The 288,358-nt window shown below is 40.3% G+C and overlaps 1 protein-coding gene across 1 annotated transcript; it reads left to right on the top strand.

Moving 5' to 3' along the window:
- The first annotated feature begins 95,698 nt into the window (after positions 1-95,698).
- On the top strand, positions 95,699-284,119 carry CPNE4 (copine 4). Its single transcript, XM_086468413.1, has 15 exons — positions 95,699-95,884; positions 164,630-164,809; positions 180,817-180,888; positions 184,889-184,963; positions 189,537-189,620; positions 190,542-190,631; positions 228,587-228,685; positions 236,970-237,056; positions 238,271-238,330; positions 244,011-244,144; positions 259,715-259,769; positions 270,328-270,379; positions 274,889-275,022; positions 277,219-277,455; positions 283,988-284,119. Exons 1-15 carry the CDS (start codon positions 95,705-95,707, stop codon positions 284,117-284,119), a joined length of 1,671 nt encoding a protein of 556 aa, XP_086324539.1. The 5' UTR covers positions 95,699-95,704.
- The last annotated feature ends 4,239 nt before the right edge of the window (positions 284,120-288,358 follow it).

Raw genomic sequence — 288,358 nt, 5'->3', positions numbered from 1 at the left:
ATCCAGCAATGCTAACTTCTCTGTTAAGACATTTTTTTCAAACGAAGGGAGGCAACAGTTTTAACCATTCAGACTAACATGTTTGCACAGAATATTTGTTGAAAGTTGTTGGGGGAGGGGGGGTGGAAAAGAAAAAGGGAGAAGTTTAGTGTATATTTCATGATGTGTTAGCGTTGGAAAGGTGAGAGTAAGTATGGAGTTTTATCTATTTCCTAATTACGTACGTTTAACAACTATTGGACTGCTAATAAGTCTATTTTCTTTTAATCATGAGAATGAGCAATTGAAGAAGCATAAGAAACTTTCTTAATTCTATGAACATATTTAAGAATAGAAAGTGTATCTTCTGTACTTGGACTCCGGCAGAATTGTTCGAGTCAAGTTAGCAGCATCTCTTGTGCTTGTTATCAGTTACTAAGCCAATTTAAAGAGCTGGTTTGGTTTCAGATAAAACTTTGTTGGAAAATCATGTCTGCAATGGATTTTTTTTTCTCATACGCTGATGTATTCTGTTTGCTTGTCTTTATCTTTTGATACATAGCTCTGTTCCTTACTTATCCTTTAGCAAACAACTAACATTTGTCGATTGTGTAGGTAATGGAGTTCATATCTGCAATGCCTTTTACCACTTACACACAGATAATCAAAATCTGCCACCTATACATCCTTTTTCTTGCCTTCTCAGAGAAGGGAAGACACTTTGAATTTCAAGTGTGCAGACTTCAGACTGAGAAGCAGTTCAACCTTTGGCTTCTTTCCAATAGTACTGCCTGGAAAGCAGCACTTAGAGGATTGTGTTCCATAAGGGTGGAGATTGCCACAGGAAAATCTCAGTCTGTGGCTTGGGACTGAAAGTTTGGCCAAGAGCCACAAGATGCATATCTCAGAGACTTGAGAGCTCTGGGAGTGTTTCAGAGGGAAGGCTCCTCACTTAGGGTCACACACTTTGCTGTGGGAAGTAGTAGATCAAACATGCAACTGGAAGGCATACTTTCCCAGTGCTCTTTGTGCCAGAAACTCATGCTGGTTTGTTTCTTCACATAGTCAGGCATTTGGATAAACTTTCACCCTTTGTCTTCATTGCTGCTGATTAAAAGATGAAGTTTTGGCCTGGGACCATTTTGCTAATAAATACATTGATTCCTGAAAAGAATCCTCTGATCCTGAGGACCAAAAAAATTTCCTTCATGTGAACACAGTCCTGTTGCATGGAGAAATGTCAGTCACATCAACAGTGTAAAAATACCTTGGAAACTGTGACATATCCAACTGTGAAGCTGTGGGGGAAACTGTAACATCTCCTACTCAAGAGAGAAAGGCAGTTAAAGAAATGGCTATTATAATAGCCACGGATTTAAGCAAAGGAAAGGTCCTTTCAAACACTTGGTCTTCATAACACTCTGGCCAGATGAATGACTGAGAGTGCATATTGGATAGACTGGCTCAATAAAATGAAAATCATAACAGCTATTTAACAAAGTACCAGGTCCCTGTGACTCCATTTTCATAGGAAAAACTCCAGCTAACTGGTAAAAATTCAGAGCCCTTGAACTATGCATATCTATAAACTATCCACTTATCTATGCAGACAGATATAAAGTAGGGTTGGAGGGCCAAATTGAGCATGTGAGATTTGTATGCTATAAAATTACTGCATAGAGGTAGTTTGTGTAGTGCTTGAGATGTTTCTCATTGTGTTAGTCAAGGAACCATTAACAAAAGTTAGATGAAAGTGAAACTTGTAAATCAACTGTTCCCTCTTACAGTTTGTCTGATCTCTGCTGCTAGTTTGTTCTCTAATTTTAAAGTAATGTTAGATGCATCTGGCAAAATTAGTCTGCCAGTGTTTTCTATTTACAGCTGGTAGTAAAGGTGTTTCTTTTCTGAGGCATGTCTGTACTGGTTTTGGTTGGTATGTTGTCTGTGACAGCAATATAGCCTGGAAAAACTGAGGACCTTTTTTGGAAAACTACTGGAGGAAGGAATGGAGGAAGAATATTTACTATAGGCAAACGGTGCATTTGTACTGTGCCTCTGTCTTAGTATTTATTTCTAATCACATTGTGACTCAGTTGTAATGTCTATATACACATGCTCGTGCATGTGAGATTTGTATGCTATAAAATTGCTGCATAGAGGTAATTTGCTGCATTCAAAATACTGGTCTTCAAATGCCCCAGTGACCTGCCTTGCAAGAAATTATAAATTGTTTTGCTGTGATGTATAGAAACATCTGATGCTTGCTTGCTTCAGATTCTGACATCTCTGACCTGTAAAACATGTTTCTTCCAGCTGGGTTTGTCACTCAGGGAACATAAGACAGCCTTTAATGTTGTTTTGCTGGCTAAACAGAGCCAACCTAGATCTGTGCTGGTTTTGGACTTCAGTGAAAGTGAGGCTGTGGAGTATCAAACATGAATCTTCTCTTTCTGGTGATTACCTTGGGCAATACAAAAATTCATATTCACCTTGTGTCCTTTGTAAGAATCACAAGTTAATTAGTCGATGCATAATTCAGTGAGTTAATTTTCAAGTTCTGAAAAACATGCGTTTTCTGCTGTGGTGCCTTAGAGGTACTTTTAGGTCTAGAATATCTTCACTGGGCACGTACGAATATAAAAGCAGGTGTATTTCCTGCCCTAAAGAGCAAGCAAATGCAACCTATTAACAAAAGTTTTAGTCTGGTTCATCTGACATTTCCCTTTCAGTCTTCTATGCTCTACAACATTAAACTACAAGTAGTTGTCACCTCTTTGCAATATTACCAGAAGAATATTGTACAGTTGACAAACTGTTTGTATTTTTAGAATTATTTCTCAGGGTAAACATTTAAATAATGAGAAGAAAAGCAAGCAAGCATAGATTTCCTCTCAGCGTTTCAATTATATGAACTATTCCATACTAGATTATAAAAGTTTACATATGGACCTCAGTGATTTAAGTAATTTGGCTAAATTATGCTTGATCCAAGCAGTCTTCTTCTTTTCATCATTTTTAGAGGCGTACATTGGGGTATCAGTTTTGTCCATAATTTGTGCTGCATATAAATTATGAGGGTTACCCTAAGAGAGTATTCTTCCTTTGAGCCTGCCAGCATAAAAAAAAAGAAATATTCTAACTTAAACTTAAAAAAGGACAGCAGAAGTGCATACTTTGCAGTATTATATGTAACAGTGATGATTTGATTGAATAGTTTCATTCTTACATTCTTAATGTGAAGTTTGTGTTACAATGAAGGAAATGTAAATGACTGATATGAGACACATAATGAGGGAGGAGATATTGAAGAAGCACATTTTCTAGTAGCTGGTGCAGTAGCTGGATGGAAGATGATTACTAGGATGACATTTTTTGATCTTCTGCTGCATGCCAGATTGAAAAGCCCACGTGTCAATAATATTTTTAAAACTGCTTTATGGTGGTCCTATAATTGAACAAGTGTTCCTTCACTAACTTCTTTTTTTTTTCAAGGCCAGTGTCCTTCCTGACCGTGACAGAGTATCTGTGACAGGTCCTAGAGCCATAGGCACTGCTGTTGTATGCTCTTCTGCAGTAAGAGCAGCCTTTCACATGGCCAGCTACTCAAACTGTCTTTCTTTTCACAAAAAAAACAGCAAGAATGAGCAGGAACAAATATATCTGAAGTGCTGCCCCTTTCTGAAGTCCTCACAATTGAAACCTTTGTGATTCCACACAGTATGTGACCCCTTTTCCCTGTGTCAAATGGGACCCATCCAACAATCTGGTCTTGTTCACAGCAGCTCTGTAGTAATTTTCAGCTTCTTGTAGCCTATTTTGTCTTAGTACAATGTACATCTCAAAGCACCAGCTCAACCTGTGATTGCTTTTCAGACAAGATGCATGTTCTGTCAAAAAGACAGGTGAGGTTTCCAGAAGGTAAACAAAATAACATCAGTGGTTGGCTGTTAGACACTTACATAGACCTTTTATCCACACCGAGACCTACACAGTTTTCACATCAGCTCTGGTTTGTGACTTGAAGTAACAAAACCTATGTTTGTGTAACTAAGCTAACACAACACAAAGTAAATCATCCAAGCCATTGTTCCTTGAACCATCCCTCTTTTCAAATCCACTTAATACAACATGTCCCACCTCTGCAACTATTTTGTTGCTAACTTTCCATTACATACTCTGAAAGATGTAGCTGCCTGTGCAGTAACTCTGCAAGGCAGTGTGGTCTGAGGAGAACGTGAGGATCAGGAGGTTATTTTAGTACAACTCAGTGGCATTGCCTGGCAGTGTCTCTTCTTCTGTCCTCCTCCTCTTGGCATGCTCTGTGTTTTGCAGTCTACTGCAGTGACATTTCTGGTTCTTGCCTTCAGTTTCACAGCTGATGGACTCAAGAGGCCAGGTTTTCCCATGAGATGAAACTAAGTAATTTACTGCACTTAATCACAACAGACATTAAGCCTTCATTCTTTCTCAGCCTTGGAATATAAACTCCTTTATCATATCATCTGTGTAGATATACCTGGTCAGCAGTGTTTGTTGATAACTTGAGGGCAGAGAGAATGGATGCATAGCATGTTGGTATTTTCAGGCAATGTTTGAGGAGAACACAGAGAAAGCTGACAGAGTTTTTGTTGTTAATTTCCAAGTAGGGACAGAATTACTCAAGAAAACTCATCCAGAATAATGAAAATCTTGGGTTCTTTGCAAATCTTAGGAAAACGTGTGAAGTGAAGGTATCTAGACAAATAATGAAGTACAATAGCCAGAAAAGATGGCCTCTATCACAGACCAGAGTCTTTTTTAAAAGTATAGCAGGACAGTCAACACTTTTGGCCAAAGTGTCAAAAAAAAAGTATTCAGTGTCTGTAATGAGATAAGATGCTGTGGATTTGTCTGGTTCAGCCTCATGGTCCTTGCCCCCATCTAATATTGAGTTTCTTTCCCTGTGTAGGTACAGCTTTAAGGTCTGTTGCTGGGCACTTATTTCTTTGCATTCAGAAAAGGCACTGCAATGCTTCCTAGCTCGTATCTGGCTGCCACGTGGAAATATCTCTGCTTCACTGAGCTCTTTTATCTGTATTCATCATTGTTTCAAAGTCTTTTTTCTCTTTGTTTATTGATCCTATTAGCATATTTTTGTGGCTGAAAACCATCAAACAATTACTATGTGGAGTTCAGGGTATGATTACTATGCTTTAGAAATGGTCTCCTCCCTTATGGACTAGTAATATGCGATTTGTCCTTGGTTTTGAAGCATTAGCCAACTGGTAATTTGGCAGTCCCTGTACTGCATTTCTGACTGGGTGACAGTGTAATGGACACGTAGCTGGGGTTTATGGCCACTGATATGATTTTCAAGCTTCCCAACTGCTATTAACTCAAACTTTCTCTCTTGAGATGGGAAAGAATTAATCCAAGTTGTGAGTAAATACAATTTGCATTACATAACAGGTTGATCCTCCCCCATACACCTGTAAGTAGAAACCTAGGAAAAGGTATAACTGCAGCACTTCTGCAACATTCCTATATGAGATTTTGAAAAGCTTTTCAACCGGTAATCACATCAGGATTGTCACATTCTCGTCACACATGCATCAGTTCCAGTTTACTCACAATGAAATCAAGGCAAGAGAAGAGGTGACCTGTTCATGGATTCCCAGGAGATGAATGAAAAAGGTGGGATTTCAAAGCCAGATATGTTTGCTCTCAGTCCTCTCTCCAATTGCAAAACCCATGTTGTGGAAGCTAGTCTATTTTTTCTACTACTTTTTTTTTTCCCTTTTGAAGATAGCCATACTTTCACTTGCTGGGAATATGACTTGTGTTCAGTCTTTTGATGACTGATCCTGACCAGACAGAGGCCAAAAAGTTTAATGATATTTTAATAATGAGATATGTCTACTGTTTTATGTGTAATACTCCGGATGGGTTACCCATTACCTCTTATTTTTAGATTGATTACGTTGACTGTCACACTAGGTGATTGGATTAGTTTGTACAAATTAAACACTCTTACATGGTTAGTTTCGCCCCACTAAGCAGTTCCTCTGAAATTGTTAGAAGATACTGCTAAATTAGTAAAGTGGAAACTGAGTCATGAATTCAGATTCTTCTATTATATATCTGTACAAATGCAAAATAACAGCTTGGAGCTGTCCTTGCTTTCTGGGTCCATATTTACAGTTCTATTTATTCTTTGGCAGAACAAGGCAACCTACTGTCAATAAATATTCTATGTGGAAATTCTGAAAAAATAGGGTTTATACCTCATATTGTCTATTTTACATAGGAGTTTTACCAAGCATTCCTTATTCATAATTGGATAAACAATGAGATATCTAGTTTGTATTAAGCTTTCTGAATCTCTCATTTACCTTTATTTCAAAATGACATCTTAACAGAAACCGATCATCATCATGCCTGGCTCAGGCGAACAAATATGTCTGTCATCATTGCCACAATTTCTTCTTTTGCCTCATGGAGAACAGTTCGAAATTTAATGAGTCTCTCAGAGATCTGTTTTTCACCATTGTCCTACTAAAAATTCTAATCTGACCAACAGCAGAGGATGTTTCTGTTTTATCTGATCTTGTGAGGTTTCTGTTTATTTTTTCTTTTACATACATATCTCCACACCGATCAAGGCATAGCTCTTTTGTTCTCTTTCATATGATTGAGGTACACCTAGACTGACTGACTGCGCACAGTGATATTTCTACCACATAGAAGAAGTTGTATGTGGAGCTCCCCTTACCTCCTCACTTTTTTCAAAGACTTTATACTTTTCAGCTGTATATGAAGTGTATTTCCTACCTGCCTGTTTTTAGATATTCCTTCTTACCTCTACATCCTCTCTTTCTTTCATTCATTTTCTTATGTTCTGTTCAATAGAAGGTATTTCATAAATATTACAAAGTGAAGTACAGCTGGATTAATATCTAGCAGTGATATGCATATTGTGAAATGGTATGTGTCAAAAAACAGGAAGCAAATTCCACAATCAATCAAAGTTATATTAACTCAGCTTTTTTCAAGACTAACAAGTTTTGCTGCTCTAGTCTTGAATCTCCACTATATGACTGCACAACATGTTGTTTGCTGTTATAACTGCTTTTTGCTGTGTAGCAATGAGTTGCATGTTGGAAGGGATGACAGTATAGAAATAATTATTGCTGGTTTTGAATGAATTATGTAGTATAAAATCAAGGTATAATGAAACAACAGATATGGAGACAGACTGGGATTATGTAAGAAAGAAAGACACCTAGGAGAGACAATGACAGAAGTATTAATGGTGATGGGAGTTTGTTTATTTCTACTGAGCGCAGAAAACCTGTGGAAATAACTGCTGCCAAAAAGTATCTCCAAGAAGTCAAAAAACAATACAAAATTAATATTAATGGAAAAATCCTTATTCACATGAAATAGAATAAAATTATATATATATGAAAACTCTTAACTAATGGTTACAAGCTAATTGAAAAGAAACAGAAAGAAGTTTTAACAGTGGCCCAGCTGTTTCCAAATTATCCTTCTTTTCTTTCATATTTTCCCAAAAGAACCTATTTCTTTTGAAGGTTTCTTGACTGGAGAGACAGCTAGGGGCTTTTTGTGTAGTAGTTTTGGAATAACTGATTGTATGTCTTGACTAGTTTAGTCTTCACCAGAAATATGAGTGCCAACATGCGTTGGTGTCTCCATCTTGTAGTGCTCTACTAGTATGAGTTTAAGAAAAATCCTAATTTCTGCAAGCAGCTTTATTTTGGATGTTTGGAAGAGTCTATTTTTTCTTTTCATTCTTACGGATTTTGTTATCTCCACTGTAATGGCAAGACCTAACGAGGTCATTGACTGCTTATGTTCAATGACATTCAGCGATAGCATGCCTCCACTCATAACATTTACCAAAAAAAAAAAAAAAAAAGAAGAAGAAAAAGAATGCCTGAAGGAAGAAAAGGGAGAAAAAGATTAGTGGTATTAATAAGTGAGAATACATGCTCTCCTAATTAAGTAAGAGTTTTGCTTGTTCTACCAGGACTCATTCAGAAATACACTGAATCCAGCTTACCACAGTGAATCATCTTAAAGCAAGCCAGGAAAAAGGATCATCTTGATGCTCAGAAGGCCTATTTTACATGGCTATAGTGTCCTAACTGGCAATACTCACAGAAAATGAAGCGGCTCTTTTGTACCATCAATTAACTCTTCCTCTTTTTACACAGACATGCAGTTTGCCCCATCATCTGTTGTCAATACATCTAAGGATACGTTTCTCATAGTTTGTATTATAAAAATTATGTTGCCAGCAGGATTTGAAATGCTTTACCTAACTTCCTCCACCAGAAAGAATTCCTTCTTCTCCCCACCTGCTTGACTGCTAAGGCAAGAGCTTTCCAGGCAATGGAAACCAAGAAACATTGTGTGGGATTTTGGATAGAGAAATTTTAGTTTTAGTCAGCTGGCCCAGACCTCTGACAGGTGCTGGTAGAAGTCTTGAGGGAGTCCTTTTGCAGGGTGGGACTCTGGAACACTAGGTTCTGGGATAGAATTTTATCCAGGATCAGAAATTCTGCAGTCGTCACCAAGGCCCCAGACTCACTGCAGCAGTTGCTGCCCCAGTTGAAACTGAAGCTTCTGGGGCTTTCAGACACAGTGTTCTGGCAGGACTGCAAGCATTTCCAAGGTTGGGTCATTCTGTCTTAGGTGTGTCCCAGGTCAGTGACTATAAAGCCCATTGCATAGTCACGAAGCCAGGGAACCCCACTTTCGATTTGCTTAAAGTCCACTGAATCCAAGATACCCTGGCAAAACACTGTAGTATCACTCAAGCAGCATTTTTAAAAACTCACTCAATTTCTCACTCAACAAAGTAATGATAACAACAACTACAACGAACTAGTTCTATTGTGGTGAAGACTGCTGGTAACAATTGATGGGGGTGCAATATCTCTGACAGTGCTAAGGAAGGTAGAATGAGGAGAAAGATAAGGAGAGAGTGGGGTGACCAGTCCTGCTTTTTTTTTACAGAGATCTAGAATGCAACATGTATTTCCAGTAGCTGATCTGTATCTTCCCTTTCTGGATTACATACAGTGTCTTCCACAGAGATCTTTTCTAGCATCCTCCATCATCCCAGAGTCTTTTTATGTAGGATCTACACATACAATTTCACAACAATTTTTAATGCCAAAATCTGGCCAGATGAGTTCAGTGAAGGAACATGTGTTTTTACTGTGTCTGAATTTGGCTCGTAACACGTTACAGTAATGTCCCTTCAAGAAATAGCTGGTGGAAGACTCCAATTCTTTGCTCTGCTTTGCCGCTGTTCTACTTTCTGACATTAAATTACTTGGGCAAGACGTTTAATTTGAATATCTATGGTATAAATTACCAGTGTTGTTCTTCCCTAGCATTTGCTTGACAAATTAATTACCAATACAGTTTTGTGCAGCCTGTGCATTTGCAAGGCTGTGTAAGGTAGCAGCTGAGGCTTCAGCTTGTGTAAATTAATTATAGGTGCAATTGACCTTGTGTGAAAGTGGCTGTGGCATATATAAGATTAAGAGCTGCTGTATTAGGCTGCCACTATGAAGCACCTGCTCTTCGTATTTCTGATTCAGACAGTGTAAGGGCAGGATTGTATCTAATAAGAGAGTGTGATATCTTACTCTGGGAAGCAGGAAAGCAAGAGAAAGGAGATAATGTAGTAAGAGACTGTACCTTAAGTGTCTGCATTACCTGATGTACCTTAAGTGTCTGCATTACCTGATGCACATGTGTAGAGGGGGCTGTGATCCAACTTTATTCTCATAGGATGCTGGGTTAAATGGCATTCTGGAGATGTTAGGACTGGCTTACCTCAGCTGTTATGGGGGATGGCAGTGCTACACGGAGTCACTTGCAGGTGACATGCACCAGTTGGTGGTACCCATGAAGCCTACTTAGCTCTCCTGATATATTTACCACATAGGAAGGAGTCTTTTGGTCAATGAAAATCAGAAAAGGACACAGTGTAGCTCAACATTGGCTTCAGTTCAGACAGGCATCTGTTCAGCAACACTCATGAACTCAGATTGTCCAGATACTTCATTACTTTGCTGAATTAGGACAATCATTTGTCTACTTGTTTCTCAGAAAATGTTTGGAAATTGTTACATATACAGTTCAGCGGCTGTTCTGTTTTTTAGCTTGGGGTGGGGGAAAGTTTTCAAGGACACTTTTTTTTTCCCTGCAGGTTTCATCATCTCCTGCTTATTCCTCAACCGAAAGAATAATCTATGAAATCAGTTGGTTGCAGCAGGAATGATTATGCACCTTGGGATGATTATGATTTCAGGTAGGGGATAAATGAAAGGATCAGGCGCTTCTAAAAAATAAGTAGCTTGTAAAATTTCAGATGTCCCTGGCAAAAGTACATATATAATGTCTTAAAAAAAACAACAAACCAAACATTTTCTGAGTGTAGCAGTGACTTCTAAGTGTTACCCGGGGCAGAATTACAAATACAGACATCGATATTATAGCATGCATAAGCTTTTACAGTGACATCTGAAGTGCTGAACACTTCTGGGGCAAAGTGCCAGTGGCATGCTGTGGGGGTGATGCTTTATGGAGAAGTTTGGAAAATTCCCTAGACTGGATGCGATTTCTAGCTACATCAGCATAAATTGGAGTTAAGTTTCCTGGAGACAACAGCAAGGGTAGTTCATTGGTGGTGAGATGTGAAGTGAGAAGCTCATCTTTCATGTATAAAGAGCTCTGCAGTTTTTCTTATTCTTCCTTCTTGGTCTGAGGAAATTAACTTCTCACTTCAGGCATTTTTCTTCTCTCTACATTGTTCTTCTGCTTCCTTTTTCTGGTCAAATGAGCATGACCCAAGTTTGACAAGTCTGAAAGTGTTTCTAGGTCTGTAGCAGGGGGCTCATGTTGGTGAGGCTGCAGAGAATTGCCAGAGCTGGAAGTAACTTCTGGAAGTTTCTAGTCCAAACCTCTGCTCAAAACAGGTTCAGTCCCACAACTGGGCCAGTGTGTGACCACTTTGATGGTAATCTTTTTTTTTTTTTCCAATGGAAGTTTCCTAAGTTCCAGTTTGTGGTTATTGCCTCTCCTCCACCCACTATGTAACTGGAGTCTGATAGTCTTTCCTACACCCTCCTGTCAGGCAGTTGTAGACAGCAGCAAGATGTCCCCAAGACTTCTCTTCTTAAGGCTAGGCAAATCAGGCTCCTATCAGATATCAGATGTCCATCCCAACTACCCCAGTCCAGCCCAGGACTCCCCCCTGTTATAGATTATAATTAACTGATGCTAAAAATGCTGTGTGAACACTAGTAGTCTTTGTTTCAACAATGGGTGAGCCTAAAGGCGAGAAACTTCATATTGTATTAATAATCTCTGTTGGCTGATGTATTAGAATCCTGCCTTGTTGGAGTAAATAGAATTTTTCCGTTGACTTCAGACTATTTCCATTCAATAACATAGAAAGCAGCTAGAACTTTACTGCTGAATTTGATGCGTCTAGGACTAAACATTCATACTGCAGAAAGCTGATCTGAATCTATTTGTTTCAAAAATTTCCGAAGGCCTACCAAAGGGCGGCTTGAACTGCTATGGGGCTGTACAGAGAACTGAGTAATACTTAACAACAACAAATGAAGTCATGATGGCAGTGAGGGGAAAAAAAAAAAGAGAGAGAGAATGTACTGGTTCTCATAAATTCACCAGAAAACTAAAGAAGAATCATGGAATGATTCCAGGTACCTCAGACATACGTGAGCATACACAGTGCCTAACTTTTCCTACTAGAGCTTTTTCATTTAATACATCCTTCATACCAGTGCTTTAGAATTAGTTTATATTGCACAGGGTCAATCAACATTTCAAATTCAGCAACAACAGTTTAACTCTGCAACACATTTATCGTCCTTCAGCTCTGCAACATGTTAGATGCAAATGAAATACAGGGAAAAGGATGGCTTTTATTTTTATTGTGCAATACATGGTCAAGTGCAGTGTAACGCTGCTGATGTGCACACATAACAAAAAAGTGTTCTCCACCAGGGACAGATCATCACATGTACTTGTGACTGGCTTTCTTGGTCACCTGGTGGCAGCTACTATATTGCAGATGTGTTTTAGCTCACTTGTAGAAAGCATACTTTCAAGAGCATTACTTAAAAATTAAAGTCCTCAGAAGAAAAGCCTCACAGGGCTAAATTGCTGTTTTACCTGCCTTTGTGTTACCACGGACGACATCTGGGGATGTTTGCAATGTGTGGTGAATGACAGTCCTTCCAGCATCCAGTGTGTCCTGTGAAAATGGAAATGGAGAGAATGTGTTCTTCACCGCTACTTCTGCCTCCTGGCTGGACCTTTGCCATGTGCTACAGGTAGTTTGTCTCTTGGATGAACCCCTGTCACGGTTTGAGGCTGGGCCAGCCACTAACAAATGACAGACGCTCTCTACTAACCCCTCTCCCCTCCCAAAAGGGAAAAGGAGAGAGAACAACGGAGAGAGACTTTACGGTTTGGAAAAGAAAACTAAAACAGCTTTAATGGAACAATAACAATAAAAGAAAAGATAATAATAAGAATAAGGAAAAAAATGAAATATATACAGTATGTACAAATATATACAAAACCAATACCGAACCCAACTCCCCCCCACCCTGATGACAATACGTCACCACCACACTGCAGGGCTGGCACTGGGGCAGTCCCAGGCTGGACTCGGCAGCAGACAGGGACGGGATGCAGGAGCTGGACTCAGGTACTGGATTCAGGGATGCACGGATCAGTCCTCCTCAGATGTCGGCCATCGAAGAAGAGCGAAGGGGCGAGACTCTCGTGATCTCTCAGCTTTATACTGAATATGACGTCTATGGGATGGAATACTCTGTTGGTCAGGTTTGGGTCACCTGTCCAGTTCGCTCCTCCCTGTAGGTGCGACCCTTTTCACTCCTGGCACCCCAACTCGGAGTACAAGATTTAGCAGTGACCTTGGTCGCTATAAGAACAAGTATAAGCAAAGGCCTCTCTGCATCCCATTCCTTGGTATGAACTATAAACATCAGGCCTTATCACTGCTAGAAGCAGTCACTGTCTGGAAAAACATGCTGCTGTTTCAGAAAGTGCTGGTAGTTAGAGGAGGCTTAACTGAAAAGTTAAAGCACTAAAACAGAATTAGTTCTGATTTAGCCCAAACCAGGACAACCCCTTGGTTGTATGTCATAAGCCTTATCTCTGGCCCTGTCTTCTTTTGCTCCTGACTGGAGCCCCTGGTTGGACCCTGGACCTCATTCATCACTTTCTGTGTCTGGGGCTGTTGAAGGGCGTTTTTACCAGTCCTCAGGCCTGTCTGATGTGTTCAGACCCTATGGAACTGTGCCCAAGTGGAGAGGGCGTGTCCTGCGTGGGGGTCACCATCAATTTCTGGCTCCATTTTCTGGGCCCTTGCTGTTCCCTGACACCACAGGGGAAACTGAAAGTCCACATCTTGATTAAAACTAGTCTGACTGCTTATTAAATTGTTTCCTATGCCTTGCTCTTAGTGTCATGGAACTGGTGCTTCAGGTCACTCATTACTATTCTGTTTGGAGAGGACATTAATTGGCAGAAGTGGACCCACAGTTGTTCACGTGTGAATAGCCCTGTGTTGGTCCTTCTCCCAAATGTGTTCATATGTCAAAGACTCTAAACTTTTGCAAGTAATCAAATGCCAGAAAACCTGATATGAATGATCACAGCAAAAGAAGGGGGAAAAAAATTAAAATACTTTAAGTGAAAATTACTTTGTGGTTTACATGCATTGTAACAATGAGACAAAAGGATTATTTTGAAATGTGCATTGTATTAGTCAACTGAAGCATTATTTTTTAGAATCAACACCCTCAGCTTGCAGTTGTTTAGCACTCATCTGGATCAGGATGTCAGGGTAGGTATTTATCAAATTTTAGGTGCTGGGTAAATGTAAATTCTGTGAAGTTTGGCATGGATGATGCTCATTTGTTCTGATGTGTTGTTGATTATTCATTCTTCTCACAGAAGTAAATTATTTGGGTGATTCTGGGCTGTTTCCAGTTAGCTGGGCTGTTAAATCAGTATTTTATCTTCCTGATATGTGGAAAGCCAAAAACTTTGGGAATTCCAGATTTTATTTAGGAAAGACACAAAAAGCACCAGCTGTGCACTGCTGATTTGTAGCAACCATTTTGAGTGAGCTTCTGCCTAAACTACATGCAGAAGTCCTGGAAGAGCAGGTGACGAAGGTTTGCCAAATCTGGGTGTGTTTGCATAGATGGTAGGTGGCAGCGGGTCAATCACTTAATCACCAGAGTTTGGGCTGTACTTCAAAATGAGTTTGGAGATTAACAGGGAGTTACATTTCTTAGGGGCGTGTAACTGTAGTTTTTTGTATAAACCAAGCATTGGGGTTTGTTCAAGGGAAAAAATACTGATTTCCATATGAAAGACTTCATCAGAGATAAGTAAGCCCTTCAAAATCAAGACGCATTTTGTGCCTTATTCGCAAAATGCTGATTTATAAAAAAGAAATGAAAGGTTCAAGTAAGTGACTTTCAGTGTTTGGAAGAAAGTTTTTTCTCCTCTTGTCCTTTCAAGGGTTGTCATTTCTGTGTCCAGATCTGGACCTGCAAATTGTAAATACAAGCGCATATATATATACAGTAATGCATACAATGCAGTAATGTGGTAACGTGTGGAGGTACTGTGAAGCAGTAGTATGGATCCTAGAGTTGGACTTATGATCCTTATTCTCTGTATTCTAGTGGTGGCCATGGGTTAGTATGAGATCACTTACAGTTGTCTGTCCTCTGTTATCTGTCCTATCATCTCTGGGGATTGTTCATTCCAGAAATACATGGCAACAACTACCGATTACCCTAACCTGAGGTCTTCACTGTTCATTATATTGATAGTGGTTCATTTCTATCTTCTCTTTCTCAGGTTTGCTTGATGTCCTGTGAGAACTGAATTTGTTTTATATGACTGGCCTTTTTTCAGCCGTGTGCTCTTAAGATGATACAGCAGTTTACTTCTATTCAGCATAAACTCTAGTCCTTTCATGTTTTGGGAAGAGAGATACTCAGGAAGTTGGCAAGGTGGGAAGAGGATTATTTTACATATTTTTCTGTGTCTTGCAGTGGTTTCACTAAACAATGGGATTGGTTGAAAGCCCTCAAAAGTAGTAGAAAAAAATTCTGAAATTCAAGGGTGCTTTTATTTAAATTTCCAAGTATACAACATAAGAGTTTATTTTTAAGTATGATAACCACTTGAATAATATTTTTGGCAATTATAATGAAAAAACATTTCAAACTTCTTAAATTGGGATAAAGAATGCAATTTTGAGGAAAAGGAAATTTTTAAAAAAAAAAAAGGAAAGAAAAAGCTTGCCTAAAGAAAAGATTCCTTTGAATAATAGGGTGATGCCTTTCTCTAAGTAAAAGGCTTGCCTTGACAAATTCTTGCCATTGCCACCAGGACATAGATGTACTCTGGCCCCACGTCTGGGATAGATGACTCCACCTTGGACCATTTCTGCTCTTTTCATGCCCCTATGTGCCCATGAAGAGGTAAGCAGTCCTGGTTACAACTGCACTTTAACAGGTTAGCAGTTCTGTACAGCCCTGTTCACAAAGTGATTTTGACTATCTAAATATTCTGCCATTAACTTTGTTTTGGGTCTGTTTTTTTCACACTTTTTCCAGTGAAAGTTATTTAGTGCTGAATATTTGGGAAGGTAGTGCTTTGTCAGTAATTTCTTCTCCAACAGACAAAAAGTTCCTCCTTATATTCTCCATTGCTCCTCTCTACGCATGTCCAGTGTCTTGGCCAGGGAATGGAGATTTTAGTGTTCTTTCTTGGCTATTTCAATCATCGTCTCTTTAGAAAAGTGAGCTTCGCTCTTGTGGGAGAAGCATATGAGTTCATATGGTACTTTCCTGATAAGATCTATGCTTCGCCAAGAGGTATGTGTAGAGTACGTGACCAAAATCTCATTTGTGATGTCTTAGTGATATCACATCATCAGCCTTTCCATTTAATTCTGTGAATGAATTAATTAATAGACTTCCAATAATTCATTCTTAGAAGCTATGCTGCTATCAGGTAAGCTCTGCATCCAGTTCTTGACTGCCCAGCGTTAAAGAGTGGGTATAGAAGAGGCTTTTTCAGTGGAAAAGTGAAATCTCCACCTACAAAGCAAAATTCACAATATCTCAGTGGTGAACTACAGAGATTTGCAGTGAATTAGATGAAACGTTAATTCCTTTTAATAAATCAAGGAAGACAGCATTATTAGGATTCAGACAGGAATGGGAGAGATCAATGAACTCCTGATGTCTTTATAGTAAAAATTACTTATTTTAAATGGTGTAATAATTGATGATCTTCAGATATTTCAGCACAGTATTTCTATAGATGTCTGTGCCATCTAACTATGCCTCTGACCCTGAAGTGTCGCTGGGCGTCATATCAAATAGACAAAGGAAGGAATTTTACAGTGTTCCACTGTATTATTTTTTAAGGAGTTTTTTTCTGAAAGCAGCATGGAGTACTGCCAGTGGATATTTTTAGCCTTGTGGCCAGTTGCCAGTAATGATAAGTTATCAGCAAAGAAAAGGCTGGGAGGTTTTAGCATTTGGTAAGAGTGAGTACTGAAAGGACAGATAATACCATTTGTGTGTCAGGACACAGATAGGGAATTGTAGCCAGGACCAAATCTTCCCGTTCTCAACTGCTCTTTATATGAGACATCTTAATTACCCCCTTGCTTTCTGTGTGATGGATTAACTATGCAGACCACATTCTCCTGGAGAAGTCTATGTGGTGACTAGAATGACTTTCTGCCTTCACTACCCCCCATTGAGTTGATGACAATTCCTCTGAAGCAATTTTGTAACACTAAGATTTTAGGTTTAATACTTGAAATTGTCAATTTTGGATGACCAGGTGTAGGCAGTGGGAGTTGGTGGTTGCAACAGTAGGCCTGGCACTAGGCCGAAGCTAAAGAGCTTCTCAGTAGTCATCCACAGGGCTTTTCTGTGTGAATCCTGAATTTGGGCAACAACCTTCAGAGAGGCAGGTTCTGAGGGAAGCACTTTGGGAGAAACCATCCAGCAGGTTTCTTCCTAAGGAAACCAATTGATATAATCAGCCTGAAATAAATCTTTAACTTTCTCAGGGTTTTCTCCCACCTCTAGAAGTCTGACCTAAGTGGAAGCCAATACTGCTGTTAGCACGCTGCACAAGAGGCCACCTCTCATGGAACGTTTCTGTCTTGGAGCCTGGGCAGCAATGTGCTCCTAGGGATGCAGGGGCAGTAGTCTACTGTGCACATATCTCACTTAGCCTAATGTTGCTCACTTTCATAGATGCTGCTGATTATAAAAAATAGTAACAGTGGTAATGATCAAAATGATTGAGTCCCTTTCCTCTTAGAGTCATAGTTTACTGACATTCTGTATTTTATCACCCACAGGTCCTCAAAAGAATTATGCATTTAACACTAAGCTTGTCCTCAGAATGTTTTACTCCTTGATGTGTTTAATTAAGTCTCACTGTATCTGCCTTTACCTGTGCAGCGTTTTTCACAAATATTTTTTTACTTCTTGCAATGTCTTGTAACTAGCTTTCCTAAAAGATATGATCTGTGAAGTTGTATTTTATTTCTGAGGGTTTATGACTTAGTTATTTAAAAAAGACAGTTAGAGACCTTGCTCATTTCTGAATTGGCTGTACCTGGTTTTGTTTCTCTTACTAAATTCTATTTAGCAATTTTTAAATTGCAGTTTCTGGCAATGGTGATTGTAATGAATGTGAATACTTTGATAGTTTCCCTTCAGAATTTTTCATATTTTAGTTTGACTATATAGATATTAACATACAGATGTGGAAGAACCACTGTGGTTTTGTTGGTGCGTGTTTCTAGCTTAGCATTTAACAGTGAGGTACACTAGGTTATGAAGGTGTGTAGTAGACTCTTATTTCACTGTAGAGGAGAGCTATTGAAGACTTATTTTGAACTCACTATTTAGGGAAAAGCTTTCCCCTCCACACACACTCCTTTAAGAATGCCACCATTTTCATTTTTACCTTCAAGATATCTTTTGTTAGGTTAGTTAACCTTTCAAGCTGGTTTTGTGGGAGGATGAAGAAATACATTAAAGGAATTGTCATCACATTCTTCTAGCATAGGAAAACAATGTATAACCACAAAAATTCAAATAACGAAGGGTTCAAAGAGACAGTCAGAACAGAAAAAATTTAGTATATTTTCTCATATTCATGGTCTTCTATTACTGTGCTCTTTGGCTGGTTCCTATAGACTTTGACGTCAGAAGCAGGAGTTGTGGTATGGATGGATGGATAACACAGGCTATATTCCAGCCTTATGGCAATCTCTTTTCAAAAGTGGTACTTGAGAGGACGAGGCTGTTAAGGATATTCCTGTAAGGAAGACATATAATGTTTATGACAGAGGAGAAAAAAGCTCTAAGTTTTTCTGTAAGTGTCAGTAACAAATAATTCATTTTGGTTTTGAGCTAGTATGGCCAAGAATTAATGTTCTAGAGAAATCTCTGCTGTATCTGTTATAACCCTGGAATGCTATTAAGCTGTCATAGACAACTACAGGATGTCACATTGCCTTTATATTTTACTCACTGGCTTTGTTTTTTTTTTTAATATCTTTTGTATTCTTGAATGCTTTTACCTGTCATGGTTCAGAGCTTTGATTCAAATAAATATTTAGGAACCTAGATGCCTTGTCTTAAACTTCTTCAAACTCCATTGTCTGGAAATATATCTTGATAAACTTCTTGGATTTTGTTCAGTGAGGACTATCTTGAGGAGAGCCTTTTAATATTTCAATACTTTCATCCTGTGAAAAACAGGCATATCTAGGTATGTAATATAATGTTAGTACAGAGTTAAGTTTGGAGCAAAACTTTTGGTTTCACTGGTAAATACTGGTTTGTGTACTCTATATTCTTCATGGGAGATTTTTAAAGGCATTATAAATGTTATGTTTTCTAGATAAAAATTTTGGAGATTGTCACTGCTTTGTTTCACTGCTTAAGATGTGAACAGCATTTTTTTTCCCAAAAGACTAAAATCTCTACCTTAACACACATAAAGTTCATGCCTGTCCCTTACTGAAGTGTCAGGAAGAAGCTATTTAGATGCAAGGGCCCCAAGTGTGACCTCTTGCCTCCCACCCTGGGGGTGTGGCTATAGGGGCTCAGGGCATGGCTGTGTCACCTTGAAGCACTTGTGCGAAAAGGTGCATAAGAACTGGTCAGTGTCTCCCTTGTTTGCTCTGGGCCTGCAAGGTAGATCAGGCACAAGCCAAGGGGAAGGCTTCAGCTGCATCCCAGCCATGCCCGTGCCTGGACACGTACCTTACTGATGAAGCCTTACCTATGACTTCACTTTCCAGCTTGACCTCAACATGCCTTTTTGCTATGGAGTCATCTGACGATCAGTGTCTTGGTGGCTTAACCAGGTTAGCATCACCAACCTTGAGCTCCTGCTCTTGTTCATGTGCTATGGGACGGCACACCTCTGTTCATCGAGGCCACTGCCCTATGTCTGCTTTGGTGTCACCTTGGGCTCCTGACTCTCCTGTGATTGAGGAGCAGCGCTCTCTTGCACCTCCCTGGCAACAGACACAAAGCAATTCTTGTCAGGCAAACAACTTGACTCTGTGTATAGAATAATCAACCCAAAATGAGGAGGGACACTGCACTAAGCCATCTTTGAACGACATGTGGTTTACAGTTGACCACTGTTATGTAGCTTGAATTTGTTTGCTAGTTAATTTTGAGGCCAAAAGGGGAGAAAAAAGCCCAAAAGCCAATTTTATTTCTGGTGTAATAAGATATATTTTACTTCAGTAGAACAATATTAATTACAAGGTAGCAGAGTTTAAACCAGTATCTTGGCTCAACAGAAAAGTTAGTTTCATTCTGACACTATTTTAGTGAAAATAAAATGCTCTCAAACTTGTGTTTGTTCTTTAAAAAAAAAAAAAAACCAAAAAACTTTGAGGATATGAAATGTCCAATAAAATCTATTTGTCTTCTTCAGAATATGGAAAATCCTGATAACACACATAGTTAACAGCGTAAGTGCAAGTTTCAAACATAAAAACAAATAAGTATACAGGCTTCGTGTTTGTTCTTTCAATGTTTCCACTTAATTCTCCAGGTTAGAACCAGGTGGGAGAAGACTTGGTTAGAGTGGACAGCCTATTGGGATCACATACAAAACTTGGACAAAGACCCAGGGTTCTCATAGCCTTTTACCAAAGGCAGATCTGGGACTTTTATATTCTGCCCATCACCAAGCACTAGCCAAAATTTGGGAACATCTGTGTTTGTTTTTTCTTGCCAATCTTCAGTATAACAGCAGTAGTTAAGGAGAAAGATCTCAAAATGTGAGTCTAACTTACTCTGTATTTCTAGAGAATTTTACCTTCTATTCCCCATAAATGAATTTATGGTGGCATGTCTTGCAGATGGTCTGCTAGCAACCAAACATGTAGTGCAGCTGTCCATGTATCAGGCATTCAGGTTCCAGCATATAATGTCCAGTTTTGTTTGCCGGACACTCAAATAATGGAACCATTGTTTTGATTTCCAGTTGCATAATTTTACGGAGAGATCAGTGCCACTGCACTCAGACAAAATAGCTCTGTCTTTTCAGGTTCAGGGCTATAGCCAGGTACACAGTGCTGTTTCATTTGCCTGTCTTTTAGGGATTAGCACTGTGTGTTTGTTTTCTAAAATGATTAACATAATACTGAGGAGAGACTCCCTTGCAAACTGAGATGTCAACAAAGATAATATGGACTTCGACACAAGCTGAAAAGAAACAGGACATGCTGCATGAAGGAGTAAAAGGCAAAAAAAAGTTCTGAACTGGTATTGATTGTTATGGCACAGGCAGATGTTGAATGTACACAGCAGACAATTACAGCACAATTAGAATTATAGAGCTGGCCTCTCACCTCAATTAAAAGGGAAATCTGGTGTGGGCAATGTGACAAGGAGGGGAACTGTTCTCTCCTTTCCTTTTATCTGGTGAAGTGCTTCTTTGTCTTCTTCCACTAACTGTTTAGTCAGGTCTCTCATCTGCCTTTAGTTGAGATGTTAATTCTTTCTGCTTTGCTGTGAGGAAACCCATGCTTAAGAAGAAAAAAGTAGACTCTGAAAACTCGGAAGAAATCTCATTGAGGGTGGAAAAGGGAACAAATTGTATCCCAATTGCTATTAACTGATGCAAATCTTATGACTTCAGTGCACTTCCTCAGGCACCTTCCATCACCCTGTCTTGCGGCCCATCTGCTCGAGAGGTGTGGGAAGAAAGGTTGCCAGTGAAGACTGAGACAAGAAGTTGTTGAGTACTTCAGCCTCCTCCTCATCCCTTGTTACCATCTTGCCAGTCCTGTCCGTCAGGGAGGGTACGCTTTCTTTGACCTTCCTTTTCTGGCTGACATACCCGTAGAAGCCCTTCTTATTAGTCTTTGCATCCCGCACCAAGTTCAGCTCCAGTCATGCATTGACCTTCCTGACCCCATCCCTGCACAACCAGGCAGCGTCCCTATACTCCTTCTCCCAGGATACCTGTCCCTGCTTCCATTGCCTGTGCATTCCCTTCTTGCCTTTTAGTTTGACCAGCAGGGCTCGACTCAGCCATCCTGGTCTCTTGCCTTTGCTTTCCTGATTTCTTACGCCTGGGGGACCAAGAGCTCTTGTGCTCTGTGGAAGGTGTCCTTAAAGATCCGCCAGCTCTGTTCTGTGCCTTTGTCCCCGAGGGCAGTTTCCCAGGAGGTCCTATTGACTAACTCCTTGAAGAGCTGAAAGTTCACTTTCCTAAAACTCAGGGTCCTGACTCTACTCTTTGCCTGACCCATATCCCTCAGGACTGAAAGATACATAAATCTTCTGAAAGATTGGTTCTAAAACCAAGATGATCTCTGAAGTGAATGTTTAAGTTAAATTTGGACTTAAAGTCCAGAGAGTATGACTGAGGCCACAATCTTCTCAGCTTTCTATGTATCTTCAGTCTGACGTGAGGAAATTTTGCAAGGCCAGCTGATATCATGCATCTTAGAGGTTTTCTTCCACCTCTTTTTGCAAGGCCCTTACAGAGAAACTCATTTTAGGGGTATACACTATTTAGCCCTTGTTGCAGGGACCATTTCCTGTCTATAGGGACTGTCAGTGGTTTTGAATTTTTTGACTGCTTTGTATCTAACCTGTTTGACAGAATGTATTCCTTTGGTGTGCAACAGGAGTGAAGAACTGGTAATCGAAGTCAATAAATGATTGCCATACTTCCTATGGTAAGCACAAACCAAAAATACCTTTTATTTACATCTTAACATGTTCAAGCTTGTTCTTATGGGATGCTGGAAACTAATATGCTGCTTTGGTTTAAACTTATTAGCTGAGTGTGTTTATAAAAATGAACGTTGTTCTGTCTTTCCATGTTTTACATGAAAACATCTTTGTTAATTTGGTTTTCTCTTTGAGGAAATCAATTCTTTTCACTGAAATTTTAATTTCCTTTGGCACTGGATCAACATGAAAGATTTATCTTAATGTTGAATGTGGCTAGTGCATAGATTAATTGATCCTACTTCTCCTTTTACAAATAAATTAAGGGGTTTTTGCAGATTTTTGTTCCAACAGAGGGAATTGGAAATATGGGCACAAAGTTCATCAAGGTAAATTGGAAACAGACATTCTTACAGGCTGCAAGTATTCTTCTAACTTTAACACTTTGCATTAGATTGGTGCTGACCTGTACTGTGTGCTTATTCAAAATCCTGTAGGTAGATAAGAGGTGGTGTAAGGTGTTCTTTTGATTTAATAAATGATTAGGAGCCTTGTTTGAGCACCTGAAGATTTGGAGAATTTTTTCTATTACTGTTTTGGAGACAACTGTGCATTCCTGACACATGATTGAGTTTGAATGAGGACCAGAGAACTCTACTTATAGCCTCAGAGCAGTAAATGTTACTGTCATCTAGAATCTGCATTATGACAGCCAGTGATGCAGTGGCTGCTCCACCCACATTGAGCTTTCTTTAAAAGTTCATGAGCTTGTTCATCAGAATACTATGTCCTTAGGGAAAGAAGCACAAAGAAATGTATTTGCATACTTAGCAGGGTTTGATTTTGCAAAAATTCTTCCCCAGCCTTACATGAACAGAGGTGGAAAGATGGGCTCTGGCGACATCTATATCCACAAGACATTCCATGAGAGGTTTTGTAGAGGTCATGAAAGATTTTTGTGCTCCCAGAACAAGTTGTTCTTGCTGAAGTATTACTCTGTGTCTGGACTTGACTGACTGGTGAATAATTAAAAATGAGAAGGAGTTTGTCAGCCATGACTATATGAGAGAAAAATCCCAGTCAATCTTTGATTTGTATGATGATGACTCTCATACAAGTATTCTACTTACTAACAAGATCCTGCAAGATGTTCCACCAAAGCCATAAAGTGATCACGTAGTTCAAATTGATCCTCTTCGTTCAAAACAACACGAGGAAAGCTCCAATACTTCTAACAAGAGGCTGATAATGCATTCAAGTGGTGATAAACCCCCTGCACAAGCTGTCAGACAGCTATGGGAACTATTTGAGCACTTTTAAGGTAGCAGTACGAGTCTAGATCCTGATATGAGAATATGAACCTAAATATTTTCAGCATTTCCTGAAAAAAAACAACTAGTGTCTGAAGGGATTGTGGGGGCTGAAGTACTTTACCCTTGAGATTTTGCACTGCAATTAATAAACAGCATGGATATATCTTCTCTGCTTTTGTGATGATGTACCTCGACAGGTGAGCCTTCTCTGGACAGAATAGCAGAAAAATTTCACTTCTGTACAATCAGTCTGTCACATTTTGAAGAGCACTAACTTAATTTTTAAAACAAACATCTAGAAATAGAAATGTAGGTTAGAAGAAATAGAAATATGAGGTCAGAGGCAACAGCCTTCCCCCAGTAGTCTGTTCTGAAAACGCAACATTTTTCTAGTATTTTGTTCACTCTGACAAGGAAAGCTCCAGATTAGATTTCTGATAAGGTAGTGGGAGGTAGAAACCACACTAGAGAGACTAATTGACCAATCCAGAATAGCCCACAAACTTTGGGTGAAACTTCATGCTTCTGCAGCTCAGTGTGGAATATGTGGTTTGTAAGATGACTGAGGCACTCTGCCAGGGAAAGGATAAGGGTTAAGATCAGTGTCACAGGGCTGAATAAAAGAATTCTTTCCTGAATCTGGTAAATGCCTTGAATTCTGTGATTCTCTGAAGTAAAGCTGTGATTCCCATGAGTCAGTGTTACACATGGGAACTTGAGTAGCATCATAGTTCCTCTGCCAGAGGAAAGTAGAGTGGCAGGCAGGTGACAATTATTGAAAATAAGAGTAAAGGATGTGATTTGTCTGTAAATCCTCAAAGGCTATGAAGAGAGGATGAGGTTTAATATTTGCATGGGACTGTGTTAAATGTTTAATTTGCTGATGGTCAGGCAAAGATTAGGGTTGCACAAGACAGGAGTGAAGACTGTTGTTTATTCTTGGACTATGGGGTTCACTAAAGTTAAGACAGGACTGGTATTTCCAGGGGACAGTGTTGTACCACCATTATGGTGGTTATTGCTCAAACTAAATCTGTCATGGAAAGAATTTGGGTTAGAAAGAAGGTGCTGGCAAAACAACCAGCTTACAGAGACTCTGTGTGAGTGGTATGGATGGAAATGCCACCTCTCATCCTAACTGTGCAATGCTCTGGGATGCAGCAATGAACTTGGATGCTCTTTCTTTCTCTAAGCTTTTCCATGGGACTGGTAATGTTATGTACATGGGGAAAAGGGAGCCTCATCTTTGATATGATTCCAGTGAAGCAACTGGGCATATCAGGTACAAATTTGGCTATTTCAAATGTCCTGGAAAAAATATGCTTTCAGCATACGAAGTCAATAATTTCCGTTGCTTTGTTTATGATCTACTAATACTCAGTTATATGTTTAGATTTAGTCATCTTGCACGGGAAACATTCAATGCACGTGGAAACACAACCAGATTGAATTCACTAGGTATTTTGTTACACGACTGTCCAGACATCTAAGAATGGCTGCTAGAAATTTATTTCTAGAGCTGCAACTCCATCAGATATATTGCATAAAACAAATGCTTCTGTCACATAAGTTTACTTTAGTACAACTAAAAGGAAATGTTTTATGTGCGTGTATAGGTACTTATGGAGGGATATAGAAGGAAGGTCGCAGGTGGCTGTGGGAATTTAATACTAGATTACTGAGACAAATTAAGTTTTCACTCGCATTAAAATGCTAAGGGATTTGGGAACGTGAAACAAAAGTACTTGGGCCCATAAAATGATGTGATGCAGCTTATCCCCTGCCAGAAAAAGAAACGGTAAAGAACTTCTGAGTAGATGCTGACTGCTGGTGGGGCTTTGGGAAAAATGTGGTTCACTTGTCAGCACTTGTCTTCTTGACTTTAGTGAGTAATTAAGTTGCAGTGGCCCTTTTAGTGATCTGAGCTACGCACAAGAGATTCAAAGCCCAAAATCCAATAGTGTGTGCTCTCCTGTTTCCTGAATAATGTTATAAGATGCAGTGGGCTGAATGGATGATCTAATAAGAGAACATAACTGCAGTCAGCTCACTCTTCAACAGAAATCAATAAAGAAAGCCCACTGAAATAAAGAGAAAGAAACTAATTTATGAAGGAATAATAAAATAAAATAGCTAAAGTCGAAAGTTGCCTATTGGAGAATCAGACCTTGTAAGCAATTGTGTTAAATATAAAGTATATCCACTGTGCTGCACGCACTTGTGATTGCTGAGTTTCTTGTGTCTGCTCCACCTAGTAACCACATTGACAGAAAGTGGCTTGTGAAGGTGGTTTCATGCAGCATGTAATTCAGAAATTTTGGGTGCAGAGTCATTTAGAAGTGGAAACACACCTGAGAGACTTCCTCACTGGCCAAGGAAGTTTGTAAATCAAATTACTACCATATACACATAAGTAAAAACTCTACGTTTATAGAAGGAAAGAAAAGGTAGACATAGAATTGAGGAATTTATTTATCGGGTCAGTTATTAAATTGTTTCTCTGTAGCTCTGTTGCACACATTGAAGTGTTTGCACCTTTTTGTGGGGAAAAGCTACACATGGAAGATACTTTACAAGCTATGGAACTGACAGAATGCATCTATGCCACTCCGGAAAAATTTGCAGCCCAAAATCACGTTTTTTCATGAAACTTACAACAACCCTTCCCCTTTCTCTGCAGTGAAAACACCCCTTCTCTTCCACCCCAGCAGTTTCTCCTTGCTCCAGGACTCAGAGTCCTCCATGCCGTCTCCAGCTGGTCTTCTTTCATACTCCCCTCAGCCCCTCTGATCCCCTAAAGCTGTTCTGAGCTGGAGCAGAAACCGAAAAGGGGAATTAAATACAAACTGCAGGTCATTCTTCACTGCAACTTCTTCACCTCCTGCTTTGGCAGCAGCATGATGGTGCTCTCTAGCAGCTGGCAGTTTACCATGCTGCAGCTATGCAAGATAAATCAGGGGCCAAGGCTTATCAGTTGTTTTTCAGAAGTTAGGGATTAATTTCCCTGGAAGGAAATTCAGCTGATGTTTTGGGACTGTCTGTACCAAACCACCCTAAGGCATTATGAACTTGGTGACTTACAGGTAGCAAATTTAACTTGTGAAATTTTATGTTGGTGGAAGAGACTGGAAATTCTGCAGGGAAGTCTGCATCTGCAATCACATTTCTCTGCGGTGCGTTACAACCTGTATGTCCCTTTCACAAATCTGCAGGTGTCTGCTCCTGTGTCCTCTGTGCATCTGCACCAAGTGCTCTTGTAAGCAAGGAAAATCAAGTGGTAAGTCACTTCCTTTTCTGCATTGTGAGGAGATCTGGGCAAAATAGCAGAGCCTTCTACCCCTATAAGACCATGTTTGGGCCACATCTTAAGTGAGGAATGGTGACAAGATGAAAACATCTCATGTAACTCTCAAAATAAGTTTGACAAGCCTGTCTCAGTTACAGTCATCTGTAGCAGAGAAACAGACTCCATTGAGTGTGGAGGCGTCACTGAAATATTGCTGATTGCTTATTTTGGGCTTCAAGGCCCTTTGGGCAATATGTCTCACTGGTTTTGAACAGTGTCCAGCATGCAGGAGCCTTGATTTGAGTATAACAATAAGATCCCCGACTGTTCAGAGGTAGACTAATGACACTGGGCAGGAACATGATGGTTCATTTGCTGGACCAGAAGATAGTCCTACCTTTGAGCCAAGCCATCTGCCCTAGAGCTCTGCTCTCCTACCAGCTGGATGAAAACCTGTAACTGAACACCAAGAAACTGAGAGGAAACTGAGTTCCTCGTGGCTGTAGGCCATACTTAGTTGCTTTGCCATCTGTAGGACATATTCTTATCCAAAATGTCTTCAGATGAAGTACAGTTTAGCATGACCATATTCTGTGTGATGAGAGGCAGTTGTAGGACTCCAATATCTTAGTTTCATAGCTACAGTGATATTTTGGATCGGTAGTAAGTTTATAAAGTTTTGACTCTTGATATTATGCATGTTCAGATTCTTGAATATCCTGATGACTTATTTTGCTGTTTATTGCCTGAAAATCCACTGTTCAGAAGCAGATGGCTATGCCAGGAAACAGCAACATTGATGTTTCAGAAGGTGTGTAACTACGGATGTTTCTAATGGGAGGTTTCTTCTGAGCCTTGATTTGTTACTTGCCACCAACCTGGAGCAATTTCTCACCTGGCTTCTGGTTTTGCTATTGTTTTTGGATACAATGGGCTTAACTCATTTGTATTCTAGCTCCAGGGAAGTCAGTGGAGGTTCAGTTGGGATTAATTAAGAGCAGTATTTAAACTTCAGCAGTCAGAATCAGGGTACTTTGCTATGGGTCACGTTGCTCCTTAGGCTCATTCTTTATCTGCCAGAACAGTCTTTTAGCCAGTTTTTGTCCAATCCTTAAAGAAGAGATTGAAGGCAAGAAAACTAGTTTGTGGTGCAAATGCTTGGTCCTGTAGGAGCTGATCAGGTCACAAGCACCTACTTGTTTTCTACAGGTCATCATATACCTTGTCATTATCACAGCTTATGCTGGATTTGAACCATCACACTGAAGGGCTTTTATGTCATGGCCAGATTCCGCTCTTTCCTTTTACTGAAAGAACTGAGAGATCTTTGGCCTGTGCCAGCTATTGTTCCCACAGACATTAGCATCCATCTTGTAGTGATGTCCTTCTGGGATTTTGTTTCATTTTACTAGAAGTCTTTCCAATTGTATGGTTTTTTAATTGGAGAGTGATTAAATTTGTGCGTGCAAAGGGCAATGCTGAGCTTAGCTGTCTCTTGCATCTGATCTTAAACAGCAAAGGCAGGGCAGCGATGAACATGTTTGGCACAACATTAGTTGCTGATACCAAGACCACTGGGTAGAGGGAGCACTCTGCCCTTCTGCTTCTGTGTGTCCCTGCAAGGGATGTGCACACTCTAGATCTTAATAAATGTGTTTTCTTTCTTAGTTTATATTGAGATCTACAACATGAATCACAACACAGTCCTGGTGCCTGTATTATACTCCTACTGCATACACCTACAGCTATCTCACGACAAACCAGCTCACAAATTACAGCTTCTCTTTGCTACTTCGTGACGCTGATACTGGTATTAGAATGCTAACTTATTAGCAGATTGTTCTCTCTAATCTGATAACAACATCACCACTAATAAGTGAACTGCCTGAGGTCTGATTGAAAGCAGTCAGATCTGCCACTGATTTCAGGGAGGGCAGGAATAGGTTTAAGGTCAGTAAGACATTAATTTCCTTGCTAAAATCAACCATGAAAGATTTACTTTCTTTCAATTAAACACTGGGGCTTGTGACAGGGACTGTTAAATTATGCTTTTTTCTTGTGTATGTATTGTCATTTCTCTTGATGTTTCCTCAAAGACATCTCATTTGAAGCGAAAACATGTTCAGTCCAACATCAGTCTTCCTGTGTGGTAAGGGAAAACAGACATACCGTATCATCAAAAATAGCATTGCCTGACAGCCTCTAAAAATATATAGCACACATCACTAGCTATTTTAAATAACTCGCTAAAGGAAGAAAACCTCTCCAACATATCTGAGTTATGAGGTATTGACATAATAACGTTTTACATAAAAGAAACAGCTCCTCATTAACAGAAACTTATAATGAAGTTCCTAAGCATTTTTAGCCGTTTTGAACAATAGAACAGAAAGATACATTAGGCTGCTTAGATCCTCTGAGCATACAGGTTTGGGAAATGCCCACAGAGAAATTAAATGAATCAATACACTGCATACAATACACTCCATCCCCTAGAGAATATTGCCCAGTTATTATATATAAGCTCAAACCTTCCAGTAATGACCCATGATCAGACAGTAACACTGAGCAAAAATCAGTGCTGAAGGGAAAGGAAAAACATACAATTCATAGGAGATAATTCTGTACTTCAGCATCATCCTAAAGTGCTGTCCCCTACTCCAGGGGAGTTATTTAGCATTTATACTGAAATAAATTGTGAGAACTGTGGCAGCTCTTGAGGGTAGATTTTGATCTCCTCAAACTTTCCCGGATTTTGGAGCTAGTAGGAAATGCAGCCTCCATAGACATTCCAGCTGGAAGGATGGGGGTAAGGAATTGAGTGTTCTGTTCCTTACTCTATTCACTCTTCAGAGTAGCTGGCCAAACCATGAAGTACGAAAATGTGCTGCACTTTTCCATTAACCACACCGATATTCTTTTCATCTCAACTATTATCTGACAGGACAGTAATGTCTGCAGTTCAGTGTGCTGTTATTGCGGGTAACAGCTCAGTTATTACCTTCTACTCAACAAGAAGACCCAAAGTCTTCAATGGGATAAATTTAAGCACTTTTGTGCAAGTCGCAATAGTTCCTTTTGAAAACTCTTCCTCTTAAATTTACTGCATTCATCTTATGCACATTCTTATTTTGCAAGTGGTCATTGTAATTTTTACTCTGAGAGGTTGGTGACAAGAGGTTACCTGCAGTCTGATATACCTTACAGGGTAGGGGCACACCCCTGTGGGCTCTGAATGCAGTTTGACTGTCAGTTCCAGGGATGCTTAGAATATCCCTCAGCAAGGATCTGATATCAGGGATTTTCTAAGGGTGTCCATCTGATCTTCGTTGCTCAGAATTCTGAAACACATTATTAGAATGTGTCATGGAGTAAGAAATTCAGAGCTTTCATTCTTTTGAGCTTTTAAACTCTCTTAATGCAATCCTAAAATAATACTTAATTTGAGATTAGCGTTATATCCGGATATTCCCTAGGGTGGTTTTTTTTCTGTTAAAAAAATTTTCTTGCTGACATCATGTTTACTAGCAGACAAATAACATATGCAGAGTGATCTCTGGTCCTTTTATAATTGCCTAGTGTGGAATGGTAGGTTTTTTCCAGGCCTGATAACAGTAAACATCTCTTTTGTAGACACTATAGTCTCCAAACCCTAGGTAGGTCCTGGGTTGTGAATTGGTAATATTACTGGCAATGCTTTTTACTTGCTGTGAGACCTTGAATAAAAGACAGTCCCTCTACATTGCCTCAGTTTATCTTCCCTGCCACTTCTTCTCTATGTGTCTCTGAAACCTTTGGAACACAGATTGTCCTTTAAAGTAAAAATAAAGAAGCAAATCTTTGCAGTAACAGCTTTGCATTTGAAAGTAATGACATGAGGTTGTTTTCTCACTTTTGGAATTGCTAAGTCAATGGAACAGGAGGAAATAGAATTTGCTCTGTATACATTACAAAGTATAGGAAAGCCATACGAGGTACATAGCTCCGTCCTGGAATGGTAATAAGCACAGAGGACGCACCTGTGTTGCTGTCATGCCTAACTCTAGCTCAACCCCACCACAAACCCTAAATAACAGCCCTACTCCTACCACCAAACTAAACCATTCTCCCATCCTAGTATAGGCGATAGAAAGGACCTACAACTGACACTATAGAGATACCGTACCGCAAGGGAAAGGTGAAATAACAATGAAAACCCAAGAAAACAGCACAGCAAAGATAAACCCTTGTACCTCTTGCAAGTATAACCAAGCAAAATTAATTTAAGCTTGCCCTCCCGAAACCCAAGCGAGCTACTCACAAGCAGCTACCCTGAGTGAACCCGTCTCTGTTGCAAAAGAGTGGGACGACTTGTTAGTAGAGGTGAAAAGCCAACCGAGCTGGGTGATAGCTGGATGCCTGTGAAACGAATTTAAGTTCTACCTCGATTGCTCCCCGTGGACCCCAACAACCCTCAATGTAGCCAATAAAGAGCCATTTAAAGGAGGTACAGCTCCTTTAAAATAGAACACAGTCTCCCTTAGCGGATAACCTACCCACCCCAAAAATATTGTGGGCCTTCAAGCAGCCACCAATAAAGAATGCGTCAAAGCTCCACCCATAAAAAAAATCCAAAAGCAACATGACTCCCTTCATACTAACAGGCCAATCTATTACACATAGAAGAATTAATGCTAAAATGAGTAACTAGGGTCTCCCCTCTCAAGTGCAAGCTTACACTGCCCAAATTATTAACAAACCCAGTCGATGTTCCAATCCCAACAAGACTAAACATCACATTCGCTCTGTTAACCCACCTACAGGAGCGCCCACTAGAAAGATTAAAACCCACAAAAGGAACTAGGCAAACTCAAGGCCCGACTGTTTACCAAAAACATAGCCTTCAGCCCACCGAGTATTGAAGGTGATGCCTGCCCAGTGACACCATGTTCAACGGCCGCGGTATCCTAACCGTGCGAAGGTAGCGCAATCAATTGTCTCATAAATCGAGACCAGTATGAATGGCTAAACGAGGTCTTAACTGTCTCTTGCGGGTAATCAGTGAAATTGATCTTCCTGTGCAAAAGCAGGAGTGTACACATAAAATGAGAAGACCCCGTGGAACTTAAAAATCACAACCCACTACACACAAACTCAACCCTACCAGGCCCACTCAACTGTCAAACACCTGGCTTCCATTTTTTGGTTGGGGCGACCTTGGAGAAAAACAAATCCTCCAAAAATAGGGCCATAAAACCCTAACCAAGAGCAACATCTCAACGTGCCAAAAGCAACCAGACCCAATACACTTGACCAATGAACCAAGCTACCCCAGGGATAACAGCGCAATCTCCCCCAAGAGCCCATATCGACAGGGAGGTTTACGACCTCGATGTTGGATCAGGACATCCTAATGGTGCAGCAGCTATTAAGGGTTCGTTTGTTCAACGATTAACAGTCCTACGTGATCTGAGTTCAGACTGGAGCAATCCAGGTCGGTTTCTATCTATGACAAATTCTTCCTAGTACGAAAGGACCGGAAAAGTAAGGCAAATACCTCAAGCACGCCTTCACCTTAAGCAATGAACCCAACAAAACTGCCAAAGGGCCACTCAAACCTACCCTAGAAAAGGACAGCTAGCGTGGCAGAGCTCAGCAAATGCAAAAGGCTTAAGCCCTTTACCCAGAGGTTCAAATCCTCTCCCTAGCTCCATCGCACCTATGATCCACCTTACCATAACCTTATCCTATGGCATCCCAATTCTAATCTCAGTGGCATTCTTAACATTGGTAGAATGAAAAATCCTAAGCTACATACAAACTCAAAAAGGTCCAGACATCGTAGGACCATTCGGGTTACTACAACCCGTAGCAGATGGCATAAAGCTATTCATCAAGGAACCTATCCGCCCATCCACCTCCTTCCCCTTCCTTTTCATCATAAGTTATTGTCGGAGTGTCCTCATCTGGCTGATGTTAGATGATTAAAACTAATGTACTAAATAACTTGAATAAACCTCATTGATTTGTTTTACTGATGAAACAAGTAATCCATTTTTCTTAGTGAATGGCTAAGAAAAGGAACTCACTGTTTCAAAATGAGTTCTAGAGTAACTGAAACTTTGCATTGTTGTAGTATTAAGGAAAACATTGTCAGTTTGAGAGAAAACATTTTCTCTGTGCTTCTTTGTCCCCCTCTCTGTCTCTTGAAAGAAAACCTTTCTCTGGGAGCCTCAGAATCTGCTCTTTCTTCCTGTTATTATTCAGAGAGCATGCAGTGGAGTTTTACTGTCAGCACGTAAGGGTTTAATGGCGAATGGCAAAACACCATAATCTCGTCATGCTCTACTACTGTTTCATGTCTCTAGATGTGCTCTCTGGACAGCCTCAAAAAGTGTTACTTTTGTGCCAAAGAGGTGATGTGAAAGGTGTTGCAGTGACTGATGGTATCCTTAGTTTACTTTCTGTTTGCAGAACTGTGTGATGAATTTACAGGAGGCTTAAGACTTACCCAGTGGAACTGGCATAAACTATTCCTTTATAGTAGTAATGGCACACTTCTCTGTGAGAACCCCCACCACAGAATAAAAGGACAGTATTTCCCTTTAGAAAGAGAGACATAATGGTTTGGAAAAATGTTATATTTACTCTGGAGTGTATTGTACACAGAGGTAATTATCCTGAGGTAGCTAGCCCTCTGCATCTCAGTTTCTCCAGTTAGGCATGACCTGGTAGAATAATAGTGTGCAATAAGGTGCAATCAGCTTCAATCAGGACAGATCTATGGGGACAACACTATCAGTGTGTAAGTTCAGCTAGGAAGAGCTAGCAGATTATTCTCTGATGTCATGTGAGATGGGAGACTTGTTGTCTTCACCAGAAATTTGTCTATGATCTGTACAGTGAGTCCTCTTATAGCATCTTTGGGGTTAAAATAAAGTCATGAGGGTTTCCTCTTTAGGTTTCTGTAGCACTGAGAATGGGAAGTGTTTTCTAAACTCAAGTCTGTGTTCTACAAATCGGTAAATTCCTTTGGTTAGCGGTTAAACAGAAACATAAAAGTAAGGATATTTCAAAGTCACCTTGGGATCTATATTCCAGCCCCCATCTGCAGAGTGCATTTAAAATGTCTGTATGATGGAGTGGCAGACACCTGTTCATTTTGACAACTACAGACCATGGGGCAGAGTCTTAGCTTTGTTCTTTATACTCAGTGGTGTTTTTTCTTACACTAGTACATTAGTTGCATCTTTTTTTCTTGATTTTTTTCCAGATTCCTTGTTGGAACCTACTTATCTTTTTGCTTGCAGATGAGGTGGCTGTCTATATGGGGGAGGAAGACAATAAATGCAGTATTATCTGAGGAACTGGAAGACTGTGAAGATACAAGTATGGACACATTTTGAGCTCCTGAAAGGTAATTGTGGTTTGGGTGGTTTCTCAATGGCAAGTTGCTTCAGTTTTCTTCCTTTTGTTATCCTTGTTCAAGGAGTTGTGGGGCTCAAAGTGTTATTGGATGTAAAGTGCTTTAGAAATTGAAAGAGTTGTCTAAGTGCTGCTACTGTTATTGTTATAGTGTCAACCTCAGACTGAAAGGAGTAAACTCTTCTCTTGCTATGCGGTAGCTGGTAAATAAAATAAAATGCAGACTTGTCACCTTTCTGAGTGCTGGAGTTAGGAGATTGTCATCTTCTGCCCTCAAGTTTCCACGGCAATTTTTTGTTGTCGTGCTTCAGAAGTGAAGGACTTTACAAGGCAATATACTTCAACAGGCTACCAAAAATAGACATGTAGCCGTGTATTTGGGTTACGAACTATTTGTGGATAATGAAATCGTTTTTCCCTTAATAATCAATCTGTGCAGCATTCGGAGGGAGGGGAGTGTGGTTAAAGAAGAAAGAGTGTGGATACCTTCTAATGATTTTGCCATTCTCTAAAAAATGCTTTGGGCAAGATATCAACAGGAATTAATAAACATAAAAAAACTTGAAAGTAACAGCAAAAAGTTTTATTCAGCGATGGTAAGTACTTGCTTGCTGCCATCCTAATTGATATGCGTTCTCCAAGCACAGGGGGACTGTACAGAGCAGAGAGCCCACTTTGATGGAAAGCTGTGGGGGGTGGCCCCAGCAGGGGGATGAAAGACTCACAATATGCTGTGTAAGGCTGCCAGAAGATGACTTCTGTTAGCAGAGCAGCAGGCATGGGGCTGGAAAGAGTCTCAAAAAGCACGTCTGGGAATATGACTGATGGGCAGCGCCATGGAGACGAAAGACCCTGCGACTCCAGTCTCTTGGGAAGTCATGGAAAAGAAAGCAGAAGATGGATGGCCTGGGGAGGAGAGCTCCAGCCAAGGTAGGAACGTGCTGCCCTCTGGTTTCGTGCGGAGTCCCATCTCCTATGTAAACAGCTTGTGTTGGTTGTTGGTTGGACTTGTGTTGGGCTCTGGAGTCCTGAGTGTTCATGGCACCAGGGTTGGAGATGATGGACAAGGTGGGAGCTATATCAGAGAGGTGTCTGGTGTAGTGGGTGTGCTCTTCCCCTCTCATGGACAGAGGGCATGTCCCAGCTGATGGGCAAATCTGTGTATGGATCAATACAGACAGTGGTCTGGGCTGTGGAACAGATGTAACGAACAATGTCTGAATATTTACAATTTTACAGACGCTGAATTATGGCTCATCTGATTCTATGTGACTTGACAGGGCTCTTACAAAGACCTCAGTGTGGCAGGTCCTGTTGCCCTTGCAGCTAGGAAGTGTTGACTTTATGGGGGTGGGAGGGAGGCCCACTGGATGCAGCCAGGAATAAAAACTGGACCAAATGGGAGCAGGAGAAGAGACAATGGCTGCAGTACCTTAATTTTCCTGTTATCAACCGGTCCCTTTTATTTCTTCCTGCTGATCCGTATTTGTTGTTGTCCACAGCTGGGTCAAATACTTCACTTACTAGCTCCTCTCTGGGAGGAAATCTTGTGTTCTCCACCCTCAGAAACGCCATTTTTTGTTTAGCCCATCACGATCAGTGTTAGCAACAATTCCAATGAGTCTGGTATGTACAGATTTTACGGTGGTTACTGTCAGGGTGCTGCAGGGGCCAGCTACTCCCTAAGGGACAAGGACCCAAGGGAACTTCCCAGGGCAGCAGGGAAGGACCTCACCAGCCAGGGCCTGTGCCATCATCCCAGTGAGAATCAAGGGGGCCCCAGCCCTGAGCATCAGGCACCTCCCTGGTGACTGGGACAGGATGTGGGCCCAACTCAGTGGGGCCCCTGGTTGGGCAGGGCAGGGCTGTGGGACGCTGGAGACTGCCCCTGCTGCAACATTGCTGGGGCAGGGTCTGACAGTCCTGGGGGCACTGGGCAGTGGGCAGGGGGAGGGGAGCCCCGGGCAGGCTGGGCAGAGACAGTCAGGGCTGGTGGTGCCCTGAGGGCCTGGCTATTACTGTGGCTGGCCTCCAAGGACCTGGAAAGACTTCAGCAGCTGATTTGCGTGTGGCTACAGTACGGCATAGAAGAAATAACAGGCTCATTCTTAGCTAGTGATGACCCTTGAGGGGAGTCTGTGGATAACAGATGATGTAGGCTTCCCTCCAGTAAGCAAGTGCAAATCTTTTGACAGGAGATGCTGAACCCACTGATTCACCACCGATGGATTCGCTGTGGGAAATAAACACTGTGGCTAGGTAGGACTCCATAAATACGATCAATAGCGTTCAGGCTACTGTATGCCGTAAGCTACATTTTATTGGGAAGCCTTCGTGGGGAACACCTTTTTCTGGAGTTAAGCCAATTCACTGCTCAGGCACAGGAAGGTAATTATTTTCCTAATCGACTTCAGCAGTACAGCAGATGCGTAATGGAAGATTGTTGATAAAATGATAAAATATGTCATTAATGATAATGTTGATAGTCCTGAAAGTTGTTTGGAAAGGAAAATAAACCCGAACCTAAGCTTAGCAAAATAAAGCTGGAAAAGAAGAGTCAGTAGAAAAGGGGTGAGGAAAGAGATAGAAGAGAAAAAAATCGAAGCCCAGATGAAATGCCAGAGGTAAGATTCGTGAAAAGAGGCAGGTCACGTACAGAGAAGGCTAAAAAAGAGCCTAGAAAGGGTAAACCAAAGAGTTTCTGATTTTTCCATAGGCTTCCTGCACGGAGCATCAGAAGTGCTCTGAGGCCTGGATGCACACATGCGCCCTTTCCCTTTGGTCATGAATTAGAACCTCTGCTACCAATTTTTATTTAAGCAAGGTGCTATATAAAAATGCCTTTAGCAGATGGTTGAATGTCTTCTTCACAGGTAACAGTTCAGGTGCATCAGGGTGGACTCCTGGAAACATTTTGTTAACTCGCAAAAAAAAAAAAAAGAAAAAAAGGTGGTGTTGAAAATGAGCACACCAGGAGATAAGTATTTCTCATTAAAACTTAGGTATATATCACAGTGCCCTTGAAGTTCTTCTCGTTACCTTCAGCCTCCATCTTCAGCAACTATGCAGAAAAATATCAGCTCTGCAGTGTTAGCCACAGTACAAAGGAAAGCCTTCCTGTGGGAAATCTAAGGATTCCTCAATCCTTTTATTTATGACGCAAAACGACTGAAACATTGAAACATCACAGACCCCATTTTTGGAAGCCCTGTTAAGGCTGAAAAAACACATGCACACACAGCAGTCAAAGAAAGGAGGATGACAATCTTTCTTTCTACTTTTTTTTTTTTTTTTTTTTTTTTTTTTTTTTTTAATACTTGTGTATGAACTAAAGTCAGGTAGGATAAAAGTCAGTACTTTGGGGAAAACCTTAAGCAGCAGCATGTAAGAACTTTCATACTGAATCAGACCAATGCTTCATCTTGTTCTGACATCTTATCTTTGTGAATGGTGACAGTGCCTCAGTAGGCAGGTGATTAATGTGGAATAACCTGTGCATAGGCAAAATTTCTTCCTAATATTGTCAGGGAGGGGTTGGGTTTTGCTGCATTGTATGAAAAGCTGAACTTCTTCTAAACATCTAGATTTTTAAATAGTCATAGTTTCTGAAAAGTGCGGTTACAAATATAGTGGGTGGGTTTTCTTCAAGCCCTTTTCTTGTCATATGATTTGTTGTGACTGATCCCCTTTAAATTCTGCAGGACACCCTGGTAATCTGACAGGGCAAGAATCTGCCTGTAAGCGTCACCTTATTCTCGTTTCACCGAGCATATTTTGATTTTCTGTTTGAATTTCCATCGCTCACACCTGTTTAAAACACTTCTGCTGTTGCTAGAAGAGCGGAAACAACAGGAGAGAAAATGGTCATCATCCCGCTTCACGTATTACTAGTTAAAATAATTGCAAAGACCACATTTCATGCATCCTTTTTTTTGTAAAATGCTTTTAGCATATATTTCATGACCCCTTAAGGCCTTTCCCACCCTTGCCACTGCGGTAAGTCTTTCTCTTAGCACTAGCCACAACAGCTGGCAGAGTGGCTCAGTGTTTTACATCTGACATCCTCCTCACTTTGTCCTTGATATAACTCTTCCTAACCAACAGTGAAAAGTATGTTGTGTACACATGCATTTTGGGGGTAATTCTCTGCCTCTCTTCTGAAAATCCAGGGCTCATTCCAAACTAGATTGGTCACATTGTCTGAAATGTACACTAGGAGAGCTATACACTGTAAAGCTTATCCTTTTCTTGAATAAGGAGCAGTTGCTTAACAGTAATTATTTCCCTATGCTCAAAACCTGTAGGTGACTTGTGCCCATTTGGTTGTTCATGGGAGTTTAGCACACCAGATGCTGAATTGGGAAGGGGTGGTTGGAAGCTATGGATCTTCTGTTGGCTCTGTCACTGGTTTGTTAACAAACCCTTTCAATAAATCACTCATTTCTTCTGTGCCACTGTTTGCCCTCTCATGTTCACCTTCTCTCTTCATCTTCTTGGGATAGGGACTAGCTGCTTAATTTATTCCTATAAAGCACCAACACAGGGGGCTTCAGTGTCAGCTGGGATCCCTGGCTACTACCTGTAATACTAGTGGTTAGCAGTTAATCTCACAATTTATGCTTTGCAGAAGTGGAGCCGGTGTCCAGGCCAGCTTCTGCAACAACAAAAACTGAACTTCAAGTTTAGCAGAACTAAATCTGACATTTTAAGAGAGGAGAGAAAACCCATTTTTCATCAGTTTTGAATTTCTTTTATAATGCCTGTTAACACATCTATCTGTGAGCTCCTGAAGCTGTCCATTCAGCTACTCCTTCCCTGGAAATCTGCCTTCTCTTGCCTGGCCCGTGTCACCAGCATTCTTTTTAAAAAGTGAGGGTTGAAGAGCAGAAGCAGCCATGTGTAACCATAGCATTGCAGGTGAACATACTGGTACCACTGCACAATACAGAAATGAAAACCAGGCTGTGGCTGCTCCTGAATCAACTACTGAAAGAAGCAGGAAGACAGATGTCATTGTGACTAGTTTGTGAATGCTCACAGACAGACATTGATGAATTTAGTTCTGATTCTTTACTTGCTTTGCAAGGGTTGTTGATAAAATTATGTTCTTCTCCACATTTATCCCCAGCTGCTTTGCAGGGAATCTCAAAGGCTTTCTAGCTTTGCCCATGAAAGCCAGGATGTTCTTCCATCTCCTCCAGTAGTGAAGCCAGCCTGTCTCCTGTTCAGAGTACCGCCTTCACGGACTCTCTTTGCTTGTCCTGGACATCACAACCGGCTTTGCACAGCAAAGGGTGAGAAGATGGAAGCAATAGTTTCCATAATCATTATTGCTAAAAGGAAGGCATTACGTAATAGCATGACTACAAAAGAGTTGCAGTAGAGGTTATTTTGGCCTAGGAGAGCTGCTTCTGACTTTTAAAATAAAAAATAGTAAGAGAATGTAGGAATAAGTCAGGCAAGTTAACATTAGTCAGGCAAGTTAAACACTATGCAGAGCAATTAGGAGTCTTAGCTGTGCATCAGAAGATACTGAACTTAGCTTTTCCTCTGTTTCTTACTTAGAGGGTATGTGTAAGAGGAGTTTTCTGTTGTGATGGTGAAAAACTGATTTTACCTTCATAGAGTACGACCTTATTATAGAGAACGGGCTTAACAGTGTCTTTAAATGGTGAAGACAACAAGGTATTTAAGGGCTCTGACTGTACTTCTGTTGGTAAGTTCTCATTTGGTACCGTACCTCCTTACTCATATTCTCATAAAAACAATAAAAATCACCATCTGTAGAATACATGGAATATGGGATATTAAATATCTTCTGTGATATCAGGGCTGTAAGTGTGGCCAGGGACCATGGCAGCTTCTAAAGACACCCTCTGACCCTGACAGTGGAGACTTTTTATTATGAAATAGTGAGACAGTTTCCTGCTGCATGTGAAACTTCAGCACAAAAGGAGCTGACTGTTTTTAACCAAACCATTATTTCTAACAAAAGATGCTTTTTCTCTCCCTCAGCCAATTGTTGAGAGAAAGAGACAGGCACTCACTGTTAAACAAGCTTTAGAGTTTTCTGTTCCAAGGGCAGTAGCATGAGGCTGGCATAATCAATTGCTGCTCGACAGAGTGATAGAAACGCACATGCTACGCAGTAGCTAAAAACCTGTCAGGAAGCAGCCAGAATGGCAAATGACCGAGTACATATTGTCAATAGCATGGCCAAAGTGTTGCATGGAGCGTAATACTTACCCTTTCTTAACTCATGGATGAGCAAAATGCAGTTTAACTGAATCTTTATTTGTAGGTGAAATGCCATGTCTCATTCAGAAAAAAGGCTACAACAGACCAATTATCCTTATCTTATTTTAGGCTGTGACCTTTACTCATTCTCTACTTTGCTTTAGGGGCATTGGAGGGGGCACAGAAAAAACATTGTGGGCTGCCAAAACACAGAAGAGTATGGTAAGTATTGTTATATTGGCATATTCTTGCCAAATTATCACCAAGATATATTAGATGAGGCCTATTGTAATTCCTCCCAGTTCCACCATTGCTATAAGGAGAACATCATTTAATAACACAATGCCACTTTAAAACAATATCTCTCTATCTAGATACCGTGATTTGTCTTTGCTTTTCCCTGATCTTCATAGCTAGTGTACATTTTTAACTGTCTTTTAAATTCACCCACATTAAATTCAGATATAACAAAAATGTTGCAGACAGCTTACTTCCATGCACTGTGATCTTGCATCCTCCATCCCTTGTCACGATATGGAAGGCAGTATGGTTACAATGCTCTGACCAATGCTGCCAGATGCCCTGACAGCATCCTACATGCGGGGTAGGTCCTGCATCACCAGTCCATTGGCCAGTGAAAGGCCATATTGGCTGCTTGTACTGGGCTTAAAGATCCATATAAGGGTAAATGGAGCCAAAACGGGAATACTGCAGTGGCAGAGAGGCACAGACTACTTGTCTGACAACATGAAGACTCATGAAATCTGTGGAGTGTGGTATTAGGGGGACCTGAGTAGGGCACTGACCTTAACACTGTGAAATGTATCTCTGTGATACCTAATTAGCGTGAAATGCAAGTAGCTGTAGCTGAATGCGTTTTGAATATGGTTACAGAGTCTATAGAGAAGCTACAGGCCCCTTTCTGTAATGAACTCCTGTGGTTTAGGCAGTACTATGTTTGACCACAACCACAAGTTCCGCAGGTTGTACAAAGTACTTAGTTGGCTGCTTACTCTGATCTCTGGTGAGCTGTATGGTTCTTCATAAATAAACCAGCAAGCAAAGCCTTCAGGCCAGAACCACACGGACAGGTACGGATATCAGTAGAACTAAAGACCTAAACTCCACAGGTGGAAGCACAATTACCATAAGCTCCACATTTCAGTCCACCTACAGTTGAAGCTGAGTTGTGTTGCTACAAGATGGGAGATACTCTCTGGCATCATTGGCGGCCACTGCCACTGTAGCTACAAGAAATCCCCTGTGACTTTTCCGTGGAGGATGAGGGAGGATTCGATTTTCCTTTGCTAAATTTTGAGCTGCGGGAGCTGCGTTAGGACACTGGCACGATCAATGTGATCTAACAAGTGAACTTTTATTTCCGTGTTTCCAGTGCAATTTATAACCCTCGACCACACCCAATAAATACTGATTGGCCTCATCGCAAATAATCAGCCCATAGTCCACCCTGATTGGCCACATTACGAGTCATGTTCAAGTCACATTCACAGATGTTCACACCCATCTTCTTCAAGAATTAAAACTGCATCATTAATGGCGGCTGTCTATTCTCCTGCACCTGCAAGATGTTGATGCCCCCTGCACCAGAAGTTGTTTATGCTTTCCACAGTTCCGATATGTCCCAGCCCAAGCTCTCTGGAAAGGCTGGATTGTTCACATATCCCTTATTTCGTAAATATCCTCCCACATTGAGCAGTGACAAATGTTTTTTTTTCAGAGGTAGAATTATTTTTATTGTCTTCTCTGTTGATTGATGTGATGTCACTAAGCAGGGCTGGCTTTGTGAAATTGCACAGTAGGGATGCACACACAGGAGAAGGGTAACAGTACCACCCATCAAAAAGTGGCTTGGGGACCCCTTAGCAAGCTGGATGGGCAAAGCTGAAATGATTTTGTGTACCTCAGAATCTCCAACCCTTATCACTTTCTTTGATTATCTTCGGGTTTTAGTCATTTTTTTCAAGACAGGAATCTTTCTTAAAGAAACAAGAATATCTTTGTCTTTTTTCCATTTTTTCACTTGGTGCCACTTCCCAGAGATAGCTCAGCAGGTGGCACTGAGGATAATACAATATTGCCAAGTCAGTGGCATCAATTGCTGCATCAGTAATCGCTTGTGTTTTTCTTGCTTGGGATAACTCTTGTCTCCTGGGAGCTGCCGGGCACTGCTCAGGCTACTTAGTGTCATGCCATGGCATGAGTGACTGTGACGCAGCAGTGGCAAGCAGCAAGCGCCAAAGGAGCTTTGCTAGAAAGCATAGTGTCTGCCTTCAGGCTAACGTGTACCTTCTCCTCTGTCACATTACTCAGTACCACATCCTACTGACAGCAACGGTGTCAGGTGTCAGCTTAACGGCTATTTGGTGCCACAAAGCTGTGCTAAGTGACCCCAGAGTGATTAATGATTGAAGCCAAGAGAGTGCAATGTAAGGGTTCAGATACTGCCACACATCACACGATTGCCTGGTTGGGGTCCAAAGCTATTGACTGTAGCTCCACTCACTGTTGGTTTTCTTCTTTTTTTTTTTTTTTTTTTTTTTTTTAATAATTCCCATGTCATTTTCATTGTCTCTAGTATGTTTAGTAGCTCTGAGTCCTCTAAAGGCAACAATCTGCTAGCAGAGGCTCTTGGGAACTGTTAGTTAAAATTCTGCTGCCAATATGATCAGAGTTTTAGGATAATTTCCTGGACTGGGAAATCAGCTCCTCTATGAGTACTATCAAAGCTGCCAATGTGTATCTATTGTGCCTATCTATGACACACATAAGGACCACATACACATCTAAGAATAGCATCACTGGTGACAAGAAAAAAACACTCAGCCTCTGTGCCACCTACTCACGATGACTATTGTACACACAGATTCATAACTAAATCTCAGGAGAACAAATCTTGCTTTTGGAGGTAATAACTTCGTTAAGAATAAATTCATGGGAGGAAGTGGAAAAGGAATTGATCCTATATGGGCATGCATAGATCAGAGACGAGTTTTAGGGCAGCATACGTGATTTCTGATCCTGGAAACACCCTGAAAGAACCCAGTTTTCAGAAGGAAGATGATTTGAACCTCAGCCTTCTTTCACATACCTAAGCTTTAAAACAAAGGGGTCCCACCTCACCAGTTATTGTGCAGATCGGGTATTTGGTCTCTAATGCAATTAATCCAGGCCTTTTGCAAGCAACAGCATCAACGAAGCTCCTAAGCAAAATTTGGTACAAGTCAGGTGTAAATGTTAGGTAAGTAGACCAATGCTTGCAAAGCCAACAAACACCAACTTGCATCAGTCAAAATGCTTTTAAAGCAGGGGAAGGAAAAAAAAAAAAAGAAAGAAACACTTTTCCTAATGTGTTTTTGAAGGTCATGTTTTCCCTTATTTACAACCGGTGGTGGTTGCTGGGCGTAAGTTGATTAAGCTTTATTGTGGTTATGGTATCAGGCTGTGCAGTTTAGTCATATGGGCAACTGAACAGGACAAGGCACTCTCAAATTCTGAAAAAAAGTATTCTAAAATTAGCACAAGAATGAGCTTTGTATTCTCATCTTTCAGAGCTTTAAGAAGTATTGGCTGTGTAATACTCTGCAGGTAAGGCATTCATTTGCTCTGTAATGACACCCATACAGCCTTGCATTTTTGCACCTCAGCGTTTGAGAGCGCATATTGGCCTGGGGGTGTGCACTGACGTGTCTCAGTGTGATAGGTCTTCCCTGATCTATACAGCCACTAGAAACAAGCATGACAGTTGTAACGTGACAGTTTAAAAACACAGAACAACCCTGCTCTGGTTACAAGTGGACACCTTAAATCTGTAGCCTCTGATATCCTGGTTTGCACTTGCACTTACGACTGTGGTGCTTCACTCCTGTTCATCAATGTGTAACCCTCTCATTTAGGCCTACACGAAAAGATATGAAACTGCTTCTGATCGTGGTAAAGTTCTGGTTTTGCTGGAGTTGTAGAAGCTGAGAGGTTTAATCATGCATTTGCCTCCTCCCTTTGTGATAACAACAACGTGGACAGGGCACGGGCGGAAGGTGTGATAGAGCTTTCCCTATCAGAATTAAAAGGGCTGATGGAGCGATGCTAATTCTTACTACTTCAAAGCATTCATTTAATCTAAAAGTCTACTGGTTTATGCGAGCTTCTTAGCAAAAGCAGCACTCGCACTGTAGTGATACTAGCTGTTGGCAGGCAGGAGTATCACCCCTCCCCTCTGGTTCCTAAGCAAGCCTTGGTCCACTGAAGATATTCTGATGCCACCCTCAGGAGGACGCAGGAACTTTCAGCCGTTCTGTCCTAATTTACAGCAGCTCCCTGCCCTATGAGGGTGCTTTAGTAACGCCAGCAGGAGACCAGCAGGTAGCATTAGCAAGCAGAGGAAACGTCAAGGCATGTAGCGGCGTGGCACATAACTACAGGGTGACGTTCAAGGCCCTTGTTGCATCCATGCCTCAGAATGGGAGGTATGATTTGAGTGCTGGCGTGTAAGGTAGGGAACAGAAATCTCACACTCAGTGTTCATCCAGGCTCAGATGGAGGCTGGATTCTGCTCCTTCCTCTCTCAGGCCCTACTGCAGGTTACTCAAGTGGTAGGCTCCAGGCTACGGCTAGACCACAAACACACTGGGTGTAAATCTTACCAAAGCCACAGACGTGCGAGGTCTCCCTCATTCCTGCAGAGCATCCTGGGTTTCTTGCTGTTTTCGAGAGAGACGAGCTGAACCTCCAACACCCTGGTGTGCAGAGAGGCTGTGTCCCTGGCAGGAAGCAGATCCAGTGTGCTGTCACAGCTCCCAGCCATGACACAGCCCGCAGAGCCTAGGAACCAAGCCACCTTGCCCCACAGTTGTTCTGGGATAGAACCACCTGCCTTTGTACTGCCACACAGATTTTCCCTGGAGGCTTCACCGATGCGTTTCAGTGCAATATGATTCTGCTGTTATTAAGCTGAAAGGTTTGTGAGATCCAAGTAAAACTAAGGGAAACTTTGGCTTTGTGGAGAACTTGGTCAGTTCTGTGGTTAGGCTATTCTGTGCTGGGTGCATACGGAAAATATCACAGCTTTACTTTTACAGAAACAGTAACGAGGAAGAGGTACATGGAAAAGGCAAGGGAAATAGTACTGTTTATGAGAGTAAATTATATTTAGATAAGTTTCGTGTTAATCTCACCGTGCTATAAAAGTAAATTGAGTTTACTTCTGTGAATGCATAAATAGAATGACTGATCTTTGATTTTAATGCTGTGAAGAAATTATTGATCGGCAATATTTTCACATAATATGCTCAGTAAAATGCTGTTTTTTATTTGCACTTTATCTGCACTGTGAAAAAAACTCACCAGGTTTACAGCACATATTTCTAATGTGTGCGGCAGTATGATGCTGAAGTCTATAATTAGAGAGTCAGGGTTTTCTGGCAGAAAATTTCAGCTGCAGCCCAAGTACTGGTTGTTATTATTTTTAATTTGGAAGACTTGTGATGAGGGTTCCTTGTTTGGGCTAGTGAATGTGTTTGCCTGCTCTCTGTTTCACACCTCAGTGCTCAGGAGCAGTAGTACAGGATTTGCCAGCTCAGCAAACACCTCACATCAAACTCACAGCATAAGACCCATTTGTTTCTGTTCTGAGCTCCTTTCCTCTCCTGGAAAATTCACATCACTGGAGATAACTTCTTTTCAAAATGTTTTGTGCATATATCTTTATGCCTGTTTGGGGGAGGACGGGATGCAACTGCATCTATCTCTCGGTGGATATGCTCCAGGAGCTCTCTCATCATCAAACCGGTGTGCCTCGTAGAGGCTTGTGAATTCATCCTCATCAGATTCTAGTGCGGTAGGCAGGGGGAATTAGATTATACAGAAGGGGCGCTACGGCACAAAGATGCTGTATCCCACAAACATTTAGGCACGTGTTTAACTGACAAGTGCAAATCCAATTCTCTGTGTAGTCTGAGGATTTCTGGGAAGCCAGCCAGACTTCTCACAAGAACATGCTTCGGCATCACCACAGCTGCTCAGTAGATCAAGAACTGAGTGGCTGCCATGGGTGGGCAAAGTCAAATGGTGAATCCTGATATCCCAAGCCCTTGTGCTCTATTTTAAATGCAAGACCTCTTTCCTGCTTAGGTGGGGCCATCCTACCCCTTCCCCCTGTTAGGACACCTAGAGAGGCCTTGCAGCATCGGCCAGAGTGCTGCTGCCGAGGGGAGCGGTGGCCCCTCAGCAACCAGCCGAGCCTGCTCGCTCTTGCAGGCCGGCACCGCGGCTTCCCCAGCTCTAGGGCCCTGATGCATTTGCACGACTTGCCGACACGTGGATGTTACAGCCCGAACTTAACCAAATGCTTAATTTGAACCAGTACAGGCTCACTGGAAATGCTGGTTGGACTTAGTTAACCCCATGCTCGCGGTTTCTCAGCAGCGGAAGCAAACCGGAATTCCTCCCCTGGTGACCGGGTTCGCCGAAACGGCCCCAGAGAAGAATTCGGTGCTCCGGGCAGAGACGTGCACAAGAGAGACCCGGAGCATCTCCAGCACCACCCCTGCCCTAGCCTCACGCCGTGGCCAGCCCGTGCCGCCCCTGCTGCGGCCGCGGGAGGTGGGCGAACCCAGGCGACGGGGAGCGGAGCTGGGGGCGCACACGCCCGGACCACCGCGCCCGCCGGGCGGGGCAGGCTCCGTCCCCGCCGCAGCCCCCAGGGGGCGCTGCCGCGGGCTCCGCTGCTCCGGCACCGCCGGGTCCGGAGCGGCTCCGCGCGGGGGGAGCGCCCGGCGCGTCAAGGAGCGCCCGCCCGCCTCCTCCTCCTCCTCCTCCTCCCTCCTTCGTCCCCTCCCCTCGGCGGCGACGGTGGAGCCGCCGGGCTCCCTCGCTCCTCTTCACATGGGGCTCGCCCCGCCGGAGGGACAGCGCTCTTGCCCTCCCGCCAGCCGCTGAGAGGGACCCGGCGCGGGCGGAGGGCGCTTCCCGCCGGCAGGCAGGCAGGCAGGCAGGCAGGTAGGGGCGGGCGGCGCACCTGAGGGGAAGTTGGGGAGCGGGCGGCGGCGGCGGCGGCGGCGGGGCGGGCGCGCGGGGCTTTGCCGCCCCGGCCGTTGGCGTCGGTGAGGGCGCGAGGCTTCACCCGGGCGCTGCGGGCGCTGGCGACGGGCGCGGAGCGGGGCGCACGTGGAGCGGGCGCCTCACAGCCCGCCCTCCTGCCTCCTCCCGCCCTCGGCGCCGCCGCTCCGCCCGGGTCCTCCCGCCGCGGCTTCGTCGGGGTGACGGGCGCGGCCGCCGGGAGGGAGCCGGCCGCCGCCGCTCCCCTCGGGACGCACCGCGGGTTGGCTCCTCGTCCCGCCGGCGCCCCTGGCCGGCAGCTCCGCGGCTGCCGCGGGGAGCGGCGCAACTTCAGGGAGGAACCCGGGCGGGGACGCGGGGCTTCCCCGCTCGCCCGGGGGTGACGACTTTCCTCAAAGAGCCGCGAATCCCCCACCGCCCCTGCCACCTTCTCCTGTAGCTGTCCTACAGAGGTCGGAGAACAGCTAGTTATTCCTGAAATGATTTTGTGTCAGTTTAGGGTATGGGTTTTGTTTTTTTTTTTTCTGTACGCTACCAAAGAGTGCCGATGAGATTAATTCCTGTGGTTGGTAGATTAAACGCAGGACAAATTCCTTATGCCATTAAAACGAGAGTTACGGGCTTGCCGAGTTCATAAGATCTGGTGTTTTCATAGCTCAAAATAAACCTTTTCAATAAAAGGGAGAAAACCGGATCCAGTTCTTGCAGCTTTTGATTGATGAGAGCTCCCTCGTGGAAAGCAGCAGGGAGTTTTGCCTGATTAAGACCTGTAAAATTGTGCTGACGTTTGTTACACAACTGGCTGCAGCTGTGCACTACGGGCACAGTTAGGTAACTTTGCTTCTGGGTCTTGTTTTCATTGGTCCAGCTGAAGTACTTTCAAGTCAAATTAGTTTTGGTGCTCCATCTCAAGGAGTCAGCCCTCTCCACTTGAACTGTCCACGGGAGGACTTCTATCTGCCTTAAAGAAGAGTAAACCTGTTGGTCAAGCGGAGAAACGGGTGACACCCGTTGGAGGTGGTGATTGAAATTTAGAAATGCTCCACGTGTTTTTATGGCAGTCTCAGGTAAAGTCAACTGTTTTCATCCTGAACGCGTTTTATTCCTTACTGCTTGTGTTGCAGTTGAGCCTCAGAAGCCCTAGTCAGGAGCCAGGGACCCTGCTGTAACAGGAGATGGACAGGCATGCATGTCATCATACCCTCTCCACTGAAGAGCATGCTTTCTGGTGTGATTGCACAGAAATGTTACAGAAGACAGAGCATTGCTCCCACAAAAGCTTGCAGGTTGCAATTTCCACACGTGTGCTTACTATTCAGTTATTGCTGCTCTGTTTTTCTGTGTTCCTAAAATACCTGACAGTAAGCAGATTACAGATTCCAATCAGTTGTTTGTGGAGCTTTTCTTGTTGCTACAACTGCAAACATTGCTGTCAAAATGCTTTTTTTTTAAGGTGTGAAAGTAAGTAAAATAAAATGGAAACTTTCTCACACTACAAATAGCATCAATATAGGACAAGACTTGGGGAGGGTGGAACAAACAAAACCCAATACTTTTTCTTTGTGCTGTAACTACTTTCAGATGAGAACTCCTTTGGGGGGATGGCATTTCTCAAGTTCATTAGTGGAATCTCGGGGGGCAAAATTCTGATTGATCCATCTCTTTGAGTGAGAAAAAGACACTGTATTAGGATCTGTGGAGTTCAAATGCATGTTAGTGGGAAGTTTTTCAAATAGTCTTAAAATAATTCTTAGTGAGGCAGATGTGTTTGCTGTGCTTGGGGCAATAGGATTTAGTTATAAAAGAACAGGTAAGTGTTTCTGAAGTAGGGCACATCAATGGAACTGTTAGCTGTGGTACGTCAGTACTGACATTCTCAAACTGACGCCACGATCCAGTATGAATACATGCATGCACATTCTGTGTTTGTAGATAGATGTGTTGGTATTGCCAACCTCATGGCCATACTGGAGGCCTGGATACCTGGTATCTTTAAGGATAAATCTATGGAAAAACTTAAGCATGTGCTGAGCAGCTTTCCTAGGTTAGAATGATGGAAAGTAAATTGTGTATCACTAAAGTTAAAACTATTCAGGAAAACTCTCAAAAAGAGATTCTTAATATGCACATGAAGAGTGTTATCAGTTTGTGTAGCTCAGTAGTGAGCGTGTACCTGGGCTATCGTGCCTAACTGTCCATCTCCTAGTCTTTGGAGAGATATTTTTCTAAAGTAGGGTCCTTAAATGTACCACCATTTAAAATACTGAAGCGAGGTGAATTATGGTGAGCTAATTGTACTCATAAGATTGGGTGTTTGTACCTTGAACAGAAAAACTATCTTCTTAGCAGCATGCCGAAGTTTGGAGCTCTCCATACACAGAAAAGCTAATGGGGTATGTGTCGTGGCGCAAATGCATTCAGTGCTGCTTTACAGGAGACATTTCTATGGCAGCTGACACTGATATATCACAGTTGCTGATTTGTCTTCTCATGGGTGGGATAGGAAAGTATCATGGATGTAGAGAGACTAAGTGCCTTGCCAAGCCACTCGGGAAGTCTGAAAGAGCAAGAAGTTGAAGCCGGATGGGAAAAGGTCTAGACTGGCAATCCTACCTGGATTGTCTGCCACAGATTGTTTGCATGATGCTGTAAAAGAAAAATATTTCTAGGTATTGCATCCAATGGTTGGCTGACAATTTTCAAAGTTTTAAAAGTTGGTTTTTTTTTTTTCTGTTATATGGCTTTCTGTGTCTTTGCACAAATGTAGTATTTGGTAGGCATTGGTATTTTGTCATGCTGTCATAGCTCCCCTTTTCCTAGGTTTGTTGTTTTAATGTTTTAAAATCATCTAGTAGGCTTCCTGCAAAAACACCGCTCTGTTAATGGATTGTTAGAGTGGCGAATTTGAATGTGAGAGAGCCAGTGGTCAGCATTATGGTTCCCGATACAACCATTAGTCAGCAACACTTCACATAAATATCCAGACTAAAATTTTGTATCATCTGCTGCAGTGCACTTCATCGGAAAGGTGACTTTAAGCGAGCAGGAAGCTCTAACTTGAGGATGAAGAACATATGCCTACAAAGAGCTGTGCTGAGGTTGCTGTGAAAATGGTAGCTTTGGGCTTTAGGGATTTGTGACTCAAAGTTTTTGCTCTTAAAAACTGCAATACACAATTTTAAAGAGTGGCTAAATAGTTTTAGTTGTTTACAAGATGCCTGACAGCAAAAATTCTGTGTAGCAAGAGGAGCTCTGAGGAGCTCTGCTTTTGTCTGCACCTGGAACTGAAGTGCCCTTTGCTGGTTAAGTTGCGTGCACTGCCGATGCTAGCTGTTGGCAGTGAGATGCATTTATTCTGCGTAAACTCAGATTTGAGTAGCTGAAGACCCTCATGTCGTCTACCACTAATCAGCCAATTGTAGTCTCTGTGTTTTCTGCACATTAACAAGAAGTTGTGTTAGTTTGCTTCTGCTTGCCCTTTTGTACTGTGAACGCTGCACAGCTGTGAAGTTGCCTTCTAGCTCTGCTTTAGAAAGAAAAGTATTCTTCTTCAGGGTGCTTTGCATGTCCTTAAACAGCCCTGATTCCCAAAGAAAGGTAAGTTTTTGAAAGTGGCATTCGTGCGCTAGGAAAAGCTACACAGGGATAAGGGGAGCTACATGCATGCTTAAAACTAACACATGCCTAAGTGTTTTGGTGAATAAGCTTGAGTGCTTTGCTGAATCACAGCTGCAAGCGTGCAGAAATACTATACCCACAGTCTGCTATGGCCGAGCGTGGTGCTTGTAACACGTATGGTGCTTGTAATGTATTTCGGTGCAGATGTTTGGAGACCATCTGAACTGCAAAAATGAATTGGGAGGGGGATCATACACGCTATCGGACAAGAGTGGAAACATAGATTGCAAGTGGCTTAGTTCAGGCTTCACTGGGAAATCTTAGCAGGACTTCTTTCTTCTCCCTTGCTCTCTGACGCTCAAATAGCGGGCGAAAACTGATGCAGTACATGGCCCTATTCCCCCACGGATTCTCTTAAGAAAACGACTACCCAAAGGGTGCGTCCAAGTAAACTGCCCCGAGAGTTCCCGCGGCGGCCAGCAGGAACGGTGGGGTTTGCCTGGCAGGGCGGTGGCAGCCTGCGGTACGGATTTGATCGGCGGGACTAGCGCTAAGTAGGGCAGCCCGCGGGGTCCCGGCACCGACAGCCCCCGCCCGCCGGCCCCTTCGTTCGGTTGGTCTGCCCGAGAGAGACCTCCGCTGCGGGAGGGAGCGGTGGGCAGCGGCGGGCGGGCGGGCGGGCTGTCCGCCTCCCCTCCCTTCCCCGCACGGCGCGGGGCGGGGCCGCCAGGGGGCGCCCGAGGAGCGGCGGAGCGGATGGCGGGCGAGCCCCCCCCGCCCAGCGGGATCCCGTCCGGTTGGCGGGGCGGGGCCGTTCATCCCGCCGTACCCGATCCATCCCCCCGTACCCGATCCATCCCCCCGTACCCGATCCATCCCCCGGGTGAGCTACGCTGTCCCGCTCACCGTGACGGGCTACGTGACGTTGGCGTGAGCTTGCAGTCAGTAGCGAGGTGAAGTCGGCCCGAACGCGGCCGCTGTCAGCGCAGACGGTCCGCGCCGGGGTGTAACGGAACCGACGCGACCCCCCTCGGAGCTCTGCTCAGCTGAGCTCGGCAGCGCACGGCAGTGCGGAGGGGGCTGGTGTCGCAGGGCCCCGGGGAGGGGGCGGTCGAGGAAAATGCTGCTCGGGCTGCCCTTCGTGTCTTGCCGCCGACAGGGTCTCCCGCCAGGTCAGAGGAGGCGGCAAAGCCCTTTCATTGCGGGCCTGGTTATGCACAGGAGGAGCCCCCTCTCCGGACTGGTGGCCGTCCCTTAGCTTGTCCACACCCTTCCTCACCACCTGCCTTCCCAGCCCAGGCCCTCCGAAGTTGGGAATTAAATGGCTGCCAGCTTCTTTGGGAGCCTGACTGAAGCGAGTGCAAGAAGCACCTCAGGGTGGGGTGCTAAGAGGGTCCCTGGCCAGACTGAGTGTTTGTGGCTAGGGCGATGATTCCTGGCTGTAACTGCCCGCGTGACTTTGATTCCTCATTTGTTTTCAATAGGTGTATGATTGACACAGGACGAGTACCTACAGCATTTAATTAGCTAATGAGTGTCGTTCACGGATCAGCAAAGCCTGTAAGTGGCTGTTATGGAGAGATGGGGTAGCACGGAGTAGATTCTGTTTAGTTGAACAGCAAATGAATGGAGAGCAGACGTGTGCTAAGCAAGAAAATTTTCTTGGTGGAAAGGATTGTGAGCTCTGTGCAGTTCGTCCATGCTTTCCTCATCTACTGTCTGCTGTAATTTCCTCCAGTGAATTATTTACTGTGAATTGATCACTAAATGCCATGTGGTTTGTCAGTTGTCAGGCAGCAAGGCAGACATCCACTGTGCATCTGGAGAGGGCAAGTGACCCTTCGCATGGGTGGCAAAAGCCAGTCATTTGGCAATGGGGTGCAGCTTGGACATGGGTGGTATTTGGAATTAATTTCTAAATTTTCTCTTTTTTTAATTGTCTATTTACTGAAGGGAATTCCCCCTCTTGCATTATGTTGTCTACAGCCTTCAGACGAGATTGTTGTCTTTATTAATGCTTGTCACTGCTGCTCAGCACAATGTGAGGGACCACGATAGTTAATGTTAGTTGCTACCTAGAAGCATTCTGTCAATGAGGAACTGGATAGTCTGACACATGCAGAATTGGCTTGTTGAGTTTAAAAATGCCTTGTAAAATATCTGCAGTAAGAGAATATCTGTACAGTTATGCGAGGGTTGTAAGTGACTGGCACTTTCTTAATACCAATGAAATTCTTGGAAATGTGGACAAATGAATAACCCACAGCTAACGGTGTGCTAAGTAATGTAGGCAGCTGTTTCTTATTTGGTTTTATGCTAATTGCTGCTGCTGTTACCCTTGCATTTGTGAGTTGATGGAGTTGTGCATCATTTGTATGCTCTTGGTGCAAATATTGCCTTGGTACATCATGTGTTGGTAATGAATAAAAGCAGATGCTTTTACTTTGCTCTTTATTTATGGTGGAAGTTTTATGGGATCATTAAGGTTCACTGAGAAAGACTGAAAATGACTTGGAGATCTTGCCAGCTGTTTGACCAGACAGGCTCATCTTTGCATTATGATCAAAGAAATGAGGAAGAAAGAATAAAAAATTCTATGAAATCATTTGTATGGAATTAGCATATGGATGAAGGAGAGGAGAAGAGCAAGGGAAGGGGAAACAGAAAATTGGACTAGCCTGTCTGTCAGAGTGGTTTAAGTAGGGTCCGGTTCCCTGTGAGGGATTGCAGGCAGCTTGTAAACTGCCTGAGTATGGTGTTTCTGCACTTACAGGAAGGCTTTCAGTCTTAAGCTTTTGGTCTGGGCTGAGGAGCAGCTTCACTCATGTGAAAGAAACGGAAGAATGTTTGCTGTGCCACAGCTTGGGTTTTGGTTATTTTGCAGGTGTATAAAATACAATGTTGGCTCTTGTGTTGGGGCTGACAGTACCTGCTGGAGTTGGCCACAGACAAGAAAAGAAAGAGCAAGCAGAAAATTTGAAGGCGTGTGCAATTTTCTCTGAATTGAGAAGTCCTTTTGTCTCTTCATCTCGACTAACTGCTGCTTCACTAACTTTAATTTTGCTTCTCTGTGACATAAGCAGCTGTGCTAACTTTGATAGACACTCCAAATAAATAAAGTTTTGACTTGATATCTTAAAAGTTCAGGTGCAACTTACAGGGAAAAATGACACTAGCAGTCCTCCCTTCTCATATCCACCAAATCTTATCTTTCAGAAGAAAGAATTGTACTACAGAGTAGCCAGAACTGGCAAAGCTGGTGAAGTATGTTTGAAAGTCACTTTTTCTTCACAAGCTCAGATACTTTGTATCTCTCTATCGAAGGGCTAGGAGATGAAGCAAAATAACTGTTTGTTACATGCCTGTTGCAACTGCAGTTTGAAATGTCAGATCCCGCTTATAATCAGAAACAAGAGACTAAAACCTCATCTCTCTGAACATGGATTTGTAATGAATGGCTGATTTAGAACAATGTATACACAAAAAGGCATGAAAAATGTTTAAACAAATGTTTTTATGAGATTACTCTTTAGTATTGAATTAAATATTGTCTCACTTCTGTAATTACTGTAAGTGCCAAGAAAGGTATGAAAGTGACTGATTATGCAAGAAAATATTTTTTTGTGTGGAATTTTATTAGTCTCATTTATAGGTGGACGATGTTCAACTACAGACCCAAGGAGGAGACACCATAAGATAGACCTGAATAAGCTGATGTAATACTTCCCCATCAGCTCAAAACAATTTGAAAAACAAGAATAACTGCAATGTTGTGTAAAATTGATTGTGAGGATAATTTTGTTGGAGAAGTAGTTTTTAGGTGGTTAATTCTTAAATGTTTTCCGTGGACTAGTAAGGGAGATGGCACTCCAGTTTTTGCACACATAAAATGTCTAGTTCGTAGGGACTTATTACAAACAAAGAAATTCTTATTTCATCAGTGCATTCATAACAGTAGAATTTTAAGAACTATTCAGCGTACTTGGTCAGCAGCACAGATCCTGTTAGAGAGAGATGCCTGTAACCGCCCTCACGGGGAAAAGCCAAGGCAGTTAGCTGCGATGCTTTCTTTTGGTCACTTTGTCCACCCTTTACTGTGCTTGAAGAGACTATGAAAGCAAGATATGTGTAACTTTAAACCGGTTATTCATTGACATGAGATGTGTGGTAGATAACTGGGATTGGTGAGCCACCAGGCAAAGCACTGACACCTGGTTCACAGAATCATCGAGTAGCTGAGGTTAGAAGAGACCTCTGGAGGTCATTTGGTCCGGCCCCCCTGCTCAAGCAGGACCACCCACAGCCAGTTGCCCAGGACTGTGTCTAGATGATTTCTGAATTTCTAAAGGAGGGAGACTCCACAACTGCCCTGGGCAACCTGTGCCAGTGCTCAGTCACCCTTACAGTGAAAAAGTGTTTCCTGATGTTCAGAGGGAACCTCCTGTTTTTCACTTTGTGCCCGTCGCCTCTGGTCCTGTCACTGGTCACCACTGGAAAGAGCCTGGCTCTGTCCTGCTTGGACCCTCCCTTCACATATTTATATATATTGATAAGATCCCCCTGAGCCTTCCCTTCTCCAGGCTAAGCAGTCCCAGCTCTCTCGGCCTTTCCTCATACATGAGGTGCTCCAGTCCCTTCATCATCCTTGTGGCCCTTTGCTGGTCTCTCTCCAGTATGTTCATGTTGTTCTTATACTGAGGAGCCCAGAACTGGACCCAGTACTCCAGGTGTGGCCTCACCTATCTTGGCACCATTGCTGGCCTGTCAGTTGTCAGTATTGGGAAAGGTTGACTTCTATTGCTTCTTGGATGGACAGATTCTCGGTGTTGCCGAGTTACTATATTCTGATTCCCTGCTCTATTTCCACTGTAGGTTATCATAGCTTTTCATGGGTTTTTGCCTTTTTTTTTTTTTTTTTTTTTTGAGTCCTTGGACTGTTAACAACCTATGTTTCAAGGATCTCGTGTCTAGCTGCAAATTTACCGTTCTTATCTATCATGACTCTAGTTTAAGTATTGTCACACAGCTTTCTTGCAAGCTGGCAGTTTCCTTAGAAGTTTCATCCAAGGTTATGCAGTTCTGCTGTGTCAAAACTAGGCCTTGGATCACAGACAGCTGAACCCCTAGGAAGAGGATTCGCACAAAGCTGAGGTGTGAAATCAGTATGAGTTATGCTGTACCGATTCCCTTAGGAGGAAACACAGTGAATGGTAGCTGCAAGGTTATTTGAACTACATTCAAAATGACTGGATGCCTGCAGGAGAAGCCTTGTAACTTAAGCCTTCTCTGCAGTGGACTTTTAGCCATCAATGTGGTTTTGTACGTATTTCTGACATGAATGTAAATTATAATTGGCTCTTTGCCTGGTCTTAGACAGTGACAAGAGGTGCAGATATGGATTGCCTGTGGTAAAGAAAATTTTTTTTGGTTTTTGCGCCAGGGGAGATTTAGACTTAATATTAGGAAAGGTTCCTTCACTGAAAGGGTTGTCAAACACTGGAAGAGGCTGCCCAGGGAAGTGGTGGAGTCACCATCCCTAGAGGTGTTTAAAAGAGGTGTAGATGTGGTGCTGAGGGCCATGGTTTAGTGGTGGGCTTGTCAGTGTTAGGTTTACAGTTGGACTCGATGATCTTAAAGGTCTTTTCTAAATTAAATGATTCAATGCTAAAATAAAAATCATATAAGCCATTGAAAGAAATAGAGGAAGGTGAAGCTCAAGATGTTGACAAGAGTTGTAAAGGAGCGATTGACTGAGGGTGAGAACCAGTACATGAGATAAGAGTGATACAGTAGGTAAAATTGAAGAGAATGAAAAATATGAACAGGTTTTATGAAGAGAGGAGAAGATACTTCTGATATTTCCCAAGGGACAGAAGGATCAAAAATTACAAGTGGGTTTTAATGAGAATACAGTCGGTAAGGTTCTGATTCTTGTGAAATGCAAAGCAAAACTTACATTGCCTTCACTGGTGCTGGAATTATTCCTGTCTTGAAGGTCAGGAAAGAAAGAGAATATCAGGAAAGAAACTAAATCTTTGGTTGTATTTGTAAGTTTACAGACTTGGAACATTTGTTGTCTGCAATGGAAAATCGGGTCGAACACTGAGGAAAAGTTTCTCACTGAAACAGTAATGTAACTTAAAAAAATTTCTGAAAGAAGTGAGATTTCAGTCATCTGGAAGCTTTAAGAACAGAGAGTGTCTAACACGAGGTTGAGATACAGTTAATTCAGTTTTGGGGTCAGCTGATATTTCAGCCACAGCCTTGGTGATTTTTACAAAATTTTCCAGAAAGTAGAGCCGCATGTGTGTTTGGTCCTTTCTACACAGCGGGCGAAGCTTTCTTCAGTTGTCGATCTCTATGTCATACAGCAAGGAAGCCAACAAGTTTCTGACATAAAATTGCAAGAGTTAACACATTGTGAAAATAGCGTGGTTTGTTTGGGGTTGGTGTTTTGTTTGGGGTTTTCTGTTGTTTTTTTCCCTTTGAACTAAGATTTCTGATAGTGTGCAGCAGGTAATGGTACTGATTTGTAAACTGGCTATTTATTAATGCTATTCGATCTTTTTGCTGTTTCAGTTTAGGTATTTATTTCAACAACCAGAAGTGGCCCCTATGACTTGCTATTATGTACAAGTATTGGTCTGACATCTTTGAAGAGTGCCACCCCTTTTTTGCTGCTAGAGATATGTAAAGTGTGATGTGAGTGACTACTTGTTATGAAAAGGGACAGAGGCTGTGGTATCTTCATCTAAGAGATGCTACTTAAAGCTTCAGACATAGTGGCATAAGTGTGTATCAGGTGTTATCAAAGTGACTGGCACATCAGTCATCTAACTACATCTAACAGATCTTCTAACTACTTCTACAGTAAAATAAGTAATTCGATTCTTAAGGATTATTTTGCACACTGGAGTGGTGATGTTTGTGTGGGTTTTTTTGTTTAGTGTGATGTGTTGTGTGTTTTGTTGTTGTATTTTGGTTGTGAGGTTTTTTGGGAGGTATTCAGTCTGAAATTGCAGCACTTCTTACAGGACAATTTCTGCTAGTTTTGGTTTTGGAAACAACTGATGGGCGACAAGACTGTATATTTCTGAGATCTTTGTTTTTATCAGAATGTGATGCAGAGGGAGGTCTTTCTTTCATCCATCTGTGATCTTTACTTCCTGCTGTAGCAAAACAACAACTTGCAATTGTTCTTGCATTCAGTTGAAATTTCTTAGAGCAGTGTTCTTTCCAGGTGTTCAGCTAACTAGGGGTTGAATTTGCTGCTGAAGTAGATGGATTTGCCTTGTTTGTTTAAAAACTGTCAAGAATATCAGAGACCAGTTGTTTTGAAGTTCAGTAAAATGTTTTTTGAGGAAGCATCCTTGAAACTTTTTGGAGTTAACTGCTCAAAGAGGTGTGTTTGAAGGTTAGCCGTGATTCTCAGGAGGGTTGACGGGGAGTTTGTAAAAGTAGCTATTTTAGTCTGCAATGGAAATGGCTTTTGTTTGAACCAAAGTTTAATCAGTTTAACCAAAGCTTAACTGGTGTTCACAGAAAGTAATTTCACAGTGAAGATACTTGTTTCTCATCTTAAATCTTTAATTGCTACACCTTGCTACTTGTGATGTTGATGTGTTGGTTTCCTTTCCTGTCCTATTAAGCTATATTTGGCCTCCTTTTACTGAAATAAATCTGGTCCTGACATAGTTTTCTCACATAAATACTACCTACACAGTATTAAGAAAGTCTAAACCTGCTGTGTACTAAGTATGAGATGAAGCATGACTTTTGTAGGTGGTGATGCCACCAAATGTGTTCTGTAGGCATTTAGGATCATAATTGGCAAAAAGCAGATTTTCACATGACTTAAATTCTATTACCTTCTTAGATATAATGCTTTTCACTGGGGGGAAATAGTCACTGTATAATCATTCTCTTTAGTGAGTACCCAGAGTTAATTTACTTATTTGCACTTATGTCTTGGTGGTATTTTATTGTGGAAGTAGTTATGTTTAACAACCCATTTAGCAGGTGAATTATTCTTTCTTGCTGTTGTATCCATTTCCCAGTGACCATCCATGACTTGTCAGATACTAATTTTTTTCAAAGGGTGCAGGTTTATATCTGTAACCAGAAGCTAAATTGGAGTTGAACGAAATAGCAAAGAGAGAATGTTGAGGGTTTGATCAATTTGAAATGGTCAATTTCTCCCGTAGCTCAAGAGAAGCAGGGAAGACAGATGCAGCAAGAGGCTTGTAATGTAGAATGTAGCTGATCTCCTTAACTTCACTGACAAAATATGAGCTGCACTTGAGCAATGTTCACAAATTACTGCTGTGTAGGTTGCCAGCAGAATGCACGAGACGATCTGCAAAAGTGGCAGTGCCCAGTGGTTTCTGAAGGATATGGGAAAACGAAGGGAAGAGTAGCCCTTTTTTCATGCAGCTGTTGCCAAGAAACTTCAGTCAAACATAGTCTTTTATTGATTGTGGTTTCCTTGACTTAGTGATAATACAAGGTAGACCACAAATTCAGTTTCTCTGAACTGATTGTGATGTGGCCTATCCCTGGCTCTGATAGCAAAGAGCTCTTGTAGTGTGGATTTTGTGCTGTTTGCTTTTTTTAAAACTGAGTATGGATTCCATAAGCAGATGGAAATCACCCAGTGGAATTGCAGTTGCAAAATAATGTAGAAGTTCAATATCCTTTGGACAAAAGAAGGGTCTGGTAACAACTCTTTGCTTTAGGTTGTCATTCAATTTTTAATTGAAAGCACTTAGCAAAGTGAGTGGAAATCACTAATAACTTGGTGCGACAGACTGAAACTCTGGGGGTTTGGGGTTGTTTTTCCTAATAAATATTTTTGGTAGCTCTCCCTGCATCCAATTCATCTTGATCAGAAACTCCAAACAGTGTTGCTGTTGCACAGGGTATTACTAGCTGTCAGGGAAGTGGTGACTCCCAGTTTTTTCTGCTCTTGTTCCTGTAGGGAGGGACCGAGGTATTCTGGGGAAAGCAGGGTTCAGGTGTGAGGGGCAGCTGGGCAGCAATGCACGGTGACAGATCTGCCAATGGTCTCTCTTACTTGAGGTGTGTGTTTGGGAACAGGTTTTAACCCCCTGGGAAGGAAGAGGCAAGATGAAAGGTTAAAGCAGGAAGAAAAGGAAGGGAAGATTAAAAGAAAAACTGCCTTTGAAGTCACAGTCTAACCAGCCTACGAATTCTTACAAATGTGGAATAGCATTGTTCCTCTGTGCCTTGGTGAATGAGTGGCAAGCATTGCTGCTGTGCTTTTTCAAATCCTGTGTAAAGAGGGGAAGTAATGCTACTCCAACTCTACTGACTGAGAACTGAGGGACAATAGGGTTATGTGATTTGTCTGCAATCATGCTAGGGATCTGTGTCAGTGAGGCACCAGAAGAGGGATATTTGGGCTTCCAGTTCAGCATACAATTATATGCATTTCCCCTAAAAAAGCATTTGTGCAATATTTTTTGCATATTGGAGAAAGAGAAGAAAACTTGATCCCAAAATCCTGATTAATTTCCATTCAAACAAATTAAGTGACAGGCAGAAACAGTTGCTTGTGATATTTCAGTAGTGCAGGTATGCTTTAGGCCCATGTAGAAGCACTTGTGGAAAAAATTTATTTATGAAGAGATTTAGAACTACTTCTCTTCCATGAGCTATTTACTTCTTCAACTGAGCTAACATTTATTAAACATTCATTCTAAGTAAAATACCCTCTAGAGTCAATTTAGGTAAACTGTGGTACCTCTTTCTAGACTAAAAATTGCTTTGCATAATGCACGTAGAAAAATCCATTAAAATAATTTTTCTGTTCCTCTCAGTCTTTATTATATGTTGAGATTAATTTATTTTTTTTATGAGGGAGTAGGGAAGGAGGGAAGAAAGCTCCTTTGTCAGCTGCATAAAGGGACAGTCAGAGCTTTTGTGTGTAAGGGTTTCTTTAATCATGTCTTCAGTTTTCTTCTAAGTTGAATATGTTATCATGACTGAAAATTTTCGCGCTTGCATTGTCATAAACAATAGTCTAATATCCTTCAGAGCTTTGGGAATTTCCAGCCTGGCAGCCGGATGAATGTGTGTAAAAACGTCGAAGACAGTGACTTAAATCGTGTCGCAATACAGAGTTAGCCTGTCCTTTACTTCAAATACTATATGGTATTTTTAAAACCACATGCCTGCAGCAGTGGATGATGTTTGAGGATTAGCATCACCTTTGATTACTGTTTGAGAAGACAAGCAGCTGCTTTGGGTTGGAGGTAGAAACAAGATGCTGCTGAGCTGTGCAGCTTACTGAGCTGAAAGCTTGAGGAGGGTAGGAGGGAAGATGATGCAGCTGAGACCTGCCTAGAGATGTGGGCCTCAGTGGGAAACTGGAGGGACTCAGCTCATGTTCTGTGTTGGGTGGTAGCTGGAGAGGATCTGTGGTCTCCTAGCCTGACCCTGATACTGTGGTCACTCTGTCTTAGAAGCTCAGCTTTATTCTACGTTTGGGTGTTACTAGGTGTTTAAAAACCTAAAGTTTAAGACCTAGCTGTGAAGGGGATTCAAAAAACCAATATCAGGCTCTGAACTCTGGGTCAAGGAGGTCTTACTATTTACCAAGTCAGGTGAGCCATGCGAACTCTCCATGTTTATGCTCTGAACTCTTAACTACTGTGCCTCTCCTTTAGACTACTTTGTCTGCAAACAGTTATTCATTTAGTTGGTCTATTTAAAGTTGATGTCATCTGCTGGTACTTGCTGGTACCACATTGCCAGAGATTGATCCTCTACAGCTCTGCAAGCAGAATAGATGTGTGAGAATATTCTAGTCTGCTTCAGTCTAAGTCTATGAGACTAGTTTAACCTGCTTTCCATGTGGGAGTGGGTTTGAGTTAGCTCACTGACTTTGCTGGAAGGAGATTAGAGAGTATTTTCTACCATCAGAGCCATAGGGAAGGAACAATGACAGGTAGCACAGCTACCTACAGAGGACATCTTTGTAGAGCCTATGATTTGTCATCAGTTCATGCCTCTTGCATCAATGTGGGCTAAAGAGGTTAAGGTGTGTAAAAGTGCTCAAGGAGATCCAAACTATACTAGCAGGTTTGGTTTATCCCTGTTATGACTATGGTAGAGGAGTTCTCATGTTTTGTTGTCCCAGCAAAGTCTTTTGGATGTAGACAAAGGCACAGTGATTCCTCCACCTCATCTAGCTTTGATTATTTTAAAAATCTCTGCTTAATAAGAATCCGCCCTTATCAATTAATGCAGCATTAGCTTGCTGTAATTCTGTGTCCAGCTGGACAAATTTAAAACTATTTTCAAGCAGGCAGATCTATGACAAAATCTACAGATTTGTCTCTGTAAACATTCAACAAGCCCAGCCAAGCCATTTGGGACCCTGGCTAGAGAAGATGCTTATTGGTGGTGTGGGTTTTTTTTTTTTATTATTTTTTATTTTTCCCTACTCCTTACTATACTGTGCTGGTAGCATTCTGGTGGTCAAACTGCAGATTTTATTTTATGTTCTACTTGTTTTCTCACATGACACTTTTGCCATCTATCTTTCTTTATAGAATACTCCAACTGAACTCCAGGAGCCATATTTTACCCTCTAAAAGTCAATTTTTTTTCTCAACAGGAATTGGTGGCACAGTATTTAATGCCACATAAAAGCGTAGCTGTAAAAGGTTTTTTATTGTCTTTTTTTTCTCTTCTTCTCCTTCTTCTCTCTTATAAATTACTGAAAACACATTAAAGTAGCAGCAATCTGGAAGGTTTTTTTCAAATAAATTCTTAAAATTCCTATTAATATTTTCATATTTCTATACATGAAGAATGTTATTAGAAAGTTGACTTACAGCAAGAAGTAGCAGATATCTTGGCAAAACAATTTCAAGCTTATGTTATATGAAAAAAAGGAAATAACTGAACTAATGTTGTAACCCAATTATGAACAGCTGAGCACACTCAATAAGCCAGAGTCTTGCAGTAAGGTGTTTGTTTTAATAACAAGAGTATTTAACCTTTGGAAGCACTTACTATGGATGTAGTGAGTTCGTTGCTATTTTAAGTCTTATTCATAATTTCTGTCTTTTTAAGAGTTTGTCCTGTCACTCAGTGACAAATCATAGGCTTGCTTTAAAACTTAGGTGAAATGTTATTCACTTTCTGATGTGGAATATCAAACTTGTTCACAGTGGTCTTTTCTGTCCTTAAGATCAGAATCTGGCTGCAGAATCAGGACTTCAGGTTGCTGTCCTTGTTGGGGGTTGGGTATTCTATTTATGTTGTATTCTACATCTGTTATAATGCAGTCACCTAGTTGAATCGTATCTGGGTTTTGGTGTAATTAATATGCCTACTGGTTTTCCACAGTATAAAACAGACTCTTGCAGCTCTTGGGAGGAAAAATGAAGTTGAGGAAGGAAAAGCTCAGTACATTGCACTGCTTAGGGGTTAGACTAGGGGAGATCTGATGATTTAGCAATGATGATATAAGAAACAAGAAAATAACATCTACAGTGATTCATTTTCTCATCTCTGGCAGCCGTAGGAACAGATCAGAGTGACTGTATATCTAGTTTCTACTCTGATACTGGCTGCAGTGAATTGGATAATAAAATGTGAAAACAGGTCTCCCCTAAAAACTAGTTTGTAAAGTGACAAGAGAACTGGGGATATACATAAATACATGTATGTATGTATATTACCTCCCTATTGTCTTGACACTATATTTCATAAGTGTTTCTGCAACTCTGTTCTCTGCTTCTTGTGCTTTGCTGATTACTGTGAAGTCAAGTGAGCCTACCTCAGAGTCAGCATTTTGTTTATGGGACTGTGCCACACAGGGCTACGGGGGAAGACAAAAGAAATCTCTGTATATGTTGCCATTGAAGGTTTCCAAAGCATTACGAAAATGTTTGTTGTGTCTCTTTGAGGATGTGTTGGGGTAGGGGGGAAGGGAAGGGCACTAACTACTTGTTCACTGTGTTATATGTGGCAATAGTGTCCTATTTTAGACTTTTCTTGACCTGAATCTGTCACCTGTAAGAAAAGGCTGTTTTAAAGTGCACAGTCCAAAGAATGTTTTTCCTGGCCTCTTCTATACATCATTTAATTCTCCTTTATGTTAATGGACGTAAGTAAAATGCAAACAGCATGCAGCCTGTAGTAACTGAATACATGTTATGACTGGTGGGTGTTTTAAAAAGGAAAAGGAGTTTTAGGAAAGGCTGTTTTTCCTTTGCAAGATTATAGTTTGCTAGCCTTGGTGACCAGTCATAGCCCTGTCAGATGCTGCTCTTGAATCAGAAAAGGAGATGGGAGAGCTCTTAAAAGGGCTAATTCTAAAAGACAGAATACATGCAAGATGAATTTTGAATGATGAAGCAGAGCTCTGCTTCAGGTCACTGGTGCTTGTATGAGGGCTCATCAGTGTTGTGCACTGGAGTGAATTTGCTGGTGCCAGGTGTTCCTTGTACATTTGTGTAACAGGCTGCAGAAGGCAGCTTGTAGGTTGGCTGTCAGCAGGCAGCGGAGGGCGTGCTTGCCTGCCTCCGCAGCTTTGCCCCAAGGGTTGTGTCTGCTGTCGCTAGCGGCATGCAGTGAGGCTGCTGCTAGGTGTGGCACGTGAAGAACCTGCGATTCAGTAATCCTTGAATGAAACAGAGTAACTAGCTCCCAGATGGCATGAAAGTGTAGGGATTTGCTATTTATTTAAAAAAACAAACCAACCAAAGGAAAAAAACCCTCCCCCAAACCTGAAAAATGTCTGTTTCCTTTGAATTGTTTCCATCTCCCTTCCTCCCTGGTTCTTGCTTTGGCCCATGCTCCAGAAACTCTGCAATTTCCCTTCGACGGCAGAAGAGATGCGTGCAAAAGACCAGTGGGTGCCCTTGATGACCCTGTCAGATTGGCACGTGAATGCTTGTTGTCTGTCAGACACCACCTTCCCAGCTCTGTGCAGTATTTGAATGGTGTGCTTTGAGTGCCTGTATCGCTGGTATCGCATCTCTTCTTGTCTAAAGCACATCTAGATCATGATCATAGAATATTATGACTGGTACAGTAGCTTGTTTGGAATGCACTGTTCCTAATACTATTGAATTGCATTGCCTCTAGATTAACTATGGGGAGAATTGCTTCTAATTCACACAGTAATAGGATTCTTAATGTGGTCATGCCTGAATTGACCTTTTTTTTTTGGCACTGGCAGTGCATTGCTTGCTTTACAGGCCTGTTATCAGGACATCTTGAATAGAAGTTGGAAATGTGAAGTGGGGGATTTGAAAATGAGGATCTGGAAATACTGGTGTGAATACTGAAAAGTGGTAGAGTGGAGGGAAATTCCCAGAAAGTCCTTGGTTTTACCCCGTTTCCCTCCACAAGAGGTGCCAGTGTACCTCTGAAGTGCTGCTATGGTGAGTATCCCAGCAGGCACTGCTCTCTTAAAGGAGAGTAGGTGTATAGTTATCATCCTTTCTATTCAAGTTATGTGCATGCTCTCCCAGTTCAAGTTAAGCCACCTCTAACACACTCATGCAAGTCCTTTTGATTAGTTAATTTATTGCCCTTATTGAATGTCATTCTGAAATTACAGGGCTGGCGCATGAAAGCTTCAACACAGGACCTTTCCTGGGCCTATTTGTTGAGCAGCCCAGTCCTTTTAATCAAGTTATTGAATTGCTCTGTTCCATTGGGCATGGTATGGTCTCATGAGTCTCAAAGAACTTGGTTGCAGGAAGAGGAAATTGTTAAACCTGTTCTAATTTAATGATCTATGTTGAGAAAAGGGTAAAATTGCTATTTAGGTAAGTAGATAATGAGAAACCAATTTTTAAATTAATTACTAAGTCTACAAATATGCTTTGGCAATTTTTCATGGTAAATTCAAGCATTCAGGTAATGCAGTTTTCAAGGTTTTGATTTATATGACTGATCTTACAGTTCTGCCTTATTCTGTAGAATAGGGCAAAGTGGTGTGCAAAAATCATCCTGGGAAGTTTATTTGTTGTGGTTATTTGAGGCTGCACTCTCAGCCCAATAGACTCTGCAATACAGAGGCTGTGCACCCTTTTAGGGGAAGGGGACCATGTTTTCTGATTGGTGCTGCGAAGAATGGAAAAAATTCTTGCTGAAACTCCTAGATTAGATATAGAATGGATGTCTGGGATTAAAAGAACATAACCATGACTATAAATCACATGATAAAAAGACACTGCAAAACACTATAGGGTCTCTGATTCGCTGCTTGTGTAAACACCTTTACATAGGTACATACTTAAAACTGACTGCTCACTGTGACTAAAGTTATTGCTTTACTGGGTTGGAAATACCACATTACTGAGAGCTGAAATGGTAAATTCATACTTGACCTCCAAATGGAAGGTCCCAAATTTAAAAACCATCTTTTCAACATGTCATTTGGAGGATGTGTTGTATTCCTCACCACTGGTTTTAATAATCAGGGTGATTTAAAACATAATAACAAAATACCACTAACCAAATATAAAACAAACCACAAACAGGACAGGGTGATTTGCTGAAGCTCTGTTGGGAATTCAAATTTGACTCTCCTGAGTCCTGTTCCACTGACCTATCATTCAGAACAGCCTTTCCTGATCGAAGCTAGTGCTAAGAGAAAAGCTAACAGCAAGGATCTGCATTGACGGATATCAGTGGGAAGCTAGGCACCAAAATGGTGTGGAGCTGTACCTAACTCTATATTTAATGTTACCTTTAACTTAAAAATAAAATAAAATAAAAAATTAGCAGTCACCTAAATCTAATTGCATTAAAGTTCGCTCTAGACCAATATTGAGGTGTGCATTGTTGCACCTTATGCTGTGACTGTAAGAGGAAGTAGGTGCTAGGTGTAGGAGCAAAGTAGCTTAACTGTAATAGTGATGTCTTATTATAGAAGTTATTTCTTGTTTAACTTGGAGGAAGAACGTGAACAATTGTGAGCAACGTGCAGCTTGATCCTGTGGACTTCTTAGAATTCCTCTTGAAAACTGGCATCCTTTTTGGGGACTGTACTGGTGCTAGCATGCTGGACTGTTTAAAACAGTCTAGAACTTCCAGAAGTTCCAGATCAGAATGGGCAAATGAAATGGATTATGTTGAGTTACTGAATACAAAACTCCATTCAGCAACCTCTCATCAAAGAACATATAAAACATGGAGGAGCTCTACTTTAACCTGCTATGGAGACCTCAGTCTTAGCTCCATGATCTTGATGGATTGATCTGCTAAAGTAACTTTTTAAGAACAATTTAATTACTAAAGGCATCTATATTAATATTTCTGTCTATGCCTGCCTAACCCCTAGTTCTTGCCATTCCCCCATATTTAAGTGTGAGCAGCACATACCACATCCCTCTCTAGATTGCCTTAAATAAGGCTGACAGAGAACTGATTTTCCTGCTGCCCATTGTGTATCAAGGGCTTTTTCATGGTTTTCTCAGTTTTCACTGTGACTCCGAGGTGTGGCAGGATAGAGCTGGCAGAACAGAAAGGATGTAGGCTCCTCAGTTAATTCCATCCTCATTTCCTGAAGGTGCTTTTATTTGGAGAATATTTGGGTTTTGCTTGTTTTCCAGCAGCCTTTCTTGAATGCAAATGCCTGGATAAACATTCTGATAATCCTAGTTTAGTTATTTCACCTAGGACAACAATTAAGCCTTGTGTGCTTTAAAAGCTCTCATATTGTGCAGGCACATGTGGCTGAATAATTGATCTGGAAAGTAAACAGGAAACCTCAGCAAATTGTATCATACAGTGCGAAGACAGAAATATATCTGCTATACAGACTCAGTGTCGGATGGTCATCATCTCGTACGTGACAACCAGTGCAAAGCTGGTAAGAACAGGGAATTGCATGGCTTTACTCCAAAGCTGTGTGTAAGCATACACCTTTTCTTTCCAGTGTTTTTTAAAAATTTTTTAAGGAATGTTTTTAAGCATGACTGTAATGTGAAAGCACTTTTTTCGGTACTGTTGTCTTGATGTGACTTTGTAGCAAAGGGCTGAGTATTCCAGTTACTGTTATTAGTAAGTCTAATATGTTAAGTATTTTCCAGATCAGTACAAATTTAAATATACAGTGGTTATGGGTGACAGCTTATGCTTTATATGGGCTTATGTAATTCATTTATAACCACAGGTCAGTTGCCGGCCCCTCTTTGGTGGGTGCGAGACACTTAGTCATAGCAAACTCAAACACCAGAAAGAGAATCAATAAACTTTCCATATATTCTGAATTTTTAATAAAAGCCAACGGGAGTACTGCACAATGCTATGGAGCATACTCTGTAGCAGCTAGATAAGAAATATTCTTAATGTGAAAGGAACTATTGATCTTTCTGAGGCTCATCCATGTCTTGAATGCTGTTCCTCTGAAGGCACTGAATTACTTTTTGAAGGATGCTTTTGAGGATCATGGCATTTGTTTGATTGGTTTTGTTATTTTTTTTTAAATACCCTTCCTATCATCGGATGCATAAGAGGATTTAAATCTGCTTCGGAAAGAATTAAAGCCATTTGGGATGTAAATCTGGGTACAGCCACATAATCAAGAGGTGGGGGAAATGATCAATAATACTGCTGTATGTTTCCTGAACAAAGCAATTGGGATAAAATACGGCAGGATCAGTGTGAAAGTACCATCTTCCTATGCACATTTTAAAAGGCAAATTTGAAAAACAAACATGGCATCAATCACAGATTGCTTCACCTGCAAAATTGTTCTGAAATTTTAAAATTAGGCTTTTAGACTTTTAAATATTCCTTCCTTTGGGTTTGACCAGATGACCTCCAGAGGTGCCTTGCAATTTTAAGTCACTCTGACTCACCATGTTTTTTTCCTCTGACCAAAACTATTTGGTAAAATTAATTTAAAATAATTTTGTTTTCTATGAAGTTCTATTCTGTGAAGAATATACTGCTTATTTAGAGCTAGTTGTAGCTCTCCCCAATAGTGTTTGTGAATGGAAAGGTACAAATTGAAGGAGGACTGTGCTGCTAAAAAGAGTGTCAATACTGTGGGTGTATAATGAGAAGTTAAGATGAGATGACGCTTGCATCAGCTATGAAAAGACTTCTGTCGTTTGGCACAGATTTGCTTGAAATCAATGGCAGCTGTATCAGCATTTTTGACCCTGTGTTTTTTCAGTCTTTTACATAACCCATAAATTCACTTAAGTCTAGCAGAAACCTCTCCTTCAAGAGTTATTTCTATATAGTACAACTGTAGTGCAATCTCCCTAATTTTGTCATTCATTTTTGTATTGAAAATGTAACCCCACTGTTGACATGTTATTAAGGTTTCTGCACTCAAAGGTCAGTTTCCCTGGAGTCTCCTTTCTCCTGGAAGATGGCATATATTAAAATTTTATAACAGTTCCCATTAGTTCCAATCCTATAATCTTGGGATCAATCTGGCTGCCCTTCTTCACAGTCTATCAAGTGCAATAAATGCCTTAGCTGAGCAATAAAGAGATTGGAATTAGATTCTTCTAAGCAAGGCGTGTTTGCACAAAGGTTTAAACCTGGCCACAGTTGTGCTGATAGGGCTCCTTTCACTTCAGGTGAAAGCAGCTGCTAATGCTTTCACATACAAAACAGCTGATCTTATGAAATAAGATAAGGTAAGTATAGGCGCATGTGGATGCGGGGATACACTTTTAGCCATAATTTCTTTCACTTCACAGTCTGCTCTTTGTACAAAATTAAAAAAGAAATAATCTTTGCTTAGTGTGTGAATAGATAACTTCACCAAGGTTTCAGAAGGAAAAGGGTATTTTCATTCCTGAGAATGAATATTCCATTCCCAAGAATCTGTCCTTTCCACTTCTCTCTCCATGTCTTTGCTTGGGATTTGCTCATTTTGGTCAATGCAGCCTCTGGGAGAGCTAGAATTGGAGAGTCCCTCCCAGCTGTTAGAAAGGGGATCCAGATCATCCAAGAATATGCTTCTTTCGATTTGTGTGTGAGAAAACTGGCCTGTGGCAGTCTAAGTAAGCTCTGTGAGTTAGCAGTTTTGGTGGGAGTGGACTTGAGAGCAGAGGCCAGAATTCCGCTTGTCCTTCAGTCACCGTAAAAGGAGGGTACTGAATAAACACCCGTGGCTGAAAAACTGGATTTCAGATGTTTCCATCAGAAAACTTTAGATAAGGTCAAGGCAATTATTTTTTTCCTACAGACTTACTCCACTGTGACTAACACAATGGTCTGGTGCCTCTGGAGACTATTATGCCCCTGGACATTATTATGTGGATAATAAGATTAGCTTAAAAGCTTGGAGAAAGAGTCAGTAAATTCATATTTCCAGTGTGGGATAAATTTTTCTCAAACAGCATGACTTTTCATAATTGATTGCATTTTTTAAAATGTCAGGCAGTGTCCTGCTAAGTTTATTGATGAATGCAATGGGTAAAATGTAATATTAAAGAGAAAAAACCCCATAGCATCTAACAAACAAATCACGGTTTTCTTTTAAATCTCATCTTGTCATGGTCTCTTTGAAGGATGCTGCAACATATCTTTGAGAACTAATATTATGGCTCTCTGAGTATTTGTGAATGAGTAAGATGTCTGTCCTCTTGGCCAGCTCTTTAACAGGGAGGATGTTGCCAGGGCCAAACCTCCATGATGAAACTATTTGGATGAGCTGTTCCATTTTACTTTTGTAAAGAAGCCAAACTGTCAAATACCTTAAAACACTAAAAAGATTTATTGAGTTATGCCACAGCTGTGAAGGGTTTGGATAGCTCCTATCACCACCATTTGATCTGATATGTGCCCCGCTGGGACTCATTGATCACTCACTGCTGCTTGGTGGATAAGTGTGTGAACTGGACTAAGAGGTACTGATTGAGCTGCCGGGTGCTGTTACAGAAACTTCTGACAATTCCAGCATTAGGTGATCCTGTGCTCTTATATAATATGATTGCTTGACTGAGTTGGTGGTTATTTTTTTTGTGATGTGGGTTTTCTTTTGGAGTTTTGGATTTTTTTTGGAGTTAGGGGAGGGGAAAAAGTGTTAGTAACTTAACAGCTTTCTCACTTCATGCAAATGCTGCATTTGCCCAGGAAAATAAACAAACATGGCAAGTGACTTCTCTCCTATTCTCCACTTCTATGTCTATATATAACTCCAGACCCGCAACCTTCTGTTCTCATGGCTAAATGAATAATTAAGAAAATCCAAAGAAAGACACGTGGATTAAATTAAGCACTTAATTTCTTCAGAATGTGGACAGCCTTGCACAGTGTCCTGTAAAAACTGATGAATCACATGAAATTATGTCAGGCAGTAATGCCAGCAGAAGTTCATCTTGGTGGATGCTGAAAGTCAGATTAAATGTTATTTTAAAGAATGAAAGTACTCATAAGCTCCAAGGGGTTGGTTATATTCTGATATGTTGGGTGGGGGAGACAAATGCCTCTATGTAGGCATAATCTGATGTTAAGTTAGAATTTAATTTATTTCCTTCAGAATGTGTGTTTTTTCTCACTGCAGATTTCACAATTTGTCTTCAGTACCTATAATGTTAAAGAAGCTGAGATGCTGTTTTGCATCCCTTTAGATAAAGAGAAAAGCATAGTGCCAGTTATTATCTGGCAGTTCACACTACAGTACTCCATTCTGAATTGCTTGCTGACTTTCATAAACTTTCATAAACATTCATGACTTTTACACTGGAATTTGTGTTCCATACCATGTGCAACCTCCTAACTGCAAAGGAAAGCCAAAACATCCTTCAAATAAGGTTCCCAGAAACTGACATTTTTATACTTTTAAAATAAAATACAGAGGTCTTTTCTTTGAACAAGGCTAGATTTTCTGTTGTTGAAATATGGTAGAGTTTCTGTTCCAAAGAGTATCAGCTAAAAATAGGTGTATATAAGAACTGCTGTAGACTAAACTGAAACCCATCAAATCTGAACCTTTGTCAAGTATGCCAGGATATCTCATAGCTCTGACTGCTCCCCAGGCTGCATATGTGTCTTTGCTTCAGAGCCACTCAACATGCTTCAGCTGAGAGCTACAGGGCAGAGCAGGTGTGTGTACAATGGCTGCTTCTCTAGCATCCAGCCTGTCTACTTCATAGAATTGTAGAATGGTTTGGGCTCAAAGGGACATTTAAAGGTCATCTAGTCCAGCTTGCCCACAGTGAGCAAGGACATCTTCAACTAGATCAGGTTGCTCAGAGCCCTGTCCAACCTGACCATGAATGTTTGCAGGTATGGGGCATCTATCACATCTCCAGGCAGCCCATTCCAGTGTTTCGCCACCTTCTTTGTAAAAAATTTCTTCCTTGTATCTAGTCTGAACCTACTTTCATTTACTTTAAAACCGTTACGCCTTGTCTTATCACTACAGGCCCTACTAAAAAGTTTGTACCATCTTTCTTATAAGTCCCCTTTAAGTACTGAAAAGCTGCAATAAGGTCTCCCCAGAGCCTTCTCTTCTCCAGGCTGAACAACCCCAACTCTCTCAGTCTTTCCTCATAGGAGCGGTGCTCCAGTGCTCTGATCATCTTCGTGGCCCTCCTCTGGACCCGCTCGAGCAGGTCCATGTCTTGTGCTGAGGACCCTGGACACAGTACTGCAGGTGGGGTCTCACCAGAGCAGAGTAGAGGGGGAAATTCACCTCCCTTGACCTGCTGGCCACACTTGTCTTGATGCAGCCCAGGATATGGTTGGCTTTCTGGGCTGTGAGCACACGTTGTCTGCTTGTGTCCAGCTTTTCGATCACCAGTACCCCTCAAGTCCTTCTCATCAGGGCTGCTCTCAATCCCTTCGTACCCTAATCTGTATTGACACAGAGGATTGCCCCAACCCAGGTGCAGGACCTTGCACTTGGCCTTGTTGAACCTCATGAGGTTCACACGGACCCACTTATCAAATTTGTCCAGGTCCTTCTGGATGGCATCCTATCCCTCACATATGTCAACTGCACCACTCAGCTTAGTGTCATCTGCAAACGTGCTGAGAGTGCACTTGATCCCACTGTCTATGTCATTGATGAAGATATTAAACAGCACTGGTTGCAGTATGGATCCTGAGGGATGCCAGTACTCACCAGTCTCCATCTGAACATTGAGCTGTTGACTGCTACCCTCTGTATGCGACCATCCAACTAATTCCTCATCCACTGAACAGTCCACCCATTGAATCCATGTATTGCCAATTTAGGGAGAAGGATGTTGCAGATGACCATGTCAAAGGCCTTCCAGAATTCCAGACAGATGACATCTGCAGCTCTTCTATTTTCTACTGCTGTAATCACTCTATCGTAGAAGGCCACAAGGTTGGTCAGGCAGGGCTTACCCTTGGTGAAGCCCTGCTGGCTGTCTTCAATCACCCTGTCCTCCATGTGCCTTAGTATAGCTTCTAGGAGGATCTGTTCCATGATCTTCCCAGGCACAGAGGTGAGGCTGACAGGTCGGTAGTTCCCAGGGTCCTCCTTTCTACCCTTTTTAAAAATGGGTGCAATGTTTCCCTTTTTCAAGTCACCAGGGACTTCACCTGACTGCCATGACTTTTCAAATATCATGGAGAGTGGCTTGGCAACTGCATCAGCCAGTTCCCTCAGGACTCTGGGATGCATCTCATGGGCCCCATGGACTTAAGTACGTTTGGGTTCCTCAGGTGGTCATGAGCCTGACCTTCTCTTACAGTGGAAGAGACTTTGCTCCCCCAGACCCCATCTTCTGGCCCATCCACTCGAGAGGTGTGGGAAGAGAGGTTGCCAGTGAAGACTGAAGGCAAAAAAGTTGTTGAGTACCTCAGACTTCTCCATTCTTGGACTTGTCCTCAGACATCCTCAGACTTGTCCATTCTTACCAGTTAGTTCAAGTTGGTCTTTCCTTTCAGCAAAAGGGAGCAAGAGCTGTGTTTGAGAAGAGAAACAAACAGATTAGCCTCTGGTGGAAGGGAAGGAGAGCTAAAGACCAGGCAAGGAAATTGGATGGGCTAGGCAACAATTGGTTGGATGTGGAAAGAGTTCAGATGACAAGGTGAGAACAGGGGAAAGAGTGATGCTGTCAAGCAGAGTGGTAAGGAGGAGGACTGAACTGAGATACATGAAATACAGGCTTAAAGGGTGGGGTAGGAAGATCATAGGGAGCTTTCTGAGCAAGAACACTTGGATGGGGGGAGCAAAAGGCAAAGGTTTTCTTTTTGAAATAAACCAACCAGCCCCCTTCCCTTCCCCCCAAAACAGAAACAAAACAAAACAAAAACCAAAACAAAAGAACTGTTGTGGTAGGGAGAGCAGAGTGGGCTGAGAAGTACATAAGGCTGGTAGCTACTTGAACAAGGAACTTTGGTAGAAGATTAGTGATCTTAGCCCAAATGAAGAGCTGAAATTGTGACTGAGCTAAGAGTAGAAAAGAGACAGGGTAGGCAGAGGTGGCAGAAAACAGGAAGAATGAGAATAAAGGAGCAGTGTATTGCTATGCTACAGTCTGGAATGAGACCCAAGGTGGCTTTTTTTTTTTTTTTTTTTTTAATCCTACATCTATAATTTATAGCAGAGCTCCCAATGAAAAAAACCTATGTTAACCAAGCACTTACATCCCATCACCTCTGCTGCTCTTGCAGTGCTTTCTGGCACAAGATCTTTTGCATTTAGTGTACTTGCTACAAAGACCTGAGTATTGTATGCCAGCAACCGTCATCAAGGAGTAATTGCTCTCCCATGTACCATGAACTGAAAGCGGATGAGCAAAGCTCCTTTGTACAGAGCCCACTGTCACAGGCTGTGTTTTGTCACAGCCTTTACTTCACTATGGCCTGTAGTAGACAGGAAAGTCTACTGCTGCTGTGAGGTTCCATCTCAGCTTGAACAGCAGATGTCTGTGCAATAAAAGACCCTCTGTCTTGTTAATTTCTGTGTTTGGTACCACCAAGCATTTGTTGGAATGGATTGTCTGCTTACGGTTCACTTTCTGAATAGCTCTGGCATATTTCATGTAGCTCCCGCATTTGAAAAGCAAAGCCAAGCACTTCAGGATCAGGAAATGCCGGAATAAAATGCGCCACATGGACTTAATTGAGCCTTCTAGTTTGTGTGTGTTATGGCACTGTCTTTTATGAAGTGATCATATGCCTTTTTTTCTGTGACAATTCTGAAACAGGAGGGCCTTTGCCATCTTGGGTGGCAATTTTACCACTCTTTTTGAGAGTATATGGGTTTGTAGATGACTCACTCCGTAGCTTTCCTGTACCAAAGAACAAATGCTGCAAAAGCAAGTGACTATGGGGACTCCACAGCCCTTTGAAGTAAATGGCATCTTTACATGGACTTCAGTAGAATTTAGAGTAGGCTTCAAATTGAGACAAAATTTGGACTGGAATTTTTTCCTTCTCCAATGATGTCATTAATGGGAAGACATGTAGAAGAACTGCTTCAGTGCAGCTCTGTTAGTTTTAGAAGCATGTGTGAGTTTTTCCAGACACTAAATAATTTAAAAAAAAAAAAAAAAGGATTTTTTTCTATTTTCTAAATATTTTCTGGATGCTTCACTGTTCAAGTGTGATCCTTGATGTAATTCATTAGACTTCTCCTTAGGTGGAAAAACATCCCAAACAGTAAGGATTTATGTTCCAATCTAGTAAGACAATTTGTAGTGTTGTAAAGTATCTAAAATTAGGTGAAAAATCAATTCCTTTTATAATCAAGGGAATTGCAAAGAACAAAGCATTTGGTAGTGCAAGCTGTGTGTAATTGTGATGGAAGAGTCACATACTTTAGCCTTAGGATATCAACTGAGACCATTTTAAGGATCTTGGAAATTTGCATAGAGGTATTGCTTATCTTTTAATCAAATATTATGAATATAAAAAAGCATAAAGTTATTTTGATCTGGTTGAAAAAGTTACTGAAAGCAAGTCTTTCCGCTGACGTGTAGTTACTACTTCCACTGTATGTTGCAAATTTATTGTAATGGTCTGATCTCCTTTCTTGGTGTGCTGCTGCTCTGCTAGGGATAATACTCTCACATATGTTGGTGGAATGCCTCGGTAAATGAAAGAAGGCTCCAGTCTGGAAAGCCACTGGAATCCTGCAGAAACACTGGGGAAATGCCACTCCATAAGCATAAAATGATTTTAACTGAGCAGATAGTTTTGAGTGGATGCTTTATGTAACGGATATTTGTCTCCTTGTTTTTGCAGAATGTCATGAAGAAGGTGGTAAAGTGCTCAGTGTATTTGCTGTTCAATAAAATCTAAGTAGCAAACACTATTCTTCAATAAATATTGATTTCCATTTTTATTGCATACTTGTGACTGGCCAGTGGGTGACTTTTCTTCTTTCTGATTTGACCTTATATGACCAAAATCTCATGGAAACAGGATTTTCTCTTGGAGTGGCATAGAAAATGCTTCCTTTAATAAAGTTTTGTCCCTTGTTGCTCTGAAGGGGAAATGTGGAGAGATTTCTCCCTTTTCTGAGTGAAGATAGGTGGGCCTGGTATAATTATGATCATAATCACCCTTTTTGGAGCAGCTGCAGACTTTATACAAGGAAGTTTACTGGATACATTTGACTCAGCAGTCCAGATCTACTTTCTTATTTTTCTTGCCAGCTGAATGAATCCTATCCCAACTCAAAAAAGCATCTGTTCGTGTTGGAGACAGAGAACGTTAGTGCCACACTGTGCGAGTCTTCTGCATTCCACCTCTCAACCATTAAATCTCATTGCAGAGCAGCGGACTCAGCTGTCTGTATCTGGCAATAGGAGTGACATTGCAGTGCTGCCAATAAAGGTTGGGAAGTGGCCAAGGTGGAGATGGGACAGAAGGGCGGTGATACATTTGGCAAAGAAAAAGAAATGGAAAGGGAAAGTCGGAGGTAGACAGTTTTGAAAAGGGTTTCATGAGAACTGCTGCTTACTATGGGTTTTTGAGGGGGAATGCTGGCTTCTCTCTTCTCAGGACTCAATCCCGCAGCGTGTTAAGTGTCTGCAGTCCCACTAAGAGCATGTTTAGTGGCAGGAGCATCTTGCTGTGTTCATAACCAGTCTCTAATGGTTTATGCCCTTTTCTTTCCTCTCTCGTGGCTTTTGTAGTCCTCCTTTACTATGCTATTGTCACAGTGACAATAGTTGTTCCACTAAACAGCATAGAATAATTGAGCTGAGGGCATTAAAAGGTGCATTTGGGGTATTTTGTGCTTTTCTTGAATGAAATACCTTTGGGAAAATACTGCCTATGTCAGATCTAAGCTTCTGTCTCTGGAGGTGGCAGGATTTTGATTGTGGTCAGTCTGGCTGTGGGCTGGGTGTGAAACTCCCAACCACTCATACCTCACTGTCACTCGAAAAGGGAAGCTATTGGTCTGTTTTGATTACTGGCAAGATGAGCTATCCATTGTGCCATATACCTCTTTTCTAACTAAAAAGCATGTGGATACAGCTACTGTTTTGGCAGTAGAGGATAAAATAAGTATTCCAGATCTTCGGACAGAATAATGGCTACTGGAAAAAGAGTAGCCCCTCCCCAATTTCACATGAGCTCTGTTCAGTCACAGCAACTGTATATTTAGGCCCCATAATATCTGCTCTGAAGACATGAGTTGTGAAGGCAAAAAGGAGAGAAGGGCTTTAGTCTTGCCTTCTGTGGTTTGGAAAGACTGTCATTCTTTTTTGAATAGGCAGGATTGTTGCCTGTCTTGGTGATTACTTGGAGGTCATCTTTGAGTCCTACAGGCTCTAGATTGATAAATGAGCTTCATTGCTCAGCGTGATGCCTGTGTTTTAACATGGAATTAGTGAAATAGGAGCCAGTGCAGTAATCTGTACCTAAAACTTTGTTGATCTAAGGTGGAGGAGTATAGTAAATCCTAAAGATTGTTGTTTGGGTAAGTATAAACAGTGTGAAGGGCAATGTGCTACAGGAGAAGGAAGTACCTTGTGGAATTTACCTTCCAACTGAAGATGTTTTACCTTATTTTAAAATGTAGTTTGTAGGATAGATGTCTGTCTCAGCTCCCCATGATCAGTAGGGAGACAGATAGCCAGAGGTGCTGTTTTGTCCCCCTGGGCCACCAGTAAACCCCATACTCACAATTGTATTTTGTGGTCTCCTTATAAGCAGACAGGGGTGTATAAGTATTTGTGATCTTGCGCTTTTGAGTGGTAGTAGGAACGAACTGGACAGGCGCAAGTAAGTGCTAACAGTTTTAAAGTGCAACAAGCTACCAACTACTATGTAGCTCTTATTTTCCATACCCTTTCCACTGTGAGTTGCATTACCCAAATGTTTGAGTTCTGATAGTGCTGTATCAAGCCAAACTTAATTATCTAAGGGATCCACTTGTCTCTGTGTGGTTTGACCTTGAATGACAGCTGTGTATGATGGGAAATTCTTACAGAGGTGAGTGGTAAAGGAAAAAGGAAAATAAAGCAGAATGCTTACAACTAGGAAAGGTACTGTGGGCAGAGATTAGAAAAATGTAAAAAAGTGTAACAGTGAAAAATACATGAATGGTTTCCCCAGCCTAGTCTTCCAGCAGCACCAGATGAGGATGGAAGCAGGACCACTCCATCTTCATTAACAGATGAGGAAGGTGAGGAACAGTGTGGTCTTTGAGTTATTTGCTGTTTGGGGATGTCAGGTTCTTGGACGTGCAGAAGTGCATGGTTGAGAAGCTGAGGTGCAGTTCGGTATTCTGCATTGGGGTAGTTGAAATCAGTTTACAGTTTGGGTAGCTTCTTTCAGCCTCTTAGAACAAAATGTATTGTACTATTTAAATACAAAGAAGTGCTTACTTTCTCTTGATGGCAGGTCCTGATTTTGCTGATGCAGTAGCCAGTACTTGCCAGTTTCATACCAGGTAAGGTAAGGTCAGGCAACTGGTTAAGCCAGGCTAGATCGAAGTGGTTTCTCTTTTCCTGTAAACACTTGAGTTTGTTCTCATGTAAGCTACCTGGCTGCTGGTTGTTAGATAAGTAATGCCATTTTACACATTATTTGATATTTGTATACATTACTGTGGTTTTGTATTGCAAATGGAAAAGACATTGGAATGAGAGAATAGGGCTGAGTTCCTCCTGCTTGGGGTCGCTGGTGTGTCTGTTTAGTTTTCAGCCTGTGGGTGCTTGAGGGGCAATAACAAATCACCTTTATGTCATTATCAATGAAGGATTAGCATTTCCTGAAATATACCATTGTGAATGGCAGGGTTTAAATAAAATTCTAATTTCATGGCAAAAATTGAAATGCCTGAGTAGCGGATGAGAAGTGGGCAAAATATTTTGAGTTTTCATGCAATCAGGTTAAAAAGATGATTTTGTGGCCTTTTAACCTTTGTTAGACTAAATTTAATGTAACCAGGAATAGATTTTTTTTTTTTTTTTAACATAAAGCTGTATTTGAAGAAGCATTTTCCACTTTTTTTAGCAGGAAACTTCTGTGTGATCTTCTGTCTAGTTCTAAAGATAGTATTACTTCTCTGTAGATGCGGAGAACAAAATTAAGTTTTGATGTTTCAGAGCTTTTATCTTGCTGCTAGGGGAGTTTGAAGCTATTGTTTTGGAAAGGATACAAAACAGAGAAAAAATTGCAAAGATAAGTCAAAAATGAGAATACTGAAGATAAGGCTATAGAAAATACAGCTTCTGCTCTGAGCTGACTTTTTGGTTATCACTTTAACTTCTAAGGAAAGGCAAGGCCAGTTTCTATTGGACATGCAGGTTCCAGCAAAGTTAAAAATTATAACCTGTGCAGCAAATAAGAAAACCATGATATTGTTAACAAACTAAGAGCCTTTACTAGAGTCTGTATCAATGTTTGTTTCCAACCTTCTTTTGGCTTTCCTAGATGTTTTTATATAATGCACAGATTTGAAGTGTTTTTCATTTCGGAGTTCAGGTTGAAGGTAAGACAGTAAATTTTCTAGCAAATTGCTAATTTTTGTGTTATAAGAAATACTAATTGTAAAGAGCAGCAGATAAATAAGCTGAAGAAAAAAAAGAAAGACTGATACCCTTAAAATTGCACAGCAATTTTAATTAAAATTTTAATTTTAAAATACTGCAGAGAGAAATTATAACCCAGTTTGAACAATCAGAAGGTAAAAGCAACTTTAGATATTTAATTTTCTCAGTGCAACCTTTGATTGAACAAAATTCTGAGGGGAAAAAAGGTCTCCAGATACCACATGTCTGAGTTAAATGTGTTCACTGACTGAAATGAGTTACTCAGGAATTCAAAAATATCAAGGAGTGAAAGATAAGGTTTTAAACAGTCCTCCCTATTTATCACAGTATTCTACTAAGCCATCTTTCTACTCAGAAACATCATTATGACAACCAGACTAAATTTGCATTAATGTATTGTCTTTCTTGAATGTCCCTTAAAGTAATGCATGGGAAGTACTACACACTCATAAAAGATGTTTGTCTCTGTATGAATAGTTACTCTGTAGGCAATGTGTTAATGAGACGTTCGAGAGCTTGCAGTTTTGTTTGTAGGGTTTGACCAGCCAAAGTTGTCATGTGTTCCAAATGACTTCCTGGAAAGTCATTTATGGATGCAGCTCCCAGTTCGTATATGCTGTTTGTTTAATGTGAGTATGATCTGTCTTCTGCCCATAATATGCAGGAAATGGCAGTGATCTTTTTGCTTCTTTGTCCTAAATTGCTTTAACTGACTTAACCAGACCTTCTGATACACACCAGCTGAGTAAGTCAGTGAAGTCACAGGGAGTCCTGGAAGGATCTGAGAACAAGTTTTGTTTGGTGTTAGGAGGAGGAGGCTAAGACGATGTGGTCTTAGTGCTGTCATCAGAGAAGATGGAGCCAGGTTCTTGTTGAGGAACCATGGTAGGACGAGTGACAACAGGCACAAGTTGCAATAAGAAAACTTAAATTAAATTGTTCACAGAGATGGTGGACACTGGAATAGAGGCCCAGAGAGACTGTGGGATCCCTATCGTTGGAGATAGTCAGAACTCACCTGGACTGGACCTTCTTTTGAACTAGGGATTGGAATAGAGCCCCCCAGAGTTTCCTTTCAACCTAAATTACACCTTATCAGACAGTTTGCATGCATTAACCGTATTGAAGGCCCAGTGCAATTTGGCTTTAGCAATACAGGATCTTGTCAGATGTTGAAGTGTCAGTGGCTAAGAGTTAAAGAGCTCCTTTGCGATATTGTTGTCTAACATGATGTAGGTATATTCAAACTTCTTTGAGATTTTTCATAGGCAACCTATCTCACTTGGAAGCATAGTCTTGGCAGAAGCCTAAAGTGGAAAAGGTGGTTGTAGATTGCTTACTATAGATGGAAAGAACATAGCTGCTCAGAGGCTGAAAAAGAGGAGCGGTAGAAAAAGCAAGCTGAAACTTCGTATTTGAAATAGTAGCTAAAAAAGAAATGCTGCAGTAACCATTTGACTGAAACAGTTTTCTTAACATGTTGCAAAATACCCACGTTCCTGAAAAGGGGAAAAGTCAGAGCCAGCATAGTTGAGAGCCAGGTTAATTCAGGTAGGAAACGTACTTTTGTGCCAGGCTTTCTAGCTTACAGTAAAAATGTCATGAGAAGAACTGGAGTTTTCCTCCAGTAAGTATTAAATATTTGTCCATGCTATTTCTACCTTCGATTAAGTTAATGTTTAAGATGTCTCTCTTTATGTGCTTCATTTAATAATGTATTACACAAGTGAATCATTTGAAATATTCTTAAGTGAAATATAGAAATAATTTTCATGTAACATCAGCAAATTAATACCTACCTTTGATATATTACTCTAACTTAATATCCCAGCTCAGTCTTTGTTGATGTATTTACTCCAAAGTTGAAGCAATTTAGAACACTAAATGGTATGACTGTGTATTCCATCTCATTACAGACTTAGTGCAACAGCAGTCAAGCACCTGGTTATGGTATAACCCAATTTTTGTAGAGGGCAGAAATTATAGGTAAAATTTATGTTTTGGCTCCAGAGCATAAAGAATGTCATACACCATCCCCTGGGTCAGATCTGAATTGCTGTAATGGCAGACAATGCTTAAGACTGAAACAGCAAGACACTTTTAAAAGGGCGTATATTTTCATAATGTTTTATAATTTTTTTAGTACATCTTTTCCATAGGTATCCAGGGCTGGATTTGATACCACAGATCTATATGAAGAAGCATTTAAAGATCTGTCACTGAGACTTTGCTACTGTGAGGACATGCATTTACTGTAAGCCGTGCTCCTTAATGTTCATTTGTGTGTTTTTTTCATTTGTTCTTTTCCTCTCTAAGTACCTGTATCTATGGGGGCTGCTGGCACTAGAGAAGAAAATAAAAAACAAGTTTTCTGCTAGTTCAGAGGAACAAAAATTAAGATCTTGGGTTCCATACTCATAAAAGCCTTACAAATCTCTTCCGTCTGGAGTTCCCTTACACTTGTGTAGACTGAAGCATGCTCATGCATTAGACAGGTAGTTTTATGAAACCATGACAACAACATTTTTAAAAAGTTATGAAAAAAATCTCTGACTATTGGACCTATTTGCACTGGTTCAATGCAGATCAGAGATAAGACACAGATAAATACAGGGTACATATTAAATACCTTGTATAGTTGGAGTATTCAAATTTCAGTTTCATCTGTTTGGTACAGTTGCATTTTGATTACTGTCAACATGCATGTTCCTAATGCTAAAAATATGTGGGTATAGGGCCTGATGGCTGTCCTTTTGAAGTCAAAATCCAGATATAGATATTTGAACAGGGAAGACATTGCTTTGTGCTCTGAGCAATGATTGGGTAGTACTGTGTTCTCAATTTTGTGTTTTCTTTACTTCTTGACAGCTGTCGTGGATACTTGGAACCCAGTTGAGTTATCACCACTCCTTTTTGGCATCATGGGAAAGCTACTGAGGCTTCTTTGTGGGCTTCTACTCTTCTATGCTCTTAGGAAGTATTAATGTCTTCATAAGCATAAGGAGTTTGACCAGGCTTATTTTGATGTTTTTGTCTCTTGGCGGTGAGGCCAAGAACATGACAGTATATGTTATTGTCAGTCAAGTGCAGGGTGTGTAGCTAGTGCGGAGGGAATGATGGGTACAACCAGATGTTGTAGTTTGGCTTCACACCTTTATTTTTACCAGAACTCTTAAGCATCACTTTTGAGCGAAGTGCTGACTCTTTTATTTAGGCTTATAAAGCTAGCAAGTATTTTGGTATTTCAAACAAACCAGCAACTTGGACATCTACCTAAGCTATGCTCAAGTGTAATGCTTTCTTTCTTTCCTCTGTGTTTCACTTATGCTGCTGCAGTTTATCCTTAGGGCAAAGACTGTCATCTTCTGAAGTCTTCCACCACCATGTAAAGTGGACTATAGCATCATGGTGACCCTGCTTTGCTGTTCCTTGTCTATGTAGTCTCCCTGATGCTTTCCAGCTGTCTCTTAATAAGCAGTGTAAGATAAAAAGGATTGATAAATTTCTGTTTGGAGAGCAATCATATTCACCAGAGGGCAGATGTGGGAGGGAACTACCAGTTTCACAGGTTTGGAGAGAAAGCCCAGGAATGCTTTTAAACTATGAATTCATACAGCACTGTGCCTTAGATCGTGTGACCAGAGCTATTGCAATTGTGAAGTGGAAACATCTGGCTGGGACTTCAATACCAGCCTCTCGTGTCCCTTTTCCGCTGAGTGTCATCACTGCTGGCTTATTGGCATTGTTTTCTCTCAGTCATTTTAACTAGCAGCTGCAGTGGGTGGTTCATTTACTTTATTGCATTTTGTATAAATTTGTCGTTTAAAGACAGAGGAATGTAGGTGAAGCCCTGTGAAATATGAGCCCAGGTCTTAGGAGTATTGCTTGCCTAATGTGAACTTCATGAAATGCTCTCCTACCAGGCAGTGATGTCAAGATCAGCCGTTCTTTGTGTGTGGCGGTTGGCAGTAGGACTTCCATAAATATTGATGATAAGAGTCCTTTTTTTTTTTTTTACTGTGCATTATTTAGGAACTGAGAACCCCTTCCTCCACCTCCAAATTCTGTGATAACAAGCAGAGCTGGATTGTTTTGCCCTTTTGTTGTCAGTATATGCTAAGAAAGGCTGATGGTGACTTGCAAATTTCACAAAGAAGACATAAGTCCTGTGAATACTCACAGGTTCCTTTTAGAAGAGCTTAAGAGACAATCTTGTGTCAGACAAAATTTTATAAAAGACGTTTCAAGTATCTTGCTTTTCATCTGTATTAGTAGATGACAACAAAGATGTTTCTCATGTCCCAAGAATCCCTGAGGGAGAGAAACATTTGAAAACTCTTGGTGACTTGGATCCCTGGAGCTTGTTTTCAAAAGTGATGTTAGTCCGAAGCCTTGGCACTGTGTCGGGAGGAAGTAGTTCCACTATAACATTGCTGACAAAGCTTTGTTGCTTCAAGTGCTCAGGTTAGGATCTATGTGAGGCTGCGCTGTATATTGATACATTAGGACCTAGCTTTGGTAGCTCAGTAGAGCACTGTTCCTGTGGAGCATGGACACACCAGCAGAGGAACGGCAAGGCACTGGTACCAGCAGTATATTTGGCACTGAGAGGACCTTTTGCTGACAACATGCTGCAATTCTTTTACGAATCAAATTGATACCAAAAATAGCTACCGGCTTCTTCAGAGACCGAGTCTGTCATAGTATGGGGGTACTGTGGTTGCAAAGCACTCCCAATAGGGAGTAGGATAGATCTCTGTAGAGGAAAGCCAGACTAAGCTAGTAGAAATAAATCTAGGAAAGAAATTAACACTTCCAGTATAAATATAGTTTGGCTGGCAGAGCTGCTTCTCCTTTAGGATTTTCTGGTGCCTGCAGTTGGAGCTGCAATGTGATCATTGCTGAATTAACCGAGACCGTGGCCTAAGTCACATGGGTGACTTTTCAAACATTTGATCAAGGATCTTGAAAAGGAAATAGAAAGTAAGTAAATGGCAAGAAGGTGAGAAAGGCTCATGCTCTAACTCAAAACAGTGGCACAAGTTCAATCTGTTTTCATTGAACCTTTGTTGCAAAGGAAGTGAACTGGCTCTAGTTAGCAGGCAATGCTGACCATTGCCCAACAGGCCCCTGAGGGCAGGCAGGCTGCTCCTTGTATATCAGGGTCCTGGGAGGCCATAGGGGTTCTGGTTGTTGCTGAGAAAGGGATCAAGCATGTTGGGGGAGCAACTAGGAGGTGAGACGGCAACTCCTTGCAGTAGTATCAGTTGTTCCCTTTCTTCTGCTCTTGTCCTACCTGCCAGAGCAACTTGGCTTTAAATGTCTGTCCCAGTTTTGGGCTCAGCGAGGCCCCAAGAACATTCCTGTGTAGTAGATAAATGCAATTTTTCTCGCGCTAAGAAGTGCTGAGCCACCTTGTAGTAAGTATACCTTCCGGTTGCATTGCAAATACAGGAACTAAATAGTGAAGGGGAAGTTCTTCTTCACTCTTGTTCTTGATATGCCTATCTTTGGATTAGCAGCAGAAAGCAGCTTCTCTTCTAGGATCATTTTTATGCTGCAGGAAAAGCCGTTATGGCCATCTGTTGAGGAAAATGAGCAGTTTGCAATATGTTACATCTGTAAATGGATAAACTCTTCCAAGCATTATGTGTGTTTATACACATACTTTGGTGTAATTGAGTGTAACTGAGGAATACAACTTGCTGCTTCATTTCCAAGTAACAAGCGATAGGACAAGAGGAAATGGTCTCAAGTTGTGCCAGGGGAGGTTTAGATTGGATATTGGGAAAAATTTCTTCACCAAAAGAGTTGTCAAGCACTGGCACAGGCTGCCCAGGGAAGTGATTGAGTCATCATCCCCTGGAGGTGTTTAAAAGATGTGTTGATGTGGTGCTTAGGGACGTGGTTTAGTGGTGGACTTGGCAGTGCTGGGTTTGTGGTGGGACTCGATGATCTTAAAGTTCTTCTCCAATCTAAACAATTCCATGATTTCCCTGTACTGGTAGCCAGTGTGCTTTTGCGAGGTGGATAGTGGGTAATTGTAATTTCAAATGTATTTTATGTACATGTAGATGATAATGCAAGGATTAACATAGTAGACTCTTGATCTTTCTTGTTGATCAGAATTGGCTAATTATTTTCAGCAATTATTTTGACTCAAATGTGTTCTGAAGGCTCTTGGCTGCGTTTATTTGATAGCAAAATTGTGACTGCTAGACTTCAGAGTGCTGGGATTATTTGGTTTTGTTCCAGGCTTATCTTTCTCTGAAGTATAGTGGAATATCAATTAAACTTCAATTATTTAAGATTCTTGGATAAGTTACTATATTGTAAGGCTTGAGAGTTCTTGTTAAGACAAACACTGTTTTATTTTCTTTCTAATATCTAATTTGGAGAACTGATTTTAAAAAAATAACAGCAAACATGTATCCTCAGAGTGAACAAACTTTTTTCCCGTGTTTCATTTGACATGTCGCATAGTACAAGCAGCAAACTAAAGTGGCAAAGCTAAGAAAATTGTAATGCCTTTTAAAGATAAGCAGTCAGATAAGTATCACATGCTAGTAGCTTTGAAATTGTTGATTAGAGAGAGATTCAATTACGTTTCTGTGATTTACTATGCTTACATGTCAATTATATTCACAAACCACACATGATTTGCATATAGTAGGTTATTTTTTGGTGTGAAACCCCTCAGTATGGTGTTTGAAGTGGATTCAATGGTCCTCAGCTTTTCCATGTATCAGTGCCTAGTCCCTGGGCTTACAGCTACCTGTGCTTCAGGTACCATCTCAATGGTAATACAGCAGACTCCCAAGACACAATAGGCAAATCATTTACTTATTTGGCAGCCTGAATTTTACTGGGGTTTCATGTTATTCGGTACTGCTCATAAATCCTCAGCTCATGGAGTCATGTTATAGGACAGTCTGAACTTTGCTGGCGTTTCTTTCCTTTGTTTTTAAAATACATTTTAAACTTTTATAGTTGTGAGAAAGGGCCATAGAACATCAGTTCTAACAGCTTTGCAAATGGAAGTGAAATTAAGAACGAACCCACTTTCTTTAATGTTTTCTGAGACAAAACATGCTGTTTTCATGATTTGGAAAAGGAACACTGGGACCGTTTAATGTGTTTGCTTGGCAGTGTTGAGTTGTAAGTGAAGGATTTGAACAGGCATATTTAAGGAAAGAAGACTGTGGATAAGAGGACAACTGTGGGGCTAGCTGTTATAGTGTGTCAACATATGGCTAAGTCAGTCTGTTTTCTCTCTGGCTTCTATGCTATTCCCAGTAAAATATATTCCCAGTAAAATATCCTATTAAGACACCACACTGTCTTAGAAGGTGCCATTTATAAACAGTACAATGTACAAAAGCCTGTAAGCTAACCTTGCCGTGGGAGAGACAGACCCCTTGTGAGTGATAAAAATCCAGTCAATGTAAATAAAGCAGACTGGTTAATTCTGTGAAAAATCTCAGCTGCTTGTCCACTAAAAAGCATTGGTACCATTTTCCGGTAGTGGAGGACCCTCTTGTCTGCATTTATCTACAGGGAAGTTATTTTGATCTCTTATCTGTTCAGTCTCCTGTCTTTTGAATTAATGATGGTACAATTTGCTGGGAGGAGTGGCTGATACACCAGAAGGCTGTGCTGCTATTCAGCGAGGCCTGGACAGGCTGGAGAGTTGGGCGGAGAGGAACCTAATAAGGTTCAATACGGGCAAGTGTAGGGTCCTGCATCTGGGGAGGAATAACTCCATGCACCAGTACAGGTTGAGGGATGACCTGCCGAAGAGCAGCTCTGCAGAGAAGGTTCTGGGGGACAGCAAGTTGCCCATGAGGCAGCAATGTACCCGTGTGGCCAAGAAGGCCAATGGTCTGCTGGGGTGCATGAAGAAGAGTGTGGCCAGCAGGTCAAGGGAGGTTATCTTTCTCTTCTACTCTGCCCTAGTGAGGCCACATCTGGAGTGCTGCGTCCAGTTCTGGGTTATACGGTTCAAGAGAGACAGGGAGCTACTAGAGAGAGTCCAGCGGAGGACTACGAAGATGATGAGGGGACTCAAGCACCTCTCTTATGAAGAAAGGCTGAGAGACCTGGGGCGCTTTAGCCTGGAGACGAGAAGACTGAAAGGAGATCCTATCAATGCTTATAAGTATCTAAAGGGTGGTTGTCAAGAGGACAGGGCCAGGCTCTTTTCAGTGGTGCCCAGCGACAGGACAAGGGGCAATGGGCACAAACTGGAGCACAGGAAGTTCCATCTGAGGAAAAGCTTCTTTACTCTGAGGGTGGCAGAGCACTGGAACAGGCTGCCCAGGGAGGTTGTGGAGTCTCCTTCCCCAGAGATCTTAAAAACCCGCCTGGATGTGAACCTGTGCAACCTGCTCTAGGAGAACCTGCTCTGGCAGGGGAGTTGGACTAGATGATTTCTCTTCTCCTGCATGTTACAGCATTGTAAGCAGGAAGACAGTGTGAACTTTGCAAAGAGGTGACTGATGGCATTAGCTACATAATAAAGGAACAAGGGAGAATCTTAGATTTGAACATCTAGTAGAGGGTAACCGAATATACGTGTATTAGCTGCTCACTCTTGCAGGTGCTTTGCGTTGCATCAAGCAAGTATGACTTCAGTGGGGGCTATCAGAGCATCCAGAATTGGGCACATTTGAGCAACTCCCAGTACTCCAGTTATTGTGGGGTTTTTCCCCCACTTAACTTCAAGGGTTTATTTGTATAGGTGCAGTACACTTTTGTCAGTGTTCTGTCATACATTAGATGTCTCAATTTCTTTCCAGTGACTTTCACTTCTCCCCTTATAATTGAACCAGCTGGTTTCATGGTAATGAGTCCTTTTGAACTGTCAGTGTTTGTATATTTCCATTTACACTGCTGGCATTTTGTCCTGAACCTTCTCCCCTTCTGTCTAAATAAATTACTTACACTCTCAGATCTGTCTCATTGTTCACAATAGCACTGCTGTGGGTTCTCCAGATCTTCCTTCCTTACTGAGTTTCTTGCTCATTTTGTGAAGGTCTCTTTCAAACTTTGGTTTGTGTAACTTGAAATAATCCTCGCTAATTGTCGTGAATCAGAGAGTCAAAAGGAAGGAGGAAAACCAGTATTTTTAATTGCACAAACTGTCCTGTGGAGGGGTTTAGCTAACCTACTGACTTCTCATTATATGGTAATTTATATTCAAATTAATTTTGACAGCTGACATTTTGTCTGTATTAGCTGTGATCATTTAAACTTCTGTGGCAATTTATAATGTAGTTGATGTTGACCAGAATATTTTTTTAATACTGATAGGAAAAGATTCTTGTGCAGTGATTAGAGATATGGTTGATAATCAGGCGTCTGGGAGTGTGGTCAAAGATAAGTAATTGAATAACCACATTTTAAGATAGAACTGGTTGTTCATGAGAAATAAGTTTCCAGAGATGCATAGAGAAAGACCAAGAGGCAATGGTCAGAGCTGCAACAAGATCGGACATAAAATAGTTCATTGTGAGGTTGGTCAAACGATGTAACAGAGGTTACAGAATACCCTATGCTATGAAAATGCTACAGTGAAAATCATGTTGCTTCACAGAGGAAATGGAGGCCAATGAACATGAGCTTCTCTGGTCACTTGTTCCCCATCATTGATATACCTATGTAATAAAGATAGGTCTGCTTTCTCTGCTGTCACTCTGGACTCTGTCTTCAGTCCTGGGCCAGCCAGGTATCTTAGCAAGTTCCTGATTAAGCACATGGGGTATTAATTTAATCAATTTACTCAATCAGGACCTCTTGATGAATTCTTATATTTCCCCATTTGCACAAAGCTTATTTGCCAACCACACAGCTGAATGAGAAGGGATAGGTTTGCTTTTCACAACCAGGGAAGCCTTGATGCCTACAACTGATAATTAAATGAGACTGGGCATTCCCAATCACATAAGGTTTCCAAAAGAAAAGTGATTGCTTATCTCAATTAGTATCATTCCCTGAAGGGGTCCATGGCCTACATTCTGCTGGAGCTGAACAGGTAACTTAAATGGGGGAACATTTAAAAACTTTTATACCTGAACACCCAACATAATTTCATCCTTTTCTATAAATCTTGCTCTTATTGTATTTTGTGTAACCTGGTTGTCATAATGGGAGGTAGGATAGAAGCACATAAAATCTTCAAGGACTGAGAAAAGCACCTATGGAGCCAATGAATAAGGCATTTGGGTCAGGCCCCAAGAGGCGGTTCTGAAGCACTTGAACCCTCTGTGCCTGATGATTGTTTTTCATTACTGTGTTGCAAAATGATAAAATAGCCTGGGAGGGACAGTTTCGCTTGGGGCACTATATTACTCAGCTGCCCACTTTATTGAAGTCAATGGGCTATTTTCTCACTGACTTCTGTGGATCTCGGATCAGACTCTATGAAAAGTTTAGTATACTTTCAACATGGCATTTTATTTAGTCAGATTCTGCTTGTTGCTTAAAGCTGGTGATTTCACCTAAAAATGAACTTGGCTGCTTAGATTTTGATTTTGCCGGAGTTTTAACACAAATTGAGAATCCAGAACAGAACTAGAGGAAACAACTCCCCTCGTGCTCCAAGGATGGTGTTTCTTGATAATGTAGAAAAGTGGTTTTACATTTCTTTCAAACTGTGAAGAACTGTTTTCCAGCAGAAGCTGATAGTCTGAGTTTTACGAATTTTAAGCTCCTAACTGTAGACTTGTTTTTCATGCTTGCTTTTATTACACTTGAAACGCTGGAAAATCCAGAAACAGTAGGTTCAAAGATTTCTGCCTAGACAGTTCAGGTGCTCACGTGTTTTAAATGCTAAATGTCTCTTCTGTATATAATTTATAAATATGAATAAGTGGGGAGCAGCTAGTGCTCCAGTACTTTTAGGTCTTGCGCTCTTTTGGAGGCACTTACTCACAGATCTTATTTCGTATAACTGTATTATTAGTATTTCCTACCGCATGCGCATACTGTAAGCATAATTTACCTTTCCAGGAGCAGAGTCTTGCTGTTTACTTTTGCAGAAGCAGACAGATGCTATTGGTTCCTTTTTTTTTTTTTCGTGACCAGGGTGCCAGTAAAACAAATGATTCAGACACAGCCCTCGACATACGGCAGGAAACCTGCAACCCCCAGATTCATTTGCGTGTATTTTGGTCTGGAGTACAGGTTTCTAAATAACAAGCCCTGCTTCCAAATGCAGAGCACACCAGTTACTGCTTTTAATCTCAACATCTTTCTTATTCCCTATTCATTTATTACCTGAACTGAAGGTGAAGCTGAGTGTGCATGTTTCCCTGATTCTTGCAAGGTGCTGTAGAGAAGCAATCTCTTCATACCTCACCCAGACAACTTGCAGAAAAGCATTTTGGAGCTTGTGTGTGTGTGTAGGAGAGGAAAATGACTGAAAGGGCAGAGGAGAAAACTTGAAATCTGAATTCAGATAACATCTTAGATTTATTTGATGTTGAATCTAAGGAGCCTGGTTATAATGTTGCAGTGAGGTTCTCTAAAGCCCTGTGTGGATCACCATTTTGTAAAAAGGTGGATCTGACAGTTTGTGTGAGCTGAATTCAAGGCTTTTAGATCTCGGAGAGAGGCATGTGCTGTTTCTATATCACATCAGAGAGATTCTTTCATAGGCACTAGATGACTAAACATTTTTAAGCTGTTTGGTCATTCTGAGAGGAGAAAGATGTAGCTGGCAAATGTGTAATGCTGGTTTTCAATGTAATCCAGTTATCTAACCAGTCACAAACTTCTGGATTTACGTGCTGTTGCTTTTAATGAAATATCTACACATAGGAGCACTAGTTACCAGAAATGCTGGGCTCATGTCTGTCTTTCAATTTTCTGCATGGTTTTGGAGCCAAGGGGCCCAAATCACAGACTAGTACCCACCAAATCATTACAAATTGATTATTTCCTGCTTAGTCACCAAGTATTAGAGGTTGGAAAGGACCTCGCAGATCATCTATCCTAAACCTCGACTCAAAGCAGGTTGCTCAGGGCCACGTCCAGACAAGTTTTGGGTATCTCCAATGATGGAAGATCCCCAAGTACTGCGAGCAGCTTGGTCCAGTGTTCAACTAACCCTATGGTTAAAAGTTTCCTTTTCTTTAATCAGAATTTTCTGTGTTTCTGTTTGCGCTGATGGCCTCTTGTCCTATCACTGGGCACTGCTGAGAAGAATTTGTCTTTGTGTTCTTTATTGCCCCCCCTCAGGAGTTTATATACATCAATTTGATCCCTCTGAGCCATAATCTCTTAAAAAAAAAAAAAAAGTGAAAAGAGCACATTAATTTCTACTAGATGAGCTCTAATTATGTAGAATATTTTTGGGAGAGGGGAACTGGCTTCCAAGGTCTGCACTTTTTCTTTGTATTCCATAGGGTACGTGGTGCTATCAAGGTCTTTCATGCTTTGTGTGTGGCGCTTTTTTGTTTGTTTGTTTAATATAGTACGTGTTTCAATTTCAGCACAGTGGACTTGAACTTTTTTCCTAGTTGGTACTGCCTTCTACCTTGCTGTTTCACCATGGAAAGGCGAAACCATAAGGCCTAGTCTTGCTTCCTCAATCTGTGCAGTCTAGCGCTGGCTAATAGGTTTGTGTGCAAGTGTGTAATGATACTCTGTTTTCCTCTTTTCCAGAGGAAATGAAAGAGAATGGATGCAGCAATGAACTGGAAACTCCAGTAGTTTGTGACTTAATCACTTAGTTCACTTATTTTCTTATTTACACTATAACTTTCCTCTCACAGATGCAGCTCTTATTCAGTGAATATTAAAGGCATGTGGACACTGAAGGAATATTGAGGTTCTAATTGAATTGAAAAAGGAAGAGTTTGTAGCAAAGAAAAATGAACAATTTATTCCTCCATCGATAATGTACGTAGTTAATTGACAAAAAACTTCTTATGCAATCTAACATTTCTCTATTTATCTAAAATAATACCATTTTTAGCCACTTTCAGTAGACTCAAAATCTATTTTCCAGGCCCCCAGCTTCCTGGTGATGTGACACCAGTACAACAGCCCAAGCTGGTGATTATATTAAAATAAGAATATAATGGGACAAAAGAATAAGACTGTGGCTTGTTTTTTTCCATTGATAAATTTAGAACTTGTAAAAGCTGAAGTAATAATTGTAGTGATAAAAAGAAATATAATTTTATACTTATCTGCTGTTCTAAAAAAACAGTGTATAATTATTGTGGGAGGAAGAAAAATACATCTCTCCCCCTCACTCTACTACTTTTTTCCCCTTTTCTTTAGTGTTGAAATCATTCAGTTTAATTAAATCACCAACCTATTTCTGCACAAGGGATGACATTTCATTAATGATGTAAGATGTGCATGAGACAGAATTAACCCAATTTTCAAATGGATTTCAATTTGGAAAGGGCAACATGTAAAAATGTCTTGTAAATGTGTGGGATGAGCTTGTTGAGCAGCTGTCTGAAGGAGATGGGATTATAAAATGATGAATAATTAGATAACAGTCCCTCGCCCCACCTCGGTTTCTAACAGTCTTTTTGTAATCCCAGTTGATGGAAACTTAGGTACTTGACATCATGTATCAGGGATATATTAGAAATAGAATGAAAAAAAACAGACTTGTGATGATTGCTAGCAAAATGCATACAAGCACATATAATTTTTCTCTGTCATTTTTAGCAAAATAGTAGCCTTCAGTGGCTTTGTCAAAGTTACCACCACCTTAATCTGTTCTCTTTTGGGGAAAAAAAGCTACAAAAAGAAGACAACCAGTCTCCCAAACATTGTTTTGAATCATCACTTTTGGTAGCACTTCTTCCAGAAACTTATTGTCATGCTTAGTTAAGGTATCAGATACCAGGTCCCTTTTGCATGCAGATCATTCCTTATCGAATTATGATTTTATCAGAGTAGTTCTGATTAGGCTAGAGCCCAGTTGCCTCTGCTTGCCATTGCATTCGAGCTAGGACTGTGGTCTTGCCATCACTGGTGTGAATTGACTCAACACAAAATGTTGTTCCCTACCCTGTAAAAGACTTTGAGATTTGAGAGGTGCTGGTCTATTTTCAGTGTCAAGAGTCTTAGCTAAAAATGTATAAGAAGTTGAACTAGTGTATAGGAATAAACTGTGTAGAGGTTGAGTTTAGTTTGCTCTTTGGGCTTTATAACAGCCTAATATCATTACCTTTTCCGTATTTTGTTCAGTTTTGCTTTTTTTCCTAGTCATGCTTCTTTCCTAGTGGCAAATCCAAGGGAATATAATTTAGGTGACAGCATTTGGAACAGGCTGCCCAGGGAAGTGGTGGAGTCACCATCCCTGGAGATGTTCAAAAAATGTGTTGTTTCACCAAAATTTAACCTGTATCAAAGCAGTACTCAAAAATCATTAATCTCTGAAATCAGGGTGTTGTGGAAGAGACAATGAAGAGGTTTGAAACAGATCACAAAAAATCTGTTGACAATCTGGTAAAATAAATCTGCCCTCCAAAAGCATGAAATTGATTTTTTGCAGCTCTTATATATGGGGTAAGGGGAGGTGAGGGCACTAATCCTTGTATTAGGAGACAGATTTTTAGGAGTCAGGCTGTGAATCTCAGAACAAGCGAGCAAATTAAAGCCTTCCCATATTCTTTATTGATGCAAAAATGATCATATAGTGATTTTTTGCTAAGCTCAAATGTGTTAAAAATGGCTTTTTGTTGCTTCTGTTGAGAGCAAAGGCTTGAGCTACAAGAATGGTGGTGGTGTTCATAATGATGTAAAGGTCAGAAGTTCCCATAGACATCTGTGTTCGTGTAACTGTGATTCCTGACCCAAAAGAGCAGACACTGTGTAATAACAAGATTTGCCAGCTTAAATACCCTGCCCTTCTGCTTAGAACATCAATCTTGACTACTTGCTTAGGAATGGAGGGAGGTAATCTTCTGCAGTAAGTGTGCAAATAAAGGGTGAAATGTATTTTGGAATTTAAGGTTGATATGAAAGGGGCCTTTTACAGCATTTACATAAAAGTTTGCATAAGATGAAGCATATGCTTTTTAGATGGACTACGGAGAAACAAAAGCAGATTGAAAGAGTGCTGAACAAATTTAATTTAGCTTTGTTACTGGAAGAAGGTGTTATCAGGAGAAATCCAGAATTACCACTCTGTCTATCCTTTGGCCTGGGAAACACAGTCTATAAGCAGGAATAGAGCTGGAAGTCAAGGTCACAGTTCACCCTCAGAGTTCAGGGGCATGGTGGAAAATTTCATTCTGAACTTGACTTATTTCTAAACATACACGATGATGCATTTCTTTTTCTATAGCTATTCCTTTGATTTTAGTTTTTCCTTTATTGCTCAGGATCTTGTTCACTGTCATGGGGTCCCATTGTCTAGCACTTGCTTGGCTTCTGCATGGAAAGGAGGCCTGTACTGTGCGTGCACTGTTCTTAACGGGCCTTTTCTCTCTTTCAGAAAAAGGAATGAAGAAAATGAGCAACATCTATGAATCAGCAGCCAACACCCTGGGAATTTTTAATAGCCCATGCCTGACTAAAGTGGAGCTGCGAGTTGCATGCAAAGGCATATCAGACAGGGATGCTCTCTCAAAGCCAGATCCCTGTGTCATCCTCAAAATGCAGTCGCATGGCCAGTGGTTTGAGGTGAGTGCTTAATAAAATAAAAGTGATTCTTCTGATGCTTTAAGACAGCATAGACAAACTGAGGCAAAATTCAAATAGCAAGAACAATAAAGAGAAGAAGCAATTTGAAGCCTGTGGCATAATCTTGTAAGAGTGAAGGCAGATTTTCCATTAACTCTAATACACTTTGTATCAGACTCTTAATGACACTGTGAACTTCTCTTTGGAGCCTAGATTAAAAATGATGATGATTAAAGAATGAAACATCATAAAACTTTTCCCTTTAGGCCCTCTTGTTTCATAAAAGCTATATAATAGCAGAGATAATGATAGTGACCATCATGCGTTCCAATCTAAAGAAGAAAAATACTGTGGAAGAGAGGAGTATTCATTACTAGTTGGCAAGGAATTTGGTGTCAAAGTAGCTTGATTTGCGAATTCAAGCATTACAGTCAGATTCACAGTTGAAGTTAGTAACATTTGCCTTATCAATTTGCCTTGTATTGCAGATTGCATGTTTGATTAAAAACCTGCCTTGTGTTGTTTAGCTAATCTTAGAAACCATTTGATTGATAAATGGAAAAGCGGTGTCTTAGAGATGTGCAAATTGTAAATAAAGAGCATTAGGATGGAATGTAATATTTTAAATGAAATCTTGTCAGTTATTTTACTTACAAGTCACACTTGAGTGTTCGTGGTTAATCAAGATAAAAGGTGTAAATTTTAATGGAAAGTCTGTATGAGAAAATTAGGAATGTATTAAATCAGTTCATTTTGAGTGAGTATTCATCCATCTTTTCAACAGTTTTAGCATTCAGAATAAGATTGTGTTAGCTATCAAAAGATAAAAATGATAGCTGTGAGCATATGCAGAAAGCAAAAACCTAAATTAATGAGGTTTTTAATTAGCATTTTCAGCAAAGTTTGTCAGACCAGGGATTTTGTTCCAGTTATTCCAATTGTGTGGTTTTGACCTATGGACCTCTGAAATTTTTCCAATGCAGGGTCAGCACCAACATAGCAAAGTTAAGGTTTTTTGGTGGTATTCTTCCTCTTTTCTTAGTTCGCTGCTGTGGAACCATTAGGTGGGTCTCTAGTAGAAAACAAGCCTATAAGTAGAAAGAAAACTCTCACAGTTGTCCTAGTGCTACAAAATCAGCGTCTTCATGTAATTAAAATTTAAGGTGGCAGTCCAAAAAAAGGGTAATTCTAGCTAGCCATGTAGAAAGGAGCTTTTACTGCACTGCATATAATCACTCAAATAGTAGAACTTAACCAAGCAATGGACTAAAGGTCAAACTAAGTGAAATACCTCTGTTTGGAATGGACAGACTGAAATCTTTTGGGCTGTTTCAGTTCTCCGAATAAATTTAAGTTATGTTAATATATTATGAGTGTATTTCACACGATTTGTCTGCGGCCAGTTATGAGCATGGTAAGTAGCTTTAAATTATATATTCTTATGTTGTAATGGAGATTCCCTTTATTTGATGTGATTTTTAATTTGGAAAATGATTGAATAGAGTAATTATTGCAGAACAGATCTGCTCACTGATACAGTTCTCATCTTACATCAGTTGCTCCTACTGTCTAATGAAAGTCCAGGGTATTCATTTTAGTATGAACAAAAAGTTTTTATTATTCTTGTTCCTATCAGTGCTGCAGAGCTAATACGGCTCTGACATGATAAGCCTTTTCTTATTCTGGCCAGCACATTCTCAACAGAATTTTTAATTAAGTTCCAATTGCTGAGCTAAACTGAGCAGTCACTTGGGTGTAGCTGAAGACATAATTTGTCTGGAAGAATCTTCTACTGATGACAATCAATGATCCAGCAAGACCTGAGACAGCAGACAAATAATTTAAAAAAAAAAACCCACAACCTAGTTACCAGTGAAGTGAGTATATTCAACACAGAAATCACTAAATGGCAACCCAAAGAGCAGTGGAACTGAAGAGTTTTGCACCTATGGATTTAATGACTTCATGAACTTGCCTTGAATTTCCAGATACCTTAACCCCTTTGAGGTTAGAAGTCTCCAAACAGACTGTTAGCAAAATCCAGTATTACTGAGACATGCATACTGATCACATATTCTGGTTGTGTGGAGGATTTATGAACATGGAGCAGCTGGGTTGAAGGTGTCTGAAATACAGGGTTTGGTCTGTATATGGTTGTGCTCTTGCAAATAGGTGCTTTTGAAATGTATGGAAGGTACAAGGACGGACTGCACAGACCCTACTGGGCCAGGTGCAGCTAAAGGTGGTGAGCTTAGGCTGATGGGATTGCCTTGTGCATGCAATTAGAGACACTAGGACATGAGGGTTTCACTCTACAGATGCAGACAGTCCCTGAAAGTGAGGAATCTGTGCATATTTGTCTCTGCGAAAATTTGATAAAACATGTCAGCCCAACGCCGAGGAGAAATTATTACTTTTTTTCAGTTCTTCAGTACTATGTGTGCACGTGTGCGTTTGTGTAAATTATGCCACCCGCACATATAAATATAGAATGAAAATATGTATGCTGTTGTAGATTGGGTAGCTGCTCTTTTCAGAGATTGGAAATGGCATTGAGGATCAACTGCTCCATCACCTTCCCAGGGATCGAGATCCGTAGTTCCTTGGATCATTTGAGGATGGCCACATTGCTCCTCAGTTGTGAAAACATTAAGAACACATGCAGGACATGGACAAGTACTCAAAGAAGTCTGGGTGTTGTTGCCAGTTCTGGCACAGATAAGCTTGCTGGTTTTCTCTTCCTATCTGGGTTGATCTTTCCCTATAAACAAACACGCTCACATGCCTCCCCGTGCCCCCCCCCCCTCCGTCCCCCCCATCCCATTTCTCTGTGTATGTATGTTGATGCAGTCTGAAAAGCACCATCTTCACCAATCTAGAATTAAAATGATATATTGTGTCTCCCAGGAAAATTGGCAGTTTACTCTTTCTCTCACATGAAGTTTGTATTTTTAGCCTGAGATGACAGGGTGTGATATAGCAGAATTTAAGATTATGCTGTCCACATGTACTGAAAGACAATTTGCTGATCCAGGGCTGAATTTTAGCTCTTCTGGCTGTACTTTTAGTCAGGTACTCTTGCAGGATGGCCAAATGTTGTACTTCTTGAACTGTTTGTTTACAATAATAATTTGATGGTTGTTTTTCCATATTGAATGTGTTCAAGGATTTTAATTACTGGACTAAGCTTCCGATGGTGAATGGCTGAGTGGGGTAGCAGAACCAGGCAAAGATACATGATGTTAAATTCCTTTGCTCCAGTGATTATTTTACCCACCTGCAGAGTGAATGTCCTTGTCTAATAAATGTTAATTGCATGTAGTACTGCAGTCTTCTGCTGAGATGTGCTAGCACTGAAATTCTTATTAACTTCTTGTTCCTAACAAAGTAGCTTGGGCCTGTTCACAGGTGGTTATCTTCATATGGCAAGTGCACGTGTTATTTTGACAGCTGAGTATATTGCTGAGCTGTGCCTGGTCATACGAGGTTTACATGAGATTGGGAGGTGTAATATAGCCTGATGTAGCCAGATGGAACATGATGGCTGTAACTATGAAAAGAGAAGAGGAGCTTAGGAAGATAGTAGCCATGTTTGGAAATCAGGGATGGCCTGTAGCTGTACTCTTACAGCTTTCTGCAGCAGGACAGAGTATCTGCTACCTTGTGGACCTGAACACCCAGCTGGAGTTTTTGCTTTTTCCCCTGAGTTTTATTAAACTTGAAGTAACTGCAGAGCAAATAAAGCAGTACCCAAAGACAACATGCAGGTGCTAAAATTCATGTTGATGGAATGGGGTGAATTTTTTTGGATGGATAGGTTTGTTTACTGAAATAATTTCTTTTTTCATTAAAATATTATCTGAAGTCACAAATTTGGTAAAACTCAGTGAGCTTTGATTTGTGGGGCAAACCCACAATTTTTCATTTTGGTGTTTTTAAAATAAAAGGCATTCACTTGTCATTTAGCATGATGTTTGATTTCAAGGATCAGCTTGGCATGATTAAAAAAACAAAACTGAGTTTTCTTCTTTTTTTTTTTTTGTTTTTACTTTGAACACTAACCCAGCACATCCATACAGACCTTCGTGCAAACAGACATTAGAGACCAATTAGCTTGGAAATGCATGGAACTAATTAACGCATAGAATACCAGTGTAGTTTACTAAACAGCCTACCTAGGAATCAAGCAATAGGAAGGGCACAGTCTTGCTTTTCATCTGTATTTGCTTTTTCCCTTAGTCCTGCTCTCTCTCTTGTTTCATTACTGAATTAATTCCAGCATCTTTCTCCTTCCTCTGCCTCCTCATCTGCCTCAGCTCTCCATTTCCATTCCCAGCACCTGCTACCTTGTTCTGCTTCTCTGCATATTGGAGGGTAGGGGACATCCCCTGCCCCTTCCTAGCATGGGGGAAGAATCTGAAGAGAAGACCTTGAGGCAGACTTCAGCTACTTGTTTCCATAGATACCCAAAAGTCCCTCTCATGTTATCCATCTGTGGCTGTTACAGCCCACCGCAGAAGCCAAGAAGTCATGAAATAAGGGAGTCTGTGGGTTTACGTGTTCCATGACTCTACCAAACTGTTCCAAAATAACTACAAAAGCACTATGAACAGGAAAAAAAAAAACCTAAAAATAAACCCAGATAAATACATCTTTTTTTCAGTTCGTGTAGATGAACAGAGTAATAGATGAAGAATTTGGAGGGAGCTGAAAGTTTAATGACCAGAAACAAGAACTACCGCCACCAGCAGCTGTAGAGAGTCATTCTCAAGGCCTGTCTAATCCCATCTCGCGTCTGCTAGTTGGTGACAGTGAAGAAGTGTGAGATCAGGGAAATATAAAAGTGTCTTTCCAGCTTCTTCTGCCAGCCCTCAGTGAGCTGCAGCTCAGGGAGTTCTTAAACAAGAGCTTGTGTCTTGATAGAATAACTTCCATAAATTTGTTCAAATAATTGTAAATGGCTTTGTATTTAAAAAATCAACTCTCATGATATCCTGGGACATGAGTTCTGCAGCTTAAGTGGTTGTTGAATACAGTAATATTACTTGTATTTTTTGAACTTGCTGCTTGCTGATTCATTTGAAGTCCCTTGTTCCTGTATTGGAGGAGACACTGTGAAAATCGCTGTTCATTTTCTCAAAGCCATTTGGGATTTTAGTCTTCTGATTTGCCTGTGACTGTATAAAAGGCAACCATTATGTCCTGTTTTGAAGATTAAGCTTATCTACCCCATCAAGGAACATGGATTAGTTTGGATGGTTATTTGAACCATGTTTATTTCAGAACATTTTAGAGATGCAGTCCCATAGAGATTTTCAGGCAGTGGTTTGGGATTTATTCTCTGCTTTAAAGAGCTGCAAGGCTTTATAGTGGGCTGGTTTATTGGATGTTTGGTGGATTTCTGGAAAATTTCTTTAATAATAGTCAATGCTGGAGCAGATTCTAGATTTGACTCTAAGATTTCAACTTGGTGAACAAACATTCTATATAAAATTAATTGTAAGTAATGACTTAACAGTAAGATGAAGACACTATTTTATGAAGATTATTTTTCTCTGACAAAGAAAGGTGTTTACAAAGTTCCAATGAGATGTTTTGTATCAGATTATGCACAATTTGGTGGCAGGGAGGTGCTTTCACTGAACAGCTATTATGAAATTAGCTCTTCTCATTGTGAAGAAACTTCTGATTTGTTTGCAGATTTGGGGGGATTTCTCTTATGGATGTAGAATAGGGCTGATAATTGGAAATGCTACCTGCATTTTCTTTGTGCAAAGCTTAGGACAAAGTCTTTAATGAAATACTAGATTATTATAAATACCTTTGGATTCATGCAAGTCTTGGTTCATGAAAGCCAATGAGGAAGAATTGAGTCTTTAATTGAAATGATCAAGACCTGCATCAGAAAAAAATGCAATGAGATGCTTTTTAATTAAGCCACTATGTTGCCAAGATCCTACCAGTTGCTTGGCCTCTATTGCCCAGATCTCTCAGGTCTGTAGAGCACTTATTTCTGTGCATAGATTTGCACCCTGAACATCTTGCAGGTGATGATCTGTTAGTGCAAGTGTTGGTTACTGACCTTTGGACCTAAGAAGAAATGGGAGCAGTCCTGCTGCCTTCATTTCCCAAGGAGTATTCCTAGAAGATGATGCTTAACGGTTTTTTGAGTGCCATTAGACCCCTCTTATTCTAACTCATAAAACAGAAAGCTATGATTTGATTGACGCCACAGCTATGTGCCTGTGTGTATGCCTTTATAGCCTATTGTATCCTCATAATTCAATATTGTGCTTTTCTTTCTCCTTTTTCACTAAACGTATGTTGATGTTAATGAATGCTTCTTTGCTCAAGACTACTTGGTAACCTCTGTTGCTGCCAAGACTTGCTTTTAGCTTCTGCTTTCTGCTGCTGGTAAATTTCCCTTAAGTCTTTCTGTATGGTGCAAATGACAAAGACAGCTCATCTTCTTCAAACACCGCTGCAAGTCTGCGGGGTCAGGCTGTAGGCTAATTGAATATTTTATCTCTGTCTGTTGTCAGCCTGAATTCATCTAATGGGATATTTTACTTTCGAAGCTTTAGTATTTTGGAGGTATCCTCTGTTCCAAGGGTTTGCCTGTTGAAGAGCTCCTGTCATTAAGTCTTTCCGGAAAAAGAAAAGTTCTCCACATGGAGGGAATCTACTGTGAAGTTTACCTCCATATCCTACAGAACATGTTCCATAATATTCTTTTCAACTCCTAATGCACTGAGCATGTTTTTTACAAACATATAGCCATAAACTCAAAACCTGGAATTGCATTTTATATTACCCTTCTTTTTAAAAAGAAATGCAACTGTCTTCCTCTCCCAGGTCTTTTTCAACTACTTATGCAAAGTCAGAAGTCTGACATCTAAAGGCTGTAAATTTTTTGTGTTGGCAAATATTTGATTAGAAGCTGGTACTGGAAATCTTTTTCCTCCTGTGCTTAGTTCAGAAACATGAACATCGTTAGGTTTTGATGAGATTTTTCTTTTTACACCCCAGATAGTAATAAGTGACTATTTTTTTAAAATCCATTTTATAATAACTCTTCTTTACTTTTATTGCATCCATCACTGCTGCCTTCTCTTGAGCCTCCTCCTTGTCTCCGCATCTAAACATAGCCACAGTGCTGTTTTTCCTGTCTTTTTAAATCAACTAGTCTTTAAACTTGAACTCATTTGAATCAGACAGATTGTCTCAACTGAAGCCAAATACTGTCACATTGAGTCAATATATATGAACTATCATAACGTTCCACTAGCTCATAGAGCAATTTTTGCCTCTGCAGTGCAGTTTGTGAAATGTGATGCATGCGCAAAGGACAGAAAACTTGCATTGTGGAAGCCTGTTTTCTTACTGAGAGTGGTCATGTTTGGGCTGGCCGCTTCCACTCTAGCAGAGCTGTGGGATCCCCTGCTGTAGCAGCAGGAGGCTGGCTTCCGGCTGTATCTGTCCAACTAAATCTCTTCAGGTCCCCCATCTTCATGACATGGCAGAGTGAAGAGTTTTTTCTTGTAGTTTACGTAAATGAATAAAAACAAGTGTACTTCCCAGGAGGGAGTGCTTACATAGAGAGGTGGTAAAAGCTACATGGTCTCTCCCTGATCCTGTGGCCTGGAGCATCTTCTACTGGAAAGATCTGCTGTTGGGACCAATTTCCAGGTGCCTTCTGCCTGATAAATCTGCCTCTGGGAGAGCCATGGAAATGAAAGAATCAAAAGACTTGTGGGATCACATGATCATTTTTCCATGTTAGGAAATAGTTACCTGGTTAAAAATCAGTTTCACACTGTGCTAGCTTAGATGAAAATCTGAATTACCTGTACTTGTTTATATCTTGTTTTAGTGACCAGTGGATCATGGATTGTGGAAATGATTGAAGGACTCTGTTCATTTCTCGTGAACAATTTCCGTATAACCATACACCAGTGGCCATCCTCAATTAGTACATATCAGTGTTTTTGCAAGAAGCACTATGCACATATCTTCCCATTTATACCTGTGAAGCAGGCAACTGGGCAGGGTGCTTGGTTGTCAGATTTCTCTATGCCTTTGCAAACATTTGTGTATTGTTGCTGGTAGAAACATCTTGAATGGTTTTAAGCTGCCTGAAAATTTTGCCTTCATCCTAACTGTTGAGTAATTTGACTGCAGACATGAAATATCAAGAAATAACTGGGAGGAATTCTCATTTGTTCTTGTGTTTATCACATTTGGTCAAAATATTATGGCTGACAAAATATATGACTTATTAACAAAAGCTTTTTTTTCCTCAGAAACAGGGCACTTGAATTACTTCGCCACCATCCTCCCAGTTGTGAATATTTCTTTGCTATTATTGCACTTTCATTAGGATTTCTAATGATCCTAAGACTTGCTTGCAAATACTGCCTTTAGCCATGCTATTTGACAATTCTCAAGTCATGCTCCACTAACTTTTCACAATTTTTTCTCAGGATAACTTTCTGTGAAAGCTGTGACTCTTAAATAGTGTTCTTGGTCATATTAATAAAACAAGAGTTTTCTAGTATAGTGTAGTTTTGTTGTATGAGTAGGGTTAAAAAAAAAAGAGGAGACCATTCAAAATGTTTTCAAAGTTATCAAAGGAAAATATTGGGTGAAGGAAGACTTTACAGTGCTCCCACTGCTTTGTTAACACTGGGCAACTGGCTTGGTAATCTGTCACAATCTGTCTATATTTATAGAATAAATATGAAGTTGTCTTCCACACCTGTAAGAGTGGTTACTGGTGTATGATAATATTAGTACTGTTCCTCATATTATCTAGAGAGTCAGGAATAGATCTGAGGGCTTGCAAAAACCCCGCTTTCTATGGTTTGCTGAGAGTGATTATTTTCTTCCACCACAGAGAGAAATCAGCATTTCTGTAAAATCTGTAGCAGTAACCCCTGATTGCACAAAAAAGGACACTTGAGATTTCTGTACACAAGAATGTAGGGACAGCCTTTAAGAAGAATGACAGTCTCACCAGGTAGAGGTGCTTAAAGGAGTGAGTTATCTTTGTTTTCTTGTGTCCTTGTGGGGCAGAGACAAGATAATGTGGACTGAGAATGTGCAGCTGGTGGGAAACCTTCAGCTGTGGCTCCCTTGCAGGTCAAGATAAAAGAATTGACAGCCGTGAAGGATGAGCTTAAGAAAGAGCTTGCTTTCTCTCCATCTCTCTCTTTCACTCAGGAATTAAAACGGAGATTATAAAGTAGAAGCTGGGATGTGTTTTCTCATGCAATACTGTACTAGATTTTTGCAGATATAGATCCTCAGAAGAGCTTGTTCAGAAGCATTCAGCAAGTAAAGAGCTGGTAATAAAAATAAGAGAAGCAATTGGAGAAATGCTACTGCTACTTAAAAAAATAAAATTGATTCCTGATGAAGACGTAGCACAGAACACCATAGCTCATGTGGCTGAACAACCTTAGGGAGAACTTTGCAGAAATCCAGCCCCAATCCGTGAAGTGCAAGGATTGCATTATCACTATGTTTAGCATTAAGTGTATCTTGACAATGTTGAATATTCTTTGGCATGAGCTAAGATGAAAAATGCTATAGTTCTTCATAGGAGGAGTTGCCGTACTGCCACCAGCAGCCCAACCTTCAAAAATATTTTTTTTTTAATTCTTTTGCCCTCGTTCCCTGCAGTTTAATTATCTGTCCATCAGATATGTAATATTTTAAACTTCGATGAAGAGGCTAAGGCTGCTTTTATTGTGGGCAGGCAAGTGATTTCTGATTAGCTCAGTGATATGCCTGCCTCTCATGAGCTATTTATTACACATACATAAACTTCACACATCTCCAGGGCAGATTTTAAGCCTGACTTGGCTTTAGTAGTCTGACAGATTGTGATAAATGACAGTAAACAGGAATCTTTGGAGCTGGTTTGTAAGTAGATAATTCACTTGATTGATTTGGTACACTAAGTCTTAACCTATAGCATCAGAACAGGACTGAGAGATTGTCAGCAACTTGAACCTCTTCGGCTTTTACAGGGAGGCGTTTTAGGCCCTAACATGAATTGTTTCCTGAAGGGACAGAGCAGTTGTGAAACTCTGAAAAGAACTGATTTAGAAAAATAGTCTGAATTACTGTGAAAGTTCTTTGGAAAGTCTTCTATTCAAAGATAGATTGGCCAGGGATGCCAAATTCGTTAAGCTGATTTGGTTTAAAACCAGTGCATAACAAGGTAACATGCCATTGGTATGAATTGTTGGAGGTTAAGTTAAGGAGGGAAAGTAAAAGCAATTTCACTGAAACTGTTGTTTTTCATCTTCCTTCATGTTTGGCAGTAGCTTAAAAATATATTGAGTTAGTTATGTTGTAATCAGGCCAGAATGTAGACTGCATGAGATCTAACTGAGAATTGAAGTGTCCAAATTGTATTTACATATAGATGTGCTGACCTTACCTGTTAATAGATAGTTTCATCTTTGCCTGATTTTTTTTCATTTTTAAAAAATGGAACAGATAGACTTTTTTTCTTCCTCCTCTTCAAAACTTAACAATTTTGCATATAACACCCATGAAATCCAAGCAGAGCCACATTGCATTGATTATCTGCATAGCTCTGCATTGAGATTTCTATATAGTTTGTGGTATTCCTCTTGTATGTATTGCTGGTTGGTGCTCAGAGCATACCCAAAGCAGAGTACAAAGCCAAAGTGTATTTCTTGATAAATTAGTCCCTCCTATCCTGATTTCCATTTAAAAATGTAGTGACTGCTTCATGAAAAATAGTTTCTGCCTCTTTTGAATCTTACTTGTCAAAAAAGGGGGGGTTTGCCCATCAGCTCACAGCCTGCAGACCACCTCACCACCTGAAATGTCATTCTTGTGTTTTTGTTGCAGCTTTGCTTTAGGTGTTCCACACTTTCTCTTTGGAAGTTAAGACTGTGTCTCAGTAAAACGTCGGAATAGTGATTTCTGCTTTTGTTTCTTTTACTCCCCTTTGCATTCTCCAAAAGATGGTAGCATGCGTAAACTAGTAAGAGATTTACTTCAGAGGTGTAAAGCAACAGAGCTGAAAAAAATCCCCTATTCCTGGCACAGGGCTTGGAGTGGCTGCTACAACCACTGCACCACTGTTGCTAAGAAAATTTCAGGCCACTATGGACAGTCTATACAAAGTCTGTACTATATGAGTGTAGCTTTCTTAGGGGATCTGGCTGACAAATTTACCTGACTTTTGTTCAAAATGTCACGCCTAAAGATGGCAAAATAAAAATGTGATAAGCCAATTCTCGATTTGAACAGTGTCCTCTAGAAAAGCATGTAAGTCATTGGAACTGGAATCGTTGCTGTAGATCCTTATCAATAATTTCTGTGTTCAAAGACCTACAGTGTATTGTTCAGCCAGTTTCTTTATAATTTACTTTGAAATTCATCATAAAATATTAACTGCAACTATCTGAGGTAAATCTCATCATTTTGTGAAATGCTCAGGTTTTATTCCATACCACTAGGATCTTGTGTTTTTGAAGCAGAAAGCTATCCATTGTGCTAATCCAAATTTGTCACGATATATTTAATCAGAGGGAAAAATATGAAGTTCGAGGCTTTTGTTTTTCAAATGTTCAGAAAAACTCATTGCCTTACTATTGCGTCAGTCAGCTCATGCATGCTGCTGGTGTGGAACCGGCTACTGGTGTAGAACCAAGTGCACTACATCACTTGTTTATGCTGCTTCAGGGAAACATTGCGATGATCATTGTACCTTGTATTTAACTGTAAATGCTGTTTGAGGGCTGATTAGTCTGCTGTAGCCTTGTTACTTGTATAATCTTAAAAGCTCACACTGTGTCATTGCCATGTGAACTGGACTAGTTTCAGTAGGCTTACTCCCCTGGCTGCCCTTTGGATTCCACATGGCTGCAAGAGCTGTTTTTACTGACAGTGACATTTGCTCTTTTAAAACTATATTTGCACTTCTCCATCTTATATTGGGTGTGCTAGCTGCCATGTGTTTGTCTTTCCTATTCTGCACAGGTATATACAATATAAATTCCTATGCCTTTGTTTCTCCATTTGAAGTTATTGCCTTTATGTTGTCCGTCACCATCTGATGTTTCAGCAGTCTGTTTACAGCCCAGTGTGTGCTTACTTTTGTTCGAGGCTCTGTGCTTGCCTGCTTAATTCCTTGTTTCTTTACTAGAAATCCCAAAGTGCTTCCTTGACCGTCTTTGCGTTCTTTCTCTTAATAAAGAAGCTATTAATGTATTTTGTAAGGAGTGTCCCTTCTTTGTTCCTTAGGATGGTGGAACTTACTTGATGTTCTTCCACGTTTAGCGTAATAGCTCTGTGATGAAGGCACATCCAAAACGTTACAGCCAAATTTCTTTGTATATATAACATGTATTTTTGGCTGGGACTTTATTGAGATTCTCTAGTAATACTGGAAGCTGTTGGTCATAACTAATCTGTGGTAGAGGGTGAGACTTATCCTTACAAAAGTTGAAATTCTACATGCAACTCTGATTCCGCACAAAAGTATTTTTTATTTTGACTTATATGTGATGCTGTTTTTTAACTTCCAGAGATTTCTGCCCAGATTTTGGTTGGTTGTGGATTTGCTGCTCAACATTAATTGCAGTATTGGAACCAAAAATAAAGTGCTCGCAGGGCTTGCATGCTTGTTTTTTAAATTTATTTTATAGACTTTGCTTTTCAGGGTTGGTCTAGTGTTGTCCTGTTGCAGTTCTAATGGAAAATAATACACTTAGTATAGCTTTTTCAACTAGATAGTGGTTTTGTCTCTGAGCTTTTCTTTTATGATGGAAACCTTTCCTATTCACATAGGTTGGAGTTATAGAATGAAAGGAATCATTATTACACTTTAAGGAACCATTCAAAAGCCTGAAGTTTTTCTTTATAATGTAGAAAAGCTGTACATGTTCTCTGCTAAGCTGGGCATCAGCAGTTTGTGTTATTTTTGGAAGGGTAATACTAAGAACCCCAAGGAATACATGCATCTTTAATAAACTTTGAAACCAAGGAAGTCCGTATTTTTGAATATACTTTAATTGTATCAGTTGGGAATATTTTTAAATAAGATTCTGGCACAATGATAGAGTTCACAGGGTTTACGTTCCCATAGTATGCCTCTTTCCATCTGTATATCCTCTTTCAAAGCAGCCATGTGCTTTTGTGCATTTAACAGGAGCACAGCTGATGTGGGCTAATTATTTTCTTCCTCCTCTTCATTGTATCCCTCTGCTCTTTCTGCTGATTTCAGCTGGAGTTGGAGGTCAGTCTATTTAAAGAGGACACACTTTTATCTCGATGTCTCTTGCGAAGTGTTGTATAATTTGGCTACTCCTGGGGATCTTTGCGATGAGAATACATAATTTACTGCCTGTCTGCCAGCCTTTTCCTTTTGCTTTCATTACAAATGCAGGGAGGAAAAGCTGAAACGGATGCAGTCGAATAACATGTGTGCAGAACCGGCTGGTAAACTGCTGACCAAGTTACATACTGTGTTTGTTGTTCAGAAGTCAGCTTTCTGCTAGTGGTGCTGTTACGACATGAAATACAAAGGAAGGCTGGTATGTCTCAGAGTGCTGAAGAGAAATGTTTATGATGGATTAGTTTGTTCTGAAAGCAGTTGTTTGAGCTTTTTCATAACATGATTGTCAATTTCCTTAAAGCCCTATGTTGCCTTCAGTCAGTGTTCAGCATCCCAGGTTACACCTTTATGACCAGCATTATTTTATAGCAGGTCTGGGAAACCTCATTCTGCCCAAACAGGTTGCTACTGAAAGTCCTAAATGATCTGGCTGGAAGGGCTCAAGATAGTTTTATTTGGGTATTGTATGTACGTGTGAATGGGAGAAAGAGGAAAGCAAGATAAGATAGAAGAGACACTAAAGTAGAATCAAAATGAGATTGTATCAAAAAAACAATAAGCATGGAAACTTTAATACAGCCTGGAGAGCAGTGGGGGATGGTCCCAAGAGAAACTTAAAGAGTAGGCTTTTGGATCTGAGATTTGTCTAAAGGACATCTATGGCTGTGAGGAAAGAAAACTTTGGTCATTTGACTTCTTTGTGAATATTTTAAAATAGTTGCATCAAAGCTACCTGACTCTAGAGAACTCGAGACCAGCTCTGTTCTAGAGAACAAGTCCTGTGAGGACAGGCTGAGGGAACTGGGCCTGTTTAGCCTGGAGAAGAGGAGGCTGAGGGGAGACCTTGTCACTCTCTACAACTACCTGAAAGGAGGTTGTATTGAGAGGAAATGGCCTCAAGTTGTGCCGGGGAGGTTTAGATTGGACATTAGGAAAAATTTCTTCACCGAAAGGGTTGTCAAGCACTGGAACAGGCTGCCCAGGGAAGTGCTTGATTCACCATCCCTGGAGGCATTTGAAAGAGGTGTAGCCATGGTGCTTAGGGACATGGTTTAGTGGTGGGCTTGGCAGTGTTACGTTAATGGTTAGACTCGATGATCTTAATGGTCTTTTGCAACATAAATTGTTCTGTGATTCTGACCTGTTTTCATTATGAGTGGAATAATCTTACAGGACCCAAATCTTGGTACATAGTTCAGTGGGATCATACTTCACTGAGGTTTATACCAGGATGGATACTCTTTGTGTTGGATACTCTTGCTTTTTGGCAGAAGTTGCAATATCTCTGTACGAAAGCGATTGATCATGGTGTTTCTGCAGGGTGATGTTTCATGTGGCAGATTCCAGTAGGTATAGGTGAGATGGATGTATTCTTCACCATCACCGTCTTCATCACTGCTGAAGGTGATCTCTTAAACCCATACAGGGACCTTATATCCAATCTCATAAATTGCAGTTTTATTCTAAAAATATACATAGGTAAACTCAGACCTAAAGTAGTCCTTTTGCTCTGGTGATTTTTTTTTTTTCCCAATTGCTTGCTGTGCTGTCACTGTGTTGTTTATAAACTACTAAGATATAAGCTCTTAGAGGCAGGAAATACCTCTTTATTTTATTTGCAAAAGATAGTAAGAACCTTATCTAGATCTCTAGGTACTACCACAGTATAAGTAATCATAATGATAGGCCTCTGAGTAGTAGTAAGTCTGATATAGCTGAAGTGAATAGTAGCTCAGCCTGGAGTGAAAGTTTTATTTGAAGTTCAGGAAAAAGAGAACAAAACATATATTGATTATTTTTTTGTTATCTTTTGCTTAGAGAAAATATTATACATGGCTTGTCACTGCTCTTAGCCAGGGATACCTTGTTTCAGCTTTTTTTAAAAGAAAACAACTCACCAATTATTCTGCAATATGGAGTGTTTTGATTTAGACATGCTTTTTAAAGATTAGCATTCATGGCACATGCAGTGAAGAGCAATTTAAAATTAAAAGGCTGCTTTAGACATTTAAGAGCACCTGGATCTTATTTTAGAAGCAATTGGAATTCTGGGCCTGCACCTTGTAGTGTAATTTAGATTCTTCTTTTTTTTTTTTTTTTATTTTATTTGAGTACTTGGTGAGGAATTGATTTGAGCAGTGCAGTGCTGAGCTCTTCAGATTTTTAAGTACTTCCAACTCCCAACCACATTTAGCTGCAGATGATGATCTTCTCCTCTTGGACTTACAAGGCCAGCCATCTTAAGAATATCACCCAGTCAAAGAAATGAATCCAGGCTTTTTTAATTTATCAAACATTTTATTTAATGTATTTCTTCTCTTTTGCCTATGCATAGAAGAAGTTCCTTAGGTCAGCAGGAAGGCGCTTTAAAGTTTCAAAAGAAAATACAGGCAAAAGTAGCCAATTGTACTTTATCAGTTCAGTATTAGAAAAAAGTGTTTTCACAGTAAAATGTTCATAAGCACTGCAGTAAATTATGTGCATTGATTTGTCCAGGGTAGACAGGAGGGAGGTGAGGAGAAGAAAAAAGCCTTTAGTAATATTCAGTACTCCTTTTGGGAATATGGTCTGCCCTATGCCCCATGTGAGACAGCAGACCTGCGGGGATGAGATGCAGGGAAGGAGAGAACCATCGTGTAACTAAGGCTTATCATTATTCACAGGCAAAAAGAAAAACTGTGGCTGCACAGGTAGTATCCATTCTGGAAGTTACTACCCTAAGCACTTGGCTTTGAACCGTAAGTCTTCACTTTAATGAAGACTTTCTGGATGTTTTTGTAATGTCCTGTGCAAATACAGGGATATAGTGAAGCTTTACTCATATAAAGTGACACAAGACGGTCATTTTCTTTCTCAGCTTTATTTTCAAAAGTACAAAAATATGGAGACATCCATTCTCAGCAAGAGGTAGTAGCTGTCATAAATACAGAGATTTTTGTTCCTCTTCTCCACAAAGCAGTCAGGCCCTTGCAGACACGCACAGATGGGATTGCGAGCAGCTGGGGCTGTAGCAGTGAGTCAGTAAGTCACTGGAAATTCACTGGGATGTGAGCCACCAGCAAGAACGTGTCTAATACAGTAGCTGCAATACAAGAAGCTGCCAACAGGCAGCTCATGGTAAATTTGCAACTACTTGTAGTGGTGCTCAGAGATGGTGTGGGAAAGCCTACACCAATACAGAAATGTTTTACAAACTGGAACTGTGAAACAGTGAGGGTGACATTAAACAGCATCAGCATCTTCCCGTACTGGGTGGATTTCTTATAAGATGCTGGAGGAAGCTGATACAATTTATTGGGGAAAAACTCAGTGTATTTTTGCTTTTGGGTTGAGATAAATAAAACATCATAAGATACGTTAAAGATTTCACTGGAGTGTGGAGGAGGAGAATATAAAGTCTGAATATTTTGTTTTCTGTCTGAATCACTAATGTGCTACCAGTCAGTTTAATTAGAATAATTAGTCATGAAATATATAATTGGTCTGAATCTTCCTGCAGATTATATAGAGAGCTTTTGAAGAGGAATGTGGTTATTTGATACTGATCCTGCAAACATTTATGCACACTCCTAGCTCAGCGTGCATGAATCAGTGTGTGTTTGTAGTGAGATCCCATTGACTGCTCAAGGGAAGCTTCCCTTTAGCTAAGGGGCTTTCTCAAATTGAGCTTCATCAATGGGCTGCGTTTTAATGTGACCACGCGATTTGTGGCAAGTCTGCTGTTTTAGGGATGCCTTCAGTAAGGGACCACTTTCACCCTTAAACAATTAGTGGTGTTCACAAAACAGTAACTTTGAATGACCAAGTAGTGGCACCTCCTCTGTGGCTCAGTTTGTACCTCAGTCTCTAAAGGGGCACTTATCCAGTAGGCTCTCTGTGAGGTTATTTTGGCACCAGTGATAGGTCCTGCTGTGGAGAAACGACCCAGTTAAGTAACAACTGTGGGGAAAAGTGTGCTCTTGATTTCTGGTGAACTATGCCGTATCATTTCCCGCATCTGGTTCAGCTTGTGGCTGTGCAGTTGCCTGGTCCTATGAAACTCAGGAGAAGTGAAGTGAGGATGTGCAGCTGCTGATGCTGTGTGGGAGAACTGGCCTGGGGTGAGTTAGAATTGTCTGGGTTTAGGTTGCTTTGCTTTTCCCAGTGGAAAAACTTGAAAAAAATGGAGCAATTATTGTAGATACTGACAAGTGCTACCATTTGATTCCTTTTTCCTGCTCCAGAAGAGGTTTTTTTTTTCCTTTTTAATCATGGGTTTTACTTGCTGTGTTCTATCATTTAAGTGTATGTGTTCATTATAAATTGTATGAATGAACGATGTGTCCTTGATTTTTGCAAGTTAGGAGCACTGATGTCCATGCTGTTACTGTGAATAGTCCCATCCAAGTCAGTAGGTTTACTCTTCGTAGGAGAGTGAAGTATTTTAACTTGTGTTTGCAAGTTTTAGACTAGTATGAGGTTATTGTCAGTTGAAGGAAAGGGACTATGTAAGTGCTAACACTAGGATATTTCCTAGCTACTGTTTACCTGGATTTTGAATTTCTGCTGACAAGAGTCTGAAATTGCATTCCTTTTGGCATCTCATTGAGTAGGATATCAAAATGTTTATGAAAACAGGAGATATTTTGGTCTAGAAACATGTGAAATGTCAATTCTTCTTGTCTTATTTGCATATTCTCTAATGGTACTGGTTTTAAATTCTCCCAGTTTTCTGAGAAAGTAACATTAAGAGACTTTTTCTCCTTGCCTTATTTGTTTCTCGGGTCAAAATTATTTCTTATCCTGATATTAGGTAACAGTTTCATTACAGGTAACAAATTTAGTGCCAAAAAAGTCCTGTAAAGGTATTTAGGCAGCCCTGCTATATGCATAGAATTTTTTGCTTGTAGCATATGCTTATATGTTTTGGTCTAGTTTAATAGTCTAATTGACTATAGCAGTAGATTCTGTACATCAGCTGTGTAAGAAAACTTAAAATTTTCATTATCTTTGACCACAAAGAACAGTTTAAAGCTTATGGAGTTTCTTAGTATTTTCATAGTACTTCAGTTAATCAAATTTCTCTTTTTTTGGCATGCTCTAAGTGTTTAATATTAAAATATGTGACTCAGCAAAAGCTGTGGAAGGATTTCTGTTACTATGGTGTACAGAATTGCAGGTACTGCAAAACAGATTGAAATAAAAAGAAGGGAATATATTGTACCTACAGGGTAGGACTGTGTCACTCTGTGGCCTTATCAGTTCACGAAACTAATTGTGGTGTTCCCTTGAGTGTTCTGTACACACTAGAAACCCCGGTGAAGCCACATCAGATACCCTTTCCTATCCAGAAAAGCAGAAATTGCCCAAAGTTTAATAAAGTTGCATCTCTCCTTCACCAGTATCAGGAGCCAGCCCCAGGTAACCTTCTCATTAGTTCAGCTAAGCACCTGTTAGTTCCCAAAGCCTGATCTTGCCCATTCAGTATTTGGTATATGTTGTCTGTCCAGCACCTCAGTGCACGGAAGTCATCCTTACCTTTTAGCCCCAGTCCTGGTTCCACTGTCAGTGACATGAGCAGCACCAGGAGACTGGAGCAGTGATTTGCATCTAAAGTGACATAGCTCAAGGACCTTGTGGATGGACAGAATTGTGAAGTACAGTCTCTCCCTACTCTATCACAGGAAAAAAACGAAACAGATTTTGTTTTCACAAAAGTCTGTTTCAGCTGGGCTGACATAGGACCCTTCCTCTGCAGATCAGAAATTATCTTTGAAATTAGGACTTATTCCAGTTTAAGTTATTTTTGCTGACTTTGTCGACCCCTCAGGCTATGTTAGTATTAATAAATTACACAGGCCAATAAGAGTGGACCTGTAAAGCAAAACAGTTTGTGCTGAGAACTTAATATCCATGCTCCTTTATGTATTTTACACTGTTTTTTTTTTTATTATTATTTAGTTGTAGCTCTGATTTTTCTTACCTGGTCCCGGACAGAGGATGTCTGTTACTTGCCAGAGTGTGTTAGGTGCACTCCTGGAGTGTATCTTCCAGTTTAATTTCACGTGCAAGGAGTGTAGATCCATGTGCACCATAATGCCAACTAATGCATAGTAAGAGTAGATGACTAGGCGACTGGCTTAAAAATCGCAGTCCGGACTGAATTAAAGCACTAATGGGAGTGTGCCATCAGTTAAACTGGATCACCTCAACCACAAACCCCTGATTCCTTCTGTGCATGCTAGTAAGATATATTTAATGACCCTTCCTAGTCTGGGAGGGTCATAGTGTAGCCCCTTGTCAGCCGCATTTCATCATCATTCACTTGAAAGCATTAAAAATGCAAGTCTTTCTACCATGACATTGTTACTATTAACTATAACTTCATAATTTACAGAGAGAAAATGTTTATGAATCATTATGTTGTCTTCTGGCTTGATAGGTAGTATTGGCTCTTGTGTCTTAACATGTTTGGAAGTCCTATGGTATTGGTTGCTTTGCATACTTTTCATTCTGGATCATGAATTTAGCAAGCAAATACCAGTGAAACAAAGATGAACTACAACTAGTGCCAGACACAGTTTGAAAGTCCTTAAGTGGAATGACAAAAGACACAGTAAGGGTATATGGTATCAATGGCATGACCCAAATTTTCTGAAGCCCAGCTTTTCTCTTAAGGATGCTCAACAGTAGATAGCACAACATTTCTCTCTTGGTGGCCAAAAAGTTTAAGTAATTCAGATTAGTGCTTTTTGCCTCTTTCGAGGAGCAGAGTACCACAAGCTTGTCTATGTAAGTACCATACTCTCCCAATAAGATTCTGGGTTTTTGCACGCTGAAGTTATGGCTGCAATGGAAGTCACTGTATTTGGGATTTAGTGCCTTATCAACGTAGTTTTCTCTATTAGTGCAGTATATCTGGGGGTAAGCCAGGTGAAAATGACACAACAGTCCTTTCCAATACTGAAGGTCACAGATGTGGAGGATCTTGCTGCCACCGTTCTTGAATAACCACATGGCTTCCACCGAGGTCTGGTGGAGCTCAGTTAAGGGACTGCTGCCTCAACTGAGAACAGCTCTGAAAAGCCACATCTGAAGAATGAGAGTTTCTTTGGGATGCTAGGAACTGAGAAGAGTATAAAATGTCATTGCTTTAAGCTACTTATTTTGATAACTGGCCTTGAATTTATCTGAACTTCTGTGTAGTCTTTTGGATTCTGATCAGGCAATAAGCCTAGCAGAATCTATATTTTAAAAGAGCATGAATATAATGATGGTTATTTTTCAGATGACCATTCAGTTGTATTCCTATGCAAACCATGTCTTTCCTGTCCCAGCCCTTCTCTAAATCTCGTCTTTGTTGTCCTTGTGTAAAATAAACAAAAGCAACAGAACAAACCCCTGATATTACGAACTTCATGCAGTAGGGTGTCAGTTTGTTTCCATAAAACACCATGAATGTCGGTGATGTTTTATTCAGTTAAAAAAACAAGAACAACAACAAAACCTCTGTCATGTTTAACCTCAACCAGCAACTAAGCACCATGCAACCACTCACTCACTCCTTTCCCCTCCCAGTGGGATGGGGAAGAGAATAAGAAAAAAAAAATAAAGAAAAACTCGTGGGTTGAGATAAGAATGGTTTAATAACTAAACTAAAATATGATAACAACAACACTAATAATAAACTATAATAACAATTACAATAATAATAATAATATAATTTTAATTAAAAGGAATAGAACAAAAAGAGAGAGAGAGAAATAAAACCCGAGAAAAGACAAGTGTTGCACAATGCAGTTGCTCGCCACCTGCTGACCAATGCCCGAGCAGTGATCAGCCCCTCCTGGCCAACTCCCCGTGATTTATACACTGGGCATGATGTCCTGTGGTATGGAATATCCCTTTGGCTAGTTTGGGTCAGCTCTCCTAGCCATGCTCCATCCCAGCTTCTTGTGTGTCTGCTTTCTGGCAGAGAGCAGGAGACTGAAGAATCCTGAACTTGGGATAAGCACTGCTTAGCCACAACAAGAATATCAGTCTGTTGTCAACATTGTTCTCACAATAAATCCAAAACACAGCACTGAACCACCTACTAGGAAGAAAATTAACTCTCCCAGCCAAAACCAGGACAACCCCTTATAAAATTCTAGTACATCTGACAAGTTCTTTAGGGTTGTCGCAAGAAAGATTACTGCACAGCCTGGATTGTGCAGTAGTCCAGAATAACCTCTTCAGTTCCTTCATTCTAGTGAATGTTGCAAGTCCCATTGTTCAAAGCCTAGCATATTTGACTGTGTTAACTTGTTACTAACTGTTTCTGGACAGCTGCTCGGAAACTCAGGACAAAGCTGCAAAATGTACATAGATGTGTAGAAAGGAGAGGGGGAAAAAAGAAAAATGAGGGGTAAGTCTAAGTATATATCAACTGAAAGTAAAAGAAAAGAGAAACAGAGGAGCAGAAAACAGAATATTTGCTTTTTCATGCATTTCACAAAGTGTTAGCAAAATCAGTGAGCAGGGGGAGCTGGAGACTCGTGAGGAAGCTGCAATCTTAAAAGATTTCAGGGGAAAACACTTATCTTTGTACACTTAAGTTGAAAACTATCGAGTGCCTTTCAAGCAGCCGTGTAGCATTTTGGCTGAAAGAGAAGTGTTTGGGTATTTTTATATTTTTATATAAAAGTTTGAAAAATGTAATGGGAAAATTGTCTTTTCCCTTTTACAACAACAAAGCAAGCCATCTTCTGTCTAAGCTTTGGCCAGCTCTGTCCCAAACTCTCTAATTCCTTCAGGTATCTTAGAAAGGAAGGTGAGCATAGTTCCTTTGTACCAGATGAGGAACTGAGAATTAAACAGAATTGAGAACTGAAGCTGGTCTGTGGCAGAGCCTGAATTCAGTGCCTTGACCAGAAGACTTGTCTTTCTATTGATCTATCTAGCGTATCTACTTTTTTCACATAACATTTTTTTACCAGTTCATTTATACTTGTGTCACCTCTGTAAGGCTGACAAGTACTGTTATGCACTTTGTATAGATTTAGAATCCAAGAATAGGTGATCTAAGTGAGTGCCAAGGCTACACGAGAAATCTATGGAATAGAACACTCTGTATAAAGCTTACATAAATCCAGAGCAATAACCTTAACCTTTTTGGGCCTTATTCATTTTCTTTAGAGAAAAGCAGAGACAAAAAAGGAGGAGGAAAAAAAAAAAAAAAAGAGGAATGCAGAAGGCGGTTACCTTCTTTCCCTTGAAGACTGGTTTCCTATTTTAATTTCAGAAGCAAAATCAGTGTTTTCAGTTTTCATTTCAGAAGTAGTAAGTTTTTCTAGTAGATGCCAGTTTTTCAGAGGAATTCTCTGATTTCACAGAGAAGATATAGTGACCAAAGAATGAGGGAAAAATAAAGGAGGAGAAAAGAGAGAATGTTACGAATGGACTCTCCCTCTGTCCCCAAGACTTACTTTCCTGCTTCCACCTCCCAGTGTTGTGACTTCCTTTTCAGTCAATGGCTTTGAAACAGGCTTAGCAGGATCTCGGCTGTTTAGAAGACGGGTGTTGTGCATTCAGTGAGAGGACCAACTCCATGCTGTGAGGCATGGGGGAGCATGTAGTGATATTTATAGCAATAAGCTTGTCAAAATAAAGTCTTGCTTTTAAAATATGTATCTCGAATGTGTTGCCTGCTAATGCATATTCGTGTCTTAAATGCAAATATCTCCCTTTCCTGTACATATTGTAGTTGTTTGCCCTCTATTTGGGTTGTGTATTGTATGGCATGTAAATAAGAGATGACAAGTTGTGTAATAAGTGAAGGAGGGGAGGAGAAGAGGAGTTAAAGAGATTTGATTTAATAAGAAACATGCATAATTTACACACGCAGCACTATTCCACTCTGGTTTTGCATACTTTAAATGCAAAGCCTGTGGCTTCGTACCAACCAATCTTACAAACAATAGTCTTCTAGCCTTAAAGATAAGATTTCTCAGATGAAAATTCCTTGCTAGAATAAGCATCCCACAGCGGTTTAGCGTTGTGCTGAAGTTTGTAAATGTCCTTGTTTCTTTGCAAGGTGAAGGCAGGTATGTCAGTTTGGAAAGATAAATCAAATATACAGTATGAGCAAGAAGATGTGGTTTAGGTGATGTTTTTATCACACTCACGAGTTAGAAATACACATGATTTTAGGATGGATTTATGTCTCTCTGACCTGTAAATGATCTAAGCTGAGGGCATGAATAAATATTAAGGTGCTGAGGTACCCAAACATCCATAGTTCTTTGCCCCTGCAATGTACTTGTGGCATAAAACTAGAGAGTGGTTTAAGAATATTTTTTATGATTGCTGGTGTTTGTTCCAGTCATTCCAGGAACTGACCATGTGAAATGAGTTCATTTTGACACTGTAGTTGGAGTCATGGCTGGGAATAGTCATCTAAGGGTAGCCTACTTAGGCCCAAAGGAACAGATGACCCTCACCCTAAAAGGCTAGACCTAAATAAACACATGGCTGCAAAGAAAGCATGAGCCACAAGAAGACCAAATGTTGAGACTTTAGGTATGGATTCTGTGTACAGGAACCAAAATGACCCTAAATAGGCAGAAAGTGGAAAAGATACTGTGAGATGTCATTCATGAAAGCTTCACAATCTGCAGAACACTTCATGAGGTATCAAATCCAGTCCCAAACTACCACAGGGACTTGTCTCTTATAATCAAGCAGAAGAGAAAGAGACAAAAATGGCAAAGAGATTCCGAGGAATGACACCGAGAAAAGAAACAGGACAGATGAGGATTCTGCATGGAAAAGGTTAAGTTGTACCAGGTTTTTGTGCAGGTATCCAGTGCTTGTGTGGGCGGCTAACCGTGCACTGCTGTGCTGGCTCCATAGACCTGAGTTCCTTCGTCATATACTCTGGAATAGTTTGTCTGTGATCTAACACTGTTGTTTGCCTCTGCTTGTGGGTTGTGTAAGCAGGCTCCCAATTTGCAGATTGGTTTGCAATCCCCAGAGAAACTGTTTCATGAGCCCACCAAACCCAGCCCAGCATTTCAGGAGCTCCTTCTGACCTGGGTCAAAAATAGGTTCTATAATGAGATGAACCCATAAAGTTTGAATGTGACGTTGGATCCAAATTCTACTACAGTTTGTTGATTCATGATCTTCTTTTTTGTTTTGTTTTTAAACATAGACTCATTTATAATTACTGTAAAATTTCCATCTCTTCCCTGTTTCCTTGTCTTTTTTTTTTCTTTTTGGTCTTATTTTTTTCCTTAATTCCTTAGACATGAGTATTTCAGGCAAATGCTGAATCCAAAAATGTCATTTGGCCACTGAAATTAATAGCAATGCATGAAATTTGTTGTGATATGGGTAGAGATATAGCTGAATAAAAGAGCTTTTTACTTGAAGGTAGCAGTTCAAGGAATGTACGTCAATGGTCTGTTCGTCTGGCACAAAATGAAGCCTTGATGGAGGAGTTCCTGTGACATTGCAGTCCTGACTGGTGCGGGTCTTTGTTTTACCTCAGCTGTGTGTCAGGTGTCTGGTGCAACATGAGGGGTAATGGTTTTAAAGTAAACGAGGCTAGGTTCAGCCCAGATATATGAATTTTTTTACAATGAGGGTGGTGAAACACTGGAACAGGCTGCCCAGAGAGGTGGTAGAAGCCCCATCCTTGGAAACATTCATGGTTGGGTTGGGTGGGGCTCTGAGCAACCTGATCTAGTTGAAGATGTCCCTGCTCATTGCAGGGGATTGCATTTAATATTAATCGAGCAGTTTCTGATCCTAATCACCTTGCTTCAGTTATTTGAGAAGAGTGACCCTTCCCTCCCCCATACATGCTTGTATATCTGCAAAAACTTTGTGTGAGGAAGGGGTCTGGCTGCAAGGCTAAGGAAATGTTCTTCAAATTTCTCTGTTTGCAACCCTGCATCCCTAGTACCAAAGTGCCTAGTGCTTGATCAATTCTTCATGTGTTATGGCTGGAAATGAGATCTGTGATGAGCAGAGGTCCAGGCAGCTGAGAAGTGGCCTCCTTTGAGGAGTGCAGTGTGCTGCCGGGGCTCGTGGCCTGGACATGTCCTGAGCTGCCTCTGGAACTGGAGGCAGCAGAGCTGCAGTGAGCTGCCCATGCTCGTCCCAGCACAGCACCATGCAGTTCCCAACTTTAGTGCAAATCTAGAGCATTACAGCTGTGGTTTTTGTGCTGAAAGAGCTTGAGAAATCACAGGTTGTCAAAGATCTATAATCTGTCCAGTGTAAAGTTGGCTGCTCGTGGCTTACAAGGGCAGGGGAGTGCTTCTCTGGCCTCCCAGTCTGAGACTTGATTTAACCAAGCAGGCTGTAGCAATGTGGGTGGCAAACTTTTGGGCTGCTGGTCCAGTGCCTTGTTGCCATTAGTCACGCAGTGCACAGCTCTGGCTGTTTAGAAATCCTAACTCTGCTGTTTGGCACAGTGTCTTACCAAGGGGATGCATAAATCAGATAAGCTCTCACTCCCCTAGCAAATGAGGGTAATGAATGTTTTACACTTACATTGCTGTCTTGGTATTTGTCAAACTGACTCCTGTTTGGCTTTCAAATCCTTAATTTGGGTTTTATACTTGGTTACTATTAAATATCCTTTTATCACTCCAGCAACACTGTCAGGCTGATGTCTCGCTTGTCTTCCTCCTACTGACATGGAAATATTAGTTCACTGATCCATTTATCATTCCTTCTTGAATAGTCTTTCAGGATGTATTCTCTGGAAAACAGCCACTTCCTTGTATGATGCTGTAACTACTGAAATCTAAATGAATATGAAGTAAAATTCTCCTAGATTATGTTTCCTGCTACAGGAGATTCCTGCTGTGGGCAGAGTTTTAATGGTTCATACCCAAACTGACCTGTATTTCTAGATTAATGCATCCACTTCAGTCTCAGAAGCACAATGGCTGAACCTTAGTGCCTGTGCTTCTCTTCCACACTGCTCTGTAACAAACACGCCTAGTTTGGAGTTTTATGAAAACAGGCCAGAGGCCAGAAGAAGTGGGCTACTAAATCTTCTTTCAATAGACTTCTTCAACCTCATAACTGTCATATCTAACAGCGTGGAACAGCAAAGGCCAACATAATAACAAGGGACAGCTAATTAGGAGAAAGATGTGTTGTGCCCCACAGGAAAAGATGTCATAAATATGTTGCTTTTCTTAATGCCAGACCTCCTGGCATCGTGAGTCTCTACTTTTTCTTTTTTTTTTCTTTTTTTTTTTTTTTCTTTTCTCAGAAGAAATGAGTGTGTTGCTTTGTGTGGAGAAAGCAGGAGAGAGCATATATGTAAGGTCACAAAAGAGTGTAAATTTAGAACTGTTGAATACGTACCTATTTTAAAATGACAACAAAATCAACAACTCATGGTTTTTGAAGCCAGCATTACTATTTCAGATACTGACTTGCAGTTTTTTACAGATTTCAGCTTAGTGAGGCAAAGGATGAGCAAATTTCAGCTCCTCACTAGTCTGGTGTTCTGGTCAAGCCAGCTTTGGTAATAGCTGCCATCTTTATCCAGAAATGACTTTTACTTTGCCTTTTCGTTCTCTCAGCTCTCCGAGTGTTATGCTTTCCTGTGGTCTGCTCTTCCCTTTGCCTTTGCTGTCCTCAGCGGCAGCTATTCAATTCCTAAATTGACAAGATGAGCACCACTTGGGTTAGCTATTGGTGCTTTTGTGCCAAGAAGGCTTCACAGTTCAGTCTACCACAGTGCTTTGGTGTGATACTCCACTGTAATCAGCTCACCAAGAACTGCTAACAGCACACTTCTGTACTAACAAAAGCAGCACTAGGACTATACACACCCTTCGATGCCTCCATGCTAAAAACATTTCTTCACTTGATTATGATTTTGCCAAACTGCTTCTGTTTGTGTTGACATGCTACAAGATAGCTATAAGCCACTTGGTGAATTATGTCTTGTGGAATTTTGGACCAAAATCCCCCAGCCATTTAATGACTAGATTAGGGCAAAATGTTCTGTTATGAAACCAGCATTCAGAATCAAACCTGAGCTGCAGACCCATGGTGTAAGCTGTACCAGACTGAACATAGTGACTACCTGCATCTCTGCTCTCATCATCAACCTTCTGTTCGGGGGAATTAACGATGCAGTATGTTGTCTTGCCTGTATTCAAAGATGCATTCACTTTTTTGGGCAGAGGCAGTGCCTCCTACCTGCAGTTAGGTGAAGGGGATGTCCATTGCTGTCTCTAGGAAAATCTACCCATACTTAGCAAACTCGTAAGCGTGTTTTAAACCATGAGCTTATGTTTATACAAGATTTCTTAGATTTTGGTGAATCAACTTGTCAGTGATTGTAGAGAACTTAAATATCGCTCTGATACACAGCTCAGAAAATCCCGTGAAATTCATAATGCTGCTTTGAGACCTCAGTTTGAGTAATCTACAGTGATTAAGACAAGGGTCACACACTGAAAGAGAAGAAAGGTAGAACACTGATAGCTGATCATTAAGTGAGCATCATCTATTCTATGCGTTGAACGAGGCAAAGGTTAGGTAAATGTCCTGGTTTGAGCTAAAACAGAACTAATTCTGTTCAGTGATTTTACTTTTCATTTAAGTCTCTTCTAAGTAACTGCGCTTTCTGAAACCAACAAGATGTTTTTCCAGACAGCGACTGCTTCTAGCAGTGATAAGGCCTGATGTTTATAGTTCGTACCACGGAATGGGATGCAGAAAGGCTCTTGCTTATACTTGTTCTTATAGCGACCAATGTCACTGCTAAATCTTGTACTCCGTGTTGGGGTGCTGGGAGTGAAAAGGGTTGCAAGCCCGTAAAAAGGTCGCACCTGTGGGGAGAAGCGAGCCAGACAGGTGACCTGAAACTGACCAGGTAAGTGTTCCACCTCATATACGTCATATTCAGTATAAAGCTGAGGGATGAGGAGGGTCAAGCTCTCTTCTTCGATGGCCAACATCCGAAGAGGACTCTGTCTGTGATCCCAATCCGTGCATTCCTGAATTCGATGCTTGAACCCAGCTCCTGCACCTGGTTCCTGTCTGATGCTGAGTCCAGCCTGGGACTGCCCCAGTGCCTGTCCTGTAGCATCAATGGTGACATCATCAGGGGGGCTGGGTTCAGTATTGGTTTTGTATATCCTAGAATCACAGAATGGCAGGGTTTGGAAGGGACCTCTGGAGATCATCCATTCCAATCCCCCTGTCAGAGCAAGTTCTCCTAGAGCAGGTTGCACAGGATCGCTTCCAGGTGGGTTTTGAATATCTCCAGGGAAGGAGATTCCACAGCCCCCCTGGGCAGCCTGTTCCAGTGCTCTGCCACCCTCAGAGTAAAGTAGTTTTTCCTCATGTTCAGATGGAACTTCTTGTGCCCCAGTTTGTGCCCATTGCCCCTTGTCCCATCACTGGGAACCACTGGAAAGAGCCTGGCCCCATCCTCTTGACTCCCACCCTTTAGATATTTGTAAGCATTGATAAGCTATATATTTGTATATATTATGTTATTTTTATTATTATCTTTTCTTTTATTGTTATTGTTTCCTTAAAGCTGTTTCAGTTTTCTTTTCCAACCCTTGAATCTCTCTTCCTTGTTCTCTTTCCCTTCCTTGTTTAGGGAGGGAGAGGGGTAAACAGAGACCGTAGCATTTGTTAGTGGCTGCCCAGCCTCAACCCTTGACAGTAAAAAAAAGGGGATGTGAACACATATCGTAACGCCAAAATTAGGGTTGTACAGGCAACCCTGAGAAGCAGAGAAGTGTGTTTCGTGTACTAACTTTAATAACGCTTTTCTAATGCAGGGGGTGTGTGTGTCTATTTAAGCTGCGTGACAGCATTACATAAACATAGTTAATATACAACAGTATTGCATATTATAAAATGCTGTGCATTTTATCTGTTGTGCTCCCATCTTAATTTTTTTCGTGCTATGTGAGGGGAAATATTAATTCTACATCATATCAAATGGAAATATGAACAAAAAAACCCCTGAATATTTATGTTCCTGCTACTCTCTACTCTCAGGTCTAATTTTCATCAAATTTGCAGGAGGTCCCCCCTCTTTACTGCTTCTCTCCCTCTTTCAAACTTGGTTAAAACTGACTGAAGTCCTCCAAAGCTGATCAATAGGTGCTTGCAGAAAGGGACAAGGCTGTGACAGCAGGTGTTTTTGAATGGCTGTGGGGTTCCTGTGCAGCTGCTGGCTGTTTGGGTTTGTTTTTTTCTGACAGTGCTTAGCTGTGTCACTCCCCTGCCTCCTCTAGACCTGGAAGCGAGGAGACGCAGATCCAGCTCATCCTAAAGGAGAGATGCCAAATAGTTGCTTGACCGAAGTGATGGCTCTCTGGCCATTCCAGCTTTGCTAGTCTCCACTGGTCATAATGGGAAGATTAGACATCTAGCTTACATGTAGATACTAAACTAAGCTATCTTCAATCTCAGGATAAATCCCACCCCTGCAGACACAGGGTTCTTGGCTTCTGTGGCTTGAGGCATCATCTTTGGAACTAAGAACTTAAAAATTACTTTCAAACAGGTTTAAATTGATGGGGTTCCTCTTCCCCCCATCTGTGATATTCTCAGTACTTTCTTCAGCAGGAGGTATTTCCTTTTAAGAAAATATCACTTATTTTTATACCTTGTGGCATGGTATTTCAGAACAAAAAAATCAAAGAATCTGAAGAACATGGGATATGAAGATGGCTTTTTATTATGTACCTCACAACATCAGCGAACATACTTTAGTTTCAGAGGGAAACCAGAAACCTAATATAATTTTTATCTTTCTTTTGAGGAGCTTCTCCAACCCCAGCCCCAGTTTTTAATTTTTTTATTTTTCGTGACTTCAGAAATGGCTTTATTCCTTTAGGCACTCCTGCCCAATTGCCAGGTGGTCATTAAATAGCAGTAGAATATCAAATTAACCTTAAAATAGCCCTCAAACTGATTTAGGGAATCAGGAACTGTTTGAGACACATGCATTAAAGTGCAGGCCCTTGTGATTTTTGGAGAGAAACAACACTTCAAGAAAATGTGTTCTTGGTGAGATTTTTAATAAGAATTTTAAACCTACCCTGGCTTTTCTATCTGTATCCTTCATGTGTATAATCTTTACAAACTCCTTCTGTTTTAATTATTCAGAGTTATTTCTTCAATGTTCTTCTACCAAAGTGTGGTATAAACAGAATGAATCTTGTGACTAGAAAGAGTAGGAGCTTACACTTTCAGCTGTATGATCTGACCGCCTTTGTGGTACATGCAGTGGCCTCTTCTTGATTTAAAGGCTTTGCTGCTCAGCACAGGCTTCCTAGACATCCGAACTGTCCAGGTAAGTGAAAAATCAAGCAGTAAGAGTTGAAGTAGCATTTAGGGGAAAGGATTCTTGAGTGCCAGGAATGTGACTGCAAAATATCCAGTGTGTTTTTGATTACGTTTTTGAATTCACGGCATATTATTACAGGACATCTTATTGATGTTACGAGACCTTTTCTTAAAATTAACTTGAATCATACCAATTAAACGCTCATGTAGGGGTGGGAAACTGGAAGCTAAGATCTACTTATTTATGACAACGATAGTTTGTGTCACAGTAGTGGCAGCAGAGAGTGCACTGCCCTAGATCAGAAATACTGCAACTTAGGGACCACGAAAAAGATGTTACCTTTGAGCGTCAGTCTCAAACTAGTGTGTTTACTGCATGCAGCACTTATTTTCCAGTTACATACTTCAGGTTTTTTTCTTCATGCTTTAGGAAAGAAGTATGGTCACTGTTATTTAGCCAGTCATAGGTAAGAATAAGCATCAGAAGCAGTGGTGTTAAAATCTTCATAACGTATCCCACTGGTTTCATCTCGCTTCACCTGATGGTGTTCTCAAACTGCCATGCTTGTCTCTCCCCAGCACTATCAGCAGAGTGCTGGACTTTGCAATGCAGCATTTTCCATTTGCTTTTCCTGTTTTTTTAAAATCATTTTGATGACAGTGATATTATTTATCTTTCCCCAAGATGCCTCAATGGGTAACAATAGCTGAAGTTTTGCGTGGTAAATTTTGATGGTATCTTCTAGTGGATGTAATGCATTTTGTTTGTATGAAAATATTTTCAACGGGATTAACCATCAAGAGGTTAGCCACTTTGGAAGTGTTGCCTACTCTATAAATTCTGATAGAAGGTTAGATACAAAGGCATAGAAGTTGCTGATCACGACACAAATGACATACGTGGATGAGTGTTTCATTCACTCCTTTTCCATACAGTATCAACCAATGCAGTGTCTTAGCGTTTTCAGCAGGTGTGCTCTTTGATTGATTACTCCTGTAAAGACTTTGGAGATTCCTTTCCTCAGTTGTCTAATGAAAATGTAAATGCGAATAATCAGCAGTGTAAACTTGCATAGCTCCCCTGCAGCGAGCAGAGCCAGACCATTTTCTATCAGCTGGGGAGCAGCCTTGGAGTATCAGTAAGTTGCAGACCAGTATGCCTAGTATATGAAGTGCACCCATAACGTAATTACTTTCAACCCCAGCTTCCCCAAACAGCTTTGCTTTAGAAAAAGGAGAGAATGCTTATCAGTCGTTTAAACCTCCGCTGGTAAGATTTATTTGTGAAGTCTCACTTTTGAGCTAAATGCAAATACCCGACCAATTACTGCAACTTGTTATTCTTAGGTGTTCTTGAGAGGGAAATTGGCAGAAGTTTCACCTAACTCCATGATTTCTCATCCCATTCAGTAGCCTGCTGGGGGAACTCAGACTCTTGTCCAATTACTGTCAGATGTCTTTTCTTCTTTGAGAAAATGGGCATTGTGACATGAAAAGGAAAACTCTCTTTTAAACTTTGTTGAGAAATATTATAGAAAGAACAGAACTTGACCTAAGAGCTGCCTTTTTGGGCTGTGAGTGGACTCTTAATACCTTCAGATCGCTGCAGGCAGAAGCTTCTGCCACAGTCAGGCAGCACTTGCTCAGGAAGCAGAATCAGCAATCCAGCAGATGGTGTGAGCTCCCTGGTAACTGAGCATTTTATTCATTCAAATATTCACCTGTTGCTTGTATCTAACAAAATTTTTCTCTCTGACTGTCTGATTCTTAAGCGAAACCTAATCTGGCAATCTCTGACACACAAAACGTGCTTTGACTATAGCAGTAGGCATCATTAAGGTGCCCAGCACTGCCCGGTTTAGCCTTAGTTGTGTGTTAAAGAAAGCACTTCTCTTTGCAGTACCATTGTACTTGTTTCTTCCATGTCCTGATAAGGACAGAGTCACGTCTAATACTGAGTAATTTCAAAAGGTCATCCAGATTTGTTTTTTTTTTTCTGGCTACCTCTCCCCGTTATTCCCCCTTGCAAAGAATCCTTTGTCTGTCCTTCACAGAAATGGAAAGGGCCTAGGACCTTGTCCATTTTCTGTGCTCTAAAAGCAGTTGTATGTCTCACTTCTTCCTCAAGGCCTCAAGTGATGGAGATTCCAGAGCTTCCCCAGGCATCCTATTCTAGTACTGTTACTCTTCATTTCATTATCCTTTCTATCACATCTGACCTTAGTCTTGTTTTTTGAAGTTTGAGCACTGAAATCCTCTGAGCATGAAGAAAAAGACTTCTTCATCCCCTTTCAAAGTAGCTATTTGTAAATTTTTGTCAGTCTTTTCAGGACAGTAAGCCCAGTTTGCTCAGTCTTTCCTCATAAGTGGTGTTTTCCAAAGCTATGATCGTTCTTCACTATTCTGCCTGTGGGCATGCTTCAGGTGATTTTTCCTGTTTTGAAATGCAATGCACCAAACTGAGCAGGTACTCCAGATGGACAAAGTTGAGTGGAAAGATCTAATTCATGCATCTCACAAGCTATACTTTTCCCTGTACACTGCCATAAAATGATTGTTGTCTTCCCAACAGCATGATGGAACAGTGTCCATTGCTGATCTACAGATTGCCTTCCCTGTAGCCAGGTATTCCATGACTTACAGCAATATATACCTAATTATCCCTGCTGAGGTATGGAACATTATACTACTCAGAAGCAGCACGTGCACTGACCATTTTTAGCCTGTTCTCCAGTTTGCCAAGACAGTTCAAAGTCCTGCTTTCCAGTGCATTTAAAGTACCTCCCAGCTGAGTGCTGTTTAACAAACTTTTTTCCCCCCACCCTTGGTTCATTAAGAAAAATATTCAATGCCTCACCTAGGACACTTCCCTGTGGAAAATCATCGAATGCATGCATCTCTCTTTAATTGTGATGAGCCAGTATGTTTTCTTTCTGAGTAGCCTTTTCCAACCATTTCTAGAGCCACCTAATATTTCCACTTTGTTTTAAAGAATTTCACATGACATCAAAGTCAAACTTACTTAAGTAAAGCAATATGACAGCTACTGTTTCTTCTCTATCCCCAAAGGCCATTATCCTGTCATAGAAGGAAATTAGATTGGTTTGATGTGGCTCCTTCCTGACAAATCCATGCTGTCCGTTATTCATCATCTTGTTTTTTCTAGATATTTATAAGTAGCTTGATTATTTATTCTGTTACAGTTCTCAGAATTGAAGCTAAGCTGTTAGGTTTATAAGTCTGTGGCTCCTCCTTTTTATTGTTTGCCATTTTGCAGTCTTCTGGTAACTCACTGTATTGCAGGGGGCCTCCAAGATAAATGCCAACAGCTTATCCAGCAGCTCTTTAAGAAAAGCCAGACCAAACTGAAAATGTCTGATTTACCAAGGTATTCTCTAATCCTTTTCTTTCCCGAGTAGAGATTGATGTCTCACCATCTATTGCTGGTATTAATTATGAGAGCTAATTGAAGTTTAATGAAATGATGATGCAAAAGGCATTCCAAATTTCAGCTTCCCAAGTGGCGTCCCTAAGCAAGGTCCCAGTTTCACTGACTAGCAGGCTGACACTTTTGTTGGTTTTCTTCTTCTATTAAAATACTTATAGGACAGTTTCTTGTTATTCTTGATGGAATTTGATAATGGCATCTGACTATGGCATTGTCTTTCCTAACTTTGAAAGTATCAGCTCTTAACAGTGCTTTTTACCTGTCCTTAACAGGCTGACCTGGTTCTCTTAAACTGCCATGAATATAAGGTGCAGGATGTGCTCAGGACATAGGCAAATCCATCCTCTAGCTACGTATGCTGTCTTACCTCCACCCAGGGGATGATTTGTATTTCTGCCTTTATTTTTTTCCTCTAAGGAAATGTCACTCTTTGCTACCCTTTGACCAGCGTTCCTAGGGGTCTGTAGTCACATCTCTGCGTGCTGGAATTTGCCTTACTGAATGCCATTGATTTTTATTTTGCTGTTCCTATTTTCCTAAACCAAAGATTGTGAACTGTTGTAGTCTCTGTTGGCTTTGTTTGGGTAGGAAGAAAATGCAAAGGTACAAACATCCACGTTTAAACCAGGCTATTCAGATTTTGGAGATAGACTGATTCACAGTGGCTTTCCTCAGCCTACCTTCGTCCTTAGTGAGTTCAAGGGTAAAAATCACTGCTTCAAGCACTAAGGTCAGAACCTAAAACCCCTGCGTGGTGACCGGGTCAGTCAGAGCAGTCAGTGAGAACACTGTGTCTGAAACGGCGAAAACCACTGGGATTACAACCCTGGGAGTGCTGTGCATACCAGAGTGACGACTGTGATTACCTTTCCTCTTCTCTGCCTTCAAACCCCTGAGTATCACGGAAGCAGTAATACACTGCCATCAAGTCTTTTTTAAAATAAAACCAAAAATCATTAGTTGTCTCTTCAATCTTTTACCAATTAGAGAAAACTTAAATTGTCAGAATGCAAAAATAGTACAAGTTTGCTTTGAAATTTTGGGAAATGTGTAACTCTAATAATTTAAAAATATGCTTTGAAATTTCATTTTCTCTTTTGGAAATGTTGGTTGCCATGGAGTTCAAGTAATAGGTTGTGATGTTTAACACTGAATTAATTACTACTTCTCACTCACAGAGAACATCTAATTATACATATTCATGAAGAACGGTGTTTGGCATTCCTGAGGGAGAAAATATCTTTTTTTAATACTGTATATACATACTTTTGAAACCAGATGGGGTCTGTCAAATGCGTGATCTTATAGCACTTTTTCCCAGGGTTTTTAATTGTTTCCTAATTTAACAAAATTTGTAGTTTTCAATATTGTCTTAAAATAAACTCCTTGTATTATGAATATTTACATTAAATGAGTGCAGGCATTTACTTTTAAGGTACTAAAATTTTAAATGGACATATAGATGGATGAATACATAGAACAACATACACTTCTTTTTCCTCAGGCAATCAGGACTACAGCAATTATTTAGACAGCTCTTTGGCCCCTATTTTCAGCAGTCCTTGCTCTGTTGTGGACAGAGCAGCCAAATTAATGGATATTGATTATAGACGTGGGCCTGAGATGTCTGCAACACTTCTAGCCTTGCAGAGCTCTTGCTCTTGGCTCTCTCTAGCTTCATGACAGCTTCACAAACTGTAACAGCTCTCAGCATAAAGACTCGCAAACCTAGATATTAATTTCAGTGGGACTTTGGCTTCTAACTGTGCATGTGGCTTTGGTTCTCTGTTCAGGAAGGCATCTCTGCTCAAAAAGATCTGTTTCTGCTGAGCACATCCTAAGTGATAGCCCACTGACGGGAATAAAAAATGGTGGCACTGGCCATAGACCAGTCTTCCCTGCAGACAAGCTATTAAAGATGCTTTGGCTGACACAGACAGTTTCCTGGCTGTTTGAGAGTCACTGTCACTTTCCTGAGCACCTCTGTGTAGACAGTCTTGTCAGGGCCCTGTGAAAATATCTTTTATGATACAGTTAAAATTGTTGGTTCTGACTGCAAGCAGTTTTTATTATAAAACACACACTTAAGCCTAAGTAATGTTTACAGCTCAATTTCTGGGGATCACCCAGTTTTGCGCACAACTGTCTTGTGCTTCTAGAAACCGATCTTGTGTACTTGGTGCCAAATCGTGTATTTCGAAGGAGACATTCAATGCTTGAACCTGTTTTCTCCTTAGCATATATAGTTGCATTTATCTTCAATAAAAAGTCATGTAAATGGCAAATGCAAGTGGAGAGAAAGATGAGAATCTTTGCTGTCTTTATTTCAGCTGATTTAGCCTTTTCAAGTTCTCCGTAGAAAAGCATCTGATGCTTAGAGATAGATTTGTTGCTTTTAGACAGTAAATTGCATTCTAGGGTGTATACTAGTATCTTTGCCTTTGGTGGGCTAAACTGAGAATCATCCTAGATAAACCAAATGAATTATCTGCTTCTGACTGATAAACATTTGTAAGAAGCTTTTGTGAAAACTGAACAACTGACATCAATTAAGTATCACTGTTGTTAACTAGAAAGGGCAAGGTGTTAAATCACCAGTGTTCTCATCCATCTCCAGTATATTCTAAAAGCAGCTGAGCTGGGCTTTTTTTAATGCAAAATCTCATAAAAGTGGAGGTTGCATGAGTAATAGTCTTTCTCTTTCTATACAGCCTCAGTCTTTCATATTCTGCCCATTGGTGTATATCTACTTGAAATTAATGAGATCTGTTCTCTCTTTCCTTATATCCAGTGGCAGTAGCACGCTTACAGCAGCGATTTTCTTAAGACCAAGTACCTTACTTTTCCACTTATAAAACGGTACGTCAGGTAGCTATGTTATCACACGTTATGGTAATTGACTATATATGAACTTCAGCTAAGCAGACAACGGAAAATATTGGAGACAAAGGTTGCCAGCAAGATTTCTGAATTCAGACCTCTTGCGTATGGGCAACAGGTGCAAATAAAGAGTAATCTGGTATTAGTGGTTTTACTTTCTTTGGGCAGCTAGGGTAATGCCAAGTTGATTTTACTCTTGCAAATAAGGATGTGGTACCACTGAAGCATTTTAATCTACCAAGATCTGTTCCCTTTTTCTGGCAGGCAAAAAATGTTGACAATAATGTGGGTAAAAATGTCAAGAATGAATTAGTGATACATGAAAAATTTTGAAGCATGCTTACAAGTTTGCATGAAAATGTCTCTAAGAATTTTTTTCAAGAGGAAAAAAGTGAATAAATGTGTAATAAATTAGGCAATTTGTACCTTTAAAGTTACTACAATAATTCAGGTGTTTGAACCAGCAATAGCAATTGTCAACAGTTGGCAACTAACTGGTTTGGTTTTTTCCCCCATGGCTTTCCATCAAATGGGAAAGAATTCAGAAAGAGATTCTAGATTGAACAGGGTTTGCTAATCTTCTGTTGGCTGCATAAACTTCTCTCTGATTTTGTACTAGAATTTCTGATCCTTTGTGTCATCACTGCACGTGATGGTACTTGGAATTTCAAATAGCCCGGAGTCTGGATTTGGTTACTTTTTTGTAAATCTGTCATTTAAAATAATTCCCCTTCAGACCTGTTGCACCTTTAGCAGTTTTCAGTGGTAATAATGGGCACCATGCTATACTTTCTCCAGTCTTTTTCACATAGACTAATTTGCTGTCTATTCTTTGAGTGACAAAGATGAGGCAGAATCAGAAGAAAGAATATAAAAGAGTGTAATGATGGTTGCAAAACAGAGCTTAATTATAAAGGTTCTTGTAGGAGTAGGACATGTAACATCGAAGCATTACGGTTTTTCTTTTGTGAGTTAGTTCAGAGTGTGTTTCATCATCTTGTTGCAAGGACTGTAGGACCGGGGAGATGAAACTTCAGTACTGCTGTGTATGATATTAAAATTAAGCATGATGAGGGGCACTGGTGCCGTTTTACTGATAACTCATGAACTCCTGAGAAATACAACCTCCCGTTTTGCTCAGGGAAAGAAGCTATATCCACCTTCCAGAAACTGAGGGAAGACGCTACAAGCCCCTACTAGTCTGATTATCCTATTCAAACCACAACTTTTATGCTGCTTTGTAACCACTAAGCAGTGCCATCATCTCCAAAGATGGTTTGGATCAGCACAGTACGTGGTTAAAATAATTAATATAGAACTGGGTTTTGACCCTTCCAGTCTCAGGATTTCTCATCGCTTGCCGTTGCCATCCTTCTTGTCTTGCACTGAGTGCATTGCACTGCCTGTCGCTATCACAGTTCTAAGGTCATGCATTGTTGGTATCTGATGTTCTGGGAAAAAAGATTACCTGTGAGAGAGTTGTACATTTTTGATCTGGTCTTGTTTCTGTGCAAAAAAGGAATGCCAGGTTTGCTTTCATGAGACACCCTAGGAATTGTATCATAGCAGGCATTTTCCTTCTTTCAGATTCCAAAACTCTGCTCTCTCTGCATTGGCACTCTAGGAAAAAAGCTGTGTTTCAGCTCCTCTTCTCACATGGACTCATGATATTTAAGTGCTTCCATGGATGTCCCAGGCTTTCTGCCCTTTCTGGGTTTCAGTGTTGTTTTCTGGTAGTGTGTGTTCACATACATGATTCCACCAAAGTAAAACCCATTTTCTACCTTGTTTTTCAGCCATTCAGAGAAGCTCCATTCACCCTCACGTTGCTGCTCCTGCACACAGGCTCTGCTTTTGTGTGGTGGCTCCTATTGTTCAAACATGTATGGTTTTAAAAAGGAGCTTAAGATCTCCTCAGACTTAACAGCTTTTGTGCTACAACTTTAACAATGTTCTTCTCAACTGCTGGTCCACCACCATCCAAGCTACTGAAATGAAATTTAATGAAAACGGAATGGTTTAAATAGAAGGGCAATTTGGAAATGTCACTGTTTCCCCAGGAACAGGGTTGCTGACAGTTCAATTGATTACAGACTGCGTACCTATGAGGCTGGCCTTGGCCAGCTCTAATTTTGTCAGTGAGGGAGCTGACGTTGAAGGTGTAGCATTGCAGCAGCTGTGTGCATGGAGCTGCTGCAGGAGCTGGGTGATACGACATCCCTATGGGAGGGCATAACGTCCTTTCTCTATCATAGGTAGTTCCAGGAACTCTCTCCCTTTAGGTAGGTTTCAAGGAGTTGCTGGTGTTGATGAGAATTAGCAGCAAAATCTGCACTTTAGTTCCTCAGTTTGATCCTTGTTATTCTTGTTTCTCTGCTAACAGGGGATTTATATGCATCTGCATATCAGTATGATTCTCGCACATAATTTTTTTACACTTTAAAGATATGTAAAGCATGCACCAACTTTATCAAGCTCCTTTCAGTCATCAAGATGAATATACACTGTAAAACTACGCTGATTTTATTAATATTTTAAGGTGATGTCAGATTTCAAATTAAATCTCACTTCGCTGCATTAAAAAGAGTGGAATCCAGCCAACCTGAAAGTTGTCATTAGTTTCCAAAATGCTTTTAGGAAGACAAATATATGTTAGAAAATAAAAAGTGTAATTAGAAAAGGAGCTCTGAAGAAGAGAGTTGTATTTAATATTTAAACCCATAAGTAGTATAGTAGTAGCATTTTCTGCCAAGAACATACTTTTATTGCATATTAATGCAATTAAAATTACATCACAGTCTGATAATTTCCTTCCAGTTCTGTACACTTAAAAGCAAGAGTAAATCCTGCTGATTAATGTTTGTAAAGGGAAATCTTTGTGTGAAAAGTATTGCAATAGGACAAAGCAAGGATGGATTGTTCAACCCTGTGCAATTTTTCTTTTTGCCTGCTTTTCTCTACCCTAGTGTTAGTCAACTGGAAGTCTTACTACTGATTTAAAAAGACACCGCAGATAATAAACAATATCTTTCTTAAGGGGATCACATAGCTTTGTATGGTTTTTTTTTTGTGCAGTGCAGTGCTCCAGGCATCACAGATATTGTGACACAAGAGCACAGTATTCAGAATAATGCAGCCTTTGGAACTGCCTGGAATGAGGCTGGTGGGGCTCAGAATAGCAGTCTTGTTTCAGAGATTTTTGCTTCTCTCAGAGTGAATGCGTTATGATTCGTGTTAAAAAGTTATGATTCGTGTTAAAAAGTTATGATTCGGATTGACATTTTCCTCAGATAGGATTTGCTATGAGCCTTGGACCCTGGAAAATCCAGGCTCTTTGGAGAGTTGAGCTTGGGTGGTAGGTCTCCACTTGGCAGCCTTCAGATCCAAAGTACTGTGACTGGCAGTACACCTAGTTTTTAAGGTAATTTCAGGACAGAACTTTTTTGTTTGCTTTTTTTTTTTTTTTTTAATGATGTTCGGAGTGAAATGAATATGGCAATTTCCAGTGCCAAAACGCCACGCTGAACCTTTCCTCTCTCTACTTGGATTGTACCGTGAAATTCAGAGGCATCTCCACTTTATCCATCCATAGGACTTTCTCGCCTTTTCTGGATGGCTTTCTTACTCTTTTCACTGTTCCCAAATATTGCTGTAATCAGGCATTCTTTAAGAAAAACTTTTTTGTTTTTTCTGAACTTCGCAAATGTCTCCTGATGCTCTTTAGCTCCACTTACCTCAAATGTGGTAGTTAGCTACCCACCAGTTTGTTTATTAACTCTTGCATTCCTAGTAGTATTTGCAGAATAAGTATTTCTTTTTGTAAGAGTCATGCCAGATTGACTGGTAGTGATATCTTGGAGAAAGTACAGTTCAGGGAGTGGCCCTCCAGTGGGGTTTGGCTTCTCCTCTCAGTTTGCTGTTAGCCAGCTGCAAAAGCTCAGATAATTTGCTCTTTTTCCCTGTCTTCTGGTACACAGCAGCAGCTGCCAGTTCTATCCAACTAACCCATAACACAGAGACATATAAATTTAAAACAGATTGGATTAAGAAGCAATGTAGCCACCCAAGACAATAATCCCCACTGCATCAGCATAACACTATAGATTTCAAATCTGAGCTGGTGTATCCATATACATCTCAGACTGGGTATCCACTAGACTAGGGGAGGGTGGGAGGGTGTTGGGTCTCTGTATTGCACTCATTTTCCGATGTAAATGAGACACATTTTTCAATCTTACTCTCTCTGACAGCACTTCTCCCTTAGCATTTTCTGCAGCTTTGATGTGTGAGGGGTGACAGGGACTTAAGCATACACCAGCAACTCAGACCTGTTCTTGAATCTCTTCTCCATTATGCTGGTTGCACCTGCAGGTACAGCTCGCTCCATTGCAGCCAGATCTGCGCTCTCTTCTGCTCAGACAGAATACTGGCCCTTGCCCACCTGCCTTGACTTGCTGAGCTCTGTGACCTGAAAGGGAGGGGAAAATGAACTGATAGGATCCCACACTGTGAAAGTTTGTGGAAATCAGTCCCCTGCACAGGCTGCTCTTCTCCATAGCTTCTCTGATCCTTTGAGCACTTGGAAACTCTTTAATGGTAATGAACATTACGTGTTCCTGGCAGTCTTTTTTTGAACGCTCAGTGCTGCAGTTAATGGGTTAGGGAAGGTCTCCTGACCAGGGCCTGGCACTGAGTCCTTTAAATCAAAGTAATCTTTGAGAGCCTGAGGTAAGAGGTTTGGCTCTTGAGGTATCCTGTATTTGCTCATGTAGTGTTGTGAATCCTTCCCCATCCTGTGGACATGTCGTCTTAAAGCAAAGTCACAACCATTTAGGCCTGTCTTGAAATCACCAGTGATCTATGGCTTGCCACCAATCAGGGAACATCCACTAAATGTGCTAATACAGTATTTAGATTATTGAGTACTATAAAGTACCACCTCAGAGAGCCTCTGTGACATGAGACAGAAGCTTCTCTGAACTGGATTTATTAGACTTTAATGGAACAGCAGGTGTCACACAGAATAATGCATATGGTCCATTTGCTTGGAAATGTTGTTCAGGCTTTCTGTGTTTTATTTCTGTAGCAAGAATACGATTCCTGCAGCTCCACCTCCCTGTCTTCTTTTCCCTTCAAGTCTGAGGATATCACCATCTCTTTGAGTTTCGGGTCATGGAATAAATATTTCATCTTTCATTTATTAAAAAATAATGTAGTTTCTGACAGGGTTCTGGCAGGTGCTCAGCCATGCCTGAATCAAATCTGTGATTCCAAATAAGTCTTTTTTATTGATTTGATTTGGCTTTTGAGAGCAGAGGAGCTCAGAGAAAACCATGAGCATCTGTTCTGCACATCTGGCCAAAACTCACACTCCAGAAATATTTCAGGGGTTTTTGTTTGGGATCAGAGATGTCTTTCAGGGCATGCATTTTTTTGATACATCTCTGCTCTAGCTTTCTGCAGTGTTTGATTTATGGCATCTCTGCAAGGACAGTTTTACCAGGTTGTTAGGGTGGAGGTTGTTTGAAGGAAAGAAGCTTGTAAAGAACTATAAAATTATGAAACTCCTTTAATTTGTATCTGAATGACGATATGTTTATATAATGCAAGTTTTTAACTATTTAAGTCATTGATAGCGATATTAATAAAAATAGGGCTTTTTGTAGCTATTGCTTATGTGAGTTGCCTGAAAATATCATATAAGCCAAACTGTATTTATTTAGAAGAGAAAACTTTTTCAGCTAATTAGCTATATTTAGTAAAATGCTATAATATCCACTGAGTTTTAAATGCTGTTTTTTGAGCCACACTGATTTCATTTGGACTTAACTATTATTTCATTTGGATGTAAGTATATTACCATATAATATTATTGTCTTTATTATCTAGCATGTGACTTCTTTGCTGAGGAAAGAGTTACTAAAATGCAACTTAGAAGCCTGGTTTAACTAGGGCTTAAGCAGAAGCTGATTTATATTTATATGAGTTTTTAGAGCGGCTTCTTTCTTGATTTCGGGTACCATCGTAACAAAATCTAAGGAACTGAAACCTACAGTTATTTTCTCATTTTTACATAATCTTTGGTTTGAGTGCTTGAAGGCTATTGGGAAGTGCATGATGTGAAAGCCTAGCAGATAACAGAGCATAAATTTTGCTAGTGAGTTTCCTTCAAGAAAACTGGAAAAGTAAATTAAGGGCATGAATGCATATGAAATCTTTGAGGTAATATCTTTCCAAGATACCTCAGAGACAATTATTGTTAAAGCCAACCAAAGATTGATTTAAATTCAAAATGTGATCTAGCTGAACCTTGTATAGTTTGATCGCATTTGTACACTCACTGGTGCTTTGAGAGAGAAGACACTAAATTCTATCTTCCTGTATAAAGCACTAATCGAGGTTTTCATTACGCAGTTTGAATGAGGCTGATCTTATCTCTTTATCCTTGTGGGTTTCTTTTTCTTAGGAGCTGCAACTGTCCCCTTCTTTTTGCTAAATCCAAGTGAAATGTTGTGCTTTGTCAACTCCTGTGAATCCCGTGCTCTACAACTAGGGCAGCAGAGCTTTGAGAGCACAGCCCCTTAGCAGAGATCCAAAGCAGGCCTACCAAAGGTGTTTTTCTGCTGGAGTATGTACATTTCCTCTTCCTAAGATGTGTACCAGGATGATGACAGCTCTTTCTTGGATATACCTAGAAGGGGGTTTTGTGGTTTAAAAGCAGAGGTTTTTTTCAACATGGAGCTGGCAACTATCCCAACCAAACCCCTGGGAATACAGGCTGAACTGAAGAATCATTCATCTTAGATTTAAATAATACTTTTTCCCTCTACTTCTTTTCATAAAGAATTTGAGTATGCATTTAAACCTCCTGGGTATCCATTGGGGTTGGGTATATGCTGTGCAGAATCAGGACAGAGTTAAGGGTGAGCTCGAGACTGAACTTACTTGAATAAAGTTCTTGCATGCTGCAATCCTATACCATTTTATTAATCAGATTATATACTGTGATATGGGCATAAGTTTACTAGTGGATTTGGGGTCTACTGTTGAAAATTTAACTGCGGTTCAATTTTTGTGGAAGGAAGATGATACGATAAGCCTAGTAAACTTTGCTCATACAGAATCACTGAGGGCTGGCTTGCAGAAATCGAAGAATGAAAATACAGAATCAGCTAGTTTAGGTGTTCTGAATATCCTTGTCATTACACTAAAGTCTGTATGAGTAGGGCGCATACTCATCTGAATTACACCTTCAGTGCTTAACATACATGCAGCAAATACTCCACTAAGTGTAAATAGTGGAAGGAAATGATCCTCAGGGAGTTGTGTGATGTTTTGTCTTTTTTTCTAATTGGAAGAGAGGTAAGGAGAAAAATTCTCACCTTTTAAAGAACGGACATAAAAGTAAATTAGAGCAAACACAATTTAGATTAATTTTTCTCCTTGTATTATCTGTTGAGGACTCGGCTCAGAAGACCTGTCAGAAGGAGTTTATGCTACTTTTGTGACAGTCTTCCTGTTGGTCAAGTGTGTTGTCAGGAGGCATTTTTTATGTCAGAAAACCAAAGTTGTTTGCAGACTCCTCTGGTGCAGTACCTTCTTGTCTGTAAGCTGAAAAATGTCAGTGAGTGTGCTTAAAATGCACACGGAATTACTGTCCATGTTAAAAGTAAGAAAGCAGGCAATTTAAAAATATTCTCTTATTAAACTAGTTCATTTATGAAAGAAAGTGTAACCATTTTGCATTTTTTCTTCGTGACTGACACTATTCTGCAGGTTTTCAGCAAGTCTCTCAGTTCAGTGGGAAGCATCTCTTACGTGTGTTCTTTTGCTGTAGTAATCTTTTTTTGGCAAGAAGTGGGTCTCTTCCTTTTTAAAATGGCATTGTGCAGGTACAGAGGACCTTCATGGAGAAGCATGTCTGAAGAGAGGACTGTGTTTACGTACGTATCCCAGCCAACTGAGAAATCACTTGAACAGAAAGGGCTACAAAGCCTCATTTTGTTTCCTGCTGTGTATCTATTGAATATTTCATCTTCTGAAATAGAACTAAGTACTGTCATGTGAGACTTTGTAAGACCGTGGTAAGCATTTTTTTCTTACCTTTTGCATTGTCTTTTGTGTGAATCATTTCTTTTTGGCAGTTGCACTTCCTTTCAGCCCAACACCACTGGATTTCAAAAACACAGGTAACTGAAGTGTGAATGCTCTGTAACAATGCACACACTATTAATGTGTGTACACATGTACATGTACAAGTTAGTGGAGAATTCACACTTAGATTGCCAAGTGTTTCAATGCTAAATGACCACATCCACGTGCCCTTTATACCCATATATGCATCTGTACACATAGTTAAAAGAAAGAAAAAAAGAAATACAATTAAGGCAGGTCGGTTTTTTTTTTGTGCAGTGGGAGTTTGCAACAGGGAGTGGCAAAAAGTGCCTTCTGAATTTTAGATCCCCATCTCCCTGCCCCTCCTCCTTCAGCCTCTTCCTTGAATTCACATGCTATAATTATCCTGTTCATGAATTGTATATTTCCTTGCCTTGGATTATATTGATGGTTGTTGTGGGTTTTTTTCATTCTGTCTATTCATGTCTGTATTTGGCTGGCATTGTGCCTTTTCACAGCTAGTTTGCCTGCAGTGGATGCCATATGATGATGGATTTAGCCACCTGTGTAGCACTGCAAGTGATATTGCTATAACATATGTTTGCTCTTCACCCCCAGCGAAACCATTTCAAGGCAAAGCATTGTCAATAGGGAATGAACACAGGCCAGATTCATGTAATCAGTGTTCTGCCTGAGTAGCTCTACTACCAAACAGCTCATAGGTGTACAGCTAATATTGTCCCTTGACTGGCAAAGCCTGTGCAAACCCAGACAATATCCTAAGTGAAATAACTTCTTTGCAAAGAACAGGTTTTTTGGTAGAACTTTATTTGACGTGACTTGGTGATCCACCTCTGTGGCTCAGGAGTGACACCTGACATGGCTAAATCAGCACAAGCTCAGGGCATCTCTTCTTTTGCTGTCCCCATAGGGTCAAGGGAGCAAAGTCTGAGACAAGAACCAGAATTTCCAGAAAGGCAGATTTTTTTTTTCCCCAGAAAGGTTTGATTAGCTCTTTAAGTATGGTCACTGAAGCTAGGTACACCAACATCATTGTCCCCCTAACAAAATAAAAACTATGTAGGAATCTAGACCAAGCAGGAAACAGCCACCAGCAGCATCCAGTGGTTGCACTTTGTGACACCATTGTGAGTTCTCCTCCAGTGGCAAGAAAAATATGCATGCATGGGGAAGGCAGTGATAACCAAGGGAAGAGATGCTGGGTGGTGAAAAAGATGACTAACAGTAATTGAATCTGACATTTGCTTGCAATCACACATTTATATGGGACTAGAGATAATAAGGTCCAAGTGTGTCTGGAGGCATTACTTGTGTAAGAGTCAGGTATGTGTTTGGCGGGGTCTGTGACACTGCCATAGCTCACCCATGCTTGTCAGCTCTGTAGGCGGATAAGACCATAATACAGACACTGGAACAGATTTTCAAAGCCAGGAGAAGATTTGGATGCCTAGCACCATTTGGTATCCTGATTCCTTGTGTGACCTAGTCCCACCACACCTTTACTGCAGGGGACTGAGAACAAACTGTTGTGCAGTCTAAGGAAAAGGCTCAAGCTGTTGAAAATCTCTCTAACAAAACTGAGACTGAGTACATTTGATCTTGAATAACATCATGGACACATCATGTATGTGATGTGTATTTGAGTGCTCCTTGAACCAACTCACACAAGTCGAAATGAAAGGCCACACCTGGCTATAGGTGTATTTGAACCTAGGCCAGGAACTACTTTATCTGCCAAGCCCGTGGTACCTCTTCTTGCTGGTGGAAATGTGCATATTATCCTGCCAATAAGTATTCACCCTGAGAGGAAACCTGTGGGCCACTGCTCTTCCTGGTGACTCCACTGAAGCCTTTTGAGTAAGAGGCTCTGTTGATTTGTAAATGCAGTGACATTTTGAGCTTTTGTTCAGCAAACGGAAGCTCCCTGGGAGGCTCATGGCTGAATAATTTCTTCCTAGAGAGCAGTAAATGAGGTTAAATCAATTTCCTTCTGCAATAGGAGGGGGACGGAAGGAGAGGGAATAACATTTAGCCATTTAGCTTTCAGAGAAAAGTAGTATTATTTATAAAACTCTTCATTATATTTCCCCTTTTACTTTCTCTCAGTTGTTCACATTTCCAAAATTGGGAAACTTTTTGTCTTGAGCACAAAATCCTCTCAAAACCTGTAGTAACAAATATAACGCTGGCTTATCAAGAACCTAAATACCAAGAATACTTCTTTTGCGTTAAACTCTTCTTGGCGTTATGGAAAAATCAGTAATCTGTACTTAGAAGTTTGGTAATATGCTGATATGTAATATCTCATAACTGTCAGATATGTGAAATATTTCTGACAGCCGATGGAAACACGGTGGGAGTGTTTGCTAGATTGGAAGACTGAAGAAAAATGCCTCTCTCCTCTCCCTGTCACCCTGCCTTTGATTCCTTGGAGCTAAAGAGGTTTATATGTATTTTGTTACCTTGCTGTCCTTTGCATTCAGATGTGACAGGGTGGGAGGAGAGGAGGAGCCATAATCTTGTGGAGCCATAATCTCACTTCAGACATGGGTGTGCACGCATGGGTGGTGATGGTGGATCAGTGTGGGATAAGTAAGATGTGAATAGCACCGAGAGATGAATGATTGCATGGAAAACAATAGGTGAAAGGTTTGAGCCAGGCTCCTGAGAAAGCTTGGCTTTGCTTCCCTCTGTGTTTTGGTTACTTCCTAATTATTGTCTAAGCTGATGTATGCTTCTCTGAACAATTTTGAAAATTCCTGGAAATCTTTCAAGGTGGGATGATAGCACACTTGAATGACAAAGACCAGTATCTGGAGCTCTTTTGGCAGCTCAAACACATTTCTGACTAAAATGTAAATGCATTGGGTGAATTGAGCCTGGGAAGGGCTTATAACCTGCACTGTGTAAGGGCACTGCAGTGAGGTTTGTCCTTGTAACAAAGAATAATGATTTGGTTAGAGACATTAAATAAGGAAAAAAAAACATATGAGCATGGTCTGGTTCAGAGGTACTGAAAACTTCTTCCTCTGGTTGAACTGCTCAAGCCCTTTGTAAATATGACTAAACTACCTATTTCTAAAAGCATGTATATAAAATATATGTACATGTATTTTTAAAGGAGTTGTGTAAAAACCACTTTCCATTATCTTTTGATAAATACAGACTACAAAATACCAGTCACTTTCAGTAGCTCCCTAGCCCAACAACCAAGTCAACCTGGGTTATACTGAGGCTGTCCTCATTTTTCTTAAAGCAGAATTGTATTCCATATTCCATTTTCTTAAAACTTACTGAGAGACTCAGGGTTTTTATTTCTATCAAGCTAAGTGGTGGAGGATTTTTTCACTTTCAATGATGAGCATTTTGTTGCCCATGTAGTATTGAATTACACAGGATTTCCTCCTCATTTGCCAGGGATAGTCCAATGGAAGAAATTCTTACAGGAATAGTATTTAGAGTCAGGAGGAAGGTTAAGTAAGGACAGAATCCCTCAGAGTTGCTCTTTAGTTCTAATGACTCTTGCTTATTATTTCAGAATGTATGTCTTAAGTTACTGGAGGCAAAATTCTCCATGCTGAATGGGATGTCTCTGTTGCAGAGGAATCAGAAGCTCATAATAGCTACACCACACATTTCCTCAGGTGAAGCTTTTCCAGGAGTCTTTTATAACCCTAGAGCACTTCTGGCTTTTGTTTGAATTACCTCATCCAAAGCTGAACACCCCATTTATTTTTGGTGCAGTCTCTCGATGCCCATGATGCTCAAGGTGGTCACATCTAGATTTGGGCACATTTCTTTCCCTAACTGATCATATGCATCAAGGTAAACTGTTGTGGCTAAATGACTTCTGCAGTTAATCCTTGAAGATTAATGAGGGCAAGGAGCAATATTTTATAATTTGTTGACGTGAATTTTATGATTGTATGCTTAATGCGTGCATGATGGGCTTATTTTCTCCTTACCGTTGTGAGACAAGACATCACTCTTAAAGCAGAAAAGGGAATCTTAACAGAAGACTGAATAGAAAAGTCCACGTGTTTGCGAAGTCAACACAGACACAGCATTTAAAACGTAAAAGAAACCAAATGGTCTTGTTTAAGTGTAAGTGTGCTACACATCCACTGAACACTAAGAGGGTTTATGGTTCGCTACAAATCCTTTAGGACAGTCATCATCTGCTCTTGAGCAGTGATGTGGTTTTGTTTTGGTATCTTACAATGCCACCCTTCCTCTCTTGTAATTCCTTCATATTATGTGGACAGTTACTGAAGTACTATACTAAAGTATGTATCTGGGCAATAGGATGCTCCAACCATAATGGGAAGAAAATGTCAATGTTTACATGCAATGTTGGTAAACAGTGTGTATCATTCACAAGTGTTATATCGGATGGCTAATATCACTTCTGTTAGCAGTTGTTCAGGAAAACAGATTTCAGAGCAGATTCTACATGTGTGAAAAACTAGAGGCACATCTAAATGTGCTTCCATGCGCATATGGATTTACAGCAGGTCTGCTTCTGCTGACTTCTGTCTGCTGTTATTTCTTTGTGAGAAGTAAAGCCTATGGTTGAAGTGTGTTCAGTGCTGGCCTGCAGCTTAGAAAGATATGGTGGACAGTCTTCCTCCCTAATGTCAATGCATGTCCTGTCTCTGGGCTGGCCAGAACCCTACGGATTAGTCAGGATTTGATGGGACATGCTAAGATTATGCCTTCCTTTTTCCAAAGAGAGTTAGCTATGGTTGGCTACCACAGCCTTATGCCACTGACAGATCTTACCAAAAAAAGACCAGTGTCTGACCAAAGTTTTACCTAGTTCAGCTGCTTGTCTCCTACAGTGGCCAGCGATGGTTGCATTGAAAAAAGTACCGGAAACAGAGCAAATATTGGCTAATGCTTTCTTTTGTATAGCTTCTCAGCATTTGTTAGTCAGAGACTTGTAGGCCTCTTAAGGTAGAGGCTGGATTTCTTGATAACTACTACCTTACAGCTACCCAGCTTGGAGCCCAGGTCTTCGTGGCCTCCATCGCAGGCTACTCAAGAATTTGGTTCTCTCTTTCACATGAAACTCCTCCGTGAGTTGCGTATGGTTGAGTTTTGGGGAAACAGGTGGGGATAGTAGTGTGTGCGCACAGTTTGGAAGTGATATGAATTAAAAATGTGTTAAGTTGTAAATAGAGGTGTTGATGATATGGTTGGCAATAACAGATGTACTTGACAGAAGGTGTGGGTAGCTGTTTAGTACTCAGGAGGAGAGTGTTCGGCCCCCTTGCTCTTCTGGAGTTTTATAAAACACTGTCAAAACCAGTCCATGTTTGAAAAGCACCTTCTTCCTTTCAGCCAGCAGGACTGTATGTGCGGGAGAGTGTATGCTGGAATGGACTTACGTTCACTGAACTACCTCTGTTGTAATGTACACCTGCTGTGAACAAGACAGTGCTGTATGATCTTGATGGTTTGTTTTGCTGTTTGTCACAGGATGCACCTAAAGCCAAGTTCAACAAGCCTTTTCTTGTAACTGATCGGTGCAGTGTCAGAGATATCATCTTGCTGCTTGTTGGCCACTTCTAGTGCTGCTGAGAGCCTCCCAACCATATGTGCATTCCTGCACACACTGCTTAAATGTTCCATATGCCACCTGACAAGCTTTCCATGGCACTTTGTACCACCTTGAAATAACTCCCACTTCTTCTAACAAAATGTGTCGTGTGGGAATATTTTGCCCTTCAGAATATTTCACAAAGACTTCAGACCTTCTCATGAGATAAGCAGTGCCTTTCCAGAAAGATTTAGATTTTCAGATTACTACAGTAGATGGCAAATAGTCTGCCACCATCACAAGCCAACAATACGTTCTAGTCTTTTTGCCCCCTTAGACCTTCTTGCAGCTTTTTTACATGCTATATATTTGGTATTGCTGTCTCCAGAGGTAACTACAGAAGCAAAAAAGTCACTCAGAAGAGGCTGTGTGGTGTCTAACATAAGGACTGTATTAATTTCTCATTTTTGTGCTATGACTCTAAGGAGTATGTCTCTGCAGGTAACTTCAGAGTCGTCCCTTCCCTCTGAATCTCAAGCCTCTAGATGATTCACCATAGCAATCACCTATGTGACATTTTATCCATAGAAATTGGAATTTAAGCACAGTTTCAACTGAACTTTTGAAAGACCCTGCTTTTTAGGTCCACTAATGCATCCAAGGCTTTGTCCAAGCATCACCAACCCAAGTTTGGATTTAGGTTTTTAACCCAGGAACATCTCAGCAATTGAATAGCATGAGAAAAACACCCACTCCAGAAACTTGCTGATTATTTCTAGAGATGGTGGCTTTTTTTCCTTTCTTTTTCATTCTGTGATTTGTTTTATAGCTGAGGAAAACTGTACAAAGTACACTTTCATTTGGAGCTTTTTACATAAGTTACCTTCTAAAAAATAACTTGACCCCAGCCTCCCAAATTCTTTTTCTGAGACTAGCTGTTTACTTAGCTATGTCACGTTGTGAAAAGATCAGTGATATATTAAGAGTTTGGGTGTACAGTGCAGTGAGTTTATATTGCAGGGGGAAAATATCCAAGATAATGCTCTGAGGAATTTGTAATTAGGTGGGGTTTTTTGCCTTTGCCTTACAGTAATTCCATGCCGCATTACAATTAAGAAATTGCATTTAAGAAGACAAGTGTTCCCTGCAGAAGATAAAGGATTTAAATCACTGCCCCTTTTCGTTAAGGTGGGTGTCATGATTAAGATAGATGCTGAAAGATATTCTGCTTGATGCCCATTCCATGTAGGGTCTTACGGTATTTCTAGAATAATACAGGTGAGAGATTTTTAAAGGTTTTTTTAAAAGCTGAGGTTAAAAATCCTATTGCCTCCATATGGAGTAGGAGCAGATGTCAGGAGCCATAACTTTCTGTTGCTGAGGAAATCTGTGGTGGTTTATCAGTGTGTTTTTCTTGCATAACTGAGTATGTTTATGGCAGTCCTTCAAAGAAATGCCACCAAAAAAAAATGCCTGATACCTCTTGGGGATGCCCAGGTCTTCTTGTTTCTCTGCCTCATAGACCACGCTAGCTGGAGTGCTGAAGCCGGGATTCACACACCCTGCCTCTGCAGTGTTTTTTGCCCCAAATCATGTGTGTCTGAAAATAAGCAACAGCAAAGCTTTCCTGTTACACTGAACAGTGCTTGAACATTTAGGAAAATACTTGTCCTGTTGCGTGTAGCATTACTGACTGAAGGCCCAATTATAACTGTAGCAAGCAAAAATAAGCTTCATTTGAACTATCAAGATAATCATTCATCTTTATCATTTCAGAGAAGTTTTTAAAATTCCACCTAGCAATGACTGATTAAAACAGGACCCATGTGCAATTTAAACAGCAATATGGCAACTGTTAGCAGAGATTACTTTTAAGAGTTACATTGCTACATAATGAAAGTATTATGAAATGCTCCAATTCACAAAACACTTAGGTGCTTCATTACCTTTTTGCAGTCTGGTCGACCATTAAAACTGGGGAGACTTCTGTGCTTACATGAAAGGACAGGCTTTATTGAATCAGGGTTAAACTAGCAGCACTACCTACTATTCTGTGAAAATGTTGTTTCTGATGAGCCTTGCAAAGTCTGGAAGATTTCATAAATCTGATAAACAATTTTCCTAGAATGAACAGAGCAGCACATGAATAAAAAAGGACACTTTTGGAAAACATATATGACAGCAAATCTGTTCTTGTGGTATTTGTAGAAACACTGAAAAGTTTAGCAATGATTGAAAACCATCTTTCTGCATTGTGGATTTACATGGGTTCTGAATATTGATATATCAAGCATGGATTTACTGGCAGGGAAGCAGTATTAAACAGCTTTAGGCCACATTGTCACTGATGTGTCTGCTCTGCATTTCCACATCAGCTGACATGGGTACAGCTGCACAGATGCCCTTCTGAAATCTTCCCACCCCTGTTATGTCAGCGTCTGTGGTGAAATAGTCTGCTGCTAAATTACATTATAGGAACACCTCCACCATATCTCAGAAGAGCTAGTTCTTGCCTTGAAGAGTCTAAGACTAAGAAGATAAAATGCAGGCTAAACTGGGATGATGGGGAGAGACAAAAAAGCAAATTGCTTGGGCTTATTCATGTGTCTTGTTTTATGGTTGTTGATTCAAAGCGGGTTGGGTTTGGTTTTGGTTTTGTTTGTTTTTTTCATGAACAGTACATCTACCTATATTCATTCTGCAAAGTTGTGGGTCCTCTGTATCTGGTTCATCAAATCAGTTTTCTTCATGAGGATCACAGCTCGTTATCCTGAATGGGATCATGACTGAAATGTTCTCTTCTGAGCTCTCCTCTGTGTCTTAGTACACCTGTCAGTTAAAAATTTTGTGGCGGCAGCCTGTACAGCCATGTTTTCACATATTAGATTAACACTTAGGTTTCTCTGCAATGTCTACATAATGAATGGAAAAACCCCAACTTTTTCTAATGCTGAGACAGATTAGCAGAAGGTTGCCCCTCACTGCACCAGAACTGATTCTGAATTGAGAGAAGTGATTTACATTCCAAAAGGCTCATTAACTATCAAACTGCTATGGATTAGATCACTAATGGCATCCTGATGGTTGAATGCAACTTCCAGCAGATTTGTTGGTATGTAGCATTGCATCCATTTAAATAATAATATGGAGGCCCTAACACATAAACATTTATTAGCAGAACTCTGTAGCTGTAATGACTGACAGCTCTGTATTTGAATTTTCAGTAATGGTTTCATGCTTGTCCTAGATATTGCTGCTCAAAGGACCAAATGGGATGCTATGCTTTGGCAATTTATGCCTGAGATTCAAACCCAGGATATGAAAATCTAAAACCATGAAATCCTAGACTCATTCCCTACATGTGACCCAACAAATCATGCTATTACAGCAGGGATTACAAAGGTTGACAAGGCCAGCTTCAAACATTTCAGGACATTGCATCAACCTCCCAGCTCGGGAGATCATTAAAAAAATAAAGAGATTAAGAAAAATCAATGTTACTTCCACTTTAGTTGTTTGCTGTCATCCAGTTTTCAAATTACTAGATAATTCTCCTTAGATTTCAGTGTTTTCATTTTGAAGATGTGTTTTCATTTTGAAGCTGTATTTTCTCATCCCTGTATGTCTGCCTGTGCCTTGAGCCAGCCTTAATACAAGCCTCAGAAGGACAGCCCTGAACTAAGCTTGGGCGAGTCTCCGTCAAAATCTGCCTTGTTACAAGCTGCTTCTTCATAACTTCCGTCATAACTAAATTTTAGTCTACCACTAAGATCAAATCCTGCTGACACTGCTTATGAATTGTAGACACTAGTGGCTGCAGTTTCATGGGGCTCACCATGAGTTCCATGGGGTTTACCTGAAGGTTGCTCAGTGTCGAGGGTTGAGGCTGGACTGAGCACTACTGAGTGACAGACACTCTCTATTAACCCCTCTCCCCTCCCAGAAGGGAGACAGAGAGTTAATCATGGAGAGAGTTGTGTGAATTGGAGAAGAAAACTAGAACAGCTTTAATGAATCGATAACAATAAAAGATAAGAAAAATAAGAAAATAATTAAATATATACAAATATACACAAAACCAATATCAAACGAGCTCTCCCCACCCTAATGACAATACCTCACCACTGACACTGCAGGACGGGCACTGGGGCAGTCCAAGGCTGGACTCAGCATCAGACAGGAACCGGGTGCAGGAGCTGGGTTCAAGCACCGGATTCAGGAATTTACAGATCAGGATCACAGACAGAGTCCTCTAAAATGGACTGATGTATTTAATTAATTGATATAATTAGGATGCTTTTGCAAATTCAGGTGTAAGTGCTGAATTGTCTTTTTTCTTCACAGCAAATGAACTATTGAAGACATTCAAAGTTATTTTGTTAAGACATGACATAACTCTGTGTACTGTCTTGTATCTGCTAAGGCACCTGATAAAGTAGCAAATCAGCTGCTGAAGAGTATATATCACAGATAAGGGATACCTCCTTTCAACAAAGCTCTCCTGTGCACAAGAGAACTTCCTTATTTTGCTATACCTATGGCCTCAAATAACAAGGTACTAAAACTTTTGAGAAACCAACTCCCTTGAAAATTCCCTTTCTAAATTAATACAATCAGCAGTATAATATTGGGTCATTATGGAGCATGTATAATTTACACCAATAAGCCTGTATTTATAACACGTAGAACGTAATAGTAGGAAACAGGAGTAGATACTTTCACTTAATAGAAATGCCCACAAGACTAACTTGTCTTCTATGATCAAATCTTGTGCTTATTAGTTGAAAAAGTCAACACTTGACATCCCTGCTGTTGCCAAGAGGCGTACCAGGGGTGGATTTGGTGTGCTCTGCACATTCAAACTTGCTTCACAGCTATGCATTTTTATAAATCACAGTGAATATAAGAGAGATTGATATGCATGTGCACTGTATATATCTGATGTATGTGCATGTCAGGCATTTTGTTTACAAGCAGCTGAAAGTTGTAACACTTTCCAGGAGTGGCTGCAGCCATTACGGAAAGCAGCTTGGGGCTGCTTATTGCCAAAGTGGTTGTGTGGGCAAGTCAGATTTAGTAAAAAAAGGTCCATGTACGTAAGATATCCCTGGCTGCTGTCGTTCTCAGGGAAGGGAAAATTGTGGTCATGTCAGATTAAGTTTATGTATCTTTGGGTAGCATGTATGTATATCAGGCTTGATCACAAGGCTTTTGTTTTCCAGAAATCATTTTGGAATAGATATTCCCAGATAAATGCACTGAGATCCTTCAAGAGTAGTGCAAACCAAATAGCTCCCGAGCCAGGAGTCTGATAGTATGCTGTCTGCAAAACTGTAATTCGGCTCAGCTAAGCTTGCTCTCCACTTCTAATCAGTTAGTTGTGTACTATTCAATGCCAGAATGTGTGCTTGTGGGTGTAATGGGGCTGAACAACGAATAACGTCATATTCTGTTTTCCTGGGTTTTGTAGTAGTTCGCAGAAAGGCTTCCACTGCTGTTCCTGGGTAGTGGATCAAGCTGTTGGGCTGCTGTGCTTTCAGCAAATGGCAGCCCCATTGACGAGCTTAATAAGATGCATATGTAAAAGGAAAGAAAGAATGAGAGTTGCTTATAATGGACATGAGTCATGAGAAATCTGTTATTTTTCTAGGCAGTCATTCAAACACATGGTCCAAATTCCCCAGTTGCGTGGGAAGGCTCAAGCTAGTTTAAATGGGCCTTGTAAATTGTTACTTCTGGTGTAGGAATTCAAGAAAGCCTGGTAAAAAAATATGTATCTTGCATAATAGTGCATTGCCTTCCTGCAGCTAATGCCTCGATGATATAATTGATTTAGCAGTTGAATTACAACATTAAAAGTAAGTTAATAAATCTTTAATTATGAGCACTTTGTTAGCAAGTGAATTTCTTAAACTAACAACTTAACTAGGCCTGTATCAATTGACATAATTCATTAACCCATATTAGAATCTATATTAGTTATGCTTAACTTACCTGAGTGTATGAGGCAGATCTTTCTCAATATAAATAATCAAACCACTATTTATAGTCAGTTAATTAAAGAGCAAATTACTGAAGCAGTGTAGATTTCCTACTTAGTATAATGTAGTCCCACTGATACTCAGTGAGCAAAGGATCATCGCATCGCTTAATTTTTCTCTGTTCTCAATAACCTGTAAGTTCCTGAGAAATGGTATGATGCCAGATTTCTCTCCTGATCAACCCTGTGCTGCCATGCACTCTTCTTTGCAAGCTTAATTGCTGCTCAGGAGCAGCAAACATCTGCACTTTTTTTGAACGGGCTGGCACTACCACACATTTGTCAAACTCGAAATCTTTTGCCCTCCAGGACATCAGGCAAAGAAGAAACATGTCTATAATTGCTGTGGAAGCCCGGTGCCCTGGATGTGAGATTGCCTAAAGGTGGCAGTACTGAAAATTAATTCTGGAAGTTAGTTTTGGAGTGATGAAAAGTGGGATTAGCAAAGAAATAATTTGTGTCGTGATTAGAGTAAGTTTGAATTAATTTCTTCGTAGCCCAATGCTGCATCAGAATCTGATTGTGTGTGCACAATATTCTGGTAAAGAATTGAGGATTCCCAAGAAATGGCATTTGAAAAAAAGCAACCTTCAGGTACTTGGCACATTTTAAATCGTATTTGAAAACCCAGTAATGCTGTAGCATTTTTTGTTGCTGTCGTGCAGGCAATCATGCGTTGCATTGTGAATCAAAAGGATATTAAAAACAGAATCTCCTTTTAAAGTAAAGAACTTAAAATTTAGCTGATCAGGAGACGTTAAAATATCATCTGTATGGGAAAAGCAGCCAAGTAATTGATACATACCTTGACAAAAAACTGTCCCTTGCACAAAAATAACCAAAAAACCTGTTAGTTTCTCCCTATAAGCAGACTAAAAAGGAGCAACCAAGTAACAGTGAAATTGTGAAGGCCTGTATTCCCAAGGCTCGCTTTCTAATCTGTGGGGAAAACTGTGTGCAGTATATATGGCTGAAGAGCTTTCAAATGGCTGCATATCTACCTGACTTTCACACTGCTGCCAGGCAATGCACTGCTTACTACCATTTTGTGGCTAGGGGAGAGTGGAGTTAAATGGTATAATATGTGAATATTTTTGTTTCCACTTCAAAGGACCAGTCTTGTTCCTTACAAAAAGCCTGTGTCCTCAGGAACATGTAAATTAAGAAGATTGGATTGAAGCTCTCAATATCAAAAGAAGGTTGTTGAACAATAAATGGCAGTCATCAGAGTCTTTGCATATCTGAGCTGTATTTGGGATATAAATTAGCATCCAGGTTTCAGGGCTCAGCTTTGAGGCAGCATTCAGAATTTTCAGTGAAAAAAATAAATTATCTTTTTTGTTATGCAGGTGTAATCACATCTGAGTGGGTTACAGCACCTTATCCCATGAGTTGATGCGAGTCATTATCCACTTGTGTTGATGTTTGCTGAGTGCTTGTTAAATATGCAGGGAGCACAACACATGGATGTTTCCTGCCAGTGAGCGATTTCTCTGAGGTTTTTGTGTGGTACTTATGGCTGGGTCAAGACCTGTTGACTGCCTCAGAAGAAGCACTCTTTAATACCAAAGTTTCTATAGCTGACAATTTTATATGATTGTTAAGGTTCTGAAGGTATTACCAGAATAAGATAAAGGGCTTTGGCATGAGTAATTCGGTTTGCTGTCTGAACCCTCTAGCAGGAGTAGCATAATCATTGCTTGTCTCTAACGACTCTGCAGGAGGTAAGCTGGTGCAGATGAGAGTACAACACTCTTATTGCTGCCTGCTGCAACTCAGTCCATGGCCACGGTCACACTGGAAGGGGTGGCCTCCAAAATATGATCTCTAGCAGCTGCACGCCTTGTGCAAAGGGAGCCTTGAGGAGTTTGCTGGGCTTCTTCACTAGGAGAGTGTCTATGGGGATGTTCAATTTTTTCTTAAAACTTTAACTCATTCTTATCCATTTCAGCCAGGTGTTAATGCAGAAAGGTAGCTCTTGAGCTGTTGTAACTTGCTGTATATGGCAGCTGGCAGTAAAATCAAAGGGACAGTGGTGATTCACATTGAACAGAAATCTGCTCAAAACACTTCTGGAAGGAGAGCAAACAGATTTTGGAGATAAAAAGGGAGGGGTCCTCACGCATCTTTGGAAAATCTCCTGTCAATGACACTATGATCACAACATGTCATCAGCACAGAGGCTCCTGTATGACGATGGAGCCACACACTCCACCTCAGCTGAAGAAGAGCATCAAAGGTCTGGCATAGCATTTACAATAAGCGGTAGCTCCTGTTGGGAAGTGCTCGCTCTGTCTCACAGATTGATACTACACTCCAAAGTACTGTGTGTACCTCAAGTTACGTAAAATAATAAACATCGTTATAAAAGTCAAGGCTTTAAAGTAGCTAGGTATTCAGAAATGTAAGCCTAAATTTTTGGGTGCCTGAGAGGGTATTGTGTTAGGTCACCTCTGAGTGGTAGCTTGTAGCTAGCTATGACAACACCTTCATGGCTTAAGCATGAATACAAATGAAAGGGCTTGCATAATCCTCTCTGCTGAGGCATGAGCACTATCCAAGGCAGGGGCCAAAAGATGAGAAGGTCCTTGAGCACCCAGGGGAAGACACCCTGGAGGCTCCAGGTGTGATTAAATCCTTGTGCTGCTTTGCACGGTGTTCAGTTGCTCATGAAAAAGTTGCCCAAGTCTTTTGCCCAAGCATACCTCAAGTGACGTTCTCTCTTCAGACTTGTCCTTCTGATCTCTAGCAGACTCAAAATATTACACACAAAAATTCAGAATTACAAGTGTTCCATGTTAAATGTAAGAAAATGTAAAATATCTTCTAAAAAAGGTAGTTATTTCTCTCTCGCTACATTAACATGCTCCTCTCACTGTTCAGTCCATTTAGCCATTGGTCATTGGAAAGACCTTAACTTATGCTGCATTAATGATGTGCTCTAAAGAGACATTGTGCTTTTCAGGTTCACTGAAATGTTCTGCAACTGGGTCTTCAGAACTGGCTCAAATATTTACAGTGCAGCAGCTGGTGCAAGGAGCATTGTCTTTTGTAACACAAGGTCAATAGATGTAAAAAGCTTTATATTTTACAGGTTTTACATACAGAAGAAGTTCTGTAATTAGGCTCAGAGAAGCTGCAGCATTTATGTTTGTCCTCAGTTAAAATTTCAGGGCTGGAGTTCTTTGCTATTCCATGCTTTATGCCAACTCTTAATTCATAGGAGGCAAATTGAAACTGGCGCACACGCTTTCCTTAGCATCCCTGAGCCTGGACTGGCCAGGCAGTCAGTGAAAGCCTTTGCAGATGACAGTCTGGGGTTTCCTCCTTCCCAGGCGAGGAGCTTCCTCGGGGAGGTGGTCTCAGTTCAGCAGTTCACCAGCCCCTCTGCCCGTCGGTGCTTCCCCTTAATGAGCCGGCAGACAGAGAAGAGTCAGTGCAGCCGAGCTGAGACAGTGGTGAGTTCGAGAGGCCAGGACAGGTCGGGGATTAGCCAGTGATGTGTGTGCATATGTTTGGCCGTTGGGGCTCCATGACCCAGAGGCACTGCTGTGCCGGGGTCCCGGTGACCCTTCCTGGCCACACGCACTGTGTGATGGGACCAGCACTGGTGCTGAGGGTCGGCTGGCGTTCCCCCACTGCCGGCACTCTGGCACTGCATTCGCATGTCAAGCAAACTGAAGACTGTATGTGTCATTTTAAGGCATTTCTTAGGGTGAGGAGAGGTGAAGTCATGTGGTGGGACGTGGTTGCAATCTGTTTCTCTGGGACAGTGAGTATTTTATAATTTATAGAAAACAGAACGCAGAGGGAGCTGTGTGAAACAGCCAGCAGCCTGGTGGCTAAGATGGTCGCCAGTGGTGTGAAGGACTAAAGTCAGCATTTTTGGTCTGAATCAGATAGAGTGGAGACTTTGGTCTGAACCTCTGATGTCCAGGAGGAGCAGCTGGGTTATTTTCAAACCCTTTCAGGCAAAAGTTTCATCAAACCCCTGTGGCTGACGAAGCCTCCAAACTTCTTGTTTAACCTAAGTTCATGTTCCAGTTGACACACTCTTTCTCTGGAAAATGCCTGACTGTCTCCATACTTATAGGGACACAATAAGTAGGACACACTGCCTGGGTTAAACCACATGTGCCAGGTGTAGTTTTCTGCCAAGTGTGTACGTATTTGTTGCTTTGCAGTTTACCACTAGGCCAAATGACCCTTTTAGTCCTTTGTAAAATAAATGTAAGAAGTGTTTTAAGTGTGATTTAATATTTTAAACATTTTAATATTTTTATATCACACATAATATATCAATATAAATTAACTAACATTGATACTAACATGTTGATGTTTAATATTTTTATATGGTGTTTTTATTATTTTACACGCTTTTTATTTTTATTTGGAAGTGTTTATTTGAAATACGGTTGGTAGGAAATAGTGGGGCAGAATCTATCCATGTTGCGTCAATGTCATCCAAATAAAACTCACAGAATCATGGAAGAACAGATCTCCCAGCACTGACAAATGCAGATGAAGTCCCACCAGCAGTTTTATCAGGAAAGCAATTAGAGATCCAAGGGATTACATGAAAGTCTCCCAACAAAGTAACAATTTTAATCTGTTTGTTTTCATTGCAGTCCATACAGTGGACTATATGGAAAAAGATTTGAGATTTGTGACATTAGGCTGAGAAGACTGTGTCCTCTAACTCCCAGAACTATTTGAATGAAATTAAATTTCAAGAAATGGAATTTCTTTCCAGAGGAGGGTAAACTAAAAGTGGGTATCTATAGTGCATTCAGGGACAGTGTGACTACACATTAATGCATGAGTTGAGCACTTGCTTTTTGTCTCTCATATCTGAGCTTTCCTAAATGACAGTGAGTGGGAGGGATACCTTTGTACCTTCCACTATCTTTATGCAAGCTAGAAAGCCCAGACTTACTAATGGATCAATGACAACTCCTGCAAATGGTCCTAAAGTTAAAGGTTGCTGAGTATCTTCCCCAGAGATCTCTTTTGTTCCAGAAAACTGGAATTCCCTTGGCACAAGGGCTCTAAACAAGTTTAGGTCCTACTTTTTTCATACTGGGGATTGAGCATCACTCTCTCCCATCCTAGCAGAATCTGTTTCCCCATTCAGCTCCTGAATATCGTTACCAAAATTTATCTGCCACTAGGAGTTAGCCTGCATTGCACCCACAGTTTTTTGCAGGTTTTCTAACTGTGAGAGCTTGAGGTTGCTCAGATGAGACTCTGAAACCTGTACTGGCTGGGAGCCTGCCCAGCATCAGTGTAGGTCCTCAAGTGCAGATATTAAGTACTCATCTGCACAGTGGCTATTCTAACTACATTGTATTTAGTTTCTGAGTGTATGAGAGAAACTATATGCAAGTAGCTATCAACAATTGTATTTCTGTCTTCTTTTAAAAGCTATGAGTGTATAAGGCAAGCTCCATCCAGGAACTTTTCAAAGAATTTATACATAGTACATATTGCAATTTATCTATTTCCTGCTTCAGAGCAATGAAAAGCAGTTGGGAAATTAAAATTAATTAAGCAGAGACCAGTCAGTGGTCCTGAACAGAGAAGTGGGCTTTCTTAATGAAGGATGAAGGAAATAATGATGCTGCTTTTACTGTAACTCCAATTGTTTAGGCTGGAGACCCTTAAGGCCTGGGCTGTTTCTATGTGTTGTGTTTTTCCAGTGCTTGAAAGCAGGTCTTCATGCTTGTGACTTAGAGGTTTACAAGCTACCTAATATAACTATTTAACGTCTGGGCAATCCCAAGCATAATACAGGCTGGGTGGAAAATGGATGGAGAGCAGCCCTGAGGAGAAGGACTTGGGGGTGTTGGTTGACAAGAAGCTCAATGTGACCCGGCAATTTGAATTTGCAGCCCAGAAGGCGAACCGTGTCCAGGGCTGCATCATAAGAAGCATGGCCAGCAGGTCAAGGGAGGTGATTCTCCCCTTCTACTTTGCTCTCATGAGACCCCACCTGCAGTGCTGTGTTCAGCTCTGGGGCTCCCAGCACAAGAAAGACATGGACCTGCTCGAGTGGCTCCAAAGGAGGGCCATGAAGATGATCGGGGGTTGGAGCACCTCCCCTGTGAGGACAGGCTGAGACGTTGTTCAGCCTGGAGAAGAGAAGGCTCCAAGGAGACCCTGTAGCAGCCTTCCAGTACTTAAAGAGGGCCTGCAGAGGGCTTTTTACAAGGACATGTAGTGATAGGACAAGGGGTAACGCCTTTAAACTGAAAGAGGGTAGATTTAGGCTAGATAAGAGAAAGAAATTCTTCCCTGCGGGGGTGGTGAGACACTGGCACAGGTTGCCCAGAGAAGCTGTGGCTGCCCCCTCCCTGGCAGTGTTCAAGGCCAGGCTGGATGGGGCTTTGAGCAACCCGGTCTGGTGGAAGGTCTCCCTGCCCATGGCATCAGGCTTGGAGCTAGAAGGTCTTTAAGGTCCGTTCCAACCCAAACTATTCTATGATTCTATGATAATAGTTATATCACATAAAAAAAAGAAAGTACCTGCAGGTAATTTCCATGCCATTCACTTTATATGCTTCTCTTCCAGCCTACCTGCACCCAGGTTTTTGCTGACATTGTCAAGATTGTGATTAGCTTTGAGCTCCGTTGCGTAAAAAGTGAAAGACCTATTGGTTTCTTTTTATTTTTTTCAAACATCAATTAAACTGAAAACAAGTGCTACAAATTATGGTGACCTTTGCAATGACTTTTCGTTTGTGGGATAGAGCTGTGATGGTGTGAAAACACTGTTAATAATAATAAAAAAAAAATAATAACTTCCTCAGGAGCCACCAAGCAAAGTGTAAATTGCTTTCTGCTTGGTATCGAATTTTCATGTAAGGTACTGTATCACGGAAATTTTTGGTCTTGTTAAAATTCAGATGACCTAAAAGTAATGCTACCCCTTCACCTCTGTACATTTTGTCATCTCAGCTGGCAGATGTGATTCTTCTTGACTTAATGATTTCTACTGAAAATACAGCCTCTTGGTTTTCCCTTGTTAGCCTGTAAAATGTACAGGGAACAGTGGATTTATTTATTTGTTGGTCTAAGAACATGCTAAAAATGTAACAGCCACAAAAAGCATGCTTTGGGCTGAATAGCAGCACCTGCTCTCTGTTTAATGGAATTTGCATGTTTATGGCTTTTCAACTAATTTTTTGAAAACTCTTAAGGAAATGCAGCACCAGTATAAATTTTCAGACCATAGTTCTGTAGACCAAAGATTTTCCTTAGTTCATGAGACAGCTGTATCATTATTGACTGTAGCATTGCCATGCTGTTTTATAAGCCTGATTAAAATTTCCCCCAAAGAATTGTCCTTTTGTTGAGAAGACAGTGAATTCTCCACAGCCCTTTGTCTCCTGGCTGTTCTTTACCTCAAAGATGTCAAGTAACAACCACTGAAAACGTGTTGGTTTGTGCTAGTTACATGTTTGCTAGAAATACAGTGGAGAGCAGATGGGCACATTACCTGTGTGGGACACTGAGTTCCCCACACAGCTGATCTGTGCTAAAAGCTGAAGCATAGCCTTGAGGGGCAGAGCTTCAGGTCCTGTAGAGCCAGTTTCCTTGGTTCCCAAGGGCATGCTGAGAAAGCTGTGCTTATGGTCACTTGAAAGCCTTAAATACCAGGTGATAGTAAGCTTCTACCTAATCCTTTTTGATCCTTGTATACGTAATAGCTTATACTTCATCTAATTTTGATAGAAGAAAAAAAATGCCCCTCAAGCTAGCTGTTTTTCCTTAACTTCATTTTTCAACTAATGGTGGAAGATAAAGAGGAGATCCTCAGCATGTACTTTAACCATCGAATTACTTCTTCACCGGTGAAATTTTAGCTAGGATGAAGAATTGTTTCTTTGCTGAAATTACCATGTTTGTCACAGTTCTGCAAAGCTCACTGCTTTTCAGTAGCTCACAGACAAAAGATGCAAACATAAGCATAAGAAGCCTGAATTTTAGTATTTGTTCATCTGTCTTCTGAGCTTCCTTTAATTTGATGCTATCTGACTGCAAAGATGGTTCTGCAGTTCTTCAGCAGTGATGGTGGGTCAACGGGGAAGCAGGCAAACATTTCTGCTAACTGTCCATCCATGGTAAGTTGTACAGAGAGAAAATAAATTTCAAACCCAGCTTCCAGGTTTGAGAAGAGCATTCAGAAGCAAGAATTCAAAAGCAAGTAGTCCTTTTCTTTTCTGTATTTTAATTCCTGCTTTTGAGATGGTGCTTTAAGCTGTGGAGGCCTACTTTGGTGTTTTTATGTCATTCATAATACCCAAGGGGAAGCTCCCAGGGTGGTTGCATCCAGATGGGCCTGCCAAGTAATCCTGGCTGCTCAGCAGGGTGCCACCTTCTGTGGAGTGACAAGGGCCTACAGAGTTCAAGCGGGAAAGCAGCGTGAGTCCCTCCCAGGAGGTGAAGATGCAAGTCCATTTCTCAGTATAAATTGTCCTTGAAGGGAAAGTGCAGGTAAAGCTGTACCATGAAGCAGATGTTCAGATCGTGGTGTCAGCTGAAGCACTACTCTTTTTAAGGTAAATTTTAACTGTTGGCATAGCCCAAAGGTTCATGTAGCTGTCAATTGTTTCTTCTGAAAATTCGTTTTGCTTTAATAATTTGGAGAAATTCCTTGTTCTAGCAAAGTCCAGAAATAACAGATGGCTTGTATGTCAGGCATCAGCAAATCCTAAAGCTGTGGGCATGACCCCCGTCGATGTCCTGTTGAGAAACCTACCTGCCTTCAGGACTAGGTTGCCCAAGAGTTTGGTGTTTTCTGTAACAAAACCAAAAGTGTAAGTTCCACTTGCATATAACATGCTGTTGTCGGACTTAAAAGCTCTCTTCTGCAAAAGCAATGGAGATTTAATGTGCTGCTGGTGTTCTTTGTTGTGTTTTGGAGAGCATTTAGGCTGAGAAGTGCTAGCTTTCTGAATGTTCAGTTGATGAGGCTGGTCAAAGCTGAACTGTGTTTTCTTTAAGTATTTGAGCCTTCATCATCCATGCAAGTAGAAGTGCCATTACTGATTTTGGGTGACAACAGGATTGAGAACGTATGGCATGAGGTCAGCATCTTGTCAGGCTGCTATGGACCTGTGTTTTGGGTTAGCATGGAACATGACACCTGTTTTTGACTGAAATGAAACAGGTCCTGCAGGTATTGGGATAAGTTGTGGTGGTCAAAAACAAGTCAGCTTTTTTTTTTTATTAAGTGTCTGCAACACTGTAGATCATGACCTCCTTGATAATTATCAGTATGAAACCACACCTAGCAGTAGCATTCTCACCAGTTTTCATGAAGGTTTCACGCTCATCCAGCATTTCTAAAGACAATTTTAAGGCCTTACAATTGAACATGAAAGACAAAATACTCAAGAAAGAACAGCCTCTAATAAGTGACAGGAGTCAAATGGAGATTATAGCTTGTGTTTGTATAGCATCTTTTAACCTAGAGCATTCCATGAGAGTTAGTGAATGAATTTATTGAACTGTCCTGTTCACCACTGCTTCTTCGTCACAAGTCACTCCAGCTGGTTATCGGTGCTAAGCCCTGCTGCACAGTAATCAAAATGAGAAAATGGACCCAGGCTTCCCGTGCTAAGGACCCTTTCAGACTTTCTAGCCGAAGGGTAGGGTAGCTGTGCAATACGCTGACAAAGCAAACTGGAAACAAGGTAGACTAACAGGGCTAATGCTATTGCATGCTGCTGACTGCTGAGAGAGGCATGAGTATTATATCGCTTGTGGAGCTGTTGGCATTGCTTCTTTCGATATAGATTTTTCTCACATAATGCCATGCTCTGACATGCTAGCTTGACGTATGATCTCAATAATGTGGGAAGACTCGGGAAATTCAGTGAAATGGCTGTATTTCAGTACTGTATCTGTCAAGGGAAGGATGTCAGTCAATCACAGGCTGAAAAAAGCAAACAGTGTCTTACCGCTATGTGAGATTGAAATTCTTAATGTCCCTGTGTGCAGACCTGTGCCTCCATTTTCAGGCACTTCACTCCCTTAGTCACATATTTAACCTATGTTGAGCACAAGCGTAAATCTTTCTGCGTTTCGCAGTGGAGAACCATTTCCGCACATTCCAGCAGCAAAGTAGAGGTGAGGAGAAACAATAACAGAGAAGCTTCAGTTACTCCCAGAGGAGAGCTGCCACACCTATGAAGCAATTAAAATTATGCCATTAAATTAACCATTTATACACTTACAAGGAATGAGTTTAGGAAATTGCTGTGGCTATGAAGAAAAATTTAAAACTGATCATTTAAATGTTTTGATTATTGGATCTGCTGTTGCGCTATTTCATGAGATGACTGCTCTTCTGCAAGCAGATCGAATCACTTTCCACTTAGAAGTGATCTCAGGGATGTCCCATTGAACTGACTGATCATCTGACATACAGAATATTGTAGCAGTAATGGTGATTTCAAGTCACGTTGATTGCAAGTGGAGATCAAAACATTTTGAGATAGGCTAAGCACCTGAATGAAGATAGCTGGTATCCATTCTCACTTATGTTATTCTGATTATGCTTTCAACACTGTTGTCATAACCATCATTTTTAGCTAGTTTAAGCAAAGAGATTAATAATTGAATTTGTGAGTAAGACTGCTTTCCTTTTTGTGGTGGTCTCAGCATAGTCAGAACACATTGACACAGCTGTGTGAGAAGACAGCAATGTTAGCACTGGTTTGCATCTGTTTGATGACTGGTAGCTTCTGTTTGATGATAGGCTAAAGGGCTTCAGCTGTTAGAGCTGTCAATCTGACACCTTTGATGATCACTAAAATAAATCCGTGCTACCAGGAGCTGCTTTTTTTTTTTTTTCCCCTGCTTTTGAGTTGCTTGACTCTTTGTGTCCTTGCCAATAACTACTAGCAAGGCTAATGCATTATAAACTCAGAAAAGAAAGCAAGCCGCTGTCATTATTTGCACAACAGATGTTCCTGATCAGGAATCAGACAAAGGATCTCATCACTCTTCCTCTGAGCAATTTAATTTGTCTGTCCATGGCACACCAGCCACCTCCTGTCTAGTGACTGATGTGCCGAAGTGCTGCTTCATTTTAGGATCAGCTCCTTTAATTTTACAGAATTATTAGGGTACTTCTGTGCCAGAGCTAAGAGAGCGGAAAAAAGGAAATTGCTTCACTACTTATGATGTCATCAATAATGCATCATAATGAAAATTAGCAAAGGCCTACGTCAAGAATAGGAAGCCCAAGTGCCACATTTTAAGACAAATAGAAAGTACTGTGTGAGCACTTTTTTGAAAAAATAGCAATTTAGATTTGATGGTGTTTCTTTAGCAGTTTTAAGGCTCAGGGGTAGGAATAAGTAGCGTATAATCCATCAGATTCTTGTAATGCAACTTAGCAAGGTGGAAAAATTGATATATTTTTAAGAAAAGTTGTTTGCCATGGATTCAGTTCTCCGCTCCTTAATCATGCAAGTTGTCCAAAATGAGTAATTACTGGGGTTTTTTCTTGCTTTTCCATTGAGTTTGATAAAATCTTATTGCTCTGCTGCTGTTTTATAATGATGTATGGGTGCTGCTGGAGATGTAAATTCTATAGTTATTCTATAGTTACTTTCCCAGTTACTAGTCTAGCACAAAACAGCGGTTTTGCCTATGTACAGCCCCCGACTCTGCCGTCTAGTATATCCGACATGGGGTAGTCATTGCTTACCCTGCAAAGGAGTCTGCAGACTGTGCCCTGGGTTCCTACCAATATCTACCAAAGACTTGCTAGAAAGGAGAGGCAAGGGAAATTGGCCTTACCTTGTGCATATGGCCAGCCCTGCACAGAAATGGCAGCTGCTTCTGCCCATACAAATGGTAGTGTCCATGGCCACAGTCACAGCTGTCAGTCCTGATAAATGAGCAAACTGTATTCGAGGAGCTTATTGTAGTCCACCACGGGTAGAAAGAGAAACCACTCATATGACCTCTTTTCCATTTGGCAGGTTGACAGGACAGAAGTGATTCGAACCTGTATAAATCCTGTCTTCTCCAAGCTGTTCACGGTGGACTTCTATTTTGAAGAGGTGCAGCGACTGCGGTTTGAAGTCCATGACATTAGCAGCAATCACAATGGCCTGAAGGAAGCAGATTTTCTTGGCGGCATGGAGTGCACTCTTGGGCAAGTAGGTATCACTGCCGTTTTTCCCCCCCTCATTGCTCATCTTTTGTATATATATGAAATACATCGCTATGTTAAATGACTGATGGGTGAGATTTGTCATTCATGACAAAATTCTTAATCAGTGCTTTGAACAGGATAATTAAGAAATTTTGCTAGTTTGATTTACTGCTGTAGTATAGCTTCAGCCAGTGCTATAGGAAACTGAGCATCAGTGACTGGCCTTGTACAGTAAGAGCCCAGGCTCATTACACTAGTGTTCAGAAATACACTGATTTGGGAGAGCGTTATTGTTCCTAATGTTACATGGGATTTAAAGCAAGTTCCAAGTCCAAGGAATGCTTACAAATCACTGTATTCACAGAGGGTAGTGCCTGGTGATGTGGCAAATAGATAAGGTTGCATTCATTTCCCTGACTCTGTCATCCAACAGGTAGGTGTCTAGATTAAGTTGCTCTTCTCATTTCCATCTTTAGTTCAGTGGAGAAAAACAGTTCCAGCAGTTGATTCGTTCCACATGAGACACCCATCATAGATTTGGATAAATTGTATTCAGGAGATACCTGTCTTTCCCCTGCTCAGGAGAGCCTAGACAGTTGGCTTAGAGTAGATACCTAAATTTTTAGATGACTAAATTTAAGGGTGGTGAGTCCTACCCACAGGACTGATATCTAAAGGTCATCAGAGCCAGGTCTGTGGTGAATTCCTATATTGCTGACAGTGTCCCAGGCATCACCGTTTATTTCTAACTGGCAGAGTTTTTGTTGCACAGGGTCTCATAACACAGATCTCAGCTCTCTCCACAATGGCAATGCCAAGGATGGTCTCAGTTTCACTAAACCGAGGGTGAATTTGCTCTACACTTTGTGGTAGCTTGCGTGACAAGACCAGGCAGTACTTTCATTTAGACTGACCTTTGCTGTGCTCATAAGTTTGTAACCCGATGTCTACACTTAGTCCCTACCCAGGGCTAAACTGTAACAGTTGCTCTATCACCCGATGACCCCTCACCAGCCAGGAAGAGGAACTGGGAAAAGGAGGAAAGTCTCATGGGTTGAAGTGAAAACCGATTTAATACAGCAATGTCAAGAAAGGTATACAAAGTTATACTGAGCCAAATGAATATGCAGCAGTTTCAATCAACAGGACAGCAGCCTTGAGGAAGAGAAGGAACCCTGGTAGGAAACCCACAGGAGCTCCCCTTCCTCAGAAAACCTTCCCTCTCTATAATAACCGTGACATTACGGTGTGGGCTACCCCTGTAGCTAACTCAGGTCAGCTGCCCTGGCTGACTCAAAACTGGTAATGGCCTGCCCGGCATGGCTGGGCTGTGATTCTGTCCCAGCCAAACCAGGACGCCTGAACATGGTAGCTTGCAGGGAAGATGCTGCAAAGCTTTTGTTTCATAGTTTCTCAGCTTTTGTTGTTACTCCTTCATGTCTTTCATCACATATGAATCCCTTTGTTTTTCTTCCCAAAGCCATTGGGCCAAACATGCTGAAAGAAGAAAAGTCCTCTCAGTGACAGAATTAACTTGAAATATATGTATGTACTAAATTGAAAGCTCAACATGAAGATATTGGTATTTAGGATATTTACAGTGCACTATAAGGTCTGTCCTTTTTGATAGACTTCTTGTGGCCTTAATCAATGAAAATAAGCTATCATATAAGGCCAAGGAGAAACAAAGAAAAAAATTATTATAATGTTCTTCTCACTTAATTGGCTTGAAATGAAAGGAAAAAAATGTCATTGCTACTGCCTGTAGCATAAAAGTCTTTATAATGATTTGATCTCTGTAAATAGCACACAGCTGGGTTGGTTGCAGTATAATTTTAATGGTAACCAAAAAAAAATCATAACAACGTGAAATCTGTTCATGGTAATGCCACCTTGAGGACTCTGATCTCATATTTAGACTATTTTGTTGGGGTTTCCCCCTCCCCCTTCCTAGTTTTTTGACTGTACATAATTCCTCAATTGATTTAAAACCCCAAAATGTTAGCACTGGAATTGTCATCCAAGCAAAGCCATTATGAGGAGTTCAGTGTTGAAAATCCTGCAGCACAGGCTGTACATATGGAGCTTACAGTCATGCTTAGCTGTTTGGTGTAATTGCTGCATTTTTTTAATGATGATAATAGAGCCGTGGCTTTTCTTGAGATAATTTTTACATTAATTTCTTGCTCTACATCACTTTGATGCCTGAATGCTTTTGTGTGAGAGTGTGTCCCTGCGTATCAATTCACTTTCCCATTGCAAGCAGGCCTTATCTGAGACAGCCAGGAAGGCTGTAAATTTTTAGGCATAGTCTGAAAGACTGATTCCCTCCCGCCCCACCCCCCCACCCCCACCCTGTAAATGTGCCAACTTCTGTTGCTTTCTTCTAGGTAATAGTTGATCTATAAAAGATTCACTGCTACCTGTACCTCTTTTGTAGATCATCACTTAGATGTGTAGTAAACCTACACTTTTTCCTGAATCATGTAATACTCCTACTTAAAACAAAATTAGTAGGAATAATAAATGCTGGGAAAGGCAATACCTTGGTTATAGAGTAAGCTGACAGAGAGAAGTGGGTTTTCTCTTTCTTCTGATTTAAATCCTACATATAGCCTACCTGATAGATACAAGCTTATTGGAAATGTGGGGTCTTGAATGCAAATGAAGGAGAAACGCATTCCTTCAGAAGATGCCATTATTAGTACTCTCCTCCCAAATGCCGTAATAAATCTGGTCCCAAAGGAGTGATAAAGGCAGTGACTTGTAGACTGTTAGATCCTAAACATACACTGTCTAGTGACATCCCACTGGATTTTCAGCAAGATTTATTTCTACTGCTTTTGCCAGGACAAGACAGTTCTGTGCCTCTACTGGTAAATACTGTGATTGGCAGTTAGAGAGTTGGGCCGAGAGGAACCTAATGAAGTTCAACAAAGGCAAGTGTAGGGTCCTGCACCTAGGGAGGAATAACCAGCAGGGAGTCCAGTGGAGGGCTACAAAGATGATTAGGAGACTGGAGCATCTCTCTCATGACAAAAGGCTGAGACACCTGGGGCTCTTTAGACTGGAGAAGACTGAGAGGGGATCTTATCAATGCTTATGAATATCTAAAGGGCAGGTGTCAAGAGGCTGGGGCCAGGCTCTTTTCAGTGGTGCCCAGCGACAGGACAAGAGGCAACGGGCACAAACTGGAGCACAGGAAGTTCCATCTGAACATGAGGAAAAGCTTCTTTACTCTGAGGGTGGCAGAGCACTGGAACAGGCTGTCCAGGGAGGTGGTGGAGTGTCCTTCTCTGGAGATATTCAAAACCCATCTGGATGTGATTCTGTGCAACCTGCTCTAGGACAACCCGCTTTAGCAGGCGGGTTGCACTAGATGATCCTTCAAGGTCCCTTCCAACTCCTGCCACTCTGTGGACCTGGCATGCAGCCAGTTATACCTGGATGTGAAGAGTAGATACATCAGCAGGTATTTCATATGCCACAGTATTTAAACACAGTAGAACAAATGGTTGTGGATAGATACCTACTGAGCGTAATTAAGAAATGTGCTAGAGACATTTCCTTAAAGTGTTTTCTTTTGTCCATCATGCCCAAAAGTTGCCCTTTCAAATAAAACAACAGCAGATTATCTCTTAAAGGGTTTGAGGGGGAGGATGTTTAGTGCAAGATTTTTGGGGGGAATTTTTTGGTGTGTTTTTATGTATTAGAAGTCCATTACTTCCACTCAGAAAGGCTCTTTTTACATTTCAGTTTCCCAGCTTCTTCAGAGTGTCCTGGTAACGTGCTTATTTGCAGAATATAAACAAATATGTTCTGTACAATTGAAATGATAGTCAGACCAATAAAGCTCTAAAATATTTGAGGAGATGCTAAAATTGAAATTGCAGACAAATTCTTCTCGATTAGTAGCATCAACTTAAAAGACAGTCTGCAACTACAGGTAGTTTATAAAATGGATTTTCTTAAAGGAACTTTACATCAAGAAGACATACCATAGTCCAACCAATTAAGCTATCCATGCTGTATTACTTAAATAAAGCAGCATTGTTAAATGATAGGTTATGGTCCATAATTAAAAACTATGCATTTTTAAAAATATGTTATTATTTTTCATTTTACAGTTCATTTCTAAGTAATTGCATAAAACTGGTGTCTAATAATACCCTTTTTTAACAATTAAGTTGTACAGTCATATAGTAGCTACTTAAGCAAGGAAACTATACTGTGTTGTGCTTGTGGCTTCATAAATATTATTCCAAATCTGAAGCATATTTGTGAAATTATGGGACACTTTTTTTTTTATGTGTTGTCCTCTGAAATGCAACAGAACATGAAACATCCTTTATCCAGATGGGTTTGTGAAGGAAGTTGTTTGGGTTTTACCTTTGACTTTGGCTTGGTTTAGAAATGTAACTGTAGAAAGAATAGATGAATTCGAGCAAAGTTAACATTAGTAGATTTTATTCTAATTTTAAGTATCTGTGCATACAGTTCCTACTTGGAAAACATTTCTTATTAGAATTTAAGCATGCAACCAGCTTGTTTAACAAAATCTGTTAATTCCTGAGTTGAAGGCTGAGTCTGGATAATTTCAGCCCACATGAAATAACTTTGAGGAAGATATGATTGAGAAACCTGTGTGAGGCTGGAAGTGGAGACTAAACTGTGACAGAATATTGGGTGTGTTTCAACTGAGCCAAATGAAAAGCTGAAGTTGGAGGGAAATTTTGGTGCAATTTATTTGAAATGCCATGCATGGAGGTAGCATAGACATTTGGGAATGTGTGCTCTTCCTCTTCAAATCATAAAGTGATTTAAGTCAGAATGGCCCTCTGAAGTCTCTAGCTCAATCTGCTGCTCAAAACAGATTAGAGCAGTTTGGTCAGGGGCTTGTCCAGCCCCGTTTTGAATGTCTCCAAGGACGGAGATCTCACAGCCTCTCCGGGCTTTGTCCCAGTGCATTGTCACCCTCCCAGTAGCAATGGCTTCCTGTCCCTAGGGTTTGCCTACCAAGACCAGAGAAAAGCACAGGCACGATGAACCCTGAACCCTCACTCCTATGTCCTGTGGAAACATTTAGAAATACTTGTAGTAGCCTTCAAGTGGCAAAAGAAAGTCTGAATTGGCAAATGGAAAGTAAGCAAAGCAGGGATGACTAAGCCATAGCTGGTCTTGCTTTGGGAGGAAGGGAGTAACAGCAGCCTTCTTGAGCTGCTGCTGTAGATGACAGCCTCATCTTTGCAGTGGGATGTTGGAGTAGAGCAGTGGTTTGGCACTGTGCTTTCCACTACAACAGAAATGGCTTGGGATGCTCTGTCAGGCTATGCATCTCCCACCTGTCTTCAAGATATTTGATTTACTCTAAATAGTTACTGTTCTTTGCACAGGCCCTGGCAAGCAGAGACATCCATATATCTTTGTAGTGATAAGCAATGAAATCAGAAACAGTAGTATTCTACCTGCCATTTTGGGGCATCACTGTATAAAGATGACCTCTTGCTTTCATACAGGTGCTTCAGGTGCTGTGAATCAATTAATCCTTGGCTGTGGTTTTAGATGTCTGTAACTAAGCAGAGTAAATTATTCTCCTTCTCTTTCCCCTTTGTTTTTCCCTTTCCCCTTCCCCATCCTTAGGAAAAAGTGTTCAGGCACTCTACTCACCAGACTAGTCACTTCCAACCGAATCCCCATCTAATCACTGAAGGTTTTGTGTTTCTTACACTTTTCGGTGGCTCACAAAAACTGTGATTGTTTGTTTCAAGGGGCAGGAGATAGAGTTGTTATTTTTTTTATTTAGCAGGTTGTGGGGATTTGTCCATCAAAAAGCAATGAAAAAAAAATCTTAGATGGACAAACACTGTCAGAAATTTGATAGCTGATTTTTCATTGTATTCAGCTGGGATCACAAAACACCAAACCCAAGTCCTTTTCTGTTTATGTGTGTCATGGATTAAACCCAGCCAGCAACACCAACTAAGCACCATGCAGCCACTCACTCACTCTTCCCACCCCTCCCAATGGGATGTAGAGGAGAATCAAAAAAAAGTAAAACTTGTGGGTTGAGATTAGAACAGTTTAATAATTAAAATAAAATATAATAATAATAATTGTAATGAAAATTAATCTAACAAAAAGAGAAAGAGATAAATAAATGCCAAGAAAGACAAGTGATGCACAAAGCAATTTCTCACCAGCCGTTGACTGATACCCAGCCTATCCCTGAGCAACGACCCACCCCTCCTGGGCAAAACTCCCCAGTTTATATACTGGGCATGATGTCGTATGGAATATTCCTTTGGCTCGTTTGGGTCAGCCATCCTTGCTGTATCCCCTCCCAGCATCTTGTGCCCTCTTGGCCTCCACTGGCAGACAAGCTGAAAAGTCCTTGACTTAGTATAAACACAGCTTAGCAACAACTAAAACATCAGTGTGTTATCAATATTATTCTCATCCTAAATCCAAAACACAGCATAGTACCAGCTGCTAGGAAGAAAATTAACTTGATTCCATCCGAAAACAGGAGAATGTGTAGTGCCTTCACGTGTTCTGAGCCCCTCTAAAGCTCTCTTATCAGAATTGTTCGATTTTATATTCCATAAACTTTATAAAGCATTGAAGTTGAATCGTTTAGTACAGTAAGTGCTCAAACTTTCTAATAGCCACAGTTAATTTCTTAACCACACAGGAATTAACTATCAGGAGGGTGCTTCACCCAGAAGTCTCAGTCTGATCTTTAAGAACTCACAAAAATTATTTCAATGAATAATCATTTTCTGATGAGAACTAAACTTTCATTGCCAAGACATTCTTGATTACTGCTCAGCTGTGCCTGCAACTTCATTAAATTGTAGGAACCAGTAAAGCTGTTATTTCTTAAATGCTGTGAACCACCTCACCTCTGTAGTGTGGGAATAGTTTTTGTGGCTTTTATTTCATTACTTATCACAGCTGGATTTCACCATTTTCAAATTTGTGATTCCATTCCTTTTTTCATTTCTTTTAATTTACAGAAGTGTTAAAATTTTGTTACAATTCACAACTCCCTTACTTGCTCAACTAGTAGCACCAGTAAAAAAAACCTGCAAAGATGTAAATCTTTTCTTGCCAAGAACCTTTTCAGGTATTATTTAGAGATTTAATATTTCCCATACATGCATTCGTGTACAAATTGTATTGAAAATTTTCCTTCTCAGTAATGAGTATTATTGTTTCTTGTGTGCTTTTAATAGTACATGCCATTAGCAGATTATGCACTTGAAAATGCTGACTGATTATTAGTTCAGTTTCAGCCATTGCAAATCCCCTTGCTTTTGAAATGGAGAAAGGCTAAAAGAGCCATGATTGTACCTGAATTAGTTAAATTGAAGTGGCCTGTATGAGAATATTTGTTTAATAGACTGTTTCTGTGGTGCAAAAGATATAGGACCAATTTTTTCAAGGTATATGAATCCCTAAATCTCATTAGATGTCTCTATGCCTCCTTAGATATCTAAATACCTTAAATACTTGGCCTTTGATCTCCTCCAAATGAAGTTGCTCGATTCATTAGTGGGATGAATAATGTGCTTTATTAGATGTGAATGTCATTTTCTACCAGAGCTGACTCAGAGCACAGGCAAATCATCAACACAGTACTCTAACTCCCTAACTTTACCTAACAATTTAAACACCTCAGTTATCCCCAGGAAGCTCTTAGTTTGCCATTCAGAGATCAGCACGATCTCTGAAGCTGTAAGATTTTCAGTTCTGGATGAATCTTGCCAGTGAAAATTAATGGAATTACTTGTACAGTTTGTACTGCTTTGTTTTTACATACTTTATCTTTTTGTATGAATTACTGTGGCAGTCTTTAGGAAAGTAATTTAAATTTAGTTTGCTGTTATAACGAGTTATCATTATGACCAATTCTAAAAGCGTTGCTACACTACATACTAATTAAATTCAAAGACCTTTTATGCTATTGATAAACTTCTTCCTGTAAGCTTGCCTCTTGTGATAGGGGTATCCTTTTTTTTTCTCAGTGTTCTGTTTTGATTGACTATTTTCAGGTACAGGTCTTTAACAAAGACAGGGAAAGGTGTAATTCAGCTGTAAATAGACTGAGTTGATCAATACCGTAGGGAACAAAAGAAACCTTGAGGAGTGGTGAGTATGATACAGAAAGTATCATATGTACGGAGAGGATGATTATAGCAATAAAACTGGCTCTACCAAGAAACAAGAATTCTGTGAGCAGTTAGACAGACTGAAACTTCCTTCATTATGGACAGATACACCTCAGGGATTTCTTGGTATCTGTGAGGTGGTGAACTCATCCCCCAAACCTTTTTTTCGTGTGAGCAGAGTAAGGTCACTGGCATCTACCTGCTGTCTCGTCTCTCTTCATGTTGAAATATAGCATGCTTGATGCATATTTGACTATCTGCCACCATTCGTGGAAATTATTTGGTGGGTTCAAAAGTGGGTGGGGGATAGACAGCAAGACAGACACAAGCACATCAAGAGTTGTGCAAGTCTTGCTTTGTCAAAAAAATAGCCTAAAGATGAATGCATGAAGGAGAAGTTTTTACACTGTCAGCCAGAGCTACCACAGTTCTGCTGCCGTTGCCTAAATCATTTACCCACACAGGTGAAATGTCAGTAAAGAAGCTTACAGTATTTTACTTGAATGGATTAAAGCACACTAATATTTTAATTGACAAGTTTCAAGATACATTTTACAAATGTTAAATTTCCAATCATTTGTTTAGCTGCTCTGGTTGTGTCATTCTACTTAGAACATGAAAGTGTTACAGTCCTTCATTTGGGAGACTTTGTATCTGTGAAAAAGGTGCTTTAAGGGTTGTACTTATTTTTATGCAAGAAGGGGAGAGCTTAAGACAGTGTGTGCCATGGCTAGTAAATATGTTGCGATAGTTTTGGTACGGTTATGTCCTGAGTTTTACATGTCACAGAATTCTTCTCTTGCTATACACCAAGGATAAAAATTATTTTGGAAATACGGTCAAGTCTTTTTAATTATTTCTGTCAAATTCTCTGCCTCAACTTAGCAAGATAGCAATTTTATCAAGGAAGGAGCAGAACTTGGATAACAGATGCTTTAGGTTAGGCCAGTATTTTAGCACCTTTTATAGCAAACAATTGAAAAAGCTGTATTTTCAGAATGCTGTGAAAAAATCATTCAAGTCAACTGTTGCTTTAGAAAGGCAGATTGCCATGCAGTGCTGAGCCATCTGAAATTGGAGACTGAAATTTCACAAGTACTTGTCTCACTTTTTGAATTCAAGCAATGCTGAGGACAATGTGATACAAGCAAAAAACCGCCAAACTAGTGATTGAAAGTCCCAACACAGTGGTTCCTCCCCAAAAATGTGGCTTGAATAGCAGTCATCCTTTCTCTACAAGCAGTGGGGTGCAAGCAAAGAGGACAACAGTAATATAGAGACAGATTTCTTATAAAGTGGGTTCAAGGCATTTAATGTTTTAGTAGCTATTAGTTAATTTAACTGGAGGACAGCTGACAATATATTACAGGAATAAGAAGAATCCCCTTTGAAAAGGAACATGTTTGTTCACTTTGCTAAATTGAGAAAAAACAATATGAAAATATGTAAGGTTAATGTAAGGTTGAAGACTCAGTCTTGTCAGTTTGGAATATTAACTAAGCCCATCTTAAAACACTAAACGATAACCAATAACTGAGGCAAAATGCTTGAAAAATACAACTGTAGGGCACAGAATTAGCACTTGCTGAAGTTTAAGGAGGGAGGAGGAAGCAGAGCTGTGGTACTGTGAAATGTAAATCGTTATATCACAGAGAAATGCAGTTTGGGCAGACTGTGCTTCCTAGTTGGCCTCACAAACACCACCACAGGGAGGTGTACACACTGCTGTAAAAAAAAAGTAGTGCTGTAGAATCATAAAATCATGGAATAGTTTGGGTTGGAAGGGACCTCAAAGATCATCTAGTTCCAACTCACCTGCTGTGGCCAGGGACACCTTCCACTAGACCAGGTTGCTCAAAGCCCCATCCAGCCTGGCCTTGAACACTGCCAGGGAGGGGGCAGCCACAGCTTCTCTGGGCAAGCTGTGCCAGTATCTCACCATCATCACAGTAAAGAGCTTCTTCCTAATATCTAATCTAAATCTCCCCTCTTTCAGTTTGAAACCGTTACCCCTCATCCTGTCACTACCCTCCCTGACCAAGAGTCCCTCCCCACCTTTCCTGCAGGTCCCCTTGAAGTACTGGAAGGCCGCTATAGGGTCTCCCCAGAGACTTCTCTTCTCCAGGCTGAACAACCCCAACTCTCTCAGCCTGTCCTCACAGGGGAGGTGCTCCAGCCCCCTGACCATCTTCACAGCCCTCCTCTGGACCCACTCAAGCAGGCCCATGTCTTTCTTGTGCTGGGGGCCCCAGAGCTGAACACAGCACTGCAGGTGGGGTCTTACCAAAGCAGAGTAGAAGGGGAGAATCATTTCCATGGGCCTGCTGGCCAAGCTTCTTTTGATGCAGCCCAGGATGTGATTGGCTTCCTGGGCTGTGAGCGCATGTTGATGGCTCATGTTCAGTTCATCCACCAGCACCCCCAAATGCTTCTCTGCAATGCTGCTCTCAGTCCACTCACTGCCCAGCCTGTGTTTGTGCTTGGGATTGCCCTGACCCAGGTGCAGGACCTTACACTTGGCCTTATTGAACATCATGAGGTTCACACGGGCCCACCTCTCCAGCCTGCCAAGGTCCCTCTGGATGGCATCCCTTCCCTGCAGTGTGTCGACTGCACCACACAGCTTGGTGTCGTTGGCAAAATTGCTGAGCGTGCGCTCAATCCCACTGTCCATGTTGCGGACAAAGATGTTGATCAGCACCAGTCCCAATACCGACCCCTGAGGACCACCACTCGTCACTGGTCTTCAGCTGGACATTGAGCCGTTGACTGCAGCTCTTGGAGTGCAGCCAGTTCCTTACCCACTGAGTGGTTCATGTTTAAAGAAAGATGCTGATAGCTGAGTGAAATATGCCGCTTGGAAGCACAGGCATTTTATGAACAAAAAGATGAGAAGATTAGCTCAGAGAGGTTCAGTAGGCCATCAGTAGGTAGTATCACAGCTACAGGATTAACAGTCCAAAAGCAACTGGAATGTTCATGAGGGTTAAGCTGGACACTGATGCATGAGCTAATGTGATGCCAAAACCATGGACAAGCCGAAGAGCTTACTGTGGTCATTCTGCAGCTAGAGAGGTAGCTTAACTGCAATTTGGAAGGCTACATATTGAAGTAGTGTCTAGGGGAGTAGAGGAAAGTAATGCTTTTTAAGTTAGAAGCCCTGTCAAGCCACAGAGCTGATCAGGGATCGATATCTGCTGGAAGGCACTTAGATGTCTGGAGAAGAATTTGCAGATTTTTTTCAAGGATTGGTGAAAGATTCAAGAGAGACATTTTTTGAAAGATTATGATAGCTACTTTTCTTTCCTTGATATATCAACACAGTTCTAGGGGATGATGTTAGAAAAACACTCTTTTTCTACGTGTACCACTGCTGTTTGGTGGGAGTTTGCTTCTCCAGAAGTGCGGCTGAATTGTGTGTGGCATCAATGGCTGTGCACTGGGCAAGTGAACGCATTTGATTGTGAAGATCCAGTCTGCATAAAAGGCATTTAGATCAAAGGAAAAATGCTAGTAAAATGTGACTAGGTGCTCTTTGCAGTCCTGAAAAGTGTTGGGTCTGCTAGAAGAAAGTTAAGCAACTGTGTAAGTCCGTATAACAGGAATAACACATCTAGGAGAAGACACAGAGGTGCTGGGAAATGATTGCTCAGCTAAAGCTATTTGTCTAACTATCCCACTGGCAAGGAAGAGATACAACGACTTCTTTAAGTTGTGTACTGTGGAGGGAAATTTGTGCTTAACCTGGCTGCCTAAATAACTAAATTTGGCATTCCTGTAAGGAAGTTCAAGGGCAGAAGAGGCCAGGCCAAAACAAGAATTTAAGACATTGAAGGAGTTATTTAAAATTATCCTAATCTTCTAGTTTCGTAAGCACAAAGCCAACTTGCATACACTCTTACATGTCACTAAGCAGAGTATTTGCCCAGTTCTTGGTTCTGTCAAAGTCAGAGACCAGTGGTTCACACCTCACAAGAGTTAACAAAAGACAAGTGTCATAGCACAAATAGAAAAGGAGCTATGGCCATTATCCATGAATACTTCAAGAAGCCTTTAACAGAAGAATATTGATGTTATGTCCAGAGTTAGATATTATACAAGTCAATTTAATTGAAGCAAGTAAATAAACAAAAACGGTACAGCTTTGTGATCCTAGAGGAAATATGGAGTGTGACCACCAAGCCTCTAGAGGCTCAGGGTGGCATGTTGCAAAACTGAGTCAATGCTGTTGAAAGAACTTGGACAAGCCCCAGCTGTCATACTCCTCAGTATGATTTATTGGGATTTATCTGTTCCTGCCAATGCTAAATCACTAGGTTAAAAAGCCATATTGACAATTGCTTGTTAGTTTGATTTATAAGCACTGGAAATTCTGAGTGATGCTATTGAAAGTTATCCCTCTTCTTCACGTCAGTTTTGGACAAAACACCTTTTTCTCTGACGTTGAAGTTTTAAATTGCAAGTTTTTGAAGTAGGAGTCAAACCAAAGACTCTGGACAAATGGAAGACTTGTAGTTCATTACCTTCTTAAGCCATTTTGGCAGTTCAGCTGTCTTTGTAACTCTGAACTTAGACGAATGCTTCCTAGGCCCTTGAGTTATCATTGTTTAGGACTTGCTGTCTAGCAGTCAAGTCAGTAAACACTTTTTATGATATGTTCAGAAGAAGATTTATACTGTTACATAAACAATAAATATGATAGATAATTGAATGCAGCTTCTTTAGAAGTGGTTCTTTTAACCAATGAGAGATGGTTTCTACAGTGCATGAACAAAAAGGGCAATTTACTGCTAAGGAAAATAGATTCCTTGACGGTTATTGCAATGACAATCTGTGGATCCTAAATCACTAATTACAGTTTGAGGTAATGATGTTGTCACATTGTTGCCAGATGGAAGATTCATTTTACTGGCCACTTAATAAACAACTGGTAAACGATTGCACCCAAATACACATATTTACATATGCAGAGTGCTTACTGTGTCACAATGATGCTAATGGCTTAGAGAGTGAGTCTTCTCAGTGTGATCTACTAATGAGAATGTCAGAATAAATTATTTTCTCTGGAACTGTGAGCCATCTATCTGCCACCTGCATGGGAGCTCCTGAGCTTCAGATTTCTGTCTGCTCGATGCCTGTTGAAAGCTGGAATGCTTTCCGGAGCAGCAAATGAAGTTTTAGGACCTTGGGTAGTTCAGGGGGCAGAAGTCATGCTGTTTCTAAAGGAGGCTAGCTAAAGGACAGGTTCCCATCCAAGTTCTGTCTCATACCAGGAATATACATAACATATCTGAAAAGATTTCTGGTACACCATACTCACAGCTTTCAGTGGAAGAGCTTAATGGATTTTACAAAGTTGTCTCTGCATCTTAGGGAAAGGGGAGAGGTCATAGAGATAAATGGGCCCTCCTCCCCAGCTGCCATAATTCATTGTCTGATTGGTACAGAACCCATAGTTTAATTACATATTAAGAATAGTCTGTCGTATTTCTGTATTACCTCCCATTTTAGAATCTCAAACAAGGTTTTTTAGATTGCACCTTACAATTCACAGAGGTACGGTAATTTGTACTTAAACCTGTTTAGCTGGCAAGAAAACAGTGGTATGGGTGACTTAAGGGGTCACAGCAAACAATCTTTCCAGGATCCTAGGGAAGAAAAAGGACATCTGAATCATGGCAGTATTGGTCATCTTACCTGTATTCCTGTCTCTGTTGTTGCCACTGACCAATACTAGTGGTGAAATCCAAAAGTTAATTTTGAAAAGTGAACGAGATGATGGCAGCAGGCTGGTTTATGGAAGGCAGTCCAAAAATGACGAGTGTTAAATTATTCACTTAAGTAAGAGCCAGCTGCTAAAACGCAGGGCAGGAGACAGCTGGGAATCTGAAATGGTCATAAAATGAACATTAGTCAGCAGTATCATGGTGTTCTTAAAATAAATCAAATGCAATTCTGCAGTGTATCAGCAGCATAGCTTGCAAGACATGAGAAGCTCTTCTTGCATTGGAAGGACCAGCAGTATTATGTCCAATTTTGAGCATTATTCTAAGAGTACGATAGAGGCCAGTCCATGAGGGCTCAGCAGAGACCAGTAAGAACGGTTTGAGGGCTAGAAAATTTGGTCAAAAAGGAAAGATAGGACAAACTTGGGTTCTGTAGTCTAAACAAGACTGTGGAGAGTTGATATTAATCTTCAGATATAAAGATTGCCTGAAAGAGGAAGGGAAAAAGATTGTTTTACTTATTCATGGTGCGTTGGAAATAATGGGCTTAAACTGTAGAGAATTGAGTTAGCTGTTAGGAAAATGTTTACAGTAAGGCCAATGAATACCATAATAAATTGACAGGGGAAGGTGTTTCCCTCTACCTTCAGTTGTCTTAAAGAACTGATTAGACACACATCTTTCAGGTATAGCTGACCCAGATCTAACTGGTCCTGCTCTACAACCGAGAAGCTGAACAAAGTGATTGTGGATGTCCTGTTCAGTTTAGCAAATTGATGGGCAGGACAAACATGTTTCCCCATGGTGATGTTAGGCTAAAATTTACATCGTATTCACTCCTGTCTCACAGCACATTTTTTGGCTGGCCGTCACTGTGTTGTTCACACTGCTCTGGCTCTGGCTGTTACCTACTGATGTGTTTTTTTGCTGAAATGTGTATGAGGCCCAAGACTCTGAGGAAGGGCCTGGAGCCATTCTTTTCCCTTCATGATTGCCTCTCTTTTACAACTAATACTTCTGCATACTTTGCCAAAGATGTCTACTTGCGGATCATTTTATTTGAAGTGTTGTAGATTAGCCATCCAGACGAAGTTGTCCAAGTAATGCTGGGTGTGGGGAAGGACTGTTTCTAGTATAAAAACCACATTCCAGAGGTTGGAATTTTTCCAGGGCAGGAGCAATGTTTTGCTCAGTGTCAGCACAATACGATCCTGCTGCAGTATTGTCACATTAAAAATAATATTAATTGTGATTCCTAAGCTGTGTTTAGAGTTATCTCTACATATGTCTACGTTTTGAAGTTTTCCAATTAAAAAATAGATAATTTAATAGAACATTAACCTTACAGAGAAGAGGAACCTAATATACTAAGACACCACTGTAACTTACTAATTATGCATTATTGTAAGGTTTTTTTACTTTTCTAATATTTTTACTGGTCTAGTTTTAAGTGTTTCAAGATTGTTAGAGAAATTTAATGATTATTGTTATGGGAAATAACATCTTTTGTCAGTGTCACTCTGATAACATTTATTTGGAGTATTTCTAAATTGGTCAATGGACAAGTTCATTTGCAGTGCCAAGTTCTAGGGGAGACAATTTTGGAACTAAAACTATGGGGCAGATTGCTTGCTTCTGTCCTGAGTTTAGATTTGCTGATATTTTGAAATAAAACAAATGCCTTCTCTTTGAAATAGACTTCAGATTCCTGTAAAAATAAATGGGTTTTAGAATCATCTCTGATAGATTCGCTGTGTATAACTCCCCTCTTGTCTTTTAAGTCCATTTGAAGCTTACTTCTGTCTTGCTGTCACTATCATGGTAATAGCTGAGGAAAATCTGAAATGTGGTTTCCATTGTTCTGTCCAACTCAGTGAATGGTTTTCTTCCCATTCTGCTTGACCCCATCTGCTTGCTTTGTCCTTCCACTGCATGCTGTCTACAGGCTTCCTGGGGAAGCTTTCTTCTCAATTGTGGTCTTACTGTGCTAACTCTGATTGTGGATTAAGACACTACAGTGATACAAAAAAAAGGAAACTTAAAAATGAAATCACAATAGACCATGGATTTACTACAGATGCTAATTTTTTTCCATTGTTTTTGTTTTTGTTCAGATTGTTTCTCAGAGGAAACTCTCCAAGTCCTTACTCAAACATGGGAACACAGCAGGAAAGTCATCTATAACAGTGAGTCTCAAATACACTCTTATTTTTCTGTTATTTAGAAATATCTGATATGACTAATTCTCCCTAAAAGCATCCTGCTAAGTCACCAGAACAACCCTTCATTGAGAAGTGTATTTAAATTGTTTATTTAACAGATTACTTATACTATTTCTGACAAATGGTTGTTGTAAGGAAATGGCAACAAATAACATGATTTGTACAAAAGCCACAATATTTACTACTACTACTTTTGAGGTACTTTGATGGCAGTGAGAAAGTTGTGCTACTTGATTGTTTTTAGTTGAAGATCTAGAACCTTCAGAGATTCATTTTGTGACCTGCTTTGACACAAAAAGGAGTCTGATGTTTCTTGGCCCTTGGGCTTTTTCCAGTTTCTAACAACTCAGAAAACACACACGCACACCCCCAGCAACAACAAATGCAGAAGTTTGATGAGATCAGATATTTTAGCTATGTTGTAATGCAATTACACTCTGGATTGTTATAGCCCCATGTGTATCTTGAAATCTGCAAATCAATTTATTACCTCTCTTTCATCTTTCTCCTTGCTGGCTTATTTGGGAGATCAAGCTTTCCTGCACTGAACCTAGCATGCTTGTGACATTTGCAGCTCTGCATTAAGACAGAGACTACAATAAAATATTCTGCTTTGGGAATCTCTGCTCTGTTGCCTCATGGGGCTGAGAAGGATTTTTTTTTCCTTGATGTGCAATTAGCCAGATGGATTTCTTTTGGCTTGATTGTTTGGATTTTTTTTCTGCCTTCAGCTACAGAAGAGACATCAGACTGTGAGAAAGAATGCTTTCTGAGAGCACAGGGAATTTTCTTTCTTAGATGTCTTCATTGGTGTTTGGCAGGGAAGTGATTTGCTTAAATGCATAAGGTAAACTCATTTTTGGTCTGGGATTGGAAAGGAATTCCCCACTCGTCTAGCTGAATAGAACCAGGATAGAGTTTTGCTCCCTAAATAACTTGATGTGGTTTGCCTGCTGGGATTATCTGGGCCTACTTCGTGTTGTCCATCCCTTTGTGTTCTGGACCCCTCCTGTTCTGTGGGGGACACAAAGGAGCTTAGTGTTGTGAAAACACAAATGCTCCAGTTCAACTGAAATCATTAGGCTTGTTAGTGGAGTGTTCTGGCAAAAATTATTGCTCTGTGATATACAGAAGATCAGAGAAAACGGGTCAATAGTCCCTGCTGGCCTAACACTGGACAATAACTATGAAATATGGACCTTAGTTACTTGCTTGGGCTTCCAGCCAGTAGTACTAAGGAACAAGTTGACTTTACTCAAATGGGTGAAGACTGAACTCGGACAAAAATTATTATGTGAAAAGTTTGCTGAGTAAGTCAACAACAGAGTAAGTCAAAATGGTTTATCTATCATTATTTATGGACCTGGGGACATACCAGGTGTCTGTCAAGTATGGAAGTTACAAATATTAGTTTCCTAGCTTGTTCAATGTACTGAATTATGAGTTTTTCATAGGACTTTGAAACTTCCTATGTCGGCATGTTTTGCTGGAATTTTATTAGCCATTTGACTGTTTAATGTCTCATTAATACAATTTTATTATATGGCTGTGGGATGAAAACAGAACACTGTTTATCTTCTCCAGTTAGAAGTCTGTCAGCATTTATAAGAGAGGGTTTGTTATTTTCAGTTAAAAATTTTGTGAAACTCGGTCTGCAAGTCCTGGAACACTGTTAGTCATATACAGCTTATGATCTTTTCAACCATCAGACTACAAGAAAGAGAAATGTGTCAAACTCTATGGGCCAAGTTTCCAGCAAGCTCACATTTGCTTGGAACGTGTGAAACATGACATGTGTGCCTGTGTGGTGGTACTTTAATGCACAGTTAAGCATCTGTGCCCCTACATAGCTCATGTGAATATTTTGCATGAGAAAATACCACAGTTCACTGCAGTAAGGTGTTACAGCCAGAACAGTCGTGACTCAGGGAATTTTAGTTAATTTAATTCCTTTCTAATTAACATAAACCTTTAATTACCAGTTTGGGTATTGAGAAACAATCATGACAAACAAACTCTTAGGGAAAACACCTTTCCTCCCCCTTCCCTGGGCTCAACTTCATTTCAGACACCTCTCCTGCCCCCTTCATTGTCTCCACTCCCTTTGCCTTCACTATGTGTTATGCTCAGTGCCTTTGGTGAGGTGGCAGTTGGCAGAGGTCAGGATCAGAGCATAGTGATTTCTTTTTTGCTGTTTTTTATTTCTTACTCATTTTCTCGGCCCTGTCATGGGCTTACGCACTGGCCACAGTCCCTTTGGGAGTGTCCCTGCTCCAGCGTAGGCTCGTCTGCAGATGCAGGCCCTCAGAGGTACCTCCTCTGGCATGGACCACCTCCTTCCAAGAGTGCATCTCCAGCTGTGTCACCAGCAACATCCTCTTCTCCATGCCTCCTCCTGGATCTTCTTTAGGGTGGCCTCACAGGCCTCCTACTGCTCCTCCCTTTGTGACTTCTGCCTCTAGCAGCTGCTGCCCTTTCTTAGATATGTTCACACAGGGGCACTGTATGCACCTCTTATGGGCTGATGTTTTGGGGTGCAATTCGTAGCTGCTGCCTGCTGCCGAGCCAGCTATGACCAGCATGGGGCAGTTCACTGCCTCCCCACACAGATCACCCCTGCAGCCACTACTACCAAAACCCTGACAGTTATGCCCAATGCAGAGTCTAAGTTAATTTCTGTCAAAGAAAGAAAAAAGGTCTTAAAAAATCCCAGTGATACTGAAGTTTATTGAGGCTGTAGACAGCCTGGCTAATTACTGGGAGCTGCGTTTGTGGGCAGTAAAAGCATCCTGCACTGCAGTGCTCTGACTGCAGCTCTAACCTCGGTGGCCTTCAGCTGGCTTGAAGAATAGCTGGGATGTCCCAGCAGCTCCCCAAGCACCTGGAGTCCGTGCAGTGGAGACAGGCTGAGCCTGGCTGGGGAGCTGACGTGGCTGCCAAGTGTGTGGCTGTGGGCATGAAACACCCAGGAAATAGGTTCTTTTTAATCTCTCGAAGAATATTTACAATAGGGAAAGATTTTATAACTGTCAAATAGAATATAATGTGGTTTGTTTCAAAGAACATTTTTCAGTGACATATCCCAGGTTTCTTAATACATTCTCTCCACTGAAGCGTTTTAATGGCTTAGTCAGGAAGGCTGTTTAGCTTGATTTTGTTGGGATTTTTTTAACAACGTTGGACAGCACAGTGACTGGCATGATTATTGGCATACTTTACGTCGTCTGAAAGAAACACTACATTATTTTAGTGTTACTTTTTTCTGACTCTGCCTACAGTAAATGGTTTTGCCAATGTAGTAGCTATTGCAGAAAAACTATACTAGGAGCATTCACCTACTGTAAATGTGCTTTTCATGGCAGCTAATGACAGGTGACTGCATCTTTTTCCGTTTAGCTTGCCAAATTATGCTGAAGCAGCATAAAAATAATTAAACTTTAGACCCAAATAGTAAAATTCTTGTATAGGTTTTTTGTCCCCTTAGACACTGTGAGACTGTGGAATTCTCTGTTGTCCTATCTGAGAAAATGTACTTGGTTATGGCAAAGGGATCCTGATGGATGTTGATGTCTGTCCATTGACAGATGATTGACAATGCATAATCGCATGATACAGAGAATCATAGAATCAGAGAATGGCAGGTGTTGGAAGAGACCTCTGGAGATCATCCAGTTCAACCCCCCCTGCTAAAGCAGGTTCACCTAGAGCAGGTTGCATGTGATCACACGCTGTGCATACATCATGTAGGAAGTTATTCAGGCTTGTAGGCTTAACAAGGTGACACTCATGAGCTGAGCAAGGGATTCACTGAATGTTCTTAGCCCTTCCTGATTGCAAAGACAAACATATTAACTTTTACCACAGTTCAGTTTCTTAATGGAGCCTACACTCTTCACACTGGAAAATGGCATCTTTCTCACCTTTCATTACACCATGCAAAACTTAAATGCAGCTTTCCATTTAGGTGATTGCTGAGGAATTGTCTGGCAATGATGACTACGTTGAACTTTCGTTCAGTGCACGGAAGTTGGATGACAAGGTAAGCTGCTTGATATCAACCTTATTGAAAGATACAAGGATGCTTGCAAATATAATTTGATGAGATTTTCCACAACAGGTATTTTTTGCCTTATATTATTAAACACATCAGAGATTTCAGATGAATGTTCACAATGATGCTTTCCTCAAGTTGTTAAGTAATTAAAAAAAAAAACAACGAACCCTCAGGGGAATCTAATTAAAATCAAGACAAGGTAATTACACTATAAACAAGACAATTTAATTATTTAAAATGCCGTAGATCAGAAGTGCATAGAGAAGTCAACTTTCTGTAAGTAGTCAAAGATGTTATAGTTGAAGTAAGGATCTTAAAATAAAGCTAGAAAACTTCATAACAGCTCAGTCATAGTACACATTTTGTTCAACAAAATGTACCTTGACTGTGAGAAAATGACTCTGCATATTTGTTAAAGACTTTTTCCCTCTTTAATAAAACTCTCCACTGACTGAAAGACTAGCCTTCATTAAAAGGACTACCTCTTTCTGAAAATATCCCTTGTTTTTTAGCAATATATATTTAATAAACACCTCAAGCAGCACACAGCTCAAGAAATCCAGATGACTGTAATGCACACTGTCTGTTAGTTCAGTATAATAGCAGAGCTAATTATTTGAGGTAATCTGGGGAATATCTTCGTAATTAATGCATGTCATAAAACTATGACCCTTTTTAGATAATAGGGCTTTACATATAATTAAAGATCAGATGATTACAATTGTACTGGATCACAATATCTACCATTCTTATGTAGTCCCTTCTTATATAAGCTGCTTCTAATAGAAACATATGGTAACACTATACAAAAGTCTATGATTCTGATGCTCCAATCATGTGCTTGTAAAACATTTGACATGTGAGTAGCTTAAAATGAAATCAGTGAGAGTACTTTGGGGTACACACACCAGATTTTCAAAATCAAGCCGTAACTGATAAATAATATTTTCGGTCAAAACTGCCAGAAAAACTCAGGCAAGCAGAAAATACACAGAAAGATTAATAGTACTGGAATTTATTTAGAATATACAGATAAGAAACATTACTATGCTCAGGATCATTAACAATCATAAATGATCAGGACCTGAATTTTCTTCTCATCTGAAAGATGAATTACCTCTTCCTTCAGAGTTGCTGGAGTCTTAGTGTTTCTGAAGCATGTAATCTATTTAGGTGTCAAAATGTAGATTTAACAACCTGTCTTTAGATAGCCATCTTTAGATGTGATTTCCAAAGTTGTACACAAGTTTCTTCCTGTTCCACATGCTGTCACATCTAGAAAAGGAAAGGACACGTACAACATAAGACTCCACGTGGTCATTCCTTTTCCACAAATGTAAAATGTAATCTGGTGTAAATACTATGATTGCTTATGGCTCTTGTTGGTATAAATTAAAAGGATGCTGCCAGAGTGTGCTTCTGAGCCAGGTCAGTGTTGTCTGTGCAACGGATTTAGAGAGTGATCGAAACGCTTTATGGGGATAAATTAAAGAGGGTCATTCTGAAATATTGCAAGAATATTGTCATTCTTGCCATCTTAGCATTTCCAGTCAAGGTGGGCTTCATCTAATAAAAAATTCCTGGATGATGCCTTGTGCAACAGAAGCAATGACTCGTCGTCATTTGTGAATCAAAACTTCTGTCTTCAGCTGATGAAAATCATTGGAAGCCTATTACAGTTGAAAGAAGGCTTTCAATTGCCTGCAGCTAGAGACATAGCTCTAAACGTGGCTGGACAAGAATTTTCTTCCTCCACCCTTTAAAGGAAGACTTGAAAGAAGATCCAGATTGTGGTCCTTAAAAGTATGAGTTTCCTCCACTAAGGAAAAAGATGGGAACAACGCATTTTTGGTAGATTAAACAAAATTTGTTGGTGTGATTTAACTGGCAGGGTATGTTTATTGGGGTTTTTTTACTGCAAGAGTTTTAGAGAAGGCAAAGGTAAAGCCCACTCAATTTTTCCTGAAGGGGTAGCTGAAACATTCAGAAAAAAATAGAAAGTCACAGGTACGAAAGTTTCCTTTAGTTAACTGACTTTGCAGAGATAAAGGTTATATTTTTTTATTGCATTGCTTGTTTGGAAGGTATAACTGCATTTTCATGTTTTATTGAAGCCCAGTCAGCTCAGATGGCACATCTTTGTTTCAAGAGATCCACTGAGAACACTTCACAGTGGAACAGTAACTTTTGAAAAGGTTCTATTGCACTAATAGCTATGTCACAATTACCGTAACAAGCAGCTAAATTTTTATGATAGCTCTAATAAATTATGAGCACTGAGGCAAGCAAACTGCTTGTCCTATTCTGAGGGAGACAGTTATCACTGTTTGGGAAAGATTCTCCAGAAAATGTCTGCAAAATACAAGATAATATTGCTTTTTTATGTGTTTCCCTGGTACTAAACTACTATGACCAAAAAAAAATCCTTAAATGCCCTGTCTTGCTGCTGAAGAATTTTCAGAATTATTTGTGTCTTTTGGCTTCTTCAGCCTTTTTCTAAGGGACCTGTGACTTGACCCCCACACCTGAATTTTAAGAAGTGTCGTGCTCTGAAAATTACTGTACTAAAAGGCATGTCAAACTAGGTGCTTAGAAAAGGAGGTAGTCAAATTTCTAAAGTTTAAGCCATGTACTTGTGTTATTACTGTGTAAGTGCTGCACATACTGAAGGAACAACGTGGATTATACCGTATAGTAAATGCATGACAGGAATTATTTAAACATTATTAAAATCCCAAAACAATAAACATTTATTGCTGTTATTCTTCTTTCAGAGGATATTCTTGTGAGATAATGCAAAGCTGTTAGATTCAGCATAACAAGCAAAAATCTTGATCACTAAAGCCCCCTGTATACTAGCAGTTTCAAGCACTGAATGGAGTCCAGATACTGAGTCTACATCAGGGCGCCTTGAGGCAAACTCTGGAGTTACAGACTTTCTTGGGTGTTGTGCTGATTCTACACACTTATATCAAATGTCCTGTAACCATGTAATTGGAACAAATAAGCAAACATATGGCTTTGTTGTTTAAAGCCCCACATGATAAGATTTAACAAATACATGTGCACGTGCTTTGCATCAGTTTCTAAACATACCATCACCTTTTCTCTAGTAGGAAAAGAAACAGATAATTCTCAGAACACCAGTCTGAACACAACACTGATAGGTATCATCTTTAGGGCATGGAAAAGACTTTAGGTTGCTTGAGCCTTGCTCAGGTCTTTGTGGCCCCTAAGGACTCACTTCCTTCTCCAGACATTCAAATTCAGGTGTCCCTTTTCAAAGCCCTGATGTCTTTCCTTGTTTTGCAGTTGTGGAACTGTAGAAATGCCTTAAAGACAAATTTGACTAAAAGATGTGCCCAGACTTTGACTAGCATCTTATCCAAAGCTGTTGCAATCCCAATGGCTATCCAGCTAGTCAAAAATAAGTATGGTGGGCATTTGGTGTGGAGAAAATTGTAGAATGATGCATATTACAGTAGTTTTTACACTAACACTTTTATAGAAACATTGGAAGAGCAAACAGAATTCCTCACTTCCCCAAATTGATGTGGAAGTCTGTGGTGTTGGATATGGCCTGCAGAGAAGAATAATATTCATATGTATGAAGTTAATCCTGTCACTCTTTTGAAGGAGAAAATTAAGAAGGGAGTTGAAACTGCAGAAAATGGACTGAGTCCATTTGAATCCCTCTCTTGCAGCATTACACAGTTAGAAATTTAAATTAGTCATCTTTTCCACTCCAGAGATTGCTAACACCCAGAGCTACTCTTCCACCCTCCACCCAGCATGTCCAGAAGAAATGAGATGTTGTTGAAACAAAAAAGGCTGTGGCCAGACTGTGGTGATGCTATAGAAAGCAACTTGATTTAGGTTTGTGTAAGAATGCTCAGGGTTGTTAGCTGGATGCCAGACTAGGGGAAGGTGTTCTGCAGTGCAGTATGTATGTAACCTCAATGTCTGTCACAGATTTGCTTGTATTTAAAGACATCAGACAATTTTCTACATTCCCTTGCTCTGTCATATTAACATGGGCCATGTTATCACATCCCAAAGAAGATGTGCTTCTTAAACCGTCTCTGATCCATCTTGCCAGTATTTGTGTTAGTTGGTAGCAGCACGATGTCTTGGCCAATTAACTTCTTTTCTGAGAGGGTGGGCAAATAGTGTGAAATTCAGGCCCACTGTAGAATACGCTTTAAAGGGCCTTGCCTGATAAAACTGATGTCAAAAGACCAAAAGGTCTGGAGGCAGAAAGAAACAAGCTAAGTGGAGAAGGAGCTAAAGCTTAGGAATCTGGACTGGGTGTAAGAAGGGAAAAGACTGTAAAATGACATTTCACAGTTCTGCCTGCTGTGACTGAATCGTCAAACTGATAACAATAGCAGTACTGTGGAAAACCTTGTGGAACAAGGACAAGAATAAAACATTGCTGAGAGACACCTAGAGGTCTCACTAAAACCACGCTGGCACTCCTTTTTCATTAGCAGTCAGGGAAGCACCAGCGCACTGTGCAAGAAATCTTGAGAGTAACTTGTCCTGTATTTTATTTTAGGATTTTTTCAGCAAATCTGATCCTTTTCTGGAGATTTTCCGGATGAATGATGATGCAACCCAACAACTTGTTCACAGGACTGAGGTAAGGAATAGGGTTGGATTTACTTTCCAAGGACACAGATGCTGTCAGGAGGAATAGTTTATGCCTCCCATGTCACAAAAGGTATTGCAAGCATCTACATTTAAAAATAATTCCAACTCTTGACTAATGGGTATCAGGTCTTGAGGTACACACATGAGAGTAAGGGAAGATAGTACTGAAGCCAAAGACCCAAATGTAATTAAACTGACAGATATTCTGTTTGAACGTCAGGGGTTACACGTAATATATTTTGCCCAAACCATACTACAGACAGTATCATATTTTCCCACTAGTACTGTGTTGCATCTTCTCTACCTCCTCACAGGTTGCTGGTGCTAAAGAGGGTTGTAATCTGGGTGCTTTAGATTTGTTTCCTCTGTCCCAGTGTCGTTACTGATTCCTTGGTAATGACTGGCACTGTCTTAAAAAGCAGCATATTTAGGTGTATAGGGTGAGGTTGTGGCAGGTATTTGGGGTTATGAGCCTGTCTGTTATTGGCCCCATAAAGTCTTCCTGGCAAGGCAGACCAACTGCCTCTAAATTGATGCTTCCCATCCCCATTGCCCAGTCCTGTATCTCTTCCATGGCTTCTGGTTCAGGGATGTTTTCCACAACCTTTTCCTTGTGAGTTACACTCCTGCTGAGGCATGGCAGTGCTGGGGCAATATCTGTAGCACTATTTGTGTATGGGTCCATTTCCCACCTTTTCTCCTTTTTGGGGATTTCCAGAGAGGGCATGTTGCAAACTGCAGGTTGCTCGAGGTCATGTATCACATGCATTTTGTTCTGCAAACCTCCAGCTGAGCTCCACATCCTTCTCTTTCTGGTGAATGAACTGTATTGAAAATTGGGGCTCTTGTTAGCATTCTGTTTGGAGATATGCAAATGTTAAGGGTTCCCTCCTTTTGTTTTCACTCACAGGTTGTGATGAATAACTTAAATCCAGCCTGGAAGACCTTTAAAGTGTCTGTAAACTCTCTGTGCAGTGGAGACCAGGACCGCAGGCTAAAGGTCAGAAGTCATTCCTACTTTTTGAATAGTTTTATTCACAGAGCACAAAAATTTGTCTCCCTTTTTTTGATTGAAAATTGCTACTCTGCACTGCCTTCTTCTTTGATGGAAAAGATGATCATTCAGCTGATTTATGATTACCACAATCATATTAAGGATGCAGAGAAGTGGTAATCCACTGTCATCAGTATATTACGCTCTAAACTTCTTACAGTAACCTCAAAAAATGATGGGGCTGTTTTTGCCAATCAGTTGGATAATTTGAACCCAGCAACATTTAACTGGTGGAAGTATACTCAAGGGAAGTGGCAGCCCTGCCACCATTTTAACTACTATTTCCTCACTTTTATGTCTGGGGACTCTCTGTAAAAGAAACACTGAATTATGAGGTCTGTTATTATATTTGAAGAATAGGGTGGCCACAAAAAGACGTGCCATAGTAATGGCAGTGTTACTAGTCAGCACAAAGTTGGAAACTTGGAGCTTTGTGTAGAAAAATTCATCTGCTTGTGGCTAATTCAGGTTAAATCAAGGCTAAATCCAATCGTTTATATCTTCTAATAGGGTTTAAGGTTAATACTAAATTAAAAAACGTTAAATGAAGAGCTGTCCCCAGTGTCTATTCAGCCTCTTGGACGTGATGAGAGGACACTAGACCCAAAATTATGTTTTACGTTTTTTCTTACCATACCAAATTGTCCAATAAAAATTTTTCCTTCTCCTTGCAAACCTTTCTTCTTTCATCATTATAGCTGCACAATCACGCAGAAGCGGTATTGTTATTTTTGGCTCGTTACACACTGTAGCATGTGCTGTATCGATAGAAAAAGTAAAATGCCTGGTGTCTACATGTTACAATGCATGCCACAAATGGGTGGAAAACATAAAAAGGAGTCTTATGAATGCTTGAATTTATACTGGTCATGCTGATAGTCATTTATAACTTCACAAAATCAGCACTGTTGTTATGGAAAAACAGTGGTACTGACACAGTGTTTGTATATATACATTTGTGTGGTATTGGGGACGTAAAAGGAAGACAGGTATGAATGGTTTTCTTTATAAATTGTTTCTGTCGCTTGTGGTACTGTTGGGCAAACAAGATGAGTCCAAGAGCAAAACAAGTACAAAAAGAGTGACGAAGTTTGAGGAAATAATGAGAGATGTAACAAGGAAAAGTGAAGGATGAGGTAGATGGAGCACAGGACACTTATGAGGCCAGACCAGTGTGTTTGTGACAGGTGCATCTGAGATGTTGGAAGGAAGATCAACACCTCGGGTGGTACAGAGATCCGTGAAAGATCTTTCTATTCCCTTAGTTGGTAAATGGTCAAACCAGTTGTGTTTGGCATATCCAATGGGTTTGAAACAAGAGTTGTAGTAGATGAATTAGAGAATGAGGTGTAGGGAAAGAACAGCCTCTATTTTAAACTGCAAGCAAAATTAACAGTATTTGCTGAAGAGGATTTCTAATGCAAATGAAGAAATGTAGAGGAGTTATTTATTGTAGCATGTGTAGGATGACAGTAATGCGAAGTGTCAGGATAATGACTTTGTTATCTTGGGAGGTTGCAATTTTACAAATTTCCTGGGTAGATTAAATATCTATAAGTTAGTTGCCTGAAACATAGAAGACAAGCAAATTACTCTATGTTGTATAAGCAATATAGATCTCCAGGAGAGGAAAAGAGGAAAAAAAAAAAAGCAGCTACCCTCCAGAGGTAGTAACATGACTGACTCAAAGGACAGTCAGGGAGAAGGGGTACTGCCACGGATGGGGCCTCCACTGGTGCCTCTGATGCCTAGGCTGCTACTTCATGACAAAAGGGAAGCATTGGAAAAAGCACAGGCAGTGTTTTTTTGGACAATGACTTCACATCAAAGCTCAGGCAGGGTTCGGAGATGAGCTTTTGCTTTTGAATGGAGTGAGCTATGAAAGGCTTCAAAAGGGAGGGTGAGCAGTTCTTTGATGTGTCACAGAAAGGCAAGCCACTGGTGGGACATACAGACATAGGTGACATGGCTAAAGAAGGTTGGAGTACCGTAGCTGCTGCAGCATTCTGCGAAGGTAAGAAGGAGCAGAACTGAAGGGGGCAAAATGCTAGAGAACATGGTATACTCAAATTGTGAGATACTGAGGGGGTTTAGAAGAGATGTAATATGTTATGCAGCCTCTCTGAGAGTGCACCTTACACAACCAGATGGAGAAGGTAGAGAAATGTGGTTCTGGAGGGAGAAACATGCTTTAATCTCTCTGAAATTGAGGTGAGAATGTATGAGAAAGGCTGAGATTTCAGCTTGGGCAAAAGAAGATGGGTCTGGGAATAAAGGGGGTCTTTGAGCTATGAGCAGAGAGACAGTAGTCGAGTTTGTTTGCAGATGATACTGGCAAAAGGGAGGCTGAAGAGGGAGAAGTGAAGAGAAACAAGAATAGTTCTTTAGGACTGCCTGTAGAGAAGATGAGGGGAAAGTCAGTGAAGGAATGGGTGAAGAAAACCAGGGCGAGATGGATCTTATGAACCTACTGACAATTTTCAAAATAGTCTTGATTCTGTGGGAAATTTTTTTTCTTTTTTTTTTGGACAATACGTTTTTATTTGTGTATGCAAGTGTTTGCAGGCCCTGATTTAGTTACCTGAGTATTTGCCTGAGGTTGCAGCTCAGACCTTTGCAGAAAAGCTAAAAGTAGTAAGAGTTGCACCAGATAATTCATGAGTGCAGAAATACTTTTAAATTAATTGTGACTGTAAAGTTAGAAAAAAGCTTTAAGATTCTTTAAAATTTAGGCCCTTTATACCTTTTGGTGGGTGTAATGTAAGACTGCTGTCATAGAGCAGCCCCCCAAATCACTTGAATGTTTGACAGATAGCATATAGTACTTGTCAGATGACTATTCTGTTTTCTTTCTATATGGACTATAACTTAGGAATTTGATGGCAGCAAGGACAGAAGAGTGGAAATTGTAAGAATTAGAGAGTTGAAGTGTCTGTGATGGGTTTAGCAGTGTGTGAATGTTTATACTTTGATTTACATTGCCTAAGCATTCCAGTCTTTACCCTACCATATCTTAGAACATTTGACATTAGTTGCTTTGTTTCACTTCATAAAGTATATAGCAATAAGTCACTGCTAAGTGTTGGAAGAATTCCTTGTGACATATTTAATGTGGGGAGATTTAGTGTATTCCAGCTGCCTTGCTGAACATCAACTTCTCGCCAGGATTCCTTGGTCACTGTGAACAGTAATTCCATAAGGCTGGGTAGTTTTGTACCTGTGCCTGCTGTTTCTTTTTAACATACTCTGGAAGGCATAATCTAAGTTAAGGCTTTAAGAGGCACCAGAAATGCTTGGAGGGAAATGTTAGCTTGTGGAAATTCTGCAAATTAAGAGAGACTTCTTAACAACGGCAGACACGTTGCAACTATCACCATCTTTGTTTTCCCTATCTAGGCTCTTTGGAGCTCTGAAGTCTTGGCCTTTCATCTCTGCCACTGAAGTTGCATGGGTACTGAGATTAGTGGTCTGATTTGCGTTATGAGGAATGGGGATTAACACAGCAAAAATACACTAAAACAACTCAGTTTAACTTACAGAAGTTTGCTCTTTCTGACTCTTGCACCCAAAGCAGCCTTTACACTGTCTAAGCATTTGAAACTTGCTTGTTTAAAATGTCTGTTCAGAAAGATAAGAGAAGCAAGGTCGCTAAAATCAGAGCAACCAATAAGCATCCTTTACAAAGTCTGTTAATTTGAATTCCTTATGGGCTTTTAAAAAAAAAAAATCTAATTTTGCTTTATTTAGCTGTGGTGCAGAGAGAGCAGTTATTTTTTTATTCTCTCAGGATGCCTTGTAAAACTTCATTGCAATTATTGCTGCTCTAGGTTTTATTATGAAAAAGATATATTAGATTTATGAACCTACTGAGCTTTTCTTCCCAGACATTGAAACCATCTGAGAAGTCTCGTCACACTTCAGTGCCAGTCATAACTTCTTCTAATGCTAACAGTACAGAAAATTTGTGTATGCGTTGAAGCGAACAAAATACCTCTCTGATCCAAAAGTAGTGCATTGCTTTTCTAATATGTAAAGAGATTCAGTTCACAACAGTAATTACTGATAAATCTAGGTGAGGGATATAATACTCCTGAGAGCAGTTTTTACCCTAGTCTGTTGTGGTGAAGGTCTTGTAAATTGTAGAATTTTGGCATTCAAGTTTGGTTTCAGCATGTGAGGTATGTTGCCATCAAAGGTTTATCTAAAACACAGATGTGCATTGTGAGTATCTTCTGGTAGAGATCATCTACTGTCCATCCATTCTGATAGTTGCAGCATTTCTCTTTTTCTAGAGGAGTCTTGGTAATATACTCTGAAAAATAATATCTTTTTGTTTAGGTATTAAATATTGTAATACTTGGGAAATAAACACCTAACAAAGTTCTGTAGAGGCACAGGCCAAGCAATGTGCATGGCATAGACTAAGAATATCTTCTGCTGAGGTTGTACAAAGAACCACACTGAAAGAAATTCTGTTAACAAAAGTAGGAAAAGAGACAGAAAAAAATGGAAGAAAAAAGTTGCTGCGGTTGAAGTAATGAGCTGCAAGGAGAGGGGAAGCATGTGTCATATCTGTATAGAAAGTCGTTTCCATCTTCCACCCACACAGGGAAAATTCTCAAAAGAAGAATGTCCATTGGCTATTCTACCTTTCAAAAAGCTGTGCTTTGCAACTGTATCATTGTCAGTTTGTTTATTGTTTCATCCCTGCCTAACCCAGATTACAGATGATGATCCTGGTGACATTTGTGCATGTACAGTTATGAGTGGGACCCACAGCTGTGTTTGCCAGGGCTGTTACATACATCAGGTCATAAGGCCTCTGTATGAATGGCTTTCTGCAGCATGAAGTCCTGAGACATCACTGTTGCTTACCTTTGGGTGACCGTGAGAAGGTTGCCTCTTCCTGTACACTTCTAATGAGGTTTAAACCTGATTCTGCTATTCTTCCCTATTCTCCCCTATTCTCTCATGTCCAGTTGAGTCCCTTAGTTCTGTCCATTCAATCTGCTGGAGTAGCCATGTCTTAACACACAAATTATGTGTTTGGTTTTCTGCTGAGGGGTCTATCTGCATATGCTTGTAGGTCCCAGTATATCTATGTTGCTCTAGTGCTAGAGGGATGCATTTGGGAGTTTAAAGATCGTGTGATTTTCAATTAATTTCCATTCTAAGACCTTTATAAATAGCAATTCATTGGCATTTCCAATGTGAGTTTTCATAGGCCATGAATTTTCTACATTTTTGTGGTAGGTTATTGTTAACAAGGTCTTCTTCAGAGATTTGCACTTTGCTTAAATTAATAATCTATGCTGTGCCTCTTCTGCCTTGTTGATGATGTTATATAATGTGATCCTTGCTTACAGTGTTAATAGAAGAAGCTCCACAACCTGCGAGAAAGATTTTGATGTTTTACTGGATGGAAATATGCAATCGCTTTATTTTAATATTATTAATTAAAAAATTAAAGTTAAAAAAAATAATTTAATAATATCTTCTCCTGAGTCTGTTATGGCATTTTGGGGGGTGGAAGATTGGGTCTTTCTCAAATAGTTGTAACCACATTTCATTCTGATTTCTTCAAAGTGTTGAATCTTTCATGCAAAATGATGGATCATTAGGGGAAAAAAAAATTCTTAAAGGTCTGTAAGTATATTGGCTGCTGTATTCTAAGTTAAGGAAAAGCAAATATCAGTGGTTATTTTGATAGTCTCTGAGTTATTACTGCAGTGCTGTCTAGATCAATAAGCTTTTTACCTTTAATACTTGACTATGGCTCTGCTTATACAGGTATATTATAAACTGCAATCCTTCAATAAGCCCTCAGTATCTCTGAAAGCCAGTGGTAAAAGTAACTGAGCAGAACCTGTGAAAAAGACCAAGTAAAGCTTAAGAGACAAGCAGTAAGTAATACATTCAGATAAATCCATTAGTGCTTTTAGTCTTTCACAGTTTAGCTGTCATTGAGCGTTTGAAGCACTAATGTGGAAAGATAGGGTTTATGGTCAACAGCAATAATTTGTGCAGGATTTGAAAAAGCATGCGGCACAAAGGGAAATTCAAGCAGTCTCAAATGATGATTAGAAAAGCATGAACTGAAGGATTTCACACTGTTCCATAAGAGAAGACTAATTTGTTGTTGCTGTTTTCTTTGGGCTTTTAATTCCATGTAGAAAGAGACTGGCACCCACAATGAGTTACAAAGTAGGCTGTTTATGTGATTGGGTGGTTTCAGTCATACCTGATTAACTATGCAGTTCTACATTTTCCCCTTCAATTTACTCTCAAAATTAATGGCAATGGAGCCAATCATTCCCTGCTTGCTTACCCTGATGTTGCTGAAGAGGTATTTGCATATGGAGTCCTTCTTGTGGAAAGTCTTCAACAACAAGAAAAGGGGACTCAACCTTTACATGTCTTTAATCTGAATCAAAAGATGCCTTCAAATGACTGTTTCAATAAGTCATTTCTTTTTCATTTGGTCAGGGCGTTTTCCTGGAATCTTTAGAATAATTGCCTCAGTCTTGGAGGGTGCAAATCTTTCTTTGTAGTGTGAGTAGTATTTAGTTATTAGTCCTTTGAAGGATGTTACTGTGTTGCGAATTTTTGAGAAGTTCTTGTAAAACTGACTGTGCAGCTAATAATTTTAGATAATTAGGTAATTTTGGTGGTGTCATGGTCCTCTTGGTGGACTCGTGATGGTTTGTTTGCTGTGATCTCAAAGTGCAAAATTAAGGTGACCACGCCAAAGGGGTTTGCTTCAATCAAACAGTGAAACTTTATTGTTCGCCCATAAAGCAGTGTGCAATAGGTAAAGAGGGTGAAAGGAAAGGGAAAAGTAAAGTGAAAAGGGGAAAGAGATTGATAGCTACCACCACAGGTTCAAGGCATCCCTATGGTCCCAGGTCCAGGCAGTGTCCCTCCAGTCCTAATGATCGTCATGATCCTTGGTGGGGAAAGCTTCCAAAGTTCGGTTGCTGAGGAGACATCTTTTATGCCAAGTAACACATCTTGCTCCTCCTCTGTATCTCCGCCTCTTCTTGACTCCATTGATGCTGATCAATCTTTCATGACAGCAGTTATGCGGTCCACCTTATCAGCTCAGGCTCATGCCTGGTACCAGAGAATGGCACGGCACTCTTTGTACCATGCAGCTTTGCCTCCCAGGGCGTTTGTGCCACATTCAATTCTCAGGATCAGCAACTGCGTCTCAGGCAGGCCGCTGCAGATTCATGTCAAGACATTAGCCTAACTTTTGGGGTACCATAACCCTGATGACAAGGTTGAGACAATGCTGTTCTTCAGACCGACTCTTACAGGTGGTCAAAAGAAGCACAAAAAGATTAGGCTTAAATATGGTGTATATTTAATAAGCTAATAGAAATATTTGTATAAGTGCGTACTGCTTAAGCAGACTGAGTTTTAAAACAGTCTTCTGAGTGGTCAATACATTATTTTGAGGATTATTATAAAATTAAAGTAAATGGCACACTATAAATGCCAGTTTCTGAGACCTCTCTGCATAAATACCATTGAACCTACTTTTCCAGTTGTCACGGTCAGGGCTGGGCCAGCCAGTATACGAATGCCAGATGTTCTCTGTGAACCCCTCTACCTTCCCCAGGGAAGGGGAGAGAGAACAAGGAAAAGTGACTTATGGATTGGAAAAGAAAACTAGAACAGCTTTAGTGAATCAATAACAATAAAAAGAAAAGATAAATAATATTAATAAGAAAATTATAAAATATATACAAATGTACATGAAACTGATGCTGGACCCAACACTTCCACCCCCCAATGATGACATGTCATGACCGACACTGCAGAGCGGGCACTGGGGAAGTCCCAGGCTGGACTCAGCATCAGACAGGAGCCAGGTGCAGAGCGGGCACTGGGGAAGTCCCAGGCTGGACTCAGCATCAGACAGGAGCCGGGTGCAGGAGCTAGGTTCAAGCGCTGGATTTAGGAATGCACGGATCGGAATCGCAGACAGAGTCCTCTTCAGATGTCGGCCATCAAAGAAGAGAGCTTGAACTTCCTGATCCCTCAGCTTTATACTGAATATGACGTATATGGGGTGGAATACTCTGTTGGTCAGTTTTGGGTCACCTGTCCGGCTCGCTCCTCCCTGCAGATGAGACCTTTTACTTTGTTACAGCCCCTTTTCTCCAGCACTCCAACATGGGGTATGGGATTTAGCAGTGACCTTAGTCACTATAAGAACAATTATGAGCAAGGGCCTTTCTGCATGCCATTCCTTGGTATGAACTATACTAACTAAGAACATGAAGTGCTATCACTACTAGAAGCAGACGCTATCTGGAAAAACACTGCTGATTTTGAAAAGTGCAGTTACTTAAAAGAGACTTAACTAAAATTAAAATCACTGAACAGAATTACTTCTGGTTTAGCTCAAACCAGGACACCAGTAAATGATTCATTACAATACTACAATTCTTAAATGCTTCTCTTGCTTCCTCTTTCATATTGCCCTTGTTCTCTCTATGTGCCTGTGGCTGCAGGCACTACACTGATTATTAAAAACTCAAGTGGCCTACTTCACAGGGTCTACAGCGGTTTTGGGGAATTTGCTGCAACTCCTCACCCTGATTCGTCGGCTTGGGTTAATCCGTAATTTAGCAATTAGTTTATAATATGAATGCCTCCTGAATTCATTAATTGCAGCAGTGTGTTTGGAACCCTGATTCAACTAAGCATGTCAAGAACTGATCCAATCAATCTTCATAAACTCTGTGCAGGTGGGGTGCAAGATTTAAGACCATCCTTAAAACAAAACTGATTAACTTCTGGTGTGGATGATCTCCGCTCACAGATTCCTTTCTCCCTTTTCCTTGGGTGTACTGTTGATAAAGGAGTTGAATGTGCTGGGGAAGAAAATATCAGATTGCAGTGAAGATTTAGGAGAAAGAAATAGACTCAAGAAATGAGCTTGATCCCAGTTTGTTGGAGTCAAGGGAACTCATTCTGATTATTTTAGTAGACACTGGTTTGTTCTCCATTATTGTAACTGCTGGATATATAGCAAATTAATTGTCAGATTAATTAATCTAGATTTGGGTTAATTAATGTTTGTGAAGTGCTTTGAAGATGACATAGCTATCTAAATGACAAATGTTGTCACAATAACTAGGGGTGCAAGTGAATTGCACAAGGGAGAGATCATCTGATATACAGTGGTTAAAAAGAAAAGAGCTGACATTGACATCTCCAAGGGCTGAGGCTGATAGTAAAGACGGTGGTAGAAGGCTGAAGAGTTGGTACATATGAATAAAATGGGCAGGGTAGCAAAAGACAGGAGTCTTCCTCCCATCCATTGGGTCACTCTGACAGACCAAATTTCAGAGTTTACCCTGTAAGAGGAGATGTTTTACTTCCCATTCCTTACCAGAGCCCCCAGTTCCATGAGCCCTGGGGCAGAAATGAAGAAACTTCCCCCTGACACTGCAAGAGTAATTCATTGTGTGAAACAAGGGCAGAGAGAGGACAACAAACAAGCAAAAATGTTGTGTGTGCATTTGTTTGTCTGGATTAGAGGATCTGAGGAGTGTTTTCTCTGTTTCTCTTTTGCAAATGAGAGGATTGCCTCCAAATAATTTTTACATTGCATTTATTGAGAGCTTTCTTCCAATGGATTACTGCCTCCATGGTTCCATCCCAAGGCAAATAAATACAGCCTTCTGCAGCTTTGCTATGCAAGTCATCAGGATGAGAAATGTTTTGAAGGGCTCTCTCTCACCTTTATTGAGCTGTCTTTGAAAGTGAGTTTTAATCCCCTGAAATGAAACAGAGGCTCCTGTAACTGCTGGTGACTGTAATCCAAATCAGAGGTGTCTGGTTCCTTCACAGGGCAATACCTGATAAAGTACTAAATCCCATTCCTGGGGCCATTTAAAATGAGACAACGCAAAGCTCTTGTAATGAGGATCAGTTCCACACTGGAGGGTGAGACTTAGGGGAAGCTGATGAATTAAATGACCTCTACATTATTCCTGATTTTCAAATCACTGTGTTGATAATGCACTGAACACCCTACAGACACCAGTACTAGCTGCAGAGCTGCTTATGGTAGAAGTTTAGAAAACAGTGCTACCATTTTGAATTAAAAGAATAAAATGAAGCTCTGCTTTCTCTAAAACAGATCAGGATTAAGGTTTAGCTGTAACCTTGTGCAGCAGCTGAATGCCGTAGTGAGAGAATTTTAAAGTGTTGCATATCTGAAAAAAAATCCATCAGTCTCATACCTTTGTGTCTACAGGATATTTTGCTGTGTAACTTAGAGTGTCTCATGATATTAAAAATGAGAGAAAATGAAAGTGTAACCAGTTTTTCGTTTGGGTTTTTTTTTTCCTTTCTACATTTGAGACTGGAAAGAACAGTGAAGGCAATTTCCAGACAATCTAATTTCAGATCTCATAAAGTAACAAAGCCTCACATTGGCTGACATATAACCAACTTAGAAAGACCCTTGGTTTCTTTTCAGATATGTATTTTACTGTGTAAATTGAAAATTACACACCCACGAAAATACTTCTCTTGATGTTAAATCTCGTAGTAAATGTATTCTTTGCTATGAATGATATATTTTTGACACTTAAGTAGAAAGCTTACCTTAAAATTCTACTCATGAGTTGTATCTTTATAGTTTCCATGCTAACATAGTCCACACAAAAATGGTTACACATTGCAGTTATGTGTAATTTATGTAAAATATGTGTATTTTAAATTGTAGTATTCTCAGGGAACATAGCGGAGTCAAATTTAAGGCAAAATAATATATCTGTTTAAAAAAAAAATTACAGTAAGCGTCTTCAGGGACCTAATCATGAATTAATGTTTGTGATACTCTAGGCAGTATTAGGGCAGAAATAGCTATTAAGTGTGTCTAAAGTTTAATATTTTAAAAGATGTCTCAGTACATAGGGGTCACTTGAAAGTGTGAACTTTATCTCACACTGCAAATATGTGTTTAGCCCTTCCGTACACAGTGATCTCATCTACCACACATTCTGTTAAAATAATTTAGATCTGCATTTTCTGTTTGCCAAAAACATGTTTCCTCCCAGCCAGATGACATACATGTTTTGTAATGTGTAAGTACATGTGTATAATGTATATGCACCTTACATAATGAATGTGGCTGTGTTTTGTAATAAAATGTTTTATCTGCCTTACCAAATCTAAATTAAACGTGTTTATCATGTATGTTGGATCTCCAAATGATTTTGAAAATGCTTTACCGCTATGCTGTACAGGACTCCCCAGAAAAAGCATTTAGCTGATCACGGCCCTCCTTGTGGTAGTACTAGAACAAAGCAAGGCTCTTGGGACTAGAGAGTTCAGTGTGTTTGTGGATCGTTGTTGTTCTCCTTGTGTGTTACAGCTACTAAAACATGCCAGGGAAGTTTTACTATAGCGTTGGCCACCACAAACTCTGAGATCAGTTACAGGATAGATATTCAGGGGAGCTTTGGAGATAAAAGTGGAGTTTGGGGAAGAGGAATAAGCAAAAAAAGGATACTCCTTTGTTAGTCTTGCATAGGTGAGCATTCTTTTACAGACAGTAGAGGAGGAGTATTGGACAGATGAGGACTTTGTGATACCTCTTAAACAATTACAACAACAGCAGGACAACTTTGTCATTCATACCCATCTCTTGAATTAATAACACAGCATTTTACAGAACAGTTTCTCAGGAATCTGAAGAGTAGTTTTAATGTAAATTAAGTATATATAGGACTTTGTATCACATAAAACCTCCTAAGTGACTGCAGGAGCCAAGATACTAGAGCATTGTATTGGGTCCCCAAAGAGGACAAATGCTGGGTCCATTCACACAGTTGTGCAGAATGCAGTTAAATGTGTATTAACAGTTCCTTTTAACAGCTTTTCCTGGAATAAAAGAAAAGAAACAAAGGATGGGAAGAAGTGGAGGAAGTTATCAGGAAGGTTTCTGGTTATCTCTGCAGGGACCAGGTGTTGTTTAAGATAGTCATAAATTACCTGGAGAAAGTGAAAAATATGGTAACAAAATTTGTAGGTGACCAAATAATCTGGGAATGTTTTGACTTCAAAATGTCACAAAAGGATCTTAATGCTAATGACTGGCACTAAGATACAAAGAAAGTCAACAAAAATGATCATAGGAAGGCTTCCTTCTGCAAAGAGACTAAATTCTGACTGGAAAGAAAGATGATCTTATAGAGGTAGCTCTGAAGTTATAAATGACTTGGGGGAAATTGCAAGGGAATGGTTTATTTGTCCTCAGGGTACATGAACTTGAAAATCACTATGACCAGGCACAATGCTTAAAACAAAAGGAAGTTTATTGTCTTGCCTTACAACTCAGTTCAGTGACGGGATATGTTGTCAAAGCGTGTTGGGAGGCCAGAAACTCTAAATATGCTAAAAATGCGACTAGATGAATTCATTAATAACTATTGCATTTGCTGGCTATTAACAGCATATATCAGCGCTCTCTCCAGCTTTAAGAGAGTGTAAAGTTGTTGACTGCCAGTAACTGGGAGAATATGGTGAAATAAAGACAAATGTGCCTTTCCTTGTCTTACACAGTCTTTCTGTAAGTATTCACCAACATCTGACAGAAAGATGATACTGATGCCATGTACTTTTAATATTTTCTTATGGTGAATGCTTGTAGCTTTCAAGGTGAAATTTAAGTGTTGATTTTCACGTGAAAAGGCTCTAAATCATTACTGTTTCATTATTTGAGAAATTGTGCATATTCATAGCAAGGGTATGCACATACTGCTAGTGGGTCAAACCTTGGTTTCTTCTCCTACAGTACAGCTTCATGAAAAGGTGAAAGGTAAATGGATTATTTAGAGCTGAAGCATGTCTAGTTTGCTGTGAATAAACACATAGATAAGCCAGGCTAGTCCTTTCCTGTTTTGTGGCAGCTGCAGTAGAGCATAGGAAATTCCATGTATGCCCTCAAATACTCAGCCTGACCCTGGTTACACACGCACAGCTCTCTGCTGTGTTTCTTTCTTGTATGTATTACCTTGTAGATTTTCAGAAAAATACTACCCTTCAACAGAAACCCTGTTTCATATCAGCTATTTCTGTTTTTTAATGAATCCATTTCTAGTTGCAAGCAAAACATTTGAAAATCTGGTGACTAGATGTCTGGAAAGGCAGGCTTATTTTTACAGGCTAATTAAAAAGTAAGCTACTCACATTAGGCAGTCATGATTCTTCTCTTGGACAGACAACAGAGTTTCAGACTCCTGCTCTTCAAAATACTGAAAAAAATACTTTGTTAGAGTTGTGCCAAAAATAAGTCTTCAGCTCACGACCAGGCTAAAACGTGGGACTAAAAGCTGCCTATTGTCAGATTTCAGGGGTATTTTCTTCGTAATACTACAAGCAACCATTCAGGAATAAAAGGAAACTGGGGTGGTCATGGGGGAGTATTGCTGCAGACTGACGGTTATAATGGGTTTGCCTGAGATGCAGCCCTCACCGTGCTGTGCAGTGGCAGCCAGATAACACACCAGTGTTTTGACTACTGCTGAGCAGGGCTCACACAGCACCAAGGCTGTTTCCCCAACATTTCCCCAGTAGGCTGGGAGTGGGTAAAAACTTGGGAGGGGCTATAGCCAGGACAGCTGACCCAGACTGACCAAAGGGATATTCCATACCACATGACGTCTGCTCAGCAATATAAGCTGGGCAAAATAGGAAAAAGGGGGGGACATTCGTTCCGCATTTGTCGTCCGGAGCAACCACTACGCGTACTGGAGCCCCGCTTCCCAGACAGTGGCTGGGCATCACCTGCTGATGGGAAGGAGAGAATCTGATCTTCTGTTTTGCTTTTGCTTCCGCGTGTGGCTATTTGCTTCGTTAAACTGTCTTTATCTGACCCACGTGCCTGTTGTTATATTTTCTCTCCCCTGTCCAGCTGAGGGGGTGAGAGTGATAGAGTGGCTTTGGTGGGCACCTGCCATCTGGCCAGGGCCAAACCACCACAATGATAAACGTTATTAATAAATGAGTCACATTGATCCAAGCAGTGCTGAAAGTTATCACTTAAATATTTTGTGATACTGTCACTAAGAAAGAAAGGTAGCAGGACACAATCAGATTATTTGGCAGAGGTTCCTGTGGGGAAGGTGTCTCCTTCCTCCCTAGGTGCCCAGCCACCAACCAGTCTGAGCTGTCTGAGAAGTGAGGATCTGGCCATAGGGTTCACCTTTTCGTTGTCTTGGGCATGCTAAGAAAACCTATACGCCTTCCCACTTTCTTTTCAGATAGGATCCTCCTGCTACAGTTCAGCTCTTCCTTGATCCCTTGTCCCTCTCCTGGGAGTCCTTGAGTCCTGTCCTCTGACACTTGGCAGGGGCTGGCTGAGATGGGGGAAGCAGAAGCATGGCCTGGCTCTAGCCATTCACCAGGCCAGTCTGGGTATAAGGAATTCATGCAGATTAAAGCCTACCAGCCCTGGGAGGGCAGAGGTGAAGCAGTGGATGTGTCAGAGCTGAGCAGCAGGTGCCACGTGTGGTTAGAATTGAAGTTATGATAGCATCAGGCCCCAGTTGTACTATGGACATTTGAAACTGAGTCTGCTGTGATGTTATTTAATGTCCTGTCCCTGAAACCTTGCCTTGTGCTGTACTGAAGCTGTGGTAAAAGCATGAGATAATCGCATTCCTCATCAGAATGCAGTGTGTGCTTCTCCAAGCAGAATTATGAATATGTAAAACTTGCACAAAATAATTAAAAATCACTCATACTTTTAATCATCTCATGCACATTTTAAAATTTAGCATTGTGATTTTAGTAGCCTAAATTTGTTTGCTCGCAGCACTTGAACCCTTAATCTCCTTAAGAGCTTTAAATCCTCAACACTACATAGCTTTAAGGTGACCTGCAAAAGTAAAATACAGGATCCTGGTAATGCAATGTTCATTGAATGCTCTCCTAGGCTCACTGGCTCCCATTTTCCTGGCTCTTCAGAGCATTAAGCACGTACTTGTAAAGTTGTTGACATTTGAGTTCTTTCCTTCGATCTTTAATGATATAGAAATAAGGGCCTGATCTGTCTTATATACGGCTTCTTGTGCTGATTTCTTTGGCTATTAATTTCCTGCCTTCCTACAGAAAGCAACATATCTTTCTGATCACTGCTATGTAACTGTCTTTGCTGTGTGCACAGGGACAGACTTGCCAGCAAGTATAAGATCAAGATCAGTTATAGAATAGATATTCAGAGGAGCTTACAAGATAACAGTGAAGTTTGGGGAAGAGGAATAAGCAAAAGAAAGATACTCCTTTGTTAGTCTTGTATAAGTAAGCATTCTTTTATAGGCAAATAGCTGAGGTTTTCTGTAAAACCAACTGCTTTCTCTACAGGATATTACTTTTAAGCACCCTTTCATCTCAAAAGACACGCAGAGGTTTGCCTGTGGTTATTATATATTTTTTTAAATATTTGTGTTTCAAGGAGTGCAGCATTAGCAGAGGCTGGTTCTGGAATCAGTTCTGCTTGTGATATTTTGGATGTAGAATATGTGTCCCACAATTGCGCCTGCAGATGTGGTGATCCTTCACAACCCCAAACACTACAGATTGCAGTGAATTCTGCAAAACGTGGGTGTATTTTTAGTACTGAAAGCTTCCATTATTTGTTTGCCAGGACCGAGAAATATGAAAAGATGGACATTTCATCAGCATTATTCTGTTAATAATTGCCAAGTAAGACCTTCTACCTTCACCTTTCGTATTTTATCTGTCCATCAATTTTTGCTGCTCACAGGGTATCCATTGCTAAAATGTCTCAGCATTGTACAAGTTTTACTTGTCAGAAACATCCAAAATTATTGATCATTCTTCAAAAATACTGTCTTGTATCTTTTAGGAAAGTTTGCACGAAACCCAGTGATGCCAGGATCATTTTGTGACTTTTAGATGTGGCTTCCACCTGATGTTCTAGAGAAAGAGAAATATCCGTGCAAGTCTGCAATAGAGTCCTACAATAGCAATCCCACAAGAGCACTTAGTGACTAGCCTATTTATGCCAGCACAATGCTGTGCTGGAGGAGAGCCTGAGGACAGAAGTGTGTTCACTCCCTTTTTCACCCATCCCTTTGCTCATACCATCTTTATGCTTAACATACATCTCCCAAAACCAGCATAAATTCAAATGGCCAAACAAAGTTTGTCAGCATTTTCATCCCAACTTTTTTCACCAAAACCTCATGCTGGTTTCAGCTGAAACAATTTCAATCTATGATAGTGCTGCCAGACTATTTATCAAAAGAAGTCCCTCCAAAACCAAATGTGTTCTTTTTTTTTGCTACTCAAGACAGAATTTCATAGATAAATTTTCTTCTCTTACTTTAAATTTTTAAACTGGGAATTGAAAGCCCATGGCTTTTTCTGTTTCCTTCTGCAAGTTTGTGTAATACATTTTGCAATCTCCAGTAAAGACAGCATTTCACATAGTGCTGCTCCTCTGCAAGGAAACTGGATAACGGCGAGCTCGGGATGACGTTCCAACGAGACAGGCAGTATGCAGTCAGCAGCTTTACTGTTCAGCTGTTTGATCAAGCCCCCTCATGGTTTGTAGAAAAGCATATTTCAGAGGAATACTTTTCATATAGACAAGACCTGCACTTCCCAGCTGTCATGTATGAAAAGGGACCACCGATTAGTCATTTTAATTTTCTACCTGCTGTATTTTGTAAATGACATCTCTTGAGTGTATTCTGGGAATCTTAAACTACCTTGTAAATTTGGAATCGTACTTGAGAAGTTGCACTGCCATTGGCTTTGTGATAAAATACTGGTTTCCTCCACAGGAGACAGCGTTATTAAAATGAATGTTACAACACTGCAAGGAGCAACTGCATGTTCCATTTACTGTCATTTCTTACAATGTAGAAATGTAACCATATTTGAGCACGAATACTTTTATCCAATGAACATGAACTGACTGGTATTTTGAAATTAGTAGTGCTTGGAGTTTATAAAAACAGCTTAATATATGACTTCTTTTATATTCCACTTTGATTTCTTAAAGGCTGAACAAGCTGCCTAAACCTTCTCCTCCTTGAGAATCAATTTTTTGAGTGGCATTGCCATGCTAGTAATAATTCCGTAGTGCCTTTTCTTGTACCAGACCTTAGTGATATTATCTGTAAAAAAGAGGTAGTAGTAGCTGGAAAAAAAATCCTATCAGCTTGTTTTCTCTCCTTCCTCTCTGCCCTAGTTAAAAAAAAAAATTGCTCTGAAATAAAATGGTCACTAGCTTGTTTTCTACTTTCTATCTAGCTTATGACCCATCTCCAGTGCATTGTAATTGATGAAAAGTTGTTCTTGTTGACCAATGCTATACTTAAGCATCTTAGAGAGGGGCATTTGTTTCAGAACTCAGAAGTGTTTCTGATTAAGTCTTGGTTTGGGATTTTTTTAACAGAAAATGTGCAAAAACCTGTTACTCTGAACACAGTCAAGCAGCAGGCAGTGTCTTTGCTCATACATTCAAGTCCTTTTCTGCTGAGCCAAAATTATTTTCCTGCTTTGTCTTTGTCTTTCCGGTGTTTTTTACCCCAGCTTCTCCTCTGCTGTCCCTACTTATCTCATAGACAGGCAGAAATGTCTACCAGACACATTTCAGTGAGACTCCTTTTTTCCAAGGGTTTTTTTTTTTTTGAGAGGTGATGTGAATCTCCTTTTCATTCGGAGTCTCCGTTGCTTCTCAGTGATTTCCAAAAAGGGGCTTAATTGTTTCGCACATTTCTCAGTTGTTGAGAATGGCTGTTACATTTCAGTTAATAAGAGACAGGTGGATCCCAACCTATCCAGAAGTATTTCATGTTAATATCTGTATCTGATCTTGTTCCTACATGCCCTTGAATTTTGTATAAACCTACTTTAAAGCAAATACAGGTCTGAGCATCACTACTTTGTTGTGTTTTTCTTTTCTCCACTGATAAATGAAGGAGGACAATCACATATCCACAAAGGATAATATATTGTAGTATTCAGGAATGGTACCTAAACTTTTTTCTAGCCTCTTCTGTTTCAGTTCTGACATCATGGTTAGCCAACATATCAGCACTTCTAAAGTGTATTTTTTTCTAAAGATTTTATTAATGGTATATTCACTTCCAAAGCCACCTCAAAAGTCCTTAAATATTTTATTATATCCACTACATTATTAGCATAAGTAAAATACATCAGTGAAGTGACTTAAACCATAGAAAGGCTTTCTGAGCTGGGATGAGATTGCAGGTGTTCTTCAGGCCTGGGTCTGTACTGAGTCATTGGATAATAGACCTCCCTAAGTTTCGGGAGTCATCCCCTGGAAAAAATGACAGTAATTACACAGCCTTCTGCTAATATTTTAGATCTAGATACCCATAGATAATTACAAAATTATAGAATAATTTAGCCTGGAAGGGACCTTAACATTTTGAATTCAAATGACCTTGTTAACAGTATTTCTCTTAGTTGAATGTGTAGAACTAGAGAATAAATGTGAAAGATGTTTTTATCTGCAAGCCCTGTCCCTAAACTGGAAGTACACTGAAACCATGTGACCTAAGTCTGATTCAAGTGCTTTTAACAGAAATACACTGGAGATTTTTGGCTAGGATTTAAAAAAAGTAATGATTATTTTTGTGCACCTAACCTGAGGCAGTATATGAAGATATGTCTTTTCAAAGGGGTACATTCTCAGCACTTTCTCAAAAATCTCTTGAAGGGTCTTAAGATGGTGGAATCTGAATCACAAGTCTCTGATGAAAAATTTTGGTTTGTGAAGTTATTTCTGTATCTCGTCTTTATTATTTTGTCTAGATATATATCTAGGCCTCCTCTGTGCTAAACCGTCTGTTAAATTGACTGATGTTTAAATTTTACAAAACAGAGGCAGGGATTGTTGTTTCTGTTAGGGACCAGCTAATTGTTGTGTTTGATGAATTTCTCTGGTATTTTTCAGTACTTCTGAAAGACAGATCTTCTAACATAGTGAGAGCACATCACTAAAAGACAGTTCTGCTAACTGCATTTGATTTTGTAACTTCAGCTAGTATGCTGTGGTAACAAATAGCCATTTTTATGTAAGTGAATCAAAGATTAGAGTCATAACCACTGAAAGGAGATATTCCTTTTCTTTCCTGCTTTCTTGTGCATTCATTAAATACATTTCTTTATATCACAGTTTGTGTGAAACTAATGTATCTTTCCTTAACATATTTACATAATAGATTTAATAATTAGTATTTATTCACACCATTTCCTTCAAGGAAAGTTGTTCTTGTTGAAGTATATTTACAATGATTATTGAAATAATTTACAATGAATTATTTTATATACTTGTGATGTGAAGCTGGTTAATAACAATGCAACCATCCTGGAGAGAACTAGAGAAAGTAAAGCCTAGATCCTGCCATTACCTCAGATACTACTGCCAAGCACCATTGTTCAAAATAATTAATCAGATCTCAGCAAGTTACACAACTGAAAAAAAAGCATAACATTCTTAAATACTATTGCTTACCTTTTGTTCAGATTTTCACACTTTTTTGTATGTACAAAGACTCAATTTTTTTTATATGTGAGTTGAGATACAATCACGGGACTCAGGAGGTCAAACTTAAAAATATTATGATACCCGAGACAAGTCACAACACACTTTTGGTTTAATGCAGGGACTTCATCACACAGGTAGCATAGCCAAGAAATTCTGCACCTCAAGTCCACCTTTTTCTTAGTGCCAGTGAATGGGAAGAGTGATAATGCGTACATAAATAATTTGATTGAGATCACATCAGTGTTAGAACCAGGGCACACTGCCACTTGTTCTTGACACTCAGCAGCACTGAAAGATGGCTGCTAAGCATCAATAGTTGTTTTCAATAAACAGTTGTTCACCAGAAGAGGTTGATTCAACAGCATCTGAAAATTCATGGAAATGCAACTACTTCATCAAAAATTTTCATTGCGAAACCTTTTAGGCAGGATGGGAAATTCTGGTTAGAATGACAGAGAGAAAGAAAGAGAGCAAGTGATTAGCACTGCAAGAGTCCGTGGCCCAGAACAGCTGTCTGAGATGTGGAAAAGCCATTTGAATAAAAGTCATTCACATATTGGCTAATTGCAAGCTGATTTCACCAGTCTTTTCTATTGAAGGAGATCCACGTTGTATAATTGAACTGGGGGAGCGAACAAGAGAAAGGCTGATGCTATCATCCGATATTTAAATGCTCTCCTTTGATGCGGGAAACTCAGGTTCAAAATTTTGCCTTAACAAATATTTAAAGATTTATGCAAAGCAAAGCAGCTCCAACAGAGAAGAATAAAAGAGAGGCACCGAGCAGAAGCCTAGAATAGCTCCTATGTCAGTGGATAAAGGCCATCACTGAAAAGCAGGGAAAATGGTGGAGCAAAAAGTGCCCTACCCACAGGGAAGAGACATTATTTTCTGTTCCCTCCCTCAGTCCCTAAGAGCAATGTGAATAGTCTTGGGATTGTCCTGACACAGAAAGTAGGAGGCTTCTGAAATCCTTAAAGTCCTCCAGGGAGAGGAAAACGTTTCCCCCCATACTCTCACTAGAGAAAGGTTTCATATTTACAAATGCTATTAAGTGCAGGTGTTGACTGAGGAATTAGAATATAGCATGAGGAGCCAACAATGGTTAATAAAAACGATTCCCTCTACAAGGTGCAACAGGTTCTTCTCGGAGACCTCTTTATTAGCATATCTGAAAAAAAGTGCTTAGCCGGCTTGATTATTGTTACCTCCTTTTAATAGACAAGTAAAAATAAATGCACAGGTAATGCCTGTCCCCAAATTATTCTAGGAGTTCCAGACAGTGCCTCTTGTGTTTAGGTACCTACAGGTCATTTCAGAATATGAAGCATTTTGTACATACATTTTCTGACTGAATGCAGCAGTAAGAGAGAACTTAATTATGTGTAACAAGTTGACATCTTTCTGCGAATTTCACCATTTATGTCAGCTCATACTTGCATAGTGCAATACTGGAATGAAATTATGACTTCAAACTGAGCAACCCACTTCCATTCTGAGATCCATTTTCAGTGATTTGAATCTCCATTAAGGGTCATGCCAGCTCTTTATACACTGTCAGAATTAAGCCTAACAGTGCTTTCTGTGGGCAGTCAGAAAGCAAAGTATATGACAAGTATTGAAGAAATTTCTATCCTATATGATGTCAGCTTGTCTGGAACACAGATTTCTGTGAGCCTTGAGTACTCTCAGGCCCATTCATATAAACCGTTATTTACCTATTTCTCTTTATATTTCCTGAGAGATTCTACCCTGGATTTCATCTTTCCACTTGTGAGTCCCCACTGACTACTCAGCCTGACCTTAATATCTTGACTGACTGACTGCTAAGCAACAATATTTTTCCTACATCCAAAGGAGGTCTCCCTGGGACAGTTTATATAGCTCTGGAATAATTGGTCAAACTGGTAGGTGGGGGCTAGCTTACAGGGAGATCGACAGCTATTACTGACTTATGAGACTCCTCCCGATGATACTGCAGAAACCTGAAAGACAGTGAAGCTAATTGCTGACATGCTGGTGCACACCTAGTGGAATCGAATGCTTTTGTGTGCTGTACACCTTGCATGCTGGTCTCCTTGCCAGCAGGAGGTACCTCTCCTGAGTGCTCCACGGAAGTCTCCCGGGAATCAGTATTTCTGTACACAGCACAGTCATCACAAATTGGAAATACTTCTGTGTATGCACACGAAAGGTAGAGAGAAGTGTGTGCTAACTGCAGACCTTCCGCAGTTAGTGTGCTACTTAGGTGATTTAGATTTAGACACAGGTCTAATGTAGTTTTCACATACGTCATGGCATAAAATAAGCAGTGTTAGGAGTTCCCCCTTTTTCCTAAGTAGCTCTGCGAAGCCAGCATCCTGTTCCTGCCAAATCCACCACGAACTTCTTGTTGTCTATATGTAGGATAAGGTTAGATTTTGGGAGGATGGTAGTTGTGTTCAAGATGGGTTCCTGGTACACTGCTAGCTCCTTTTGTAAAACATTAATATAATATTTCTACAATTTCATCAGTACTTTGTGAGCAATGTTGTCACTTTAGTAACAACCCTGAAAATGTCATAGCTTGATTTTTAAATCATTATATCTGCTCTTCATTTCATCACAATTCATAGCAGAATAAATTGCACTGTGTCATTTGCTTTACTCTTGACCAGCTCTTTTAAAGATGGAGTTCTCACACTATTATGCTTGCAGATTTTTTTTTTTCTCAGATGTTCTTTCTGAGGTCTCCATTCAAAGGCCATTGAAGGTCAATGGGACATTCTCAGCTAGTGTAAATGTTACATCTCCATTTACTTCAGCTCATGTTGACAGTTTGCATCAGATGATACCTCCTAATCTTTGCCTCAGAGAGAATTGTTTTTCCTATATATGACTAGTATTAGATTGCATACTTTATATTCATAGAGTACTACACTAAGTAGGTTAGACTCCTCTGTGCTGCCTACTTGTCTCAGGAATAATGTTGTTTCATTTCATAATGACATAATGGTGCCACCTGCAGTCCAGAGCCTTATACAAGTGGTTTCAGCTAATGTGGTTTGTGATAATAAAAGCGTTGAACACAGTAATGGGAAGGATAACAATAATCAGTCATTTCTAGAAGTCACTGCATTTTAAGAAGAGCTGCTTTATTTCTGTTATTGTAATCAGAGCTTAAATTTCTCACTATTTTCCTTGAAAACGAAGTCAATGAAACCAAAATCTTTGCACAAGTAACTTGTCAGGGGCATCCAATAAAGCTCAGTATCATTATTCTCCGTAGCTCTTTACAATACCAAATGTGCTGGAACCTGCTGCAACACTCAATTGCAAATGCCAGTCCCTGTACAACATCAAAAATAAGGAAAGCTTGTACCCTGTAAACTATGTTTGAACATGAGAAATATTTTTCTTTTTATTAGCAGGGTAAAATCAGAATGACTAACAGATTAATGTTGTTCTTTTTTGTCTTTCTCATTTGTCCGATGGGGTTTTCTCTTCTTTTCTTTTAATAGGGAAATCTGTCTCTTAGTGCCAAAGGATGCCCCACTACCGAGTATTCTGCTATGAATTCTTCATTATTATTATTATTGCACTTAATATGTGGATTTTGACATCTTTTTCAATGCTTTTTCTTTCACCTCCTTTTCACAGTTGTTAAAAGATACATTTGTGCTTTACATAAATGTATGAAAATATTTCTCTAAAAAGTGGCGACCTGTACAGAGCCAACATGCAGATATACCACATAGTTTGGGAAACCGGGAAAAGGAACATGATAAAATAGAGAAGATACTGAAAAATCCTGTTCCAGTTGCAGTTGTTTAATAGGATGAACTGGGTATTCATGACTTGGATATTTTTTCAATTACTTTTCTTGCAGACGATATCTGCTGACCAGTTAGAATAACCACTTTATTCTGCCTGAATATTGTTCTCTGTGTAGGGCCTATTTTTTACTGAAATGGGGTCATTGTTTAATAGCTAGCTTATTGATATAGGCATGTGCTTTACTTAAGTGTCCTTACTTCCTTTAATCATAGTGAGATAAATCACCCACATGAGGAGGAAAAAGGAGTTATAATTACACTGAATTAAATGTTTGATTCTCCTTCTTCTTTCATTGGTAATTATTTTAATGATAGCTTCATAATTCACCTAGCAGAATAATGAAAGGATGTCCACACCTACATCATTTTCCTGGACACAAAGGAAATTGCACATTAATCTAACGGAATGTTGACACTAGGGAATGAATTATCAGCTCAGTTTTAACCAGGCCTCTTTTTATTCACCTGCAGTTATTTGTGGCATAATTTTTGTCATTTATGCAATCTAAGTACCTCACTGTATATTCAGAGAAGGTACTTAGATATCTGAGCACTTCATACCATTTATTTGGGGTACATAAAGCTTAGATATTGAAAGTCTGGTTTTAGCATACTAGCTACACTCTTTACTGAAGTTCTCATTTTTCTAAAATGCTGTATTTCTTTTCATACTCTAAACACCCTATCCCTCTGCTAAACCAAACGGCAACAGGCATTGCTGCTTTTTTCCCAAACTGTTTGCTAGTTTTATATGCTATAACATACTCCAGCATGTGACCATCATGCTATTTTTCTCCCATTTGACTTTGCAGTATTCTTCAGTCTGAGGTGTGTTAGTGGGTAGTTTTAACATGAGAGCAAGCATACTGAAATGTATGGGGTTTACTTTTATGGAAAGTTCGCAGGAGATCAGCCATATTCTTTCATTTAATCCCATTGCTTCTGTACAGCCTGGGAATTGATTTGAAGTCCAGAGAAGGGAACAGAAAATGGGGAGATATGTACAGATATTTTCATTTTATTCTTCTTTGCTGTTATGCCATAGAAGTGTAAGTATTTTAAGTTGCTCCTCACAACTTAGTCATCTTCAATAACAAAAAGGGGCTAGACCTAGATTTTCTTCAGCTGATGAGAGATGATGGTGGAAAATGAACAGTGAAGGTCTTAGCTCTAAGTTACTTTCCACACAGTAATTGCAAAGCCTTGCACGTGAACAAGGCTTCATCTGCTGCTGTTAGGCAGCCATCTCTGGGGGTGAACTGCAGCAGCTTCTCAAGAGCACGCAGAAACGCTCTGCGACAGTTCAGGGCAGGAAGCAGCAAATAACACTGTTCCAGCCTGAACTGCAGGGGTTGTTGAGATGGTAGAAATTTAATTGCTTGTGCTGGAATCAGGCCAGTAAACAGGGTCAGCTCTCTTGTCCTTTGAAGAAGTATTTTGGCACATTAGATGCAGCAGCAGCACTTGGAGTTGCAGCAGAATTTTTTTGCAGCAAACTCTGATCCCATCCTGAATCTGGAGGGTCTTCCCTGTACTGAAAAACCCACCCTGTAACTCTGTTACCTAAGAGTTCACTCAAATAGCATCAGCGCCAGCCACATTCCAGCTCAGAGTGTCTGTCTTCACTAGTGTATTTTGCCAAAATCTTGCCTCTTTGGGGAGGGTGAAGGGATATCTCTGCTACCTTGTTCATATGCCACTGATGATGGCCGTGTGCTAGTTTCTTCACTTGGCATCAGTCTTTATTTGCTCATTTTAAAGGAGGAAAGGTGGTTAGATACAGGATTATTTTCGAAACTGCTAAGTATCTTTTAGAAATGTGATAATTCAAAGGAAATAGAGAAATCCCAAATATTAACTTGATGCTAAACAACATTACCTTTTATTGTCATTGGAAAACATGCCAAGAAACAAAATTTGAATTATTATTTCCTTCCTAAAAATCTTAATGCTGGGCTTCTCACCACTGATTCTGGGCACTTTGGGATCTTAATTTTGCTGCATTGTGAATATGTCAGAATTTTGTTGAGGTTGTTTAGTACCAAATTTTGAATCTTCACTTAGTCACAACAAATTGCTCACAAGTGAGAAACACAGAAAGACTTCAAAATAAATATATCATTTAATAAAAATCGTTATCTGTTCATATATGGTTCAGAAGAGGGAGGGATGCAAAATTAATCAAATAAATTACTGTTTGCACATGCTTTGCTTTGCATGTTTGGCAAATAAAAAGTCACAATAGTGGTTTAAGGCAACTACTTTCTAGAGTGTTCTGTGTGCAGCAATTTGTCTCTTGGAAATATTGTTACCCTCACAGAAAGATGTCAGATTCCTGCTTTTAGATCCAGTATCTGTAGCTGAGTTTCCTCATGAGTCAATGTTTACACAACATCATGTTGCCTTGCTCAGGAAGCAGGGAAGGATTCATATAAAGCAAGATTAATGTGTTATTTTAATTGTTGATTTGAACTGTATATATATTATATAATATATGTGAGTATATATCATAGAATCATAGAAAGGTTTGGGTTGGAAGAGACCTTAAAGATCATCTAGTTCCACCTCCCCTGCCGTTGACAGGGACACCTTCCACTAGACCAGGTTGCTCAAAGCCCCATCCAGCCTGGCCTTGAACACTGCCAGGGAGGGGGCAGCCACAGCCTCTCTGGGCAAGCTGTGCCAGTGTCTCACCACCCTCACAGTAAAGAGCTTCTTCCTAATATCTAATCTAAATCTCCCCTCTTTCAGTTTGAAACTGTTACCCCTCGTCCTATCACTACCCACCCTGACCAAGAGTCCCTCCCCACCTTTCTTGCAGGCCCCCTTGAAGTACTGGAAGGCCGCTATAGGGTCTCCCCGGAGACTTCTCTTCTCCAGGCTGAACAACCCCAACTCTCTCAGCCTGTCCTCACAGGGGAGGTGCTCCAGCCCCCTGACCATCTTCATAGCCCTCCTCTGGACCCACTCAAGCAGGCCCATGTCTTTCTTGTGCTGGGGGCCCCAGAGCTGAACACAGCACTGCAGGTGGGGTCTTACCAAAGCAGAGTAGAAGGGGAGAATCATTTCCATGGGCCTGCTGGCCAAGCTTCTTTTGATGCAGCCCAGGATGTGATTGGCTTCCTGGGCTGTGAGCGCATGTTGATGGCTCATGTTCAGTTCGTCCACCAGCACCCCCAAATGCTTCTCTGCAATGCTGCTCTCAGTCCACTCACTGCCCAGCCTGTGTTTGTGCTTGGGATTGCCCCGACCCAGGTGCAGGACCTTACACTTGGCCTTATTGAATGTCATGAGGTTCACACGGGCCCACGTCTCCAGCCTGCCAAGGTCCCTCTGGATGGCATCCCTTCCCTGCAGTGTGTCGACAGCACCACACAGCTTGGTGTCGTTGGCAAACTTGCTGAGCGTGCGCTCAATCCCACTGTCTATGTTGCCGACAAAGATGTTGATCAGCGCCAGTCCCAATACCGACCCCTGAGGACCACCACTCATCACTGGTCTTCAGCTGGACATTGAGTCGTTGACTGCAGCTCTTGGAGTGCGACCATCCAGCCAGTTCCTTACCCACTGAGTGGTCCATCCATCAAATCCATGTCTTTCCAATTTACATATAAGGATGTTGTGATATATGATATTATGGCTATATAAGGGTATATAGTATATAGATTTATTCAATTATATATTTATTCAAGTAATAGATATAAATTTATTCAATATTCTTTATATTGATATAGAATTATAATATGCTACAATATAATATGTATTTGTATTCCACAGTATCTCATCTTCTCCATAGATGAAGAATCCGTCCTCACTAGATGCTATAGCAAAGCACCCAATTACCTCATTAGGCTTAGGCTTTCATCTGGTTTCTACATTTCACCCATGTGGAAACCTCAGTGGTTCTATTTTCTGCAGTGTATTTCATGCCACAGTTTTGCTCCCTTTCTTCCATGTCCCTGTCTTTACAAAATGTTCTTTCAGAAGACTCTGTTGTGTTCAACCCAACCATATATGCCCATACCTTCAGATTTGCCAGTCATCTGGGTAACTGTGGTGCTGGGCGCCTTCGTTTCCAGTCTCTTCCTTCCTGCTTTTCAAGAGATGTTGGAACCAAGCCTGATTGGCAAATGCAAGAGCTCCCTGCTCTTGTGCCAGTTTTCCCAGTGAGCTCACCCTCAAGTTTCCACCCCACCATACAGCATGTTTGTGCATACAAAGTGTCACATCTGTGTTACAGAAAGAGATAAACCCAGAAAATATAGAGCAGTTACTGAGAACTCATGGAGAACGTTTATTAAACACTCGGATGCATACAAGGGGATTACAAATAGGAAATAAAGTCTGTACAGATTTAGACAGGCAGTTAATATAATCTGTCTTATTTTCTACCCAGTATAAGAACAAAAACCAGAAACTAGGTTACTGTATGTGTACAAAAAAAACCCAAAGATCTGAGCAGTTACATAAAAAATATGGTATATGTCAACAGTGTTACTGTTTCACAGTTTTAGCTTGTTCGTAAGCTTCCAGGAAAAATATCTGCTATTTAGCTGATATGTAATCTTTTCTGGAAGATCCAGACACCATGTCATGATCTTAATTTAACTCTTACTGGAAATCTTGGACAATACATTGCCGCAGGAGCTTGTGGCAGTGCAGGGCTTTAGATTCTTCATGGAGATGCTTTCAATATCCCTATGAAGATGCATTCAACACTAAATGCAACATAGGAGATAAAAAAAGAATCTGGTCCACCAACTAACTTAAAAGCAGTGGTGAAAAAGGCTGGAACTTTAGTTTTTAAGTACATGGTCTGTGCACTAATCAAGAGGAGATACATGGAAGGTTCACCTTGAAGCAACAGTGTGTCTGTGTGAAGGCACTAATTGAAGCTTAGAACAACAAAAAAACCAAACCTGAAATAAGACCATTCACAGCCAGTGATGACTGCTATAACAAGTGCAAAATATTCAGTAGAAATTTCACAAGGATGGATTTAAAAACTCCAGTATATGAGTATGAGGTAAGGATTTAAATTAAGCTTAGGTTTAACCTTTAGTGTTGACCTCTTATGTTACTTTAGCCATTTCAGTTATAGTGGCCAAATCACTGTGTGTCTACTTAATCTAGAAATCTAAATATTTCGTCTCTTCATTTTCCATAGGAAACACAGTTTAGAATATTGTTTTAGTAAACATTTAGAATTGATTCCCATTTCTTAATCAATTTCCTGTCCACTTTACACTTAAAACTTTCCATGTTTGAAACATCTGCTGGTCTTAGTTTTATAAATTTCCCATAATTGGAAAGTTCCACTTCCACTAAGGTTTATGCTGTGGTATCGTCCACTGAATAGTGTGACCAGTTCAGGGCCATTTAACCCAATACTGTTTGCCAGGTCCTTCTTTTGAAATGGTATCCTAGATATGTGTAATTAACTCCCCTACTGACTGACAACAGAAAGAACAGTGTAATCAATCACTTTGTGTAAACACTCATCGTTATTACAAGTGGTGTTTGGGGACAAGTTCATGCCACTCTGATGGAGAAGAGCATTTTGTACTCTTTTTGCAAAGTATCATCATCTTCCTTTCCTGCTGGAGATATAAGGCAATGGTTGATTTTTATCTGTTGACTTTCAGAGTGCGAGATAAAGCTAACTTGAGCTTTTTTTAGGAACTGGGAGTAGACAGTGGGAACTGAACAGAGTATTGGTCTGTCTGAGAGCTTTTTGGTATGCACCCATGAATTATGATAAATTTCACTGCTGTGCCTGCAGGTTCTCCAATAGGTACATCAGAGATGCCTTCCAATGAGCAATGCCTTTTTTTTTTTTTGGTACGCAGGGAATTGGTACTTAGTTAGATGAGCAGAAATCTCAGATACGTGTTGGCAACGAGAGAAGGCCCTACTGGGTCAGTACACTCATTTATCACCTCCCACAAAAGTTTTGGGATATCCCTTTTGCATAGGGATAGAACAGGCTGTGAACTAAAAGGAGAGATATCATGGAGAAAACTACATGAGACATACTGATAATCTCACAACTGGAGCCTTAGGGTGGTGTTTGCAGAAGGTTTTGCTGTTATTATGCTTTGCTGTTGGCTTCATATTTGTCATATCATACATGAAAAAAATTGTACGTTATGTTATGGACTATTAGGCCAAAGACACAGGCTCAAAAACTGGGATCTCATTGATTGAGATGGAAAGTCACCATTTTGTATTTGTTTTAAAAATGCTTCAGCCTTCTCTGTCATTTGTTGGACAGCTAAGTCTTCACAAACACAAGCAAGACACTGAAAAATTGTCCTGTTTCTGTGTTGCATGTTAAGTTGCTAGGGTGTTTTGGATAAGGAAATGCAAAAAAAAAAAAAAAGAAACATTGCAATTAATATGGAGTTATTGGTCCTTAAGATAAAGAAAATGTAGTTTCTAATGAATGTATAGGCATGCGTTACAACTACGCAGACCTCTGGTTTAGGCCAGTGCACAAATGGAAGTGTGTGTTCATGTCCATGCTGAACCTGATTAGTAACTGCACAGTTTCTTGTATGTATGTACGGAGGATTTTGTTGCATGAACCTAACTGCGACTGCAAAGTAGGAGCTTATTTATGTTGTCACCATCAAAACCTACAGAGTCATTGAAAATACAGTTATAATTTGTCCCTCAAGTGATGTAACTTATTACAGCATATTACTCTGTTTCAGAGGCATATCTCTGAGGTTCATTTGTCAACACTGAAGAGGGTGAAAGATCTATGTTTGAGGCTCCTAGACACCCTTGTAATACAAATAAGGGTAATCAACAAGCTATGGTTTTAAGTAATTGGTTTTGAAATGACCCTGATGGTTCTTATGTGCTGTGAGCTGTCAAGAAGAGGCAACTTCCAACTGTGAGGTTTCCTGTCATTGCTGAGACGCTGCCGATGTTCTCAAATCTCCACTGGTGGTGCAGAGAGAGTGGCTTGGTGATGATGGTTCTGTAAATGGTCCCTTGTTTTCACTTGGCAAGAAGTGAAATAGCCTCAAGCTGGTCTCACATCACAGCCGTGAATAAAATATGACTCACTCTGATCTTTTTGTAGAAAAATAAGAATTCTTCTTCCCTTCACTCTTCTCTCCCAAGCAAACTTCCCATGTGTTTAGATCCACAGGAAGATTATTTTTCTTTGTGTTTTGACTGTGTCTTGGGTGCTGTACTTGCTGCAGTATGTTGCAAGGAAAGCTGAATCACTTACCATTAACCAAGAGGAAGCTATCAGTGAGTGTCTGTCTCAAGTCTCCTGCAGTACGCAAAGAGTCTGAATCCAACACAACACTGTCAACTTGTAACGTATCAGTTGCCATCATCTATGTACAGGAGGCACGAAGGTATTGATGAAATCCTGGCACTTGTTGAAGTTAATAGGAAAAGTCTCATTGCCTGGAATGGAGCCAGAATTTCACCTAATGCTTATGGAGCAAACTCAGCTGTGCTGGTGGACTGATAGGTATCAGTCCATTCAAATTTAGCAGAACAGTAGATTTCAAAAAAGGCTCTGTAGTCAAGAAGAACACTTTAAAAGTTGCTTCTAGGTTGGCTTCACAGAGGCTGCACGTAACTTAATAGTGTAGAGTATGAGCTCTTTTTCCCTCATTAGTCCAGGTTTTTTTTGAGTAGCTCAGTTTGAAAAATTAAGTTAATGTTTCTGAGAGGAAAAAGTTCAAATGTTTTATGTACATATCTCTGAAGAGGGCTTTACTTCAGCCAGTGAGAGGCTTGCAAGAAACATTGGTTCATTTCAGCTAGTTCAGTCTATTCTCACTGAAGTCCAACTTCAGAGGAAATCTGAAATGAGCCATAAAAAGTGTATTTTAACTTTCTGGAGGAATGTGACTAATGAAAAGATAGAACTGTGATGACTAGCTTGAATGAAAAAAAAAAAAAAACAAACCAAAAAAACCTGAGTGAAGAATTTCATATACAGCAGGAAAGACCAAATCTCTGTACAGCTATTCTCCAGCACGGGGTTGTCATGTGTATAATGTAAAATTTGGTCTTGGAACATCATGACTATAGACACAGGATAAATTGAAGTGGTTTAGCTTTTGTACTGAAGGTTTTGCATAGCTTTTCTCATACCGAATTGGGGAGAATGGGTAGGTAGTGGATAAAGGCCTTCCTATAAAAAGACCATCTTTGAAGTGTTTCAAGTAGAGTACATATACTTCAGGGAAGTACAGTAGGAGGTTTACGTCGTTATCGAGTAATAATAACCCTGATGAGACACAGACTGTTCCAGAAGAATCACTTTGATGATTAAGTAAATTTTTTTCTGAGATTTTTTTTCATCTTCTCTGTTTGGCTTTTTGAGCCTCTTTTTTTAATTTTATTTTTTATTTTTATGTTGTCACTCATCCTAGAGAATGAACCAAAGAAGAGTTTCTGTGTAGCCTTTTGCCACCTCATACCACCTGCAGCTCAGAGCGGTTCGAGGAGTATATCACTTACATTTGCCTCAAGACTTTGTTTCTTTGAGAGATAGTAAGCGCCATATAGACTCTACCTAAAAATTATTGTGGTGTTATTTTAGTTTAGAGTTGAATGGTAAGAACTTTATAACTGACTGGGCTGTAATTTATTACATTCAAGTCTAAAAATGAGCATTCTCACTCTTGTCCAACCACAGGACACCTTGTTTCACAGAAATGCAAGGAAAAGACAGGTTCTGTTCAGAAAGACAGTTCTGTTCATCAAGACAGTTTCTGTTCAGAATTTAAACCACTGTTGTTCAGTACTATTCCCCTAACACCTAGCTAGGGACTACAGGCAATTAATGGACAAAGATAATTCTCTTCCTTGAAAGGTATCCCTTCCACTCCTTATTGAGTGTCAGGGAATAGATGCTGAAGTAACAACGTACAGAGAAATCTCCTTTTTAATGCAATATGTGAACTAGGATCTCACCTGCATCAGAGCCAGATCAGAGTAGGGAGCCTCCAAGGGACTACTCTGGCTGCAAGGCTGCTGCCTTTCCAGCTGTTCTGCTCTTCTGTTAGCACAGAGCAGCTGGATAGTGGACCAAGGATCTGGTCTTCTCTCCCACCCAAGCCAGTATCTTTTGGTTGCAAGTTTGTGAAATGTTTTAATTTAAGTAAGCTTTTATGTTGTCAGAAGTGTCCAACACTGTACCTCTCCAACTAGGTGGCAAAGTAGTACCAGCACAAGCCACACTAACATTTCATAATTGGACTTTGAGCATATGCAGAGCTGAAGAAACTCAGGCTGACAAGACTGAGAATTTTCTAGTTTTTGTTGGCTTGTGCATGCTATAATCTGCAGTGTCTGGCCAGCTGAGAGAAAGTTAAATGGATTATTTTCAAGAAGTACATTTCCATGGTCTGGCTGGCAGCTGCCTCCGAATAGGATTTAGTCATGAGACTCACTGCTGGTCTTTTGAAAACTAACCTTCAGAGTGTGTTTTGGACTGGTTCATAAATTGCAAGGTTAAGTTACAAGTGTCTCCATTAACCCTGCCCAAAGTTGCTGCATAAAATAGTTCTCTCGTCATGACAACCTAATGGGGACAAATTACTTGAAGCATTTCCCCAAAGGTATATGGGGAAAATAATCTCACTACCAACAGACACCCACACACAAACACATACATAATGTAGTCAGGCTTTTCTCTTACTTAGTCCTCCTTGTGGTTAAAGCTAGATAGGATGGTGAGCATGGGAAGAATTATTTTACAATTATACGAGAATTTTGCTCAGTGAAAACCATCTGACTCTCATATTGAGACTTGAAACATCAGTTCCTTGTCTCATCATGGAAATTAAACTTTAAAAAATTAATGCTTGAGTTTGGATCATATGATCTGCATCTGAAGTAGGATATCTTTTTTTGCAGTTGAATTATCAAACAGGAAAGCTGCTTCACTCTGTGGGAGACATAGGATAGAGAAATTGGTTTATTTCTTATCTAGGCATCATCACATCACAGAACATCACTGTTGGCTGGAGCTGGAGGATGGTCTAGATTATATTTTTGTGAATATAATTAAAATCAGAAATTATGCAAGTGAATTTTTTTGTGGGTGCAGAGGTAGCAAGATTAATCTAGCTGTCATCTTCTGGGAAGCATTAGGAATTTCAGCCGGAGAAGCCTGTGCTGTTGTAGTTCCTGTGCCAATGCAATTTTTCTTGCATGCTGCTCAGAAGTTCCCTTTGTAAGTGAAAGTATTGTCAAAATCTACACTTGGCAATAAAGCTGAAGAGAAATAAAAACAGGGAAAATTTCCAGCTGCATCTACCTGAGATAAGTTTCTTCTTTTTAAAATTGACCTTTCTTCCTCCTTTCTCCAGTGAAAAGTTCCGTTTCAGCCTGAAAGGAAGTCTTTCATTTTGTGGCATTTACAAAAAAAGCTGAAGGAGTGAGGATGTGGATACCCAGAAGTGATCCTTTGATGTCCTCTGAACTGAGTCTACTGGTTAGCTCTATCAGGCATAGTGCCTTTCCATGAGAGGGCCTGAAGGCAGTGTTCCCTCTCTCTGCAGTCAGCAGGTATTTTGAGGAGGGAGGAAGGACCATGCAGGGATGGAAGATGTTCTCCATCATTCCAGTCAGCACTATTCCACCACCATGCAGCATTAGACAAGTTTTTATTCCCCTTGTAACCAATAGGTAGGAGACTGAATTCTTTCACCAGTTATCTGAACATTAATTTACCAGTGTTTAAAATTGAGCATATGGAAAGCCTCCTTAAATTAATGAAACTTCTAATAGACTGTAGGTATACTGTTAATCATCTGCTAAGCAACCTGTAAGAGTACAGATCCAAAGAAAACAGGAAGTTTTGCCTAAAGATAAAGGATGATTTATGGAGGATTTGGTTTGAAAAACATATAGGACCTTCTTAAAAAAAAAAACAAACAACTTTAAAGTATTTCACAGGGAAATAGTCCTTTGCGTATCACATCTGGTCTTTACCTGATTCTGGATTATTTGCAAAGATCCTTCCCTGCTTATTTTATCTGTCTGAGTGGGTTTTTATAAAAACTTCCAGACCCCGGCATTTATACGTTTCAGAAATACTTTTCACATACAGCTGAAATGCAGAATCATTACTGTGTACAATGAGTTTTTCAGAGAGTAGCAATTACTTTCTATGGCCAGATGTGAAACTCTGAAAAAAAAAAAAATAAAGAAGTTATAATGGATGTACTTGCAGGAACCCCCTTTCTCCCTCAGCTCTAATTGTGCAAATGGCACTGAGATAAAAATGTAATTGTTTGTCTTTCCCATGAAGCCAGTATGAAGATTAAAGTACCATCTGGCTTTCTGAATGCTAAAGTTAGAAAACCTCTAGCTTAAAAGAAAAAGCAGTTAGATCCCTGTCAGGTGGACATTTTAAATGTAATTTAACTTTGCTGATCTCCAGTTAAAATTCTAACCACAAATCAGGACTCGGAGCTTTTTCCTTTTCATAACAGTTCACATACGAACAGCAATTCTTCAAAGTAGCTTTTCCTGGAGGTCTCTGAGAACCTGAGGTCTCTTCTTGTATTTATGCTCCAGCAGAGTTTGAAGACAAAACCTGAAAAATAAATCTGATTAGAAAGTTTTACAATGTGTTGGGTTTTTTCTTTGCAAAATAGTGTTTTTTTCAAAAACATTTTTTGAAAAGTTGCCAGCATTACTAAAACTATACTTTTTGCACATTTATATCAATTTTGCTATGACATTTTGACAAATATTTTAACTTAGTGTTACTTTGAGGCTCTTAAATCATTTTCATAATCATTACAGGAAAAAAAAAATTGGTTTAAGTCATGATTCACCTGTGAAATCCATTTTTAATGAATTATAAAATATTTAGAAAGTAATTTCAATAAAAATTTACTAACTTATATTAACAAGAAATTTCACAGGAAAAGAAAATGCAGCTGTTTCAAGCTCTGGTTTGGGTTGGGTTTTTTTTTAATTATTATTTTCTTTTATTTTTTTGTTACAAGCTCATCTAAAAATTGCAGTTGACAGTAAGCATAGAGTGATTATTAGTGAAGATTTCATTATAAAGAATTCTCCAGTGCTATTAGTGATGAAAATATTGTGTCTAGTTTTGTTCCAGGCAACATTACCACTATGGGAACCAGCAATCCACTCTTGCTTGATTACTGTCGTATAAAATTTAGCCTATAAACAAACACAGACAGGAACTCACCCTGCTTTCCTTCTGCTCTCCATGCCCACAGTGTCAAAGCTGCTAAAAAGGATCTCCAAGTCTCCAAGTAAAATATTTTCACTTTTTCATCTAGAGATCTTCCTTTTGTCTGAGATCCCAGCATAAAAAAGTAAGGAAAATTGCAGGTGATAGGATGGAAAAGTAACAGAGGGCTCAAGAACCAGTTGCATGACCAGTGAACTGTTTCAGGTGATTAACATCTGTAGCAATAAGAGATATGCTTGTACTATGAGCAGTCTTTTGTGCCTCTACTGCACATCTTCTATATGGATCAGAGAAATTCCCCTTGCATCAAACCAAATCTCTTCCTGGGGCTAAGTGGAGCAGCGTTGAAAGTTCAAAAGAAAGCTGGAGTCATTATATTAAAAAAAAAAAAAAAAGAACCTAAATGATAGCGTGGGTGGTGATGTACTGCCTGGAGGAGTCCAGGGTATGCATTTAGTGAAATCACCACCTGTGTTGCTTCTACAAAGGCAAAAACGTGCCTGAGCACTTAACACCATAATAAATTCTGGTAACTGGCTTAGATGTAGAAATCAAATATCTTCCTACCTATGCTTCAAGTCAGTGGATGTCACATGGGCAAACATTTGTGTGGAAGAGTCCATTTATTAACTTATGGCTGTGGTGGGAGGATGTTAGGTGATGAACACCCATTAAGGCTGACTTTGTGAGAGACCCCGCCTGTAGTGAGTTAAATTGTTTTAGATAGTCTTTCTCATGAAAATTTTTTGTCCACTTGCTCTCACTTGAAGAATTCAGTCTTTTTCCCCATATCTCAAACTTTCTATAGAGTCTTACCCCTACCCGCATGGTGAATTTGCAAACCACCGGTTTGATGGTCCAGTGAAAAGGGAATGGCCACAGTACTCACATACCAGCTTTGACTGGATTAATCAGGCTGGTTAGAAAGAATAGCTGGTGGGCATAGAAGTCTGTTTCAATAAAATGCTTTTCTGGAAATACTGAACACTCAAGATCCAGTTGAGTTCCAGTGATTTCAGTTCCCTTCTGGGTGAACTTAAAGCACCCTTTTGAACCAAGGAATCTTCAAATGGCTTGAGAAGTCTCTGAGGAGCAAACCTCGCTCTTCCTCTTGTGTTATTTGAACACCAAGCACTGAGTGGCACTGAGACAAAGTGGCCTGATAAAACGCACTGTTGTTAAGCTTGGTATCCCACTATTGCTGCCCCACCAGTTATGTTTCATTCCTGTCTTTCTCAGCAGGGAGCTCCTCTACTACTTCCACCAGTCCAGTCCTCACCCCACACCCATGCACAAACCTAGAAGACTCTGGCCCTCAGGAGGAAGTCAAAGTTACCCTCAAAGCTGTGTGATAGCCAAATGTCAGTGCACTCCTCATGTGACATTGCAGATGGCTTTGAGGCATTTCTACTTTTAAAAAAATATAAAAAAGGGATATTTTGTAGCCAGTCATTTTCAGTAAAGACATCCTGATTCTGTCAATGTATGTGAGCTTTATCTAGGGAGACCATGAGGCTGAATTTGGAATTTTGTTCTTTACAGGTGTGAGCCCTTTTGTTGTCTTTGGGCCAGTTTTAAAATTAATAGTTAGCAAAGCATGTAGTTACTGCTGTGTGCTTCCATCTTGGCTAATTGAATAAAATATCTGTAAAATAAAATTCTTACTTACTTACTCATTGAGATATTCATGTTTATGCATGAATTCAAGTATGATTACCAGCAAGGTTTGGTTTGAATAGTCACTGTTGAGCAACACTGGAAAACAGCCAAGATATGGGCACCAAACACTGATGTGTGTAAATTCAAAGCCATTTCAGAAAATTATCTCTGTAGCTGTTGTCTCACCTTCACTGACTGTAAAAATGAGAATGGTAATGTTTGCCCATGGCAACTAGTGTTTTGAATATTAATTTATATTTGTAAAGCACTTCAATGAGGTAAGTTACTCTCAATTCAGGACACCATTTGATCATGAACATGCAAATACACATAATCCTGTATTTTTACATCTAGCAAAAAGATGGAGTCAAGGAATCCTTTCTTTCTGAAATACATTAACTTGCTTTCATTAGCCAACTCCATAATACACAACTGTCAGGAGGTGCCACTTGTCATTTCACTTTGATCTGGAAAAGAAGTTGGTTTTAATATGTCTTCTGATTTCCTTCTAGATAAAATACTCCACCCATCACATATCATAATTTCTTCTGTAGTATTTTTCAATAAAACTTGTTTTCTATCTGAAGAAAAATGTGCCCTTTTATTCTTTTCCCCTTTGCCTCCCCAGTGCATAGTTTGGGACTGGGATTCCAACGGAAAGCATGACTTCATTGGAGAATTTAGCTCAACTTTCAAGGAAATGCGAGGGGCTATGGAAGGAAGACAGGTAAGTGGAAACCACCCAAGCAATCTCAATATGTAAGCTTTGTAGAGCAGTGTTCCTCAGACAATCCTGTGATAAAGCAAGTGACATTGCCTCATCATCTCTCAGAAATTAGTTGCTGTGTTGATCTCTCCCATAGGTTTTACTGTTATCTGGACTTGTTAATCTGAAAATGTGAAAAGCAGCCTTTTCTGTACTTTCATATCTGAAATACGTAGGGTCTTTCCTAGTTTACATTCTACAGGCATTTCTTTCTGCTAAGATTTATTTCGTTTGAGCCCAAGCACGTGGTTTCTACGAGGTGCTGTGCTGTTACAGCAAAGCAGATGCACAGTCTTGGTATTTAAAGTGTTGCCCTACTGGCCTAGAGGCCTTTGTTGGGTGAGGGTCATTCTCCATCTTTCTTCATTTCTCATGTGCTGCGTTCATTGCTGCCAGCTCTAACTTGAACCCATCATGATGAAGTTAATCAGTTTCCTAAATATCTCATGAATTACTGTCCTAAGGAAAAATGAAAGTGTTAGCTTATTAATAATTTCACTTCTTTATGTCAGCCTGATCTTTTCAAGTTGATGGTAATTATTGAATATGATAAACGATTTGGCATATATAATTCCACAAATCATCATTTCCTATTATTATGTACTCTTGAATGTGTTAGTTTTGATAAATTCTCTGAGGGGGAGTTAAAGATGTTGACTTTCTAATCTACTGATAATTTGTGTTCACTGCTTCATGGTGATCTCAAAACCAAACACAAATGCCTAATAAACTTTATGTAGGCTTTATATTAAGGTTCTGTTTATAATGTGTTAATAGAAAGCTAAAAAAGAGTCAAAAGGTGTTTAATAACTGGTGAACAGTCAGGCTTTTCCATAGGTCAAGAAGTTTTTATGTGTCTTGTAGGTATTTTCTATTGATGTTCTTAGAACTACCTAGAGTTTAGCAAATGTTACTCATGTGTGTAAAATACTGTTTATAAGTATCAGTCATATATTAACCCATTATAAATAAATTCTGAGCAGAATCTGAGTGTAAATGAAACCCTGTTTTGTTCTCTTAAATTAAGTCAGAGGATCAAAACTTAAACCAAACTGAATTTAAGTGGAAACAAAACCTACCTAAAGAGCTAAACAGATTCCAGAGTGAATAACATTAACAAGGCCACAGATGTGACAACACTCCAGTTTTGTATGCAAGTAACTGTGGCTGGGAAAGGACTGTGTGAGAGTGGTAAAGGGTGTGCATTTCCAATCTAAATGTCTTCAAAAGTGCATCACAGTCCTTCCCAAACAGACAGCTTGTTGGCCAAGACAAGAGACTTGCAGTCCAGAATGCCAGGAATGTCTGTGAAGGTTAAACTATGATTATAAGCTTGATCATGATGGAGAAACAGTGTGCTCTTTTCATCCTCAGCTAGTTAAAAAAGGGATGGTTACTCTTTCAGAGACATAAGTTAGTATAGCCATTTGTCAATTCTTGTTCTAGGTTGACACTGCAGTATTAGAGTCCAGGAATATTTTAAAGTTGCACAATGCTTTAAGTGCCTGAACTTTTGTGTTGCTAAGAGCCTGCCATTTGCCATTCGGCAAGCTCCCTTTCACCTGTAACAACACAGTCTGCTTTTCACTGCAAAAGTGCAGCTCTTCTCCTCCACACACCTAAGGCATTGTGGCCTTATTTCTTACTTGTTGCTCCCATTCAGTTGTTACTGTGCAGTTATTCTGTGGGCTTGCATCCGTAAAACCTGATGCTGTTGTTACAGCCAGTTCTCACAGGACACTCTTGCCACCAGTGTGAGAATCAGTCCTTCTCCCCGCTCCTCTTTTCTAATCCTTGGTTTGTAGTCTGTTCTAGAGGAAAACAAGATGTAGTGGATAAGGTAGTTGGTAATAAGTGGCTAATAAATATTGCCCAAAAAATATACGTGCACATGCTGGATGACTCTTGCACCTGATGAAAACAGGATTCAGTGAGCACTAATAACATGATAGGCCAGAACAAGCAGTAGGGAGTTTGAGCAGACCCTGGTGAAAACATTATAGTTATTATGGAAGAAGTACTGTGACCACAAGTTGTACAGGAGAGGTCACTTGGGTGGGAGACCATGTCACTTTGCTGGAGCCAGAAAGAAATCTCCCTTTCCTTTTCTCTCTTTCTCTCTCCCTCTGTCCCTCCCTTGTCCTCTGTCCTTTTTCTCTATTTTCTTTCTTTCTCTCTCTCTCCATGTCCCTCCCTTCCTCCCTCATTCTATCTCCTTTTTCTCTGTTCTCCAGAAATAGCTATTGCTGCTGAAGGCACTATATCCTATTAGCAGTGGACCCCATAAAAACATCTTGGTGCATAGTTTTATCTCAACATCCTTTGTGCAACATTAAGTAATGTGATTATCATTTGTCAGTTTTTTCTTCATATTCTCCCCAAAGAAAAAGCATGTACAGTGGAGTGTTTACTTTGAATAAAGGGTGTTGAGTAAACCTTGAGGGACTGGCAGAGAAGGAGGAAGGTGTGTTGCCTTCAAGCAGATATGTTGCTAGATATTTCTAAAAAGGAAGGCCCCATCAGAGAAGTGTGATGATACGTGGGTAAGGAGATGAGTAGGTTAGACATAGTCCTTTTTTCCTAGAAGAGACTTTTTCATAGCCTCAAACCAGAAAATACTCTGTTTTCCATGTAGTACTCCTTCCAGTCAGAGTAATAAAACTGCCAGCTACATCCTTCAGCCCATGGTGTTAATGCATTCTTTCACATAGCATCACGAGTGTCAAAGATGAGGACTAAACCCTGGCATTTCATCTCACATGCTGTGGAAGCCAGTGTAAGAGGAGAACTCAGGTCTGACATCCCTGTTTGAGTTGCTAAGGAGACATAGTGAAATTTCTTATTCTGGTTCTATTTTGTTCTGTGCAGTAGAGTTTATGGCTAGCTACAGTATTTTGCTATAGTTCTGTCAAAAGATAATCAAAAGGTAATTAAAACAGCCTAGTGATTGTCAGCCAGGGTTTTTCACTCTCCCGGGCAACTAGAGAAAACAGGAGGGAACATTCATTGACCCAGGAACTCTCCTTAAGCACCAGCTGCAAATCTGTGCAGTGCAAAAGGAGGCTACACCGCAGCTCTCCCTCTCTACCCATCAGCATGGGTTCCGTAACAATTACCTTGTTGTTACAGACTGTTATGTTCTGACACCTAGCTTGTTTTCATACTGACCACCGATAAAAAATGGCACAAAGACATCCTGTTGTTCAAATGCGCATCCAAAGCAGGCATTTCTAACCTTTTTATTTAACATTTTCCACCTTTCCGAAATTCATCATTTAATCCTTCAACATAATCTTGACACAAGAAAACAGTAAGAACAAGTCCATCCCTATTTGTGACAGTTATTTTTTTTTAGTGAAATACTAGTAAATACTTCAATTTTTATATACGCTTAGGATTTGTTCCAAATATATGCATAATATATTTTTAATATGTGTGTACAGTGGTAGTTTTATAAGGTGTTCTAATATTAATCTATCAAACATTTTAAAACGAGACTAGAAAAGCTTGATAAAAATTTAAAGACTATTAAAGCTTTTCATAGTTGGAAGGAGAAATCCTCTGCTAATGAGAAAAAAAGTCACTTTTTTTTTTAAATGGTGGCAATAAAGCCAGAGGGACTTGGGGGAAAAACATAGACCACCTGGACCCCGTGCAGCACGGGAGTTATGTAAGGAAAAAATCTGTTCCTGTATTACATAAAAATGGACACATGTATATATGCACACACAAAAAAGGAAAGGGGAGGAAGAAACCCTGCTGTACTTGCCATCTCTGCTGACACTCCCACAAGTTCAGGGTGTTATTAGGAGGATGAGGAGGGCTGCTGAGGTGCACAAGATTGGATGGGGGTCCAGAGGGGATCTGAGCCGGGTTTCCCCATTTGCCCAGATATCTGACTATGACCCTCAGTCAGGGCCTTTGCATCAGGTAGCTCTTCAAATAACTGCATGGATGAGACCTTTATGCCAGTGGTAGTGTGCCAAGGAGTTCATTGACACCAATGGACTTCCATTTCCATGTCCAGTTTTAACGGGAGACAGTCAAGTTCATCCAGGACTGTCTGCAACATCAGCAGCTGCTGCTGACCCCAGTGAGGGCAGCAGAGGCCTCAGAGGAGGGTGCAGCCATGTCAGGCATCTGCTGCCCCTGTGTGATTAGGCAACCAGTGGTGCCACCTCAGGAGCACGGGTGAGGCTGGGAGCCTTGGCTGAGGAAATGAGAAATGCTTTGATTTTCAGTTCATTCCCCAGGTGAAAGTTTTCAGAGGAAACCTCTGATAGTGATTAAAAGCAGCTCTTCTCCCATGGTGTATGTCTTTCTGGGACAGAAGGAGAAAAAAAACCCCATCCTGTCCTCTTGCCTAAAGGGATGGCAGGAATAAACTAGCCTTTCAGGCAGGAGGAGTTGCAGTTCACTTCAAAGTGACTTTTCTTGAGACATCAAAAAGAGATAATGCAAGATATAATGCTGCCTGCTATCGAGTGGGGTTTTTTTCACCCTCTCCACTAGGCCATGATGCCTCCTCTGTCATTTACAAACTACGCAATTTGTTGCAGCAGTACATGAAGGAACAAGAGAGAAACAAAGGAATTGCAGCGGAGGCAAGAGAACGTGCTAATGATAACCCAAGCTTTGCCATAGCTCTCTAGCCCATTCCTCAGAGGACTACCTCATGTCCTGATATGCAAGCACAGTGTCCCAGAGAAAGTAGTTGCTCTGTATCATAATTTCTAATGCCTTAAGATACACAAAACTCTCCTGACACCTTAAATTCTTTCTCTGAATAGTTTGTGTCATTTGTAGCCACATGCTGTCCTAATTTTCGTTCTACACCCTTTGCCTGCATTTAGTCACTTCCACTTCCCTTTGCTGGTGTGTAGCATGGGTGGTTGTGTTATTTGCTCTTCTCTTTTGAAGGTTTGGTAAGAGAAGGGGTAAGGATGTTTGGGAAGACAGCATCCTTCACTGCAGAGAGTAACAACTCCCATTGAGGGATCTGTGGCTCCTCATTACAGCAACAAGAAGATTAGGTCCTTCCAAGTGTCAGCATTACTTTGTTGACTTTCACTGAAGAAAGGCAATTGGATGAAGTTTGGTTTACATTCAGAAATTCTTCACACAGTAGCTTAAATTTCGGCTTATGAAAGGAACAGCAAAGCAGTACAGTCTGGGTGTTCATTACCAACATTTGCAAAATTACTTACATTAAATTAGGAAGAGATAGTCAAAACTAGGGCTGCTTTCTGTTTCAGATTCATTGTGGTGTTTGACAGGGAAAGAGCCTGTATAGCCCAGCGCTGCCAGGCATTTGGAGGAAATGCTAAGTGGCTTTCAGAATGGTGAATCCAAACTTCACAATTTTTACCGTTAGTGTCAGATTGCAGACTCTTGCATCCGTTTCCTCTCAACTCAAAAGTTAATTTAAGAGAAAAAAATAAGTCGGTAAAAGTCAATGTCAGATAACAGATCAATACTGGGAATGTAGGAACAGACTGAAAATTGAGGTTGGCCTCATAGTGCAAGCAAAATATTTGAAAATTTTTTCTTATTATTACTTACCTACTTAGAGCTGTATTCTGAACTCTGTTCCCTTTAGAAGGGAGATATGACAAGGCCTGTATAGGGAATTTCCTTCCAATGATGCTTGCCACATCTTCAGCTCAAACTATGGGAATTGCCAAGGTCAGAACTGGATCTTGGTGGGTAAGTGAAGATTGAGAGTTCTATGTAAAAGAATCTTACTGGTTTTTTAGGCCTGTGAACTGAGAAATGTCTTCTCCTTCCTCTCCTCTCCTATTCCCTTCCCTTCTTTACCACATCAACAGATTTAATAGGTGCAAAATTGTTCTTTATTTCTACTTTCCTGCTTCCTAGGAATTTGCTAGTCTGCTCTTGCCTTTGCTTTATTATCCACATCAGCTAATGACATGTTAGTGACTTGCACATGGAATATTTTAATGAGCTTTAGACGGTTGCTGAGAATTGTTATCTGTACATCCAAAAATGCATTGCAAAAGTAGACGAACATTCCCAGTTGCATTTTACAGTTCGCACAGAGAAACTGAGAGGCTGGCCACAGGCATAGATTTTTCTCCCCTGAAGAAGTGTTTTGTGCTGCTTTAGTCCTTATATACTGTAAACTTCTTCCAGAAACCAATTACCTGAACATGTTTATCAGGCTTAAATAATCCTTTTCCCAAGGAGAGGAATTATGTGCATAGTGTAAGGGTTCATATAGGTCAGAGCTTGTTTAAACATGCACATTGAAAAGTGTTCATGTTGGAAGATGATAAAATTAAAGAAGTGCACCTTGGATGTTCGGGGGAAGCAATGAGGTCTCTCCAGCATAGTTCAATATCAAAGGGAGGAACACAAATTCTGACTCCTATTTTTTCTCTCTGTTCGATATATTACAGTTTCTTTATAACATACAGACAGCACAATTTCTTTGCAGAAATGTTTCCAATAAGTTTGGAGACAACTGCATGCTAAATCATTTTGCCAGACAGCAACGTATCAAGATGAGAGTGGGCAGAGCTTTTGCGTCACTGTCAGATTGCTTTCCCAAACAGGAGTTTATTGCATTCTGGTGTTGTGTCACAGAGCGCCCTCTTTACTTGGAGAGAAGGGCTTTTATTTCTTAATCCTGACTACTTCTCTTAAGTAGAGAAAAAACGTTTATGGAGGATTTTCCCTGAACATGTGGGCCTGTGTCTGCCTGTCTTCTCAGTTGGAAAATTCATTTCACAAGACAAATAATTGAGCTGTAGGCTAACTGCGAGAGCACGCAGATGTGCTTCCTGCAGTTTGAGCATTTTTTTGTCTTTTCCCATTCTTCACTCTATCATCTGTCTCCGGTAACACAGTGATGAAAATACTTACTCCTCCTCCCCTGTGCAGAAAAGGTCTCATCTTGCTCCAAAGCCATATGTTTTGCCTTCCTTTTTTTGACATTTGACAAAAGCTCTAAGTTTGAAGTACTTCAGAGACACCCAAATAATTGCTATTAGGCAATGGATTGAAGCTCAATGAAATCACTGGGGCTGTTCGTAAGGTAAAAAAAGTTTTACATGCTCAAACACTCTGCTCAGATCCTGTATGAACGTCTTCACTATAGGCAAAGTATTGTAACACTTACAAAGGTCTTCACTATAGGCAAAATACTGTAACGCTAGAGAGCTATGTTTCATTTCAAAATGTCATAATAGGGATTTTTAGATAACAGGTCATCCTGGTTCCCTGTGGACATATATTCTCTATGTTACCCAGCATCACATGTTTTCTCCCAGCACTTGAAAACACCTGCCTGAAACTAAATAGTAATGTTCTTAACCGTATTTAATAACACATTACAGATACAAATCTGGATTTACAAATGCCAATAGATAATTGCACGTACAAATATACATTTTACTCCTGCAGTAAGAGGCATGAATAATATTGTAGACATTAGAGGTCAGGGTCTGAAAGCCTGGCTTTATCAATCTGCCTGAAACCAGAAGAGGGCAGAACATTTGAAGTGGAAGTCAGTAAGACTCTGGGAGATGTTATGATGCGAACGAGTCAGCATATTTCAGTAAAAAGGTAGGATTATTTTGCTGTAAAATTGAGTATTTGTAAATAAAACTAATCAGAACATTTTCAAAACAGGGTTTTAATATATTCTTAGGGATAATTTTCAAAGATATCAGTAATTAGTTAACTGCATCTTTCTGCGCTTTTTAGTGATTTTCTTAACTTTTTATTTTACTGCCAGACTTAGAAGGAGAAATTATTGCTGTCTTTCAAGAGAGAGAGAGATGATCTCTGATCAGAATCTCTCCACTCATGAGTTTATACAAATTGCACAGGCAGTTTTGTAGTTAATACAATGCATCAGGTTGGTCCCTCCACTATTCTAATTTGTATTAAGTTCCCTCTTTTTTTTCTCCTCTTAAATAATCTCAAAAGATCGTGTCTTTCTTGTGTAACACCTGAACCTACAAGACTGGAAGACAACAACACACAAATCTGGATATCTCTCAGTGCTGTGTCCACACATATATGTTCGAAGACATATGCTTGCCCTGGGCCTTTTTCCATTAAGTTCATTCTCTGCTTAGTTAATGGCTTTCTTTTTTCCTTCTGTGTGCAGCTTATTTGATAGGATTTAGTCAACTGTGGAAACAGATAGCGTCATTTTTGTTAATTATTCGATTTGTACAAAAGTTTTGCTTCAAGCAGTGACTGCTATTTTTCACAGGTACAATGGGAATGCATTAACCCCAAGTACAAAGCAAAGAAGAAGAATTACAAGAACTCAGGCATCGTCATCCTCAACCAGTGCAAGGTAAATACATGTTTTGCTCTTTGGCTTTTTCTTTACTAACCTCTCAGCGATATATTTTAATTGTGTTTGGAAACACAGACAACAAAGTGGAATTGCCTGGAGAACAGCAATGGAAACTGATTATTGTGGTTTAACTCCAGCCAGCAACTAAGCCCCACACAGCTGCTTGCTCACTCCCCATCACCCCCCCAATAGTGGGATGGGGGAGAGAATCAGAAAAGTAAAAGTGAGAAAGACTCATGGGTGGAGACAAAGACAGCTTAATAGTTAAAGTAAAAGCCACACACGAAAGCAAATCAAACCAAGGCATTCATTCACCACTTCCCGTGGGCAGTCAGGTGTTCGGCCATCTCCAGGACAGCAGGGCTCCATCATGCCTAACAATTACTTGGGAAGACAAACACCATCACTCCAAACGTCCCCCCTTTCCTTCTTCTTTCCCCAGCTTTACGTGCTGAGCATGATGTCTCATGGTATGGGATATCCCTTTGGTCGCCTGGGGTCAGCTGTCCCGGCTGTGTCCCCTCCCAGCTCCCTGTGCACTCCCAGCCTCCTCGCTGATGGTGCAGTGTGAGAGGCAGAAAAGGCCTTGACTCTGTGTAAGCCCTGCTCAGCAGTGACTGAAATGTCCCTGTGTTATCAGCACTGCTTCCAGCACAAATCCAAGACACAGCCCCGTACTAGCTGCTGTGAAGAAAATTAACTCTACCCCAGCCAAACCCAGCACACTGATCCACAAAAAAAGTAAAGACAAGGACTTGAATCCCAAAAGTAAGCTGACTGTCCCCAACTCTCCTTTTTCACTTTTCATGCTCTATCCCTGCTGTTGTGCAATGGAGTAGGCAGTACTAAAGTCTTACACCTACAAGCTTTCCAGTTGACCTTTTGTGTGTTTCCCTTCTAATCCTTCCATCATTTCTACAAAATTGTTCTTGTTCCTCCTAAATCGATAGCAAAATTTCCACTGACTTCACACTGAGAAGGAGCAGAGCTTGGTTCTACTTTTCATGTGATTTTTCCTTTCTGTAGTTTTAGAATTTTGATATTTTCTCTGTTTACATTTTTGTTTCTGTCTCAGACTATAGTTAATGCTTTCTTCCTTTACCTTCTTTTCTGTTGGTCCCTTCCCTTCTTCCAATTTACTTTTTTAAGGCAGTTCTCTGATGTTTTAGCAGTACTCAGCTAAGTTGAATGTCTTGCTTTCTTGTCTGCAGATCCACAAGATGCATTCTTTCTTAGATTATATCATGGGAGGCTGCCAAATACAGTTTACAGTAAGTGTCTTACTTCTATAACTTGTTTTAAAGAAAGGGAATCTCCTTAGATACTGATTCGTTACTTTCACAGAGAAATGATTCTTACATGCCATTCCTTGGTAAATTATTAAGGTCTTCTTACAAAATGTATTAATCCTGGAAAATAAAACTATGCTAATGCAGTAAAATTTTTCTTGCACATACTGATTTACTTTGATGTTTCACAGCAATGACAATCACATTGCGAAAAGACAACTTAATACAGGGGCTGAGAAGCTAAGCTGGTGTAGTCCCACCAATTCCATCTGAGCTACACCAATTCCATCTGAGTCCCACAAGCTGGAGAACTGAATTAGGCCCTGAGACAGTGCTGACTGGCCTTTGGCTTTTGAGCCTCAGTTTGTTCACAAGAATTTCAAATAAATTCCCTTGCCTGGACTGTCACAGCGGGGGATTTCATCTCACCTGCCTTTAGCTACTCAAATATCAGCTGTCCTGTTCATCAGTCCTATGGGCCATTCTTTTCTGGAATGAGTCCTCCATTAAAGCAAGTTATTTCCCTTCTAATGATGCTGTACAGAAAGTCACAGGCAGAGAGATAGGGCAGCCAGGGACCTCTCTCTGTCCGTCTGGGGTAAATGTTGATGTTTCATACCTCAGCCAATGAACTACAATGAACTACAGAGCTCTCCATAAACAGAAATACAATATTTTGCATTTCCAAATAATCATTTTTCGAAATGTTATATGGTTTTGATATTTTCTTTTTCTTTTTTCTTTTTTTTTTTTTTTTGTATTTTAAATCTGGGAAATAAAAATTTAAAAAAATAAAATAAATAATATATCAGTATTTCCCATAGCATACAAATACAGATTATGGCTCCGTTCCAGTCTGGTTTATGTGACTTCTAATTTCGTGTCAGTTACAGGGGTAAAATCTCATGTTCCAAGACCTGGAAATCTGGAGATCTTTTCTTTTCTTTTAGCACCCTGCCCTGTTTCTGCTCCCAGGTATCAAGTATCAGGCGTTGGATGCTACTGAAATGTCCCATTTCACTTTTTCCAGACAAGACTTCATTCTCCAAAAATATTTAACAAAAAAAAAAAAAAAAAAGGAATTTTTTGTACCAACAGAAAGTTCCAGCAACAGCAGCACCTGTAGACAGTAGTGGATTGTCTTCTTGTGTACGAATCAGCTTTTTGAGGTGTGAAACATGCACTTTGCCAGTACACCTCACAAACTCATTGCATAACACCCAGAACTGAGGGCCCTGATCCTGGTTTTGAAGGAAATACCTACTGTAGTGTACAAAGATCTTTATAGTTGTCTTCTTTCAAGCAAAACATCCTGTACAATTACCTCTCCGTCTTACCTGGCTGCTTCTGCTGTTATCCCCACACGCCTGCAATGCCCATTTCTTCTCCAAATCTGAAACTCACCAATCCCTAGAAACCCCTTTAATTTATCTTTCCTGACATTTCCTCCCTAAAAATACGACTGGAAGAACTCAGTTATCCAATGTGTTCAAGGTCATTAGCAGAAAGATGGTAATGTCTTTAAGTAATACTTAAAAGCCTTTTCTAATTAGGGCAGGTGCTTAAGCACATGCAAAGACTGGTTAATATGCATTTCCCACAACTCTAGCTCCATCACAGGAGCACTGTAACCATTAGAAAGTGTCTAGGGATATACATATTATTATGTTATAGCTGTGCTTTTCAAACTCCTTTTGATTCCTCCTAGATGTTTTCCAATGGAAGAGCAAGTCCTTACACAGCACGCTGAAGGGTCGTGGCGATTTGATTGCCTTTTATTTACTTGTCGCAGATTTCCTATTAGTAGGCTGTGAACCACAAGTTGAAAACTGCTGTGTTAAAATGGATAGTATTGCTTCTACTATATTTTACTATTTTAATATTTCATTTTGCTGAAATGAAACAAAACCACTGATAATAGGAAACTTAGGTAAACTCATCTGCAAGGACAGGCAGCGAGGACATAAGGGAAATGAAAGATCCATTACACTGTGAACTGCAGAGACCCCTGAATTACTGCTGACCTCAATGGCAAATCCACCAACTACAGTATTGTGTAATCTCATCACTATCAGTTTTCAACCTACATGGACTCAGGGGAAGCCGTTGTGGATGTCTCTGTGCCTATAGCTCTGTTCATGCATAACCCAGTGGTTCTACTTAAAGATCATCACAAGCTGACTCTCCGCATATTTTACTTCCTCCTGCCTCAGTTGCACCAGTCCCCAGTGATGATAGCACAGGCTGGCTGTGAGATGTGTTGCTGTTTCCAAAAACATATCAGAGATTCTCCAGTGGGCACTGAAGCAAAAGGATGCAGCCTACAGGGGAGATACTCAGTGCTCCCTTGCTTTCTGCACACATCATACAATCTCCTTTTCACATAGTCCTAATCTGGTGAATTCAGACCGCTGAAAGAGAGAAGGCCTATTCCTTCCACCTTCCCAGATTTCCATTTCCTTTTTACTGGAAAGGATCTGGAATTGTTTGAAACTGTCCTGCTGCATGTATTGTTGTTGTTGTCTCAACATTAATGACATTTCTATTGAGTTCATGCTGTGTACAGCCAGTACGATACAACTGTGATTTGAAAGGGCACTTGCTGAGGGAGGGATACTGGGATACTAAGCATAGATTTGATAACAAAAAGCTGTAGTATGATGTACCTGCTAATTTAAGGCACTGATGAAGGCTCTGGTAACATCATGCTGTGTGTTCTTGGGATACTTTGTACATCTATCATAGGAACATAGTTTGTAGTTAGAAAGAATGTCTCTGAAAAATCAAGTAAACTTTTCCTTCACTTTAAAACAATTTATTAAGAAGCTTTCATCTGTAGAGATCAATAGTGCTGATTCCAGTCTGCTCTTTTTATGCACTGCTTATTGCAAAACCCTGTATCTCTTATCAGGCAGTTTTCCCTGCTGCAGAAGAAATGTTCAGAAGTTGATAGTGCAAACGGGTCTGTAGTCAGAAGACATTTTCATCACTTTAGGAAATACAGCAGAAAGGATGTGTAACATGCATAAAAGGGACTGTAATAGAAAGATATATTGGACAGATTCTCTCTCAGGCAGGTCACAGTATTGGGCAGGCTGATTCATTGCTGACAGATCTAGCAGGAGGTCCAAGCTATGTAGGATGTTTCAGTGCAATGAAGATGACCCTTTTACAAGGCTGAGGAAAAAAAGTACTAAGAGTGTAGTTATTGCTATGTTATGTTCTTATTTAGCTGGGGAAAGATGTCTGGTACATTGGAACTGATACAGTTAAAGATACACTGATAAAAATCAAATGTACACACTGTAAGAAGGATTCCTACTTTGCTGCCCACAAGATTAGCTCAGTTGTGATATTAGCTTAACTTCCGTGATATGTTAACTTAGTTTTACAAATCCTTATCCTATGTATTTGCATAAGACCTTGGTACTGCTGGGTAATGCTAAAAGCAGAGCTCTGCATTGTTATTTTGGAATCATGGCAGGTAACAGCAGTCATCTTTCTTAGAAGTCGTCCCCTTGGGAGTCAAACAGAGACTTGGATCAAAGTGAAGCACACTGCATCCAAGTTCAAATATTCATAAAGGCTTCATTATAGGAAATTAGGATATTTTTTGCTTATCAGCAGATCTCTAGTATAAGGACCGTTTCCAAAAAGGAAGCTTGTTCTGGAGAGGGTTTTTTTCTTTCCCAAACACCAGCCACAGACTTTTTTCCAAGCTCATGAAACCCACCGCTTATTCCTGCACTGTGCTCTTGTTTTCAGTTAAAAAGCATTTAGCCATCACTAACAGCCCAGTAGGAAGACTTGTCCAGTTCTGTTTGATGTGTCATTTGAGTCTTGTTAATGTCTATTTTGAGATTACTGGTAAAAACACCTACTTTTAACAATTTTACGGGAATGCCCTTTGTTTCTTTGTCATACAGTGACAGTTTTGCTCTTTTTATAATCAGAACAAAAAGCAAGACTAAATTAATACCAGAGAAAATGTGTCTTTTTAAGAAAATATGTACACCTTGGCTAAGATTTTTTTAAAAATAAGTGTCCCAAAACTAAGCTAATCCATACAAGTATCTATGGATAGGTTTCAGAAACTACCAGTGTTCATTTCTTCCTCAGTTACATACATGCATGCAAGTGAGAATACGAGAGGTTTCCCGCTGATTTATTTAAGTTAAATCAAGCTATCATTTTCAGAAAAAGATCTATGTAGAAAACAGACTCACTGCTTCAGTGCATGAACAGTGAGCATGGAAGCAGAGGTGAAAGATTACTGTATTCGCAGGCCAAATCAAGCTCTTACCTCCCAACTGAAATGCGGTGAGGTGCCGGGGGTTCATAGACGTTCAAGGCGACAAAAGAATTTCCAAGCTAACTAAAGCCCAGTGAAAAATATTTTTTTTCAGCTAAGAGTTAGAGGTGGAAAATCAGAAACAGTGGGAAAAAGCCACGTTGGGTTGACCCAGTATTCTTCCCTTTTAGTCTTTAGCCACAGAAAATAATTTTCAGGAAGACTATGTAATTTTTTGAAGGGAGAATGAAAATGTAATATTGCATTTTCATTTTATAGCTGAATGAAATAGTCTTCCCTGTGCCAAGCAGAAGCTCCAGCTGGGGAAGCTGCACATTCGCAGAGGCAAGCTGGGGCTTCAAATTCTTTCACAGCCTTCAGTAAGGCCCTTACCTGTCAACTGCACTGCAAAACTGAAAACTGAACTCTGTGCATTTGTCTGTTGAGTATCGAGGTATAACGGAGTTTTTGGAGGAAGAGGTCATTGGAAAAAATTATAAGGAAGTCTGTAAATGGTTTTGTTCCCTCTATGAGACCCTTTGAGTTTCTTGTTGCTCCTTTTAGTAGCTCCTAGAAAGCAGCATCACAAATTCAGAAAAGGGCTTTCTGGTCCATGACAGTCATATCACAGGAAGATGCATGCCAGAGTATATCTTCAGTGAGAAGTATAAAGAGCATTTTAAAAGGGAGTAATGAATTTTAAGAGGATTCATTAATGTCTGCTTTTGCGTTGAATGCTTCCCACAATCTTCTCTAAGACTTTTCAACACAAAAATCTGTGCAAGAGTCAAGCTTTATTTTTATCCTGCAGCTCACCTTTAAGCTTGGTATCATCTATGAAGTGGGGAGGGTTAATTATTTAATGCTTAGATGTTTTGAAGATAAAAAATACCAGGCAGGCAGTATCTACAGCCACAGTAAGGTTTAAAATAGCTAAGAAATGTCCCTAACTGGAGCATTAATCTGCAGTTTTAGTATGACTTTTAACTCTTGGGACATTTTTGTTGCAAAGCTTTTATATCCTGAACATCACCTGAGCTGGAATAATTTAATTAAGTATGAGAACCTAGAGACAGTTAATTTGATTCATTTCTATTAGAACATAATTTTCCACATTGAATAATAATGCAATCCATTTTTTTCCTAACCATTTTAGTTTTATTATCTCTTATTTTATAAGCTGTCATTTACTTTTAGAAATATTTATCAATACTACCTTGATTCGACTTTGATTAATTACACTGTAAAATGACCTTTGCTTTAAGGCTGCAGTCTCTAGAGAGAACAATTTCTGGTAAATATAAATGGTTGCTGTGTGTATACTTACGCCCAGAAGAGCTCCACAACACATAGACTTTTCTTCTTTTCCAGGTAGCTATAGATTTCACTGCATCAAATGGTGATCCTAGGAACAGCTGCTCACTGCACTACATCCACCCCTATCAACCCAATGAGTACTTGAAAGCACTGGTAGCTGTTGGGGAGATTTGCCAAGACTATGACAGGTAAATAACCACATTTGATAACAGAGTTGTCTTTAGAAAGTGTTTTCACAGTGTGAAATCAATGACTGCCTGCTGCCGGCTGCAGTAGCTCCTTGTTTAGTCACTTAAGAGGAATGACTGCATGTCGGAAAGATTAGCCTACCTTAACACGCTTTTGAGAGTGACAGTGGTTTTAGATCAGCTTCCTGGTAATGAAAGGCCTGGTCCTTGGCTCTTTGGCTGACATGCATGTTAAGTTTCAGGTTTGTATTCACATGCCAAATTTGCACATTTGAGTGGATTTTTCCTGTGTTAAATTTGAGGCCTGTCTTGCAGATGCCGATAGCATCTTTTCCGATACGCTTGGGAGTCCAGTTCTGTCCCATCCTACAGAAAAGTCTTCCCAAGATGTTGTGTTTGAAACTGAATTTGTAGTTGCCTAAACTGCTTAGTGGCCATGTCTATTCTTAGAAGTAAATGTGTGGTCTTTTTTCAGTGTTCTCCTGACCTGTTGAATATTATATTTTCCTCTAAAATAAATATTAAAAGACAGTGATAATGTGTGCATACAACATGCCTTTAAATAAATAAACAAATGCAAGTAATGGGGCCAAATATGCTTTGATTACATTATGTAAGTCTGTTGCTTTCAAATAGGCTGCCTGCTTCTATCAAATTAATTGCCCATTATTAAGCTAATTACCAAGTGCATTTCCTTTCAATGTTCTTTCTTTTTTGGTGAGGCATAGTAGCTTACACAATTATTCTTTCTAATCTTTGCACACATAATATACATCCACCCACCACTTTGCCATATGTAAATACCAGATCTCAAAAAAACCTATCATATTTCCAGTCAAATTTGAATTATACTTTCTGTATAAATTGTGGAGTGACTTAATACTGTGTTTTGCATGTTACATGTCACATATACCTATTAACCTGCTCAGGGGCACTTCCATTTGCATGATAATGAAATGTCTTTTTAAAGAAGAATGAGGAAAACACTGCCATGATGTAATTTCTGTAAGAATTTGATGGTCAAACTTAGTCAATGAGTCTGAGAAAATTAGTATTTTATTGTAAGTGAGATGATAATTCCTTGGTGATTATCCAGTAATTTAACAATTGCTAGCAATAATTCAGAGGATTAATATACTTCGAAACAGGGAAAGGAGTAAAAAGGGCTGGTTTATGCACACAGGTTTTTTTTTTTAATTTTATCACTGAAGGTGTATTTTTTAAGAAAATGAAATAGTTAAGTGGCACAGTCCCCTCTGTATGGAGATACTAATCCCAAATCAGGATTCTTCTCTCAATATAGCATATTCCAATCAGTACAAAAAGTAACGGCCAGTCATTTTTCAAATGAAATCATCAGCATCACTCACTTCTATTGTGCTGCAGAAAATGCCTATTGATGCTAATCAGCAACTATGACGAAGATTGTATGAGTTATGGACTAGGGCAGAACAAAAGCCAGAATTTCTTCTCCCAGGGAAATGTCACCTTTCTGGCATGTGTTTGACCTGTACATGCTCTCAAGTTCTGGCACTATAAATATATTCCCATGGGCAAATTGATTCAACATGGTCAGTGCTTTCTGATCAAAATGTCAAGGGAGGACCTTTTCTTTATACTTGCACATGTTGAATCCAGCAAACTGGAAAGGAAAACTTATAATTTCTCTAAAGAAAAGCAATTAGAAGAAGCAAACCTTCAGACAAAATAACCTGAGGGTTTTATATAGGAGTTCTTTTTGTGTTTAGTTGCAGCCATGAGACATGAGCATATATGACCTATAAAGCAAATCTTCTGTATCTACAATTTAAAAAAAAATGTTCAGATTCAGTAAAGATCGGAAATGCGGCACAGATCCATAAGTACTACAGTAAGCCCAGTTGTGCTTCAAATACTGGAGCAGGATTTGTGTTTGCATGTTAACATCAGCCAGAAGAGAAAAGAGGGGAACCTATTAAACCTAGGGGCTGTTAGGGCCAGAGTCTCATCATTTGCATAGGGGCATGCCTTTAGTAAGATTAAAATATGAGACCACAAAGATGGCAGTGCTCTTACTTGAAGTTTTACAGTTTTACCAATAAGTTATCTCAAATAGTCAGAACTGTCTGATTTCAATCCAGAGCTAGGAAAATTGAGTGGTTTTCTTTGGGTCTCAGGATTAATATATACATATCAAATGAAAGGATAGTTGGAATAAAGTAAAATCTGTTGTTTGCAATGTTTTTTGCATTCCAACAGCACAGCTGTCGAATGCTAAGTAATTTTGCTACACTTATATACCAAAAGACTGCTTTTTTATATCGGGGCAGGGGGGAAACCTACAGCTATTACTTAAAATACTTCTGTAACTAGAAACGTTCAAATTTATTTGCAGTTTGGGAGGAATTGGATTGGCAAGTAATATAGAGAGAGACTACACTCAAATTTCTGAATTTTCTTTTATGTACTCTAGATAGTTCTGTCGATCAAGCCAAATCTCCTCATAGTTTAGGTTTCTGTACATATCAGCCTAACATAATGTATCGCAAAGTAGTTAATACTCCAAATTAAGTGCTGCCTCAAATCCCTTGATACAGTGGAATAATCCCTGCTCATCCAAAAGCCCATTTATCTGTATGGTTCAGAGATTCCTGAAACAGTTAAATGAATAGTGGTGTTCTGTGTCGTTAAGCATGGAAGAATGAGATTCATTCTTTCATCAGCAATATTCAGAGAATGAGAAATAGACTTGGATTATCATCCTGATTGTAGGAATGCTGCAGTCCTGTAGGAATATGTCAATCTGATAAAGGTATGGGAAATTGAAGCGCTGTTCACCACACAAAAAAAGAAGACAATACTTTATCTATATGGTTGAATTTTTTCAGGCTATAACAACTTTTGTCATAAGAGAGAAGATAAAGTTTGTATGTAATATAATCAGTGCCTAAGCAACAGCATCAATGGATCATAAAGGAAGAAGAAACATTCATTAGCTTTAAGAAATTAGGCTCTAAAATGTATTTAGAAATGCTGGAAAGGGGAAAACACTTAAAAACTTATTATTGGAAATATTTCTTCTCCATGGAGAAGAATTTATTTTAAGATAAATTTAAAAATGTTTAAAAATGACCTCATGAAGCAATAAGTGAGAAATATATATTTTCATTTAAACATTTTCACAAGCTTTCTTTCATAATAAGAATTATATCACTGGCGTAATTCTACCTTGAAACTGAGCAAGTCTACTCCACTCTTTTGTAGCATAGAGAAAGACGTGAAAATGATGAAAAATCATTAGACACTGAGGTGTTTAATATTAGAAGGATCTGCTTCTCTATCGTTCCATATTTATTCTTTACCTCAGGAATTTCAGTATTGAGTTCTCTGGATCAGAAGTCAAATCAAGCGGTGTCTGATGGCCAGCAATATCAGCCTGGCCAGGATCCTGAAAAATGAGTTGATTACAGATGTGCGTATATTCTCTCTACCAAGTTTCGAACAGTGAGTTAGCAAGCCTACTTAAGGCAGGTGGGGTTATGCCTGGCTCTCTGTGCACTATGGGTAGATTAGGACTTCTAACCTTCGCTGACTGAACAATGGTTTTGGCCACCCTTTTATTTTGGAGCCTGGTGGAGACCCCTTCAAGAGAATGCTATTTTCAAAGGAGAGGTGGCAGGTGTCTTTGCTTGTTGAGTACCCAGATATGAGGAAAGACAAACTCATTCATCAGTTGAAACATCAGACCTCTGAACTAGAATCTTATAAAACCCACAATACTCTGTAAGTTATACAGTAATAACTTTGAATGTGGCCTGTTCTCTGTAGCAACTGATCCCCAAATACTTTTCATTTGTATTGCAAAACTGCCCCCTGCTTAGCATGGAACGGCGCTGCTTTGTAAGCCAGGGAAGCCTATGGCTAAACTGGGGAATCAGGAAACGTTTCCTTTCCCCTGTGTCCCAGAAGAAGGTCTGGCCCCGTCCCGACTGCAAGTCAGGACCTCACCTACCTCTTCTCCCTTCCCACTCACACATCCCGGCTTCCATCAAAAGGAAGCAGAGGCATGTGGACAGAGATGAGCTCCCACGCACTGCAGAAGGATGTACCGTCTGAATAATGGCAGGGAGACTTCTGCGAGCTACACAGCGCAACACAGCTGCTTTGTGTAGGCAAGAACCAGCACCCAAATAGTACTGAGGTGTGCCCTCAGCACATCTACGTGCACACTGACAAGTCTGTTTCTATTATTATTATAGTCTGGAAACATCTCTGAAAACTAGTATTTATAGATAAAACAAGTACTTTTCGCAAGATAGTGCAGGTGTGTTTTGAATATCTCATGTAAGCACCTAGAGTATATACCTAGACATGCATATATAGAGAGATGTATATACAACTATAGCTTTACTCATGTGTATATTAATATATAGGTATGCATATAATATATAGGTATTATATATACTTATATATGTATAATATGTATGGTTAACACTTAACCATGCAGTAAAAAAAATTGATTTCTCTTTTAGACTGTTTTATAGCATCCCTCTCTGCAGAGCAAAGCTGTAAGTCACAATAACAATGGTGCACACTGTTTATTAAAATGGCTGGTCCTTTGATCTTAATGATTCATTTTACCAATGCTGGAATACAACCAGCTAGCCGTAAGTGCAGCTCATCTTTCATTCTGTAGTGATTGCTGTATCTGGCAAAGGAAAAAAGGGCTGGAATGGGACTGTAAATAGCTTGTTTGTAAGGATAAATGTTGTTACATGCACACAATGCTAAAGGCTGAAATAATTCCTATATCTTCTCACATTATTACAGGTTTTAGTAATGATACTGTGAGTGAAGCCCATGGCAGGACTTGCAAATCTGCTCCTCAATTCGAAATCTGATTTCTGCAGTTAGTAGGTTTCCATTCTCTTCTGCTTATTAAGAATCTCATTATATTACATTAAATATTTATCTTTGCATTAAAACCTCTGTTCTGACTCAGCAAGACACCAGAGCTTATTATCTAATCCCATTGAATTCAGTCTGACTCAAGCAAACTCTGAAGCATTACGCAAAATACGGGTGGCACTAAGATGAAGTTAAGTTTTGAATGATGTACTGATGATGAAGTACTGAATTTAAACTTTATTAATTGTTCACCCCACACCCAAATGTTCAGTGCCTCCCATATACCTGGATGACCTTTATGATTAATTTTTACATAGTTTTGTATTTGTGCATACATTCAGAGTTCTTCACTGGATTGATAAAAAGTGCTCACAAACATAGGTGAGAATCAGCTTTTGTATGGTCAAATCAATACTCATACTTTGAAAAAGACAACGGTTAGGTGTATTTTATCAAATACTTCTAAGCATTTGTAGCATTGGCTATTTGTGGAAGTTGCCATTCTTGACGGGCCATCCCTATTCTGATCTACGCACTCAACTCATGATTCCATGTGTTTGACCACATAGTTTTGTAAAATGATATCATAGAATTGGTCTTCATTTTATTTGTGTTCATAATTATTTCAAAAATTAATTCTTAATTATTTTAAATCTCTATGTCCGTTTATTCACTTTTAAAGATACTGGGGGGGGGGGGGGGGGTGTATTTCCAGGAGCCCTTGAAACACACAGAAGATAAATTCTATCTGTTTCCTGACACTAATGTCTTTTTTCATTTAGGCAAATAGCTTCCTTAACTCTAAATACTCAAGTAGCTTCTTAAAATTGATGTTCACAGTGAGATCATATGTTAACAGATAAACTGCTTGTGTAAAACACACTTGTCTAGCAACCTCCCCAAAGGCCTCTAGTGAGCAAAGAATACATTACTCCTGCAAAGGTGTAGAGCTTTGTAAAATACCTAAAAGAGTGAAAATTTAAAAACTGGACGATATTTGACAAAGAAGTACTGAAGTCAGTCTGAGTTTCAGCATTAGTTTCTGCAATCAGTGAATTGCAGCAGTAGATGATTAGCTGCAAAAATTCGTCTTTATGATTTCTTCCTCATTATTTTAGGCCTAAGCGACTGTGTTCACTAATTGAAAACCATATCTAAAACCTTCCTTCCCTCATGCCATAAAGTGCACTTGAAAAGTAAGAAGGGAAAAAATGAAAGGAGCAAATAAAAAGACCAGGGTTCCCAGTTCAGTACATCCCTTTCAGTGTAGATCTGAGAAGGGAAAAAACTAAATCAGATGGAAGGTCCAACTGTCCCAGAAACACATTTTCTGAGGTACCCAGCAGAGGGCAGTTAGGGAGGAGGAAGAGGACAAGGTATGTATAAGGCAGTACATGTTACGAAAGTCAAATATAAATCAGTGCAATTGGTCCCAAATACAAAGATCAGTACATACTTAAACAGTGTGGTTTGGATTGAGGCTTTAAGCTGAAAAGAGATCCCGGAGTTTACACCGTGCAGTCTGCTTTACCAATTAGAGCCTCGTCCCCAAGAATTACTTAACAGGTCATTCATCCTGAAACTATGTCAGGGTTTGTGGATGAAAATTCAGAGAGTAACTTTGATTGGAGGGATCTGAATTATATACCTAAATTTTGCCAGACAAAAGGAGAAAAGCAGAAACTTGCTTTGGCTGAGATAGTTGTAATATAGTAGTTCATTAAAACTGGGATGAAAGAATGATGCCTAGAATAACTGTCACTATATGCAACATTAAATATTTCATGAAATCCCCACATAGAACTATAGATGTTAAAATTTAATCTACCCATGCAGATCAATAAATAAAAATATGCTTAATTATTAAGCATCTCTCTTTATCACTTTAATTACAGAAACAACCTTTCTGGAGGCTGTTAAGCAAAAAAGCTGATTAGCATATCTAAACAAGTTTAAAAACCAAGGGGGAAAAGACATGAATCTTTTTATTTAGTGCTTTAATAGGACCAAATTTGCATAGATACACGACAGAAGAAAAATAGAAAAACAATAGCCTATACAGAAAAACTTGTAGCTTATGTTTATCAATAAGCTCAGGTGTGGGTGAACATATTCTGAAGTGTTTGGATAACCAGGACTAGAACTGCACTGGGAAAAAGGAATTCCTAATACTTTTAATCACCAAACCTGACTGAAAATCCATGCATTTAACTGTTGAAGACCTAGGCTGGCACAATTGCATAATATATACGTACTTGTACTTAGTACTTGCCTTTGCAGAACCTGTATTTGCAGACTGCTGCCACACAGGGGTTTCTACAATCACCACTTTTTATCCCAAGAATCAGTACAGGAGAATTAGTCTAGTACAACCACTGTGTTGGGAAGGTGGCTACATAGCAGTTTCTTTTGCATGTGTACATACATACATACATATGTGTGTGTATATATATGTGTACATTTATATATATACATATCTGCAGGCCATTTATCTGGGCAGATGCTGTCAATTCTTACAGCTCTGCGTTTTCCCTTACCAAGTTTTCATCTTTGTGTCTTTATGCTGCCTCTTCTTCCAGGAACTTGGTTCCTGTGTCAGTGTATCAGTCGCAAGCAGTCACTTCCAAGTTTCTTAGCAAAACAGCTGCTTCATCTGCATGCTTTTCAGAGACCTCTGCTGCATTCTGTCAGCTAGTGATGTATCAAAATCTGAACCTTCTGCATGGCTTTTCTATGCGGTCTTTACTATTTCTCAGTTCAGCTTGAAATCTCCTCTGAGGAAGAGCTTTGTTCTATGCAGTAGTTGACATTTCTCTGGGACTGTGCATACTGGTACCGTTTGGATTTCTCTGTCAACATTTCTTTCTGAAGAGAATGACTTGAAGTATAAAACCCTACAAACTTTATGTGAAATTGCATACCAGCTGCTGCTGTAGAGACTAGATGTCTGTGCAAATATATATTAATAAGTAAATAAGCATAAATAAAGGAGATAGCAATTTATCTTGCCATTTTCCCTGATGCCATCTGATACTGACCTGGTACATCTTTAGTCAACACAACACTTTCCACAATTTCAGAAGAGCGAATTTCCTCCTTGCATTCTTGAGGATATATCTGTTCTAGTCATCCACTCCATTATATTAGCATATAGCTGAAAAGTAAATTATTCCCATTTGGAAACCAATCTGTGGGGTAATTAAACACCATGTACTAAATCTTCTCATGCACATTTCCTCCTTTACAGAGGTGGACACCTTTTACCTGAATCGATCTTAACAGGATGTTTGTGGGTCAAATTGCTCTCAGTTAAAGCTAGGAAATTCTTGTGAATTAGGTTCCATTTACTATCTTGCTATCCCCTCCAAATTATTGTGAAATTAACCTTGATCAGAGATTCCAAATCAGCAGATGAACAGAGGGTAGCAGCTCATTTCCTCCTGCATATTCAGTGATGCCTAGCTGAATGTTTAGTCATCAGTACACTTCACTTACAATTTTGCTCTAACTTGTTTTGATAGTGTTCTTCATTTTGACTTAATGTCATTGTGATTTTGGTAAAATTACATCAACAGCTCATTTGGTCACATTAAATCACAATATAACTTCTATAACGGTTTTATCCTGCTCGTCCTAGAATGCTCATTTGTATCTTGGGAGCATTTGATGAGAACTTCCTCTCCCAGCACCTCCCTGCATACATATGCCAACACAGTCCTGTGTTCCTGTCCTCCCAGCACACCCCTTATAGATAGATATTATCTGACAGAAAATTGTTGCAGAGGAAGGTCTCTGACCAACCCTTTCCACTGTAATTTGTAAAAAAGGGCAAAATTATGTGCACATGTAGCAGAGCATTTTTTCTTGTGGTGGCCTAGTGCAGTACACGCTGAAACTTGAAAGCCACACTTGTGTTTCAAGAGGGCAGGGCCCCACCACTGTTTGGTTTGGGGTTGTTCACGATGTGCACCTTACATGATGTAATTCAGCCTCCTGCCTGCGGTATCATCTTCAAGTCATGTCAAGTTTTAAACATCCGAGATTACAGCCTGTGTGAGAATGACCTTTTCAGTGATGGTGCAGTTTTCGATATATGATCCCACAGATATGCCAATTTACTGAAGAGTTAAGGTTTTGGAAGGTACAGGGACATATGTGCAACCCCTTAAAATACACAGGGCTGTCTGGAAACTGCCTGGTTTGAGAAGTTAAATAAAACTCACTGTAGCTTCTTGCAGCATCCTCTTCCATAGTCTGTTCCCAGTTATAAGGTCCCATTTCTTTTTCGAAATACGTTTTACTGAATTGGGTCATTTATGTATAAATCAGGTCATTGCAATTTATTTGTCATCTTGTAGGGAAGCTTGACATTTTATCTCACTTTCCTGAGTATGCCATTTTATTAGGCTACCCTTCTAGCAAGTGATATATCTTGCTGCCATTTCATTTTGCTTAACCTATTCTTCCCTCAAGCTCTGATGACTTTTTTTTTTCTGTGGGTATTTACTTTTTAACAGTCCAGTGCGAGTTCACTTGATATTTTTACCATGCAGATCTTCTTTTGCCATTCTTTTAGTATTAACAAGGCAAAGTTTAAATCTATTGTACCTGGATTTGTCTTTGTTAGTTATTTCATGAGTGGATGCCTTTTGGTGGTTAGCTTCAGGGAATTTGTATTCCCCTGCTTCATTACCTGTTTCCCTCACAGGTGAGATAGGCATTCCCTCCTATTCTTGAAACCCAGTTACACGACATATATATTTCTCAGTATTCAGCAGATTCCAGCTCCTCTAAGGTGACTAAGACCTGTAATTAAAGGTAATAAGTGAATTTTAATGTCAGGATTTTGCACATCATTATGTAGCATCTCTGTGACAGACCAAACAATGTAGCTGTTGCAGTGATTTACCATTGACTTGGATTCTCCCAGCTGTCTTTTTTGACCAAGATGTATGATAATCAGCTCATTCTTGCTGCTCCGTTAATACGCTCACTGTGCATTATGGACTGGATGCCAAGCTTTGTTAGGTACAATGCAACTTGGATTAAACACACAGTAACCTGGTCAAAACCAGAGGTGTGCTTGTATCAAACCAGACACAACCACACAGTAAATATGTGGTAACAGCAAAGCGGTCCCCCAGAGGAGAATACAGATTAGGGGGAGAAAACACTGCTGCTGCTGAACTCTTGCAGTCTTTCTGACTCTGACTGGGGCAGGCTGAGAGCTGGAACACAGCCTGGCTCTATCCCTGGCCCGTCATGGAGGAGCACAGGTGGCTGTGCAATACTGCAAGAGGTGAAGCGAATGAGCTCCAGTCCCTTCCACTTAAATGGTTTTATTCAGCCCTATTTGATCATACAGATCATGTCCTTTATTTGCCTAGTTCTGCTTGCAAAGCAGGGACTGAAAATGTTTAAATATTTCAAATGATTTCTGTATTTTCTTTGGAACTGCTGCTAATCCCTGTAAGCTGTTATGATTCAGAATTTACTGGCATCAAGCCCTTCTCAGATAAGTACTAAATAATACACTCAGGAACATGATTCATTCATATGCTTTAAAAAAGAAACAATTCAGCTCATTTTCCTCCAGTTCGCTCCCCAAACATAAAAGATTACAATTTTAATTTAGTTTAGACATGACTCTATTCTGTTTGTGACATTTTCTGTTTTCTCCTTTTCCTTTCCCCGTTCCTCTCTCTCCTCTGCCTTTTCCCATGCTCCCTCCCCTTCCTTCTCCCCCTCCTCACATTCACACTTTTTTCAGTTTCATGTGTAACAGACACTCCTGTTTTATTTTAGCAATTTGAAATTTCTTTCTAACAGAGGAAAAATATCTGATTTCATCACAGGAAAAGTGTGTAGAGCAGAGCAGATCCACAGTTCATTATTTTAAGATTAGAATTGAAAATGAAAGGCATAGTAATTGACTTTGCTGCGTCCAGCGCAGTACTTCAAAAATATCTCCCTGGTAATTCTGATCTGACCCAAAAACCAAAATTGCAAGTGAGAGTTTAATATCCAGGATTCTAGTCAGGTATATTCCTCGCAAGCATTTCAAAGAACTGTAAATTTAAGATTCTTGGTCATTTGAAATTAAAAATGGGTTCTTAGGGTTTCTTTCTCCCCATCACGTTTCTTTCTTTTCCCCCCATTCACTGCATCATTAGTACTGCTACTGCTGCTGTGTTGCTCTAGCATAAAGCGAGCAGGTTTTCATACTGAGGCTTTCCAAGGTCAGTTCAGTAGCATCCATACAAATCGCTGCATTGACTTCAGGAGCTTAAAGGCAAACACATCTATAGCTACATACCAAAGGGCTTTCATGAGCACCAGCAAAATGAGTCCCAAACAACCTGTGCAAGTGGCTAGCTAGAAGTTCATCTTTTAGAATTAATAAATGGCATATAGAATGACTCAGGTCTTTTTTCCCCCTACATGTAGTCCATATAATTAAGAACTTAGATTCCCAATTTAGTTAAAAGGAACTATTTTTCAGAGAACATAGTCCTGGCAGCTCTTATTTCCCTTTCTGAATACAGATATTACCACACTGGTGAATATCTAGCTCTATCTCTAGCATAGTCTATGCCAGCAGCTTCAGAGGAAGTTGCAAAAGACTCTCTAATGTCTGACTTATTAATTTCACCCAGTGAAAGAGTTTTATCTGGATTCTCCCCCTTGTCACTAGGAATAGCAAATCCTTCTTAGAAAGGTGAACTCCAGGTTTCACTGATACTACATGTCAGAGGGCACCAGTGGTTAATAGACAAGATTTGGAATGTTCTTTATTTTGTCTCCTTATCTTAATTACAAACATTTTTCTTACCTTCCAGTAATACTAGGCTTTCTAGTGAAACAGAAAAAGGTATCGTTATCTGTATCACTTACTAATTTGCAAAACCTTACTAGTCCCTCTATTCATCTCTTTTCCTGTCTGTGCAGTACAGCTTACTGAAATCTCTCTCCTTTTTGCCCCTATCAATGCATTGATTTGTCATTGTCCTCTATTTCCACTAGATAGCTTGAAGGATGGGTGACTAAAACTGAGCAATGTTCCAAAAGGATAATATGCAATACTTTCAGAATTTATTTTCTGCTGTGCATTACATTATAGTTGAATTTACTGAGGGACTTTTCTCTAACTGGTTGTATCCCTATTCAGAAGACTGCAGTCTTGGAGTCCTTTCTGTATGCATTAATTTACACTTACCAATATGAATACTGAACCTGAACCGTCTCCCTGATTTTACCTTGAGGGTGTAACCTAGATCTGCTCAGTCTTTGGTATCTTTCAGTAATATATGCCTGTTTGACTGGAAGAAGTACCAGCAGCCATATACATGTATGCTTGCATGACTAGTCATGGCCCTTATATAACCAGGTATAAAAGTCAAAGTCCAAATTTGTTGCTTTTTTGATCTTCATGTCAAGTACTTCAGCTGTTTGAAAATTATGCCAAGTTTTAATTTTCAAGAGAACTGACGTAAACCAAAAACAACATAAAATTTGAAGTAGATGTAAGAGAGTAATTTTGCAAAAATCCTGTCCCCTTAGCAATCTGTCTCCAGCAGGACAAGAGCAGGCAGTTTCCTTGCATGTGCCAAGGACTCTCTCACTAGATTTAAACAAAACAAGTCAAAGATTCTGATGTGGCCTGAGGCCAAGGACATGACACTGCCCATGTCCTTGTATCTCAGCTTTCTTCCTCCCAGCACAAACTGGTTGTGCCTAAACTGCCATTTGGGAGCAATCTCAAGCACAGCTGTCCCCAGCACTCTCCCTGGGAAGTCTCTGGGGGCTGCTGGTTGGCCGGAGCCAGCACTATGCCAGGGAGAATGAGAACAGACCATGTCTATAGTCATGTCCCAGTGCTTCAGCCAGGGTCCCAGTCCTATTTCCTGGTATAAAAAAAGCCCAAATGCCTGAGCAAGCAACACAAAGAAGAAGAAAACTGATTCTCACTTTTCTTCTTTTGAGTAAGCTTAAATTACAAAGAGAAAAAAAAGTCATTAGAGCAGATCCCTTTCCTACCAAAATGCCAGGTTAGGAAATAGGGCTGGAGTCTGTGATGCATGCAATTCACCCTTGAGGCAGGAGGAAACCTCTTTTTCATTTTCTGACTGCGGTTTCAGTCCCTGGATGGCCCAACCCTTGACATAGCTTCCAGAAGCTGGGAAGCAGCTCTGCTTTCTGCTGCAAGCTGCTATGATAGCCCTGGGTCTGGTAGAGCAGCTCTGTCACGCCTCTATACCATAAGGGATTGTCCTGGAAGTGAGAGAGTCCTTGGCTGCCCTTCTGGGTCACTTTTTCCCTGCTGTGTCTCAGTAGTGCAGGATAAGCAGAATGAGGGCAGCAGGCTCAGCTGCTGGGTTTTTTCTCATGATCAAGCTTTATTTGCTCTTTCACAAGGCAATGGTAGCAGTAACTAGCACTTGCTCAAAAAGGAGATATGGGAGATTCAGACATAAAGGCAGGAGTCCTGACTCTGTCGTGGTAAGGTATTCTGGGTGCAGAATAACAGTGGGGGCTGTGCCACTGTGTCACTGGGAATGTGGGAGTCTCGCCGCCAGAAGGAGAATCCAGGCTGCTGGAGGCATCACTTACTGCTGTCTCTAAATTGCTGCAGAGCAGAAGATGAAGCTGCAGATACAAGAGTGCCTACACTTGTTTACACTCAAGAAACATTGCAGTACAAATGCAGGCACTGTATGGGTTTAGGCATCTCCTGGGTTGAGTAATTGCTGCCAACATCAGCTTTTTTGATTGCTTTATTGAACTTAGACACTTATGTTCTACTTAAGTAAAATTCTTTTTTAGTCTTTGTTTACTCTTGCCCAAAATCAATTAAGTTGCATCTCCACAGGGTTTGATTTTCTAATCCAACCATACTTAATCATTGATGTAAAACAAGATTTTTTTTCTCCACTTAGATTCTTTCCTAATGGCTTCTTATTTCTTGCCCTCTAAGTGTGTGCCTGAATTCTCCACATCTATTTATAAGGGCTTCCCCACTTCCAGGAGTGTTTAATCAAAGAGAAGACTATCAGCAGGCGGTTAGCATCAAATGTCAGCAGCTACTTAGTTTGTGACATCTCTTGAGAAAAATGTTTCATTACCATGCAAATGATGTTAGTCTTCCTTTCCAAGATCCATTGTCACACAGTGTAACATATGGTACACAGAATCGTGCTACCAAAATTTATGCGGCAACTACATTTCATAGCAGAACAACAATTGTGAGAGCTAAATTATCAAATGACAGTCATCCCTGTTTCCCAATGAGCTGGTGAATATTTTTGGATCTCATGGTTACTCTAACTTGGGGGGGGGGGGGGGGGGCGGGGGCAGGGGCAGGGGCCACGGGCACTTATTTCTGCTTTCTTTTAAACCTTTCCATTTTTTTTAGCTTGTATTAGAAATACCATGGTGCCTTTCACAGCCTGTGCCAGACAGAACAGCACAGCAGCTTTAATGGGTGCTATTATCTTTCTTGAGTATGTCTGGGACAAGAATTATTCAGTTGATACTTGGAGTGGCAATGTCTTGAACTGCACAAAGAAAATTAGAAAATTGAAGCTGCCGACCTCTCTTGGGAATTTCTGAAAGTGCCAGTAATGGTAGTAGGAGCTTAACTTTTCCAAGGGCCCTCAAACCCTATGAGCAGGATAGGACAAACCTATGAGGGGTTGATTCATCAGAGTACTGGAGTAAAGTGACTTCAGCGGGGCTTCAGGATGTGTTTAGAGTTAAGTATATGTTTAGGTGAATTGTTAACCTCAAGTGTGTGATCAAGTGCTTTGCTGACTCAGGGACGAGACTTTCCTTACAGCTTGTTGTTTTCCACTTTGCCATCTGGGAAGAGGCAGCTTGACAGCACGTGGGCTGTGTGAGACATTATTACATTTCTGAAAGGGTATTAACAACCTTGAAGTTTCCCGGTTCTCTGAATCAGGAATTTTTGTCTCTACAGACCTAACTGGGGTAGAACAGCCTCACTATAATGTTTGAAAGCAAACTGACCATGCCACGGCATTTGCTAGGTTATCAGTCAACCTATGCCAAATTAAAATAATCTTACGTTTTAGTGGAACTACTAAAGATGCAGGTGGAAAGCTTTACAGAACCTGCAGGTTTGAGGTGTGAACTTGCCCCTTTCAGGGATTTTAGGAAGTCTCTTTTGCACCTGGACAACTGTAAGAACCCAAATTTGCAAACACTTTTAATTTCAGAGTCATCTCTTCACTATGCCCATTTTCTGACCCAGGGGAACACATCCATATTTATATGAAATAAATGTTGTTACAGGCTGTTAAGACAACTCAACCTCATGGTGCAGCCAGGTAGTGCAAAAGAGTGGGTAATACAGACCTGTTATTGCATTTGTGGGAGAAGTACAAGCTATCTTGATCCCTTGGTGTCCTCCAAATGATTTTAACTTCCCCAAAATACTAGGGATTCACCTAAAAAATCTCTCTCACTCCTTGATCTGGTCAGTACACACCCCTTCTTCTCTAATCCAATACCCTTCCACTCTGCCATGTAACACTCAACCTGAAAGCCATTTCTGTACTGTTGTGCTGCTTTGCATTTTTCATAAATGTTTACAGAAGAATAAATGTTTATTGTAACAAAATGCGTTTCTCTATGGGACTCTTCTTTTTTATTATTCTTTTCCAGTGACAAAATGTTCCCAGCCTTTGGATTTGGAGCAAGGATACCCCCAGAATACAAAGTAGGTGCATGAATGACATTTTCTAGTTTCCTTAGTTTATGAGGCACGAAATAAGGAGGGAATGGTTCAGTGCAGGTCAGGGGCTAGGGGGAGCGGTTCCTACTGCTTGTTTTCTTTCATCTGGCTTTCTCGCCCAGTGATATCTCACTAAAACCAGAAATCAAGGCTAGACTTAAAATATTGTGTTACATCCAAAATATTTCATGGTATGGGCAAAGCTTTGTTATTGGATGCTAGTCTAGTAAGAGGAGAACTAATTTTTTTACCAACAATTGCCAAGCATATTTTGAAGCTTTGAGAGCCCTGGTTTGACAGAACCCATTTTTGGAAGATGTGGTTCAGTGAGTGGCCTAGTGTCCATGCCTTATGATGAAGGGATTTAACATCTTCCTGAAAATGAAGATGTTAGAAGAGTTTTGCTTTGTGGCAAATTGTTGTGTCATGATGGACATTGTCAATACCAAGAAGAGAAATACAAGAGCATGTATCCATGCTGGAGAGAAGCGTTATACATAAACAAAACAAAATGAGAGTGATCCACAGCGATGGTGCAACTGTAAGTGTAAATATGCAGTCTGGTAAGGCTGGAGTGAAGACAGTGGAGTAAAAGAAGAAGCATCCAACAGAGAAAGGCCTAAGAAGAAATAAGCAGTAGTTCAAATTGTGTGGTGCACATGCAGAGGTAGTGAGGGTAGAAGAGTAGTTCTTCACAAATAAGTAATCAAAAACTAGCTGAGGATTCTGTGACTCAATATTATCTAGAAAAGAACAGCATTAGACTTCTGATCATGCAGACTTCATCCAGTGTCCCCATTGTCCCCTGCTCTGGGTTGTGTCTCAGCTGTGGCTGGGGTAGGAAGGCGAACACTGGTCAGGTGAGAATTTCTGTGCAGAGAGGTATTGTGTGTCACTCAGCATTGTAAAGCATGAATCAGCAGGTGAAAAAAAAGTACCAGTGTGTTCCTCATCACTTGTAGGTTTGATACCTGCATAATAACAGTAGTAATGTACAGCAAATTTGATACACGTCTTGCAAACAGGTGGGTGTCTAAGGTAAGTCAATATGTGTCTTAATAACATTGCCTTCTAAGATAAAAAGCACTGTTATAAAAAAGAGGACTGTGCCTGATAAGGTTTTTGCAGTGCTTTGTCTCTGAAAAAAAAACCACCAGTGTTAATGCTTCCCAAAATCAGAGACAGCTTCCAGAGCTTTGATACAGATTTTAATGTGGTAAAGGTTGTATATCTGTTCCAACAGCAGCAGCTGACAACCACCTCTGCTACGTAAGGGGGAGTGTTGTGGAGAATAAACACGAGCAGCTCCTACCACCAGACACATCAGTGAAACACAGTAGCTACTTCTCAAATGTCCATCCCTTTGCCATGAATACGTGCCTCGCTACCCATAGCTGTAGAGCAGTGTTGACTGGGCAATGCACATCACAACCGGATTGCTCTTTCAAGCCCAGTACTGGCCATCACTGACAGTGCCATGTACTATTGTGATTGTCCTAAACAAAGGTGCCACCCTGGTGGTGTGCCAGGGGCTGGTTGCTCCATCATCTGTGAGGTGACTATCATTGCGTGGGAGGGAACTAGCAATTTTTTCAGCTGCAGAGAGCCATCCTTATCTAAAGACTGCTTGAAAGAAGATGTTACTGTGTCAGCTGAGGTTATTTTCCTGGTTTGCTGGTGATGGCAGCAGAGTAAAATTCACAGGACAAGACTGCTTCTTAGCCAAAATAATCAGTTGGTGGCATCAATGCCTCAGGTCACGTGAGCATATTGGCAACATACCAGTTTTGTTAGTCTCCAATAACAGCCTCTTTATCTGATTGTGAAAGCTTATCTCAGGTGTCATCTGAGAAACACATGTCTTGCCAGAAAGTGATTTCAGGGGCACTTTGCAACGAGATATTCCTACAATCACCAACACCAATTGATCTTCTGCTTTTGCAGAACTGGTGTTTGGCTAGTTTCCTGACAAGTACTCTCAAGAAAGTCAGAGACTTGCATTGAACTTAGTAGTCCGTGCATGGGCTACTATGCATGGATGCATAGTTTTGCCCAATAGCATGAGCTGCCCTGAAGAGTCTGTACGTTACTAACTTCTCAAAGAAAGAAAACGATGAATCAGGATCTTCAGATTTTGAGAAGTTCAGGAAAGGTAAGGGTAAACTTAAGAAGATGGGGCTGCTTGCACACACACTTATATGTGAGTAAACAAAACGAGTCCCAAAGCAAATGGAGTTGTAAGTGAGGGCCAGAACAAAATCTTTCATCTCCACTGTGGAAAATTGTGACAGAAAATGACAGAAAAAATGACATGACGTCAGCTTACAAACGTAATAAAACTCTGAAGAAGAGAAGAAACACATTGTGGGGGACTAGCCCTTCTGTGCAACAGATGGGGACAAATAATTAGCTTGGTGTCTATCACGTGCACATCCAAATGAAACTGGATCACGTGCACATCCAAATGAAACTCATGAAAATGAGGTATTGTTCAGTCCCTCCCTGTGATATTCTACACAGTCCATACAACTCTCTGGTTTCTTAAAATAAACTGTATCAACAATTTTGATTCCTTTCTTAGCTTTGAGTGCACTTCTAAATTGAGAGATACACCCTCCAAGAGAGTAAAGAGTCAGCGTCATTATGATGCGTTAATAAGTCAAGACCAATAAACCTGAAAATACTTCAGTAATTTAGTCTACACTGGTGTCATAAAGTTAATTTAAAGCCAACAATCATTAGTGTTTGATGTGGAACATAGCCAAGATGCATAGGAAACAGAGAAAAAACTGATATAATTAAAAATAACAAGGACTGTAGAAAAAAGTGCTCCTAACTTGTCTCCCCTAACTTCTCACCTTCTGCTGCAAAAATATAGTAACACTATAGACACCACAGCAACACTACAGATCTCATGTTATTCAAATGTTCTTTTGATATTTTCAGTCAAAGGTATTACAGCTTTCATTAAAAGCCTTAATGAAAGCTGACCAACCCTTGGATAGCAGTATGTCATGGTTTAGGCCCACCCAGCTCGCAATTAAACACTATGGAGCAGCTTGGTCACTCCTACCTCTGCCCCCACCTTGATGGGATGTAGAGGAGAAAATATAACCAAAAGGCTTGAGGATCAAGACAAGTACAGGAAGGGCTTACTCACCAGTTATGGTCACGGGCAAAACCAGACTCAACTCTGGGAAACTGCATCAATTTAATTTAAACACCACCACCACCGATTTACCAAGCTGATCAGAGTAGGGTAATAATAAAATCAACCACATCTTAAAAACACCTTCCCCCCACCCCTCCCTTCTTCCTAGGCTCAACTTCACTCCCAGTTTCTCTGCCTCCTCCTCCCCAGCAGCACAGGGGGGCAGGGAATGGGGGTTTCAGTCAGTTTTTCACGCATTGTCTCTGCCACTCCTTCATCCTTAGGGAGAGGGGCCCTCGCAGTCTTCCTCTGCTCCAGCGTGGCATCTCTCCCATGGGAGACAGTTCTTCATGAACTTCTCCAATGTGAGTCCTTCCCACAGGGCTGCAGCTCTTCCCAAATTGTCCCAGCACAGGTCCCTCCCGGGGCTGCCGCCCTCCCAGCCAAGGGCTGCTCCAGCACGGGCTGCCTTGGAGTCACGGCCTGCTCCGGGCCCGGTCCCTGCTCCAGCCCAGGGCCCTCCGTGGGCTGCAGGTGGGCATCTGCACCACCGCTGATCTCCATGAGCTGCAGGGGCTCAGCTGCCATCTCACCACAGGCTGCAGGGGAATCCCTGCCCTGGCGTACCACATGGTTGTTTCTCTCATGTCCCACTCTGCTTCAAAAACTTACCCAGCAGAGGTTTTTTTCCCCTCTTAAATATGTTGTCGCAGAGGTGCTGATTGGCTTGGCCTTGGCCAGAGGCAGATCCAAATTGGACCCAGGGGACCTTCTCAAAGCCTCTTACAGAGGCACCTCTTTAGCCCCTTCACTGCTACCAAAACCCCACCAGACACCAAGCCAACACACAGTGACACAGAGAAGGAAGACCAGAGCTAAGCAGCCTGTAAAAACAGCAGGCAAAGTACACTTACCTGCGGATCGAATGGATTCAGGTCTAATTTATGTCATGCTTGGTTACAAGCTGTAATAAAACGAGGCCTGTAACTCACTATTCAGCATGAATCAATGCTAACATTGCTATTTAAGATAAGCTGAAAGCCACTGCTTTCAGGCTGGCCATAAGCTCTAAATTTTTTTTGCCAAGGTTTCATTGGTACACTAGATCACATGGGAGAAAGGTGTCCGGTTTTGCTTTGTTGTCAAACCAGTGCCTTGGTTTCATACTGTCGAGCTCCTGCCAGGAGCCTGGGATGGGTGCTGGAGGGCAGTATCCACCCGTCCATTTAGTGAGATTCTAGCCTCCTCACAACCTTTTATGTGCTACAAGAAACACAGTTTGCTATGCCAACTATTGTTCTCCCTGGAAAAATACCCTGCCCCATTTTACACTAGCACTTCAGAACAATGTCAGTATCTGCAGGGTCTTCATGAATCTCTTGAGGTTGAGCCACTTTAAATCACGTTTTTATATATGCTTTCTAAAGAATTTCCATTTCAAGAGCACACCACTATGTTACGCTGACTTTGTTTTCCCTCATTTCAGCTCCAAATGAAACACTTCAGCTGTTAACAGAAAAACAGCAGATTCTTAGTGACATAAGGAATCTGTGGGAGTGAAGGAAGCAAGACATGCCATATATAACATTCCTCATCAGTCTAGAGATCTTTCATCTAATATTCAGCAATATGATCTTTTTTCCTCAAGGCCTGACAAATACATCACCCTGCTCCTTGATCTAACTAAACCTCTGAGAGCAATATTCCCCTCTTGAGTTTCTATCACACAAAACTTGCAGAACATGCTGGTTATTCCACAGCAGTGTCTCCAACCCATCACTTTTCTTTTTGCAATGAGAAGTATGAGAAGTCTGATGTAAAGTGAAGTGCTGGCAGATAATAAGGACTCAGTGCTGCAAAAGGTCGCAGTGAAGAGGAGGAAAGAAAGCTGAACCACACACACTAATTTCTTAGCAGGCAGAACTCAAAGGAACTTAAAAAACACATAGCAGCACAAAACTTACTGTTAAAATGAAAAGAAAGTTAGAATTGTGTCAGCCCCATGACAGTTGTATTGCCAATAATGAACTGTTCTTTCCTAAAGAAGAATTGCAGGCTGACACCTGAATAGGTACAAAACAACTTGCACCTTGTTTTAAGACAGTCCTGGTTGCTTCTGCATTTTTAATGAAAGCTTCATTCACTGCTTATGCTGGGAAGAGTTGCTGTAGAGATCACTGCAGTTACAGAAACAGTGCAGCATCTTTACGACCCTAACCTGCACTGTCTGGTTTGCTGGATGGGTAAGGGACTTGAAAAGTCTCTGCGATTCCTGCACTTTTCAGCAGCTTGAGTGCAAAAATACATGCAAACCTTACAAAAAAGAACCAATAGAAGGATGTGTAACGGACCAAGGGAAAAAACAGAATTTGTCACCTTATCCACATGTTGTGGTTTGAGCCCACCCAGCTGGCAACAAGGCACCATGCAGCTGCTCGCTCACCCCTACCTCATCCCCTGAGGGATGGGGAGGAGAAAACGCAGCCGAAAGGCCTGAGAGTAGAAACACAGGACAGGGAGGGCTCACTCACCAGTTGTGGTCACGGGCAAAAGACAGACTCGACTTCAGGAAAACATCGATTTAATGAACAACCACCACCATCAAGGATAATGAGAGATGCAACCAGGTCTTAAGAACACATCTTCCCCCCCACCCCTCCCTTCTTCCTGGGCTCAGCTCTGCAGCCTCCTCCCCCGCAGCAGCGCAGGGGGCAGGGAATGGGGGTCACGGTCTGTCCATCACAAGGTGTCTCCACTGCTCCTTCCTCCTCAGGGAGAGTGCCCTTGCAGCCCTCCTCTGCCCCACTGTGGGGTCTCTCTCATGGCAGATGGTCTTCCACCAACTGCTCCAATGCGAGTCCTTCCCGTGGGGCTGCAGGTCCCCACAAACTGCCCCAGCGCAGGTCCCTCCTGCGGGCTGTCACCCTCCCAGCGATGGGCTGCTCCAGCTCAGGCTACCTCAGAGCCCAGTCTCCTGCTACGGCCTGGGGTCCTCTCTGACTGCAGGTGGGCACCTGCTCCACCACTGATCTCCTTGGTTTGCAGGGGCTCAGCCTGCCATCTCACCACGAGCTGCAGGGGAATCTTTGCTCTGGCAAACCTCCCTCTCTCCTTCCTCACTGATCTGGGTGTCTCCATGGCTGTTTCTCTCACATCCTCCTCCTCTCCTCCTCTTCAAACAATGAACTGCCCAACAGGTTTTCCTTTCTTAAATATGTTTATTTGCAGAGGTGCCGATTGGCCTGGCCTTGGCCAGAGGCGGGTCCAAATTTGAGCCAGGGAAGCTTCCAGAAGCCTCCTACAGGAGCCATCTCTGTAGCCCCCTGCCCTGCTACCAAAACCCCACCAGACACAAACACAACACACCATGCAACTTGGATTTAGACGTGGAAGCTGGGCAGCATGCTCAAAACTCAGGTTGAAAGGAAAATAAATGGCTAAGATTTGCAACGCAGAAATGTCTGCAATGTGGTCTTAGCCAGAGACACAAGCTGTCCAGCTCCCAAATTATTTGATTAATGAGCATTCTGAAAATAATAGCTTTTGAGTAATGGTTCTTTGAATTTGTTAGTGTCTTAAGCTTTTGCAAAATATGTAGGCATTCCATATTTAATTTTCAGACTGGCAGTGGCTTAATAGCATTCAATTTATTCACAGGTAGGTGTTCAATATTGTGCATTCAGCATTTATGCTTGTATGCATCTATTCATGGATTTTTGACAATTTATTTAAATTAGTAAGAAAGCATTCCTAAACATGCTGGAATTTGTCAGATTGTTTGTCACATAGTCCCAGTACCATCACCATAGTGGCTTCTGGAAATCTGGAGCTATTTGGGACAGGAAGGTTAATTTAGATGAATTCAACAATCTAGAGAGGGAAAAAAAAGATTACTAATTTTCAGAATTCAGGCATCCATATTCAGCATTTGCAAAATGAATTAAAAATGTGGTTTCTGAGCCAAAGCAGCTTTTTATAAAAAAAATGAAAGTTCAGTTAGAGCAAAAGCGGTTTAAAAAATTATGGACACCAAAATAGAATAACATGTTTCAATAACTTAAATAAAACGCCTTTGCATAGTCCAAGCTTTCCAGCAATTTGCTTTATGATTTTGTGAGGGTTTATTATTCGTCAGATTCCAAGGTGGGGGTTTTGTTAGTGTTTTGAGGTTTCTATCTGAGTTCAGCACACTGTTTTTTTTTAAGAAATCTCAAAAATTCTCATTAATCAGGAAATTCTCCTTTCCGTTCAGCCTTAATTAGAAACCTATTTAGCAAGGGCCGTGCTATGAGGATGAACTTTATTACATCCCAATACAAGGGAAATAAGTTACCTGCTATGTTAAATCAAGGTGACTTTTCTAGTAAACTGGTCATAACCACATGGAAGTATGGTTATGATTCTTGTAAGAGTCTCACAGGCGCCATCACATTGATGGGCAACTGCCTTTCTGTATGCAGGTGCTTGTCACTGTGTATGTACAGGCAACACAGGCATTGTACAGTGGTAAAAAAAATTACTATAATCTGCCTTATCAAAAATATTTTAGACTGTTTATTTAGTTGATGCATCCTCAGAAACGCTGTTGTCGTAATCTACATCATGATGTATGGCAGAGCTACTTGTTTTGCTTGTTAAAAACCTTGAAGAAATTACTTGAGAAATAATCTATTCCAGCTGCAGGAAGTTCCTGGACAGCTGTGTTTTAATTTTTCCACATCCATGATGGTACCTGCTAAAAAATTTATCTGGAGTCCTGCAGGGAAAAGATTCATACACAGCCAAGTGCAAGTAAATGTCCTTAGTTAGAGGCTTTGAGTGGTGTTTTGTGCAGCAACCCAGGTAATGCCAGGCTGATTACACATAATCAGTTCTGCGCTCCAGAATTTATTTCTCCTTTCCATTTATGGATTTATTTTATGGATTGATCTCAAGAGAGAGGAAAAGGGCTGAGCAGAGGGTCAGCTACATATTCGAAACTTAATCCAGGATGTGTGAAACAATCACGGTTCTGTGAGGACATTCCCTGTCATGAGGCTGACTTTCACCACAGACCATGGCCTGCAGCTCTTTGCAAAGTTCTCTGTGCTGGGTACTAACATAAAGCAGTCATTCTGTGGTTGCATGGCTTGACATGTTCCAGGATATGGAATTCCTGACTGTTAGATTGATCCATCATACAAGTCACCCTAGTAGATTATATAAACATGCTTTCTTCTGAACAGCCAAGTGTCTTGTTGTTTCCCTTGAGGATTTCACAGTCTTCAGCATCTTAGATGTTCACACTTTTGCCTCCTTTTCCCCATTAGTTTATGAGTTCTGGGAGTGCATGAGGGCTGTGTCATTCAATATCAGAAAGATGCCATTTAGTGTGCCAGCTTTTGGTCCTCTATCGTCAGCATGGTTTGCCTTTCAGTCACAAATGCCCTTGAATGTTTAACTAAAAGAAAAAGACAAAGAGGGAGGCTCATTACCTTGTGCTGTTTCGAAAATAAAAGCATTAAATGTTTGATTCAAACTACCTTTTGGCATGAGTGGGCTTTACCTGAGAGTCCTATCAGGTAGTAGCCCAAGTTCAGTAAGGCCTTCAGTACATGTCATGTGCCTGAAGTCTTTGCTGGTTTAGATCCTCTTGAATTCTGGCCACCAGAAGGGATACAGCACAGGGGCAGGCTGAAGCACAGCTGGTTTTACTTACCTGAGTGGGGAATGAGTTCTGAGCTTTTGGAGAAGCTCTGCTTTAGAAGTATCTGCTGTTGGCTTGCCTCAGGTGATGATTTCCTGTTTGTGAACCATCACTGAGCTGGTCAAAGACCTTTTCTCCTTCGCATTATACTTAAATCTTGTTTAAATTGTGATATATTGTTCAGAGAGCATAGGAAACAACCCAGTACTTCCGTACATTCGTTGTGTTTCCTGTCCTGCCTTCAGGATACATTGTAACACTGTTCCTGGTGAATCAGGATGACAGTGTATGAAGGCAAATTGCTGTGGGAGGATAGCAGCCATTGCTCAGAGAGTATTATTTTTTTTGTTTGTTGTGCACATTTACTAGACTTGGGCTTTCCTTATTGGCCTGAACCATTGTCTACGTTTTTCTTAAATAACAGCCTGGGTGCCATAGCTCCGAACCAGATAAATTAGTTTCATAGTGTGAACCTGATAGAGGTATAGCAACAAAAGCAACCAGCACATGCTTGCATGTGAGATTAAAATACTGTATTCATAGCTCTGGAAAAGAATGGTGATACTCCTTTAGCTATAATTTCAAATGCATTTAGAATAAAGAAATAAAATCACTGAAGAGGCACAGAGTGGGAAGAATCAGCCTGCAATACATAAAGATGCATCGCCATCCTTCTTGCTCTTGAGATGCAGTTAATACAAAATACAGAAAGCCTGAAGGAAGAAGAAAGGCTATTGAACAACAGAAAAATCATCAGTGAGTGAAAACTCACATAACTGTTCTTGACAGCTGCAATTACCTTTGGCCTGCAGCTGGTCAAGAGACTGGCAGATACCAGCTGGACAAAGCGTGCCAAGAGAGAGAACAGCCAGACATAAGGGCTCTGGAGCACCTCTGAAGTGTATCCAACAGCCCTGCTCTTCTGTGCCTGCTCAGCGAGGAACATAGGTAGTGACTTTCTGTGTTATTTTCCATGGCCAGTAGGATAGCCTGAATGGCCCAGGTAAAACCCTCCATAAGATGAAACTGGTGCTTGGTGTAGACATACCAAATTCTTAGGTGGGCTGAGGTGGCCGCAGACTCTTCAGTCAGTTTTTGCTTTAGTCCTTTCCCATCATGGTAGAAATACTGCTTTATTTAACCTCTTAATAAGTAATGGTAGGCACCACTGTGGTGAGAAAAGCCAGCATATGACAGGGAAATTCAGTCACTCTATAAGAAACTCTCTTTGGTGGTAATTAGCCAACTTACACCACTTTGCTTTTACAGAAGCTTCTCTGTAATCACATATCTCTTCTATGGGTCTATTAGTCATAGACCAATTTCTATGCTGTGCTGTGAAGTCATCTAAACTAGCAAATAAAACAGTGACATCCAACAAATAAATGTCTTCCCACAGATAATTCAGGTTCCATTGCACAGGGACTAAACAGCTTGCTTTCCATATGACTAGGACTGTTGGCACTTATGAAGGCCCTACAAAGATCTGTGAAGTTTTGCTGCTGGTGGTGACAAGTTTGATTCCAGTTTTGTTACTTCATTTCTGCGGGACGTTCCAGCTGGGACTGTACTTCCCACTTAATGACTGAAAGCTTGAAAGATCTCTGGTTTAACACAGAAAGAATGTAAAGGGTGTTTAACCTCAAGTCCTCTTGGAGTAATTTTTCTGACTATAGTCGTCTTCTCTTCTTTCCATTTATCTGCAGGTCTCTCATGATTTTGCAATCAATTTCAATGAAGACAACCCAGAATGTGCAGGTAACACTCACATTAGGACAGACTGACATACTTTTGCTGTGTGCAAAATGTGCTTGCATTTTTTATTGTATCCCCTGAGTATTATTCAAAGTTTTTTTAAAGAAAGCAGCCAGGATTTTCAAAACCTGACAGACTCCAAGCAATCAGGCTTAGATTTAGAAACCTTAGAAAGTGCCACACATTAATTTCCTGAAAAACAGGTCCCTTTGAAAGTACACCATGTTGGACATTCAGCACTTGCACTTCCCCAAATCACTAGCATTTCTGAAAACTAAAGCCATGTCTTCTGGATTGTTCCAGATCTTCAGCTACATCAACATCATAGGTTGTGCAGTTAAGAAGTATAGGACATGCAAAAGCAGTCTGTGAACCTCTGCGATCAAAGATTCTGTCAGTTTAGAACCAGTTCTTTGGCCAAACCTATAGCAACAGTAGCCTGCTGTAAGTCAGCCCAGCAATGTCCAGCACCAAAGAGTCAGGGTAGCAGCTGAGGATTACTGTGGTAGAAGGAAGCATACTTTCATGACAGCAAATGCAGTAGGAGGGTGTTTAAACACAATGTAAGATACTGGTATGTTCTACAAACAATCGCTAATCCTCAGTGGTCAGAGGCCAGACTTACATAGCAGACGTTGCTGTATGCCTTGTATTTGTAAGTGAGGGCTGCAGTGACTGATGCTGTCTTTCTAGAATCTCCTGCCAAATTCACACATTTTGTAAAAGAAAATAACAAGACAATAAACAGTCTAACAAGTAATCCCAGACTAACACTTAGTTGACAGTCTTGGTCATATGATCATTGCTGTCTAAAATCCACAGGTTGTTATTCTCCCTTATCCTTCTGCCACCATCCAAGCACTGAAATGGGTGTTTCAAAATGCTCTCCCTGTTTAAATTTTCTAGCTGCTCCTTTCAGACTTTCTCAGGCTTATTGGTGGCTTGCTTTCAGGCATGGTCAGCAGAATATGTTCAGGATGAGAATTAAGATGCCAAGAAATTAAGTGAGGAAAAGAAGAGAGGACAAGCAACTCAAGGAAAAGAAATATTAAAATAATTCAGAGTTCATGCATCTTAAATGCAAGACCTTTGTTTTTGGTTCAGTGGGCATTACTGCTTTGTTGTTGCACCTGGATTGTTGGACTGCCCCAGCCTCTGCAGGTCATATGCTTGAAATGTAATTGGGCATATCCTACAGGTGCTTGATGTGTTCACTCAGCTTTTTACATTGCTCTTAAGGAGTTAAAAGAAGCAGAAATTACATGTATGCATCTAGAAGTGCCTGGAAGCTTGTAAGCCTGCTTGAAGTTGAGATTTTAGTCACACTGAGGGTATGGAGAAGAGGTGGGGAAGCAAAACAGACCTCAGAATTTTGTCTGGACCACCATATATTAAAATGTGTTAGTTTGCCTGCTTCTGAACACAGACACATTGGCATCTACATGGGGCCTGACCTGTTTAAAACATCTCAGTCAACAATGATCAACATTAAGTGATAACATATTTATTAATGTAGTGTTCAAATACAGCTTTGTTTCCCAATCTAAATGCAGGACACTTGTGACGTTCCACATACCTCAGAAAAAAACACTTGCAGTCCATGCAAAGAACACTTTATTATCCCCCTTTTGCTGCATATTTTGAGTCGAAGGGTAATTCTTTTATCCCTCTGACATTGTTATTTAAAGGTTTGAATTGATTGAAAAGTCTGTCACATCCATGTAGGGCCAGCAGCAGGTCAGAGGTTGGACAGACAAAGCCTCTGCAAGTAAAGAATTTACTATCCAGACCATACTACGTATGCAAAATAAAATGTAAAAAAGGAAATGAGAGGAGGTTAAAAAAAGGAATGCGCTGCTCTGTGACCCTTGCCTTGGCTTATGTCACTTAATATTCATTTGCATTTAAACTTCACTTGGTTCTTTGCATATGACTCAGTTATCTGAGAAGTTAATCCATCGCCTAAAAGGAGTTTTAGTGCTAAGAAGACAAAAAAAGATGGTTGCAGCACAAAAAAAAGGGCCAGGGAACAAATTTTGCAGCATTCACACATGCATCTACGAGATATAAAAAGCAATCCTTTGTCCTAAATGATACCTTTTAAAGCAATATCCATCTGGATGAAAGCAAGAAAAGGGAAGACCAGAAAACCTGTTGTTTAATCATCTGCTGCAGCTTGCTCATCACCTGCCTGTCATGGATGCTTGACTAGTTCCTACCGCCAATTGTTCTGCAATGTTTTCTAGATGCTCTCACTGTATCAGGTGACACAGCAAGCAGTAACACCAGCATGTCATGCGGAGAGAGGATGCAAAAGTGTGACAGAGATAAAGTGCTCAGTGACCACACTATTTTTCCTTCTAATATTTATATTTGTAATACTTGCAAGAAAATGAAAATTGCTGAAGAGTATCTTGCTTTAAACCAAGAAACAAAGGTTGGATCCAGTGTCTAATTCACTTTTGAGGAACTAAGTATGTTTCTTTGTGGAAGTAGTGAGCTTCCGCTGGCACAAGGTAGTGTGAAGCATCGCTCTACACTGAATAAGGGCTGTGTATTGCTGTGAAGATGACGGGAATTCATAAAATATGGATATCTTCACCCTTCCTCCCCTGTTACCATTTCCATTCTTGCAAATATTGTTATTTATAGCCTTATATTTAGTATATTTGTTATATTTATAGTCTTATACTTAATGCTTATTATTGTCTGAGGAAGAAAATAAGTTACAACCTCTAATCTGAATGAATGCTTTTACAAATGCATGCATTTTACATGCATCTTAAACCTATATACATATGCATACACTGTATTTCATCAGAGCTATTGAAAGTGGATTCCAATTAGAAGTGTAAAGAGTTGAATTCTGAAGCAAAATGCACACTGGCTTTCCCTAAAGTAAATGAGTCCAGGAAAAGTAAGCTACAAAGTAAGCCACTCACATATCCTGCTTGATTTGAATATATAAGGACAGTAGGTATTTCTAAAAGATATTAATCTGAGATAGCAAACAAGAAATCATGTTTCTAGAACAAGTTTGTTTCTAAGATGAAAGCAACTTTCTGACATGAACCATGCTAAAGCTGTGTGGAATGCAGGGAGTGAGGTTTATTTTATAATATTTTAATGCATACGAAAAAAACCACAGTGTATCTTGTCATCATCTTAGGGAAGGTTTATGAGGCCTTCATGCAAGATCAGTAAGTATATGTAATGAAATCCTTAACAAGGAACTCCCTTAAAATTGGGAGTTAATAAGAGGTCAGTTTTGTAATATGTAATTTAGTCACTGGAATTACCAAGGGAAATTTTGTAACATTACTTTACATTTTAGGCAATCATAGCTATAATTGGAGCGTGTTCTTTTGTCTGTGAGCACCGCAATGGAAAAATACATTCGTAGCTATCTATAAAGAGAGAAGACTGCATTCTCCACCATTTTTTCATAGGAGGTTCAGGTGTGTTGTTGTAAAGCAATTACAACTCGCTGTGATTTGTTAGTAACCAGTCTGCACCCATATACCCTGTAAAAATGGCTGGGTAAAATCTTGTGAGTGAGCTAGTCTCAGTGCAAACTGAAACTGGCTTAGGATCTTACTGAAGTCATTTCATTCTTCAGCATCGTTTACAAAGCTCTTTAGTCTATCACTTTCTTTCCAACTTTAGACCTCTAATCCTTGAGGTCTGGTAAGCTGGGAGTTCTGAATGTGGAGGCTAATGTGCATCACTTCAAGAAATCCTTCTTCTCAATGATTGAAAACACCAATTTCCATTCTGTGATCTGTCAAGTGTGTCAGCAGAAGTCTGTTCTCCCTGGTCTGGCTATATATCCTGAAATGAAAAAGCCAAAAATAGCTAGTTCTCCATCAAAACTTCTTGACTAAAGCTCATTTTTCTGTAGGCTGCAAAGCTTCCTGCTGTTTCCTCGAAGATTTCACAGCTTTTGGTCATAGTCAAATTCAACTTGTGAGCAATTATGCAAATTCACCCTGAAAAATTATTTTCTTAGCACAAGGGAGTCAGGTATTTGAAAAGATGTTTGAATTCCTTGACAGCTCTAGGTTCTAAGTACAAAAGGCAAATTTGTTGGTAACTACCATGATAAACAGAAATAAATATTTATCTGAAGAGGAGGAGAGAGAAGTTTTGAAGTGTTTTTGATTTGTGTCTACCCTTTTAGCACGAAGCTTAGCTGGTGATCAGGAAGTAATCACGTACACCTTGAAATGAGAAGGATGGAAGCTATGGCATTGCAAGCTGATACCTGGAAAACAGACATTAAAAACTGCTGCGAACGAGAAGCACGGTATAATGAATTAGATACTACAAACTAGATTCAAGGCAGCTAGAGACAGGTTCTCGGAAATTATCTGAAGTAGTTAGTCCTTGCTAATCATGTGATTATTTTGAATTTATTTGTTAAGAACTCACCTTTTATTTACATTTCAAATAAGCATGATATTGGTGATGTGCTCCACATTTATTTGCCTTTTGTGTGGCTTTTCATGCCAGGAATACAAGGTGTTGTAGAAGCTTATCAGAGCTGCCTTCCCAAGCTGCAGCTGTATGGGCCAACAAACATTGCTCCCATCATCCAGAAGGTGGCAAAATCAGCATCAGAGGAGACCAACACCAAGGAAGCCTCGGTAAGGGCATAATGCTGGTTTTGGCTTTTTTCTTGTCTTATGATGGATCTCTTGTAGGCCACCAAAACAAGGCCTTTTCATGTAAGTGAATCATGCCTTCACAGATTTCACTAACTGCCTTCACAGAAGACAGCTTGAGCCTGTGTCACCTGGAGCAGTGTATCTAGCCTTTATAGCTGATAGTCACAACTTTAAATTCTTCCCCCACTGTTCTGTTTCCTGCTTTTAGAGCTGTTTTACTGTAATGCCCAGTTCTTCACTGTGGAAACATAAATGGCACCACTAAGGTTACAAAAATTTAGAGGCTAAGCCCTAAAAGTGTTGCTCATACAAGGCCATGAGTTCAAATGATTCCCTACGTAGGCTACCCAATTTCAAGTCTGTAACAGAGGCTGTACTAAAACTTTTTTGTTCAACTAGGGGATTTTTCATCAATTCCTTTGAAAATTGTAGTGATACAGTTTTCAATTTGCTATTACTGACATGGAGTATCATGTGCCTTTTAGAAACCAGGAGACAAGTCTGTTAGCCTGCATCTGATACAAAACCCATGACAGATTTCTTGGGCTAAAAGACTGAAGCATAGATTGTGTTTTAAATGTACATCTTTGAAATGCATTAGGCTTATTTTTCTCCTGCCTTCCAGACAGAATGGGAGAAAGGAAGAACGAGAGAATTGGAGAGAATATGTCAGTGAGTAGGTCCAAAACATTTACAAGAGCACTGCTGTGGGAGTAAAGGATATAAGAGTGAACTTGTATACTGCAGCAAGAAAAATGCCTATGTATAGGAACAGAATAGAGCTGTACATTGTCATGCCTTTCATCACCAGGCCTAGAGCTTTCTCTAAGCTTTCTTCATATGCTGAGCCTTTTTTTAAGTCCTGTTAAGGCAGCAGTTCCCAAACATTTCTGTTCATTAGTCTGGGCTTGTGATCGTCACTCCACTGCTGTTTCCAGGATCTTGAGGGTATTTAGGGTCCCAGTCCTAAAATGGGGAATTGCTATGTTTGAATTTCCATACCCACCTAATCCTGAGTGGTTCATTCTGTTTCTAGTGTTGCTTCTGAACTAGTACGTCATATTGCACAAGTTGCTTCCTTCTTCTAAACCTAAGTTTCCCCTCTCTCTGTTTGAAAAACAATTTATAGCATGAGTCTTCAAGATAAAGTTTTCTTCATGCCTGTTTTGTTTTATTCATGGCAAGAGGTGATGAATAGAACACTTTGAGTTAATATAGCTGTGTATGCATATACTGTAATGGTGTTTAGTGCATTGGTATTGCTCGTGCACAGTGACCAAATTCTATGACCCGTTCATTTTTCCTATTAATGCATATTTGTTAAATGACTCCAGCTGCCTAACAATTCATAACAGATCCAAGTGAAAGTCACTCTTCCCCATTACCAAGTGAAGATATGCCATAACCCATGATCCCAGTTCAGTGGGCTTTGGAGTTTTGGGAAGTAAATGACATATGCACAAAATTGCTTGCTGTCCTTTTGAGAATGAGAAAACTTCTTTTCAGGGCTCTGCATGAAGTGTTCAAAAAATGGATATATCCCTCCCTGCACATGCCCTTGCTCTCCTCAGGGACCCCATTACTCTGCAGAATGGAATAGACCTGCCATGGTGTGGTGCTTCTCCCACAGGCAGCAGTGGGTCACCCTCCAGTTTGCAGCTGGCCGCACCCTCCCACTTGCTTGTTAGCAAAACTCCTCTTCAAAGTGCTGTCATAACCTCCCTGACAGCTATGCTACAGGCTTGTAATGCTTCAATACCCTGTTCCTCCCTGCCTCCCACTGGTTCCCAAAGGAGGAAAAAATGTAATCAGAAACTGTCAGCAGAAGTGATTGTGCAGCAGATGGAAAATAGTGAGGATCTCAGGACTATTCCAGACTTCCCAGCCAAAGTCCTGACTCTCCTAGCCCTTTTCTACACTGCGCACCCCTTGGCTCCCTCCAGCTCCTGGAAACTACCTGAACTAGAGCTGGACTCCAGAAGAGGAGAAATCAACAGCTGAGGAAATTTGGATGGGAAACACACTTAACCTTTGAGTCACTATAATAAAGGCTCTTTTCTATTTAAGAAAGTCCATGAGTGAGTTACCAGAAACGCCTTTATACTGGAAAAGGGCAAGCAGCTTTGGAAGATTAACTAATGATACAATTTTTCACTTCTTGTCCAACAATTTCAGCAATATTTCATCTTACTGATTCTGACGGATGGCGTCATCACAGACATGGCTGACACCAGAGAGGCCATTGTCCATGCCTCTCACCTCCCCATGTCAGTCATCATCGTCGGGGTGGGGAACGCCGATTTCAGTGACATGCAGATGCTGGATGGTGATGATGGGATCCTGAGGTCTCCCAAAGGCGAGCCTGTGCTTCGAGACATTGTCCAGTTTGTGCCATTTCGGAACTTCAAACATGTAAGCTGGCTTTTCCTTCCATTCCACAGAAGGGTGAATGTATATAACACATAGTTAACAGTCCCTGGGGCTGGGCCTAACATTGGATGGGCATGAAGTGTTTAGTAAGCCTATGGCATTATTGTGTCAGAAATGGGGATAAAAAGGAATACAGAATGAAATGTGCTCCATTAGTGAAATGGTGAGGGTTAGGAAGGAAGAGATGGGGCAGAATCCATGTGCTTCTTGTGGTGCCTGTCCTTACTTCCACTTCCTTCCTGATTTTAGTTTGGTTGCCCTCCCTGACTTATTTTTGCTAGTGTCTCTTTTCCATTCTCTTCACATCTGTTCTATTAGGATTACTGTGTTCTGCTTTCCATCCCTTTAAAGGTTGGACTCGGTGATCTTGAAGGTCTCTTCCAACCAAAACTGTTCTAATTTCCACAGGCAACTGAAATAGCTGTGAATTTGTACTCACAGTCTTCCCCAGGAGGTCCCTAAATTCTCAAAGGCAGGACTATCCACCCACAGCATCCTGGTTGCCAGCAAACCCTTTCCCCAAATTCTGTACAAGAACACAACCAAGAAAGCCGTGTTACTAAGAGCTGCTGTGTGCCCTCAACCAGCTGTTCCTGTCTGAGCCCAGCACGGTGTAGGAGACACTCTGTAGGAGAGGAAGGGACAGACCCACCATTAAATTGCAAAATTTGAAATAATGTCTTGGCCATGTATTTTTCTCCTCAGTCACCTGCCCTACATTGCAGCATCTGTCCCAGGGACTTTTTCAGCAGCTGGGTAGAGACAGTGTTTGCCCACAGAAGGAGCTTTCCCATACGCAGCCGGGTTTTTCAGGGTCCTTTTCCTCCATGTGGAGGCATGGAACGGCCATTGTTTTCCTCTGCAATGCTGATCACATCTCTTCCCCTCTGCTTTTCCATCTTTCTCTCCCTTCCTTCCCCTCATCCCTTCCATAATATTTAAGTGGTTCTTCAGACTTTTTTTTTTTTCCTCACCTCGGTGGCAGGGAAGGATATCCTCAGTATTTGATTTGAAAATTTCTTTACCCCCACAGTGCAACTGAATCATTCTCCTCATGAGGTTGTCCTTTCCAATCCATTCCCATTCACTAGTGATCCTTAGATCTGGAAGAAGATCACACAGAAGTTTTCAACTGGGTTGGTTCTGGGTTTGCAGTGCTTATATTTCTTTAGTTTTTCTAAGATTTTGTTACCACAGATTTTTTTTTCTGTTTACTACTTCCAAAATACCTTCATTTTATTTTGCTCTTCTCAGGGGTTGTTCTTTTTTCTTACTCCAAAATACAATTTTGCCATATTTGCCTGAGGTCTAGATTCAAGATCTTATTTTCACGAACTCTACTGAGGAGTAAGAGAAAAAAACTTGTTCCTCTTTTCCCTCTACCTTTATGCAAACAATGGATCCTCATAGGAGGTAAAACTCACCTTGTGCTATTAGTTTGGTGACACCATGCCAAATGGTTGCAGATTTGCCACTGAATTGCAGATACATAAATTTCTGTACTGACAGTGCCACTCACTCACCTGTCTGCTAGAACAAAGTATGAGCACGACCTGCTAATAGCTTGTGATTCTCCTTCATCACATAATCACAAGTATGTAGTGCTGCACTATAGTCTATTGTAAAAGTGTGGAGAGGCAAGTTATTTATGGGCTAGTGCTAGACCTACTTTCAATTAGCTGAAAACATGTTTCTGCAAGGAACTGGCAAAGCCAGCTGCATTTGTTATTTTTAGTTTCATTTTGTGATTTTATAATAAAGTTGAAATCATCCTTGGTTGAATAGATTAACGCTGACAGTTGCAGTTCTGGGCACTGAATATACTGTGCCTCTGGTGTTAACTTGTGAGTGAGCCTATGTGTGATTTTAATTGCTGGCACTGGTCAAATGAAAAGCATATCTTATTTTTAGCTGGTTTATATTAACTTTCCTGGTACTGGGAGAGGATGGCAATCTTAAAAATGTATTGCTCTTGTTAAAGAATGATATTTTTCTCCCCCATTCTCTCAGCAGCAGAGGTAATACAGGTATAGATAATGTATTTGCTATATCAGAAAAGTCAATATATCTTATGAAACCTGATATTTAGCCTGTTTATTGTGATCTTTCAGCATTTCAACAAATGTCAGTGTAATGGATGAGTGCCCACAACAATAGCCACCTCTGGTTGGATTTCTTTATTGTCATATCCCAAACAATCTCTCTCTCTGAACAAAGTGACATTCACAACTACCCTCAGCACAAATGAAAGATTGTGCCTTTTGCATCAACTAGTGAAATAATTTTTCATGGAGGAAATAAGAGTGATGTTTTGATTCGGACTTATTTTTCCCCACAAATAAATGTGGATTTAAAAAATTTGGGAGATTTTTATCAGATCTGTTCTGATCAAACACAAGAATTAACATATATCAGCATATTACATTTGACAGCTTTAAGTAAAAGATGTATTTAGTTAAAATCACATCACTTTTGTCAATATACCTTGTGTTTAGTTTTGATATTTAGGTTGTTCAACTATTAAGTAGAAAAAAAAAAGTTGAAGGATCTTTTAGAAAGACTACAAATCAATAAAAAGTTGTATAAGGTTTACAGGTTTTTTTGATAAATCAATTATTTATTTATGCCTAAATCCATATTACCTCTACTACTGACAGAAGAAGAGAAGAAAATTTTATTTGTGAGGAATTATTTTTTTTTTTGCTAGAACAGTAAACAAAAACTCACTTGGAGTCAACCCAAACAACTTTTTTTTTTTCGTTACTTCAATTCTGTAGTTAGCCTGGAACTCAAAATATCATATCTATCCAAAGAGATCAAAAATAATCTATCCAAAACCAGCCTCTGTCAGAAAATTGAAAGGAGGGAGAAGGAAATTGTAAAAATAACCTATAGAGTGAATCCCTTTTATTTTATGTTTGACTTCAGAGAAGGTTCTCATCATGCCTAGCACTCATACAGGCATTTAATACATTTCAACTAGTTGCATTATTCACATACCTAAAAACTCACAGCCACTTCAATGTTTTACTGGCCTAAGACACAATGTAGACAGAAAGCTTTATTATAGGGGTTTAATATCCTACATGATGTAATGTATCAGCAGTACTTCAGTAAAGCATCTTACCTTTTTCACTCTCTTTAAGGAATATCTTTGAAGCTATCAAAATACTAATAAGAATTGTAGTAATTCTTGGCAAATCCTGTAGTTGCAGAGGCTTGATAAAATCAAGGCAACCATTACTGCTTTAAAAAAGTCCCATTGTATAGCGAGTGATGTGCAATTCACGTCAGGGGAATGTAATGAAAGGAAAATATTTTCCCTGAACCCAAGTGAATTTCTTCTCTCTGTAATTATCACCACCCCAGCAATGTGAGTGTCCTTTTCCTGAAACTGTAGAACACTGATCTTCACAATCACTAAAATGTAGTGGAAGAAAATCACCTGTCTCAATCCATTCACAGTCATATTTTAAGAGCTGAAATTCCTGCCTTTAGGATGCACAGTATATTTATTGTGCAAAAATCTGATGCCACAGGTAGATTGTATTCCACTCTGCATTGTATTTAATCATAAAGGCTAACAACTGTGACTTAATAGCTCATATATCACAAAGGAATGTGGAAAACACAGCTCTCAACCACTGCAAGAAGCAATGTTTTGCACTATGCATTGGTAATTAAAGATTAAGCACGTTGAGGCTATAGAACTGAATCAACAGTCATTTGTAATATACACCAATTATCACCACAGCAGATTATTTTCCTGGTGCTGGCGGATCTGATTGTTGTGTATTAGCCATCAGTTGAGAACTATTCATCTTGAGGTGTTTATTGCTAGGATGGTCTTCAAGCATAGCAGTTAAACAGAGGAGAAAATGTTACAGTAAAACATTAACATAGCATCTGTGTTAAAAACACAGCGAAGGTAACCCTTACAGAGCGCTGCTGAACTGGGGCTGGTTTTAACTCAGAAGTTACTGGGTCTGATTCTTATACAAACGCTGCTTTGCACCATCTGGCCTAGAAGTGAGAATGCTTTACCACCACAAAAGTACATAAGGTACAGGTGGCCCAAATCATCAGATGGGAAATCACCCCTAACCCCGGGTTTGGGATGCTCCCTGCTAGAAAGAGCCCCAGGACCAACAGACATCACCAGCACGATGAAACTTTGTAAAGCAACAGTTCCACATTCAGACTGAAGAACGGCAGTCAAGCCAGCTACCCCAGGGCAACTCTGTGTGGGGCCATATGTGGCCTTTGAGCCTGTGGGCACAGTAAAGGTGTTAGCGTAAAGCTCAGTGAAGGGCTTTTTACTTCACATGCACGCTGGGCGAGGAGTGTATAGCTCAGCTGACTCTTCAAGTGGTGGTGACTCAGCCGTGCATCTGAGCCCTGACAGACCCTGTACTGCAGGGCTGACCCTTTGTTCAGGAAGAATGGATGTGGCGAAGGGAGGAGGATCCAGAGTGTGTTGGCCCAATGTTCAGACACGTGGACTACAAGTGATCCAGAGAAGCTGATAGCAAGTGCTCCTGCCCAGCATTTTCAAAGATATAGCACAGTGAAGCTTCCTAATTGCTAGGGCTTGTGTGTGCAGTGATGGCCCAGGACTCTTCCCCCACTCTCTCGCTTTTACCTTTATGTAGGGTTGTATTTTTTGGTAAGATGGCTCAGGGGCAGAATACGGTATATACAGCTTTGGGAAAGACATTAAAAAAACCAGTCATTCTCAACAGCAACAAAAAAATCAGCCATTTGCCTGATTCCAAGGTGTATTTTCTGCTGATTTCAGTGAAAACAGGTTTGGGCAAGAATAGGGCAACTGTGGAAAACCACGCATTTCACTTTGAAGGATTAAAATAAATGGATTCTGTTACTTTGTAATACACCTGAGAACTGTTGCTGTGCAGTCACACAAAGTATGGGCTCTGCTTTGCCAGTTTGTTCTTGCAGAAATGTTCCAGACTTTTTTTGCCTGCACAAATATTTTGATATAAATGTCACAGTAGGGAAATAGCAGTTCATTTTATTCCTTACTAATCACATATGTGACTTAAAATACCAAACCGGAAAATTAGTTTCATTTCTGGCTTTGCTAGCATAATATTTGTATTTGTAGTATTATAACATTTGGTACTGGAATTTATAATGGCCCGGGGGCTTTCTGCACCCCTGGGTTAGCTTGTCTATGAAGAGTTTACCATGTAAGCCTAATTTTAAGACTCTGGAAGCATAAGGATCCCACCCCATGGAATACAGTAGGGCAGTAAATAGTCAATACAACCACTTTGTGACAAGGTAGTTTTGAAAGCTGACTGACAATATAACAGGCAGTGAGGTGTGAATTGTTCCTTAATGTGGGAAAAACTACTTGGTGTGCAGAAGAAACTTGACTCAGACACCGGCTGAGCTCCTGTGCATCATTTGAGCTGCAACGTGTGATCCATGTGTGCTCTAGCTGGAGATAAACATGTTAGTTCAAACTTCTCAAACTGACATTTAAGGATTCGCATTTTTACTGCATTTTTGTGGTGATCTCAGAGGAAACACAGTGAGGCAGGCTGGCTCCAGGGGGCTTGGAATCGGCTCTAACCAAATACTTAGAAACAAGCAAATCCAACACAGGGGGCAAGAGGGTGCTATGGGGCTGCATGGGAGAACAGAGGTCCAGTTTTGTCACTGCTAAATTCAGGGCCTGAGGAAAATCCCTGCAGCACATGCAGGCAACGGTTGGCCACAAAATATCCACAGGCCCCGCTGCTAAAATGAAGCGTTCTCAGGGTGTGAAGCAGCAACTGTGTGTTGCCGATGGAGGGCATGGTTTCTCCTTGCAGTGAGGGGTAGTCCTCCTCCCTGCCTGCAGCAAAAGCCAGTGGCCATCTCTATATCCACCTCTACATTTCAGGGTCATCAGTTCTTGTGCCTGGTTGACACCCACCATTTATACATTGCAGGAAGAGCTTTGAAGCTTCCATGAAGCCTAGGATTGAAGCTTTGTCGTGACCATGGTTTAATTCCAATGAAAACAAAATATTTTTTAATGAATTAAAAACTTCCCCAGCCATTAAAGCACCATGCCAGATGCTGAAGAGCAGAATGGTGATGAAGGTCTCTCTTTTACAGTGATGTTCATTCATGTTCAACTTGAAGCTCTGCAGGGTTCCTCACTGAGTACTGAGGAATTAAGTCTTTGCAGCTCTTTTCATTGCAATATGGTGCTCTCCCAGGGCACAGGGAAGTTCAGTTACCCTGAACTTAAAATAGTCCAAACAGACCCAAAAAACACGCAGAGCAGTTTTGGCTTCAGTGTACTTTCAGGCAGCTACATGCCCAGAATGATTAGTAAAATAAGTTTCCAGCAATAATGCCACTCACTTTGAGTCTTTTTTGCCCTCTGTTTCTGTGCCATACTTTCTACCTTGATCTCATAGCACCAATGTCTTTAAAACCCATGGCACTTCTAGCAGAGAGACAGGTTAACGCTTGTGTTTTCTACCATTTCCTGCAGGCATCCCCAGCTGCTCTAGCAAAAAGCGTTTTGGCTGAAGTTCCAAACCAAGTCGTGGACTATTACAATGGCAAAGGGATAAAACCAAAATGTATGTCAGAGTACGAGTCTTCCAGGACACTAGCTCCATGAACCTGCCTGCACTCTTTTACAAAATTAAAAAAGAAAAATGCTACTCTCTACAACTACTTAAAAATGAAACAAAAAAATAGCACGTTTTGGTGATTTTTAACTAAAATAACCATTTTTTTTGCATGTGTAGCCTAAAGGCTTAAATCTGTTAAGCAGTTGTATTGTTGAAAACTTTTTATGAGAAAAAAAATCCAGGAAAAAAAGTGAACTCTTTACATTACAGCATGTCGCCTTGAAATAAAAAGTTATCTGTATCTGGTTTTTATACAGGTTTGTTGAAATTTTGCTAAATTTCTTATCTTTACACTGTAAAGCATTTTGAAATATTTATTGAGAGTCGATAGCCAAAATGTCTTTGGTTTAATCTGCTATGAACTGAGAGATTTTTCAAAATGGCAGATGCATGAACTGTATTTTGCATGTTTAAAATAAAAACAACACAGTTTTGCAGTTGTTGTCTTTATTTCTCTCTCTGCCACAAGGCTGCCTGCTTTCAACTTCCACATTCTAAGAAAAGGGTAATAAAAGTGTTTCAAGAGATACCTGGCCTGAAGCATGGGCATTTCTAATGTTAGCAGCTTATAACGTGGAAACACAAACATGCCCACTCAGTCTGCGGCCTGAGTAGCAATTTTTCAAAAGCCTGGCATATTCAGCTGTTACAAAGGATTCAGACCATAGCCGCAAACAGATCTGGCTTGGAGGGCATGATCCATCAGGATTGCACGTCTTAAAATATGCCTACTTAATCCAAACGATCTGGCTGGCTTTCAAACGGGTTGTATTTCGGCTACCCAAATTTATAATCTCTTATGTTTGGGAATTCTTATTTTGTTTCATTTGTATTTTTCAAACTCACACCCAATATCCAACTTTGCGTGACATGTTTTCCAAAAGAAATTTTGCACAGCCTGATTTTGTGACAACCAGTGATCTGTAACTTTGTGCACACACAGACCACTTGTGTGTGACAGAAAACTTGGTTTTGTACCAAAAGAATATTCAAGACATATTTTTTTTTAAAAGACAACACACAAGAACAGATTGGCAGTGGATTGATCTTTCCATTGAAATATTTATATATATAAATGAAGAAATTAGATCATTGTTATTCTTAGTGTTTAAATTTTGGCTTCTTCATTTGCTAAAAGACAATAGTGAAAGATGTGACTTGTTAGAAGACTAACATTTGACCAAAAATAATTTGTGTGGGATTGTCCAAAGAGCACGGCTTTGGATAAATTGTGCTCCCATTGAATTGAAAACATTCTTGTTGCTTGTTCCAGAAGAAGCTGCTTTGGGCCAGTGCTGAATATTTTGGAAAACCTCACTTGTGAGCAGCAGTTTTTATTTTAGAAATATGTATATTTAAATGAGTTTGCAGGTAATGTAGAACTCTAGCTCCCTGATTCTCCTTTAGAAGTAACTTCCATGGGACCAGCTTCGATTGATGATTTTGTACCACAAAATGAAGGCAATGGGATGGCCAAGATGCATGGGGCTGTCTCCCCAGCACATTCAGTTCTGCTCCATCTATATCCTGCAGTGCAATCATTCACGCTTGCTAGTAAAGATTCCTTCAGCTGATCGGATATTGAACAGCCAGTATTACTTGGTCATAGGTATAAATCATCTAAAGATGTCCTGACTGATAGATCTCAAATCCACATTTCCATTTAATGGCTGGCTGTTCATTTGAGAGCTTACCCCAGCAGGCTGCACATCTCTTCCTCTGTGGATGTATTTCACCTGGAAGCTACTGTGATTTTCTCTATAGCTCATACACCACTCTGCCAACATATCTTCTTATCTACAACATCTCTAGTTTCTTATTCCCATTTCCCCCCTTTTTTCTTTCCTTCCCTATTATCAGAAGGAGCATTTTCTAGCCGCTAAAGCACAGGACTGAAAAATCTATGACTATATGTTCTGTGCTCCTCCAGTATCTTATTTTGTAATCTTGGCCAAATTGTTTAATTTTTCTGCACCTCAGATTCCTCATCTGTAAAATGAAGGTCATTGCCATGTATTCATAAATATCTCATAATGGTACTCGAGGACTTTAATATTTGAAAAGTGATTTGAGAACCTCAGAGGCATGATGGTGCTCTCGCCACGTAAAAAGCATTACTTTACCCTGGGGCATGGATTTGGGGATGTAATGTACAGCTGAGGATGGGTTAAGCCTTTTCTTTATTATTTGTCAGACTGAAGGAAAGTAAAAGAAAGCTTTCAGCAACAAAAATTAGGAATGGGATAAATTTTTCTTCTGGTACATAGTATCTTTGCCTAAATTGATTTTTGAACATAGAATTAGGCAGTTACAGCTCTTCATTAGCAGAGGTGTTAAAAGGTGCATCACATAAAATCCAGAGATCAACAGGTTATTTTATGCCGAGCTATATAAATCATCAGTCATTTTCATGTATGTAGGTGGTCTATGTAAGTGTCTCAAGAGAATCACAGTTGCTGCTGATCTTTCTGTTTTCTTCACACAATGCAGATTATAAATATTGTCTAGTTAAAAACAAATCATTGTCAACGGTAATATAGACTAGCAATTCTGTAGCAGCCCTCAAGGTATTTGAAAAGACATGCCCATGATATTGAAAAATCAATTGGAAATCTCCTTCAATATGTACAGATCCCAGCATGTAAAACAAACACGTAATAGGGTGGTGAGCTGGTGTAGGAGAACGCACAGGAGATAAAACTAGCCAGATGGTAAAGGCTTTCTAACAAGGCTCTGAATGTTATTTTCATTGCTCCAAGTTACTCAGTGCAATAAGATAGTATGGGCTTTGTGCAGGATAATATCATTAAATATGTGAGTATATCTCTGAAATGGCATTTTTTCTCCTGCTTTATTTACTTAGGGTTTTAGCAAGGCCGTTCTGCCTTTAGGCTGAACCATCATCAATTTCTCCCGTAGGTTTTTTAATGCAAATTTAAACTTCTACTGCCTTTTGATGGATCATTTTAAATTCCAAAAACACCTTTAAAATAAACTATATCTTGTCCTTTTGAGGTAATTGATGATCTAAAATATCTTCTCTGCCAAATGCAGTCTTGCTTTCCTTTCTGCTGTCTCTCAAATCCTATTCAAAACGCAAAAGTCCCAGAATACTCAAAGATATTCATGATCCCTACTAGCCCCAAATACATTAACATCCATAATTCTTGTGCCAGATACTGAGCTGAGTTGTATTCTTAGTTGTGATGGGGAAATCAAGTCTATAATAATAAAAAGTGCTAATACACTGCTAATTGCTTATTACCCTAAGGTAAAACCCACCTGTCTGAAGTTCTTACCAAGATAAGCAATACAGTGTTCTATAGCATTTGATGTTATATAATGAGTTTATAGGTACAAAATGAAGATGAAAATATAGTAATAGTATTGCTTTAAAACATTTCTTTTAGTCTCCAAATATCAAAGGTATGCAATGGATGGCAGCTAAAAGGTTTACAATTTGATCTGTTAGAGACCTGCTGAGTGCGGTGGAGAAGAGCCAAGGCTTGCTGCAGGTTGCAGAGGTGATATTCCAACAAATACACAGGTGGAAGGCTCCAGTTTGAGCAGATTTGCATGGCAGAGCCCTGCAGCTCTGCAACTCTCAACTACATCTCTTGGGTTTACCCACACACCAAATACTGTGACAGAATGGCATGTGGCTTAGTGAGCTTCATTATTTATTGTATTGCAGTAAGATCTTTGCTGCGAGTTAAACAGAGCTACCTCCTTCAGCCTGGCTCTCCAGCTGCACAAACAGGACACAGCTTACTCCCAGAAAGAACCCAGCTAGTTATTGGAATCGACCTTTCTCACTTGGGATTATGGGTCTGGCAGTCACACCTGGCAGCACACACACACACATATAGATGTAAATCTAAATCTATATCCAACCTTTCCAGAGTGAAAGAGGTATTAAACAAACTCCCTTTACTCTTAAGTAGCAAGGTCAGTTCATGCACAATGCATTGGTGCATTTACATTCAATTTTATTTTTTTTTGAATGGGAAGGACGAGCTGAAGGACTCCTAGGATCAAGTTAAACTTCTCAGGTTGTTTTTTCTCTTTATTTACAGGAAGTGCCATTTTGCCACAAGAAAAATACAGTTTATAGCACCATCCATCCTCCTTCACTCATAGATCTCACTTGTACCTGCAGTCCTGGGCTGAGTAGTTGCACTTTACCGGAGGGAATTTCAGCAATTGGAGAGCTATATGAGTGATAC

Source organism: Leptosomus discolor, chromosome 7 (genome assembly GCF_034619465.1).
Source record: "Leptosomus discolor isolate bLepDis1 chromosome 7, bLepDis1.hap2, whole genome shotgun sequence".
NCBI lineage: Eukaryota > Metazoa > Chordata > Aves > Leptosomiformes > Leptosomidae > Leptosomus > Leptosomus discolor.
This window is presented reverse-complemented; position numbering and strand designations above follow the sequence as displayed.

Coding starts and splice junctions, on each gene's coding strand:
- CPNE4 (XM_086468413.1), top strand. CDS start 95,705: ATGAAGAAAATGAGCAACATCTATGAATCAGCAGCCAACACCCTGGGA. Junction 95,885..164,629: donor CGCATGGCCAGTGGTTTGAG/GTGAGTGCTTAA, acceptor TCCATTTGGCAG/GTTGACAGGACAGAAGTGAT. Junction 190,632..228,586: donor ACCAGGACCGCAGGCTAAAG/GTCAGAAGTCAT, acceptor TTGCCTCCCCAG/TGCATAGTTTGGGACTGGGA.